The 283,261-nt window shown below is 46.8% G+C and overlaps 9 protein-coding genes and 3 long non-coding RNA genes across 24 annotated transcripts; 5 read left to right on the forward strand and 7 right to left on the reverse strand.

Moving 5' to 3' along the window:
• Positions 1-1,363: 1,363 nt before the first annotated feature.
• Positions 1,364-9,289, reverse strand: LOC121072053. Its single transcript, XR_005820955.1, has 5 exons — positions 9,183-9,289; positions 7,373-7,489; positions 2,561-2,671; positions 2,006-2,174; positions 1,364-1,502 (listed from the first exon to the last, which is right to left on the reverse strand). It is a non-coding gene; the product is annotated as an uncharacterized LOC121072053 (long non-coding RNA).
• Positions 9,290-10,182: 893 nt separating this feature from the next.
• CFAP221 (cilia and flagella associated protein 221) lies at positions 10,183-36,297 on the reverse strand. Of its 4 annotated transcripts, none has more exons than XM_040561855.1 (25): positions 35,874-36,297; positions 35,251-35,361; positions 32,723-32,907; positions 32,174-32,274; positions 30,497-30,583; positions 30,295-30,390; positions 29,715-29,815; positions 27,251-27,354; positions 25,610-25,769; positions 24,970-25,087; positions 24,776-24,887; positions 24,448-24,556; positions 23,804-23,891; positions 21,996-22,085; positions 20,539-20,634; positions 19,197-19,287; positions 18,165-18,292; positions 17,646-17,726; positions 16,539-16,646; positions 16,214-16,390; positions 14,624-14,782; positions 14,121-14,215; positions 13,509-13,598; positions 13,194-13,313; positions 10,183-10,637 (listed from the first exon to the last, which is right to left on the reverse strand). In XM_040561855.1, the coding sequence occupies exons 3-25, from the start codon at positions 32,859-32,861 to the stop codon at positions 10,514-10,516; spliced, it is 2,574 nt and encodes an 857-aa protein (XP_040417789.1). In that variant the 5' UTR covers positions 32,862-32,907; positions 35,251-35,361; positions 35,874-36,297; the 3' UTR covers positions 10,183-10,513. The 4 variants fall into 4 exon arrangements, with proteins under 4 accessions (XP_040417789.1, XP_040417790.1, XP_040417792.1 ...); XM_040561856.1 differs by lacking the exon at positions 35,874-36,297 and adding an exon at positions 35,482-35,831; XM_040561858.1 differs by lacking the exon at positions 35,251-35,361 and having other exon boundaries at positions 36,023-36,297.
• Positions 36,298-40,043: 3,746 nt separating this feature from the next.
• On the forward strand, positions 40,044-59,643 carry SCTR (secretin receptor). The gene is made up of 13 exons (XM_040561115.1): positions 40,044-40,209; positions 44,135-44,261; positions 47,096-47,206; positions 51,612-51,715; positions 52,009-52,106; positions 53,088-53,220; positions 53,913-54,066; positions 54,158-54,218; positions 54,741-54,810; positions 57,432-57,523; positions 57,618-57,756; positions 57,932-57,973; positions 59,015-59,643. The coding sequence occupies exons 1-13, from the start codon at positions 40,165-40,167 to the stop codon at positions 59,189-59,191; spliced, it is 1,353 nt and encodes a 450-aa protein (XP_040417049.1). The 5' UTR covers positions 40,044-40,164; the 3' UTR covers positions 59,192-59,643.
• A 4,604-nt stretch (positions 59,644-64,247) lies between these two features.
• TMEM37 (transmembrane protein 37) lies at positions 64,248-67,012 on the reverse strand. Its single transcript, XM_040561114.1, has 2 exons — positions 66,787-67,012; positions 64,248-66,321 (listed from the first exon to the last, which is right to left on the reverse strand). Exons 1-2 carry the CDS (start codon positions 66,805-66,807, stop codon positions 65,749-65,751), a joined length of 594 nt encoding a protein of 197 aa, XP_040417048.1. The 5' UTR covers positions 66,808-67,012; the 3' UTR covers positions 64,248-65,748.
• Positions 67,013-69,383: 2,371 nt separating this feature from the next.
• Positions 69,384-75,164, reverse strand: LOC121072029. Of its 2 annotated transcripts, XR_005820946.1 has the most exons (5): positions 74,748-75,164; positions 73,975-74,072; positions 73,137-73,361; positions 70,569-70,678; positions 69,384-69,822 (listed from the first exon to the last, which is right to left on the reverse strand). It is a non-coding gene; the product is annotated as an uncharacterized LOC121072029 (long non-coding RNA). The 2 variants fall into 2 exon arrangements; XR_005820945.1 differs by lacking the exon at positions 73,137-73,361.
• A 1,136-nt stretch (positions 75,165-76,300) lies between these two features.
• On the reverse strand, positions 76,301-79,908 carry DBI (diazepam binding inhibitor, acyl-CoA binding protein). Its single transcript, XM_040561116.1, has 4 exons — positions 79,749-79,908; positions 79,515-79,632; positions 77,707-77,769; positions 76,301-76,599 (listed from the first exon to the last, which is right to left on the reverse strand). The coding sequence occupies exons 1-4, from the start codon at positions 79,755-79,757 to the stop codon at positions 76,526-76,528; spliced, it is 264 nt and encodes an 87-aa protein (XP_040417050.1). The 5' UTR covers positions 79,758-79,908; the 3' UTR covers positions 76,301-76,525.
• Positions 79,909-80,078: 170 nt separating this feature from the next.
• On the forward strand, positions 80,079-119,585 carry C6H2orf76 (chromosome 6 C2orf76 homolog). 4 transcript variants are annotated; one of them, XM_040561122.1, is made up of 7 exons: positions 80,089-80,148; positions 80,665-80,720; positions 81,727-81,879; positions 83,631-83,681; positions 86,880-86,917; positions 87,047-87,128; positions 90,100-90,287. In XM_040561122.1, exons 3-7 carry the CDS (start codon positions 81,747-81,749, stop codon positions 90,174-90,176), a joined length of 381 nt encoding a protein of 126 aa, XP_040417056.1. In that variant the 5' UTR covers positions 80,089-80,148; positions 80,665-80,720; positions 81,727-81,746; the 3' UTR covers positions 90,177-90,287. The 4 variants fall into 4 exon arrangements, with proteins under 4 accessions (XP_040417055.1, XP_040417056.1, XP_040417058.1 ...); XM_040561125.1 differs by lacking the exons at positions 80,089-80,148; positions 90,100-90,287 and adding exons at positions 80,154-80,169; positions 117,422-119,585; XM_040561121.1 differs by lacking the exon at positions 80,665-80,720 and having other exon boundaries at positions 80,079-80,148.
• STEAP3 (STEAP3 metalloreductase) lies at positions 100,791-120,766 on the reverse strand. 4 transcript variants are annotated; one of them, XM_040561118.1, is made up of 5 exons: positions 120,650-120,766; positions 108,972-109,452; positions 108,029-108,556; positions 106,327-106,491; positions 100,791-101,220 (listed from the first exon to the last, which is right to left on the reverse strand). In XM_040561118.1, the coding sequence occupies exons 1-5, from the start codon at positions 120,691-120,693 to the stop codon at positions 100,930-100,932; spliced, it is 1,509 nt and encodes a 502-aa protein (XP_040417052.1). In that variant the 5' UTR covers positions 120,694-120,766; the 3' UTR covers positions 100,791-100,929. The 4 variants fall into 4 exon arrangements, with proteins under 4 accessions (XP_040417052.1, XP_040417051.1, XP_040417054.1 ...); XM_040561117.1 differs by lacking the exon at positions 120,650-120,766 and adding an exon at positions 120,172-120,403; XM_040561120.1 differs by lacking the exon at positions 106,327-106,491 and having other exon boundaries at positions 120,650-120,759.
• A 23,376-nt stretch (positions 120,767-144,142) lies between these two features.
• Positions 144,143-146,788, forward strand: C1QL2 (complement C1q like 2). 2 transcript variants are annotated; one of them, XM_040562143.1, is made up of 3 exons: positions 144,143-144,383; positions 144,996-145,766; positions 145,988-146,788. In XM_040562143.1, exons 1-3 carry the CDS (start codon positions 144,372-144,374, stop codon positions 146,165-146,167), a joined length of 963 nt encoding a protein of 320 aa, XP_040418077.1. In that variant the 5' UTR covers positions 144,143-144,371; the 3' UTR covers positions 146,168-146,788. The 2 variants fall into 2 exon arrangements, with proteins under 2 accessions (XP_040418077.1, XP_040418078.1); XM_040562144.1 differs by lacking the exon at positions 144,143-144,383 and adding an exon at positions 144,616-144,722.
• Positions 146,789-195,441: 48,653 nt separating this feature from the next.
• MARCO (macrophage receptor with collagenous structure) lies at positions 195,442-206,717 on the reverse strand. Of its 2 annotated transcripts, none has more exons than XM_040561752.1 (15): positions 206,421-206,717; positions 204,431-204,532; positions 203,909-204,124; positions 203,493-203,528; positions 202,448-202,492; positions 202,006-202,113; positions 201,106-201,213; positions 200,951-200,995; positions 200,453-200,551; positions 200,317-200,370; positions 199,649-199,693; positions 199,390-199,493; positions 198,097-198,142; positions 197,575-197,751; positions 195,442-197,238 (listed from the first exon to the last, which is right to left on the reverse strand). In XM_040561752.1, the coding sequence occupies exons 1-15, from the start codon at positions 206,599-206,601 to the stop codon at positions 197,108-197,110; spliced, it is 1,497 nt and encodes a 498-aa protein (XP_040417686.1). In that variant the 5' UTR covers positions 206,602-206,717; the 3' UTR covers positions 195,442-197,107. The 2 variants fall into 2 exon arrangements, with proteins under 2 accessions (XP_040417686.1, XP_040417687.1); XM_040561753.1 differs by lacking the exon at positions 206,421-206,717 and adding an exon at positions 205,565-205,775.
• A 639-nt stretch (positions 206,718-207,356) lies between these two features.
• On the forward strand, positions 207,357-210,433 carry LOC121072275. The gene is made up of 3 exons (XR_005821100.1): positions 207,357-208,400; positions 208,481-208,565; positions 208,650-210,433. It is a non-coding gene; the product is annotated as an uncharacterized LOC121072275 (long non-coding RNA).
• A 26,481-nt stretch (positions 210,434-236,914) lies between these two features.
• EN1 (engrailed homeobox 1) lies at positions 236,915-240,848 on the forward strand. The gene is given in 3 exon segments (XM_040562171.1): positions 236,915-237,143; positions 237,145-237,683; positions 240,030-240,848. Coding segments are annotated over 3 exon segments (1,038 nt in total). The 5' UTR covers positions 236,915-236,961; the 3' UTR covers positions 240,347-240,848.
• Positions 240,849-283,261: the final 42,413 nt, after the last annotated feature.

The following is a 283,261-nucleotide window of genomic DNA, read 5'->3' on the forward strand; positions in this document are numbered from 1 at the left end:
TCATTCATTACTGAGTGTGAAAAAGCCAACAGTTCTGTCTACTGAGAAAATGCTCCTCTTCTGAGCTCCAAGTTCAATTAAATCATGACAGATCTCAAACTGGAAACACAGTAATAACTCTGTCTGTTCTGTCTGTCCAAACTCTCTTCCATTTGTTTTATTCCTGAAAATTAGCTTATAGCCGAAAAACCTCTTCTTTCCAGCTGCTGCATTTGGTTCTAATATGTTTGTTACCACAAAATCTTTTGTTCAGAGGAGCAAAGTAAAGGCTCACAAGACTTAATTATTTCCTGGAAAACCACTCATCTTTTCCAGTAGTCCTGTATGGCTTTGTTGTGGTTTTTGTTGTTGTTGTTTGGTTGGTTTGATTTTTTTTTTTTTTTTTTTTTTTTTAGTAATGCTTTTTCTTCCCATAGCAAAATAAAGTCAGATCAAAGTGTAGAAAAATACATCCACTGGAGGGCAGGCCTGAATCTGGCAGAAGATGCTGAAAATGCCTTGAAGGAAAGATTAAAATGTTATGGTCTGCTGCATGGAAGCTGTCATGAGTCAATCAAGACTCATCAGTTAAGAGCTAAGAGCAGGTTTTTTTTTCTGAATGAGTAGTCCTATGTTTCAGACACAAAGTCCAGAAATGGAGGTTCTCACTGCTCATGTCTAATAAAAGTCCTAAATGAATCTCTGAGCTTGACTATAATTAAAATCGTGACATTGTTAGTTGAAGTCAGCAAACCTCCAGAGGACTTTCAGCCGCTCTGACAATCACCAACTGAATTCAGTGGCGCTGAGTTCCAGGACTGAACTTGGCCCGTAGGATTTGTGTGTTCTCACTGCAGCCCTGCCTTCCAGTGTGGGTGTGCAGGACTCGTGCTCTGAGCTCCCTGGAGTGAAAGGTACCTCACAGAGGGTTCTTCCTGTGCCCGCAGTCCAGAGGCATATTTGACGTGCACAAGGAGAGGTGGTGTCTGGCTCCACCTCAGCCTCACAGCCAGACCAGACCCTGGGCACACGCAGGAAGGGACAGTTCTGGGCGTGCACCTGATGTCCCACTGCCCGCACTTGCAATCTGTGCACACTCTACTGCCAGGTCCCCTACCACCACGGAGATGGCTCTGCCCTGGAGTTAGTTACATGCCACTTGATCAAATAATTCATACTACACTTATTTCTAGCAGGGACTGAGTTTGGCTAAGCAGTTTGAGATGCTAAACTTTAGACAATCTGGATATCTTTTGGATTGAATGCCATCTATATCATAGCAAAAGGAAGGAGTGTATTTCATGTGGCAGCTGAAGATCCCATATTTAATATTACCAGATTTTTAAAATGCCCAGTTTTCTTTCTGACAAACTGTAAACTCAATTTCTCCTCGCAGTTTTCATGAGTGCATATTTAATGAACTTCCTCCTTTCACCAGTGACTCACTCCTTGAAAGGCTATTTCACAAATAGTATCTCCATTCCAAAGGAAACAAGCTGTTCCCTCTTACGTTACTCAAGTAGCTGCAGAAAAATACATTAAGTCAAACGATTTCAAAATGCTTAAGGTACATAAACTCAAAAATAGTGAGTTTTTAATCAAGTAGTTTTATGATACAATTACTGCCTTTTAATGAAATGACTCAAGCCAAAATTCTAAAATTGACTAGAGATTTTGGGTGCTTGGCTGGAGACACCTTACAATTGCATGGAATCTGTAAGTTCATGTCCTTCTCATAGCGTCAAACAAAATATCCATAGCTTTTTTTGAAAATCTTGCCTATAAACAATGCAGCTGTCAGGAGGTAGAAACTAACACTTCTATAGAAATTCTTTCAGCAACTGGTCTAAAATCAGAACCAGGATCTAAATCAGAATAACCAATTCAAGTTTGCTAGCACCCGTTAAGACATCAGCAACGCTACATCCATGAGGACAACTCTACAGCTGCAGACTTTTTAAATAAATTAGTATCTGTTTTCTGCCTTACCTGGAAAGGTGAGTAAGGTGATGACCCAGGTACTTACATTACTAATGACTAGCAATGTGTTTAGAGTTGAGCTGCTGGTGATAATCTCAAAGAAAAGATACTAAAAAGTCTCCAAATAAGCAGTTGGAAACATGTTATCTTGACAGAGTGGGCCTGAGAAATGGTCAGGCCTTTCTTCCTGAAGAAAACCAGAAGTGTAATCATATCTTTAAGGAAAGAGAAAAGAGAGAAAGAATTTTATAAGAAACAAAACATCCCCCTGGCAGTATCTACTATAAGATAAGAAAATGCAAAATTGTTGTGTTATATGTCAGTCACAGGAAGAACGTATTTGAAAAAGACTTGTCAGGGGAATATTTGTGAAAAGACAGCACTACTTAAAATATTTGGTGGTTCAAGTGTTACGAGGGCCCAAGGATCCTTCCAGCTGAAGGGAAGTCCATCAGAGCCAAGTACGTTTCTGAGATCTGGCTACCATGAGTGAAGACAAAGAACTAGTAATACCAATATTAAATTGAGTGATAAAAATCAAAACATTATCAGGGTCTTCTCCACCCACAGCTAGTCTCAGAATTTGCCTCAGGTACATTACCTGTGAATAGACTTTCCAAAACTGCTCCACGACAAGAAGGTGTTATCCCATCGCTGTCAGTGGAAAGCTTTGTGCTGTTAGACTTCTGTTGGGTATTTACAGACACTGCTTCTGTTAAACATAGCAAGTACAACAGTTACTAAAAGGGGTCAAGATAAGACAGAGGCAAATGTAGAAATTACAAAAACAAACAAGAGTCCATACACATGTAAGACTTTTCAGTGTTAAACTGTATATAAATGACTTCAAACTAATCTTAATTCTCCCTGCAGGTTAAAAAAAAATAATTTTTGTTGTAAATAGTTATTTTTGTCTCTATTTTATAGTGTCTGGATTTCTTTATTTTCAGTGTCCTGAAATCAAGCTGTGAACATCACTTCCTCGCATTTTCAAACTTTAACAGAGACAGAGTGGTATATTCACTTGTCTGAATGATAAGAGACTATCATGACCTCTCACATGGTCAACGTGTTCAGTTTCAACCAGTAACTTCTGTTTAAAGCCATAAAAGCCTGCGACCAAACACAGGCACATCTTTCTATCATAGGTGCACCCTTTGGCTTTCTTTATCAACACTTGATCAGAGTGGCATTGTTCTGATTTGATGCAGAGCCCATTTTGGAAAATATTTTTCAACTTGATCACTCTTATAGAATCTATCTAGTTTCAGCTCATCCTTTTGGGAAGCACTTTCTTCCCTTATCTATTCCTTCTACCTGAATATTTTATTGATTATATACATAATCCACCTTAGCAGTCATGGTCAATTGTACATCAGTTTCCAACTTCTGGAAGAGTGTCCAGAAGTGTTCTAGACACTTAAATTATAACCATAATCACAGTAATAATTCATCACATCTTTCCCAAAAGTACAGGAATTGCTCTATTTCTGTGTGAGATGTCATCACTGTAAGGGGTGGGAAATTTTGATGTCTTTCTTTGCACTTACAAAGTTATTTCACCATGGTTCATTAAAAAGGAGATTTTCATCGTGATCTGGTATGTTTGTGAGGTTGGGAGAGCAGAAGGGACAGTTGTGCTTTTCCATTGCCTCCTCCCAGATATTTTTCCAGAGCTTTTTGGTTATTTTTAGAGTGATTATTATAAATTAATAATGTCACTCTCTCCCTTTGGCAGTCTAACACACTCCAGAGCAACAAGCATAAACAACCTGTGGGGCCTGGGAGACTGAAAGGAGGGCTCTGTCCACAATCAGTGAGTTGCTGCAACGTCTGAGGTTAAAGATCCCTTTGTTTGCATTCTGGCAAAGCTCTTTGGCTCAAATCTATGAAGATATTTGGATGCTTCACTGCCCGCGGCACCAGAGGGAGTTAGGTACTTGAATGTCTTGCCATTTGGTCCCTCAATGATTCCCAGCAGCATCTGATGCCATTATGAACGGCATTTAACAGAGAACATTTAACAGCATTTAACAGCTGAACAAAGTAAAGACTCTTCAAGGAAAGCAGGCTACAGTCAGGCTCCTCGTGTGCAATCTCAGTCTAGCAGGATGAAGTGCCCTCCCAGGGACCAAGTTCCAAATTATCTATCACCTTCAATATACGCGTCTTTGGAGCAAATGTTGAATGTAGCATGAATCATCGTAGCCTAAAAGGGCTAATACTGATATCAGTGACAAAATGCCTGTTGTTTTCAGCCATGGCAAATCAGAGCCACAATTCCAAACTTCTGAAGAAAATTCAGCATGCCACTTCCACAAAAGCAATTTTCCTTTTATCTGCCTACTGGTATAAAAAGAGTCTAAATAAATACATCAGGATACTGAATCCAACAACAGCTCTAGACATGGTCACAATTCGCACACTCAGTCTAGCTGTGAGCCTGAATTTCTTCTGAGCAACAGCGTTCGGATCTTCAAAGGAAATACAACAAAAGTAGTTTAATGTTAACACAGACTCTGCTGTTTACAGTTTCATTCTTATAGAGATACCCCGTAGAAGATTTTTGGGGCCTGCTACTCTCTTATTACAACTTGTTCAGACCACAAAGCACCAAGGATGATAGCCAGTAACTTCAGACTATACTGAAGGGCAGAAGGAATCAAATAACATCAAAGTGGGGTGACTTTTTCAGAGGCTTGATTATTCCCCTAAAAACAGGACCAGGAAAGGAAACCAGTGTTGAGGTGAAGCTGGTTGATCTTTACTGATATCAGGAAAGATATACCAATTTAAGACACCAGCAAACATTCGTGAGTCTCACAGTGTCCAGCACTGTTACAAATGACCCTTTTGCTGATGATTAAGCAACACCATTTTCAACTTAATATATTTTAAATTGCTTCAAGCTTTCATAATTTCAGAAAAAGCTTGAAAACGTACTCTGAGCATAACCTGAAACTCAGAAACCAGAAGACAAAGAACAGCAAATTGATTTTAAAACATTTCAGACATTCTGGAGATCTGGCTTATGAGCTTTATATGTCTGCATTTGGCATTACCAAGCACACTGGCTGAAGTCTGGCCAGCAGTCTTGCCTTCTGGCACTCGTTTGTAACACTGAAGTAATACGAACCTCTTCTTCTCTCAGTTCCTAAATACAGACTACTAACAAGACAACGTTTAAAATTCTGTGCATTTCCAGGAAAGAACTGGATCAGTTTACATCAGCAGAAGTTTCACACTGATACCCAGGGGTGCTCTTCCAGATCTCCACTCTGTGGTTTTTTGCTGCTGGTTAATCAAATAATCAGAAACACTCATTACATATAATTGTCATTTTTATTCACTGGTAACTCTACTCTGCACAAATAAAGTTCTAAAATGCAAGAGTCTTTACACGTCTCTGCAAAGGCAGGAGGTCTGCAGCACATAAAAGCTGTGCGTGCTTGCCTTAATCAAGGTCGATTTGAATGTGGACACTGTGAGCCCACCTTGAACACAGATGTTGGTGACCATTCTGAACTGAAACCTGCCTTTTCTGCAGGATTTGAACTATCCAAGTTAAACTTGAATCATGCGTTTCAGCAAGAGTGTGCAGATAGCAGGGAGAGCTGTGGACAGGAAAGCCTTGCTGGGCTGCGCCCCCAGCTCTGTGTTTCTGGAAGGCAGGTTTGAAGGAGGACTTACCAACAGGGTCTTCAGTGCTTCCCAGGTGGAAGGACACATTGAGAAAGTGTACACAAACGGTTGCAGAAGGGATAAATGAGTGACAAAGGTGGATGTTACTGTTCTAACACTCATAGCTGCTTTGTTCCTTTCCAGCTGTTCCACAGTGCTTCCAAACAGCTAATACAAATTATGCTGTGTTCCAGAACTGGATGGAGATATTCCTTGCACTGACGTGAGGGATTATTAGCAGAAGGAGCTGAACTTCAGAAATTTGAGAGTCCCTGGTCTGTTAGCTACAAGGGAACTCAGAAGGTTTTGAGCTACTACCCCTGGTGGTGGGCGTCGCGTGTTCAACTCTTTTCAGCATCCTGAGCTGCAGCTGGCCTTCCTGCTCAAATGTATAAAATGACTGCCTGGGGTTGCTGACAGTACCTGCACGGGGACATCTGTGCCTGCTGCGTTACTCGGAGCAGCAAGTCTGCTGAAACAGGATGCTATTTGCAGGGAAGGGTGCTTCAGAGGCAGGGAAGCAAAGAAAAAAAATGAAAGCAATTTTCTCTTGATACTTGATGTCCATTTCAGGGTAACATACAGAGAACTAATCATGCAAATCCAAACTCAAGGGAAATAAGCCTTCATTTCTTCATCTGGTGCTCTGAAACTCAGCCAACAATACATACAAGCAGTATCCCTGAGGTGACAAAGTGCATTGTTGATTTATAGGCAATGCATATTGGATTACTGGAGACTCCACACTGTGAAATGATTATAAACCAGTAATTAGCTGGTGAGAAAGGGATAATTTGCTTCAGAATTCTGAAGCCAGATAAAATCAGCTGATTAAAAATAAAGCACAGTTAACTCAGTCCCTTGTGCAATTAAAAACTCATAAAACCTGACTGAAGTAGTAGGAAAGGCCTTAAACAGCAGGAAAAAAAAAAAGCATTTAAAAAATATGCTCAGCTAACAGTAGGGTTGGGTCCTGGAAATTTTCTTTAAAGACAGAATGAAGTGCTATTGCTCTTCACCCTGGAGAGCCCTCACTCAGACACAGCTTAATCTTTGGATGGGAAAAACGAGTGTGCTGGAACTAAACACTGTCTGGCACAAGAGAGCAGCTCATCAGAAGATGTTTTTTTGATGTACCATTGCTTTGGAAAAATACTTCCTGCAGGTGTTCTGAAATCACCTGGAGTTTTTCAGGAGCTGCTTGATTTAATTTTCAAGTCCCTGCTGTGGTCACACAGACAAAATCTGGAAAGTCCCTCACAAACAATTAGCTGCTGCAAGGGTTAGTGGCACAAAATATCCCTATCAGATGCGTGTGGCTTTTTGAGAGGGCTTTCTTATCAGTGTATTCTGCTAGCCTCAACCGCCTGAAGAATAAGACTCATTCGAGCGACAAGTGTTGGTAACCAGTGCAGAGGCTGACAGCAGGAAAAGCAGGGAACAGAGGAGTACAAAACAACTTTTACAACAGTTCTGCCTTAAAATCACCTCTACATAGAGCCAAGGTGTATCAGTGACAGCTCCAATTTTCAGAGGCCACAGAAGTCCTCATAATGTCAGTTGTTTGAGGTCTCTACATGAACTGTGCAAGTTACACACTTACTGACTGCAGAACAGCACTTCACAATTATAACATTTACAAAGAAATTTACCCACACTAGTACAAAGAAAAGTCCTGGTTTTCTGCATTTGTCTGGCTTCCTGAGGAAATGACTGTTTGTGTACGTCTCACCTGATAACTTCTAAACCTGCTGGCTCTTTCCAGCTAAACAGAAGGAGCAAAGGAGCTCACAGAGAGAACCAAAATCCTCAGTGGTTATACAGCTGGAGAGAAGCCTTTAAAGTATCTCTGTAAGGCAAAGGCTGTCCTGTGAGCATAGCTTTTATTAGACACAAGAAACCCTGCGCAGGAGAAAGACAAAATAAATGCCCAAACCACAAGAAGAACTGGAGCTTGGAATAACTGAACCTTGCATTACAAATCCAGAGGTAACAAGGTTTCTGTAGTTTGAGGTTTACGAAACTGTTCTTGTGAGCTGAAAATATAATTTCACCCAGACACAGACACTGCTGTTTTTCTCCCAGCCATTTTATAAAATATAATTAATCTACATTTTAAAGACCTTGATGGCTTTTCTCTCATCATGGAACAGTAAGTGAGATTGATACCCAATTACTGAGCACTCAAGCTCACAGATCATTTCCATATAAAATCATTATTATTTTTTATTTATTAAAAATGCACCTTTTATTTGATTTAGATGTTAATGCTCATTTCTTATATAATAAAAGGAGAAGAGCTAAAGCATGAGTGTTTATTAACCTTGCTAATAAGACAGGCTTTTTGAGTCAAGATGGATAATATCTGAATTGGTAAAACAGATGCATCATCATTTAGCCAAGTAATCCTTTCCAAACAAGGTTAGAAGCAGCAATTTTGTTTGTAGTGGATGGAAATAAACTTGTCATATTCTGCACATCAATTTACACATTCTTACTTTCCCACTTAAGTCAGTAAGAATGCAGCCCTTTGATTCCCCAAATAAGGTGATCCACAAATTAAGATTAGAATATATGGGAATATGGATGTATAAAGCATATTAATTGATCTTAATTTGCAATCTTTATGTGATGTACTGAACACAATCTGAACATTCTTGTAATTAATCTAGAATAGAATGATACATTTCCATCAAAAGTTATTTGCATCTTTAATATCAGCATAAGAAAGTGCATTAAAAGACGCCTCAGTAAAGAATTTTCCATAATTTGTAAAAGCATAGCCTGATGGCTGACATTTGTGCACATGCTGTTGTAAATGGCACTGATGATGAATGTTGACATTTCACACAATTGCTATTGAATCCTGCTAGCTCATCCTCAAAAATGACCCTATTACGCATCTGAGCATTTATTAACAGGTATGAGCAGTCTGTTACAGCCAACTATACACACACACACCTTTTATATGTAAAAATGCACTCCAAAATTTATGCTCCGGTTGAGTCCATTATAAATGATAATCCAGGTAAAAACAACTGTCAAAGTTATTCCAGTGCTCTGAGTAGTGTTACACCAAAAGCACAACTTCATTCCTCTTATAAATCCTCTTTCAATTTTTTTCTTTAATCTGTCCTTTTCACAAAGCACTGAATCAGCACAGAACTGTGAATACCCATCAACTAGAGGTTATAATTCTTATAGTTTATATTCCATTTCTGAAAGTGTTCTGTAGTCAACCAGAATGCCTAAATGGCCTTCTGTATGCAAATCTAAGACTTCTAAATATTTAGCCAAATTTCACGTTCTTAGACACAGCTGGATTTCCTCCAATTATCACCTTGAGTAGGAAAGAGTCAGCCTCATGTTATGAGGTACCCTGAGAGGAAGCATGGACAGAGGTCTGTGCATTACTGGCAGTTAAAGTAGTCCCTTGGAACTTTAGGAACAATTTAAATTAATGTAAAGCTTTTTCTTAGCTTCTGTGCACACTGAAGCCTGGTCCATAAAAACCTTAAAGCACACAAAGAAGGATCACTTACGTAGAAAGGAAGTTCATTTCTTTGAAGGGCTGGCATCTACCAGCGGAGAACGGAGAAGCACAACTCATTTCCATTGGGATGACCATGAAACTCTGGAGGAGATACTCCTGTAAGAAAAACAGATCAACTCCAGTCACTCACCATTGTTTCTGAACACTTACTGAACACTCCCTTTATTAGGCATCAAAGTTTAGCTGATGCTTGACAGTTCCTAAAAATCGTCTATCCTTGATTTTATATGGGAGTCGTAAACTGTGAATGCTTTCACTGTCAACTGTGAAAAAGTTTTTGTCACAGCCATGTTAAGAAACATGATCAAGACTTAGTGGGTCTCTTAAAAGATCAACTGCTTTCCTCAGGATTTGCAGGAGAAAAAAAATGCAGTGTATAAATATTTAAGCAGTTGTTTGTAGTCAGAGAAACTCCGCAGATGTCTAACCTGCATTCTGGACAGTTTCTTTCAATTACACTGTTGGCAGAAACTTAGTTTTCTATTTCTTTGAAGTGAGAAGAGATAGTATGTAGTTAGTACACGACAAGCTAGTTTGTGCCTTTATTTTCACCCTTCTTTGCCATTTTCTATCTCCTTCAGCTTTTTAGTCTAAGTCTAACATGCAGCTTGCCCACAAGAAAGTAGGAGACATCTCAGTTGAAAGATGACATGCTGAGAAATCCGCTTTCCTAGGGAATACATCACTCGCATCACAGGTCTCTTATGAGGCCCTGAAGTTCATCACCCCAATCCATGCCCCAATTCCCAAGAAGCTTGTGCATCGAATTAAACACCTAATAGCTAATTAAATCTGCTTGGACATTATCCTTGTGGACAGAAACAGTGTTCAGGTCTTCCCTTTCCTTAAAGATCTCGATTGTACGATTTACAGTCAAGACTGAAATGTAGCGACTTACCTGCAAAAATTCAAGGACAAGCCATAACAAACAAAACAAAAAAAGAAAACAGCAAAACAAAACAAAACCAAACAAAAAATCCAAATAATTTGGTCATTAGGACTTCTCATTTTTTATTTCAAAACGATGGACTGTAGATTAATTACTATTTACAAGGTAGTACTGGGGTTTTCTGATTTTTCACACCAGCACAAAGTGAGCAGGCACGTGGCTGAGGATTCTCATTGGAGCAATGACTGTGTTTGGGGTAATGGGCACTCTCAGAGTCCTTGACAGAGGTGACATTGCTGGCGGCTCTCTTCTCTTTGCATAAGAAGCAGCTGACCTCACTGAACACGCAGTAGATACACAGCTGTGACACAAGAGGCCTCATTCATTAGCAGGATAAGCAGTACCAAACAAAGACCTTCATAAAATTATTCTTATTCCAGAATAAGGGTTTTATTAAGTGCTTTCATCTTCATCTTCTCCACATGTTTTTGAACCTTCTCTCTGAGCCTGTTGTTTTGGGGTTGAAAACGTTCATCTGGATGGTGTTGTGTGTCTCTGCAAGAAGTTTAAAAGATCATTTGTACTTAAAATAGCCAGGGAAGCTACTCTACTTAGCAGTGCTGACAAAAACAAAGGAAGAGACACACAATTTCTCTCCTTTTTATAGTGACCACAGAGGATATTTCATTATTTATGCAGAACTGGAGAGTGAAACTGTGGAAAGAACATTCAACTTTTGGCCTGGTCATTTAGGAAATTTAACCATCTGATAGGTAAACACATACTAGGCTGAGTTTCTACATTTTATCTGTGAAGGAACATATGCTGTGATGGCCAGAACAAGAGAATCCACATGAAAAACTGATTTCCCTTAAGGATAAAACGCAGAAACTGCTGTGGAGGAGCAGTTGGATGTCATCCAGTGAAATACCACCCCATCAGTAACAAAGAAGAACCTTCAGTGACAAAATAAAGGATTTGGACTTCACTGTTTGCTAATAGATTTTTGTTTCTAACTTTAAAAGGCCAAACAAATGGTGAAGCTTTCAACAAATTTAGCTGGCAGCAGAAACTGAAAGTAGACCAACCCAAACCTGCTAACAGTTTTTCTTCTTCCCCATGTCCTCAGTCCTATTGGTAATCAGGGCTTGGAGGCTGATTCCATATGAATATCCCCAGTCTACCCCTTCCCAGGGCCACCTTCTGTTCTCTAGCGGCCGTTCTCAGACACCAGCACAGCCAACTTTTATTAGGTTGGAGTTTATTTTAACCTTTGAGCTATTTCCAGAGTCCCATCCTTAAGCAGAATTGCACTTTTCGTACAAATTCTTTTATTTTTGCTATCAGACCATAACTTTGTTTTCTAAAAGTAGAATACAGACACTATTTACATACACGAAAGTGTGATCATGCTAGTAGAAAATGGTAACAATGACACCAGAAAGCAAGTGAGGTGGTGCACATACGTCCTATTCGATGTAACAAATGCTCCATAACTGGAGTTTACGAACATCAACTAAAGTAGATTTAGAGTTAGCCAAAATGGACTGAAATGAACACTTGAAATATAGATACCTAGAAGTGTTTAATATAGAAAAGTATTTTCAACTTAGAAGAAAACATCAAAAAGAATGAAACGTATGGTTATAAAACTGCTTACGTAGAAAAAGCACCATCCAACACTGTATGACTGCAGAGAAAAAAGTGACTTTAGTTACATGAGCTACTCCAAATCCCCACATTTTGACAAGCAGGGTGTCATAAAATGATAAAAGCAGCACTGAGTCAGACACACGTGTTTGTACAGCAAATTATTTTCAATCAATGCTGTAATAATCACAATACAGCAATCAATGTTTTGTCAGAGACCTCATAACACTCAGCACTGTTTTAAAGTTTAATGAATGATAGAGTTGCAGAAAATTCGAACACCAGTCATTTCCCTCTAAAATTAAATAAAGAGACGTACAAATCTCTTGGTGGCTCTGAGAATTTCAGGCTGTTATACACATCCTGACTAGCTAGGTGTCTAATCATCATCATTACCACTTTAAAGAGATGGCAACTGTTGGACAGAAAGGTTAATTCATGTGTTCAAAGCCACACGAGGTATCTGGGAAAACACTGGGTTAGAACTCAGCACGTTCTCCCGTGTTCTTCTGCAATCACTTATCTCACCCACAGTGCCTACTGCTCAAGTCCATTGCCCTCAGCGTCCCACCTACCAGCTGATACCTCCCTGCATCCTTCCTGTGACATCACATACCTCCAAGTTTCACACAGAGCACCCACTTCTACTTCCAGCCCCACAGAACTGCTGGCCACCCTTGCACGCTCTTCTAAAACCATGGTGGTAATCATCAGGCCCCTTAAAGATCCATTTTGTCCCTCAGAGCTTTCCTCGTCCTTAGGTCTCTCAAAGTTTCCATGCTGAGCTGCAAACTGAGGACATCAGCGTGACAACACCGGAGGCAAGTGGCAGAATCTGGCCCTTAGAGTGATGACTTTATAACACTTTAAGGAGCAGGTGATTCCCTGTTTCTGAATGCAAACTGTTTTACACGCTGTGCTGTGTGTCTAAAACACAATGCTCATTGGTAGTGGTGTGAAGCTTGGACAGCAGAGCACATGTGAACGATTCTTAGAAAGAGCCTGAGAAAAAAGCACCATGCAAGCACCATGCCAGGGAGAAATTCTAAGCGATCATTCATTACCATGAACGAGTAACGCTGAATTTATTCACCACTGCCAGCATTACTAAACATCTAATCAAAAGGGTCACTGGAAAGCCACTGGTCCTAGATCATTGAATAGCTCTGTGAAGGCAAGGGGACTGCCTCCAATGCTAGATAATAGTGATAAAACTGAAGTCAGAGACATCCAGGCTAACGTGTCACACTCACGGATGTTTTAAGTCCAATCCAGAGATCATATTTGCAGCACAAAATATAATACGTGAGACTGCTGCTTTGCTTGAAGTGCCAGATCTGCATCTGACCCCATGATGGAGCCCCTGGAGCATCTCTGTATGACTTTCTACGTAATTCTGAAAGAGATGCTTCTCTTCAGATTCCTTCCCATTCTTCTCCCCTAATTTCATATTACACTTACCTTTCTTCTTTTGCTGATTTCATTTTGCCTTCTTCTGTGAACGCCTGCCCAATTTGTGGAAATTCAGCTCTCAACATCTCTGGAGTAAGAATCACTTTGAACTCCATTTCATCTGTCCCACTAAAATCAGGAAGATGAAGAACAATCAGGTTTTATTCTTTTAAAATTATTTTTCAGCCAAAAAAAACAAAAATATATCTTATGCAAGAGAGACTTTGCGCTCTTGCCTTTGAGAATCTCTCAGAAGATGTTTAGACACATCCATGCAAGCATTTAAGGCTTAATCACACTGAACACAAAAGAGGAGAAACTTACCGGTCAATTACGTTCTCTCTGTCTCTTTCAGGCAAGTCATACAGCGTTGGTGGTACCTCTGTTGGAAGCATATCTGAACTGTAAGGATCTCTGTGATGGAAATGGAATTTAAGATGAGCAGAGTGTAACTGCAGCCAATAGTTACATTATGAAGCTTCACAGTAGTAGCTATAGTTACAGAGAAGATGATGTAATTTTAAATATTCCTGGAAAAAAGATGAGTACACCAGAAACTAATGTGGTACGGGGGAACATAAGCCTGAGAGATGCTGGCTGCCATTGGTGCAGGTGTCCACATGTTAAACATTTTACTGTTCATACTTCTGCCGGACAGTTTGTACCTCCCAGAGTCTTCTGGCATTGAAGCAAAATGCATTCAGGGCAGATGTCACTGGAAGTCTAGAGTAAAACTTCCTTTCCAGGACTAGGTATTTCCTCTAGCGATATTGTTCTTAACTCACCCTCCAAGGAGAGTGATTTTGGATTGATGAGCAGTAAATAATTCCACCCATATGCCCAGAATTACCTGTGCGACTAGCTATTGGTCATGTAGTTAAAGACAGCAGAAAGGGGTACAGGTTAGAGGCACTGTCTATTCAATTTATTTCTTACCTAGACGTTGTACTCGCCAACATGGGAGTGTTCGAAAAGATGGAATACACCACTGGTAAGAATCGTCTCCAGTCCATCAATCCACAAATCACTTCCTGAAATTATAAGTGCTACAACTATCAGACGTCTAACACACAATGCAGTGGGGAGAGAAACTTGCAGGACAGAGCATCTGACTTCTTGGTTAAGAATTGAATCTGGAGAGCTGCAGTTCTCCATATTTAAATGATGCTTCCTCCACTGCAAGGTCATAAAAATACAACAGGCAGTTAAAAGAGGGAAAGAGCAGAGAAATACTTCAGAGATGAATAAAAGATACGGACAAAGCCTAATAACAGGTTATTCTGACCCACATACTGGTTATTTAGGTGCACACAACTTTTATTTGAAAGTGTTTTCTATCTAGGATGACTCTTCATTTTCCTTCATAAATCCTTGGAGCAAATTCTCAGCAAGAACACACCCACGGCAGGTACTTGTACAATAAACCCGAAAGGCCATACCTTGTGATGCAGAAATTTCTTCTGTGTGACTGGAATACTGGACCCTTTGGGGCATTCCTTGGTAAAGGTGTATTTTGGAAGAGGACACAGATGATATTCAATATTCGTTTCAGAATAAGCTAAAGGAGGTAAAACTGGAAATAATCCTGGAGAGGGGTTCTAAAAACAAAAGAATAGATTTTAGAAAAATCATTCTGAGCACCCCAAAGAATTGATGAAAATTCAGGCCTTACAGTTAACATACTCTCCCCAAACTCACACGTTTGTTTCATCATGACTCTTGTTCAGTGTAACCCTTCATCTCCTGACTCTCCCCACATTGCAGACCCATAATTTGCCTGGCTTATCCATGCTCTCTGCTGTCCAAAATACTGGAATTTAGGTGTTGTTTGCAAGTATGGAAGAAAAACTTTGATCCCTCCAAAATCCAATGCTGGTTCTCTGAACAGTTCAGAAACCAAGGAAGGGAACTGGCCTTGCCATAGTGGGAGTCTGCAAGCATTTTATCATCTATTTCACTGTGCTAGCATTTGCTTCTGCCTTCAGTTTAATGCTGTGTAGCATGGAATCAGGCTGTGCCTGGCTCTTACACTGACACGACAGAGGGATGAAAGAGATGCACAGAGGATCTCATCAGTAAGTCCACTGGAGTCCTAGCCCCATGCAGTGGGGACAAGTCTATCCTATGTACGTTGTGCCAAGACCACCAGGGCAGCACACTGGGCTCTGGGCCATTTCAGCTAACTAATGCTGGAAGACTGAGCCACCCAACTCAGGCCCCGTGCTGGCATGGAGACAGTCTGTACCCACACACAGCACTTCACTGAGCTAAAAGCTGTCTCTGCCTGCTCAGAGTCACCAATGGACCTCCAGGCTGTGCTGCACTGTGTGGGAAATGCCTTCTATAGTTGGTGCCAAGTAGCACAATCTACATGAAAATTAAGTAACTGAATATCTTCCAACACACCTGGTTGTGATTTTTTTGAATCCCTGTGCCTAGTAACTAGGAAATGTGGCTTAGGATGTAATGAGAACTACTTGAAACTGTAAGGCAGCAGGATGCAATGTAAGCGAAGAGCTTGACTTCACTTTCCTCACTCTACTTAAGGATCAGGCAGAACTGCAGTTCCCCAGCTGAAGAAAAGACTATATCTGTCCTACTTACCTGGGCTAGAGCAGGAAGTTATAGAAGGACTGAGATGCCAAGTCCGTGGCTTTTTTTTTTTCCTAACACGCAACCAGGGAAACAAATCAAGAAGAAGGGAGAGGCCCCAAGGCGTTTCAGGGAATCCTGAAATCAGTCAGAATTTGTGGAGTGTGGGACTGAAAGGGAAGACTCCGGTTCTCTGCCATCACTGGCAACTTTGCCTTATCATCCCTCTCCTAAACTGATCCAAATTCCACCTTAAAGTGTGTCCCTCTCCGTGGGATGAGCTCTGAGGCTCCTACATACCAAGGCTTTCAACTTGAAGGATTACTCACGCTCTGGCAGATAGCTTTATATACCAATCTGAGTAACAGAACTGCCCACCAGTAAACACCCTTTCCCCTCTTTTCTTAGGTTCTTTGTGGAAGTCAACTTCTACTTACAAAAATGCGAAGTGGGTTGCTCTCTGTAGGGTAGACTAAAGCTTGGGGAGGAACCAGTTTTAAGAGGCTGACATGTCTTTCTGCCACTTCTTCTGGGGATGGTTTGTCAAAATCCATCCCGTGGGAGACCAGGTTAAGCTGCCCCTCAGGAGAAGGAACTACTTGAACCAACTCATCCTTGAAAAAACACAGACATGAAAGGTTTTCAGAGTGTAGCAGGCATTTTGTTATAAAATGTTCGGAAAGAATTAATCAAATAATTGTAGAAATGTAGGGGTGGGAGTGACTTCAGCAAAGGGAGTTTGTATTCGAGATTACTTGTTACCTGGGCTCCCTGCCTCAGCGGCCGGCAAAGTTTTCGAGGTTTGTAACTTGTGGCTGCATGGTGCGTACAAAACGGCTGATAACCCATAATGCTGAAATGCTGAGGAACCTAAGTGCAAAGGAAAAAGACATACTGCAGGAGATGATAGTAATCACTTCTGATAAACTCACATATGGAATGGAACATTCCAGTTTTATCACAGACACATCACATCTCTGTGGTAAAGGATACTTGGATTGCTCTTCTGTAACGTAGTATATGATCAAAACTTCGAGAAGTTTACAAGGACAAGCTGAATGAGTGTATAAAGAAAGTTTTCATTCTTGCTTTTCTGTGAAAGATCATGGATTTAAAAGTTTTTTTTGATCAAGTATACTAAACTTAATGGGGTTGAGAAAGGCTGTATTAAGTAATAAAACTAACACTGACAGATGAAGCAAAGACACTAACAGAAAGATTGTTATAACACCTGAAAAAAAAAATGAAGAGGAAATTGAGCCAAAATCTGCATTGATTTGAACCTGAGGAAATATTTTTGCTTTGATAGAGTGCTGAATGCGATCTTTTGCTATTCAAAAATTTGAAAGAAAAAGTCTTTAGAGGTCAAGAGAAGAAAAAGATCTGTACTTATAAGTTGAAAAAACAGTACTATCCATTTCAATACGGAGATGTTTCTATTTCCTAAGCAGGAATGCAGGAACTAAGCATACAGAACTGGACCCCAAATAAACAGAAAATTTCAATTACTTTCTAAAAAGGACACTAACAATGGATGGTATTTTTGCTCTCTAAAATCAAAGGAAAGGCTATATCACGGAGGGCTTGCAGTATCCTCATTCATAAATGCATCTTGTTGCTTGAGACATAATATTTGCAGCTGAGGCAATTCATCTGTGTCTGAAGAAAGGAGAATTGCTGACTACAGGCTTGCCACTTACAGAAACCGGTGGGATTTGTTTTTGATAAGGCTGTGTGATTAGCATGCATTTATTAAGACAACATTTCTACTGGGCTGCACACTGGGGCCACTGAATCAGGCACAAAATGTTTAACTGGACTGTGGAAAGAGAGAAACATGATACAGCTGAGGGAGTTGTACTGACTCACCTTCAAGTCGTAAAAGGGAAGAGCATGTCTGATTTTCACATCTACAGGTTTGATAGGAACGAGGCCAAGAGCATCGGGTTCCTGGAAGAATACAGTATTTAAAACCCAGTAATATGGTGGGCATTTTGTTTTGTATTGGCAGCAATCCATCAGCATGGCTACTTGAAAACATATGGAAATAATTATGCAAACATTTTAATATTTTTCCTGTCTTTTCTAGGACTTTAGCATTTCAGTCACTTTTTAATTTATTTTCCTGTGCAAAATCATGGATTTTAACTTTGGTCGTTAATGTATTACACATAATTTTAGAATGCAATCAAGAGAATGTAAACATTTTAACTGCTTTTAAGTGCTTAGCAGCACTCTCAATAAACCTGAAGTCCTGAATTAATTTGTTGGAACTCCAGAACACCAGTCACATTGTAAAGTATAAAAAAACAATATGGGTTCTGGGGCCAATGTTTTCAACAAAATTTTATCTTGACTGTTGGCCACCATTTTAATTACTATACCTACCAAATCGCGGCACAATTCAAGGGAACTGTAAAAGGGGAATTCAAAAGGCAATATACGATCTTCAGATATGCTGGAAGAAATGCCCTTATATTCTTCACTCTTCTCTGTTTTGCTGAAACACCTGTTTCCTGTCAAGAATGGAAAGCAAATACTAAGATTTTGTAATGTAATTTAATTCACTGCTTCAAAAATAGAATCAAGACACAAAACATATTTAACATCTTCCTTATACAGGATGTGTCAATTCATTTTAATATGGAAAGTAAGGTACTATTTTCTAAAGTTTTTAAATACCCCATCTACAAGACAGCATACTGGGAAATAAGAGTGCCCACTTGCAGAGGCAGGAGAAGGCCTGATATAGAAAGTTGTCAAACTGCATGTGTATGAGGTGGTATGAAATAAGAAACACAAATCCTCTTCTGTGCCTAGGATAGCCAACTGTGACTCCCATCCAAGGCCAGTTACGTTCCATAACTGTTAAACAAGTGACTTTTCCAGACCAGCACTGTCATTTCAATATAAATGAAAGTAATTGCTTGAAAGCACTTGTGTGAGAAAACAAGGAGGAGGAACACTCAACACAGTATTGGGCACTTGGCTATGTATCTCACAATTCTTTCTGTCTCATTTCACTGAGTTCAGATATCTTGCCTTTATCACACTTTAACTGCTTGGGTTCCATCCGATCTGCTTACCTACTCGTCTGTTTCTCATATAATCCCACCTGCCCTTTCCTTGTTGTTCCTCAGCCCTGTAAGTAGCTGCCCGATTATTAAGTTGCTAAGTTGCAAGGCTCCTAGGAGTACCACATTTTTAAAATATGGTAGATAATGTGTATGAAAAATAGATATATTTTGACTACAGCTATGTCCACCTTGTCATGCTCCTCTTTTTTGCTTGAAGACTCCTTTGTAGGGACTCTTTCTTTATGTATCTATCATATACAGGCACGCATCTGACAAACCACAGTACAACCTGAATTATCAATCATTCATTGCCAGACTATCAACTTGTTCTTCTGCTCCTTACCAGATGCAGAGCCTTCCTCCACTACTTTGGCGTCTCTTGTTAGCCCGCGGAACAGATGCAGTAAACGATTTAGTCGACTCTGAATCACAATCTGAAGGAATGATTTTAAATTTTCAAGTTTAATACTAAGTTTAACATTCTAAGATTTACAGTCATAGAAATACACATACATTGCAACAGTATTTATTCTACAAAACTCACTCATACATCTATTTCAGAATTTTTGCTATAGTTTTCTGTTCAGAAGGGATAAAATTGGGAAGGAAAGATTTTGAATGGATTTCAACTCCACCGTGACACTACGCATTGAAAACAGATCAGCCGTTTGTTTAGCCTTACAGTTTAATTGGACTTTTTCACTAGATCCTAATCCTTCAGCTGTGTCTATTGGCATACATAGACTTAACAATAGGTACACAGTCAGCTGATCATGGCCCTATGAATACTTGTGGCTCTGTGAAAGAGAATATGTAGTAACACTCACTGAAATTTGCCTAGTGCTTTTTATCGCAGGGTAACAGTGAAGAGTCCTGAGTTCAAATACCAGAAGAAACCATTTGGCCACCTCCTTATTTGTGCAATACACATTTCATCTCAAGGCATTTGTATGGAGCCTAATACTGCGGGCTGTGGTAAAGAATAGATTTGAGAAGAATATCTGAAGTGGGCACTGGGAAAGCAGGAAGTTTATGTATTGCTTACTGCATTTATATTTACTTAGAGATGAACAGTAGAAATGCAAGTTAATACTTAAACTCAATGGAACAAGTGATTTTATTGATTTAGTCTTTAACTTCCAGGCTGGGAGGGATCTTAGGAGACCTCTAGTCCAATCTCCTTCTCCAGGCAAGGTCAGCTATGAGATCAGACCAGGTTGCTCAGGGCTTTATTCAGTCTGGTCTCGAAAGCATTAAGGGATGTAGACTGCACAAACTCTCTGGACAATCTACTCCAACGATTGTCCTCATAGTGAAAAAGGTTTTCCTTACACACAGACTATAGCTTTCTTACTGGAATTTGTGTCCATTGTTTCCTGTGTTCCCCTCATCTTTTTTGTAGTAGGGTCCCAAAATTGAACATCATATTCTATATGCATTTTGAAATCTTTTCGTTCAAAAGTATTTTGTACATTAAAAAAACTAAATTCTTCTGCATTTGCTTAGTATTGATTGTTTAAAAAAAATTACTCCAGATCCTTATTTCCTGGTAAAGCAGGGACACATTTATCAAACTGTCAAATCCCTGGCTAGCTGTGAAGACCGTTACGTGCTAGTTTGCATGTTCTTTTGTGCTGTTTCCAAGGTGACATACCATCACACTGCATTCTAGTTGTTCACATTACCTTGTATGCTGCTTGTTGGAATTTCCTCAACGTCCTGTTTCTGTTGTCCCAAGGGTCATTACGGAGCAAGTTGAATGTGGGATGGACATTTGGATGCTGCACGGTATTAAAAAAAAAAAAAGGTACCCCTTTTAAAATTAGTCCGTGGAGGAATTTTCTCCAGCCCAAGCTATTCCTTGGCCAGAATCCCTCTGTTATTTCCCAACACTAAAATTAAATCAAGTAAAAGTGTTCAAGTTGAATTATTTCATTCCATGTCCATGTCACCCTACTGGCATTTAAACAGAAGTCTTCTCTGCAGGGCTTAATAGGAGGTAATCACCAAAAATCTGCAGATGCAATATAGGAAATGGAGAGGTAACGTAGCATAGTCTGCATCCATATGTAAACGACAGCCACATACTATGGCAGAAGTCCAATAAACGGGCAGTCAGTGGAGAGAATGGACTAGGTCTCTGCTGAGCGTACACTTCAGCTTGCACAAATGTGAAGCTGGAATAACTGCAAGGGCTCAAACCAGAGGCTCAGCAAATTCAGTATCCTCTCCCCAATAACAACTGACAGCATAGACCTACAGCAGGGTGAAAGACCAGTGTTAATTCCCCAGAATAAACTCCCAACATCTAACAATCTCTGGCTTTGGACATACTTGAGAGAGGGGTGATGTCTCTGTATTTAATGACTTGAATTGTCTGAATGCACTCTGAACACAAGTAAATCTCTTTCTTGATGCATTTATCTCTCCAGTTTTAAACTGATGTGACAGAAAAACGTAGCACTAGAAGGGACTCCAGTGGCTCCACGGTACAGTTCTTCACAGGAGGGCAGATACTCAACCAAAATGTAGATTAGGAAGGTCCTCAGAATCAACTCTACACAACCCCATGCCACACTCACCATACGATATTCAACGTTTTAGAACAGGCACAAGAGTACAGGAAAAGACCGACTACCACAGCTATGATGTTCCTCAAGAAAAAAAGCAGCAAGGATCCCTTGTGTTGCTAACAGCCAATGTTCCTTCAGTAGCAGGCTATTTATTAAACAAAGCTCCCAATAATCCTAGGAAACGGATCCTGGGAATTACCCCACACCACGAAGACAAAAATCCTAATTACCAGAAAGGTTCCTGTCAATCAGACCTACAAGGTAAAGTTTGCAAGTCTTGTGATTTGCTTAATTTAACACTTAGGCATGAGAAAGCTACTCCTGAGAGAGCTTTCAGGAACAAGCAATATGAATCTCAGGTTAGGCCTGTACATTTCCACTTGTCTCTCATATTAGAAGGTCAGAACATCAGAAGATGAGTTCTGCATGCAGCTCATTGCTGGTTCTACTGTAGTAAAATGAGAAGTACAACACTAATACAGAAATGGCCATATTAGGAGGAAAAACATTCAGTGACAAATAGTTATGGTTGTTTGTTAGCTTAACAGGTGATAACAACACAAACAAACCTGCTCAACAGTCCGGATAACACGTCTGGAAGAAGTTTCTACTTCGTTCCTTTGAAACTCCTTTTCTATGATAGGATCTCCTCTTTGAATCTAATTTATCACCAGGAAGAACAATCACATTAGTTCAAAGCATTCAGTGATTTTTTCCCTTATTTATGATTAGCGGAAATTCACTTACAATGTACCTGTTCTGGAGGTATGTTGCAAAACAGACTTCACCCCATTCTACGGCGTGATTATTGCAACCTTTAGCAAGTCAAACAAAGTAAAATAACGCTCTTTTAGGTCTGAGTTTAATTCTGATCCCTGTCCTAACAGCACACAGATTGCTTTACATAGGCAGAACCAGTAAGAGAGGGATTACAAAATCAACCACATAAGTCACCACTTGAACAGCTCTACCCAGGTGACAGCACTACAAAAATTTCCTGCAGCTTTCCTACATTTTGTGACCATCTTCTCCATCATGGTTTCCAATGATGCCTGCTCTTTAATCTGTTCATGTGTGCAACAGTTTACTACTGCTTTCACTTCACTTTTCTGAGACTCTCTCAAAGCGTTCAGGCATACTGGATGAATACCAGTGCTTCTTCTCATTATTCTTCTTCTACCATGCTCCTCCTTACCTATTGTTTCATTCCCAGGGTACAACTATGTCTTTAACCTTGGCATTATTATGGGAAGTGAAATTCACATGATTTTGATGGACTGAAGAGTTGGTTAAGACAATGAAAGAGAGACCAGTTAAAGGTCTCCAGGACACTCAGTCCCAGGCTGTAAAACACAGTGGTCAGTTGAGCAAACGATGGAGGAATAATAAATACTTTGTGAGGCCTAAAGGCACTCAAGGTGAACAAACTGACAGCACAAGCAAAGGTACACCTCTGTCAGAAAGTCATGGGGACAACTGTGAAATCACCCCAAAATCTCCACAGACAAAAGGTGGCCAACATGTAACTAAGTAACTATTTCTAGAGAAGGTGAATATACATCTAATTCAATGATACACCAATCTCACGTTCTAGATCGTTGGTTTTGTTACTTATTTCCTCCTTTGTTAGTATTAAAAATAATGTTTGAATTAATTCATGCTTAATTTAATGTATAAATTAAGCCTTGACCTATTTATAAATAATGTGACTCCCACAAACAATGCCTTAGAAGTCAGTAGGATGTCAGAATCTACTTGAATATCCAGGAGGCAGGATAAGAGGGACATGCCCAATCTATCTTTGAGGGCTGTGCCACATGGGGGTAAATATTTTATGCCATTGCTTTTTGCAGCCGTCACCTCTACAAAAGACCACCTGCAGTCTGGGGTGACTGGAAGAAACCAAAAAGAGCGAGGGTGAAAGCGTAAAAGAACCTGCTGAATTATCCTCCCATGGCTCTGCAGGAGATCACTGACTGGGTTTAGCCCTTTGATCGTGAGCTGTTCGAGAGGTACAGAATAAACAGAACATTGGATGCAGCCACAGTGCTGACAGGATTGCTGCAATGCTGCACTGTGATGTAGCTGGGTGGAAATCTACCAGGTTGAGCAATACCTGTTGTAACAGGTATCTATTTATTTCCATTAATAACTTAACCTTCTCTCTGTCTACCTCCCGGATAAAACTGCCTCGAAAAACTGATGCAGAGAAATAAAGACGTAACTGTAGAAACAAGTCCAGCTAGCACAGCTGTATATCAGTGTGTTAAGAAAAACTGAAGGCATAAAGAGATTGATACAGTTCTCTAGTGCACTGCTTATAATATAAAAGTATAAGTTTGATTTTAAATTTATAGAAAAAATGAGCAAAGGCTACCTTGTACCGCTCTTCTTCCCTCTGCCGGTTTTCGATAACCTCTTTTTTGAATTCCACAGATACTGGATCCTTGCCTTTACAAACTTGCCTGTATTTATAGTAGAGGCAAGAAAATGTTTTACTTAATGTACAGTTTGTTATATTTAAAGGTTAATAGACTGATTCTCCTCTTTCTAAGGTGTCTAGGAGTCCATAATATTCAGCATAAGGGCAGTTCAGACAATTGGAAATGAAACCACAGTATGCTTACACATGATTATGTGCTCTGCTTTACACTATTTGATGTATGTGTGCAATTCTGTTCACTCATTTCACATTTTAGCCTTGATTTATTGACAACCGTGACAAAAACTCCCTTTACCTTTAGGTGGGATGGAATACATGTGGTTGGATGAACAAAGGTTTCAGCAGGTTTCTTTCTGAATGCAACTACCATACAATCAAAAACCTCACTGAGTACACTCAGATTGCTCTCAGGCAGAAGGGAAAAAAATGAAAGTAAAACAAAAGTATCGTAACTCTAAAAGAATCCCGTCAGGACATGAAATAGCAGCTTTATGCACCAGTGAATATTGCATACATCATTCACAGAGGCCTCAGCTAAGCAAATCTCCCTGTCGTTAATATGGTTAATTAACACTCACCACTTCAGATGATTTGCTTCCTCTTTCTGAATATTTTGTTTGACTTTCAGTTCAAATACGGCTTCCTTCATCTGTCTTGTTTTTATCCCTTCATCGCCTTGGCAAAGGACTGCAAGAATATCAGAAAGACATCATATCACAAACTAGATTGAATTTTTAATTGGAAAATAACACCCACGGTGATAACTGAACTCATTAATCTGTAAAGCTAAGGTGAATTTCTTACAGAAACCACAATCATGTCACTTCAGCAATTCTGAAGCTGAGTTTCTCAAGAGAAACCTACAAATATTGATAAGATTGAGTTTACGCTGCTTAATTATGTTACCTTCTTTCAAGTTCCTAATCTTCATTTTGCCTGGTTCCTGATTCAAAACAGTGGCTACAGCATACGGATTTGACAGATCTGTGGGGAATCTGAGGTTCTGGTATTCAATTTCCTAAGAGATAGGAAGAAACAGAAGTGAGAAAGATTTTCAGCCCAGAAAAGTACTTGTGATTATTCTCTCTTCACACCCTTACTTTTTGAATAGGCCGGGATCGTGGCTGGCTGAACTGGAGTCTTCTCCACAGCACTGACTTTCCTGCAGACACTGCTTTTCTCTGTGGACGACTTTGTTGTTTTTCAAATCGTTCATTTCTAGGTGTCAGAAGGAAAGACATTGTTCTTCTAAGTACTCTGTAAATTGTACATAATTGTAGTACATGTATATATATCCTTTCTAGATATAAAAGAAGATTGGAAATTCTTTTCACAATTTTAAAGTGGAACCAAACTTTCTAAATTTGCTAACTTCTTAGTTCACAAAAAATAGGTACAGCCCAAAAGACCTTACTGCTCGAAAAACTGTACCTTGCAAGGCCTTAACAATAAGAATAAGGTAGATCAGACATAAGCTGAGGATGTTCAATACCTCTTTAAGAATACTTAATATCATTATTTTTATTTCGGTACAGTGTTAGGACACAGAGGACGTGCACTCTGAACAAATGGTGTAAGAGAGCAGGTATGTGTATTAACACTTGAATAACATTAGTGCATTTTATGTCACCATAGATAGAAATGCTTAAAATGATTACAGCAAAATTGCATAAAATCCTATTACACAGGCGTTTTCTAGAACTGGACAAAAACATCCAAAGATCAGTCAGCCACACATACATTAGACCCAGATGGGGTGTTGATGTTCCTGTGAATACACATACATAGGGCTTTGAGTGGAACTGTGAAATCCACAGTTGCATTTTCATTTGTGCTGTTCCATACTCGAGCGGGGAATATTTCACAGTAACTTCCACTTTCCCATCGCCTGGAATGATTCCTGTGATTAGAGAAGAGAAACAGTAAGAATCCATCTAACGTGGGCCCACTTAAGCATGCTGAATTGGATTCTGGACCACTTTTTTTAAGCAATATTACTGTTTGAATAACAGTAAGCCTCAAAAAAAAATTCAGGTCTCAAAGTATCTTTCCAGAATGACCAGTTACCAGATAAAGGGAGATATTTTGCAATAGCAGAGAGATTTGACAGTTAGAATATTTCCTACTGTTGTGAAAACGACTGGCTTTTTATATGCAATAGTTCTTCACTTACATCTGCTGGTCTCCATTCTCTGGCACATCCTGCTCTCTCAAACAAAGCATTATAGACGTATTTCTCTGCATTCTCCCAAGTTTGGGGAATTGCCTGGACTTGGTGCATTAGTTGTCTCTACTTGGTCTTATTTCCTTATTACCTATTCCATGGTTTTATCAAACCACTTCAACCACCCTTCATATCCCTAAAAATCAGGGCAACCCCAGGATACAGGTCCTGATACTCCTCGGCTTTTCTGCACAGGTAGTAAGAAAACTGAAGAAGAGGGCTTTTTTTTTTTTTCCCCAGAACAACTCATTTGGGGAAGTAGGACCCTACCTTTTCTGAAAGTCCAACCTAAAACATTTTTACCTTTATTACAGAAGGGGAATGCAATTCTTAAGGGAAATCTGACATGTCAGGCCAAATTCATATCATTCTACATAGAGGAGTAACAGCAACTTTTATTACTGTGTGTAAGTAACCAAAGTTTAAATTCCAATGTCATAAATGCCAGTGACAGATTTATGAAGGTTTTTACTTATTTAAATCTTTATGTATCTGTGTGGAATTGACCAGAGTGCTTAAGTGAATTACACAGCCAGGTCTCACTCACCTACACATTTTTGTCAGATCAGCTGGGCTCTGACATGCTTCTGCTGGCACCTGGCAAATGTCACAATGATAGCAACTGACCTGCAAATAGCTATGTCTGCCTCAAGACAGAGCCCTCAACAGCATTAGGCATGAAAATAGCTTATCATCTTGTAGCCAAAATTCCCTGTGTAAAGCCCATACACAGAAGCCTTGACAGAATCTAATATCCACTGCTGTAACTCATTAATGAGGCAGGAGCCAGGTAGCCCTTGGGGAAAGGTGTGATAAAGGGGTGAATGCTGGACTATACCTCACTGCCTCTCTCCTTTTCAAAGGCTGCACCAGCAAAGAGAGCAGACAAAGACTGGAAGGACTGCTTGGGAAATCCCATATTTTGCAGAGATCTACAGTTGGACATTGGAGGAGAAATCCACCAGCCACAGAAGGCTATTTGCCACAAAGCTGCATATAATCAATATTTGTCAGCCTGTGTTTACCTGGAAGCACTCTGAGGCAAAGGCTTTATCTTTCTACACACACTTCTGTACAGCACTGAGTACACTGTCATGAGTAAGTACACTCAATAAATACAGATTTAGCATGTAGAATGTTAAATAAATGCAATTTACCAAATGTTGGCTGGACGGTGAAGGCTCTGTGAGACTGAATAAAATCAATGTGGAATTCAAAATCTATTGGGCAGCTGCACTGCAGTGGGATGACATACTCCTTACTGAAAAGGGAGAAACAAAGAAAAAATAATGAAACTACAGGCAATCACCAATTACAGGCTGGAAAATTATGTTAGATACAACATGCCCTGAATATATCTGTGCCAGAGAGATGGCTTATGTATTAATGTGAAAATAGTCATTTCCCATTGCTTCAAAGCAGCAAAATACTTCAGACCTTTAACTCAATAGGGAAATGAGACCTACATCTTGACATGACTGCTGGGTATTTTACATCTTGACTTACTTTCTCCAACGCCTACAAAATCTGATTACAGAAAAATTCATCAATTACTTTTCAGAAGTTATTTATGTGTATCCTTACATTCTTGTAAACTTCAGGATCTAGTAAGCACAAACAATCCAAATTAGAGCAACGTAAGTACAGAACCAGAAATCCACCTCATCCCACAGCTCTCGTTGTGGAAGAGGATGAAAGAAGACTCTGTGCAGTCTTCAAAAGCGTTGAACTCCAGCACATCAGAATGACTGGACTTTACCCACCACAAATCATCACGGCACGGCCTGATTTTCATAAAAGCCTTTTATGTCTCACACTGGTTGTGTGAGGGTACTCAGCACACACTTTTTCAAGCTGCCTTGCTTTTGTATGTATCCTTTTTCACGTACCAAACCGAAACACAAAAGCATTGACATAAGGCCATCCATCATCCTACAAATCAAGACGAATTTACCCAGGCTTATTTCTGTTTTCTGTAAGTTGTCTGACTGAAATCCTATGCTGCTGATTAGTAAAGAATGCATATTATACACAGTGTTCCTTTGGAAGCACATTTTGAAATGCGTAGGGAAACGAACAATAGCAAAGTCTTTTTTTTCTGCCTTAATATGACTTGTTCATGAAGAAGATGTAACAGCAGACTGGGGAAGCAACTTATTTTAACGTATAGTGCAGCTCATACAGCAAACAAAATGCCTTAAAAACATGACAATTGTGCCATCTGTTGCCTTATGGACCTTTTGTGCTTAATGGGAAAGCTGGGTGGTAGAATATGGATATACGCTTGTGGAAGTAAAAGGGATTTTTTTCATTGACCTCAGCAGGCTATGGATCGAGCCCATAGTCCCTTGGGATCTGTACAGCACCAAGTATTTCAGAGAGATTCCATCTTTATGGAAGTTTGTAATAGCCTAATGATGAAGCATACTAGTAAAAATTAAAGTTTGAAACCATCAGTTTTCTCTTCATGTTTTCCCAAACTCTTCCAAATTCCTCCAGGAGCATCTCTGAGCATCCCTGTTGTGCTGGAAACTTTTGCTATTGTTTAAAATTGTATTCTGTACTCTGCTTAATCTCTTCTGTTTTCTAAGAAAATTTTGTACACTTTCACAATTGTTAAAAAATGGAACAAAAACTGAATCACATCACGCCTAGAAGTACCCAGCAAGTTAGGAGTCAAATTCAGTTCTGTGAGAAAGCTGTAACTTCACTTCTGATGGATTCACTAGAGTTTAATAGATATGGGAGATTAGAAAAGCAAGTAAATAAAAAGACACAAATGTTTATTGTACAATGATGGACTCATTTTTACTACAGATTTTTGCAGTTTTCTCTAATGCGTCTTGTCTATTCACATTTCTAAGCTTCGGTAAAATTCAAGGGTTACTTTTAACTCACAAAGCCAAACCTAGCTGACATCCAGTTCCTAGAATTCACTTAAATCTTTACACTAGCATGAATCATCATAATTATACAGTCAACATACAACAGAACTAGACAGTAATCAACAGGTTCTCCCTTCTCCTTAACAATTACTACTTATTTGTGCATGAGAACAGTCAGTACTACATCTATGTAAGAGACAGAGCAAGACCAAGTCTTTACTATTCAGAACTCCACATCAGATCACTTTAAGTATTCTTAAACAGAAGAAACAAGTCTAGTGATGGATTGATCTCTGGACTGAGGTTAGCCATTTGCTATCACTAACTTACACCTACCACTGCCAGCCCACACTTTCATTATCAGAACCCTTCTTGACAGGAGGATCTTTGGATTTACTGATGCTAAAAAGACCTAGTACTTGGGAGCATACAGATTACGAACAGCAGCTAGTATACAGCCATATTTCTTCACCATATGATAAGTGAAGTGAATCAGCATCAGTTTAGACCGGCTGAAAACCTTCCCATCTATGTATATGTTTAGTTTGCACATCATCCATTTTCCTGTGTAGGTGCGCCTGGAACAGTTTATACACAGAACTGTTTTGCAGTCCAGGTGGTAGCTGACTTCCTCAGAGTTTCCAAGACTTTATGATTGTACAAATAGAGGAAAATGAGATTCTTCAGGTTTTATGCGTGTCCCACAAAAATGGACAAATGTACGTCCTTAACTCACCTCTGACCAACTGATACATCAGACATATTTATAAATGATGGAAATTCCACAACATTCATAGCAGGATAAGCATGCACAGGAACAAGTAACGTATCTTCTCCCTAAAAAAAAAGTTTAAATATTTATTTGTTGTAATGAATAAATGCTATGCAAAGTAAAAGTTCCTGTAGTGGCTGGCCAGTAAGTGGGCATGAAATGCATCCAATATGATCACTGTGGCTCCTTAGGACATTGACGTTCTGCTTGCTTGCAGTATCCCTCTGACTTTCCATACTTTCAGTAACTATCTAGAGCACCTCCAACACTGCTCAGCTAAGACATTGCATCAGTGTGGCACAAAGACTGGTTTACCAGCAAAGTGTAACAGAATAATAAAGATAGTCTATCCGCAACCCTGGGATGTTACAGTGAAAAAAAAAAAATAGATGCTTAAACCCAAGTACTCAAATCCAGGCTTACTGGGAGAAAACATGGGGCTCTAGGTGATTAACTGTAATTTACTTTATCATTATCATCATGTCCTAACAGTTGTTCCATTCCATTACAAATTTAAGAGTATTTTCTCACAATAAATGCTCACCTGACAGTGAATTCGGATGCAGTCATAGTAATAGCGCCACTCATCAGGACAGAAATCAACAGTAACAACGTATGACAAGCCAGGGACAAGCCGATGCTAGAAAATGACACGAAATAAAATAGAAGACATGTAAAAGCTGCCTATATGCACACAGAAACAGAGCTGCACGCAAACAGCAGTGTGAAGGCTTTCTGACACTTACAGTTTTGTTGTATTTAATCTGAAAATACTTTGTCTGGGGTGGTATGATGTGAAGGTTTATTACATCACCAGAAATATTTATCAGCTTCTGCAGAACAAAAGAAAACCAAAACCATGTCATAATGTAAGAGGGCAATTGGAAACACATAGCCAAGAAGGTGTATTAAACATGGAAGTAATCATTTCAACTTTAGTAGAAAAAAATCTGAGTATGCTCTGAATTTAAAAAGAAAACTATTTAAACCTTGCATCCTGCATTTTTATTCTTTGGAACCAAGTCACGAGTCCTTAGTCAGAAAGAACTACATCTTATTTTTTACATGAAACCCCCTGAAATCAGCAAGACTAATTGCTAAAGAAGATGCTACTGTTGAATCAAGTTCTGGTGCTGTTTTGCTTAGGAACAAAGAAGCCAAAAAGCATTTTTTTGTTCCCTTGCAACAATCTATTGACTTCTCTTTTGCAGAAGTCTGAGACAACAGAAATGATTTAATACAAGGTTTTGTTCTGGATCACAAAGTAACAAACCTTTGGAGTGCGACCATTCAGCCTGCTAAATCTCCTGCATCACAGAATCATTTAGGTCGGAAAAGACCTTTAAGATCATCACATCCAACCACTCACCTAACACCACAAAGTCTACCAATAAACCCTGTTACCAAGTGCCACACCCACACACCTCTTCAGTACCTCCAGGGATGGCAACTCTACCTCTAGCCGGGGCAACCCCTTCCAATGCCTGACCAACCTCTCTGGGAAAAAAAATTATTCCTAAAAACCCAATCTAAACTTTCCCTGGAACAACGTGAGGCCATTTCCTCAAGTCCTATCTTTTGTCACCTGAGAAAAGAAACCGCCACGCACCTTGCTGCAACTTCCTTTCAGATAATTGTGAGGAGGTGCCCAAGAAGCTGGGAGGGGACAGAGTGAGGACAGCTGATTCAGACTGACCAAAGGGATATTTCATACCACGTGGCGTCATGCTCAGCAGGAAAAACTGGGGTAAAGAAGGAGCAAAGTGGGGAGATACAGCTGAAGGACCAGGGTGCTTCTGCCCCTGGGTGGGCCAGCAACAGCACCCTGGGTTGCACTAGGCAAAGTGTTGCCAGCAGGTCAAAGGAGGTGATCCTTATTTATTTTCATTACACCTGGTGGACCTAATCCATCATAATCACCCAACTTCTTCCTCAAAACACCACATCGATAAAGAAGACAAAGGGAAAGCAGAGAGAAGAAAAGGAGATACTCAGACTATTCAGTAGACAAGGAAACCAAGCCTACGTCCTGACTTGCTTTCCTTAGGTTATATTGCTCCTGGAAGAAGGCAGAGGTGCAGTCAAAGTCCTTGCAGCAGTGAACCCAGTTACAGCCACACAAATGGTCCAAGCACACTTTGATAACAGTCCCTTACGGAGTTAAAGCATGAGTCCATCTGTGACTTGCAAGTCACACATCGCTCTTACACTGCTCACAGACACAGGAAAAAGGCAAAAGAGACCGTAAAGGGCAGCGATGCAAACAGCATGGCACTTGTCTGTTTTGTTACCACAGGGACACTGATTTTAAGTGCTCCTCTTTAGAGCACTCACAGAGCAAATGGCCTCATGACCACAAGCAGTCTACTTGGCTTCTGTTATCCTTTTATAAGCCCCAAGAGGATCCCTCCCCTGACACTTACCAGCGTCTGCTGGTGATGTTTTCCAACTTCATACCCTCCGTAGTGTAGCACAGCAGGCTCGGCCTGTACAACGTTGCTCCTCTGGCGTTCTGAATAAACCTCTATAGAGAAAGATGGTGAGACAGGGAGATTAGGAAGGAGACCAGGTGAAACATACATGGTGAGTGTTACTTACATTTAGCAAGTATGTTTATGTAGCACCTCATGTATTACAGAGAGAAAAAGGAAACAGAGCTCTTGTTAAGCAGGCATGACTTTAAGTGGAGAGTTAAGGTGGCAACTACTACCTCAGCAGATCCATGATCATTTCACCACTTTATCTTTTGGCATCTGTCTCTTCATGGCTTCAACAAGCCACCTCAAAACTTTAAGGTCAGCCAGAACCGCCATTATTTCTTTCCTGACTACCTCTCCCAAGATTTGGGCTCACAGGGAGACACAGGTTAAGCAGTGGGATGAGTGCTTTGCCTGTGAGTTGAGAAAAATAATAGAGGAGTTCCTCCTAGGATTGCTCCAAGGTTGGGGAACAGTCAGAGAGCACAAACTTACTTGATTCCAGCAAGTGATTGGGGACAGCACGTCTTCTTTTAGGTTCCTCCACTAGGCTGTCCAGAAGGACACTGGGTATCTTCTTGAAGGGTTTCTCAGCAATCGTGCTTTCTGTGGAGGCTGATTCAATCACGTCCATGTTAGGGCACAAATGGAGTCTGAAGGGTACTAAAATTCATCAGCACCTGGGGTCAAATCAAAACAACAATGATAGAAGTGCCTTCCCTTACACTGCTAACATCTGTCGGCTAAAACTGCTTAAAACCATTTAGGAGAGAGAGTTTTTGTTGTTTTTTCCCCCCCTGCTGAAGTAGATTACAGAATAAACCAAATCTCAAGACCAGTTAAAATTCTTCTCCACTACCAGAACAATGGATTTACTGTCTCACACTCTGGACTGTAACTGGCAGGCATAAGTACCAAACAGCTAAGTGCCAAACATGCTTCAAGGAGGACAAAAATAGAAGGTAAACTTCTGATCACTTGACAGAGCCAAGTGTCAAATCATCAGGCAGACTGACATCATTATTCATTTTGATGTTATCCACTCTAGATCCACTGTGGAACAGAGCCAACAGCCAGTTCCTCAGGAAGCCACGCTCTGTGCTACTGCTGATGTTACGTGGCCACTGAACCCCGGGGAACCCACACTCAGCCATGATGCACAGGTCTCACGACCAGGTGTGCACAGCCAGAGCAGGTCCACAGAGCTCCAGGAGAAGTCAAGCCAGTACACCTGGTAATAGTTTCAGCCAGTAATTACTTCCAAAGAAAGCTGATAGCAGCGGTATCCATCCCACTGCTGGAGAGGGCATGGCTGAACCAGGAAAGAGGCAAGCTGTGGAAGGAATGGCATACACCAGAACTCCACCACCTCAGTTCAAGTCAAGCTTGTGATCAGAAGTCTTCATGTAACACAGCCCATTTTGCACAAGCGTGCTCCAAATACTAGACTACTGCTTGTTATTTACCTTGCTTATGCACACATTCGCCTAAGACCCTTCCACAGGATTTTCACATGCCATACCCTGTCCCTGCAGACCGTGACCCTCAGGGGTGCACCCTTAGCAGCACAGGCCTGGCACCTCAACAGGGCAGGACACCTGGAAGCCGGTAAGCTGTGCCCAAGGAAACATGATTCACCACATTTTTCCACAGGAAACCCCAGGGGGTCTGCTGCAGAGACAGCGTGCTAACGCATCTGCAGGACGGGATGATTCCAGGAAACCTTGCTCACATGGCAAGCCCTAGCACTTAGGGCATCTTCAATGATCTTAGGGCTTACTGGGGATGTTTGGCTTTCAGGACATCTCTCTCCTCCTTCATGTCCCCCAGCACAGACAAGAAGAGAAGGTTCTTCTGATAATCCCACAATCCAAACTGATTTCTGCAGAGATGTTCTCCCAACGTCTCCCGAGTGTTTGGGTTATTAACTTGCAGATTCCGTTTTAACTTTTAAATGTTAATATGAGGGATAAGAAAATTGGCATTTGAATCTTTTGTTTAGATAGCATCAGTTGGGTTATTTGTTTAGTGAAGATAACTGTAAACCCAGAAGGCCAAAGGTATTATAGATCTTGTGTTAAGTAAGCACAGTTATCAGAACATAAACTTTTCTAATGACAAGAGCAAATATTGCACAATCAGGACACCAGACACTATCCATCCACACAAAATTATCTTCCTAAATTCAGCACATGGCCCTTGGCTCTCCTATGAACTGCATGGAGAAAAAGACAAGATACATTTGGCAAAAGTATTGAGCTCAAAGGCAGCCATGCTGGGTTTTCCATCCCTCAAGATGCTTCATTTTGTATTTGCTCTTCACAAACAGGAAGATGGGTGCGCAGCTCAGGATGGTGCCACATTAATGTCAATGCACACTTGAACTCCCTCAGTGCTACATATAACAGACTCCTCCTGACAGTCTCCTGTTGTCACTTCTGGCTGCTGGAACTGCAGCACAAAGGCTGATTAGCTGCTTGGACAACAGGTAGGTGACATGATCCACACTACGGTAGTGCTTTAAGATTCAACAGATCCAAAGCTGAGTGGTTAGAACAAAAAAATCATAGACTCATTAAGGTTGGAAAAGACCTCCAAGATCATCTGGTCCAACCATCCCCTACCACCAACGTCACCCACTAAACCATGTCCCTAAGCACCATGTCCAACCTCTCCTTGAACACCCCCAGAGACGGTGACGCCACCAGCTCCCTGGGCAACCCGTCCCAATGCCTGACTGCTCTTTCTGAGAAGAAATGTCTCCTAATTTCTAACCTGAACCTCCCCGGCACAACTTGAGGCCATTCCCTCTAGTCCTATCACTGGTTACCTGTGAGAAGAGGCTGATCCCCAGCTCCCCACAGCTTCCTTTCAGGTAGTTGTGGAGAGCAATGAGGTCTCCCCTGAGCCTCCCCTTCTCCAGACTAAAATTTATAAAATTTCTAAAAGTCTGCCATCTTTCTTCTCTTGGTCAGCATGCCCCATTATGAAGACAAGTTTTGAAAAGCTGGAGACAGACTTACAATGGCAAAATGTTATTCCCAGTGTAATTGTATCAGTAATTCAAAGCGATGCTACTATCACTTCTCACGATACCATCACCAATGTAAATAACACATGCAGTTTTTGTTACTCTGAAAGAACCAAAGCAGGACAGATGGTTACACGCCAAGGCCCTGCAATCACTGACAGGGCCATGTTCCTGAAAGACCCAGGTCTGTGCTTGATGTGGCACTTTTGTGCAAAGCCATCACCAGAAGATCTCTGCGGCTGTGAAATCCTGGTTCCATCAGAGGCAACGGCAAAAGTCACCCCAAAGCCGCCAAGGCCAGGGTACGACCGACCCTTCCTCTTCCTTCTGTGACTTTACAAATGACAAAACACACACTTTTATTCAACCAGCTGAGTTTCTGAGCGGACTGACGGGCTTCGAGTTTCCCCACAGGTGTCCCCGCCGGTGCTCACATCCCCCTCACACCGCCTCGGAGGGGGGGGGAGCTGTAGGTCCCGCCCCAACCCCTGTGGACCTTTGGGGTCCAGAGGCAGCCCCACGGGTCTCCTCGGGCCTGAGGTAGCCCCTACTAGCCCCTACTAGCCCCCACCGGCCCCTGCTGGCCCCACGGCCCCCTCAGGCCGCCCCGCTCACCTCAGCGCCGCGGCGGGCCGCCACGGTTGCTCGGCAACAGGCAGCCCAAGCGGGCCGCACCACTCTCGCCTCCCCGGGGGGAGAAGAGGCGAGCCGCAGCCATCAGGCACGACCGTTCTGGAGAAGAAAATCCCCCCGAGGGAGGCTACCTGCTTTATAGAGCGTAGTAAGGAGAGGATGAGTCTCAGCGGGAGGAAGAGGGGTACGAGGGCGTCCCGCCGCCCGCTGTGGCCCAGGGAACCCCCCCGGCAGCAGCGGTCGCGCCCTGACGGTGGTGCTCGGCGGGCTGGGCCCTCGGCTCCACAATATGGCGGCGCCGGGGCCGCCTTAGGTCTGGTTGTGGCTGTGGTGCGCTTCTTCGTAAAGCCCAAACGGTTTGGGGCTGAAAACACGTTAATAAAGGTGTCCCGGCAGTCATTGTGAGCGTTTTCATTTGGGGCCCGCACCTGTTAGCCTTGCAGATTCCCAGCAGAAGAGCCGAAGTAGTTCACGCCACAGCAATCTGCATGGCAGTTCTGCGTTAGGTGACACAATCATAACAAAATTGGGGTAATGAAGTACATGTGGGAGAACAGTGTGCCCCAGCCCCTCCTGCCAGGAGCTCATCATGGTTGTCTTAGGCACCAACATGCTCGTAGCCCCACTGTTGTCTCCACAGTGGTCTGAGGGCATGCAGTATAGGAAGCCAGAGGTGTTTCCAGAACTGGGTTTTTATCCTCTTACATTCTCTAAGAATAAAATTCTCCCCTTACAGCATTTCTAACAGGTGAAACATGACCAGAAGTCATGCAAAACTCGGTTGGGTTGGAAACCACCCGCCTCCTGCCCACCCAACGCCTGCTGGGGGTTTTGGGCTCTTGGCCCCACAGCTGCAGCTCTGCTTCGTGCGCAGCTTTGGTCCGGTCAAGTACGAGAGGAGAAAGGCAGCCGGCCTTTTTCCAAGCTATGCGTTCACCTCAGCTATGTAAACAGCCGCTGCTAGGGCTGACAGCAGTTTGTTCTCCACCTGACAGCCCAAGAGCCGGGCAGATGGCTGAAATTCTTCCCCCCCGCAGGATGGATCCGTGGGAGAGCCGCGGCTGGGCTGCCCACGGCTCTGGGGAGAGGTCTCTGCAAAACCTGCATTTTTTACATGGTACGATTTGGTATGAGAACAGAAGCACCAGCTCCAGAGCTTAATCACAGTGTCCCACACTGAACTTTTTTAGCTCTACCGTTTTGCCTTTTTTTTTTTTTTTCTCTTCCAAGAAAAATGCCGTGGGAATATAGTGGAGCAAATAGTGTGTTAACATATTTCTCCTCCCACGGAAACACGATTCACCTGTGAGTCTCTCTATTTGCATGGTCATAATGGAGTGTGCAACTAAATCCATCTCCACTTCCACATCAGAGGAGCTGAATATGATGCACCCCTGGTGGAAAATCACTCTGTAAGGTTTCCTGAGAGGTGGGAAATAAATGGAAAAGGTAGCTGGAAACAGAGGATTATTGGCCAACAAAGCTTCAGATTTCCTTGGGATGGTTAGTGTAAATAAGGATTTTGAACTGGGATTTAAATAGGTGAGTCTCACCTAAATTTTATATCTATATTCCGAATATCAGAGGAAAAATGCATGGCCTGGTTGTCAAGCTGTAAAACAGGGATTACAAACAATTCTTTAGCAAAGGAGGGAGAAAAATGAATGATTAGACTGAACATCTAACAGAAATTTTATGTATTAATAAATATTTAATATTGAGGTTCGTTAAGGTACTTGATAAGTAAATAATCCTATAATCAAAATAACATAAAGCAAATTAATTTATTTACTACTAAAGTTACCATTTGAAGTATTTCAAGATTGCATGAACAAATTCCAGTGTTTCATTTCTGGCTTAGATTACTGAAACAAATTCCAGCTGTGACAAATTTAAAATAGATATGCTGGGTAGGAATGAATGTAGCAAAGTGCAATGCTATACTGTTTAATAGAGCAACACCTTGTTTCAAGATCTGTGAGTTCTTGCTAATAAATCTCTGCTAATAATTCTCTCCTAATAATTCTCTGCAGTCTGCTTCTGCTCGTAGGTTTCCCAGCACAGCGTGTCCCTCCCAGAGTGCTGACATCAAGCAAGGGTTTGCACAGGTGAGAGTTTTCCAGGTCTTATCTTGTATCTGTCATCTTTTGAGCCCTCAGCCTACACATAAATATAATGCAAGGGTCACAAAATATTAGGATCTTCATTCACACTATTGGTGTTTAAATCCAACATTGGCTTTTCAAAGCCCCTGGGCAACCATTGCCTGTATCAGAAAATGCACACACACATACACACACACCCATCTAAAAATGCTTTCAGAAGCAAAGCTGCATTGATGCCACAAACACAAGCATGAGCAGTGGCTTTCAGGGGAAGCTCTGTCAATAACAACAGAATAATAAAATTTTCTTTGAGCCAAAGGAAGAGAGAGAATGACTTAGCAGCCCACTGAGATGATGCAGCACTGCCAATGCGGTTTCTTCAGACTACTATAATCACATTGCTTGGCTGCCTCTCATACCTCCTTTTAACAATCTGTTTAACCCTTTGGCCAATTCCAACCAAACTCTGTGGGCAAGCAGAGCTCTTAAAGAAATGAAAGTTCCTGAAAGTTTAGAGCGGGCAGGGGAGAAGACGGCTGAAATGTTTCCCCTTTGCAAGGGCAGCGATGCTGTGTGAGCGTGGCAGCTTTCTGTCATGCTTCTCCTGCTGTCTGGGCAGTCAGCACGTGCAGGGCATGTGGCTGGGCAGGACAGCCATAGCGTGGTGCCTCTTGTCCAGCCACGGCTTGGTGACTTTGGGGACATGGGGAGAGTTGAGTGTAGTGAGTAGGGGATGCAGAGCATTGCAATTTAGCTGTCCTTGCTTGTCCCCAGCAATTATGCTGCTTGGCAGATGACTTGCTCAATCCAATGACGGGATTTTCAGTGCACAGGTAACAAGCTAGATGTCTTACAGTAACAGCCTTTGACTTTACTGGTAGCTCTAGAGCACACGCCCATCAGACCGGAGAGCAGACCCGATGGCCTGGGGAGCCCCTCGTCACATTTGGCCTATGTCTGGAGTGACGGGAGATGGTAAATTGGAAAAGGTAGCAAAAGGTGCTTTGAGACATGTTAGTGTAGCTGAGGGTTGCAGTGCTCTGAGAGTGGGCACTAGTGCACGGTGCAAACTTCATCTCTTTTTTAAGGCTGTGTTCCTTTTTGTGCTACAAGTAAACTTGGCAAGCCGAGTTTGGAGTGCCTGCCTTGGTGTCTGGCAGCCCACACCCTGGATAAGCACACCTTTGTAACAGTTTTTCCACAGAAACTAAACCTGCCGAAATAAAGCATGCTCTGCCACGAGGGAGCTGCCTATGGGGAACATCCCACCACGAGGTACCACAAGGACCCGAACGCGAGGCTCTCGCTGCCCGTAGCATCAGGACCACATGCAGACCGCCTGTTTCTCTGGATGCTGGATGAGAGGCTGGAGTCCAGGGAGCGTTTGGAGCCCCCTTTGGAAGCGGTAGGAAGACCAGATCCTCTTTGCGCCCTTTCTCTGATAGCCTAACCCCAAACTCTAGCTCACCTCCAGCGCCAGTGGCTGGGCAGGAGGCGCGTGAAGCTGGCCCTGTTGCGGCAGGCTCTGCCAGCCTCCCGATTCCCTCTGCCAGCCTCCCGATTTCCAGCGCCTGGGGATGTGAGCTCGCTGTGGGAGGCACGTGCAGAGCTGCCGGGAGCAGGAGCGGTGCAGGCAGCCTGGATTGCATTCCTCAAACCCTGTTTCCCAGCAGGGCGCTTATTCCAGGGCTGGGTCCTCCCCTGGCTGCGCTCTGTGCTAATGACTATTTCCCCTTGATAGATTACCCGTGCCATTGTGGGGCTGACATCTTACACGGGAGCCCTGCTTGGTCCCTTATCATGGGAGCATGAGGAATGATCCTTCCCTACCGACACCCGTCGATAGCAGTGAGTAATAGCCGGGAAGGGAGGCAGACGATAGTAGGAACATGCTCAACAGAGGTGCTGTTATTCTTGGGACAGGAGGCAACTGCGGAGGAGGAGGAGGAGAGCTTGGAGGGCGGACGGGGGGGTCCTGTCATTGCTGATGCTCTCTGGGGCTCGGCAGCTGGAGAGAAACGTTGACTCAGGATGGTCAAAGCTGGGAAGGAAAAAAAGCGAGGAGGGAAAGGAATGAAGTGAAAGGAGCTGAGAGCCAGGCTGGAGAGCACGCAGACAGCCTGGTGACCTCTGATGCATGAAGGATGAAGGAAGCAGACTGAGTGACTATGTGGACCGTCTGGGTGATCATCTTCTGGGTTTCAACCGTCCTGGTAGGTGCTCGGAGCTATTTATTCCGAATTGCATGGAATCGTGTTGTCTGAATAAGTGCATCTCTATTCCACAAAGTTGTGGCATCATAAATTTAAAATGTCTGTGTATAAGCAGGGATTTTTTTTATTATTCTTGCTTCTGCTGCTTCCCGCACTAATTGACATTGTCCAGATGGCCAGATGCTGGGTGCCTCAGTTTCCCCATCTGCACAAAGAGGACAGTGTTACTAACCTGCTTTGGTAAACTCAGCCGGTGCTGGGAGGAAGGAGGGAGGACTCGATGCCGTTTCGAGAAGCTTTGCTGGTTTATATAAGCAAACAGTCCTCTCAGGGGGAATGCCCAGCACTGCCAATGCCTCACTTGACTCGGATTGAAGGAGTGTAAGGCGGTGTTTGCCCCACATGTTTTAGTTCCCTTTTTTTGGCTTTATGCGTTTACTGCGAGTTTAGGTGGTGGACGGCCACTGCTGCGCTCCGTGTGCCCAGCACTGTCAGCAGGACAGCTGAGCGCAGGGTATGATCTCTGAGCTGCTCAGGTGTTTCAGATTTTGCAAAACATAGAAAACCAAGACTGAAATATGCCCAGCTCAGCTGGGAGATGGTTGAACTCTTGGTCAATACAGAGAGTCACTGCAACCACTGGGAAATTCACTCTCTGTCCCAGCAGGGGATTCGGCTTGAACTCTGACAAAAGCTGAGCTCTGCAAAGGTGTTTTAATTGCACAGGGAATGCAGTCTGCTTTGTTTTGTCTTCTGATTGTGTTCCATACTAAAACAATGACTGTGCTGGTTTTCTTGTCGTTTGGGTTTCTTATTCTTAGGTGCTACCCAAAGGACTCTGTAAATAGATGTCTTTACTCAGGGTGCCACTGAGAGCACCTCCTTCTACTTGCTCTCTTTCTAGTCCTTCAAAATACAGATTTTGTTTACAGCATATAGCCTGGCATCCTTTGTTCTCCCTTGAGCCCTCTCATTAAACTAGAAGCATTTATTTTTGAATTCAAACGTCTGGGAATTCTGTGGCTGCAAATAGTATTCATATTAAACAGTGTTTAGATCCACTCATTCACAGGTTAAGAAATGTAGTTGGCTGTGCTAGTGATATCACAAATTACAGATTTCTATGCATTCTTGACATCTGGTTAGCACAACTATTTCTGTTTGGAATGGTTTCGATATGTTACATTTTCTTTAAAGAAATAAAAAGTATAGAAAATAAGAGGATGCCTTGCCCCTTTGTCAAAATCTGACAACCTGGGAGCTGCTTCAGGGAGATATTTAGGAAGAGATGGAGAAACCACACCTATGGGAGCGGATTTTCCTTCTGGAGTAAAAGGTGCCCTCAGGACTCATACGGTGCCTGTACATGAACAAACAGCGGGACACACACAAGGAAGGCACACACGTGCGTGGAGGTGCCAGGGCAGAGGCGTGCTGGGTGCTGTGGGTGGCAGCGGGGCCGAGTGGCCCATTAATGGCAGGTTTCAGGGTGTTCAGCAAATGGCCATGGCCTGTCCGGTCAGATTTGCAGAAAGGAGGGAGGCAGGCTGTGGGAAGCAAGGTGTCTGAGCCAGCACCCGCAGGCTCTCTGCTCTCACTGGGGTTAAAATCCGGTTGCCACCTGGTCTGGTGTCAGACAGGGGTGTCTCTGATCCAGAGAGAAAGGTCAACATCCTTCTGCTGGGTCAAACAGTAATGGGGAGGCATTAACTACACCATGCTCCTGCTTGAGCAACATTTTATTAAAAAAAAAAAAATGTCTAGGTGGTCTTCACTTCTGGATATGCTATCAGCATGCAGCCCCATTCTAGAAGGAAAATAAAGCAGGCATTAAAAATCTTTCTAAAACAAAAGCTCGCTTAGGACATACCTTGCTTAAAAGGAAGCAGCACCCGCAGGATGTATATGCTTTTATAAGGTGAAAAGTACTCCTGTTTCTGAGATCATCGCTCAGGGGGTGGCTAATGTTTATTTTTACATGCGTTCAGTATCATGATGAGCAACCCACATGGACACCAAACAGGTTTTGTTGGCTGCTTTAAATGTTTAACGCTAATATTGTTTTTTAACGCAATTGCAAGGTAACTTTTGGACAGTTGCATTTGTATTTGTGTATTATGAAAATGTAGTTAATTGCTTTACTATTGGTAATCAAATTCATAATGACAGAGAGTGATAAATAATACATTTTGAAAGATCCGTCAATATTTAGAAATGATCAAATTTAGCCTTCAGCTAACAACTGAAACTACTCAATGCAATTACCTTTCTTTAGCCATGTTACTCCAACTGGACATTTCCAACTTTTCAAAGATTAAATGGATTTAATGTATCTAAATCCTGGTATCAGAGAATAGTTTATTTAATCTGATTTCTTTGCATGAGTGATTCAAGAAAATTCATTACATCATGCACAGATGAATGGTTTTAAGTTTCTTTATTTCAGGATGCACAACGACGAAGGAGAAAGATGCTGCAGTAAAATAGAACATACCAATTAGACAAGGCACAAAACACTGCTGAAAATATCAGACTTTGTTCAGAAATGCGATACCCCAAATACTTCCAGCTGAAAAAATTGGGAATTTGGTCTGATTTTTTTTTTCCTAAAACTAGTCAGAATGTGATCTGCAATTCTACACTATCAGATAGGTTGAGCAGTAATACGATGATGTCAGGTTACATTTTCCCACTCAGAATGTATTAAAAATTTCCGTCTAAAAAAATTTCAAATAATACATCCCGATGACTTGTTTTTAATCTTTTAAGTATGCATGTATATATACACTTGTATATATATCTGCATATAATTTCTATAGTGGGAATTTATAAAGTTTTGTTGTTGTTAATGAGGCAGGAATTATCTAATTTGTTATAATGGGAACCTGGCTGTATTCAATACTTTTATTGCCATAAATGATGGAACAAGGCAAAAATAGTGAAAGCACTTTTTTACACTCACTGGGGACCAAGCAGGTCTGTTACAACTGGAAATCAGATTTATGGCTTTTGGTTCAGGCAAATACAGACGTTAGGGGTGCCTAATGTGACTGGAAGAGTGTCCCACAGCGATTCAGCGTGACTTTCTGGATACTGCCTGAAAGCTGAAACATCCCAGGCTCTGGGGATAGTTTTCAGTAAACATACTGCGAGATGTTAAGACTGGGATCTTGTCCTACAAATCATTTTGCACTGGTTTTTAATACATGCCATGTTAATGGTGGGTAGCTGTTTTGTACATTCATTTTGGCCCACCTACATGTAACATTAACCAAACATTTAATTGCTACATCAGGCTTGAGTTAAGACTAACATTTCAACCCTTCCTTGTGAGAAAGGAGGATGGAGAAAGAGGAATGTGACATGGTGTGCTCAGGCCAATTTACGATCAGTTTCCTCGCAAAAAAAATTCCCTGAGACTCTGCTGTCAGCTTGGCTCCTGCAGGTCCATGATTGGTAGCAGTGAAACAGGCTTGGGTGGTCTGCAGCCAGTGGACATATTTGGGCCAGCCATGCAAGTAAATGTCATCCAGGGAAACAAACTGCAAGGGTCTGCGGTTTGATACTGCCAGAGGTAGATAATTAATTCTCCGTTGCTGTAGGAGCATCCAGCAGTGCCCTGGATGTTTCTGCAGGTTTTGGGAACAGCATCGTGCTCGGGTACTTTATTTAGCAGAATAACAGACTCATTTCTCTCAATAACAACCTCAGCAAATGGGAGCAGACAGGAACTGAATCTGTGGTTGCCTACTGCTATCATAAAAACGCAGACTTAATTAAGAAAATTGACTGTATTTCAAGGAAATACCCTCCACAATCAATTGACGGCACTGCATGGAGAATGTGAGCATAAGGAGGGCAAATCCTGTTGAGGGGGTGCACGTTTTAAGAGGAAAAGTGATTGCACTGCTTTTCAAATTTGCAGATCAGGGCTGCCCCACCTGTCTGTGACCTCCTGAGCGTCCTGAAAAAGGAGGAAGAAAACTGTGCTGAGAGACTGTCCCTGGAGGTGAGGAACAGGACACCTGAAAATGATCTGCTCCTGACATCAGGTAAAGGGTGGGGGAATGTGCAAGGTGAAAACCATTCTCAGGTCAGCCAAGTGGCCTCAGTACCCCACAGGAGGCATGCACTCCGTGTGCGCCTCTCGGTGAGGAGCAGAAAAACAGATAAGATGTGTTGCAAGGCTCCGAGAGCAGGATTCAACCTTACTGTGATGGCAAATAATAATCGTATGAGGCTTCAAAGTCAGTGGCTTGGCTGCAGTCTTCACAGCTAGAGAGCACATCAGCAACAAATGGTTGTGAATTGGAGAGGATTTGGAGTTATTCTCACCTTAGACAAGGATATTTTTATAAAGTCAGCCAACTAAATACAAAGTTACTCAACTGTATTTGCCTTCAAAAACAATGAATACCAGCAGCCAACATTTCCATCCCATGGCCTGACGACTCTCCTTGTTCCTATCTTGCTCTAACTGGCTGTCTGTAACAGACCTCAGCACTGAGGGTGGGTTTGTATCATTCACAACATCTCACAGACTGAACTGATTCTGGATGACTTCTATGGACCATGAGGTGGTGAGGTCCTCGCCAGCATGGGAGGTGATGGAGTTCCCATGAGACATGCTCTGTGCAGGGTGTCCTGCCAGAGATAAGCTGCCCTGTGGAGCAAGACATGAAGCTTTTGCTTAGTTTCAAAGCCTTCCTCACTAGCAGAGGGTGTTAAGACAAACAAAGGTTTCACCATGACCTGGCCCAGGGGCAGGACTCAGAGGGAAGATCTGCTGCCTGTTTTCATAGCATGCCTAGCCTTTTTCTCTGCCTTTGTGTTTTCCCTTTCAGCCTGATGGGTGTGAGACTGCCCTGGGGCATTACACCGGTATAGCAGAAGTTACAGGGTAGTTCGTGGCAGGCTGGCAGATATTCCGGAATGCAGATCTGACTCATCGAATATAAAAAGAAACTCAATCCGGTTGGATTAAGTTGGATCCAAATGTTAAACATCCCCCTAGATACTTTAATACAGGACACCCCTACCCTCTGTGCCCTTCTCCCCGAAGGAACAAGTTAAAACTATAGCACTGCGTTAAACCTTTAAGAAAGCATTTCCAGTGGCCATCAAAATCCCTCTTTAAACTCTGCAAAATGGATCAAACAAGTCACACTGGCATGAGCTTGGGGCTACCCACATAGCAGAAAGCTTTAAGCTGGAACTGGCCAGAGTGACTAAGCCCCTCTCCATTGCTGTAACTCTGCAAACACATCTTCTCCTGACAGTGAACCCCTCCCAAAATAAAGAGGTGTAAGATGCACAGCTGTCCCCAAGTAATGGCTTCTGAAGAGAGAGCACAGGAATTTCCTTCTGCTGCTCTTTACTCAGAGAGGGTTTGTTACCTTGGTGAATTATAGAATTACGCTTTTATTCCAGGAAATAATGCTTTTATTCTGCACATTTCTCCATCCTTTGTTTATCTGCATGTCTGAGGTCTGCGTGGAGAAAATCCTATACAGGGACTTCAGTTTGAAGAAGAGAAACAAAGCTCTGGGGATCCATTGCCTGCCCTTGGCGTACCATGCAGGGAAAGAGAGCGGGAGCTTCGCAGGATGGTGCTAACCCTCTGTACCCCATCTTTCCTGCACCTGCTGCCCCAGAAGCTTTGCCTGTTGTGGGTAGACAGCACCAAGTGGAGGAGCAGGAAGAAAGGCAAAGCAAGGGACAAGCTGCCACAGTGCTGTCTCTGCTACACGCTCACATCCTTACAAAAACGGCACAAATGAACAGGATTGGTTGCAAGTGAATCAGGCACAAAGTACCCGAGCAGAAAGTGTTTCTTATTGTCCTACAGTATCAGGAAGAGGGATTCTTTATATTTTAGCTCTGTCCTTGTGATGCCAGTGGCCTGGAGGAGGGAGCCCAGCAGGCCTCCAGGCCCAATGGCAGCACTGAAACGGGGCCTACACCAGGCACATCATGCTGTCAGAGGCCTGGTTGCAGAAAAAACATTACCAGCAGATTTTGCCGGAAGACAGGAGAGGATTTACATTTTCCCCTGGCCTGTAAATGTGGTGATCTTCCCTTCACAGCCACAGGGAAGAGCTTAGTGAAGTTTTGCTCTCCGGCAGCAGAAGAGCCATTGACACCCACAGCCGAGCCCAGTCCATGGTTTATTGGCATTATTCACTCCAGCACTGTCTGGACATAATGAAAGAGATGAAGAAGAGGCAGAGTATTTATGCTTGTACAATGCTGTTCCTCTCTGCCCTTTCCCCAGTATCATTCTGAAGCTGTTTAAACTCCTAGTCACGTTGTGCCTTTTTGTGTTTACACAAGGATTATGTAAGGAAAACATCAGACTGATTCAAAGTGGAAGCTTTAGAAGGGTTGAAAAGTGAGCTAAATTTTTGACATCTGGTTTCCTTCATCTTTCCAGGGCTATTCACTAGTTACCAGAAGACAGACTGGTAGCCAATGGCCTGGTGCAAGGCTCCCCATGGCCCAACTTTCTCTGTGTTCAGCTGGTAGAGACCAGTGCAGTCAAGGACCAGAGTGGGATGGGTCTGGAGCCTGCAAGGGGATGGTGTGAAGCCAGCAGGACCTGTTCTGTTCCATCTAGGCCTCAATAGGTCTCAGCAGGACTTGTTCTGTCTCATCCAGCTTGCTTTTCAGGGTACTGAGTATCTCTGTTCCCATAGCTGCTTTGGTCCTTGGGAGACGTTGCGTGGTGCTTCATTGTTGGGAGATGTTTCATGGTATTTCATTGGTGAGAGATGTTTCATGGTGTTGCATTTTTTGGGAGATGTTTCATGGTGTTGCATTGCTGGGAGGCGTAGCATGGTGTTTCCTCACTGGGAGAAGTTTCACGGTGTTTCCTTGCTGCCCCCAGGCAGATGTGCTGGAATGTGGGATAACATGAGCTGCTGGCCTTCATCAGCTGTGGGACAGACTGTCGATGCACCCTGCCCCAAATTCTTCCAGATGCTGACTGGGAAAAAAGGTAATGCTAAAAATACTCTTTTCTTGCTGAGATGTCTTTTGTTAAACATGGTGTTTACAAAAATGTCACCGTCAGGTCTGAACTTGAAGGAAATTATGTCCCTACTTCTTTTAAAGACCAATGGCCACTTAGCAGCTCCATTTCTATCACTAATCTAAACGTGGGAAAGCCTGGAATTAAAGTAGCAAGATGGCTTAAGAGTTTATTTCTCTTAGACAGGCAGAGAAAAGTGCAGGAAGTAAATGCTATCCTGAAAAGCAGATTTAACATGGTTTCTTGAGGGAAAGAGTTTTCTTCACACAGTCTCTGTTTATGTAGTTCTGCCTCTTTCCCCTTCTAATAATTCTTAGGCGGCTGATCTCAGCCAAGCTTGACAAAAGGGCAAAAGTTCACACAGCATTAAGTACATGCAAGTTTTGGCAAAAACAACCGGCCAGGTAAGGGGAAGAACCCCTTTTGTGCCTCCATCAAGTGGAAATTATGGGGGTTCACCCATAATGTGTGACAGTCTCCACACAAGGATGCAGCACAAATGCACAAGAACTCAAGCTTCATTAGTCCCATGGCTCACCAAACCCCTTACTCAAAAAGAGATGAGCTCAAGCAAGATTTGCTGCCCATTCTTTGAGATTTCTCAGCTAGAAATGAAGTGAAATTTATTCCCAATATATCAGAGTAATTGTGAGTCATTAAGCAGTAGTTTCTGCCTGCTTTCTGTTAATTTTGACTTTTCAACAATGCCTGAAAAATGTACTTACATTTCTCTTCGGTGAGTTAATGATTCGAATCAGAAGAGGGCTCTCCTTTCTTTGGTTATAGGACATGGATTAATGAGATCCGATACTCACAGAAAAGCAGGCAGATTAATTTTATGGATGGAGGAACAGAAGGCAAAGTATTAGATTGTCTACTAAGGATTAAATAAGTAGGAAGAAAAGCATTTAGTTCTCTTTAAATAAAATCAGACGCAAACCATTTGCATTAAAAATACCATGCTGCTTTCTGTACACAGAAACAGTAGCTGCACATTGAATCCTATAATCTCGTATAAAGACAGAAAAGAAACTATGTAAAGACACAGATCGCTGAGAAAATCATCTGTCGGGCATGTGCTCACAAATTTCAGCACTGCGATACTGAGCCTTAAGTATGTTAAAGAAAATCCCTGCTGGTGCAGCCACTAGAGGGAACTGCTCCCTGCCGCTGCCCTCGCAGCCAGCACCGGCCAGGCAGAAAAACAGGAATTTGTACATCCAAAGGTCGTAATTACATATCAAATGTGCATTGCATTATCTTGGAGATAGATAGTCTAACAGCTTTAAACTTTGGTTGCCTTCCTTACTGAGAAGCTGAGAGCTAAGCCACTTCTGATAAGCACTAATCAAAGTGACAGTGTTCAAAACAGAAACCCAAGACATGGTTCATTGGCATTTACAGCTTATTTCAGTCTCTGCATCTGGCATTTTGGGTCCAAGTCAGCAATAGTTTATTCTCATTCTCATAGCCACATTCTTCTCTGATTTTGCACTGTGGCTGGCTTTTGACTCATGCATTTAATTACCGCTACAGTTGTTGCCCTGTTTTTCAGCAATTTTGCAAAAGAAAAACAAATATCATTTCGTTTGAAAGAAAAGCAAATGTTTTATTTCCTTGCCACTTACAAAAGAGATGGGCAGCCACAAATGCCAAAGACCCATATGTGAAGGGATGTAGATAGCTCTGAACCCAAACGCTGGTCTCTATGCAGCTGAGCTTTGTGCTGACATCCAGACTTGCATTTGCAGCCCAGACTGTCTGGCCTCTCCCCACATAACAGACCAAAGAAACAAAATAATCTGAAACCTAGTAACATACCAGAAGTTCACAACCCACATCATGTCTCAGGCAAGAAATGGGGAAAGGTGTGATGACTGCGGGGAGTCAGAGGCAGAAGAGGAGGCTACATAGAATGGCCCCAGTTCCACAGCCATCCCTTTAGCCAGTGCTCCCCCTTGCCCCTGAAGTCCTCCAAGGCACTCAACGTTAGATGGGCTGCAGCCCCTGAGTCTGCTCTGAGTGTGGCATGCTGCAGTTTCCCCAGCATGTATTTCACCCATAAGCAAGCAGCATTGTTAAAGTTGTGCTCACGTCCATCCATATAATAAGCCCTGCATAATCTCCTATGGTTTGCTTGTAATGCAATTGCAAGCACGCACCAGCACAGAACTTCACCTCTCCTTGTCTGATCAACTTTGACATCCTTAGGCGAAACCCAGTTATGGACCTGTTTACAAGCATGACACTCTGCTCCGAGTACATGGGTCTTTAATTGAAGCTGAAGTAGAACATTTTGCCACCATACCTCTCATGTGCTGACTACCAAGGCACGATCACAGAATCACAGAACAGCCGAGACTGGAAAGGACCTCTGGGGGTCACCTTGTGCAACCCCCTGCTCAAGTAGGGTCACCCAGAGCAGGTTGCCCAGCACCATGTCCAAATGACATTTGAAGATCTCCAAGGAGGAGACTCCAGAACCGCTCTGGGCAGCCTATGCCAGTGCTCTGTCACCTGCACAGCACAAAGTGCTCCCTGATGTTCGGAGGGAACCTCCCGTGTTCCAGTTTGTGCCCATTGCCTCTTGTCCTGTCCCTGGGCACCACTGAATCTGGCTGCATCTTCTTTGTACACTCCTCCAGGTATTTATAGACCCTGATGAGATCCCCCTGAGCCTCCCCCTCTCCAGGTTGAACAGTCCCAGCTCTCTCAGCCTCTTCTCATAGGTGCTCCAGTCCCTTGGTCAGCTTGGTGGCCCTGCTTTGGACAGAGAGACCAATGGTTGGCTGGGGAGAGCTCTTTGGGAGAGCTCTTTCTCTTCCTTTTGTTGTTGCTGTGCTGCAGCAGAGTACAGAAAACCTGGCTTAAAAAACAAGCCCAGCCCTTCCAAAGATGCTAAGCTGGAACAAAATGTTCATAAAAGCATCAGAATAATAGTTGGGTATGGACACACCCAGAGCTTTCCCCGCTTGGAGATCTCAGCATGTTTGCTGTGCCTTGCTGTTTTACAGAGGTGAGTGCAAACCAAGTGTGGGCATGCTCTGAGGTCTCCAGAATTAGCCCAGTGGTAGCAGGAGCCCTGACTGTCCTGACAGTCCCAGCAGGGCTCCCAAAAGCATAAACCAGTGCCAAACACTGCTGCATATGCATTTCCCCCTGTTCCCTCAGCACTGCGGGGATGTTTTGCAGAAACTGGATGCCCTACAGTCCCTGTGGCTAAATGTGTAGACAGAAATAGACTTTTATGGTGCCTGCTGTCAAGGCTTCCACTAAGAAGGACTGCTGATTTCAGGTCCTAAGTCCTTGCTAGTACAGCTATTACTGCAGCAGAGCCAGGGTTTTACACCCTCTTTCTAAAGGGTGGCTCCAACTGCGCAGATGCATGTGATTAGGACAGCAGGCAGTGGTTTTATTTCTTTGCGGAAGTTTCTCTTCTCTTCTGCCCATAGCCTAACTGCCTGCTGGGGCCATTTTCTTCGTGTGAGATTGCGAGGTGTATAGGTGCTGGACATGAATGTGAGCATGTTCAAACCTGTCCTGTTTAACCACGTGCAGCTTGGTGGTGATCCATCTCTGTTTAACCACATGCAGCTTGGTGGTGACCCATCTCACCCAGCTTGAGGAGTCAGACGTCCAAAAAGAAGTAGGTCAGACAAACTGCCCTGTGCAGATGTCTGCCTGAAAATGAGATGATTTCTGCAAACGCCTCTTTTTCGCCACTGACTAGAAAGATGGCTGCAAGGGACACACTTAAACTCAAGCATTTTGCTTTCAGAAGTCTAACTTAAGTGAGGGGATTCCCATCCTAGCCTCTGATTTCCAAGTAAGCAAGGAAATCAACTGCCTAAGACAACGCCTGGACTTGGCTGTGGGTACAAGCCTTTTAGTTTCCATTTAAGTCTCCCCAAAAAGCTGTGACCATCTAACGTTTTGTGTTCTCCTCAGGCTGTGACAAACCATAGTACAACCCTGAGGTGGTGAGAATGTCCAAGAAAGTATCAGGTTCGTATGGAGTATGAATCCGTGACCGAACAAGTCATATGTTTGCTGATCTTGGAACTCTAGCCAAGAAACACCAGATGTACCGAACAGTATTATTTATGTTGCAATTAATAAAAACACATCCATCACAGTCATCCCTGAGTTGGCAAACAATATTATGACCCACACAAATACACTGGGCAAGTATCAACATAATCAGCTCAGCTGCATTTCACCTCCAGCTATGCCGAGTACATTGCCTGGGGAAAAAATGTTCTCCTTGCTCTTGGAGCAACCCTTCACGTTGGTGAGGATAAGGAGGAGAACAAAGATACAATTGGAAATAGTTACATCTGATTTTGTCTCTTTTGTTGTTGTTACCATACAGGTTTCGTCTATCGAAACTGTACCAGCGAGGGTTGGTCAGACCCCTATCCAAGACCAGATATTGCTTGTGGCTACAATGTCAATGACACCACAAATGAGAAAAGAGTGAGTCCGAGTGCCTATGACCACAGATCTGCTGCTCTGGGGCTCTGGGGAAGGGACGTGCTCAATCTGTTAAGGAGAGACTGAATAATGGGATCTACCCCAGGTGGGGTTGTGGGTATGGGTGTTCTTCAGCACAAATGCTTTCTCAATGAGTTTTGTTCAGTTTAAAACTTCCGTAGCTGATTTTACAAGAAAATCTACTTGATAAGAAATAAGGGATAGCCTTCATTTGGTATGGGCCGATTTCTGCCAGATAGTCAAAGGTAAAGATGTGAATATCTGTTCCCCTGCAGCGTGCCTATTTCATGACCCTGAAGACCATGTACACCATTGGATACTGCACCTCCCTTGTGACGCTGACAATAGCCTTAGTGGTCCTGGCCTCTTTAAGGTGAGGAGAAGCACCGCTGGGTTGCCTTTGGGCAGGACGTCTGGTCATCTCAGCTGACACAGACCCTTCTGTTGGCTTTCAGGGCAAGTTAAACATTGCAGTGTTTCTGAAAACTTTTACATAAATCAGTGATGGAAATGAGCTGAGTCCTGTCTCACAGAAAATGTCAGGGCTGTTCCTCATATTGTGCTCTCCTGTCCTTCCCAACATTTAGTTTATCATATTTTGCAGATTGGAGTTTGCACCATCTCCCTGCTGAGATTTTGCCATGATATTGATGTCCCTGGGGAACAGTGTCTTTCCTCCTACTGTTCTTTACCCCACCCAAGACTGTGGCTAAAACTTTGCTCTAAGAACCAGTGCATTGACTTCTAGAGAGGTGTTGCAGGCTTACAGCAGTGACCTGACAGTAGGTTTATCTTCATACAGCTTTATAACCTGGAATTTGCACTTTGCTGCTTATTCAGTGAAATGAATTTCCCTTACAGTAAATATCAGGGAGGCACCTCTGGTCAGAGGAACCCCAACTACTCTGCAGACTAGTTGTGAGTCTGCAAGGCCTCCCGAACTGAATTATATGAAGTTGTAATACAGAAAACACTGCAGGCACAAGTGCACTGTTCAGATAAACCAAAGAAATCCATCCAGGTGTGGATAAACAGCAGCTCCTTGGTTTCACAATGCTCTGGGAAGGAGGGACAGAGGCTAGACCAAGTATATTGGCATGAAATCTCAGTTCTTCAGACAACGTTCAGCTTTTTTTAGTACCTGAGTGGAGCAGATGTGCCTTCTGCTTTTCAAGGTCTTCTCTAGGGTATTCCTCTTTGGAAATCCATTCGTCTTCCTTTCACAGACAGAAAAACAGTGTTCTTAAGTTGTCAGTTCAGCATTAATAAGGATTGAAACCTGATGGTTACAGCCACAAGCTTCCTGCTTTGTCTAGGAACGTAACTTTGTAGGAGCTCTCTCTTTTCCTTGCAGAAGACTTCGCTGTACGAGGAACTACATCCACATGCATCTCTTCACGTCCTTCATTTTGCGAGCCTCATCTAACTTCATCAAAGATGCTGTTTTATTCTCCTCTGAAGACACAAACTACTGTGAGGCATACACGGTAACCCTTTGCCTTCCAGCTTACTTCACACCTCAGCTTCCAAGCCATAGTTAGTGTGCAGGGCAGAAAATCTTCATCCTAGGTTTCTATTTGTCATACCAGGGCATGGGAGGGGAAGAGTATGTCCTGTTCCTTCTCTGTTGCTCCACCCCATGCGTTAGTTGTTCCAGGCTGAGATTTCCCTGTTTTGGGAGGATTCTGCATGGGTGAGGGCGGTATGAGGATGTAAAAGGGGCCCAGGCTGGATGAAACACACAGAAAACCAGGTGCAGCTAAAGCTAATATGCAGGTATCTACAGTCCCCTCAAGTGTTGACACAGAAGGTACCCACCCAGGTTGGTCTAAAGTAGGTGTCTGCATTCATCAGCTTGACTGCGTTGACTAGATCGCCACAGAAGAGACCAGGAGTTCAGCACATGAACACAGAGACGCCTAAATGCAGGTGTCAGAGTCCATAAACATGGGACACACCACCAGGGTGGAGACTCTTATGTGGATTGTAGATCCTGGTAATGGGGCTCACAGATAGAATATACGAACACATTGAACTTTGAAATATATAAATTTTTCTCTGTTCTTTTTATTAGCGGCATAATATCTTGTAAATATTGGGGGGCACTGGAAGCCATGTTCAGTGCTTTAAACTCTGTTTGAAAATAGATACAAACAAAAATTATCCTCTGTTTCCTCAGGCTGGATGCAAGCTTACCATGGTCTTCTTTCAGTATTGCATTATGTCTAACTACAGCTGGCTTCTCGTGGAGGGACTGTACCTCCACACTCTTCTGGTAATTTCCTTCTTCTCAGAAAGGAAGTTCTTCTGGTGGTTCATCACCCTTGGATGGGGTAACGGCTCTCCTTTTCATATGCATAATTGTCAATTTGTTGTGCCTCTGGGATGAATTTGTAGAGCAGTAACTGGCTTTTCCAATTGCAGGTGCCCCAACTGTCTTTGTGGCTGCGTGGGCCACCGCGAGGCAACTCCATGAAAACACCGGGTAAGTTATTTGGAGGGGGGGTGGAGTTGTGCAGGCTGCTGCAGGGATTTCCTGCTCATTCCTAACCACTGTCAGCCAAGCAAATCAACTGCAATTCAACTGTGTTGCAAGCCTGGTTCCCAGCATAGGCAGAGAAGAAACATCCAGCTGAGCAAGCCGAGAGAGAGCCTCAATTTTAATTTGACCATTTTCAAGGGTGGGAGATGTCCTTCAAGAATGAATTCTGCCCATGATGTTTTAAACACCTGCATTTGATCAGTGAAGCTTTGTTCCTTTCTCTTCTCCCTTGCAAAATTTTGAAAAGTGGATGTAATTCAAGGGCAGGATATACTTTTGCCCAGTGGAAGTGAACGGTTTTCTGTCAAGGTTTTCCCAAAATGTTGCACCAGCTAAGTGAGAACAGGAAATTAATTCTGTAGAAGAGGCAGTGGAGGCCTATCTGAAGTACAAAACAGACTAAATCCCTTTGAAAAGACACCAGTATTTTGATAACTGAATGCACCTTCTCTTCTATTTTTGCAGGTGTTGGAACATTAACACTAATGCCAATACCTGGTGGATCATTAGAGGCCCTGTAGTTTTGTCTATTTTTGTAAGTCTTTTCTGGGACAAGCACATTCAAACTGTATTTTCAAATACTGTGAAGTCAGAGATCATCTATTCAACATGCTTTAGAAGTGTGTTAATGAACTGATCTTAGACATGTGCCTGAACTGGTGTGACACATGAATTACTGCTTAAGCAACTTCTGCTCAGCATGATTTTGTCAGTAACTAATGCCCCGAAGCTAAGTTGCAAGGAAAGCTAGAGTGTCCTCCCAAGAAGCAAGAGCCTGAAGAAGATCAGGTTTCCACATCCTGTTGATTTCATATGAATTTGGCTGGCTTGTGGAAGCTTGTTTTGGACTGTTTCAAGAAAGGCTCCGGAGGAGAAACCAAGTGGCTGTACATTTCAGTACAATAGCCTTTGTGTCTCACGGTCACTGCCCCTCTTAGCAAAGCCAAAAACAACTTGCCTTACATGATCATTAGCTTTTGTTTTGAGCAATGAGAGCAGCTCACAGGCTTCATGCACCGTCTGTTAGTAGACCGCAATTAGGCTATTAAGGCATTGCTCACTGAAATGAGACGTAGGGATTGAAACTCAGTGTGAACCTGCCCAGTACAAACCAGAGGAGATGTTAACACTTTGGCACAAATAATATTCATCACCAAGGGTTTGAACACTTGCTGGTGCTCACCTTTATAGTTTTAAGGTACCAAGGGGCTGCAGCTGCTTCGTGGAGATAGTTCTGCCCAAGTGTGGGCCCTGGGGGTCTGCAAGGATTAATTTGAAGCCTTACTAGAGAAACGTGAGCTGCTAGCTACTCTCAAGTGACCTGCTGACATTGAGTAAGAATGCAGAAGCTGAGGTATTCGTGTTGCCAGTAGGCTCCATTATGTTTACAAATCACAAACTGCAGCACTAGCACACTCTCTTGGAAACGCAAGTATAGGTGGTGGTTTAAGCCCTGCTCCCTTTTACCACTGAGTAATTCTTCACCCCCACAAGAAAAACAGAAGACCACACAAAGTGATTCAGGATCAACGAGGCCACAACATTTATTTTCCCTAATGAAAAGGAGCTGCTCAGCAATATTTAAATTCCAACAAGGCCCAGAAGTTCTGCAAGGTGAAAATCACAGTCTTCATTTATCTTTTGAGGGCCACCCACTATCCCCTTGAAACCCTGATCACATCTAGCCAGCTGCCTTAGGCAGGAGCTGTCTGCATGGCCCTGCCTCCTTACCTAACAGAGGCTTTTCTCAAGCCCATAGCTACAGATGCAAACAAGCAGCCAGTCCTTGAGAATTCAGATCTAATCTCTTTATTCCTCACAGCACACAGTCCTTAGCAGTTCAAAGGGCAGAAAATCAACACTGATAAGCTCCTTTGTCCTCCCAGACTAACACGCTTGCTGTGCTGCCCACTGGCAATTCCTCCCAGCGGGAGTCCCACAGTCCTCCCATTCCCAGTGGATTTTCATCAGCAAAAAGTCCTGCACTGCCTACAGGGCTCAAGTCTGACCTGCTGGGTTAAAAAAACACCAGAATCCTCAGACCCGAGCCCCCTTTCCCCCCAAGACCCCCACCGTATCTCACTGCCTTTCCTTCACATTCCCCACCCCAGCTCCTCACAGCTCTGCTCCTTCCCTCACCCCCAGCTCCCAAACTTTCAGCCTTCCCCACCCACCCTCTCCAGCCCAGACCACACAGCCATGCTTGCTTCCTCTTCACCCACTAATTTCGGGAGCCCCCCCTGCCCCAGGGACACCCTGGGTCTGTCCCATCCAATGTTGATCCCCATCTCCTGAGGAAACCCACCACCCCAGAGCCCTGCACACACAGGCCGCCATGAGGTGGTTGCATGCCTGTAATGGTGCTTGTATGTGTCAATACACGTAGGGAAGGGTTGAGGGCCCGGCACAGGAGTTTGTGAAAGGTGCTGTGGGCGTGCAGCCGGGTGCTGCTGGCCCCATCGTGGTGCCGATAAGGCCAAGGGTGGCTGGGCGCTGCTGTGGGAGTAGGCACGGCCTCCCCTGCTGCTCCTGTTCTGTGTCAGGGGCTCGAGCCCACAGAAGCAGCCATTGTTTCACCCGTGCTCAAAAGCAGCGGTAGATCAGCGTCTCTACGTGGGATCCACCCTCAGAGATGGGGGTTTGCAGAAGGAAGGACTGCCCCAGCTCTCCCCTGTCCCCACTGTTAATTGCTTTGCCTCCGCCATCCAAAACTGTGCTGGTGTTTTCAGCAGGGAGCAAAGGGTGCGCGCAGGTGGTGTTGGCAGCCAAAGCAGGGCCTGTGGCCTCATGCCCCAGCGCACACAGGGGCTTCCCCAAGGCCCCTCCTGGCCCCTTTGCACTTCAGTGATTTCTCCTGGTAATAAGCCCTGACCATAGCTAGCAAACTGTGGAAAAACCAGACAGTGTCCGAGCCCTGAGTGGCTGGGCAGGCTGGAGAGGCATGGGACAGGGTTGGGCATAGGGATGGGGACAGGGACATCTGCAAACCCACAGGTCAGCCCCAGCCCCAGTTCTTCCTGCTCAGCCAAAACGCTTCAAACTGGATCTGCTGAGACCTGGCAGCTCACTTTTGGTTATGGGGCACTTTTGTTGTTTGCTTATTTTATTTTTTTCATATCCTTCATTTTCTTTTTATTTCTTTCTTTTTATTTTCAGATTAATTTCATTCTTTTCATCAACATTTTAAGAATCCTGATGAAGAAGCTCAGCTCACCTGAAAGACGGAGCAGCGATTTCAACCAGTACAAGTACGTCCTGCACACTGTGACTTTATACCACGTCAACCCACCAGGCTCCTCTTGCCCCTTCTACACTCGTTTTCCCCTTTGTTTCCACTCCCAGGAGGCTTGCCAAGTCGACACTCCTCCTCATCCCGCTCTTTGGGGTTCACTACATCATCTTTGCTTTCTTCCCCGAAGACACAAGTAGTGGCACAATGGAAATTCAGCTGTTTTTTGAATTGGCTCTTGGATCGTTCCAGGTAATAGTTGACATGCTACTCTTTTCTTTAAGTAATACGAAGTATAACGTGTAGCCCTGCGCAGAGGCCCAGTGGCAATAACAAGCTGTCTGATTTCCTTTGAGATATATCATCTGAATTTAAAAGCTGAAACTGCAGTTCTAATTCTGTGACCATGGTTCTTTTTATCTTTCAGGGTTTTTTCGTGGCTGTACTTTATTGTTTTCTTAATGGTGAGGTGAGTTTTGTGTAGATAACATTTTTTTTATTGCTCAAGTATATCTCATTAATTAGTAGGGTATGTTTTCTCCAATGAATTACATGTTTTATCTGACAGTTTTCTTCCCAGCTACTTAACATCACTCCTGAAATACCTCCCAGACCTGGCAAACCTAAGTAATCATACGCCAGATGCAAACTTCATCTCTCATCTATTGCAACCCTTTCCTAAATCAGATAGCATTATTACTGTCTGGGAGTGGAGGGTGGGAGAACCATCCCGCACACGGTCACACTGAAAATCAGAACCTGATTCTGATGTATGATGGTATGATCTGTCATCCTGTGTCTGTTTTTGTTGCTTGATCCTTGGGAGGGAATTTAGCAAAAGCTGTAGCAAGTCCAAATTTATTAGGACTCTCATAAGGTAAAGCTTTTGGAAGAAGGTCTGTTGCCTTTGTGGTTCTATAACTCCCAGGCTCCTGGGCTAGAACTGGCACTCTAAAATACTGCTGCTGGTAGAGGCAAGGAGAAATGTTATCCAGACCTGGTAGATCCTGAGGTTATTGGAGGGAAGGAAAAAAACCCAAACTGTTAGTTCCTAAGGTTGGAAGGAAAAGTTGATTTGAAAGGGAGGATGGGTTTGAAAAATGTTGAATGGTGCTTTAACAGGGTTTCAGAAAAAAAAAAAAAAAGTTGTTTTGAAAAGAAAATCCACATTTTTTTCACCTTTGTGTCAAAATGTCCTGTTTTGATAAAAAAAATAAAAATCTTTGACAAATCCAAACCGGACACTAAGGCCAGCTAGTCTGCACAAACAGTTTCAACACCAATTAAAAAGAAAAACAGGTTCACAGAAAATTATGTAGCTGCAACAGCCGTATCACTAGAAGTGACAAGAAACAGGCCCTACCCTAATCCCTTAAACTGGGGGTTAAATAAATAAATCCAAACCTTGGCAAAGGTAACCATCTCTCCTTTTCCTGTTATACTGCACTCTGCAATGCTGGGCTCCAAGATAAACTAGCTGAACCAAGTATTTTGTGATCTTTCTACCTAGGTTCAGCTGGAAGTTCAGAGAAAATGGAGGCAGTGGCATTTAAGCAAACACTTGCGTCAGCATCTGAGCACCTCAGCAAGTAACGGAGGAAGTGGCTTAACTCAGGAGATGCAGGTAGTGAAGTTGAGCCCACCACAGGACAGGAGAGCAACCCTCCAAAGATCAAGCATGCTTTAACACTTCACCCTTGAGGGATACCTCCATGCTCAGGTGCACGTGGTTAAATCCCATGGACTGTGCTGGGAGTCTTGTGTATATATCCGAGAGCGGGACTTGGCTGTGGATCAGCAGTTCTTGAAGCACATCTGTTCGTCTATATCCTGTGTAGCACTGAAGTTATTTTGCAAGGCAAAATGGGCCAAAACGTTCTGCTCTTCCTTGGGTTTCTGGCCACAGTCATTTGTGTTTCTTTCCACACCAATATGTTTAAGCTGCTATTTCTACCTTAAACGTAGCCTCTCATTTTCCATGTGGCTCCCTTCCAATGCTAGGCCAGGCGGGTGAGTTTTAGATGTTTTGTATTTCTTCTGCTGTTGAAGCTAGGAGGATATTCAGCTTTGTAAGATGAAGGTTGCATATCGTCCTTTAACACAGACTATGGGTTTGAAATACAAAGTCACTTTGTGCCTAAAGTTTACCAAGGTTCAAAGTCTTTCTGTTGTGGTGGAACGATGAGGGACACTGAAAATATAAAGCACATCTGAGCTTCTCGTTCCACTCTGATTGTATACTCATTGCTCAGGTATTCTTCAGCGATAGTGGCAGCATCAAAGTTTTCTTCCTTTGCCTCTTCTAACAATGGTGATCTTGGAAACAGCAGTGGTCCTGTTTGGGTTTCTGTACAGTTTTTTGAAAATATAGAAGCTATTGTAGCAAATTCCAAGAGTGGCCGTGAAAACTGCCCTGGTTTGAATTGCAAAGGGGTGAAAGAATTCAGCTGACAAATGCAGTCAGTCGGGTCTGGTATTTGATTTTTTATCTCTATTTACCGAGTTGAGGCAATTCTTGCCTAGCTTTCCTTGAGGGCAAAGATGACTGAACAGAAAGCAAGTGGCATTTATCACCTTCTCCCCTCTCCTGGTCACCCATATGACATTGGCAAAATAAGCACAGCTCTGCCAAGCGCTGACTGAGTGGCGCTCCCCAACTGCTCTGCCAAAACCACTCAAATAAACTTCTATTTACAGCAAGCCCTCATGGCAGGTTTCTGCCATTTCACCAGAAGACAAACATGCAGAGAGATTCAAAAGATGCCTTCAAAGCTGAATTACCTGCACTGAAGCGATTTGTTGAGTGCTGTTATTAGCGCTGCTTCAAACTGCAAGATTCAGGACAGGAAAAATACCATTATTTTCTGCTGGTGTTGACAGATTGCACAGCCTGTGTTCTCCTGATCAGCTGGGTACCGTGGCTGGGCTGGGACAGATGCCTTGACAGTGGGAAGGGTTTTGTATTCGCTCAGCCTCCTCTGCCTGTTTGGCTTTGCCTGCCGATGCTCGTCACCCTGCAATGGGAGAGCTGAACCTCTTAACACCAGAGGAAAAAAAAATCAAGTACAAATCAGTGAACTGGCAAGAGTTCCCAGGAATTAGTCCTAAACTTACGTTTTTGGAAATGGCAAGGTTTTGAGTCAGCTTAGTCCTTTAACTCAGCCAAAGCCAGGAAGCAGAACAGGATCAGTCCTGTGACAGAGAAATTAGATTCCTCTCTGTACACCTTTGGGTAAAAGCTCTTGCTTCTCACTGATTTTCTGAAGCCATGCAGATCCTTCAAGTGTCTGTGAGTTTCACTCAGTCCCAGGGTATTTAGCAAGTCAGATACTTCCAAAGGGAGACAACCATTAGCCTAATTTCTTCTATGGCCCACAAAAGCTACTGTAAGACCACAAAGAGTGAAACAACCTCTGTGTTCCCTGTCTGAGAATTAAACGTTTATAATTTAAGCCAAAGCAGCTGTTTGCTTTAAACGCAAATGCCTTCTTCTGGCATGAATGAAGAAATATATATCCAGAGATCCAATCAAGTTTAATTAAGGAGCTCTGATGCAATTATTTGCTATCCCACAAGAGCCCAGCCCAGCACTGATGGCACAAGGCTGGGTGGGGCTACGGCTGAGTGTGTTACCTATTTGTACAGAAGTCCCGGCCAAACAGCAGGAACCACATCCCCTGGAGTAAAATGCTGCATTTTGTATTTTGTTTTTGGTGGTGGTGGTTTTTTAAATCTGTGCTCAAGCATAAGCTATTGTTTTACCCGATCACTTTGGTTTTATTTGACCTTCCTGAAATAAACAGATAAGAGGAAGCTTCCCAGATTGCCATATTGCACGTTTACTCCAGGCACTGAGCAGCCGGGCAGCAAGTGCTGGCCTGGTTTGTCTGGAGAGCTCTGCCTTCATAAAACCCCTCCGATGTCACGTCAGCTGGCGCTGGGAGTCCTCGGAGCTTAGGGAAGAACAGGTCCACGAGGGCAGGTGCCAGAAGCAGGCGTCCCTGTGCATTATGGTGATGTGACCTGGATGTAGAAGGCTGCTGCCAAGCGCCACCATAGCAGGTGGTGCCACCTCTCCCATCTTCTGCACCGGCAATGCGAAAGCGCTCTTCCCTGCTGGTGTCTCTGCGATTAACTGTGCTGGTGAATAGTAGGGGAAAGAGATGCTTAACTCTGGGAACTCTGACATGTCCATAGCTAAATGAAGAGGAACAGGGAAGCTATGCAAAAAGCGGGAGATGGTTGGGTGCAAGGCACGCAGACTCTAACTTCAGTGTCCTGAAATTACCGACAGAGGCAGAACACGAGCTCCATATTTACTGTTCACCGATTTTTCCATTCTCAGTACTCACTCCCCAGTATTCAGCGTACAGCAGGCAGTTGTTAGCAGTAAATAGGACTGGCACCAACTTTCAGACAAGCAGTTTAACATCCTTCTAGGATGCTGGTGTTAGACTTGTGAAACCTGTGGCTATTCTCTCCTAGTCCCGTGGGAGGCTACTTGCAGCTCTGCAGGCAGCAGCTCCTTCAGCCCTAATGCCAGTGCTCAGACATAAGGCTGAATTTAAGAGGAAGTGATTAATGATTTTTTTTCTCCCAACACAGCAACGAGGAAGTTCCCAGCAAAACTGTCAGAAGCCAGAAAGCTGTATTGTTTTGCAGTGAATAATGACATTGTGCGATGTTTCGCTGAGCACTGGGGGAGCTGCAAGGAACTGTTTCAGAAGGGGGCTGTGCCAGTTCACAGGGTCTGGATCCACGGCTGGAAAACAAGTGAAACCCCATGAAGGCGATGGTTTAGAAGAAGGGCAACTACCTGCTTAGCACAGGCCCCAGCTGAGGGAAGGAGAAGCCAGGCAAGTGCAGCAATCTTCCTGTAATCGCCTTCTCCAGTCACAAAAACAAGCAATGCTCAACCCCCAAACCACACATCCCTCAAAGCACAGACTGCAAAGCCACTGTAGATTTAAAATCAAAATACAACAAACAGTCCAGGATAAGTCCCTAGTTAGTATGCCCTAGACCATGATTTCCTTATTCTTATCCACAAGCAGTGGTTTGTGCACACGTTTACGATTAAAGTTAGGAACTGGACAAGTCAGAACAGCTCATCAGCAGGAGGTGGTGTTCATTACCCTGCTTTTAAGAGAAATTAGACCTTATGAGACAGGCCAATGGCCTCTCCCTTCAGGAGAGCACCAGATGCTGATTAACTTGCTTGAGATTACATAAACTAATGCAGTGATGTTGGAAATTTACCTTTCTTGCATTTAGCTAAGCCTATTAGTACAGTGAGCTTTAAACAAAACCTGTACAAATACATCTGAACCCAGATACCGCTTCTGCAGGCCAAATGAGCCAAGCTGGGGGAAGAACAAGGATGCTTCAGACAGGGTGCGGTGTGGGAAAAGGGAGGCAAAGGACACAGGAAAGAGCTCTTTAGCTGGTAAACAGAGCACATGCAGCAGCAGGAAGTCATTCGGAGCCTGTAAGGTTATCTCTAATTCCCACAAAATGCAGCTGACCACCCCTTGTTTCAAAACACAAGCAAGCGAGCTGGCTGCTTGGGTTGGTGCGGACACAAAGGGGAAGGAAAAGGGGTGAGCAGTGGCCATGCAGCCACATCTCCCTCTGTGGGAGCTCAGCAAAGCACCGAGCTGCCATTTCTTCATCAGTCTGGCTGGGTAGACAGCTGGGTAGACCACACCTGGGAGAATACATTAACCCCACTCATCCCCTTAAACCTCTAAATATACAGAAAATAACAGTTCTCTTTTTTTTCAAAGAAATTTATTTAACAAAATTCAGTAATATTGCTTGCTTGACATTTCCAGAGGCTTCAGAAAATGAACAGTTGCCAACTGCAGCACAGGATGCTGTATATGAGGATGTCTCCGAGACAATCAACCCTGTTTTGTAGCATTTAGCCACCAAAACGCATTTTCACCCAGCACTAGTAAGTCAAGCAGTACTATACAAAGCTAGCTGGAAAAATAAAAAAAGTTACTGTATTTTCCCTGGAGGATTCCCTACCCCCAACAAAAGGCCTCTTCTCCAGTTAGCAGAGGGCGTCTTGAAATCACCCTCAACTGCACCGAGCCCTGTGTGAACTCAAAGGCCAATTGTCATCTGCCTCCTTCTGAGTGGAGTCAGAGGCACCGGCTGGGGACACGCTGTCTGTGCCTGCCCTCCTCCCAAGGGAGCAGGGGCTGCAGGCAGCATCCCGCAAGCAGTTTAGTTCTGTTTGGATGCCACCAGGAAGGCACTCTGTGAAGATACCCCCAGGTTCCTAGAAAAAGGCGAAATTGCCCTGCCCAACACAGGCATCCCTGCACACCAGGACTGATCGGTAATTTCTTGGGGCACCCAACCACCTGGTAACACCAGGGTGCAGCCATCCGGGACTGCACCTTGCAGTCTCTCTCTGGGGTAAGTGGTGCAGTCAAAGCCAACAGCACTCGTCTCACCAGAAGATGTGCAAGTGGCATTGTCCAGAGCAAGCCTGGTCTGAAACTGCATTGCAGGAGACTGAGGAACGTTACCTTAAAAGTTTATGGCCACCCAAGAAGGCACAGGGACTGTTCTCATGAAGGAAGTCCACCCGAGTGCGTTCAGTAAGTGCAGATGTATGCTCCTACAACTCTTGCCTTACAAACAGCATTCAAACATGAATCTGTTCACTCGTGGCTTGCCTACCTGGCCTTCATGCTGTGATACTTTTGTCTTGGGTGAAAAATTGTATCAAACTTGCTGCACAGGAAAGGAAAATCTTGCTCTACAGCTACCAAACAAACTACAGGGATGAAACATGTAGAAACACCTGTACTAGAACAAAATACAAGCAGTCTTAACAGCAGATCCAAAAAAAAAACAAAAAAAAACTTTAAACCAAAGACCCTGAAATACTCAGAACACATTTATCTCACAGTCAGTGTTGTACATTGCACAGGGAGGACACATTCAGGACAAACAACCTCTTGGTCTTCTCTCCTTTTACATCAGACACCACGAGGAACTTCAAAAGCTGCAACAGTTTTAGAGATCTTAACTAACCAATGGCAAGGGGTGGCCAGCCTTAATGATATTTCAGTCAAGTCTCTTTGGAGTTCCTCCAGCTGTGACAGATCAGAGCTGCCCCCACCAGCTGCTCCTTAAGTGATCACAGGCTTCTCCTCCTAGATCCACTGTTAATCAAGGGAAGAAAGGGACTTGGTGTGACTTGGGGTTTTCTCTGCTTAGGAGGAATATTAAAGGAAACTCTCAGCTAGAGGATGAGTGCATTTCCCACTGCCTCGGAGGGAAGCCTTCCTGACCAAAACACCCCAGGTGTGCCGAGATATAGGAGTAAGCATGGTCTGCCCAGCCACAATGCCCACCCAAAGCTTGTCCCTCTCCTTCCATCCCCAGACAGATGGAAAAGAAACCAGGAAAAGGAAACCCCATCACAGCAAACTATGCAAGGGCTGTGAGGGAGCCAGCATGAGCGAGGGGCACTTGGCATTGACCAAGGTGCTGTATGGGCACTGACGAGCAGCAGGGGAGAGGCTGTGAGTGCAGGAACGTGCTGCTGCCCGAGGCAGGCGGTGCAGCCTTCCTGGAACTCCTGCATCGCCCCGAGCCTGCCCTCGGGCCCCAGGACAGCCACATTGCCCTGTCCCTCTGCTCAGAGGAGCTACAGACAGACCTACAGAGGCTGGGACAGGGATTGCAGCTGTAGGACACAACATAAGTGATCTGTTTGCCTGCGTGCCTTCTCTTTTGAAAGGGGAAAGGAGGAGAGCGAGGCCCAGAGAAGGTTTTCAGTAAGCATGGCCAGGCACAAGTCATCCATCCCTGAGACAGTAAAAAGCCGTGAGATGCTCTGGAGGTGCGTCACACTCTTCACAGGCTCCAGAGCGCAGGGGAAAGCCCAGCAGCACCAAACCCACACCAGTACAGGCTTTGTGTAAGCCTCAAAAGCTGAGCCCACTTGTGTAGGTTGCAGCCTGCTCCTCCTCCACAAGCTCAGCAGGAAGCCTCCTTCTTCATCCATTCCTCCAGGAAGCTGCGTGCCAGCAGCAGCCAGTCCCAGCCTCCGCGCTGACCAGTGGGCATGTCTTCTGCAATTGCCTGCCTGACTCACGCTTCCCTCCTTGCACGCGATTTAAGGCATGGTGTCCTTTTCAAACTTCATTAGACTCCCTTTTTTTTTTCCAGTCTAATTGGCAAAGCTGATTACACAAAGGCAGAGTACACCCTCGGCACCTAGATTTTTCCTACCCTGTTCCTGGGGTGCGTTATGCTGTTGATGTGCAGTCCACTGATCCCGTTGAGGAAGAAGAGAAAGGCTGCGATGAACTCGCACCAGTACGTCAGCGTGAAGCCCATGAAGGTGAGGTGATCCTTCATGAGGATGGAGAAGCTCAGAACCCCAGCAGCCGACAGCAAAAACGAGCCAAGGATGAGGACCGAGCCCATCGACCACTTGCGTCTCGAGTTGGCGTCTTCGCAGACCTGGGAGACCATCAGCAGCTCCAAGCCAAAGATAGCGACCACGACGGCAAAGGACACCATGCTCCTGATGGGAATCATGCCCACGCTCAGCCCCTCCACGTTGGCCAGGCCCAGGTCGGTGCTGCACTTCAGGACGCTGCCGTTGCTGACGGTGCAGAAGTGCCACAGCCCAAAGAGCTCGCCCCTCGCCAGCAGCCAGCGGCCGTCGCAGACGGAGATGGACGAGAGGACGACGGCGATGGCCACGCACAGGATGATCAGGCTCCTGATCAGCGTCTCGAAGAAGGCTTTCTGCGGTCTCCGGTGCGCCAGCAGCCTCTGCGCCTTCAAGGGTGGTGGGGAAGGAGAAAAAGAGAGTTAGGAGCGCTTCTTCGGGCGGGAAGGAGGCTGTGGGGACAAGGCAGAGGGGGGCTCGCAGGACCGGTGGCAGCGCTTGAGGTGATTTTGGCTCTGCCTGCCTGCACGTTGGGGGACAGGTTTGGGGCGCAGGGGCTCCGTGCAGAGCCTGATCCTGATCCTGATCCCGATCCCCGCCCGGGCTGAAGGAAGCAGGGGGCCGGGGGGAGGATGGAAGGGGGCAAGAGGGGGTCCCAGGGGTGCAGCCCCCCCGGCTCTGCCCACCCCGAGCCCGGCTCTTCGCACCCCGCGGCTCCGACCCCCGGGGCTGGGGGTCCCAGCAGGGACGGGCAGGGGGGGGGAAAGCACCGAGGGGGCGACCGGAGCAGGAGCTTCCCCCCATCCCCACCCCGTCCGGGCTCCGCGGGGCCCAGGGGGCTGCCTCCGCCCTACCTGCGCCCCGATGGCCGTCATGCTGCCGGCGGCACCTCGCGCCGAGGAGAGGCCGGGGCGGGCTCCGGCCGCGGCCCTTTATGGCCCCGGAGGCGGCCGCCACGCCTGCGGGGCCCCCCCGCGGCTGAGTCAGCAGCAGCGCGGCCCCGACGGGCGGAGCCGGGCCGAGGCGAGCCGTGCTGGGCTGTGATGAGCCCAGCCGAGCCGTGCCGGGCCGTGCCGAGCCGGGCTCCACAGCCCAGGGCCGGGCCTGGGCTCCCCTCGCCCCCCGGCGGCCACCCCCCGGGCTGCCTGCGCCCCCTCATCGCTCCCCACCTGTGCTTTGCATCAGCAGAACCGGCTGTGCTCCCGAAGTTTCACGCCCTTGGTCTTTTCCTTGCTCGTGTTTTGCCCTCTTCTGATGAATTTACTGATCGGTTTTTACTTTATTATTATTACTGGGGGGGGGCAGAAGCAGCTTTAAAAAAGCCTGAAGGAAGTTGGCTTGTGCTGGGTTGTCAGGATCCCCTGTTGCGCTGCCTAAAGCTGGTCTCGGTTCCAGCAGAGATGGCTGTGGTGGTTCCACATGCCATGGTGGACACGTACCGTGGGTGGTTGCTCGTGGGTCAGCCCAAGCACAAAGAGCTGCCCACATCCTCTCCACCATGCCGTGGCAGAAGCTCTCGTAACTACACCCTTGCTCCAGTTTCCACTTCTGAACAAATTCTGAATTTCTGAACCCGCCTCTATGCGGGTTGTCTCATCACTGTCATCTCTACTCGGTTGTACACTTATGTTTCCTTTAAAAATACATACCTATATCTATATCTGCTCTGATTTGGCTGGGGGTGTTTCCTGTAGCACCATTTCTAGTAGTTTTCTTCCAGGGAGGAGTGTTCAGAACAAAATGTTTACTTTAGTTTTTGCAGTTCACAGTTTAATGATAAATTCTGACCTTTTTCTTCCTCTTGTCCTGCAAAAGCCTTCATTTAATTGTTTTTCTTCCAGGCTGTATGCCTTATTGGATTATACTTTGATCAAACACTGCACTGGGATTTTCCACTTTTGCAACACAAAATTTTTGCAGGGTCTGTTGGTAAAACATCTTCTGTGGCTTTGTGAACTGCATCAGTTTTTGTTTGCCAACAACATCATCCAAGCTAGCAAAGTGGATCCTTACTGTGTCCCTTTCATTTTAGGTTCATCATACAGTAGAAGAGATTCATGAACATCCTAAGCTATTTATTACACAGGTTTTTAAACAGCGTTTCTACATCAGCGTTGAGACTCATTACATTCAGTTGCTGTTATGTCTTTCTGCTTTTTAAGTTCTAGATTTAACAACATTTACTTATGGGTCAAAATGGCAAGCAGGCTGTGTTGTCTCATTTGCTGCATGAGATGAACAAACTCTGCTTGCACGTAGCGGTGCTAAGCAAATGCAGGCTGGGGCCAGACAAAATACACCAACTCTTATCTGGCAGAAACCTCACGTGACTTATGCTTTCTGTAACGTAGGCTCAATCCAGCAAAGCACTGGGCGATTTGGCTCCTAATTAACAAAATTATTAATATGACTTTAAAGCATGTGTTACCCTAATGACTTCAGCATTTTTTTTAATGAGGTGCATCCTGCTGAACAAGATCGTTTTTTTGTGAAAGCTAATGGGAGGCTCACATGAGTAAATACGTGCATAAATCTTTACAGAAAGAGGAATCTAGTGAGTATTTTGGAAACCAAAACAGCTTCTTCTCATATTTGGATCCTTTAGTAGATATGCAGTTATCTGCTAAGATGGTTCGTTAAGGATAAGGATGGTGTTGTTACCCTATTTCTCCTGCAAACACAAAGTTGCTTTGATGTTTTGCACCTAATTTTTTTCCCCTCAAATATAAAACTCAAACCAGAATGAAACTTGACATGTAATTAATATCAGGATTGGATTTGTGTTTTCAGATTCATTCTTTACTTAAGTAACCAAGAGGAAGATGAAGATAACACTTGTAAATTAAAATTACTCGTAGTTTAGTATTTCTTTGTTTCTGCTGTTGCTGGGCTGGAGATTCGTTCTGGTAAAGATGTCTGGATTTATAAAACCTGCTAGAACCAGGCATCTTTTTCAAGGGGAAGAAAAATTTTCTCTTCGTCATCTTGTAATGATATATAAGCAATGTATGCTTACATATATGAATGTATATGAATTTAAGCAAGCCAAACATATTTTATGCCTTTCCAAGTTAAAAAATAACAGAATTGCTTGAAGAAAAGTTAGAGGAAAGATTGCAGAAAAATGCCTCAAGATGATCAGTTTGGAAAATTGTGTATGAAGAATGTTTTACAATAAAAAGTGCTTTATATTTAAAAAGGAAAACCAAAATTAATATTTTTCCCTGTAGATGTTACCTATATTGTAACAGTATGGTAAATGACCTTTAAAACACTTCAAATGTATTTTTAGCTCAGCTGTGTTAATTTAGAGTGCTTGGGACATTGCCAGTTTCATTATGCTGTTTATAAAGTCCCTTTTCTCTATTGTTTAAGTGGGTATTTCACATCCTATCCCTGGAGAGAAAATTTTCAGGGAAATGTGTTCATAAATAATGGAAATTACCAGAGGTTGTTGTAAAGCATGGGATAGTTTAATCTGGTTCATTTCAAATAATATTTTTAACACTGACGAATCATTTCCAGCTTTTCTCCTGCAGAGGCACGAGGAACGTTCGAGACGGTCAGCTCAAAGTCTGGGAGTCACCGGGGCTTAGGAAGCAGTTACCTGGTGAAGTATTTCACTTTGAGGTAAAGCAGCGATTACCTTCCACACCGCCAGGCACCTTACAAATATTTAACAGTGATAAATCACAACTTCTGCCCGCAAACATTACGAACCAACCCAAACTAGCACGCTCTGAAAGCGACTGGATATTGCATGATACTTCACTGGCTTATGTATGCAACATGAAGGCTCTGTTCCTCCGTTTTCTCCCCGCAGCATGTACCCTGTGGCACGGGTTCTTCCAATCTTGCAGTCAGCTAGTTCTGCAAATGCATTTAGTTGCCTGTTGAGAAAAACTCTTTCCAGTCATGTCATCGTAACTCTTGGGATAGCAACTGATCTAGCCAGGAATTTAAATCTTCATTTTTGTCAGATCCCTATTTCAAGGTATCTTTCCAGACAGAAATTGAGTTGATTTTGGAGACAAAGAGATCCTCAGTATCTGTGGTCTGACACTTTGAGAGATGCCCAAGGGATGTACAAAGGGCAAGATGGTTTCCTTCATATTTGCTAAAAAAAAATTAAAATTTAGGCAGTATTATGAGAAAGAGGCTAGCTGTCTTGCATCATTGTTCTTTTGCAAAAAAAAGAAAAAAGGCAACAGATTGAAAACACAAGTTCAAGAAGCCACATTCAGCTCAGGCTGAGTTCAACTGAAAAAGAGCTTCTGGAATGGGGTAAAGAGTCAGCAAGTAGCTGGCAAAATTGCTTAAGGCAAGCAGCTACCGGGAACAGTGGCACAGTCACCCTCAACGAGTTGTGCCCCAGGCAACTCGCCTAACATGAGGGGGTTTTGGGTTGTACCAGGGTCCGTACAGCTTGGACCAACCCCTTGTCACAAACACTTTAGCTCACGATTTTCCTCACATCACTGCAAGTTGCTGCAGCCAACAGGACAGCCTTGCCCGAACACGTAAAGGCTGCAGTTCAGCGCGTGAAGAGCAGACAGCTCCTGGGCCAGATGGCTTCACTTCGCCTCCTGTCCGAGGCCTCTCCTGTGCCAATTTCTTATATACTTACTGCACTCACCCAGCCGGGGGCTGTCGCGGGCGCTGCAGCCCCCGAAGCTCTCATCCACTGCTGGACATGGCAGGATGCACTGCAGAGGTTTGGGATCATTCACCCAGATCACACAGTATCTGTTAAGGTACTCGTTACTTTAAAAAAAAAAAAAATTGATAATATGCACATCCACTACAGTGACTCTACTCCTTGATTCCCCCCCAGCCTCCCCAAACTAATATCTAAAAATAAGAAGAGATACTTTAAACAGAAGGACAGACTTAAAGAAATAAGAGTTTTTATTCTGGATTTTTTTGTTTGTTTTTATTTTCATCAGTTTGTGGACCGACTGAAGCATCATATTACAGAGACCCAATATCAAGTGCTTGCTCGTTCTCCTTTGGATTCAACTCTTTTCAGGGACCTCTAGCAATAGTTGCGCTGGCTTAGGTCATATTGTAGAGTGTTTGCATGAGTCTACAGCAGCATAAATTGATGCTTTAAAATATATATTCAAGAAAGAATCTAGCCTTTTAATATTGAAATATGGACCCACATTTTTATATTTAAGCTGGAGGAAAATTCCTATAAAAGACAGAAGAGAAACTGAATAACACAATTTTCCCCTTCTGTAAAAAGTCAGACCGATGCAGCTAAATACTCAGAGTTAAAAGTACCAAGCGCATTGAACTAGTGAGCGTACCTTTCAGATTCAGAACTCATTCAAATAAGCAGTATGCCATTTCCTCCTAACGCTCCTATCTCAGCCCTGTGGTGAACACAGTGTCTTGCATACTTCGGTGGAAAAAGGTGTCTTTCTGGCTGTATTAGCTAAGAAATGTCGTTTTGTCAGGGTGTGGAGTGACCTGCCTGAGGCAATCCGGGCTTGCAAACAGAACAAGCGTATGACTTAGAACCCACTAGGCAGAGATTACACGACATCCCAGCTTGTCAGGACTTTGGGCTCTTTTTCATGTCAATAAGGAACTTCTCATTGCAGCGGCAGTACTGAGAGCTAAAATAATCTTTGCTAACGTAAGGATTATCACATAAGGGATCTGCTGAGCCACTGATTCCACATCCAGGCTGTTTTTCATGTCACTGCTTTCATAAATTTCATAAATACAAGCAGTTTGGCCAGATGTTCCTGGACTGCAATGGGCCCTCAAGTTTTCGGATATGCTCCATAATCTCCCCAGTCCCATGCTTATTAACTACACTGCATTTTTGAATGGTTTCTCCATTAGTCAAGACAGTCTCAAGTATCATAAAGTTTGCAAACATTAGAAGCACGACACACTAAAAAATTTTGAGAACACCTCTGTATGTCGTCAGGTACTTGATATGGCAAAAAGATTGCTCTAAAACTTCCCTGGCTGGCAGGATGGTTGTAAAAGATGAATCAGCTTCATATTAATCTGAGCAAAGTGTTAGGAGGGTCAGAGCTTGAAAAATAAATGTATGCCTCCTGGGACTAAATCATCCAGAAGCCACAGGCAGAAACAGAAATGAAAGTTAAAATACTGCTGCAGTCAAACTCCACATGAAAATATGTGGACTGGGAATAACCCACCCAAGCTGTGTACACATTTTAGATGTGTCTTTTCTAGAGGAAATAGGCTCTTTTTGTAAATGAAGGAGACAGATTCATGCCTAGAATGGATCAATGTTATTCGCACTGTAAAATAGCGGCTGCATACTGGCTAATCTATAGATCACTTATCTGAGTCTGAAGATGCTTCATATACTTGTGGATGGGGAAAAAAACAGATCGTCTTCTTTTTTTGTATTTCTGTTCTATCAACTTTTGTACTTCCTAATTTACTACTGTGACTCACTCACATCTGCTGTGTCTATGTAATATCAACTTGTTTTAGCTCTGAGCAGCGCTGAAACCTGCAAGGCTGCACAACGCTTTTGAAATTACAGTTGTGGTGTTTAAAAACCCATCCAAGCCCCCCATTAATAATCAAACCCACAAATACGCACAAGACAGCTCGGATACCCAGTCACCCCAAAGTGGTATTGCCCAACACTGTTAGCTCTGAACACTCAGTGGACAAGCGCCTGTATTTTAAAACGCAAATACAATTGTCATTTATTTTTAGCACTACCATCAGGGTCAAATAAGTTCAAAGGTTAAAATACTGTTTTTGAGAAACGAGATCACTCCAGATTAGGGCTGGAGAATTTTGACAGAGAGAGTTGCACACTGCAGTCACCTTCGGAATGCCTTTTATTTAGTCAAACAAAAAACTCAGCCTCTCAGGATGGAAGAAATCTGCTACGGTCCTAAAGCAGCACGCCAATACAGATTTGTTAAATTTGCACAAGGGGTGCTGCACTTTCATGAGTCTTTGGTAAGAGCAAGCATAACCCAAAAGCAAAAAGAAAAAAAAAAGAAAAGCCACACCCCTTATAGTTTATCTCTAATTGCACTGGGTACCAGTCCACTGATTTCTCTATGCAAGAACTAATAGAAGAAGTGCGATAGACAGAACACTCTCTTATCAGACATGCAAGTTAGCATTTATTATTGCCACATCCAAAGTCCAGATTCCGTTCTGCACGCTCTGCAAACTCAGCACACCAGACCTGAGTGCATGTATGCCAGCTGGCCTCTGACCTCCGGCGTGTTGGGCTTGTTTCAGTGCACGTCTTTTCCCCTTTCCAAACACTGCAAGGATCAGGATGTGGCTGTCCTTTCTTTGATCTAACACAGAGGAAATAGCAACAACTCCCTGGACGGCTGTCAGAACAATCCCCTGTTTTGCAGCACTGTCCTGTCATGAAAAGCATCTGTTCCTCCACTGAGAGCACCTTATTACAGACAGAGCAATGATTCTGAAGTCATATTTTGGTTTGAGACTTGCTGCTTCTGTTTCAAAGCTCAAGAAAGGCTGTGTGCCTTAACGGTTGTGTGTTCTTATCACCGTATTAGTTTAATAAAAGCAGTTACCTCTACCTATAAGTTTGACCGTGGATGTCCTTAAACTATTCTTGCTGCAGCATCACTGCTGCCAAAGTGTTATTTGTGCAGCCCAGGAGCCTCACGCTCCATGCCAGCACACACTATGTGGTCTGTAAGTCAGCAACATTTTCAGAAGAGCCACACAGCCCACGCATTTTCAAGACATTCACCCTGCTGCTAAATCAGCAGCGCCTTGATTTAATTCACAGCCTTTTTCAGCATTCTCCCTGCAGTGGTAGTATCCATTAACACCACAGCGTTTCTGAAGAAAGAGAGCGCCTGCAGGCCAGCTTACCAATAGCATCCAGTGCTTTGTTCAGTAATGATTTCCCAAGCACATGAATAGTTACTAGATGGGCAACCAACTTTTGTTTTGCTGCTTCTCATCACCAACACTGCCTACAGATATCAGTACCTTTGCTTCTGCCTCCCTTTCACAGTCTCTTCCTGCATAACTCTTACCTCCGTAATAACTGGAATTTTGTGAGATGCGCTGCTGATTGCCAAAAAGCAGGGTAGATAGCACGACCGCAGACGTTACTCTCCTAAGGAAGGCGAAGCTGCGAGCAGGAAGAAGATATTACTGTGGTAAAAAAGAAAGTACTTAAATAAAGATGTCCAAAAGAGAGTTCTCTGTCACTTGTATCGACAGGCAAGCAACATTATTTGTAAGCACAAGGTACTAAGTCTGACCAAGACCAAGGCCGTGCTGGGATAAGCGCTGCATGCACAGCCGTGTTTTCCTAATGGCCGACAGGAAAACAGTGCTGTTATAATTAGTTGGGTCTCATAGGTAGAAGAAAGCTGACTTAGGAACAGGATATAGAACTTACTGCTCCCAGCCCTCTCTTTAGACAGAGAGCCCAATTCTGCTGTTTTAGCAAATGGTGTTTCTGAAGAGCCAAATGCCAGTTTTGACAGAAAGCACGGTGGCAAAACATGGCATGCTCACAGTTTATAAGCTTCCAGCAAACAAGAGCAGAAGTGGAAGCATTTGCCAGCGTGAGCTGCATTCTGCTACCAGTTGGCAGAATCCTCCCCAGCATCACAAAATACAGCTGTGAAGACAGAGCTGGTGGTGGAATTCAGGGCTGGCAAGAAGCTACAAACATCTATGCTGCATGTCTGCTCTTACCCATGTTTTGCAAGTCGAATGTACTTAAACACTTAATATCAAACAATTAACAAAGGATACAAGAAGAAGTAAAAAGAAGCCAAGTGTTTATATTACTTACCCAGAAGAACAGGGAAGAACAAGAATAAGCAACTGTTTTCCTCATGAGAGCAGTGAGCAAACCCTCCTTTATCCCAACACATTTCAAAGGGAAGTTGAAAAGTAACTCTGAGAGCATTTCCCAGTGAAAGTAGCAAAGGGGGAAGTTAGTTTTTAGAATCAGAATATCCTGAGTTGGAAGGGACCCACAAGGATCATCGAGTCCAACCCCTGGCTCCACACAGGACCACTTGAAAAAAATCAGACAATATTTCTGAGCGTTGTCCAAATGTTCCTTTAACTTCAGCAGGCTCGGTGCGGTGCCTACTTCCCTGGGGAGCCTGTCCCAGTGCCTGAGCACCCCCTGGGTGCAGAACCTTTCCCTAGCACCCAGCCTGACCCTCTCCTGTCCCAGCTCCACACCGTTCCCTCAGGTCCTGTCGCTGTCCCCAGAGAGCAGAGCTCAGCGCCTGCCCCTCCGCTCCCCTCGTGAGGGAGCTGCAGGCCGCCATGAGGCCTGCCCTCAGCCTGCTCTGCTCCGGGCTGGACAAACCCAGGGACCTCAGCCGCTCCTCATGCTTGAAAGGAGGAAAGTCATCTCCATCTCTTACCAGTGGTATGAGAAAACACAAGTTAAATAACATGGACAGCAAAGCCCGTGTAACTTAGTACAGAATTACATATTTACCTAGACGTATGTAATGACAGGTTTCATCCATGTATATTTATAGAAGTATAGAAGTCGATTGCTTATCTGAAAGCACTGCGAGTTGAAGTCTTCACCCATCCAGACGATGCACAGTACAGCAGGAGTTAGAAGGCACTATTCCTGAATAAGGTTATGACTTCATTCTCATATGCTGGAACAGTTCCGTGTCACATCTTAAAGGCAAAAGCTCTTTCCCTAGCTAAAGGGCTATTAGAAATTTCTCTAAAACCCACAGTTGCAACAAACGTTTGATGATTACCCTTGCAAGTCCTGCTCAAAGAGCCTTGTAAGCAGTAAACGTATGCTTGATTCGCCCACCCCTCACCAAAGCTGCAGTACACGGCACCACTGATGCTCTGTGTTTAAAGCAGTACAGGAGCAAGGGCATCAACAGTACCTTTGTCTACAGAGCCCTTTCGTTCACGGACCATTTTTTGTTCAGATGACGAGTATCTGCTTTATCTCCTGAACCTTAACATTGTTGTTTGGGGATAACATCTCTGAGAAGCGTTTTATGGAAGACGATTTGGCAACTGTTAAATGAATCTGAAAGACACAGGCAATGAATATCTATGCTGTGTTTAAGCACACACAGCGTTAGACCTAGCCTCTTCAGGATAATCTCTGCGCTCCAGCTTTTGTGGGTTGCCGTTTATCCACACAAAAGGAAAGCAGCAAACGTCACTGATTTGGTTTGCACACAGGTCCGTGCCGCATGAACCATTGCCGAGCCCCCCCTAGCGGTGCGACGACTGGAGAGGTGAGCGCTAACCCTGCTCTAACCTGCCAGAAGTGTTTAAAAGCTGCAACACGGCCGTTAATGGATGAACTCGGAATAGCCCCTGAGGGATGACCACCACAACAGCTAAAGTACCAAATGCACTTTAATGAGTTCCAGGTTATTTTGTTCTCAAAATGAATTTTTAGCACGTCAGTACATTAGGCAGATACACGATCTCCCCTGAACTACAGGCATTACGAGAACCGACTACTGTATACTTCACGTGTAAAATCATCTTCAGAAATCAGTTTTCCACAGTATTAGAAATAAGGCATGGTTCAGGTGTGCAAGTAGTTGCTATTTCCAGTCCTCAGATCCCATATTTGCCCTTTAGCTCTTCCACTTTTGCTACGTACGCTTTCATTGCATCTTCTTTGGACATTCCTGAAAGACATAGCACAGGCAACAGTCAGAACAGACACACGATCCCGCTCCATTCCAACAGGCTGCCCTGAAGCAGCTCTTCTTTGAGCAGGGCACAGGTTCAGCAGCTCAGTCTGAGCTTATTTCACAACTGCTGCATTTTCTGTTAGTTCCATCCCCTCCACGGACCACTTCCAGGCTGGCAAAGACCCAAAAACTGTGCCACCAGGAATACAACAGCATAAAATAATGGCTAAGGCTGTTGATGTATGCTGTGCAAATTCAGGTGACGTCTACATCTGTTTAGAAGCCTTGCAGATTTACATGTGCCTGCTCATCTAAGAGTACATCCAAGCTAAGTCCCGCCTTACTGCTCACTTGCCTGACCAGACAACATTCAACAATGACTTTGTCATTAGAATGGACTTTAGCATTAAGATAGCGTTCAAAAGCAAATCACAACTCCCTGCTACAGAACTTTGCAGCTTACTAACAGAGAGCAGAGAAACTAAGAAGATCACTTGGCTGAGAATCCGGTAAGGTTTTGAACAAATGTTTTCAACAGTCCTGAGAAAGCAGTGTTTCAAAGCAAAGTTACATTTGTGTAGGCAGCAACCATGCAGTGTTTTCGTTCCACTAACTCCATTCCCAATTACTACATGAAAACTATTCAAACAACTCAGACTGCATTTAGATACAGCATGACTTCTTAAAACACCAGGGAAATCTCCTTTTCATAGCTTAGATCACTTGTTCTGCTCCTCATGTCGAGCAAGGAGCCCAGTTGGATCTTCCAATGATGAAAACTTCGGAAGAAACAGAATGACTGGAGGGACAACTGACCCAGAAAACAGAGATTTAGGTTTCAGCTTCTGCTACAGCTCTCCTTTGTGTAACATCTTCAGCCAGTTGGGCATTTTGCGCCTTAACTCCCTTCCTGACAGACAGCCTACATTTTTCAGGGTTATTTCTGCCTTGCAGAAGTAATCAAAAGCATGATTTTAAACTCCTAAAGCTCTTGTCTTACAAGACAACACCATCTGGTTTCTTGCTGAACCGCATACGCTTTTCTGACTAGTTTGTCGGTGGTTTTATTTACTCATTTTGATTTTTTAAGCAGACACTTACCTTTCAATGCATTCCAGGCATCCCACTTTGCTTTGCCTTTGAAGTCAAGCATACCGGGGCGATCTGAGAGAGAGAAGATAAGCAACAGAATCAGTTTGTGTGGCCTGGCTGCAGATAATACCTACTTCCTCATGGCCATTCAGCAATTAACCATGTTAAAATACAGTGGTTCACGTTTGCAGCTATCACTTAATCACCTGCAGTCAGCCACCTCCAGTGCTGAAGAGCACATGTTGGGATGCTGCTCGTAGCAACAGAAAAGATCCGCCAAGTTCCCTTAAAACAGCAGCACTTGAACAGAAGAGCACCAAACGGTGCAATTTGGTTTTATCACTGTACTTTCTAAAGAGACTGCTGGGGCACGAAGACAAGCCGATTAAAGAACTAAGGTAAAGCAGAAATGCCCTAAGGTCCATTACACACAGAGACGTGAAATCAAAAGCCAGTGGCGTACAGCTTAGAAAGCATTAACATCAAGTTAACCGTGCTTTCGTAACATATAGTTCTTCCTCTGCCCTGTTATCCTCGGGTTATAAATACTGAATTCTAACTCCATGACAAGCCACACTGTAGCCAAAGAGAGAAGAAACGGGTTAGATGCGGATGTGATTAGCGTTCACATGAAGTCCCCTCTGAGTTGTTCTTTGTCTCATTAAATACAATTCCTAGGATTATGAATTAAATGGGACTGTTCAGTAGCCTGTACATTAACCACAGCAATACCCTTGTGCTGAATGTTGCCAGACCACGAGCTCTAGCACCACTTCACCTCAAACAATGCTGAGCTCCAGCCACACCGGAAGGATCACATCTTAAAACCCAGCTCAGTTCTTTCATCCCTCCAAGTGCTGTCTGCCTCAGCAAAAAAAAAAAAAAAAACAAGGCTGTATACACCCAAACTTACCGCTTCCAGTACTTTTCCCTGCCAGCTTTGAATTCAGTCAACACCCAATAACCTTTAGCAGCAACTGGGTCAGGAGGCCAGGGCTGCAAACAAATGCCCTTTTTTCTTTCTAGCTCTAATTACTCAAGTACTACACAAGGTCAACAGAGACAGGCTTCATTCTAAACGCTAGGCACAGTCTCAGCCGAAGTAGCAGCAGCAGGGATTTGGCACAGTGCATCTGCAGAGATATTTCTGCTACAGTTCCCTCCAGGACATGATATTTGATTGCATCTCCTCTAAGAGTTCTTCCTACTGCAAACATCCTGTGTTATTTTGTTCTTTTTTAGTTTTCCAGTACTATTTTTAGCCGTCAAACTAGTTTACCAACCCTCTCCCCCCACCAAATATCGCTATTACACACCCGTGTAGCTTGCCTTGCTGTTGAAGTCTGTTTAACTGAGATGTGCTTACGTTAAAGCAGCATCCCTTGACCTTGGCAGCTGCTTACTGACAGAGGACTCCAAAAATCCCCAAATCCAGTCCCTGCGTAAAGCTAACGCAAAGAATCCTCTCTGCAATTTAGAGAACTGCAACTGGGTTAATCTAAAAACCACGAATTGCACAAACCCTTATCTAGGGCCCTGTCTGGTCAGCTTATGCCTGCGTGCTTACAGACCCATGCCAAGTGGGTGTTGAGTCATTTTGTGTGAAGCGCGGGGCTGCCTGAAGCATCTCAAGCAACAGGGGGGCAAGGTTCAGCCTCCCAGGCAGACTCCAGAGACCCCCCCCCCCCCTCCAGAGAGGGACCCTCCAGAGACCCCCCTTCCCGAGAGAGAGCCTCCAGAGACCCCAGCCCCCCAAGCCCTCAGACCCCCTAGAGCCCCTCAGAGGCTCCACAGAGCTCCCCCCCGGCGGCCCGTACCCGTGTTCACGTCGCCCACCGTGGCCTGCTTGTAGTGGCTGTAGACGTCCAGCATCTCCTGGTCCGAGGGCTGCGACTTGAGCTGCTTCACCTCCTCGGCGGCCTTCTGGAACGCAGCCTAGGAGGAAGGGAAAGCCCCGCAGCGGGGACGGGTGAGCAGCGGGACGCGGAAAGGGGAAGATGGGGTCATGAAGGGGAAGGAGGCGCCCGGAGCCCGCCGCCCCCAGCCCCTACCTCCGCCATGATGCCCAGCTCTACCCCGCCGCTCCGGCCGCCTCACCGCCTCACCCCTCACCACAGCGCCCGCTGGCCAATCCCAGCGCCGCGGGCAGAGCCGCGCCAATCAGCGCTCTGCAGGGGCGGGGAGAAACCGGGCAAAGGGCCAATGGGAAGGCGGCGCTGCCTCACGGGCGGGCTTCGGGGTGGGCGCCGCGCTCAGCCGAGGTGAGCCCGGACACGGGGCCGCGGGGAGGGAGGGGCCGCCAGGAGAGGGGGCGGGGCCGGAGCGGCTCGCAGCCAATCCGGCGTCGCGGCGCGTCGGAGAGGGCGGCAGGGCTCAGTTGTGATTGGCGGAGGGGCCGCGCGCGGGCGGGGCGGAAGGGCGAGCCGCGGTGGTGCCGGTTGGGGCGTCGCAGTAAGGCTGGGAGCCGTTGGGGTGAGGGGGGGCGGACGCCATTTTCTGCGGGCTGGGGGCTGAGGGGCGCGGCGAGGGGGGGGCGGCTCGGGCTGCCCTGGGAGCGCTGCGCCTGAGGGGACCGGATTGGAGCAGCCTCTGGGACCTGTCCAATAAATGCCAAAATTCCTAATTGTGTGCGTGTATTTCTGAGATGCTCCTCCAGGTTGCTCAGGGGAAGCGAGTTCGAGTGCCTGTTCCTTTGCACCCTCCAGATCTCGACCTGGGCAGCAGCATCAATAAGACATCTCCTTCTCTGCTCAGTGTCCCTCTGGTTATATTTGGGTGCAGAGAAGTATTCTATCAGCATCATTTGTGGGTTGCAACTTTCTTACAAGGAAAATGGAGCAGGGCACTGTGCATTACTGGGCAGCGGGACGTAAACCCTTGTGAGGATGTAGCCGTGTGGGGTGCCAGCTCTGTGTCTCCGCTCTGCAGAAGCCATTTGAGGAAAATATTCCTGTTTTACTTTTTCAGGGTGCAGCTAAGATAAATACAGCAAAGACTGGGAGATATCGGATACCCGCACAAAGGTGGGGCGTTTAAATAATCACCACCACCGCATTTATAGTTATTTTTTTAAAGCCAAAATAAAAGCCCATAAAGGGATGAAATACGCAAGGGAATCCCTTGTGGAAGTGGTGACTGAAAAGGCTGCCGATGGCTAGGCGAGATGCGGAGGCCGTGCTGTGCTCCTGATTGATGTTGCAGCCCTGCGGTCTTTTCTCATTTCTGTAGCAGCTACAGAGCTTTAGCGTGTGAACAGAAAGCAAGGTGGCTAGAATACCCAGCACAAAAAAGAAAAAGAAAAAGAGAAGATTGGAAGATTGCTGGGATGGGAAATAGCTCATTTTCCTGTGGAGACAAAGAAGCCAGCCGAACAATGTGTGGTTTGTTTAAAGAGGTGCTTGGGCTGGTAAAACAAAACCATTGTTGGTTCTGCTCTCTGTTAAAGCAGTATGAACCCTGTAGAGCCATTCTAGATAGTTATTATTATAAACCCTTGATACACCGGGAAAATTATTTGTGTATGCTTGCGGGGGAGTTGTTTTACTTTCTGTAAGGAGGTGAAAATGAGCGTTGTGTAACAGCTTAGGCATTTTTCGGGGTATTATGCTCTGTACAACATAAGTATATTAAAAAGGTTTTGTTCACGTTAGTACATTCTTTTAGAGCACAAGGTTACTCACTCAGCAGGTTAAACCATCTGTCACCTGAAAACCAAACAGCGTACTTGCATTTATCCATAACATTTTGTCTGTTTAACAGAGAGTCTGATATAGTACGCAGCACAGGTACAAATATTGGAATATTTCACGTGCAGTGTTAATAATATCCTATGTCTCAAAACAAAACTGTTTGCTTTGAGATTCTAGTTTACTGCTGCTGTAGAACTACTAAAAGTGAAGTCTTGAAAGACATAACGCTGTTAAATTTCTCACCATGTTTTAATCTTTGACTGAGGCTCACCTGCACCTTCTTTTTCAGCTGTGCTCATGCGCTGAGGAAAGCCAATAATTCCTCTTTAATGTTTTCCAGGTTATTCAAAATTAGTTCTCATGTCGGCAGAAAGCTCAACCATCACGGTTCGTCTTGTTCGCTCTTTCGAGCACCGGAATTTCAGACCTGTGGTGTATCATGGAGTTAACTTGAATCAGACAGTGAAGCAGTTCATTACTTTTGTACAGAAGGGTAAGGGACTGTTATTTATTTGCTCATCGCTTATGTTGCCATCCCTGCACAAGAAAATGGAGGGAAACAAATGAGTGGGAATTCTGTAGCTTTGGTAGAGATGCCAGCATTGTTTTTATATCCCCTGTGTACTCTCCCACCTTGGATGAGAGGTCTGGAGTTAACATGAGCCTCCATGGTCAGTGTGCGATGCCTAGATCTGGGTAGGCTCCTCCACCTGCCTAAATCCTCCTGCTTGGTCCTTTTTGACTAAAAGACATTGCTGCATTTGGCTCTGTGCTTAGGCTCCTTGAGCAGTGCTCTCAGACAGCTACTCAGAAATTAACAGGGGTAAATCAAGAGAATTTAGGGAGCCTTTGATCCATAGGAGCTACACCAGTATGTGGAATGTGGGAATGAACATCTGTTTGCTATTTGTGAGAATGAAGAGCACTGTGAAAATTGTTTCTGACACTGTGAGGTCTTGGTCTGCATGTTGGCTTCTGTGTCTCCATCTGGAGCTTTATGGTGTCGATTTACTCATCTACGGACCTTGTGTTTCAGAAGCCTGGATGAAAGTGACAGTGTATCTGAAAGTTAATAAATGTAGACCAGCCCACGCACCAACTCAGCAGCTAGGGTGTTGACTAACCTTGCAGGTGTACTTTTCACACATCAATGGAGACATTCAAAGTGTGCAGAGTAGCAGGGTTTTATTTATTTAATTATTTTTTTTTTGCATGATGTCAGCCTAAACAAGTCTGGAACTGTTGCAGCTGATCACATTTGAGCAACTTCTGGGATGTTGCCCTGGGCCTTACAGCTGTATTGTGTTTTCAGCAACTTCCTTACTTGTAGCCATTGGCATGGCTAGATCTTAGGTTGCTTTTAGAAAACTACTAGCACTTCCAGAACATATGGTACAGCTGCTGTTATGAATAAGAAAATAAAAGAAACAAAGCTAAAAAAAACTTGCTTTTGATGTGTGCAATATTGCAACTTGCTGCTATTTGAGACAAAGCTAGTGTCTTGAGTGAGGCTTTTTGGAACCTCATTCCCCAGATGGGCAGTGTTGTTCCTCGCCCCAAATCCATGTTCCTTCCTTTACTGTAATCTGTTTTGAAGGAGGAATTTGAGATAAATTTTTATACTACTGATGACATTGTGGTTTCACCCATGTTGCTGCCAAGAAGCTGACAGGCGGCTGGCCTTCCAAGGCCCTGCTTAGATTCCTGGATGTCACTGGGGATGCTAGCAACAGGGAGGTGTTGATGTTCTTGCAGTGGCTTATTGGCTGTGTCCTTCATGTGGCTAAAGAGTTAATTTATTACCGTTTGGCTTCCTTTTTGTGACCGGTTAGCATGGCTGTGTTTACTGAACAATTAGTTATGAATGGTGGTTTTCAGGATGCTGTTGGTAGAAGGTAGTGAGAGACTCTGAACTTTGGACTGTACAAACCACAACAGGATGTTTCTGGCATATGTTTGAACGATCGGACTCCCATGATCATATCCTAATTGCATTGACTTGCTGTCCACGGGGGTCATGCTGTTCAGAGGAACTTTGTGCTCGGGTGAAGTTAAGCTGATATGGAGTAACTGTCAAATCTGAGCCAAAGGTTGTGTTTCAGTATTTGTTGCTCAAACAAGTCACTTGTGCTGACAATTGATTTTGATGTAAAGGGTGTCGAGGATGCATGCATTGCACTTCTGTGCATTACTGGAAATTAAAAAAGACAACTTTGTTTTAACTTGGTGATTTTATTTTAATAGATGTGCCTTCAAGAGCAGGACTTCCTCCTCCTTTTAAAAATTACAAGTACGGTAGGTATTTTTTCTTGTTTTAATTCTTGGAAGATGCAGCCGTAATCATAGAATCTATACCAGCTAAGATCTATAACAGTTTAGATGTAATCTATAACAGTTTGGACATTTTAGGAGGCAACTCTTTTAGCATACTCATGCTGGTTGCAGTGCTTGCCTGTATTTGCAGCTCTGTCAAGCTCGTGTAGTTGGGGCTATGCCACTGGGTTCTATAGAACCTGACCATTGTTTTGACTTTCTGTATTAATCTTTGAGTTAGGCTGCATGTTGTACATTCTTTGCTAATTGGTATTGATGTTTTTTGATATTAATTTTTTATTACTTTTATAACCACCTTTTAACTCTATTTTTACTTTACAGAGCAGCTTGTGGCCTCAAACACTTTGAATTTGTAGTTCTGTTCGTACTTATATATTTCAGTATCTCTTTTTACTAATTTTGAGGTCAAAAAGGATCATGAAGCAGAAGCTTAAAGCAGTAAATGGAAAATGCATAAAACTCATATTCTTAAATAATTTACATAATATGAGAGGAGCAGGGGAACATTGCTCAAAAGTGGGTTAGAAAACTCTTAAGAGCTGATGGAAAGAAATAGTCTGGTGTCAAGTTTAGACTGAATTTATCTTCTAATATAAATGTACGTGTGTATTTCCTTTTGTGAAGCTTGGCATGAATGTGTGCAATGCGTTCATTTGGGATAGAAGATACTTTCAAAGTAAACTAAACTAAATTATTTCACTTCATGGAGTTTTGTAACTCAGATGTCAGTCGCATACCTTCTCCTCAACCTGACAGTTCTGAAAATTCCCTTGGAGCTTTGCTACAAGTGATCATCTGTCTCCCACGTTCTTGGCGGTAACAAACTCCTTCCTCTACAGTGATTCGAAGGAGTGAATGAGGAACCTTCTTAATACATGTGAATGGTGATCAACTCTATTTGCCTCTTAAAAAAAAAGGCAAACATTCCATACTTTGTTCTTGGTGATGGTGAAACAGTACAAAATGAAAACAGAAAAATGGGCAGGGATTAAGATTTGCACTGTATCTGTGACAAGGACTTGAATGCTATTAGTTTTAATGTTTTACTTAAAATCTTAAAATCTAGGTAATTGTAACTTTGCATTCGGTGCTGCCTTTCAGCCCCCTAATATTTGTTGCTTTGAGTGGATGAGGGAGTCCCATGTAGGGCTGCTGCTAGTTGTGTTTTTGGTGCTGCCTATCCCTGCTGCTAGTTCTTTGATCACTCACAACATCAGTTTAGTTTTGCTGCAAGCATATGTTGTGGTTGAGCACCTGATTGTGCTGTGTAGGACTGAGCTTAATGTGGGTGAAAACCATGGCAGAACTTTAAAACTTGTTATACCAGTTAGCGGGGGCCTACTTTTAGTGGGATGGTGCCAGCTATGCTGAAATTTTCACACAGAAAAAATCAAGCCCGAGTTCCTCACCTTCCCCTTAGGCTGTCAACCATCCAGGTTTGTGTTTTTGGCATCTCTTGCGTGCTCTATTGTCTTTCTTGTATTTTGGTGATCAAGGCGCAGTAAGACTTCTGCATGAATACTGCTACTAAGAGTCAGATTTCTCTCTGCTTTGTTTGGCAGTGCCAGAAATCTCACTTGGACCTGGCTGGTTTTCATCTTGACTGCTTTGGCTTCCTTCTGTCCAGAATCCAGCAGCACTTGGTTCTCCTGACCTCATATATATCACTGCCACCTTTTTCCTCTTGGCTTGGTGCTCTGACTCACTTGAATCTCCAAGCTTATGACTTTCAAATGTTCTCTTCATTTCTTTGTACACATCATTCATGTCCTTGATCTAGAACTCTTCTCAGTCTATCTTCTCATCTTTCTACCCTGTCATTACCTCCTTTTCACTGATGATGGGTGCCATTTTGTCTCATAAGCAGCTTCTCCATTTTTTCCCCCATAAATGTGGAGCAGTATGGTCAATAATTCACAGAGAGACTTAGAAAGTGTTTTCTTATCTATTGTCATGGAAGATCTAGGAAAAAAAAAAAGGAAAATATTAAAAAAAATGGAAATATGATTGAGTGGGACTAGATTGGGACTAACTGATATAGCAAAAGCAATTGAGAGGAAGTAGCTAGGATGAGAATATACAGCAGTTTTATCTCTATAACAGAATTGGAGAAGCTATTTAATAGCTCAAATGAAGATGCAATGAATTTCTGGATGCCAGTGATGAAGACGTGGACAAGTAAAATTGAGTCTATAGTTCAGAGAACGACTGTGCAAAGACCAGAAAAAAGGGAATGTGGCGAAGTAGATCTAGAAGTTTAAAACTAAGAGGCAGAGGCTGGATGGTATTTGCTTTGGGAGAAAGTTTTCATGATTACAGTATCTTTTTGCTGTGATTGTTGTTCTTCTGCAATGCTTCTATGCAAGATGGATCCTGGTAATTGCAATCAAATACGTGCTTTGTTTCTAATACTGCAGCTAGGACTGCATGTCAAGAATGCCTTTTAAGTGTTGACTTTTCATGGTTTTAACCTTCTGTAATATTTTAAATAAAACATTCAAAAGGGGACAGAGTATTACGCATTTGTGCATTGAAGCTATGGAAACAAACTTGGAAACAAAATTGTGCATTGAAGGTATGGAAACAAAATGCACAAAAATATCACAGGTAAATATGAAGAGGATGTAGAAAGAAAGGAGAGATTGTACATATTCATGGAAAAAGAACTTGCTCAACACGTTTTCTAACATGGATGATTTCTTTATGAGAAGGAAGATTTCAAATAATAATCTCAAGTGGTTAGGTTACTGTGTCTTAATCACTTGCTGTCTGTCAATTTAGCTGCATTTGTTGACAGCGCATAAATGCAGTTTGTCCTGCCCCAATTGCATGTATAAAACCTCCTAGGTTAAAACACCCTTGCTGGCATTTAAATTGATGTGTTTTGACTGGCAATTGGGATGGTCATTCGGTTAGTTATTGTAACTCAGCCAGTAGACAGAAGGCCAATAAGATGGTGGATTGACTGGTTTAAGGCTGTGGCTGCAGGACTGGGAAATTAAAATGTTTTCTACTCTTTCAGACTGAATACGTAAAATTGTTAATAATAAACAATTTTTAAACCTTACCCCTTTGTTACTGTCTTCTTCCCCAAGCATAATTTTTAGCGTTGCCTGCATATTAAAGTTTATTTTAGGAAAACATTGTATTTTCTTTCAGATACAATGAAGATTATTCACCAAGCACACAAATCAAAGGTATGGTTATTAGCTATTTTCTTCCCCTTTTACATGCTTTAATGCAGGCAGACCTCTGCACTGTAAAACAAGACTGGGACAGAGAGACAGTAAATTCTTATCTTTGTATTCTGGTTCTCTAATTTGTAGACTGGTGAACTCGTAGTGAGTTTGGAAGATGATGACAAACTGATTTTGAAAGAAGAGAGTACGCTGAAAGCAGCTGGAGTAGGTATGAGTATGTTTATATTGACTGAAGGTGCTGTTCACTGTGCTTGTCATTAAACTGATAACTGGCTGATTATGTTTGGATAGCCTGCTGAAAAGTAATTCCTGATTCTCTTTACACTACTTGGTAATTATTCAGGGAAGAAGGGGGGGGGATAACGTACATTGAAATCATTGAACTGAGGGCAGCAGGTATCTGCACTCCGAATGTTCAGAATGCAAATTGTGATTTCAGAAGGTATGCTTATAATTCTGCTGAGAGTAATTTTAAATGATTGGCAGATAGGTTATTAGTACCATGTCTGCTTAGTCTTATCAGTAACATTTAAACTGATGTTTTGGTTAGAAATGTAAGTAGTGGGACCAGTATGGAATAATGAAGTAAGATTCGATTTGTTTTAATGTGCAATGTACAGTCCTTGGTAGTCAGATTGCTTTGGAAGACTCGAGGAGTATCATTTAGAGAATGTGCTGAACACAGCACGGAGTTGAAACTTGACCTGATTTCTCACGTTTTGACAGGGGACTGCATATAGGGCATGTCTTTTGGTAATAATGTAAAGAAATGTCTGTCATGATAAAATTGATGGTCCCTGGATGTCCTTTGGGCTTCTCATAAATGTGGCTGAATGACTTTGTGGCAGAGGGGTACTTGAGGGATGTAGTAGCATTCCACCTTCGTATAGACATTTGCTCATTTGATTCTGATTTGCCTCACTGTGATGTTTAACCACCTGCACTCTAAGTGCAGGGGAGTCACAGAGAAAACTCCCTCCTCTTCCTGATGCCCCCTGATTGCTCCCCAGAAAGAGTGGGTTTTCTCTCTCATGGTCATATAGTCTAAAAGGTTTCAAAGAGTTCAGCTTCTGACATTTGGCCGGTATTCTGCTTGCATCTTCCTTAGAATATAGGACCTCAATGTTCTTGGTTATGTTTTGTGACATGGTTGTAAGCCACCTCCTTTTCCTCTTGGCCACAAAACCAACCAACCAACCAAAACCCTGATTTTTGGGGTGTGAGAAAGGGGACCTGATTTTTCTTAAGTTGAGGTTTTGTGTTTTGTTCTTGTTGGTGATGGTGGGTTTGTTTGTTTGTTTTAGTTCTGTTTTTCCCCTTTTCATTGTTTCGAGATTTCTACCATTTACTTTTCACTTTTAAGTGATTTGGAGTGCCTCTTTAATGTTTTCTCTGAAGTGTACTGCACCTGTCCTCAGAATACTTTTCCTAAAGGTCTTTGGGCATTCTTATAATAAGAAAAATAGTTATTCTCTGGCTGCTTTTATTTATTTATTCATTTATTTATTTTAACTAAGCCAGGTAAACTAGACCTTTTCATCTGGAAGAAAAATGGTTCCTCAGGAAGGAGGATTATTGGGACTCAAGTCTTAAATATTTGCAATGTAGCTAGCAGAAGTTTTACAGTTAGTCATTAGAATGTAGTTTGTATTTGTGACAGAAAAGAAAAACTCTTGCTTTGTAAATGGCAGCATGCTATAATGCGATTTTGAATTTTGATATGTTCTGGCATATTTTGATATGAAAATTAGCTAAGTTAAGAATGAGGTCTTTGTAGTAAAATCTTGCAGAAGTCCTTCTTCAACAAGAATTGGAAAATGGGAAACCAAGGCAGTGAAGCTTGATGGCATGTGCCATTAGTCCTCATTTTGTACATTTCATTTAAATCAGTAAGATTTGAAATCTCCTATTGGCATATTATCGTTTCTTTTTTTTTTTTTTTTCAATATCTAGTCTGGACAAGATTTACTTGAATAAAACAGAGAGTTTCTATTAGGAAATCTGGGAAATTCTGAGGCATGCAGACCATTTTTTTCTAAGCTGCAGTTGATTGCCCTTGGCACTTTACAGGGTTGGGCTAGAGAGTTATAAATTATGAGGACATTAGATAAGTATCCTCGGGAAAGCCTCTGTGGTAGTGATTATTATTACAGCTATTATCTACTCAGCAAAGTTAACGCTTGCCTGTTTTTTATTTTTTTTAAGAGTAGGGTGTATGTTAATGAAGTGTTCAGCATTCATTGCAAACAGTCTTGTCTGTTTTCTACTTGAGAGTCTAAAACCCCTTCTACTTTTTTCTTCTTTTTTACAAGACAGGCAGACTTCATTAACTTCAGGTTTAATTTAAAAAACGAACGTGGAACTTATTGGCTCAGCACCTTAAAGAATTCCATGTTTAATAATTGTGAAGGCTTTCCATCAGATTTGTCTCTGTTCTGAATTAGTAATGTTGCTGACTTACTGTTTTAGAAGAGGAAGTCCTTGACCTACTGGGTTGAAAGAATTGTGACTGCTCTGAACCTTTGTGGGTCCTTTAGCTCTGCCATATCCCCTGTGAATAATTAGAGGTATTTGAAGGTATTGCTGGAGAAGCCAATTTGTGTCTTTCACTTTGCATATTGTTGAAGCCTCATGAATTAATCATCAGCAGGGCAAAAAATTAACTTCTTCAGACACATATTTTGATGGGTCATGAGGGAGAATGTAAAGTGATCTGTAAAATATTCTACTGATCCTCTAAGTATTAAATTATTATACCTACAGGCTAATTTCACGGAAAAAAAATTGTTTCTTTTTCTTTCCTAGAAGAAAAATGCACAAAAAAAGAGAAAATCGTGCTTCATTATTTTTCCGGCATTTGAAGGCATTAGAAATGCAATCATTTAATTTGCTGAATGCTTATACAAACAATTCTGTCATCTGCGTTAAACAAATCTTGAGGGATCTTGTGTACATATTTTCTTCTATATGTTCAGGTTCTTGTTATGTTAACAAGGTTAAACTGCATCTTTAGTACTGGATTTTTTTCAGTAAAAATATGGGGAGGTTGGGGATTGTGTGGTGATTTACAATTGTCTTTGCCCAAAAAGTCACCAATTGTCTTCTGAGATTCTAAATAGCTCGTTGTTGGGTGGTTCATTTACTGGCGTGCTAAATATTTCATTTTTTATTCGTTCTAGCAAATGAGACTGAATTAGCATTCTTCTGTGAGGAAGATTACAGAAACTACAAAGCTAATCCTGTTTCGGCCTGGTGAAGATCCCAAGAGATTGTTTTGTTTTCCCATACTCATTGTAAATTTTCCTTGTTCTGCTTAATGAGTTTTTTTTTTTTTTAAAGATCAATAAATCCTCGAGGATTGCTTTGCAAACAGTGCAATTCCCTTCCTATAGAAATTAATTTCTGTCAATATGTTAAGACTGAGAGAAAGAAGACTGGGGGGCACACATGCCTTTTTTATTTCTTCCTCCCACATTTCTTTTTCCTTTGCTTGCCTTTTACAATGCCGGCGGTGCAACCTGTGCCGTCACCTGACCTGTGGCGCACATTCTTGGTAGGATCCTACAGCAGATGTTAGCTACGTACTGGTATTACACAATGCACAGTAAAAGTCCCTCTTAGCGGTAACTTCTAATGAAAATGGAAACTTTTTGTGATGCAATCGCTGGGCATTTTAGAGAGTTTGACAAGAAAGTCTCTCTGTTTCAAGTAATAGATTTACTTCACTCTCTTTATGTTTAGGCTCTTTTGTTTAAATGGTGCACACTGGCAAGTGTTTCAGGCTCTTCACTGGTGAATGCTTTCCTTTATACTTTCTTCTAGCCCTCTTTAGCATGCCGAAAGAGAAAATGACTGTTAGAGCCCTTTGTGTTCAAGGACCAGCTCGCTTGTTACTACATTACTTCATGGAGACACCTTCATGTAAGAGGTAGCAACCTGAGTTCTGCCAGGGCGTCAACATGCATAAATAGGAGTCAGGCCTTATTCCAAGTGTTGTGAAAGCTCATGGTTTCAGTTTCAAGAATGAAACCTGAATGATTGCATTTTTGCAAGGAGAAGCCAAATCTGCACAACAGATGTCTTCAAGACTATTCTTTCCTGCTTTCCAAGAGCCAAATGTTCTGTCACTGTATGTTAGTTCTTGGTAATTCCAGGCTTTCCTGGAATTAGCCAAATTTAGGACACTAACCAAATTAAGAACAAGAAAAAATAGTCATGCTTCTAGTTTAGATAGACACTTAACTGCTCGTTAGGGGGTTGCCAAGATGGGACACTGTGTCTTTAAGCCTCTCTTCAGGGAAATAGAAGCGATTCTGGCTCTCTGCCTTGTAGGCTTTTTGGGCATAGGCTCTGTTAAATCAAATCTGACCTCATGTGCAATTGCTTTAGACCCAGACATTTACCCTCAGCTCTGGGTGAAAGCTGACAACATCAGAGACTTTCTAGAGACGTAAGCTTACAGTTTCCTAGAACTTTGATTTTTATTTTGTTTTTTTTTATTGTGATAGACAGGTGATAGTGAAAGCAGATGTGTGATATCCAAAGCTTTTAAATAAAAGTTCCCTTTACTTTAGATGTAGGGCCAAAGAAACCTCTATGCATTGTTCCCACCTCATTTTCTTCATCCTTCCTGACAACTCCCTGGTGTAGGCTGGAGACCTCTCAGGTAGCTGGTGTTACTCCCCAGCAGCTTTGCTTCAAATAGTTGTATTCTCTTGTGAAAGAGATTACCACATTGTTATCTGCTGTTATAAAGGTGCTTATAACAGGCAACCCAGTGAAGCAGTCACTGCACCAAGCCTGTCTGAATTTAAGAAGCGTTTGGACTGTGCACTTAGTCACATGGTCTAAAATTTTGGGTAGACCTGTGTGGTGCCAGGAGTTGGACTTGATGATCCTTATGGGTCCCTTCCAACTCGGGATATATCTTTATCTTGTAAGGAGTCCTGTACCACTGCATTCTCTTGGGATTTTGATGCTGATATGCATGCTCTGATCAGTTTCCGGGGAGAATTTAACACTTCCTTCATATTTCAGTCCAGGCCTCCTTTCTGTGGCTGGTACCTGCTCCCCAAACGTTGGCCTACCTCTCAGCTACCTTCTTATACAATCTGTCACATTTGCCAGCTCAGTCTGATTAATGAGGGTTTGTACTTGTCTTCACAGACAGTTAAAACTAATGCATTCCACTCCAGAATACGCTGTTTTTTTTACAATATTTTTTTACACCAGATTTACAATAATGAACGTAACTGTGTGGGAAGTAGATGGCATACCACGGAGATCACTGTCTTGAGCTGTTCTACCAGGGCATCTTGGTGGTGTCCCTCAGCACGCTTAGGATCTCTGAGCAAAGACTGCCATTGTTTTGCTCCTCTTGTGAGGATTTTAATTTGGTCTCCATCCCTTTCAGACAGATTTGGATTGTTTTTGTGATCCCTTCTCTCTAACGTATTCATGTTGGACAGTCACCACATTTTAACAAGTGTCCTGTCTGTAGTTACAGCTAGTACAGTTACAGAAGTTCAGCGTGACGCTGAGTGTGTTGCAGTGAAAGAAAAGTTCCACAACATCAACAAGAAAAATGTAAATGTTTTAATGCCAATTAATAATTATTTGTCTGTCACTCTAGGTTAGTTTCTCGTTCTAAGGAAAGAGTTAAGCTAGTGCTCTGTGAGCTCTGTGCACCCTGGCAGTGACAATTCCTTGGCTGCTTTCTGCTGCAGCACAGTACAGCCTTTTGTAATGCTGTCAGTGACCACACTTGAAACTGGATTCTTCCTGAAGTGTGTTTCTACTGTGTTTTTTGTTGTTGTTGTTTTTAATTGAGGCTTTAATAATGCATGTTTCCAGAAAAAATGAAAATAAAACTGACAACCAAAACAAAGAGCCACCATAAAGCCTTAGATAACAACAGAGCTTGTTAAGATAGATGCTGCTCCAATGTTTTTCGGTGGGATATGGTAGAGCTGTATGTAGCCTCGTTTCAGAGTGGGTTTGGTTCCAGGATTGTTGCACACTGAATGAAATCTAGGAACACTGGCTAATAAATCAGTAAGGACTGAGATGTCTTTGCTGGTGTTATGAAATCCTCTATTAAAGGAAACCGCCCACCACCCACATAGCTGGTACCAGGGTTTGTTACCCTGGCAGAGGCTGTGATCCACGTTGGTTCACAACTACGGTTGATCAAAGGTGGCCTCTATAACATATAGCAGGATAAGTTATATAGCTTTGTTAGCTATTTTGTAAATAAGGATCTGTCTTACAATATGATGTCCCACGCGCCTTTCACCAGCCTTTTTTTCATTTTTTATTTTTTATTTTTATTTTTTTTATTTTTTATATTTTATTTATTTTTTTAACAAAAAACAGTATCCTGGCTGGATAGTGAAATAAGACCTGTGTTCTCAGTTATCGCAGTGCAGCAGGGAAAGGTGGTCAAGCTGGGACTGGGGGAGCTATGGTGTTTCTCGGAGAAAGAAAACTATGTAAGAGACTGGAGTTTTGGCTAGGAGGTGTGGAAGAATACCTACTAAAGGAAGAGATTATATTAGGAAAGGAATTACCATGAGGAAGAAGAAGAGGTAATGGTGTAACTGAATAAGCACAGCAAATGGTAAATGTACAACACTCCTGGCACATACATACTGGAATAGTGTTTTTATATCATTATGCACTTTAATCATTTTTTTATAATTGAATGCAGAAATTGGTATAATAGATTATTTTTTCTCAGGCTCTGATATGGTGCTTTCTACATGCAGCTGTCCATGTGTAGTTTTCTGTTCAGAGGCAGTCACGTTGCCTCTTGCAGATGCAAGAGCACAGGTAGCTGAGTTAGATGCTGACAGTTACTGACGGCACAGAGGAGCCCTCAAAAATCAGATACGCACCGCAGATAAAGTTGAAGAACTACTTTATCTGATGAAAATGTTCTTAGAAGTGATCCAGAGATAAGTTGTAAGCTGTGATGTTTCACTTTCATCCTCAGAGCATTCAGCACATCCCAACAGATCCTTTGCTTAGCGACCTTGCAGGTCACAGTCCCACAATGGCACAGCCGTGGCAGGACATCCGTGGGTTCTGGCCTTGCAAGCTAATAGCTGCTGAAATCCTGGATGTTCAGAGATCAAGAATGAGAAAACAGAACCTGTGATACTTGTTCTTGCTCTCATAGGACTGATATGATCCGGGCTTCAGAGTCAGTGGCAGCTGGCTGGAGGCATTACAAATGCTTAAGGCAAGTGCACGCTTTTGCTTATTGAGGTTTGTTGGGCTGAGCTCATTCTGGCTGAATGGCATCAGTTGGCTCCAGATCGTCCTTCCACCACTTCCTTTTCATAGTTCTGCTGAGTGTGGATGTGCAGATGATTGATGAATCAACCAAAGATGGTCGGTAGATAATTTCATTACTACTCAGGTGATCAGGACACTGCTTTTACCTGCTACCTACTTTCCCACTGTGACACTGGGGAAACACACACACCTTTGCATGTTTTCCCTACTTCTTCCCTTTCTTTCATGCTGCCATCTCTGCTTATTTGCAGTGCTTTAATTGTTAGGTTTGTACCTCACCTGCTATACAATAGCAACATTTTCTGTGGCAGTGGATGTGCCTTTTTAATTCAAGAAGGAATATCCTTTGAAATAAAGAAGAGACCTTTTCTACAGTGCAGCTAACTGTGCAGAGCAAGGGATCCTTTATTGCTTTACAAAAGGACTTGCAGATGACAGCACTGTCCACTGGTCAGTGGAAACAACAAGGTTTTTATCATAATGCTTTGTGTCTTGCAAGGAAACAGGAGAGAAGTTACACTGGGGATTCAAAAATCCAGCGAAAAACTGAGACCTATCGCCATAAACTGTCTTTGGCTGCAGAGAAAGCCACCAGATGTCAGCACAGCCTGTTCTTTCTCCAGGACCTGCGTAAGCCAAGAAATACTGAACGTCTAGCAAGAGTGCTTATCTGTGAATTGGTTTAGCCTGTGAAGTCTGTGCTAGGGCTGCGGTGATGAAAGCTGAAACTTTCCTTGCAGAAAGTGTTTCTTTTTATATTAAAATCAAAGAGCGGCAAATTGAACTGGTATCAGTGCTTAAATTCCTCTTGTTAGAGCGCATCCTTTGCGGAGACAGTTCCAGCGTGTCTAAATCTTTGCACGCTGTGAGGAGGCATTTGCAGAACATTCATTTGAGGAATTGTCTGGAAAAGATCAGTGTTAATTTGCTGAGCTTTTGTCAAGTAGACTTTAAATATGCCTCTTTTTTTAAACACAAGGAAAACCACTCAGAACAGACACATGTGCAAAGCAGAGCAAAATATCTTCGGCAACACAGCTTAAACACGCAACAAATGTGTCCTCCATGCTTCTGCCCCTAAGCTCCTGCTATTTCTCCCTCGGCGTGCCATGGATGAGGAGAACCTGGCACCGTGCCCTCTGGGCCATGCTTTCTGAGATGAGATATGAGTTGTGGAGCCCAGACCCAAGCACTGTGCAGAGCTTTATGCTTCGAGTGATTGAAGTGTGCGTGGATGGTGCCTGGTTAAGAGGGTAAATTAGGATTGTTGCACAGGGACAAGGCGTGACTGAGCTTTCTGCTGGGACTCCTGTCAGCTGCTTGCAGAAGAGGAAAAGAAGCGATGGGTAGAGAGTGGGTGACATCAAGCCTTCCTTCTGATTTGGGCTGCTGCTTCTGTTCCTTCCTTCTGCCCTGGTAGCACCGGTGTGCTAGGAGCAGTGCCTCGACTCCAAGCTGTCGCCGTAACCCTCAGCAGCCACTCACAGCCTGGAGGAGATGCATGGGCGACTGCAGCCTTCTGCTGTCTGCGGGGGAAGACTTCTGTGTGCGTGGGTGCAGGCAGCACTGTGGTGCACATTGTCTGCGAGGTGTTATCCTCGCTTCTCTTCCTTCTGCTCAGCACCCAGTTCTGCTTCATGGGAGACCAGGACCTCCTCTGGAAGCGTGGTACGCCTGGCGGGTGGCTGACGGCAGAGGTGCGTGTTTGGGCTGGTGAAGCAGTGGGGGAGAGGACGGAGCATAAAACTTTTGTCTTCCTGTAGATATATTTTTTGATCAGATATGGATTGTATTTTTTGTTTGCTAACATCCTCTCTGTCTGATAGCGATAGATTCTTCTCTTGTAGTAGGCCAAAAGCTAGAAGGGTGCGAGTTTCAGTCGGTAGTGAACGCATTCAAGAGCTCAGTGTGACAGTTCAGGTTAATAATAGAATTTATCTTTGTATGTCCAGTTCTGCCCTCTGGCAGGTGACATGGTGTTGTGTACCATCAATGTCAGCTGCAAGAACTGCGTCTGTCTGCCCTCGTTTTGCATCTTGGGAAGGTTTAATTCTGCTTTCTAACCCGGAGCCCAGAGAGCCTACAGGGCCCAGCATAGGAAAACACGTTCTTGGTGTGTTACTTTTCTCCTTGACTTTTCAAAACTCCAAACGTATTCTTTAAGGCCATTTTGGGAAGCCCTTTTTATTCCATGGATGGAGATTTTTTAAGTGGAAGGTATGGTATCACTCTGGTTTTGACCTTACTTTGAGGTCACACCTTTGGCTCTGTGCATGTGTTTGGTGCCCGTCCAACTGGAGCACATCTGTTGCTTTTAGAGGCAAAGAAGCAATCTAGAAGCGGAAACCCCATATCCTAATAGTTAGTATTATGGCAATTTCTCCACACTTCCCCACCCCTCAAATAGAAGGAACCTGGTCTTGCAGAAAGCAGGCTTAAATCTTGCATAGTATCTTTGTTTTCTAGAGTGCAGAATAATGCAGCTACTTAAAAGCAGACGTCCAACTGTAGACAGCTCTTTAAGCCAGGAGGCTGGCATAGGACAGCAGCAGCTGAAGCTTGCTAATTGTGGATCAGATACAGGGAAACAGATAACGAGAGTAAGTAACCAGCTAACAGCAGCTGCAGTAGGTCCTCCGCTGCTGAGGTTTCTAAATGCAAAGCAGATTATCTTTCCAGGGGAATGGCTGTGGTGCCATTTCAAGTCTTTGAAAGATTCCTCTAATGCTATGTGTATTATGTGATCCTCCCGACTGCCTGCACACAGCAGTTATTTTTAGGCTTTGAATAAGAAACTCCTATGCACGCTCTGCCAAAAAGAACTGGCCCCAGACACAGATGGCATCTTCCTGCTGTTTATTGCATGCTCAACTTCAGGGCGGCCCTGACTGGCACTAAAAGCCTTGTACAGAAGTTCTGAAAAACATGCTTCTTATTAAGATGCAATAAACAGGTAAAAGAAAATTGTCTTACTGCAACAAATCTTGTTCCTCAAAGCTCAGGCACAGCCTGCGGATCCCACCAGTTCTGTGCAGGAAATGTTAAGCCCAAGGATATGGCAGACTTTTGGGGCTGCCTGTAGCAGCTCACACCGTTGTGCTGGCCATCTTGGAGAGATTGAAGGAAATTGTCTGTACAGAGGTGCTGAAGCAACTGCATTCCCCTAAAGATTTAACTGTAGCTTGATATGTCACTTTGTAAGTAAATCCCTGAAGAGAAAGAAACCGATTGGACTGTTAAAAGCCTTGTATTATAAAACAGAGGGAGTGAGAGAACTGTACCTGCAGAGGTTAAGCTTCAGCACAGGCATTTAAATGAACTCATTAAAATCAAGTTACAAATTAGCTCATTAAAATGCAACGCTGCAGATCTAGAAGTTGGTTGATCTGGCATGACACTTCTATGAGGAAGTGATTTAAGTAATGGAGAACAAAATGATAGTATTATAACTCCTTTTTTACCTTTCCAGTCCCATAAACCTCATTGGAAACTCCCTCTTCCTTGAACTCGGTATCGACAGGACTTTCAGTTTACTGAATTAATCTCGTTTGTGCCTGTGCTGCAGCTGCTGTGCAATAGCACTAGCCTTGTGTAACGACGTGTGTCGGCACCCACTGGTGACCTCCCACGTGCGTACGTAGCTCCGTAATACAGGTCCTGGCACGCTGGCTCACAGCAAAGATCAGTTTTCACTTATTATCGTGGTAGCAAGGAGCTACCAGCTGCTGGCCTGCCTGAGTGTGTTTTATTTCCTAGTGTTAAATTCCAGATAATCACCCTACGCTCTACTACTGCCATTAAAGTAATGGTATTGTTGGGGAGGCGGGAGGGAAATGGGATAAAGAAAGACCCAAATGAGTTCTGATGTAATGTTATGGACCTGTTCAGAATATCTTTTATATAATTACAGAGGCCAGGGGTTAAAACTGGCCTTACTCTTACAGCTCTTCAGTTGGTTCTTACCTGTCCTAGAGGCACACAGTAGGCAATACAGAGAATAAAAATATAAAGAATTTACATTTCACCTATATACTCTGCAGTAATGTAAGTTTGTGTATGCCCTTATATACACAGAGAGACAGAATGTCCAAGTGCTAAAAACAATTAACTGGGAAATTTTATGCTAACCTCACTAGATCCCCTATCCACAGACATGCATATAGAAGTGATCATTCAAAAGCACCTCAAACTACTTTTCGGTATTCCAGAATCAGAATAAATTATCCAAACTGGTGTGTCAAAGGCTTTAGAGACCTGATGCCTACAGAGGGCACCAGCAGAAATGCTGGTCTGCATTAACAGGAATAGGTTTCAGTTTTTGAAGAGCTGGTGAGCGGCTGCCCAGAGTGCTGGCATGGGGCCTCACCCGGAGACAGCCGATCGGCCTTTTTTTAGATGCTGTGGAGCTGTGGGAGTGTTGAACTGTCCGTAGGGCTGGGACCTGTCTGGAAAGCACTGTGCTGCCTCACCGACACAGCCAGCTCCTGCTCGTGACAATTGTCTCTTTGCCATCAGTGGGAAAGGGCATGTGGGTGTGAAAGTCGTGTAAAGAAAGCAATCCTTACTTGTGCTGGGCAAAAAGGTGAGTCTTTAGCCTTCAAGTGTCTCACGATAAAACCACACCTTCCTCCTGCAAGCCTGTGTAATACTCATTCCTTGCTTCCTACTCTTTTGTTTGCCTGACCTAAAGATGTGAAAATAAGCTTGGCCAAGAGGAGAAAAAAAAGAAGAAAAAAAAATCCAAACGTTGGAATACTTTATTGTAAACAGAAAATGTGCAAACTGGTGCTTTTATGTTGACTTTGCTCGATGATGAAACAGAAGACTAGGAACAAGCTTGCTGAATCCAATTTTCCCTCAAGCATGAGTTAAGCTGGAGTGGGTGGAATTATACTTGTGAAAAACTGCCTGAAATCCGTGTGGAAGCTTAGGCTACCATTCAACCACAAATAACTAGCGCTGGGTAATCAATCTGCTCCGTGAGTGATTTGATCAGGTGCTGATCTGGGCTGGGCTGTGGAGGTGGATGGGAAAACCTGAATAACTGCAGCTTCCTGAAAGGGACGGAGGAAAAGAATGGTACTTTCCCTGTGCTGCCAAAATAAATAAATAAAATCAGCTGATTGTGAAAACTTGGCATTTCCCTCATGCTGATTTCCTTTTGTTCAGTGAAAAGAAGTGGTGTTTGGAGACCTTACTGTAAGCCTTACGCAAAATTGAACCCCCTCCACTTCATTGGCAGCTTGAGCAGTGCTTGGAGAACATTGCTCACGGTTGTCATTTGAGACTCAAGAGGGAAGTTTGAAGTTCCTCTGTCCGTGAATCATTCTGGTTACAGAAGCAGTGTTGGCTTGTAGAAGGGCTTATGTGCCCCCACATCGATCCATATTTTGCTTTTTGTATTAACTGGTCTTGTAACAGGTGCTTTTTGGTCCCACAAATGCCTCATTTTGGGCTGACAGCTGTCGTTTTTCAAAGCAATGCTGAACACTGAGTGGTGCCTTTTACTTTGCTGTAGGAAAATGAGGCTGTTACAGCCATGCCTTCGTGCCTGACCTTGCTGAGGTAGTCCTCTAGTGTCATCTTGATTGCTTGAGTTTTTGTGAATGGCTGTCCATTCCCTATTTGGATGATTTGGATGTCCGAAAGCTAAATAATTATTCTGATAAAGAGCAAGGGCTTGAAGGGATAGGAAGTGAGAGGTACAAAATTAAATTAGGATGGAATTCTTCATTGCCCTGTACCAAATCCAAAGTGGGTGTGAAGTCAGAAGGAAAGCATCTGATACCTGCTTTGTGATTTCGGAAGTGCCGTCTTCAGGTGCAAGGCAATGAAGGATGGTGCCCAAAATGTGCAATTCCTGTATTTTCATGCTGTGGTCAAGAACTCACTGATCCTTTTGCAAGACAGTTCAAAGACCTTATCGCTGCTAGTGAAACCCGCAGTTTTAGAGCTGCTGTTTTGTCTGTGTAAATGGGCACGTTCAGGTGACTATGATTTATAAAACCTTCACCGTATTATTTGACATAAGGTTTTGGCTTCCTCCGTGAAGTTTTGTGAAGCAGCAGGTCTTTCTGGTAACCGTCTTCACAGCTTACAGGACCAGAACCGCTGGCTGTATTTGGGGAAGCAGGATACTTGGATTTGCTGTCAGGTTTGGATACCTTTACTAAAATCTGCAGGCTCTACATAACACGGATATTGTTCTGCTTTAACATGGCTATAGAGTTCTTTGAGGGGACCAAATCCAGAGATGATTTGTGTTTCTAAACCTCACTGTCTGTGTTGATCCAGACACTCAAGAGGCAGGATGTCTCTGCTGTCATAAAGCTCAGAAAATCCATGTTCCTTCATACGTAAAAGAACAAAAGCATTGACATTTATGAAAGTAGATAGGGAGCAACAGAGAAAGTACTGGTATGGAGAGCTGCTAGCCAGTGACAGAATCCATCAGTTTTCTGTGTATATTAGTGCTGCTAGCTCAGCTTTCATTGTGATTTTTAAGGCAACATTTGTCCTAGCAAACCAGCAATATCATTTAAATACTACTGTCTGAACTCTTTCATGGTAGTCCATTTTCTAAAGTCACCAAATTTTATTTTGTTACCCACAATATAATTATACCAAAACATACATATAGTTAAGAAAAAGAAACACCTTTATAGAAATGTCGATAGTGCTTTGAAATCCGCCGTCGCCCCGGCGCTTCGTTAGACGTGGCTAGAGGTCTCCCCGCTCGAATACTCCCCTGTTGCGCTGGGCAGCACAAACTTCACGTATCTCCCCTTCTCCCAGCCCCTCCTGATTCGCACGAGTCTGTGGTGGATGCAGGGCAAGCTGAAGATGACCTTTGCTAGGATCACAGTACATGGGACGAGCAGCGTGAGGGTGTAGGTGGGAGGCAGGTAGAATTTGTACTGGTTCTCGTCAAAGGCCCTTGACCATCCGTACGTGAGGGTGTGCAGAGTGCTGATTAGCAAGGCAATGAATCCAAGGGTGGACTAAAAGGAAGAGAAACACACACCGGTTAGCAGAGGACCTGGTATTTTCACCTGTAGGGGTACATAGTGCAGAGAAAGCAATGAGGATTCCCGTGTTTGTTTTTTTTTTCTAGAATAAAATGCGACTGGAAACCTTTCACAGGTAGTGTGCCAGCCTGCGTTTTTCTTTTTCTCGTCAGATGTTAAATGTGATACTAGTTCAGCAGGAGTCTCCCAGAAAATGCTGCCGACCCAGCCAAGGGGTGAGCTCCAGCCCCAGCGCCCTCTGAGCCCGTAACCGCGGGGAGCTCACAAATGCTCTGGCTCTGCCGTGGCCCATCCGTGGCTGGCAATGGCCAGGGGCTGCCGGCCAGCTAGGGAAAGCACGCACCTTTCGCACAGCATCGCAGCTACGGACCAGCAGTTGGCACTGTCAGAAGTCAGTGAAGCCTCGCAAAGAGATCTGCAGGTAACTGCTGGCACCTACAGGAAAACTGCAGCGTGCTGAGGCTGATCTAGAAACTGAAGCGCTCTGCTCTCAGGTGAGCAGCAGCCCTGATGGGTTTCCTTCTCTGTCCTAGAGATGTGTGTTGGTTCGTGAGCTGAACCATGAGGCTATGTGATGGACTAAATCCTCAGAATCGGGAGCCAAGAGCCCTTTATCCACTGAAGGAGTCGGCAAGGACTCAGCCCCTGCTCTGCAGACAAGAACTTGCACTATTTTCAGCTGAGACTGTGGCTCCCAAGCACCCACAGAGACAACATTTTGCCTGAATATTGCCAGCTCCTGCTCACGGTTGCTCTCAAGAGGGGGTTTAAATTGTGGTCCCCTCACTCATAGTTTCCTGTCTGATCCAAGGTGGTGGCTCCGGAGCCCTGCCCGTGGGTGCTGAGCAGGAGCTGGGCTCCAGCTTCCAGAGTCACGCCTTCGCCACCTCCCCAGGGGCCGCTGGCTGTGCTTTCAAAGAAAAATGTGGGTCCAAAATTGTGGTGCAAAAATGTGTGTGTCTGCTGCCCAGCTTTGACTGTCTGGTCTGAGCCTGTAATGACAACCAACCTTCAAGGTGCCCGGACGGGAGAAATTTCACCACACGCTGCTGATGTCCCCAGCTTAGGGAAGGAAGCCTTTAGAAGTTGAAATACCCGGCCTGCTGCAATCAGAGATCAGCAAGAAACGCTGTCTTCCTGCAGGTATGGCCAGGAAAGAAGGCACAGCAGGGAGATCAGAGATCAGGGCAAGCAGGAGGAAGAACCTGTCACATTCTCTTGAAAAAAAAATCTCAGCTGGAAAATGTCTCCTTTCAAAACATCCCTTCCTGTTTGTGATCAGTGACAAACCATTCTAAAACCCAGATAACTTTTAAAAGTGTACCGTGCTGCTAACAACAAGCTAGATCAAGTCTCCTCTACCCTTCACCGCAAATTATTTAGACAGCTGAGAGGACTGGGCAGGCAAGGAAAGATCTCTAAAATACGCCCCATATCTATGTACTTTACTGTTACAGCACCTATCAGACCGTCATGTGGGTGCCTGTAAGCCCGGCCAAGATGTCACCCTCCCAACACCCTGCCAAGTCAGGGAGCTCTTCTCTCCGTGCCACAGCTGAGCGCTGCTCAAGGTCGTCCCCGGAGCCAGCAGCAGGCCTGCGAGCTGAGCCTCGTCCTGTGGGCATCCCCACACCCACCTTTTCTTCCAGGCTGCCTTCGTCCCCAAAGCCACATCCAATTCCTAAGCCCAAGTGACAGCAGGCAGCAAACCCAAAGAGGGTCAAGATTTGTTTCACTGGGAAAATGAAGGTGTTTGCTGGAACATGCCATGATTGCAGCTGAAAGAGAGAACGCTCCTAACGGTGGGAACCGACCCGTGGCTCATCCATCATTTATCGACTCTTAGCTTCCCTCCAACAGGCAGAACATCCCTGCGTGGAAGGAGGCTGGAAGTACCAGCGTGAGACTAATCTGGCAGAGCACAGATGTAAAATGGGGCAGGGAGAAAGGTGACGGAGTGCAGTCCGAAGGCAGCAGGTGCTTTCTGCACCGGGCAGCACGGGTGGCCTTTGGGGTCAGTCCGGACGGGGCTCCGTGTGCGGCAGAGCTGCAGATAATTAGTTTGGTCCTCTACAGTTTCTCTTTCAACTGCTGCTGGCAGCGGGGAAGAGCAGAAGTGGAAATTAGTATGATGAGAGGCACCACCCCATCGCAGCCGCGCGGTGACCCGCCGTTGTGTGCAGGCAGCGGGTCACGTGAAGCAAAAAAGCTAATTGGCAAGAAATTTGCCCATGACACAGCCTGAGCTTGGAAGCTCTGGTCTTGTCTGTCTTCTCCACGCAGCGCCTGGCTGTGAGGCTTTAATGTTTTAAACAGCGGCAGGGATTTTTGCACTGTCACAGCGTGGGGAATATGGGGCCGCCTGCCAGGTAAGGTGTTAAAGCCCTCTGAGTGATGGCTGTATGAGGATGGCATCTTCCTAATGCAGGCTTGGCATGCATTTTCTGTTCTGTATTGATTTTTCTCTCTCCTCCATCTCCTCAGTGTCCGGAAGGCTCCCTGCAATGCATCAGCAGAGGTGACTCTGTCACACGTGGCTCATTTAGAAATGAGTGCAGCATCCAAAGCAAAAGACCCCTTCCTGACCCAAATACGCTTCTGACTTCTGCTGCCATTAGTCCTAAAAAGTCATTAGCTGTGTGGAAGTTGGCTCTGGCTCTGGCTTCATTGACAGGAGCGCCAGAAAGGGTCCGATGACAGATTCTTTGTATCCTGCAATCAGGAGCTAAGCAAGAAACCAGGTCAATTCAACCTTCAGATTCCAGGAGGACTTTTCAGGGTGGGAAGGTAAAGGCAATCATACACATTTTCACTTCTGCGCCAATTAGACTGGATTCGTAAATCACTGGGGAGCATTAAAAATGTCTCCTGTAAGTTGAATTGCACACGAATTATTCCTGTTACCTAGTTACTCCCTTTTCTATGGGAAGCCACGATGCCTCTGATGCACTGTAATAGGGTCACGTGCTGGATGTCCTGAACAGCACCCGTGTCACCTATTCATATCCTCAAGAAAGGTATCACCAACTTATTGAAGAAAAAAAAATTAAAGTATTTCTAATTAAAAACAAGAACAAATGAGCTGGAAGTTAACATGCTAGGAGACCTGTATTCCTCTTCAGGCACAATGCCACCCGTGCATCTCCTCCTGCACGTCCTCAGCTGGGAGCTTGTGTAGCGCTGCCATGCCTCATCCCGCACTTACACAAAGCTCTGAGTGGTCTTTCCATGCCCTAAGCCAGGCAGTCGCTACGTGGGGCAGCCAAGAGCTATTTTGGAGCCCAGTGTCACGTATTTGCGTGGTGCCAGTGCTGACAGAAAGACGCGGGAAGAGATCACAGGGGGCAGAGATGTGACAGTTGTGTGACGTGCACGGGTAGGAGACAATGTACGTGTTACATGACACAGCACCACCAGGAGAGCTGCCTGGGGAGCCAGAGGGAGATGCAGGGAGTTTCAAAGGCTCATTCCAGGCTGCAAGGAAGATTTTCCCTTCTTTTGGGATTCCTGGTATGAGATGCCTAAGCCAGGACAGGAATTTATCCAACGTCCCAGCAGCTGCAGCCCTCCCCTGAGATGTGATGGTGAGAGTTAATATGCTGTTGTCCAATCTGAACAAGATATTTAAAGCCAGATCTCTGTTCTCCCCGAGGGACGATCTCCTGGGGTCAAGCTCTCCAGGTGAGGCTCTTCTACGCAGTGTAAATAATTACTCACCAGCCCACAGCAAGAGAGGAGGGAAAAAAAAAAACCCCAAACCACAAAAAACCCTAACTGACTTGCTAGCTTGGGCAACTTGTGGGAGAGCACTTGTGGGAGAGCCAGCTTCAAACTCCTGCTCTAATGAATATTGAATTATTTATGTGCAGCTGAAGAGCTTCAGCAGGGGAGAATGAATGACAGATTTGCACCTCCGCGTGCCCTAACCCTCCATCCCCTAATCCCTGGGCGTGCGCTGGTGCCACGGGTGGAGGGGCTCCGCAGGGGAGGTGTTGGGGGCTGCGTGTCCCATGGGGTTTGCATGCACTGGGTGCCACGCTGGTCACTGCAGCATCACCCGAAGCCTGGCTCAGGCTAAGCAGCAGCAGTGTAGGAGGCACAATTGACCATGGGATTTAGGCCTCTGAATTTGGTGAATTTGGCCTCAAGTGCAGAGGGTATTTAGAAGTTTTATTCCCTGCTATCCCTGTTAGCCTGAAGCCTGGCTCCATGTGTGTCCCTGTGCTGGGAGGTTTTGGGAACGTGTATTGAGGGAGTGACTCAGGTCACTCTGGGGATCTGGACATTACTGCAAGTGGGAAGAAGGCTCCTAAACCACTGAGAAAATCTGGAGAAAGAAAAACTACCCTTATAGTCCTAATTCACGTTTTAGAAGACCCGGACTTTTCACTGATCACTCGGATCTGTGTCCTGCACCAGCTGTCTCCCCGGCTTGTTTTCTGCCTGCCTTCCACAGCCTGCTGCAAACTCCCCGCAGCACCTCCAGCACGCTGGGCATTACTGACACACGGCCAGCTCCCGGGGGACCTTCAGCACAGAAGGGAATAATCCTGCCTTCTCTAAATGGCCCCGAGACTTTCTGCCTTTCTACTTTGTGTGACTTCAGGAGCATTTTAGCTGTGAACGGCAGCGCTGCTCGCAGGCACAGAGTGAGGGGAAAAGGAGCCTGGAGGACTCTGCACGGAGACATCCCACAGGCAAAGTCCAGGCTGGCTTTGCTCGGGATCTCTGTCTAATGCTGTTGGAGGTGGGGAAGAATTTCAGCCAGCACATTAAAGACTCGCTCTTGCAAAGCTCGCCACTAACCGCCACGTGGACGCACACGATGCACACATTTTCCCTTCCCCTGACACAGCAGCAGACGGCACACATCCTGCGTGACAGCGGGGCGGTCTCCAGGACGCACCACATCCCGCTGCCCCGAGGTGTCTGCCGGGCTCGCGTCCCGACCGGGGACGTGTGGAGTGGCAGAGGTGGCCACGTGCGGGGATGGCAGGCCGACCCCTGCCCTCCGTGGTGTGCGAGGGCCTGACCCTGGCTGCAGAATCACTCCGTGACATGGGCAAATGTCAACTTTACCTGGATGAAACTGAATTCCCTCCAGTTGAGAGAGTTTGCGATGGATGGAAGTGAAGTGATGGCAAGTAACGACAGCAAGCCCAGGGCAATTATTCCAACAGAGATATAAATCTCCATCCTCCAGACTTCCTCCTCTACCCAGATATTCATCTTCTTCTCCACAGCCTGGCATGACAATGAAGTTTTGTTAAAATGGAGCGCTTAGGAATAGAGGAATTGATTTTTATCTGTATTTGTTCTGGTTCTGGAAGCAGATTTCCTGGATGAACACTAGTTCCTAGTCCCACCTCCAGCGCTACTGGGCTCTGTGTTTTGGGAGGTGTGAAAATGCTCTTTTATCCCCCTGCTGCTTGTCCCAGCTAGATCAGATTTGAAGCCTGCTGGGAAGAACTGCTGGATGATCACAGCTCCCACAGCCTGTAACCACAGCAGCAAGCCCCAAAGTTGCATTTGGAAAGATAATTGGAATAAGAACTCAGTTTAAAGCCATGAAAACAAATACAGATGCTTGAATATGCAGCAGTCTCCTAATAACCTTCATTTTAAGTGCATTTGGGGGTGGAAATTGTTCATGCTAATGGAAAGGAAGATGGGCTTTATGCTGCATGGCAGAGAACAACATTTAGAACCATCCTCTTTAGCCCATTAAATGGGTTTAATTTACTAAACAAAGATGTTGCTAGAAAACAGGAGGTAGAGGGGAAATGAAGAGAGGATGCTTGCCCGAGATTAATGTGCGACTGGCAATCGAGAAGGGCCTGTGCCAGGCTGGAACTGGGAGGCTGGGGGTGTCATCTGATGGATATTTTGAGCAGGCACTGCTGCCAAAACCAGCCATCCTGCTCCCAGCTGCCTCCACAGCCCCTTCCCTCCTCTGTGCTGGGACAAGCGTTTGGGTGGCTGCAGTGGGGAACGCTTGGAAAATATCCCAGCACAGAAAGCAGACTGGCCTGGGGGCAGTTCCTCGATCTGGTTCACCTCTCAGCTGCACAAGGCTTCTTCTGCCATCCCAGGAGAGGCAGGGAGGAGCAGCAAGAAGCCAGGGGCAGAGGAAGGGCAGTCAAATTTTTCCATGGCACTGCCAGGCTCCAGAGCTGGCTGGATTGCCTGAAGGTAGGCAATCCCACGCTGGATAAACACTGCCAAGAGCCTCAATAAGGCAATAAAGTACTTTTCCATTTCCTCGTTCCCTTAGACTATGACCAGCTCTTCACCAATATTTTGTTATGGTCCTGGAGGCACGTTGTGACGAGGACACACCTCCTACATAAACAAATCCTCAGAGTTATGACTTGGTCACTCCAGCAGGCATCTGCTGTGACCATCAGTGCGAGCAAACAGGGATCCCCCTGTTTCTCAGGCACGCCAGGTGCCAGGCAATGCTGGATTCAAAGGCTTCTCTATGCTCCTCTGGAGCACTGGCATGAGGGAGTTTGATGCTAAACCTGGCTGCAAACGCCTGGACAACATCCTGGTAATGTGCCTGGTCCTCAGTGCGGATGGATGGGTGCGTGCCTGGTACGCGGCGTGCCGCAGCGGGGCACAGTTGCCTCGTGAGAGAAGTGCTCACAAAGATAACAGCTTCTTCCCCCACGTGCTTTGGAAAGTGAGTGCAAAGGCCGAGATATGAAACCTGCTAACCGACATCTGGAGGTGCGCAGAAGATTATTAAGGGTGCTGACGTGGAAGGTGCCAACATTACCTGCTTGACGGCCGTCTCAATTAACTGGTAGCGGTGGGAGCGGCGCATGGGCAGACACAGGCTGTACACGGCGTGCAGGGCAGCGCAGAAGAAGCTGAGGAGGCCAATCTGCTTTCTGTGCTGGAGCCACTGGTCGAGCCAATCGGGAAAACGGTGGTACTTGGTGCCGTAGTAGAGCTGCAAGCAGGCTGCCAGCACGCCGGGCAGGTAGACGAGGGACAGCATGACGTAGGCCACGCAGGGCAGCGTGGTGTTGACCACCTCGATGGGTATCTTGTAGAACTTGTTCTTTTGCTCCCTGATGTAAGGGTGGATGACCTGCCGCACCAGGTTGTAAGTGAAGAAGCAAAGAAAGAGCCCCAGAGCCAAAAAGATGGGGATTTTCCAGGCTGGCAAGAGGCGCAGGGGAATGTTCTCGATCTCACAGGCTGAGGACATGCAGCCCATGTCCACGGGGGTGAATCCCATGACTTGAGCAATCTCTGCAACGGTGCGCTTGGCTTCTTGGTTATTTGAGCAGATCAGGACCTGCAACAAACGGAGGGATACACACAGGGCAAAGAGAGATCAGGCTGCAGGTATGAGTGTGGCGGGAGGGCTGCTATGCTAAAGGAAGCCCGTGTTATCACCAAGCATCTTGCTTCTTGGCAGGCTTTCTGATAGGGATTTACTGTGGCTGCCAAGGACCTCTCCTGGACGGGTTTCCTTTCATGTGTGCACCACCAGTTTGTTTTACTGTCTGTGTTTAGATAAGCAGACAAAAAAATAGTACTTTTCACTTACACAGAGACTTCAAAGACTACAAAGCAAGGAGTAAGTGGGGTATTTCATTTCAGAGCAAAGAAATGCAGAAACTGCGGGAGCCTAAGGCCATTTACTGTTGAAGTCAGACCTCAGCTGCTGAAATATTGTGGATTTAGCCCTTGCCAGAAGAAAACAATACCTGCTTATTACCATCCCTGGCACCTGACTGCAGCGTCCATGCAGAAACCACGTTAAAGCCCTTGACCACAGTGCAGGCTGGGAACAGGGAGGCCAGGTACTCGGCATTGGACTCTTTGTGGTGGTTGATTTCAGTGTTGTTACTGACATCCACCAGGATCTTGCCCACCAGCACGTCGGCCAGGTCACAGAGCGTGGAGTAATGTTCCCTGAAAACCGCCACAAAAATGACATCCGTCTTCTTCACCGCCTCAGCCTGGAAGGTGACTTCTGCCGCAGAAGGGAAGAGGCCAGCTTTGCGCTTGGGGTTGCGGCTGCCGACCACCACCTTGAAGCCGGAGCACACCAGGCGGATGGCCAGCGACCGCGCGAAGTCCCCGCTCCCCAGCACCCCGATGGTGCGGCCAGCTGCGGGCGCCGTGGGGTCACCCTCCATGCTCCGGTGGCCAAGGAGGGGTTTGGCCATGTCTCCTCCGGACATCCTGGGGGGAAAAACAAGGGGAAATGCAAGTTCACCATGAAGCTCTTGTAAATGCTCAGACCACAACCATGGTCATGGGGAAAATGCCACTTATGACATGTGAATAGAAGTGCACGAGGTCTTGGGCAAGGAAAGAATTCCCTGATGCCTGCAGGCAGATGTACAGCGCTGGGTCCCAGTAGCCCAGGACCCATCTGCTAAACCCGCCAGCATGTGCGCAGTAATGTCCAGCCACCGTTGGAGGGGGACAAGACAGCATGAGGAGGTGGTTTTAGGAACGAGTTTCCCTGGTTTGAGTGATCAAACACCTGCTGGCTGCACTCATTTGTCCTTTGCGGTTCTTCATCTCACACTGCAAAGCCAGAGCAATCCTAACAGCCACCTGCAATGGCAGCTCTTGGAGCCCCAAGGAACCAGCGGAGATCTTCTTGAAAGCCCTGGAGTCCAGAGGGATCTGAGAGCCCACATTTGGGAGTGGCAAGGGGTGCTTTTGATTTGTGGGAGCAGAATCAAGGCAAGGAGTTTGAGGTGAAATGAAAGCATCCTAGAAGTGGTAAATGAAGAGAGTTGCAGCCTTTGCCTGTTCCAATATTTGGGTCTGTTTGCTTCATCTCTTCAATGAATAATGAGAACTTACTCATGACATTTAAAACAATATATTAAAATATGATGAGATTTGCTCATGAAAGATCTTGATGAGCTTTACAAACATTAATGAATTTTGCCCTGTTACACTCTGCTCTCCGTAACAGATTAGATATTAAGACCACGAAGAGGCTTTAAGCAGATCAATAAATTCAACAGCAGCACACCAGCCAAGCCTGGAGGTCAGGAGGAGCTCAATCAGGGAACTGCCAGGCTGTTCACGTGAAGTGTCACCTACAGCTCAAATCTGCCTTCGTGCTTAAAGAATGGCAATAGCAAATGTGACACCATACTTTTAAAGTGCTCAGGAGGTGGCCTGGAGAACTTATGTACCAGGACATGTGGCTTTTCTATTGGGCACGCTGGTAGAAATGATAATAAAGAGCAGAATTAACAGACTCGTGATATACTGGGAAAGAGACAGTTGGTTTTGGCAGAGTACAGTCTGGCCTTACAGCTGATGCAGGTCTTTCAAAGTGAAGGTGACCACTCGGACAGGGTGACCTAGTCACTAGGCTTTGTTTTTCATAGGCTTTTGCAAATGTTCTTTATGTTTAAAAATGCTTTAAAAATGTTTGAAAATGCTCTTCTGGGATTGAAGCAATATTGGTACAAAGAGGAAGGGCACTCCTGCATGAATAGTTACCAATGGGAAACAAAGGGTAAGAGTAAAGAAATAATTTTCATAATGGGAACGGGTTGTCAAGGGATATCCCCAAGGATCTGTGTTGTTCAATATGCTCATAAGTGAGCTGGGAAAGGGATTGAATACTGAGAAGATTGAGTTTATGGGTGATAATTGTTTAGTACTGTCAATCTTTATTATGAGAAATGTGCAGAAGGGTCTCCTCATTCAAAGTGCTTGAGCACCAAAATTCACTGCTGGCACATGCCAGGTGCAGCATATGGGCATAAAAAGCCCTATCAGTATGCTTTAATGAGCTGTAAATTTATTTAAAACACTCAGAAAATAAATAAAGATCTGAGAGCCACAGTTCTGTGCAGGTACCAGCTCCGGACTCCCTGAGAGTCACACCACAAACACAGCCCGAGTTACCAGAGCAGGGAGATTTCTTACACAACAGCCACTGCCATCTCTGGTCTCTCAGCCCTGTTCCTCATGGAAAGCCTACAAACACCTTCAGAAGATGGACCTCAAAACTATCATTCACTGTTCTCTGTCTGCTCTCCTTGCCTCTCAGCAAGAGACAAAAGATATGTGTACGTGGAAGAAGTACTCTTGGAAGAGAAACAAGTGCCAAAGAAAGACAAACTTTCTTCCCCTTTAAGAACACCTCTTCTCTGCTTTCTACATATCATGTAGACTTCCTCTCATGGGCTGGATGAGTAAGAGAGAATTATTCATATTTCACTCGGAAGGTTTCTGCTTCTGTTCCAGACCCATGGAAGGATTTGTATGCCTGAAGGCTGACTTGGCTATGCAGGTCAGGTCAGGCGGGTTAATCAAGGCTGCTACCTACGCACACTCACCTGCATTAGGTATAGTCCGTATGTATCACAGTCACTGCAAAACAACACAAAAACCCAACTATGCCACTGTATAAACCCACACACTGAATAGCACACTGCAGTTCTGCTCACTCCACTGCAAAGAAGAGGGAATAAAATTAGAAAAGGGCCATTGGGAATGAGTGAGAGAAGAGACAGGGCCTGCCAACTGCAAAAAGAAACACATAGATGAAGATGGAGCAGAAACCACCCAGAAGTTCTCTAAGTGAAGAACAGCCTCATGGTTGGAGCTCAGGTCAATGCCAACCCTTGTGCCCTGATCCTGAGAAGGCTGGAGAGCAACATAACAAGACCAGTACTCTTTGTCCTCAACCAACCAGGCCACAAAACCACACAGTAAATACTCTGTCTGAAAAGATTTTTTTTTTTTTGCCCCTTTTTTATCGGGCACTTTATCAAAAGTTCACTGCTTCTCTTTTAAGAAACCTTCTTGCTCCACCTAGATTTATTCGTGGCCAGCACTATTTGTTCTAGGGCCAGAGCTATTGTTTAGCTTAACAGGCTCTCTTGCCTACGCAACCCCCTCCTTTCCAACAACCTGTGTGCACAAACTGTTACCCTGCAATAGAGACACATCTCTGGCTCCCGGCCACGGGGAGAGGAATCAATGTTCAGGGTAACAGAGCAGGTGATTATGAAATGGGACTGCAGGGATGTGGATCGTGCTGTAAGCAAGCCTTCTTGTGGTGCGTTTTGTTTGTCCTGTTACCACTGCTGAAAATGCTCTGAGGTGTTTGCAGTGCTGGGGGTAAACAGCCTTGATGCCCCCTGTTATTTTGATTAAAAAGGCTGATAGAACCAAACAGCCTGTGAAGTCACCACAACAGTTAAAAAGCAAGGCTCCTCAGAATGTCTTTGGACTGGAGGCATGGGTTTTTGTGCTGGTATTTCAGTCATATGCTGCCCGTCACGTCTCTGGAGCAGGGCCTGTCCCTGCTTGGTGCAGGCCCTGTGCCACCATGAGCCATGGCCACGTCAAACCTGATCGCCACAAGAGACTCTTGTGATGGAGGGGGAGAAAATCTCCCTATGGCAGTAAACACATTTTGTTGAGAGAAATGCCGTGGTCTCTGGCAAACAGATGCCTGGAAATGGAGCTTGTGATTAGGTAACAGTTCTTTTTAACTTCTGTATCTCTGCAGAACACGCAGACCCCATCTCTCCTGCCACCAGTCCCGCTTCTGCCGCCCCCCCGGCGCCCTGTTCTGCCACCTGGCTCCTCTCCAGGACGCCTGCCCCTCACCTCGGGCTCGGCCCTGTGAAGCCAGGGGTAAACATGCTCACGTTTACCTACAAACCCTGCCCGCAATGCTCTCTGCCAAGGCTGGCTCCTCACGGCCAGGCCAGCCCACCCAGGTTACTGTGGAGTCACTCGGGAGTGGAGGCCACAGAGGCCGGACACAGCCTTACCATGCCGCAGCCCTGGATAAACCTCATTTATTGATCTTCCCCATCAAGAAAACTGCACCCCTGCTGAGTTACGGCGTGTGAAGTTCAAGGAGATCGGTGTCTTACCAAGAAAGCTACGGGATGATTTAAAGCTCAGCCCAGTGGAAGTAAACTAGCTTCACTCCTAACCGGGAAGTGGTTCCATAATTAAAATATCTAATACCAAGTAAAGCTGCCCTTCAGCTAGACTATTAATGACACCCTTATATCACTGCTTGGGGATGCTGCACCCAGATGCATTGTGCTTGTTACTGCCTGCAGTTCACCTATTGCATCTCAATGACTTCTATTATTTGCAGTACAATAGCGGTGACAGCAGTGAGCAAGATCAGGAGCTCCAGTCACCAAACCAAAACCGGAGAGAAGGCAGCTCCTGCCCCAAAGAATGGGATCAGACAGACAAAAGCTGGGTGAAACGAAGCAGTAAAATCTCTGCTGCCCAGGTGGAGAGCAGGAGGGGCTCTTGCAGAAGAAAAGCAAGGATAACTCGATGTATTTTTCACTTGAGGTTTGGCAGAAGCTGTTAGCTTAGGCTTGGTGCCAGGAAACAAAGCTTTTCTGCCACGCAGCAGGGTTCTGCAGCAGGACGGCAGTTCTGGGCTGAGCGGGGCTGCAGGAGCCCCTCCAGGTGTGGCTGCACTCCCAGCAACGTCAATCTGCACTCAGATAATGCCCCACTGCTAATGGGAAGCTGGTGCTATCGTTATCCTCCCTCCACAGACGTGGCGACTGAGATAGCAATGATAGCGGGGCTCCAGCACATTTGCCTGGGAAGACCCTGATATCCTTGTCCACGTCTTTCACAACAAGACCATCTTTTCAGGACCCTTTTGGTTATTCTGGGCAGAGGACTATAGCCTCACGGGTTCCCATAATTCACAGTCTGGCGGTGCTTGGCTTGTAAACCCTGGACCAGGATGTACCCATCATGGCAAAGCACAGGCTTTGCTTCACTTCTGGACAGAAAAAAACCTGAGATCCATTTCACTGTCTTGGTATTAGGGCTTAGCAGATAAAAGTCAATCTAGTTTTACAATAGTTCTGATTAAAAAAAAAAAAAAAAGCAATATCTCAAAGATATCACTGAGTCAAATTGTGCCAAAGAACATGGCAGCAATCTCACAAGGAGCTCCGTGTAATGGTGCTGTACAGCACAATGAAACTGGCTCCTGTTTGCACAAAGCCTCATCTCCGAGCTCAGCATCACGTACAGAGTCTTAGCAGGCAGCACCTTGGATACAATAACCGCTTCTGTGTCTTCCCCTGAGGTCAGATTTTGCTTAGACTGACCACAACTGAGTCTTGAGTAGCTGTGGATTCAGCCTGGTGCATGTCTTTACAGAGCCTCATCAGGGCTTCAGTTTCGGCATTGTGGGTTATCTGAGATAAAGCACATGATTATTATCTACATCCCCTAATAAGCTTTGGGGTCAAGCAGCAGGAGGAAACAAGTGATATGGAAGAGGCCTTCCTTCATCAAGGCACTGCAGAGGAATGTCCTGGTGTCTGCACCGCGATATTCCCTGTGTGCCATGGAGCATGGTCCCATACATACACACCAGAGCTAAGGGATGGCAGTGGTCTCTGCCCCCAGGTGATTCAGTCTGCATACACGGACCTTTGTACCTCCCGGACTGACCACAAAACTGCAGCCCTGCAGCTCCTGTTTGCAGAGCCTGGCATTCTCTATGAAGTTGACACACCAAGAAGTCACAGCTGGAGAGATTCATTCAGTGCCAGAAGTTTCTGTTCAGGTCTTGCTGTCCATAGAAATACCAACTTTTTGGCTACAGCTGCTTTGTTTCCAAGGAAAATAAAGCATTTAAGTCTCTCTCACACCCAGAGAGTCCCTCCAAAGAGCACTGCCAGTACCATGTACCTGCTAAGACTGGCACAGATTTAAGTAAGAAAAGGGCTTATCCAAAGCTGGTTAACCCCAGCTCTGCTCACACTTCAGGATACTTCTTAGTCCCATCCAGGCTGACTGGAAATAACATGTCTGCTCTGTGGGCAGCTTGCAGAAGAGGGAGGAAGAGGGGAAAACCAGGCTTGCTGCCTCTTTCCCTCTTACTCCTTCCAAAACAGACTGAGCTAGCTCCCCACCAGTGTAAACCAGGAACCAGCAAATGCAATAAACCAACTGTCTGTGTTGCTTCAGCCAGAAAAGCGATGTTGCAAACCTCCCTGGGATGCCAGCCAGGCGGTAAGAATGAGGAAATGCCAGCATCAGGGTCCCCCAGGTCCCCATTTGCTGGGGAGAGACATCCCCGGCAGGCACCGCTGGGTGCTGAGGCTGTCCCTGGCCATGCGGTGGGGACAGACCTGCTGTGGGCTCCCGGGGCTGCAGCGTGCCCCTGCCACTACACCGTGCTGTGCCCTCATCCCTCTCCCTACCCCTGGGCTGGTGTTTATCTGATCAGTTGTTAAAACCACTTCCACAAGCTCGCGCAGAGCCCGTATTTCTCCCCTCAGCGTCTCTTGACCCAATGAATCAATCTCCCTCGCTGCTTCCTTTCTAACCCCCAAAGGTCACAGCATGTGATTCACCCCCGCCTTCCCTGCGGACACATTTTGCACTTTGAGGATGAGTTTCATGTTTTCTTGGAGGAGCTGAATTTTCCATTTGAGCCCCCGGAAGGCAGTGGCTGGAGCAGACGCCGCTTCCCCCACGTGCCACGTCTGCTCCTACCTCCCAGCACGCTGTTTGCTTTTGCACAACTGCACGGCACCGCTGACTTGTGCTCTGTGATGCCCCTAACCCCGTCCCCATCCCCGTCCCCTGCCTGGCCGGTCCCTCACCCGCTGTCCGCACGGTCGGTCAGTCCAACCTCACGGGACACAGTTCGCGCCCTGCTTTTTTAGACCCTCCCTCCAGTTTGTCACAGCCTTTAATTCTGAGCCTCTCCTCTCGAACGTTTCCTCTGGGTCACCCACAAAGCGGGCGCGTGCCTCCCTGCTCCGCCACCCGCTCACGACAACGTGGGCTGGCGGGCGCTGGCCCCCCCTGCTCCATGTACCCTCCGGTTTAAACATTGATAAATATCGAGGATGTTGGTTTTTGAAGCCAAAGGTATGTCCCTGACCACAGGATGTTCTTCGCCGTGTCCCGAACTCAAAAACATGTTTCAAAACAGGGGAAAGCGGAGGAGAGAGGGCTCACAGAATTTTCCACTGGAACAACATAAGTCGGCTTTTCCCACACAAGCTCAGACATTTTGGCCGTGGTTTTCCTATAGAAATGCAACAGCCTGTTGGCACCTGGTGAGGTTAAATGGGCAGTGCTGACGCTGGGCAGAAAAATCACCCATCTGCAATATTGGCTGTGACTCGACTGAACCGGAAAACAAACTTTTGGCCGACTGTTTTCACCCAAACTATGCACTTTTAAGCACAGTTACCACCAGGTTGTGCCACAGATATCCCCAAACTCTCCTCTCCCAAATTTGTCTCCTAAGAGCAGCTCACATCTCCCGTGCTACAGGCATAGCACACACAACTTCATCTGGTTGATGGGTCCCTGAATAAGAAGGTTATTTCCCCAGCTTATCATCGAGGGACCGTTTACAGCAATGTTAAGTGCTGTAGCGAAGTCCTGGGGGGCTTCTTTTGCTTTCTTTTGAGGTCTTAATTGCCTTGCTGCTCTTTCCAAGTTAACGACTATCTCACAGTGACGCACCCGCTCCTGAGCTTTCCCCTTTCTGAAATGCGGGGAGAGGAGGTAAGTAGCCAAAAGCATGGATGGCAAAATCTTTTTGGGTACATCTAACGACAGCCTGCAGCTAGGCATGACTGGAGGAGGTGCTGCTGCCTGAAACGAGCAGGGGAAAGTCTCCGCTCCTGCCCTGCTGCCGGTGGTGGCGAGCTCTGAGCCCAGCGGCCACCCCAGGGAGCTGGCAGACCCTGGCTGTTTGAAAACTTGTACTTCTTTCCAGAAAGACACAGAGGAATTACGCTGCCTGAGCATGCAAACATTTGGTTTGGCCATTGCCGCCTGTTAGAAGGGTCTCCAAGATCAGCACGCCCTCGCATCTCTGGCTCTGCCTCTTGCAGCGACTCAGAGGATGCACAGGGCCCTGCGGTGGAGAGGGTGGCGGGGAGTTGAAGCCCACAGCGTGGGGTCATCCTGGCGCCTGCGGACTCCTGCTCTCACCTCCCGAAGCCCAGGCACAGCACGCGGTGAGCTCTGAAGTGCACGGGGTCTTGCTGGTCACCTCGGGGAGGTGAATTCCCCCGGTCCCTTTTCTTCACGGACACTGAGCTGCTAACGTCTTGCTGTGAAGCAATGGTGTATGTGTAGTTCTGGCCAGCTATTATATGTTTCTCTCTGTTTTTCTTCACTCTTTCAGGTGGGTGCTGACACCACCAGGAAAGGAGGAATTGTTACTGACTGAGGAACTGGAGGAAAAGCAAGAGAAGAGGGCAGGTAGCTTCACCGGGAATGGATCACAGAAGGACAGTGACTACGGTGATCATGTTGCCTTATGAACGCAGCCCTTGGTTTACTCAAACACAATATATGTCCTTTGGGGTATGTTCAAGGTATGTGATGCACATACCTGCTCTGCTGAGCAGCTGTGATGGGCAGGAGAGGTGTCTGGGGAGGAAACTCCTCTGGGTAAAACAACAGCACATCATAATTCCCCAGTAGGTTCTCCAGGATGAGGGAAGCATGGTGCAGGGGTGCACACCATGCACACAGGACCCCAGCGACTCAGCGTGTGCCAGACGAGTGCACCCAGCAAATATTTCACCACTGACCCACCAGCCATCCTGTGCCCTGCTGCATGCTGTGCTTGTGATGGTGGAGGGCCTCTGGCTGGCCACGGGAATTGGTGCTGTCTGGCTTTTAGGTTCTGTCCAGCTGGGATCCCTCTTTCACGGGCTTTAATGCATTTTTTTAATGGGAGATCTACTGGAGCACTACCTCCTGCACCCACCTTTGGCAAGAACATCCCTGCGCTAAGAAGTTCATTTATTCTAAGTAACTGAAGAGGTGCAGGTTGGTATCTGCTAGTGATGATCAGTGGTTGGGATTAGCGTACTTCTGTGGTGGACACATTATCTACAGACCCCCATTCCTGAAGCCTGCGGTCTGTGGGTAACTCTTAGGACATTTTTGCAAAGACTACGACGGTGTATTGATATGAACTAAACTGAAATGCATATGCAAGTGTTATCCCAATTGAGTCTTTAGACAGACTCACTGAAAATCTGAGAACCTGGAAAAAGACGGAAGGAGTTTATGTCTGAACTCCTTAAACCCTAGCCAAAATTTTCAAAAATGTTCAATTGATTTGGGCACCAAAGTACCTAAGGGCTTTTGAAATGGGATGTAAGCACCCACATCACTGACATGCTTTCCAAACATTTTATCCTTTAATTTAAGCTACATTTCACTTAGATGCAGACGGAAGGCAGCTTAGTCCACTGCAGGGGAAGCAACCCTGTGAAGAAGCAGTAACTTAAAGTTTAGAAATAATTAGCACTTGCCTCCATTGTGAGGTTGGCAGGAAAGGTAATTCTAATTGGTGATGGTAAACATCTATATAACTAATTGGTGGGTTTTAATTCTTGTTATGTGACATCCCATAGCCACGGCTGCCCGTGCCTTTCACACCTCTCCGGAAAGCCGGCTTGGTTGGCCTACTTCTTCCACCATCGGAAAAGATGTGTTTCCCATGAATCTAAAGCTGCTTCTATTTATGGGTGTAATGCTACAAGGTCGCAGTCAAAGCATAGTTCCTGACAATAGAAAGCAAAACAAACAAAAAGCAAAAATAAAAACCAAACCAAACAAAAATTATGCTTTCAAGAAGCATGTTTTCCTGAGGCACGCTGTGTTTTCTTTTTAAACAAAGACTTGTTGAGTCACCAACATTTTCTTCTCTACAGTTATGGAGGAAATCAAATATGTGCAGTGAGTATCGGATCCTGTATTACTGTACATTTGTTTTATAGCAAATGAGATTTTAAGAGAGGAGAAGTCTTAAGCCTGATGTAGTATTTAAATCTTGTTAGCCCTCCATCTCCTCAGCCCGCAGGATAATGATACTGCAGACGATGGCCTTCCTCTCTCGCCATCTCAGTTTTGATTTCTCTCCATGGGAGACATTTTCCAATGCACCAGTTTTACCTAGACCACACGGATGGCAGTGATCTGGGGTTCTTGGTACACATCCATCCTCTGCCCAGCTCTGCAGGGTGCAGGCCTCTGGGCTGTCCCCAAAACGGGGCTGTCGTGGCCCCGTGCTGTCCCAGCAAGGGTCACAGGGCAGGGACATTCCCATGCCGGGTCACCTTGCCTATGGGACAGTCCTACTTGAATGCTGCCTCTCCAGCTCCTTCACAGCTTTTGCTGTTCAGCACTCTGACACGGGGCAAACGCCGAAGCCGCCCCATGGAGCATCCAACCCTGCAGCCTTTTAGGAACCCTACACAGGCAAGGAAGCTTGGCAGCCGCTCCCCGCTCACCCTTGGGGGACTGAGATTTATTTATTTTTAATATCTCAGTTCCTGATTTCTCCTGTGCTGGAAGAAGTCCTTACCCTCCTCAAAAAGCTGCTGATGAGAAAGTGAAAGCCGAGCGCGCCCTGCTCCAAGGGGCAAGCGCCGCATCCCACTGCTGTGCAGCCACCTGCAGCTCCCTGCCCCACCCCCAAATACTCCGGCTCTCGAGTGGGCTCCGAGCACCCCAAACCTCCGGGCTCGGGGCTGTCCCCGCAGCCTCCCAGCTCGCAGCGTTTCCCATTTCTGCCCGGGCAGGGCGCTCCGTAATCACGGCCCTGCACAGCCACGGGGCAGCGCGACCCGCTCCTGCAAAACCTCAGCCCCTCCGCAACGCCCCGGGGGGGGGTGTGTGTGTGTATGTGTGTGTGTGTGTCCCAGCCTCGGGATGGGGGGGTCCCAGCCTCGGGATAGGGGGGTTTCATCCCCGGGATGGGGAGTCCCAGCCCCGGGCTGGGGGCTCGCAGCCCCGGGGGGTGCCGGTGACCCGCTGCGGGCAGAGCCGCGCCCGGCCCCGCGCCGCCCTCCCGGGGCCGAGGGTTCGATCCCCGCCGCCGCCGCCTCCTCCTGCCGCTCCCCGCGGGGTACTCACCTCTGCGCCGGGCCGGGCAGCGGGAGGGCGAGCGGAGCCGTCCGGGGGCTGCGAGGGAGGCGCGCTGATGTCAGGCCGCCAGCTCCGCCCTCCCTGCCCATGTGCCCGGCTCGGCTGGGCACGGCTCGGCACGGCACGGCTTCCCCCCCCCCCCCCCCCCAACCACCCCGGCCGCCCCTTGGGGGCAGGAGGCCGGGCACGGCCCGGCTCCCCGCTTTAGGGGCGCGTTTTGGAGGCGCCGAGCGCCTTCGTTTGGCCGGGAGGGTGCGGCTCGGCGCTATCGGGGGCCGCGCACTTGTCCCTGCAGCCTGTGCCGGGGGGCAGATAATGGGGAGAGAGAGTCCTGTCCTCCTGCAGCCGCTCCAAGGCTCGGCACGGCCCTGCTCCCTTACCAGCGATGGCCCTACAAATAAAGCCGCAGCGCCAGGGATTCACTAATAGTCCCCCCAAAGCTGCTCTCTCTGCTCAGCTGCCTCACCTGCCCCTTCCCTCAGAGGCTTTTCGAAGTCTTCCCGAAAGCATCTTTGGTCACGGCTTTATGCAGCCGCTGCTCTGAGGCTTCTTGAGCCGTTCCCAGAGGCCGGTGTGATTCGCGCGCGTGGTTTCCCGGAACAACCCATTGTGCTGCCTGGTGGCCCCGCTGGGGTGGCAGAGCCGGTGCTGCCAGCTCGGCGGTGTCGGCAGAAAGAAGGCTGTCGTGGCCTGACGGGGTGTCCCGTGCTCTTTTACTGCTGTGCCACGGCCTGGTGTGGAGGCAGAAAGAAAGAAATCATGGAGCTCTGCTGAGCTTCCTGGGTCTTGCTACCTGCCCTCCTGCATCAGACCTTTTTTCTGCCCTTTTAGTTCATTACAGACCCCTTAGCCGTTGCCTGTTTCTCTCTTGGTCACGGAGATTTCATTCCACACAGTTCCCCATTAGGGTCTCAGGTCTCAGCTGCAGCCATGCAGGGCTCCCTGCACGTCCCTGCCTGGCCGGCAGCGAGCCTGCCGCGGTGAATCCCCCATCACGGCCTTCAGCAGCGACCACCCCTCCGAGTCCCTTCATCCCAAAGTGCTGACACCTGCTTACTTTTGCAACGTCACTCCCTTTTCATAATATAGTAACCTTTCTGATTTTTCCCCCAGCATTTTCACCCAAATTTCACCACCTTTCTTTCAGAAAGAAACGTGCCAGGATTAACACCCGTTTTATAACTTTCCCCATCTTCTGGATCCGAACAGGCCATGAGTTTGCTGGGTGGCTCAAGCCTTGCGGTACCATTTTTTTCCTGCAGACGTTGAGCTGCAAAGCAGCCAAAGTCTCCCCAAATCCAGGTGCAGGATGGTTCCTTCCTCCCCATCACTGCTCCCCGCTTGCTGGACCTCAGAGATGTATGGCGTTACTGAGCACATTTTTCAGGGACTTCATTTCACCCTCCATCTATCACTTTTAACCTGCGAACTGCCTGCATTTGGGATGCAGCTCACCACACTCAAGTGTTGCTGTGGCACCCAGGAGGAAGCTTGGGCTGTAAGTGCCCATGTCCCAGTAGGGTTTACCTGAATCTGGGTACCCCGAATTCACCACTAAGTCCACACCACCGCTTTGTGGCTTACAGAGATCTGCCATCCACCCCCCACCCCACTTCAGCCCTTCCTCCGTGCCCCCCGAGGTCCCCATTTTGGGTCGCTTCCCATCCTCGCCCCCCTGGACCTCCCGGGGGGCTGGCAGCATCCCTCGGGCAGGTCGGTTGGAAAACATAGCGCAGAGCTACCAGAAAACCGACTCCTGCCACTAATCAGCTCCCGTCAGGTTATCGCCTTTGCAGCCGCCTGGCTTTTCGGAGAAAAAATGTATTTTATCAGCCCTCTGCGGAGGAGACCTGGTGGAGATGCTCAGCGCTGGCGCTGCCAGGGCTCGTCCCCGCCTGTCGTGCAGGCGCCATCTAGTAGGAAAAGGAGAAAAACACCGAAAATGAAACACGGTGGAAAGTTGAAATGAGGTTTCTTGCAGGAGCATCCACCTGGGGCAGGAAAATAGTTTAATCTAACACAGAACTGTTCTGAGGCTGTGCAGGTACAGCCCGGAGATAGCGTTCTTGGGAATCTGCAGCAAATGGTTAGGGTATGAAAACCTCCCAAAATTAAGCAACTTGTCCAGAGTGGGCCCTGATTTTCCGAATATTAAAATACAGAAAATATAAAACTAGAGGCCAGCACCTCTCTGTATAACCACCTGGGGCTGGTTCAGGGGACTCTGGCAAAACGCATCATTTCCCGGCTGCTCCTTCATAACTTTGTCAGGGTTGGATCCCGTTAATTATCCGCATGGGTTAATTGCAATGTACTATCCTGGGCTGCTGTGTTCAAACCGGCTCTGGTCGGTGCCAGGCGCTCCCATTTCCAGTGCTGAGGTCACATTGGAAACCTCTTCCTGCCATCCGTGTGTGTGATTTCCCATCGCAAAGGCATCTGCTCTCGTCGTACCGCATGATTTCACCACAGATCCCATAACAGTGCCGCCGCCGTTTTCTGACAGTCACATGGGTGCCTCGGAAGCGCATCTGATGTCTTTCTACGTGAATTCCCAGCCCTCAGGGTGCGCCAGAGAAACCTCCCTGCATGAACCCCACCAAGGGCTAAGTAACAGAGACCCACAACATTAATTTGTATTAAAAAAAATTTGAAGATTTTATAGCAGTCCCATGATTTTTACACAGCTTGACTCACCCTTCTCAGCATGGGGAGGTGATAATGCTGCGTGTGTGTTATCTGTGGCCCACGAATTCCCACTGGCAGTGGGGGAATTCCCCCTTCTGCCGGGCGTACACACATATCCCCATCCAGTGGGTCCCTGTGACACACATGTGCCAAGGAGCACGGCTCTCTCTGGCTTTTCTCCTACTTTTTTTTTTTTTTTTTTTCTTCCCAAAACACCAAGAACTGGAGGCCAGGGATGCTTGGTCCGGCAGCTTCACTGTGCCGGGGACCGCACCAGCATGGTTGCACTTTGCGTGGAGCAGAGCCTTAATTCTTCTCCGCTTTCATAGATAAAAGCCTGAATTAATTAAAGAAGAGAATAGAAATCACTTTGATTTCCAGAATACCAGAAACTCCTAATTATCATAGCTCCCACCAGTGCTGCAATAATTAAGGGGCTGTTGCTGTTTCCGCTGCAGACCCACTTTTTGCAGGGATTTACAAATGGTGCCCAAATTTCCTGCTCTCGGTGCAATGCAGTGACTCGGGGCAGGGATATGTCCGCAGGTGCATCCCCGTGAACCAGCCACAAAACCCTGAACAGCATCCGATCCCCTCGTGGATTTCTTATTAGAAATCCAGGGTCCCTAATGGCAGCAAGCTACAGACAGCGTCTGCTCTCCAATTACACTCTGATTATTCAAAATAATAAAATCGGGGGCTTTTTTTTTTTCTTTGCCTTCTGGTCTTTCAGTCTTTGAAATGCACAGGGGGAATGCTCCTAGCTTTTTCACCTCATCAGAGAGACTTAGCATTTATTAGTATTTAAAATGTGGTGGAAACTGTATGTCTCATCTGATCACTGGTCTGCTGCTTCCTGTAACCTTTTGCAGAAGCACCAAGAACCTCGGGGCGATGCTGGTGGTGAAAGAGCCAGACTTTGCAGCAGTGTGAGAGCAGCAAAACACCTGCAGGGCAACGGCTGAGCAAGTCCTGCTGCAAAGTGCTGGGCCCGGGGGCAGCCGTGCAGGGCAGGATGCTCTGAGCTGCATTTTGCACTCTTGCATCAGGGAAGCAGCCAGGTGGAGATGTGCCTGGCTCTTTGCATCGCCTCTGTATGTGTTGGGGTTTATCCTTTGGCTGCTGCAGCTTTCCTGACTTTCTCCCACTTTGACAGCATTGTCCAGAGCTTGCCCAGCTCCACTGCAGGCCATGCAGTAAATATTGGAGTAAATCAGGAGCCTTACCTCGCCTGAACTCCACCAGGTTCTCACCTCACCTGAACTCCTTCAGGTACCAGAAACCGATGTTTCAAACCCTGCGTTCCTCGAGACGCTTCCTTTAATTTTTTTTCCTGGGAGGCTCAGGAATCAACATCTGTGCCCTTTCGTACAACACGGGGCTCCTATTTTACCTGTTTATCCACCCTTGGCACTTGTGTCCCAACGAACTGAGCATGGGGAACTTGCTTGGGACACCTCAAAAAGCAGCGTGACGTGGCTTTTCCCTTGTCTCAGTGCTGGCAGACAGAGGGGGAAAGCCTCCTCCAGCCTTGCAGCCTTGGGTGCATTCAAGCAGCACTCTTGCCCCAGCATCACCCAGGGGCATTTAGGTGGAAAAAGCCCGGCCAGCATCAGGGAGGAGAAGCCTGGCTTGTTCAGAGACACGTCACCAGGCCAAAAGATAACCACCAAAAAAAAAAGGGAAGTGAAAGGAACAAATGTAAAATTTGTCAGTATTAGCAATGCAGGGAAGCATGGGAAGTTAAAAAGATCACAGACAATTGAATTTAATTGAAAAAGAAGATTAAATAAAATGAGACTCGAATATGAAGAGCTAATTTGGATTAAAGAAACAAGCTGATTGCCTGAAGAAAGAAATTGGAGGATGAAAATGGTTTTATTTTGCATCTGGGTTCCAGTTCTGTTTGTACCAGGACAATTAAAAAAAAAAAAAAGGAACATTCCCCTTTAAAATTATAACTTTTTTTGGAGAGGGTCACAAACCACAGGGAAATGGGGTTCTCTTCTGATCTGATAGGATTAGGGGAGATTTGACCACATATAGGGAAATGGTATCACTTGATCCAAGGCTTTCATACTCCCAGCACTGTTGCTGGTGGCAGGAGGGCATTAGCCTGTCCCCCAGGTGTTGGAACCGGGCATCTTGGTGCAGCGCACGGCGCTGTGTTCCCCGTGCTGTGTGCAGGGCAGGCAGCGCTGGCAGCTCGTGCACCAGCTCCTGAAAGGCCAATTGATAAGGAAATAGTCTGAGGCAAAATGAACAGTTCTTATTCACAGCACAAATGGAAAAATATATCGGATACAGCAGAAAAGTGGAGAAGGGCTTAATTTAAAGTATTCTTTCTTTCTTTTTCTTTCTTTCTTTCTTTCTTTCTTTCTTTCTTTCTTTCTTTCTTTCTTTCTTTCTTTCTGTCTTTCTTTCTTTCTCTCTCTCTCTCTCTCTCTCTTTTTTTTTTCTTTTTTCCCAAATTAGAAGGATCTTTCTACCCAGGGAGTTCTCCTGAAGGCATGGGATGCTTTAGTGCACTCCCCTCCCCACATTTCTTTATGTCCACTTGGCTGCTACACCCTTTTCGACAGCACATCCAGCAACTGGTGTCGTCCTCCCAGCAAGAAATGCCTTGAGCTGGGGCTCCCACTGGCCCTGGTGACATCCTTGTCCCCATCCCTATCCCTTTCCCCATCCCTGATCACATCCACATGCCCCCCTGTCCCATGGCTCTCAAGGGAAAGGGGCTTTGGGAGTGCTCAAGCCCGGGGTGGGGAGGACGAACCCCGTGCCCCAGGGACCAAAATCTGCTCCAATACAGCACGAGGGTTTCAGCGCAGAGCAGAATCCAGCTGTGATTTCATTAAGGAGGCTCTCGCTCCTTGTGCTCAATGTTTAATTTAAAAGGAGCGTGTGTGTTGAGTTCAGCGTGTTGATTAACCATGACTCCGAGATAGAGGGAAATTACTAATATGGGAAAGTGCAGTCAGTATTTCATGGCGAAGAGTAATTGAGCTAACAGTTGACATATGGAGTTGTGTGGGCAAACTAATTAAATTTTACATCTTCCCAAGCATTTGTGAGTTTTATAAGCATTTGATTTATATATTAATTAAACCTTGGAGTGAAATAAAGAGGACATAACTATTTATACCGCAAATGCGTCCATCAAGAGGAAGTGCTTTGATATATTTACAAGCAGACACCAAAACACCTCGGTGAGTCCCTGGCTCAGCCTGGCAGAGGCAGAGGAGCCTCTGCAGTGTCCCAGCTGTGTCCCAGCCATGTCCCAGCTGTGTCCCAGCTGTGTCCCAGCCATGTCCCAGCCATGTCCCAGCTGCCCTGCAGGGCCACTCCAGCGGTGCTGAGCATCCTGCACGGTGCCAGGCACTGTGTCCTTGGGCACTGCAAACCCACACAGAGTGGTGTTAAATCCCAGCTGTGCCTGGGTCAGGTGTTTAAGGAAAATACAAGTGCTGGGCCATGCTTCTGCTCTCAGACAGCCATCCTGCGGGCAGCCAGCTCCCCCTGCCCTGCACGGTGCTGGTTCCTCTTCTTCACCATCAGGAATAAGCCCCGTGGGCCACAGAGACCAAAAGTTTCCCACTGCTCTTGGTGCATTGCAAGCAGCTCATGAGGAAGCTAAGATGTGATTTAAATATTTACCCAGCCCATTAGCAGAGCATGAGAGGCGGTTACTGAGCGTCCTGTGATGACCTTGCCGAGGATTTGGAGCTGTCTTATTAGTGAGATTTCAGCTCTAAAGGGAATGTGTGTGGGGTGGGTGCATTTGCAACTGCACAGAAGGATGCCCAGGGTGCCCTCTGCCCTGTGCCCCCTGCATGGCTCACCCCCAGGGGCTGTGATGCCTGTCTGAGCCCCGCGATCCCCCAGCTAAATAAGAGAAATGTTTCTATTCAGCTCTGCAGCGATGCCTCCCAGCAGCACAGGCTTGGGGGTCATGCCGTAGCACTCCCAGCTGTTTCTGCATCCTGGGTCTGCCATCCTGCTGACGCTAAAAAATGAATCTACCCTTTATATTTCCTTATTATTGATGAGTTATTTTAGCCTCTTTTCAGTGTTGAAACAGGAGCAGCTTGTGGTGTCTGCAATGACACAGGATTCAGAAGACGTTCGATTTCGGTACGAAAGTGGAATTACAGCTTAAACATGGATATTAAAAGTCCTTTAAATTTAGTAAACTATTCATAACAGGTACACAGCTGATATTCAGATCCATCAGGACTATGAAATAGATGGTAGCGATATTTTAGGAGTCATTCTGTGTGCTATCCCACCTACCCCTGGGGACTCCATCAATCTTGTGATGGCCAATGACTCCTGCTCACCGTGTCAGTGATTAATGTCGTGACCCACTGGAGAGGAAGGACTACAAAAGCTCAGTGTTTGTGTGCAGCGTGAGTTATAGGCTTGCGGGGGGGGAGGGGGGGAGATGCTAGGACCAGGCTGGGATTAAATGGGGAGGGAGAAGAGAGGCTGGTGCTCAGCGTGAATTGTGTTTAAGATCAGTGCTTTGCTGAGCATCCCTTCAGGAAGCCCTGGGGGAGGCAAGATGCAATTCTGCTGCATGTCATATGGCACAGGGGGACCCTGGTTCCTCCTGAAATATTGCATGCTGGATTGGTCCCACATCAGGTACACAAGCGATCTCTCAATCCCTGCAACACTGCAGTCCACATTCTGCAGCATACTTCCTGTGGGCCAAGCCCTGCCCTGGCTCTGGACAAGGATTCACCACGTGAGAAGCAAACACCTCTGGAAGCCCATTCCCATCCACCTGGATGTCATCTGAAGGTATTCCCATGGCAAGTTGGAGCTACCTGGGAGCTCTCTGCCCAGGCTCTGAACCTCAGGATTTGCTGCCCACGTATGCCTGGAGGAGACGAGGGGCTGATCCATTGCCAGTGATTAAGTATCCATAATTAAATGGTTGACAGAATTTGCAGCAGGGCTCAGGGAATTGACGATCCCTGGAAAACCCTGGGACAAACACGCTCCTGTTAAGGCCAATGTCACCCATTGCTGAGCAGACCAGTGTCACGATGCTGCATGGGGGCTCGAGCATTCAGCAACAACCACACAAATACCTCTTCCCCCGGTCTGGCCCAGCTATTAATATATCAGGAACAACTCAGGGCTCTCCACAGCATTACATTTCATTGGCGTTTTAGTTACACCGTTGGAGTACAGTGTGTCACCAATTTGTGCATTCCCCATCTGCAAATCAATGCAGCTAATGCGATGCGCGGCATCTTGCGTGCAGCGAGTTCTCGCTGTTTTGCTAGCAGTGCCAATACGTTAAGCCTAGAAATGCATCCAACACAATGAATTTTAATTTCATGTAATAATGGGACCTGCAAACTCCTCTCTGCATGATATTAAACTTGCGGGCTGGGATACGGTGCTTTGGAAAATAGCCACTGCTGTGTTACGGAGCGGGCAGATCACCTTGAGGCAGATCTAATTGAATGCTGCTGGAGTATCAGAAATCATCCTGAATGGTCCTATGGTCGATGGGGACTTTTGCCTAATGTCACAGGTGGAATCACTAATGAGCCTGGGGGATTAAATATACGAAGTGATGTAAAATCCAAGCAGCCTCTGTGCTCTGCTCCTCTGGTCTGAGCGGGCACACATACAGAGTCTCTTGGATGCCCTCTGCAGCCACCCTTGTTGCTGCCCAGGTGGGTGCCCACTTGTTCCCCAGCCTGATTTCAGAGACTGAAGAGCCCTGCAGCTCCAAAACAATGCATCCTATACATGGGAAGTGAAGGGCCAGGACTTCCTGCAAGAGAGGTTTTGCCTGCAGCAGCAGAAAATGTAGTGGGTGACAGATTTGTGGGACGAAGCCACCTAGCAGCAGCAGGTGGCACGGCCTCAGGCACCCTCCCTGCGCCCTGATCCCTCTGGTTTTTGCAAAGGGCCCTGCTGGACCTCACTTGCCTACAAAGGCCAGGAACAATTTTAAGGACAACGTTACATCCCCACTATTCCTCCTTCCTGACATGCAATCTGTCCCCGCACTCCATAAACATGCCCTCTGCTTGGGTCGTACCCAAGCTCTAGATTGCTATTGATATTGTGGAGAGCCACAGCAATCTTCAGGAAATTTGTGATCTTGTCCTGGCATATTTGACAGATAACACTCGAAATACAAATGTCAAAACACATTTAGATTTTCCTCTTTTCTAACTAGCCCTGGAGAAAACGCAAACCCTTTTTGACAGAATCAGTTCAGGAGCCTCCTCTAAGCCAGGCCCTGAGTGTTGGGAGAATCTGCCTCTTAAAGCCATATAGATCCATCGCTGCGGTACAAAAAATGCTCTTCACCCCCAGGCAGAATTGCTTAAGAAAATCCTGACGTGATTAGACACCACTCTCTTCTGAGAAAAAGTATACTATTAAAGGATAACAGAGACGCTGCATAAACTGGAGGTATTGAAATTACTTGACGTTGCAGTCCTGAAATGTCAGACTACCAGGAAGGCACAGGGAAGGGCTTGAATATTTGTATTTTTTCTGGATATTGCTGTGCAGGTGTGCCATAGCCCGAATATGTGTTCTCCTGTAAGCACTAACAGGTATTGCAGTTCCCCAGTGCTGATACTGGGCATATTTAGGCTGTGGGTTGTTGAAGTTCATAATCACAGGCTTGAACTGGCTCCAGCACTGGGCTTCAATCTGATAACAGTTTATGCACATGCTTTGGCATACAAGAAACCCTTTTGCCTTAAATTAGTGTAATGATGCCAGTTAAACTGTACTCTCCCTTGTAGTGCCTTGCAGCCTGGACCCATGGCTCTGTTTGATGATACACAAATTAAACAAAAAGCCAGCTTCTGCCCCCAGAAGTGCGTAGTGGAAGTGTAAAAGGAGTGCATAGCCCACATGTGCCTGCACAAGTCAGCAAAATAATTAACATATTTAATTTTATTAAGTCAACAGTTTTAAGCATAGGCCTAAATACCGAGCCCCATCAGGGCTGTAATTAGGAGTGTTGCTGACCTGCAGGATCTGCAGGCAGCTGTAAGCAGAGAACTTTGCATGTGCATATCACCACGCTCAGGCGTAAGTCAGAGCATTTTCAAGGTTGAGGTGATTTGTTAAATGATGCTCTGAGTACGCACACATTCACGTCAGTAGCTCAGCACCATTCAGTCTTCGTAACCTCTAGTGATATTGGGCCAAGAAGGACACGAAGCATCCCACGGCCCCAAGAGGTGAAGAGGGTCAAAGGACAGAGCAGGGACTTGATGGGGAGATGATAGAAAAGGGGATTCCTGAAAAAGTGAAAGCGGAGAGATGATCGTGGAGAGGGCGTGGGCAGTGTTGGGGCAGGCTTTGCGGGCTGCCACCTAAAAGCACGCATGTCTTCATTTTTGCTTTCAGTTTTGGAGGACTGCTTTTCTGCTTTTAATCGTAAAGGGTCGCTTCTCCTCCTGATGGCTCATACTAAGAGAGCTGAAAGCTGCTCAGCGCATTGATGTGTTCCCCTTCCCAGTGCTAGAGCATGGCCCCTGTGGGTGGCAGAGCCCTGTGCACGTGCTGGCCTTACTGGGAAGCAGGTGCTGAGCCTGAGAGCAGGGTGAGCACCTGCTGCTGCTGTCCTCTGGGGTGCGGGGGGCCACAGTGGAACCTGTGGGGTTTTTCCCCTATGGAAACCACATGGTCAGGGGTGTTAATATGGATTTAGCTGGCTCTGCTCCTGTCCTGTCCTCCCCAGGGCTGCAGAGAGTGGCAGAAAGCAGTGCTCAGCAGGAAGCTGTGAGTATTTACCAACAGAAATGCTTTGTCAGAAATAAAATGCAAGGAAATAACAGGCCCAGCAGTGGCATGCAAGTTTGAAGAAAAATTCATCCAAATGAAATGACCAGAGAGAGAAGGAGTAATCGTTCCCAGCAGGGTTTGCTCACAAGTATTAAGAAAAGTGGGCACGTGGACCTGTGTTGTTTGGGATGCTTGTGGCTGAGCCCTATGGGGTTTCAAGCTCTGAGTCCCATGGTGCCGGTAGGGTTTGCTGGAGGTCCTGTAGGGTCTGCTCGCTGCCCTGCCCTGCTTCACCTCCTGTGCTGCAGGCGGCAGCTCGGCCAGCCAAACAAATCATGCAGCACAGCCTGAGATGCGCAAAGAGGTCTTCTGGCTCTATCCGCCTATAAAACTCTCTTTCTCTAATAGGAACTACCAAATAAAACTATTTACTGAATAACAATGTAGCAGGCAGCAAATAAAAACATAGGGGCTCAGGTACCTGATTTAAAGGCTTGGTTTATGAGTCTCTCTACAGGCGACGGAGGGAGGGAGGGATGGAGGGAGGGAGGGATGGCGCGTGGGTAACACTGCCCGTACGGTAAAACCAGAGCTTTATGTGATAGTGTGTGCAGCACACCCAGGCCAATTAGCTTGGAAAAGGATTACTGGTCTGACACAGGGGAGAAAATGTGACAGGTTCGGCAGGAGTGTCCCTCTGCAGGCCGCTGTTCCCAGTAGTGTTGATGCTAATATCCTAAGCATCTCTAATGGTACATAGATTAATGAAACCATACCAGTGAGGGCACAGCATCAAATGAGGCTGCCTGCTCAGTGATGGGTGGCAGGGGCAGGAGGTGTTCCCCAGCAGTGGCTTGCCAGCAGGATTTTGTCCTTCTGTGGCACCATCCATTGCCTCTGGCAAGCTGCCCTGGTGCAGAGCAGCCCTGTGTGTGTCCCAAGACCCCTGCTGACAGCCAGTGCGTTGGGGGCAAAACTTTGTGTGTTTGGACCATGAAACCTCCTCTCCTTTCTTTCTCAGGGTCCTTCTGCTGTTTAAGTCCTCGTTCTGTCCCGAATGTCTGGCTGGCTGTGAAGCTGAACAGGAGCTCACAGAAGTAAAGGAGCCCCTGAAGTTTCTTGTTGGTGTAGCTGCATCTATTGTTTTGTTTTATTTTATTTTATTTTATTTTATTTTATTTTATTTTATTTTATTTTATTTTATTTTATTTTATTTTATTTTTAATTCAGTTTTACTTATTTATTTAAACATCCTTTTTCTTATTTTTCAATTTTCTTTTCAAAGAGATTTGCAAAACCTGTGTCTACATAAAACAATCAGGCTCTTAAACCTTCAGATCTCTGTTTTCAAACACTGCTTAGGAAACCAACCCTCTCAAATTCTGGGCATCTCTCTTTGACCCCCTCTTCTCCACCACCAGCGAAGGTGACCGCACAGAGCTGCTTTTCCCCACACTGCTGAGGGGCCTCATGCCACCACGTGCCAGCCTCTCCTCCCCATGGACTTGTAGGGGCCCTGAGGACACGAGCAAGCTCTCCATGGGATCTTCACCACCTCGCAGCTGGGAGCAGCCCAAGTGGAAGAGTTGGAGTCGTGCTCTCTGAGTGACCCCAAGCCAGCAGATTGCAGTCCTCGGGCCCAGCACCATCCCAGTGCACCCCCACCCCAGGCGCCATCTTGTCCCAGCCCTGGCGGCCATGCCAGCAGCGAGGTGCCATGCTGGGGCCTTGTCTGTGCCCAGAAAGTGGCTGTGGCTCCTTCTGCACTGTGTGGTGAACAGCCCCTTCCAGCACTGCTGCTGTAGACGCTTTTTGGTTTATAGGGATGGGAGACGAGGTGGGATTTCATGGCTGGTCTGCCAAGCAAGCTTGCTGGCATGCACGCAATAAAAACATCTTGGTAACGCTGACAGATTCCCTATTACATTTTTCACCCTCTTCTTTTCCATTCTGATAACTGCTAGGCAGGCAAAGGCAGCTTTTGCAAAACTCCTGTCAGGGAGCTTGGAAGTTATGATTTGCAGGGCTTCATTCAAAATAATTCTGAAAAGTATAACTAAAATGATGGAAGCAGAACAAATCTGAAGATATATTTTTTTTTCCTGTGTGGTAAAACATTACTTTCAGCTAACATTGATTCAATTTGAAAGGGAGTTTCAGTGGAGTGAAGAATAAATGAACTATGAATATTTTCAGATTTCTCTGTGATACAAAATGATGTAGAAATTAGTTCCTTTACCATTCTAAGTAATACGGACTGCGATGTCTGCAGTTCAGATTTCTGAATAATTTTCATGATAAGATTCTGGTTTTCATTTTATTATAATTTTGTCAAACATTAGCTCTTTGCACTGAAGCTTTTCATCTTATGGCTGATACATACAGATGCTCACATAGATTTGCTTGCGTGTACTAATGCAAATTTTCAGCTTAAAGAAAGCAGTTATGCTTGGGAATAAATTTATAGAAAATCACATGATTTATCTATATTATACAAATTGCTATGGGTGTTTTGCTTGGAAGAAGCTCCATGCATTGGAGAGAAAGCTCCGAGTTTGATGGCAGGACTGCTGTCCAGGCTCTATTTAAAAACCCAGGCTGGGTGAAGTTCTGGGCCCTGGTACATCTTGGTTCACTCTTGCACAGCAGAGAGCCAGGAGGACTCAGCACTGTCCAGAAGAGCTGGGACAGGGTTTAGGGATTCGAGGGAACCAAGGCGGAGGTAGAGCAGAGGATGGAGAAGGGAGGACGGGAAGAGTGAGACACAGCTCAGATGGGGCAAATGGCACCAGGTATGGAGGACAAGAGCAAGAAAACAGAAGTGGTGCTGGTGAAGGTAAAGGAGGTAGTCCAAAAGGCTGGTGGAGGACACTCCAAAGACTGGTCCTGACCCTAATTATCCTTGCCTGGAGAAGGAACCTGGCTGAGAAAGCCTGGATCACTGACTCCCTCTAGGGGCTGCATCTCCAGCACAGTGTCTGCTTTCTGCTGGCCACCACCCAGAGTGGCCAAATCTGGACTCTGAGGCCCAAATCCCCCCTCCTGCCCCTTGCCCCCACCCTGGGCTCTCCCCTGCCCATGGGGTGAGGATGGTTCCTTGCCAGGGAGCATTTAAAATCCTTTGCGTCATCCTTTGAGACAGCGGTAGCACTGTTTTGTGTAGGAAGTTGAGAGGCGTATGATGAATGAGGAAAGGAGAGCAAAAAGACAGCTCAAGACAGTTGAATTATGCTTCCCAGGTCCCAGCACAAACATCTGCTTTGCAGGAGTCCTGAGCCTCCCCATCCTCATGGGTCAGTCAGGTTACTGGGAGCTTTGCTGGAAGTGCACAATATGCCTACTACTGGAGAAACAGGAGGATTTGATGCTGCACTGTTTTGCCTGTGTAGGGGACGTGGGCTGGGAAGCTGGAGGAGCCCCGGTTCCGCTCTGCCAGCTGTGTGGTGGTGACACTGGGGAGAAGCTGAAGCAGATGAATGGGGTGATGACATCTGAAACCACTGGAGCAAGATTTGCTGGAGTTCATATATTGGGCACCCCCGGTTAATAACCCCAGTTGACTTTGGAGGGTTATTTTAAGGTGGCATTCATTAGTGTCTGTGAGAAATTGAGATGCTTCGGTGATGCAGCTGTGGAAAACCACAGGATGAAATTTGTGTGGGATGTAGCTGCACCTAGTAAGATGTGTTGACTGATGAAGAACAGAAGTCTGGTTTCCGACTATTATTTTTAAATCTACCCACCTTGTGCCTCTGTACTACAAATTCCATCCTGTGTGTGGCACTCTTGGTGGATGGCTGAAAATGTTCTCCCTGCCCCACCAGCCCTGCCAGAGGCGATGTCGCACTTGGTGACTCTCTGCCTCCCCTCACCAGAGCACCAGCGTGTGTCCGACTTTCATGACACTGCTAGGAACAGCATTTTTTGAAGGACGTTGTCACAGTTTGAATAAAACTGGCTGACAAACTCAAAGGGTATGTGGTAAACACTGATGGAGAGACAGAGTGCTTACTGAAGCGTCCTTTCTGTAGTAACCTGGCTGAAGAACCTGCCAAGCCACCAAGGAGCAAACACCATCCTGTCCTGGGGGCCACAGGGAAACCCCTCTGTGCTCAAGGGATCCTGTGTCTTCTGCTTGTGCACAGGTGAGGACAGAAGAGTGATATTTTGACATATATTTAGTGTAACAAGCAAAAAGGAAGAGCAGGATGCAAAGCAATTTTTGACCAAGTTCTTTTTTACCAACATTTTTTTTTTCTTCACAATTTTTAACTCATTATTGTAATTATTTTGGGGTCAACTAATAGTATAGTGCTGGTACCCGTTTCAAAAGAACAACATAAAAGATTTTGGATTAGGCCCAATGACTTCAAATAATTTTACTCCTGACATAAACTAGAGCAGAATAAGGCCATGCAGGTCTATAAATAACAAGAGCTAGGCTCTGAATAAATCTATAGCATTCTTTTCTGGCATTCACCTTGCATAAATTAAGACATTTCTGTAAATAAGGAAAAAACTTATTAAGCTTCAGAAAGGTTAGACTGTTTCCACTGGATTTTATGTCTGTTCCATAAATCCTCCCAGCTAATTCCATACTTCGTACGGAGATAATTTTTTACAGTATAAGTTCCATTAGCACTCTCACACCATATGTGCCATTTATTAACATGAGCAGCCTCCTACAATCCCCGTAAATCACTGGCATCTGATGCTGCTTCCCAATTCAATCAGCATGGTCCCATTTGGGCCCCTGAACACCTAGAAGCTGTGCAAACATGCGTGGTCAAGCAGCAGACCATGGCTGTCCGCAGAAGGGAAAGGTGCATGTCAAACCATTTCATGGTGCCAAGGTCCCCAGGTCATACAGGTCATGCTGGATGCCTCAGCTGTTCCCTGCACCTGGAATATTTTCTCTGGAAGTCTTGAAGTTCCCACTAATAGCCTAGTGTTCAAGGAATTACGTTAGTTTCCAGATATTCTGAATATCCTGTGAATTGGTTAAAAAGAAAAGAAAAAAAAAAGATCCTCTTTATGTTAATCAAAAGTAATTATAAATACAATTCAGTACAGAGCAAAACTGTAATTAATTCCAAAGGCTTTGCATTTATAAACGATATTCATTTTTATTAATTCCCTCATTTCAGTTGCAACAGCAGAGCCCCCATTTTGCAATCCTGGGTGCAATGCAAACACCCAGGCACAGACTGCCTGGCTGGAAGACCTTAACCTGCAAGCACTCCTCCTTGTGCCTCTGCACAGCAGAGCTCCACACAATAAGATCAAGTTTCATTGCTCGCCACAACCAGTGCCATGATTTAGCACTTTTAAAAATTGGTTTACTTTGCAGGGGCAGTACAAAATGCCACGTTTCCAGTCCCTGTGCCTTGCAGTCTTGGAGTTGATGTCTTTTACTCATTCACTTCACATAGCTATATCCTTGCCATTTTTCCTTCCCTTGGACAGAGCTCTTGGCTTTCAGACAATTCCTGCGGACCCTGCAGCAGTTGTGTCACCATAAGATGTGTCATTCATACTGGAAGCAGTCAGGTTTGAAAACCGGAGAACTGCCTGACTTGCATCCTAGGTGGCACAGACAGTGAGTGAGCAGACGAGGAGGGGGATGCAGACAGATGATGTCTTTTAGCCTCCAGCAAGGCTTAATGTGGTTAAAATCAAGACACAGCTATGACTCTTGATGATGCCAGGAATACAATACACTACTTGTTCGCAGTTCCTCAGGAAGAAGTGGTCATCTTGCTTTGTGATAAAAGGAGTTTGCAGAATGAATTCTTTCCTCTTCCTAGATGTTTCAGTGTGAAGTCTGATAGGGAAGGAGCTGGCATTTTCCTTGGGGGAAAAAAAGAAGGTGAATTAGATTGTGCATTTCTCGGTGTAGGAGTGTAGGACCCATCTTTTTGTTCTGTGTTTGCGTAGCACTTTGTGCAAGAGATTGTACATGTATGATAAGTTTCTGGGCAGCTAACAAAACATGCACTAGTCACATAGTAAAGGGGAACATACTAGCCATCATTTTTATTTTTTATTTTTGTCAAAATCCATTCTGTCACACCAATGTAATTTTCTTCTGTAACTAGAAATAGGCTTTGTGTGTGTAGCAAACCATTAGATACCATATCCCTTGCCTTTTAAAAAGCTTTTAACACTGTTACATGTAATGTTCTTATAAAGGAAGTGGGGAAGAGTTGTCAGCTGGAAATATTATAGGATGGCTTCAAAACTCGTCTGGGCAGAGAAGGTATCAGCTAGTCATCACCAAAACAGAAGGTAGGGCTCTCTAGGGCTCTGGTACTATTTATATTGCTAGTAATGACACAAGTGGTGGGATGGGGAACAGTTATTAAACTTACAAGCTGGTGGTGACAGCTGGCAGGCTGAGGGAGAGGCTGAGAAGTCCAAATAATAGTGGCAAATCAGAGATTGAATGGAAGGAAACCAGAGTGTCATCAGCATGGACAACTGCGAGGTGAAGCATTCAGGGGTGTTCAGATGCACAGACACAAGGGTGCTGACTGATCTCTGGAGGATTTGTGGGTGACAGGGATCATAGCAGCGCAAGAGTTCACAGCAATGTGTTTTTATGAAACAGGCAACTAGAAAGGCCTTGGCCAAAGATTCCTGTGTCTAGTCTTGAGCACTGCTTATTAAGAGATGTGGAACATGGGAGAAAGTCCAGGCAGAGTGCTGGGCATGACCTGAGCCCCAGAAAGCACCAGTGATGAAGAAAAGTGGAAAGGACTGGGGTTAATCAGCTTCGGAAGGACAGACAGACCACGGAAGCAAACTAGCAATTGTCAAGTATGTGAAAGTCTACCACCAAAACTACCCTTCCCTAACCCAGTAGGGGAATCACCTGCTCTTTCTGTCCACGACAGAAAAAAAAAAGGAATTAGAGGTTAAACTGCAGCAGGGAAATTAAGATTTGACATTGGGAAATGTTTTTTTTTTTTTTTTTTTTTTTTTTTTCGTGGACAGATGGCTTGGGGAGGTTGTGGGGTTTCCAGCCCTGCAGAAATTTCCATGTGTTAGACATTGATCATGCCCGCAGTCAGAGACAGAGGTGGGATACCCACCTTCTGAAAATGGCATCGACCTTCTGCAGCTGTGAATTACAAGAGGGAAGCCTTGAAGTCAAGGCAGTTGTAAAAAAAATAGATCCATGTTTAGATCCCAGATTTCTTTTGTGAATCTTCCTGTCACCACAGCCACCAGCACAGTGAGGACACATTCTCGGAAAAGGATCAAGGGTACCACTTGGGATCAGATCTATAGCATTAATCATTGCATTGACAAAAGCACATGGCCAGACGTTTGCAAGGTTACCTTTTCTGCCTAACATGAGCTGAACTTGATGGATTTGATATTTATTTCACCCACAGCTTTGCCTACGGTGCGCATTCACAAGTGTCAGCAGGCCTCAGGCCTACCACATAGGGCAGACACTTCTGGCTTGGAGAAGTACATTAACTCACACCAGGCTTTTCTTCCACACCACGTAAGGCATGGAGAAAGGCTTGCAACCCTGCTGTCTCCTTGGAGGAAGGTGACCAGCCGCTCCTTCTGTCATCGCCTCTCCTTCTTCCTTGCCCCTGTGGTCTGCTGCAATTGGCTCCGCTCGCTTAGCGAGAGATGGCTGGAGGTGAGCACTTCGGGAGGGCTCTCCTCCTCCTTCCACCTGTTTTTCATTCCTTGACTCACTGGCTTTGAGCTGTAAGCAGTGACGTGACAGCTGAGTCATGGACACACCACCTGGATGCTGTCAGCATCAATCTCTCTTATAAGGATCATAGAAGAGCAAAACAGAAAGGACTGTGAGGGCTTCACATTTGTCTTCCTGCCAGCGGGTACCGAGCCCTGCAGTGCGGTCTCTGGCTTTGCCCAAACTCGCCCTCAAAATCCCAAGCACTGGAGCTTCCGCTGTTCTGCCCCAGGAACTGCTCTGCAACTTGATAAAAATCATTGCCAAGGAGATCTCTTGCTTGTCCATGGTTATTATTTAGCCTAGGTTTGGCTTAAGTGAACAAAAAACTTCTTATTAATATCCACACTACAGATTTTCATTTTTTTCCTTGAAAAGGAAATGAACCAAGCTGCAAAACTGGAGCTTAAATGTTTTATTTGTGTTTTATTTAACAGTTTTAAGTGTCTCCTTGCTGCATGCATTGTTGTGCAAAGCAGATGAAAAAAAAGATGCAGTCCTTTGCCCTGGAGAGCTTACACTTTTGATTTAAGCAACATACAGTGACTGAGAATGACAAGTAACAAGATGGCAGGACACAAGTCATACAAGAAAGGTCAGAATGTTTCTAAATAAAGCCCATTGTCAAGCTTTTAATTTGGGTTTATATTGGATCAGTCATCAGAGATGGCTATGTATGTCGGGACAATTTTATCACGTTTTAATCAAACTTTTCTTTTTTTTAATCTCATGAAGTCATCTTTCCTACTTCAGTTTCCTGAAGCTCCATTTTTCCAGAAATCTGTGTTTTTCTATTACAGTTAATCTTTCTATTGGGTTAACCAGGCTTTTTCAAAAATAATTGTCACCATTAGTCTCTTATTAATTCCCCGAGCGTCCCAGAGGTACGTGTTCTTGTCAGCTGATCCACGTGGCTGCGCCAGGACTGACTTGCCCTGACCTTTGGCTCTGGTTCTCTGTCTCCTCTCCAGCAGCATCCCAAGGTACATGTATTGCAGGAGCAGCAGCCAAGCCTCTTCACCTGGGGCTGCTTGTCCTGAGGTACAAAGCGACTTGTCTCTGCTCAAACCTTGCAGCTGCCTCTGCTCAGTGGACCGACTCCTTTTCACAGGGCTTTTCACCAGAGCAAGCATCGCAGAGCTGGACTGTCAGCCTCACCTCTTCCATACATCTTCCTCAGACTTTTACACCCTGCTCTCTATGTTTCCTACAACCGACAGAGGCATAAAGCAAATCCTGACATCCTTAGGTGGTTTGGTTCTGCAATCCTACATCTTCCTCTTCATGCTACATGATTAACAGCAGAACACGTTTAATTGGAGGGATGTATGGTAAAAGTTTTTCATGGTAGCAGAATGTTATGCCACAGATGTCCATTCAGCACCATCTGTCACACCTGTGGATTTGGCCATTATTTCTTACTAATTTTATTCTTGTCTTTGTCTTGAGGGGACAAATTCTCTCTGGTACCTGACCGCAGGTTTAGTGAAGTCCCAGAGGGAAGCCCAAATACACTTCAGAAGTGTTTATAATGGATGTCTTTCATCCCGGTTAAACCAGCTGCCCATGCACATCAACTCCCCGCAGCAATTTCTCCCTTCACAGAATAGAAATAATTAGCCTAATGGTTGGATGTGGGAATTTTGCTAAATTAAGACAAGGGATATGCATAACCGGACTGATTTTAGCTCTTCTGACCTTCCAGCCGCCCCCTTCCCTCTTCTGAAGTCACGAAGGCTTGAGAGCTGAGTCCTGCCAGGCATTTCAAAGGGCTCAGAAGAGAAATGGGTGACTTTCAACAGGACAAATGGGTGATTTTCAACAGGAGACTCTGCCAAGGGTTTGGTTTTATAGGCACAGACATTGCTGAAGAGCTTGGACAAATGCACGTGTTATATTCAGAAGGCAGGGGGAGGATCTATTAGATCTCCAAGTTCCCTGACATGGTTGGATGTACTAGTTACCCCTATGTTTACCATAAACATGCTTTCATCATTTGTAGTTTGTATGGAAGGCCCCAGCTCAATGATAAAAACAGCTGCTTGGTTGTGTAGACAGTACAGAGTTATTCCAGCAGTCACGCTGGAAAAGCATTAGTTATCCAAGGACACAAATTGAACAAGACAAATCTGGGGCAACCTGTTTCTCCTCAAGCAGTCTGTAAACACACTGAGAATCAGAGGACTTGGGGAGGAGAGTTAAATTTGCTCTCATTGTGGCCCACGTTTCTAGCATTCAGCTGGTTAAGAGCAAGCAAATTTGGCCTCTTGCTCCATTTTAATTTACTGTCTTTAAGTGAGACTTCATTCAAACCTGGCAGTTTGACAGGCGATATTGCTCAGATCCTGCCTTTTGTTAAGGACAGTTTTGTTCCTCTCCAAAACCGCTGTAGCTCAGCTGAGGACCTGCTCTGGGGATGGGGACCGCAGACAGCCCAGAGCTCCACTGACATTTCCTCCACCAGCCCTGGATGCCAGGGCTGGGGATCAACTGCTGTTCCCTTCCTGATTCCTGGGGACATGAGCAGCCACACGTATTGGTGTAGGGACCAGGCATCTTCAGCATCAGCTTCAGTCCTGTGAGATCTCCGTCTTCCCACACTGTTTAGATAAACTCTCATGAATTAACTTCAAGGTGTGATCCTGCTTTGGAAGAAGGCAACAGCAAAGCCCCACTGGCTCTAAAGTGGGGAGGAAGGTTCAGCCCCTCTGATTGCTCTTTTCCAGAAAATATCAGTTGAGTTCTCCTGAGTTTGATGAGCAGCTGCTGTTTTGGGGATGTGAAGACATTTGTCTTCCACTGATTGTCTCCACACCCATTGGTATTTCTCCAAGCAGTGCCCTGAAGGCAGTTCTGTGTTTTGTACTGCTTCCTTGTAAGCGGCTAAGCATATTTACCTAAGCACCCCGTAGCAGATTTTATCTTTCATGTACAGCAAGCGGATACTGTAAAATGCAAGTAGCAGCCGTTCACAGTGATCAATAAACACAGTAAAGCCTATCCGATGGCAGTGTCTGTACAAAAACTTCTCCTGCATGGTCTGCAACAGATGCCATGTCACTATTGGGGGCCCTATTCTGGCTGCATGGCCCTGCTCTTATGTCAGCACAAGCCTCTGTGGGGTATCCCAACCCTGCCTTCCAGACAGCAAGATGAGAACCAGCTTCCGTCCTTCTTCAATGTAATAAAATGTTTCCTTTGCTCTTCAAGATCCTACACATTTCTAAACTTTTCCCTCCATTAAGTAAAAGTAGCCAGTACCTTCATATTTTATATTTTGTGAATGGAAATCATGTTACATGCACTCTGAACATTAACAGATTCAAATCTGCTTTCAGCAAGAAATGTGAACTTTTTAGTATAAGGAGTATATATATATTATGTTTTACTGGCTGCTGAATACATGAAGTTCCAGAGAGTTAATTCTGGCAATGGGAATTGTCTGCGAGTCTTGCGATGTGAGAAAGGCAATGAATGAAACACCTGAGGGGAGCAGAGGGCAATGTTATCCAAAACTTTCATCAATCATGGCAAAAGAAAGCAAAGCAAAGCTGGTCACTGGGATGAGGGTATTGATCCAAGGTCTGTGTCTTTACTCACAGTGTTCTTTATTTCAGCTTGTTGAAAATATTTTACTATGGTTCAGGAAGTCCCTAAGCCATGAATTGCTGCAGGTTGAGAGAAAATACACGGGAAGTATCACCATGGACTTGACATAGACGTATTAAATAGATATTGTCATTTTTGCTAAATAACAAACCTGACCTGTTACAGCTCTTCTTATATTTCCAAGCTAAGGGCCAAGTCTCAAAAGAAACCTAAAAAGGGGATTAAAGCAGAACTTAGGCACTGAAATCCAAACTGGAAATAAAAATGTTCCTCATTGGGTTCCCCCTCAGAAAGGGGGGACTGGGCACGCCAGAGTCAGCTGGAGCTCTGGTGCAAAGTGTCTGCATTCTTGACAGTAAAAATTTGGGAACCGTGCCCAAACTTTTCAACAGTTCTGTTTGTGACCAGTCCTAAATACACCCCGGTGTGGGATCAGTGGGTTTGCCTGGCTACCGCACTGGTGACAGGGGGCACAGGATGCATTACATCCCTCAGCCCATCGCTTCGGGTCTCCAGAAACCCAGATCCTCCTGGAGAGGATGCAGTGTATGTGGAAGTCACACTGTGTTTGCCTTACAGCAGTCTGGTGGAGGGATTAACTAGGGGATCAGCCCCTCTCACTGCATTACAGAGCAGTAATTAAATTATTCCCAAACAAAACCGCTGGAATCTGGCACCTAAACCTCACTGCTGATATCTCCGTCATCTCTGCCTGCTTGTTCAAGTGCTTAACTGTCCTTCCTAAGTAGTGTGCCAGTTTTGTCCTGCTGGAAGTTAGACCACGTTTCTCCTCCTGTCCCCGCAGCACATCCCCATCGCACAAATTATTTTGGTTTTGCAGAAGGGGCCGGTGAGCCTCCGTCAGAATAACGTTCCCGGTACCGGTCACCTCATTATAAAAGTGAGTTAATGCAAATAGGGAAGTGGCACCAGAGCCCAAATGATGCAGGAACTTAATTATTCAGAAAAGGGTTAGGGAAGCTACGGTGTGGCTGCCGCCTTCGGAAAACAGGAGATTAAAAAGAGACGTTGGTGAGGCTTGCAGAGCTCTGGGGGAACAGGGAGGATTCACGTACACGGGGAGAGCCAAGCTAGTGGCGAATTCCAGAACAAAAGGGAAATTAACAGAAGCTAAAGTGGGGATGATCAACAAAGCGGTGTAATTTATTTGTGAATGTATTTGTGTTTAATGCAGTTAATATATGGAAAATTATACCAGGGCTGTAACAGGAATCATTTTACGAGGCTTTAGACAAGTGTGGGGGCTTATAATAACACTAGGATGCAACTGTTAATTCAGAGGAGAGAAAAGGACTTACGTCTTTGTCACAATCGTGCCTCTTAAAACACTTAGCTGCATTGTGCTAGGCATCGTTACTCTAAAATGACTATCGATACAATACTCAGGGAAAGGTTTTCATTTACGAGATTAATTTCCCTTCCAGATTTACATACTTAGACGTGAAAAAAATCAGAAAGACCCGGAGGGCCAGGGCTGGATCCTGCCCTCAGCAGCAGCAGCAGCAGCAGCGTGATGCCCGAGGAACACCAGGGAGGCACGCAGGATGCTCACATCGGAATAACCGAGATGAGGTCTGGTCCTCAAGTGCCTGCATGCCAGACGGCAAAGCCTTGCTGTCCCCTCCTTAAATTTCAAGGAGAGCTAACAAAGAGTCCTAGAGCCCTTTTAGGGCTTTTTTTTTTTTTTTTTTCCTGCCGCTCTCGGAACAAACGCGTGCCACCGTTTGCATACGATGCCTCCGGGCCATCATCTTCAACAAGCCTGGGATCAGGCTGGGCGGCTCGCTTCTCGACCCGCGGGTTTTGTCTGGTTTAAGACGAAACACACCGCCTGCAGCTGCGGGGAGCCCCCTCGAAGTGCCCCCCCTCCGTGCTCCGAGGCAGGGGGACTCGCCGGAGCCTTGCCCATGGGACATCTCCGCAGGGGCTGCGCTCCCACCCCGGGACGGGTGCTCAGCCCACCCCCAAGGAACTGGGGCAAGGTCCCCATTTATTCCCCGCGGGGCAGAGCCCTGGAGGCACTTAGCGGGGCGAAAAGCTCCCGCCGCGTTAGCACCGTTTAGGCAGAAAAATCAAAGGCAACTTAATTACAATTTCTGGGTTGGGATAAAACCAAACCGAAAAGCTTGATTGGGACGCAAACACGCGCAGGGAAACCTACAAAACAGCGTGCCGTAACCCAGCCCAAACTCTGCCAAAGGCATTTCTTCACCGTGTCCTTCTTCCACCTCCCCCCCCCCGGCAGCTGGGGAGCCGAAGCGGCCGGAACGGGCGTGCGGGGACACCGGGGCGCTCTGCTCCGGGATGCTCGGCCCCTCGGCTCGGCACGGCTGAGGCTGGACGGGAGGAGGCAGAGGAAGCCGAGGGGAGGATGGCAACGAGGGTAAGGGGACGGCAAAGCCGCTGCCTGCGCTGCCCCGACGGGACGGGACGGGACGGGACGGGACGGGACGGGACGGGACGGGAAGGGACAGGACGGGATGGGATGGGACGGGACAGGAGGGGATGTGGGGGGTCCCCCGCACCGGTGCCGGCCGTCGGGGGCCGGCGAAGCCCCGCCGCCGCTCCCCGCCCCTCCGCCCGCCCCGCCGCGGGGGGGCCGCGCCGCCGCCGGTGCCCGGGGCATCTCTCCGCACACGGGCCGGCCCCGGCGAGCGAAGCGGCTCCCCGCAGGCGGCTCAGCCCCGGTCCCGAGCCCTCCCCCGAGCCCCCGGCCCCGCAGGTGGGTCCGGCCGCCCCGCCGCGCCCCGCTCCCCCCACGTCGGGGCGGCGCCGAGGGGCGGGCGAAGGGGGCAGCGCCGGGCGGCCGCTCCGTGCAGCTCCGTGCCGCCCCCCAGCTCCGTGCCAGCCCCGCCGGGAGCCCGCGGGGCTCGGCGGCATGGAGGGGCGAGCGGGCTGAGGGGGGCCCCGACGGGGAGGCGGCGACGGCGGCGGCGGGGGTGGGGGGGGCTCACCGCCTTTCTTTTTTTTTTTTTTTTTGCCGTCCCCCCCGCAGGGAGCGGCCGGCCCCCGCGCCACCATTACCTCTCCCGGCAAGGAGGACCTGCTGTCTCTCGCCTCCCGGCTCTGGCAGCGGAGGAGGCGGCTGCTGGCCGCCGCCGGGCTCGCCCTGGCCATGGCAGTCGCCCTGCTGGTCGCCGTGCCCCTGCTCCTGCTGCAGGCGCCCGCCGAGAGCGGCGCCCACTACGAGATGATGGGCACCTGCCGCATGATCTGCGACCCCTACAGCGCCGCCCGGCCCCCCGGCCCCGGCAGCACGGCCGCCGTGGAGGCTCTGCAGGACCCGGGGGCCAACCCCCCGCCGCCGCCTTTCGTTCACCAGGGTCCCAAAGGGGAGCCGGGCCGGCCGGGCAAGCCGGGCCCGCGGGGCCCCCCCGGGGAGCAGGGACCCCCGGGTCCCCGGGGGCCGCCGGGGGAGCGGGGCGAGGCGGGGAAACCGGGGCTGCCCGGGCTGCCGCTGCCCGGGGCGGGGGGCGGTGGGGGCAGCGGCGGCGGGGCGGCGGCGGGGGGCGGCGAGGCGGCGGGGGGGCTGAGCGCCGCCTTCAGCGGGCCCCGCATCGCCTTCTACGTGGGGCTCAAGAGCCCCCACGAAGGCTACGAGGTGCTCAAGTTCGACGACGTGGTCACCAACCTGGGCAACCACTACGAGCCGGCCAGCGGCAAGTTCACCTGCCAGGTGCGCGGCATCTATTTCTTCACCTACCACATCCTCATGCGCGGCGGCGACGGCACCAGCATGTGGGCCGACCTCTGCAAGAACGGGCAGGTGGGTGCCGGGACTCCCCCCCCCCCCGAGACCCCCCGCCAGCCCCAAGGTGCCCCGCCGCATCCCCGGCATCCATGCGGGGATGGAGCCACCGACGGCAGCGGCTCCGCTCGGAGCCCCGGCGAAACCCCGTTCCCCTTGGGGCCTGGGGAAGGGGAGAGGGGTGCGTGGGGGCATGCGGGGGCCCGAGGGGGCTGATGCGGCTGTGGCTGTGTTGGCAGGTGCGGGCCAGTGCCATCGCCCAGGACGCCGACCAGAACTACGACTACGCCAGCAACAGCGTGGTGCTGCACCTGGACTCCGGCGACGAGGTGTACGTCAAGCTGGACGGAGGCAAAGCGCACGGAGGCAACAACAATAAGTACAGCACTTTCTCTGGCTTTCTTTTATACCCCGATTAAAACAGAGCGAGCGACACGACCCTGCTGACCCCACCAGTGATGCGTGTGGGGCTGGCTGGCATCTCCGTACCCCATCGTGCCGCGGTTCCCACTGGTGTCCGCTGTCTCCGCAGGTCACTTTAGCTTCGTTACCACTTCGTATGTTTTTTTTCTTTTTTTTTCTTTTCCTATGGAAATGAAATACGAGTGAAACAAAGCGATCCCCTGCTCTGAGCCCCCCCCTGTCCGTTTGTCAGCCTCGGTGTTTTGTGTGTCACACCAGGAGCTCGGCGGCTTGAAACTCCCGAGTGGTCCCCACGGTGCGCACGGGGGCTCAGAGTTCAGCCTGTGCCACACATGGAATTTGAACCGGTTGTTTTCTTTTTGGTCGATGAGTATTAATTACGATGCCGAATTTTCGGATTGGTTATTCATGAAGTGGTTTTGATTATTCATGGAGTGGCCATAACTGGTTTTTCCTCTGCTGCTTCGTTTGTATGGGGTCAAGTGTAAACTTTTCTTTTCTGTGCAACGCGATGCTCGTGCGAATGACGGTGTCACTAACGGCAAATCTGTTCCTGTCTGCAAAAGAATTCAGTCCTTGACCACGATCACCAAAACACCACATTAAATTATGTTTTTAGACAATGGCTTCTTGCTGTGTGTCTCTTCCAGTGCTGCAAAGGAGCGCTGTGCTGGGGGCACGGTGGGGTGGGAGGCGTAGGAGGTGCCGCTTCAGACCTTTAGGTTTGCACCAAAGCTAAAAGTTAGGATGGGGCACCTTGTCTGGGTCTTGATTACGGTTCAAGGGGTCTGGGAGGAGACAGAGAAGGAAAAAACCTTCACCTTTACGCAGTTTTATAAAAAGAAGGTGTGTAGTCATCCAGGGGTGAAACTGGGTGTGCAGAGTGCCGCTGCAAAACATTCACTGGGTCAGAGCCTGACCCAGAGTTACTGAAGTTTGAGAAAAATCATTTAATCAGCAGTTACAGAGCACCAGGTCTCTGTACTGTGCCTGACAAATGCAAGAAGGAGGTGGAGGAGAGCCTGAAGCCCCCCACAGCGCAGCGTGCATGGGGCTGAGACCCCAGCTGGCCCTGGAGATGGGGGTGAGAGGAAGCTCAATGAGGACCAACAGACTCAAACCATTTGGAGGTGGTAAATCCTGGGCTCTGTGTGTCCTTTTAACAGTGCAGGGGTGCGTACTGACGCGTGCGGCTCTGAGCCTGCTGGTGGAGGGGGAGCATCTTCCTCAGACAACGGGTAAACCCCGCAGCTTGGGTACAGCGGGTGTGCTCTGTTCCAGCTAAGGGAGCTAAACCGAGTTACAAAAGCCGGTCCCCTCGTTTGCTCTTCCTTCCGTCGTGCTGTTTCCATGTGCCATTTTCCCCTCGTGGAGCTCTCGCCTCCCCAGAGGCTTGCTGCCCTTCGCAGCCCTCCTGCGGCTACCCAGTCGAGGTGGGGCAGGAGCTGGGCTGCGGCATCCCTGCCCCGGCTGGGTCTTGGCCCCCTCTCTGGCCTGGCAGAAGCACAGGGCATCGCAGCTGGGATGAACTTGTTCCAGCCCCGGGTCAGGGCACCAGGTTCTTGCAGCATCTTGTGCCTCCTGCCTGCTCCTCAGGGGGCATCGTCCTTGGTGGTGCACCAGGAGGGCCCCAGGCTGCCCTGCTGGAGGAGGGAGAAAGCAATTCCTCCCTAAATCCCATTCTCAAACCTCCCAAAGCCGAGGGGAGCAGAGTTCATAACCAGGTACATGTGTTAGACACTTATCAATCTCTAATGTCTTGTCGATTTGTACCATTTAGAATATGATTAAAACCGGTGTCTGAGACCCAAATGAAGTATAATTGCTATGGATCCCCAATTCCCCATGGATCTGTAATCCTTTTTGACTATTCCTCCCCCCCCCTCTTCTGACGAAATGGAGCTTAGACACAAAGCCCTCGGTTTAAATTTCAAAAAATTAAAATTGACATGCAGCAGCATTAGCGGGCGCCAGGAGGAATTCTAAGGAGGTGCCTGGGCTCCGCTTTATCCTTTGCATTAAGAAGCAATTTGTACTTCTAACAAAGACCCAACTGTTCCCCCTTGGCAAAAGGGCAATGAAGATGCCTTGCAAGGGAATTGCTGTTCACAATACTTAAACAAATTTGAATCTTAGATTTTTAAATCTGTATTCCCTGGTGGAGCCTGCTCCTTGCAATTCAAATGCGGGGCTGGCGGTGTGTGCCTGCCAAGGTGTCAGTAGCTAAGCGGATGATGGATTGATGAGGCAATGGGAAGACACAGGCTGGCGGTGGCGGTTTGCCCCGACAGTGATCTATGTATCTGCACATTATCAATGTCATGAGGAGGCTTGAACCACCCTCGCTAGATGTCTCATTTTCCACTTATCTCTTATGTACTAATTATCAGGCTGGATTATTCCCTGGGATAGAAGCACAAAAATGCTCATTGCCACTCCACTGACAGTTTACACAATCGATAGGGCCAATGTCTCCCCAGCTGCTCGTGGGCTTTTTTCTTCCCTCGCCTCCTAGCAGGGACCCTTGAGATGGCCTCTGCGGGGTGTGATGGCTCTCACCCAGCACCTGTGGCAGTGGTGCTGGACAGGCTCCTCCAGCCCAGGCACCGTGGTAGCATCTCAGAGTGTGGGTTGGTTTGTGGTGTTATTTATTTATTTATTTATTTATCTATTTCCTGAAGAAATGGGGAGAGCAACTGGGAGATGGGAAGCTTCTGCGCTGGGTAGTGTGCTTGTCCAGGGAACCACAGCATGGTGGTTCTCCAGGCGAGCTCTGGAGAGCTATCCCCTCAGAAGTGCTCCTAGAGTGACTGTTTTACCCAATGAGTAAAGGAAATGCTTTTAAGAAATGAGGGATGATAGGGGTGTGAATTGGGAAACCTCCCTGAAAGGAGTGGAAGGGCAGAGTTTCAGACAAAGGTTACTTCTGTTTTGTGCCCAGCTGTATGCTCACGTTAAACTAATGATAAAAAACGGTTAAGATTAAAAAAGAAAAGGTGTCCATCCTCTCATAGCAACCTAGATATTGCACCAACAAATCCTGGATCTTTGTGTCATCGATGGCAATCCTCTGCCCTGCTCTGGGCTCCTTGTACCGTGCCTGGGCTGCAGAAGGGGTCCCTGGGAAAAGGGAGCAGGAGGCATCTGAGGGCATGAAACACTAGGGAAGGGTATGGGGATGCTGCTGAGAGCTTGGGACCGTTCTCTGGAGGAGGGTGTTCAGGTCCCTCTGCTCTCCTGCAAGCTGGAGGGCACTTGTCTTCTGCTGTGGCCTTCATCGGCCTGGGGGTCTCCTGGCAAGTCCCCAGACAGAAGGGTGAGGAAATCCTGCTTTGGCTTGAGTGAAACCCTGCAGCTGGGTTTTCACCAGCTAGTGTGTGGAAAGAGTTTCCTGAGATAGGCAGAATCAGCTGATGCCGAAAGAGTTTTCTGTGCTGCTCCTTTGCAGTTGGGGTGCAGCAAGAGCAATCGGGTGCCTCATTTCCTGTGCAAAGTCTGGTGCCTCTGCATTTTCCAGCATCTGGGCTTGCAGATTTTCTCCTTAATACTCATCCTCTTGCAAAGCAGGGCAGGGGAGCCCCTGGTCTGGCTCCTCTTTTCCCCCTTTTGCTGTAAAAAAAAAGCAAAGTGCAGCTTTTTGTGCCTCATGGCTTTACACACATGCATTGAGCCACGCTTTGGTCTAGGGCTTCCTGCTGTTGAAACTTACTCTGGATATTTCTTGGTGATTTAATGCTTGCTTGTATCCTTGCTTGTCTCCTTCAGGGGCCTGGATGGGTTTAATTTGTCAACGCACAAAGTAGGGAGGGTGTTTTGGTGAATATTTGTGTGGTCTTTTTCTGCTTATCCCATAGACGGATTACATTAAGGGGTCTGTGAAGGACAGAGGCAAAATGGCATATAAGTCTATTTATTATGCTTATGTTAAATACCCCCCCTTTTTTTTTTTCTTTTTTTTTTTTTTTTGTAACACATGCCAATTTTTTCCCTTACTCCGGTTGGATTGAACTCTGGGGAAAAGTTCCAGCCAAGATTCTGTGTCTTAGCATTGTCTCTGGGATAAAGGAGCCTGTCAGAATAAAATAAAGACTAACAGCATCTTCACTGACTTTGAGGCTTCAAAGAGCTTGGTCCTTTTTACTGCGAATGGCCACATCGTGCAGAGATGGGGAAGATTAATGACAGACAAAGGAGGTGAGCTGCTACTGTGTGGACACCCTGGCACTTAGGGGCGAGAGCCTCCTCGCTGGTGGTTTCATGGCTGAACTTCAGGAGGTTCAGCTCAGTGATGGGCTTTGGCTAACACGCAAAGAGGGGTCCATTTCTCTAGACCAGATCCGTGCCAGTTCAGAGCTTTATTCCTTGGTCACCTCTGAGGTTTTCCCTGGAGGCCACCGCACTCCCTGGCTCATTTCTGAGGGCCACGGTAGGGATCGAAGCAGGGGCCTGGGCTCCATCGTGTTCCCCTTGGACAGGTCGTTTGTTACTGGCCCTAATTCCTTACCTCTCACCAGCAGAGGGCAATGCTGGTTCCCTGGAAATACCCAGTGGCATAGCAGCATTACCTCCTGGTGGTGCAAGGCGATGAGTCCGCGGTACGATTTGATAACCTAGGCTGGAACATGCGTCGTAATGCCCCATGTTCCAGGCTGAAGCCCCGACATTGCTTGTTTTGGGTCATATCCCCAAAAGTGCTGAGCCCCTGGGGTGTCCTGCTCTGCAGGACCTCGCCCTGAGGATTTTGCAGAGCGCAGGTCTGGAGGAGCTGTGGGTTATGGCCACGCTTGCTTGAAGCTAAAGCCATGCAAGCCCATCTTCTTTGGGTTCTTCCAAATATGAGATAGCCTGGATTAACCATCACCCTATGTGCCGCAGCTCTGTATTCTAATAAATGGGAGTCGATTTTCTTCATCGGGGATTGATGGCATATCTCACTCTGTTGTTTTTGCTCCTGTTTTTTTTTTTTTTTTTTTTTTTTTTTTTTGGCATGAGCTAGGGTAGAAACAGAAAAGGCCTGTCTGATCCCTGTGATCTGCTGCCCTGTTAACGCAGGATTATTTCCTCCGGTGTGCCATGAGCATGGTGACACTGAGAGCACAGCTCGCCTGCGGCTTTGGCTGCACTCCTCCCAGGGAGGGGATGGCCACATCATCCCGGCTCTTCGTTTTGCTTGCAGCTGCCAGATCATGTCTAGAAAAGCAAACAAAAAATATCCGACCCTGGTCTTGAATGCAGCTGAAATGTTTCCTCGGTGGCATTTCTCTTTGTCAACAAATTGCTTGTTGCTTAAGTGCTGCGATGTGATTGCCATCCCAAAGAGGAGAGACCCGCCTCTGAGAACGGGGGGAATATACCCAGGAGAATAACTTGTTTGAAGAGGTGAGCTCCCCCCTGAACAGGCTTTATGAACAGCAAATCTTTGTCCAATCTTAGTTTGAAGATGCAATTTCGACGGTATGATAATGCAGAAAATGTTTTAAGTCCTCGGGGAGGAAGCTGCCTTTTGGGTGGTGTCTGGCTCTTCCCTCATTATTGTAATGCTGCTTCCGAAACCGCTGCAGCATGTCAATGCACGAGGTGGTAGGGATCACATCCAGGTGGGCTACTCTCTGTTTTGTTTGGGGATACAGTTGAATTCCTGAAGTTTGCCTCTCCCTTTCCTGGCACCTCATTTTTCATGCAGCCATCCTTCCTGGGAGCTGGGAGCCCAAGGGCCAAATTCTGCTTCCAGGTACACTGGTCTGATCCTTCTCAAACTGAGTTTTTCTCTGTTTTTATCAGTGTCTTTCCTTTAGTATATAACATATAACTACCCTTGGACTGCCAGTGTGACAACAGGGTTCCTGTTAGATAGAATTTGGGGCCATATTCTAATGAAACTCAGAACTTTTACTTGAGGGATAAAAATAGTCTATGCCCATTTTGTGTCCTGCCCAGTGTCACTCTGCAAACACCTTTCAGGGAAAAACACTGCCAGCATCTGCAGAGAGGGTAGAACAACTCCTTTTGCCAGCATCTAGCAACCTGCTTCGGAGGGGTGTCAAATATCTCTGACGCTCAACCCAATCAAGCTCAAGCCAATAAATTCCTTTGTCTTTTTTTTTGGTGTGTTCGCAATTAATATGCAAAATCCCATTTATTCCAGCAGCTCCATATCTCACAATGCACAGTGTTATTACATATTGACAGCATGCACTGTCCAAAAAACACTGCTGTGGTCCCAGTTAAACTGTTAGGTGAGTCCTTGTGCTGTGTCTGGTTCTACCACTGCCTCTACTGCCAGCATGGGACAGGAAAACCATGCAGAAGTATGTCTGTCGAGCACACGCAGTGTCTAAGTGGGTATTTGCACATTGTATTGCTTTAGGAATGATGGTGGCAGAGAGGAAAGGTATTCCAGCTGATCCTGAAAAAATCAGGTCCTTACATTCAGACCAGTTAGTGTCCCCTGGTCTGTAGCAGCTCTGCTCTCTTGGTGGTAAGGCTCAAGGAAAGGCTGGTAGGCTGGATATTCCCCATGGGGTTGATCTGGTTGCCATCAGAGCTAGAGGGCAGGCTCTCAATGGCTTAATGGGGCAGGATCAAGGTTAGGTTTAGTCTTTGGCTGAGATTTTGTGGTGGTAGCATGGTGGTTTTTTGGTTACTCTTCTCAGTTCTCGTGAAGTTATTCGATTTGGTCTTGGCATAATCAATAGGCTTCTGTATTGATATGCGCACTCCTTGAAGGCGGTGGAGCAGAGCATGGGATGGATCTGCTTTTACTCCAGAACAGCACAAATCAAATACGTAGCTGTTGATTTAATTTGTGGCTGGTGTTTTCTGGGAACTGCAATTCAAATTTTCTCTTCCTTTTCCCACCACCATCCTTCCAAAAAAGAGACAGGGAGAGGGAGGTAAAGCTGAGGCACCTGTAGGCTGTTGTGATGCCCACGCACGCAGGGGTGGGAAAGTCTGTGTGATGGCTTTAGACACAAGTAGACTGAATAGAGTCTGAACAATGTACAAGATGCTCTCTCTGAAATCAGGGATGCTACCTCTGATTTCAGCCACAACGAAGCAGCAGAATTCTTGATGGCTTGTCCACGTTGATTTTCCTTTGAGTTAGTGCACTGCCTACCCACCCACAACTAGCCACAAGCTCTCTTTTTACTTCTTCATTTCTGTTAGCAGACTAATAGGGCAGCCAAGTTTTACTTTCTTAGAAGGTTCTTAAAAGGAGAGTAGTTGGTTCATGGAAGCAAGGTGCCTGAGCATGAATTTATGCTAGCCTGTAGCCACCAGAAACCTTTGTATCCCAGCTGACTTTAAATCGAAAAATGCAGCTTGCTTCTCATACCAGATTTCTCAGACTTTTTCCAAGCAATAGAAAAGCAAACTTGTCACATAGGCTGGGATTCGTTGCAATAACTAAATTTTGGGGTATCTGTGTTTATCACTGGATTAGCTCCTGGAAAATCGCTGAGTAAAATACTAAAGCCTGCATTGCTTAAGAAGGTCAAACAAGGTGGATATAACAGCCCCCCTCTGGCCTGTAAAAAAAACAAAACCCTGTGCTGTCAAATGGAAGTATTAACAACAGCAGAGCTGAGTTTTGAAAAATTTGCCTCAGCTATCACAGACTGTTGTTGTCTTGCCTCAGCACGGAGTGGGGGCACTTCTGGCTCATGGTTCACAGGTGGTTGGGGCTCAGGCTGAGCCCTGTCTGGGCTCACCCTGCTGAGGACCCGGAGCAGGTTCTCGGTTTGTCCATCCTGGACATGTCCACTTAGCAGACATACCATGCCACGAGCAATGGAAGGTGCATTGCCAGGAGAATCGGTGTTGGTTGGGTCAGAGCAGGTGTCATTAACTTCTCCCCCCTTCTGCATGGTGGGACACAGCCATCTCGGTGCTTTCCTAGCTTTCTCCTGCTTCACCCTCCCAACCCATGCAGAAAAGGGGGTCTGTGTGCCGGGGGACACCTTGCCATGTGTACAGGGGTTCCCGCTGTGCCCTGTGTTGCAGTGCACATGGTTGAGCCTGCCTTTGTGGTGATAGAGCTCCTGGAATTGGGCCTGGCTAAAATAGAGAAGTGAAAGCACCTCCAGCCCCAAATAACCACACTGGGGGTTGCATTTTTTTGGTGCAGGCTCAGACATCCAGGAAGAGCCGTGGGGTGTGACCTTCATGGGACAGTGTTATTGCAGCCCGACGGCAGGGACGAGGGCATGGACAAAGTCCTGGCAGAGCCCCCATCGAAAGCATGATCTTTTGGTTAAAATGACTTTGATTCAGACTAACACAAGCCTGTTCCTCTTTGCAGCAAGGAGGGAGAGGAAAGACAAAGATTTGACGCTGTGTTTTTAGCCCCTGAATATCAATTTCTGGTGTAGGGTGGAGAAACATCTGCTAATAGCAGTCCTTGGGGTAAAGCTTTTTTTAAAAATATTCCCAACAGGTTTTTGGCCAGGTAAACTAAAACAGGAAAACACCCACCCCTATATTTGGTGCTTGTACTTCATGTTGGTTAGCTCAGGTGTAATTTCATCCTTGAGCTCACCCCAAAATTAGAGGGACGACAAATGCATCAAGAGTGAGGCAAAGCAGCACGATCTGGAGGGATGAGAGCAGCGGGGGCTGTGACCTGCAAGAAATCGGAGCTGAAATCAGGTAATACTTTGTGTGGAAGGAGCGCTGAAGAGCAGGGCTGGGTGTGCACGAAGCAATGCCTGTAATGTGCACGCACCCCAGCCTTGTGCAGGGCTTTGTGCTGGCAGCGACTGCATTTTATGATTTCACCCCGGCTGCTGCTTGAGAGGAAATCTGTGCACTGCCCCGGCCTCAGACAGCAGCCTGGGGTGGGATGCATGGTCAGTGGGAGAACAAATGCTGTTATATCATCTCCTGCCTCTCACACTGCCCGCACATGAACATGAATTTTTGTTTGGCTGCTAAATGCTCCTCACCACCAGAGAAAGTCATAAAGATTGTACATGTAAATGGTGCTAAGCAATGGGTTTTGTTGGAGAGTGTGGGGAGGCACAGGGAGCTGTAAATACCCTTGTGCGCATGGTCCTGGTGGTGCAGAGCAGAGACCGCTTGGCACTGGGCATGTTTTAGAATAAGATGCAGGAACAGCAGCAGCATGTGCTGGAGCTAAGCCCTAATTAAACACCTCCAGGTAGTCTAAATGAGACGTGCACATTTAGAAGCTGTTTTTTAGTGGTTCATGTCATCATCTGACTGCCGGGGAAAACAAACAGATGTGGCAAGTACTAAAAAAAGATGCAGGGGGAGAAGGGAGTAGCTTCATCAGTTACTCCTGGTGGGGAGGGGAACAGCAAAGTCTCGCCTGGTTGGGTGCTGTGGGATTAACATGGGTTGTGCCTGGGGTAACATGGCTCCTGCTGGAGTTCTGCGATGGGTCACGCTAATCACACCTCTCTTCATGGTAAATTTTGCTCTGGGATTCAACCTCAAGCCAAAAACATGGAGAGGAAAGTTCAGCTCTGGCATCCAAAGCTCCTAGCGAGCCTCAAAATGGCTAAACACCCCTTGGCAGCCTGCTCCAACCCCCCGGGGCCAGCCCATCTCCCGCAGCGAGGAGGAACCCGACCCTATTGGTGACCACCCCTTGCACTACTGGGGTGCTGTTTTGGAGCTGACCTGCTGGCACCCCCCCAAACCCAATGTTTCAGCACTATTTGGGGCAACAGCCTCGGGCAGAGTCATATTAATTATTTTTACACCCTTGAAGCCCCAGGCTGCAGGAAAGAGAATTTTTCCCCATCCGATCCCCTTCAGAGCCACGTCACGAGCCGAGGGGCAGAGGGACAGAGAACGGCGTCCAGCTGGCAGCCAGCCGCCTGGCACGGCCGCAGTGTCCTTGGTGCTGGGGAGCATCGTCCTTGCCCCTGGAGACAAGCAGGAAAAAAGCCACCGCTGCTGGCCCTGGGTCGGAGATGCCGGCTGGAGTTAGGGCTGGCTTGACATCTCCTGACGGCAGCAGGAGGGAAGCCCGGGGGTGATTTAACTCTGCCCTGGCCATCGCCGTGGAGGCTTCAGTCTGTAGATGCGCTGCGAGTGAAGGGACATTTGTGGTGTTGGCTAAAAATGTGGAAAAAAAACCGAAAACATAATGGATATTTCAGTGGTGGTGTAGATTCATTTTCCAGCTTTCTCTGAAAAATATTGAGGGGTGTGTTGAACTTAATGTCTGTCCAGAGAGGGAAAAAAGCAAGAGAATTGCTCTGCTGATCATTTCCAAAGGCATGATATGCAAACAATATCAATATTTATTAAGCAGCTTTGTTTATTCCAGGATTGTAACGAAGAAAGAGACTTAGGCTGTGGTGTTTGTCCTCCTTGCAATGCTTTATTCCTCATTTGTGATTGTGGGTCTTTCTCAATGCATATTTTATTTCCCTTTTGTGAAGACAATGGTAACCAGAACGGATTAAAAAAGGAAAGTGGCACTTACTCGAAGGCTGGCCTGGCGGTTTTATTATTTCTGCTTTTAGGAGCTCCCCTCTGCGATGAAGACAGCAGCATCACCGCCCAGGCTGACAGCAGCAGCTTTCCTGCCAGGTTCTGCCCTTCCAGCCTCCCTTCCTTCCCCTTAGCTGTGAATAGAGGGGGAAGTTTGGTGTTATGGCGAGTCCAGCAAATCCACCACATCTCCACGTGTTTGCTCAGTTCAGCTTGGTTCTGATCTCAAGTGACATCAGGACGAAGAACAAAAACCAACCCAAGCCTCCCCTACAGCTCTGCTATGCTGGTGCTGCTCACGGTGTCCCACCCTGACCGCCCCCAGGAAAGAGGGGCTCCTGGGCCTGTCCTGACCTCCAGAGGCAACAATTTAGGTGTTTTCACATTATTAATGATAAAAATGTGGCTAAGAACCCCACACAGGGGCTCATTGCCACCGCTTGTTATGTCCTCAAGCGAGCGGGACTCTCACTGCGCAGCACGGCTCTGCTGTTTGGCCACCTGAAGCAGTGGGCTGCCACCAGCTGCTGCCTTAATTCACGTCCCCAAAGCCGGTCATGACACGAGCAGGACCATCCCGGTGACACTTCCCGAACAATCAGCACCGGCAGCAAGCTGGAGGCCGTGGCACGGAGGACCTGCGCCGTGCGCATCTCTGGTATAAATAGGCTGGCTGCGGGGTCTTTTGCCCAAAATGCTGATGGGAGGGAGTTTTTTACATTAATTCAGCGTGTCAGCTTTTCTACGAGCCATCTTTCCACTCAGGGACCCTGGTGCTCTCTGCTCTGCCTCCATCAGCAGCACCACGCTGATTAAACTGAGCAAGGGCTGCTCGTAGCTGTTAGCAGACACGAGGATTCGGAGCCATACCGAAGGGTGAGCTGCTCCCTTCTGCTGCCCAGGTTGTGGTCTGGGCTGATATTTTTGGACACTTGCTTGCCCGTGCTTTATGCTCAGGGGCAGCTTTTCCCCCTGACTGATTGAGACCCCAATGAAAAGATTGCTTCACCTGTGAAAGCCAGAAGGGAAAAACAGTGAGGGAATGGAGGTGGCCTCCTGGTGAAGAGCACAGTGTGGCAAACTGCACTTGGTTTTCACATGTCCACAGCTTTCCATCAGCTACTTCTCCAGGCAATGGCAACCACCTCCTTTCTTATCTATGGGAGAGTGGGGGCACCTGGACATCTCCTGGCTTTGTGGGTCTGACCCAGTGACCTGCTGCTGGCCTTTTCTGCAGGCTGACACTTGGTGAGTGCAGATCCTGTTCCCACACCACCCCAGGCAGAAATCAGCGGAGGAAGTATAAAACCCTTGGGGTGGTTTGGGAATTTTAGGACATGGATGAGGACTGATCCTGCACTCTAGCAGGGCATTTACCCTTGGGGATGCAGCAGCAGAGCCAAACACAGAAAATGCTACTCACAGCTCCCGTGGTTTGCTGGGGCCTTGGCAGCGGCATGGTCCTTGCTGCGTGAGGATCAGCACCCAGCCAAAGTGAGTCTAACAGTCCTTCAGAAAGTCCCGCTAGTGCACAGCTTTCTTCTCCTTCCCCTCCTGTATGTTGGCCAGCTGCAGGCAAGTGGAAGGAGAGATGAGAAAGTGAGCACACCAAGGGGAACACCACTGTGCCCAAGGCTGGCCAGTACTTCAAAGAGTGTGTCAAGAAAAGTATTTGGAAAGTGTCCCTCCTGAAGACATGGGCAGTGACTCATGTTAATTAGCTAATGAACAGAGTGTTGGAGAGAGGCAGACTTACAGACCTCTCTGTCTTTACACAGAGAAAGCCCAGTTGCTGCACCAACATGAGTCAGGGTTTGTCCTGCACCAGGGAAGCACACGAAGTTCTTCCAGGAGATCACACACACCAAAACCAACTGGCAGCAAACACTCATGGAAAGACAGCCCTCACCTGTTTGCAAGGCCCCTGGTGGTTTATCCTGAGTCGCTATGGTGGGGGAAAATGTGCACGAGTGTGGCACTGGTCTGGGGTGTGTCTGAGCTCAGCTCTTCCCATCAGCGGGGTCTCCTGGCTTGTGCTGTCCAGGCATCTTCTCCAGCTCATCCTTTCAACTTTCATCAGAAATGTGCATGTGCTTCCCCTTCCCTCCCCCCCCCAATACGTTACATTTTCAGATCAATTTTAAAAGTAATCTCTTTAATATTGAATTATTCCTGATCTGTATTGTCACTTCTAGCTGATTAGTTTAAGGACTATGCTTGGTTTGTTTAATAACCTCTTGACACTAAACAAACAATCTCAAAAAGGGAACAATTTGCAAAACAGAAAGAAAACAAATAACCTACAAGGGCACCCTCTTCAAAATAGAAAGACTGATTACATTAAAATGGCAAAATAATTCCAGACATTAAAAGAAAGTATATAGATATTGGCTTATCTATATTCAAGGAAGATTTAAAAACACCGCAAAGTTAAAGTTTTCATTAGCAATACAGTGATATCTCTCGATTAGCATTCCTGGAGCATATTAAGTGGTATTTAGTTTCTAACTCGATGCATCATTTTCTGTTAAATAATTGATCATGGTGCAGAGATTGTGTTTGTGTAGTTTAAGGAAGCGATTAGACCAAAGAACATTTGGTAGGAAAGTTGCATCAATAACTCCAGCCGTGTTCCAGCTGTGGAGGTGCTCTCACAGCCGGGCTGGCCACCGACCTCGAGTGATGTAACGTGTTGTGGGTCACAAGGAGATCATCTTGAGCCCAGCGAGTGGAGCCTGACGCCTTCAGAGACTCAAACTGGATGGGAATGAGTGTATGTGTATGGGAGGAGGGAGAGCTCCTCGCCCCAAAATCACACCTTTTAATGAACACAGCAGAGGGGAAAGGACTGAAACTCTGGAGATGCTGAAAAAAGACCCAGTGAGGAGCCCACAGGAGTCCTGGTGAGGGCCATGCAGGATGAGGTTAGTTTTAAAGGGGACAAAACCATCAAGGGGTTCATCAGCCTCTTGTTCACCTGTGACCAGTGCATGAACAGCAGTGCTGTTATTTCTTTAAATGACATTTTTCACCCTCTACCCAGCCGGTGCCTGCAGTATGGGAATACAGTGATGTTACACCTCTCTGATACCGCAGTGCAAATGTCCCTGTCTTCAGATGAGTGCACCTAACCATGATTTCAAAAGGTAAATGCTTGTTTCAGTCTATCAGCTGTGTTTGGACGAGGAAGGCTTTAACCCTCCCTCATGGCTCTGTCGTGGCTGGAGCAGCGCCATCGCAGCTGCGTGGAAGGCACTGGTGGAGTTTCCACCTGGCTGGGGTCAAAGCCAACATTTGTGCCTTTCGAGTGCACGGGTCTCTTTGGAAACACCAGTCCTAGGTGAGCAAAGCTTTCCTCTGGGTTGCACAAACGCCACCCAGATCCTCAGGGCTTCACTCCGTTTTACGAGGTGTCTGGCAGGTTGAATGGCACAACACAACGCCCATAACGTGTAACCACCGAGACTTTGGGTAGCACTTTCCTCCTCCCCGCTGCCCCCTCCTCCCCCCCTCAAGTTTTTAATTTTGATTTGCTTATATTCTTTAATGAGATGCAATTACAGTTTCAATGTAATAGGTAGGAGGCTTTATATTTGTACTGCTTTGTAGTAAAGACATAATTACTGTGTTTATGAATTAAATCCCTTTATGTATCATAAATACTTATTAAAACAGCCACTGGCAATTTCACCTCAACATGTTTCTTCATGAAGTAGGATTTATTGCCTATATAAAAGTGCCAGTCTTTCCTGAGTCTCTCTGCCCTGCAATTGCTGGGCTTGCAGGATTCCCGTGGCTGGTTCGGGGTGGTTCAGAAGGTGAGACGTTTTATAACACACTTAAACAACTGTGTGTGCATGGACAGCTCATGTGCCCCGGAGACACCTTCGTGATTACAGTTTATGATACCTCTAATCTGCCTATTGATCAGTACAGTATGAGATGTCATCTTTATCTTCATCTGAGCCAAGTTTGGGACCGATTTTGCTCCCCAAAGTAGCCTCCACTGTACTGTTTCTGCTGTGCACTGAGATGGGACGGGGATTGATGCTCTGCTGGGAAGGTCCACAGGAGCCTTTAAACTCTCCAAGTCTCTGCATGAAGGTGGGTTTCATGCAACCGTAGAAGGTTTCCCTTCCAATACATTTTTTTTTTTTGAAAGGCAAGTGCTCTTCCCCTGTCCCTTCTCCTAACCTCAGATGGGCTGAGTGTTCTCCCCGTCTTTAAGAGGTGGCACCACACGGGACAGAGCTCTGTGAAGGACTTGAACTTGTCAAGTTGTTTGACACTTCAGAGGTTGCTGCCAGAAGCAAGATTTGATCCATGGACTATTGAAACAGCAGGAAAGTCTGCTTTAACTTCTGTAGACAAAGGATTATAGTCCTGAGGAGTTTAAAAGGAAGGTTGGCAAGGCAAAATCCTGCCAGGTGTTGCCAAAAAGCTTTGTGCCAGACTAATCTGACTTCTCTTTCACCTTGGCTAAGCTATCAGACACCTTCAACACGAGTGCAGTAAATCTCCTCCCTGGAAAAGTACTCTTAAGAAAGTACTTTACAAGAAGCCCTGGGTGAAACTAGAAAAGTGGGCTCTCAACAGGTGAACCACATAAGGCTGACAATTAGTTTATAGATGGACAACAGCAAAAGGTGTTGAAAGAGGTATAAGTCTGCATGGACCTTAATGAAGACTTTTGTCAAAGGTATGTTACAAGGCAGATTTTTTAAAATGTTATTTCCTTAATGTCCCATAAGGCAAGACTGCATGTATCACATTAGCCACTGAAGCACATTTAGGAGATCTGGTCAGTGAAAAGTAGAATCACATTTTTTTTTTTAATTATTATTATTTTTGGAAGAACCAGCAGAAACAGAACAAAATGTTGTGAGAAGCCTTGCATTTGGGCACTTGATACAGTCCTGGGAACTTGTGGTGCTCACAGGGGGCTGAGAGCTAGTGAGGGCACCCACCCCGTTTGCTCCAGGTATCAAACAGGCAACTGCAGTCTTCAGATGGGGCGGACTTTCCCCAGATACAGGAAAGTGAAACAACCAGCACAGTAGGTCTGTTTAAGTCCTTGCCTGGAGTACCGCATATTTGGGTCACACATCCTCAGAAAAGATGAATTAATCCTGGAGCAGCCACAGAGAAAGACTGATAGCAACAGGAGGCACGGAGAGCTTGTCCTATGGAGGAGGCTGGGAGCGTGTGGCGAGCAGAAGCAGGAGAGCTTGCCTTTGAATGCTCTGACAAAGACATGGGGTGGAGGAGAAACTGAGTTAGAGGGCAGTGCTGGGTAGGAAAAAAGATGGATGTGACTTCATATGGCTATAACTGTGAAGGATGGAGGGGGACAAAAATTTCTACCTACCAGCACAAGAGCTTCTGGAGAACAGCTTCCAGGAGGACGTGAGGAAGAGAACAAACCCCTCCTGGCTTATGGATGGGGTGTGTAACTCAGGGGCGTTAATGGCAGGGGACAGCAGTCGTGGGGTGTCCCTTTCAGTCACCCATCTATTCTCAGTGAGCCCCTTCGTGCCTGTCTGTCTCTGTCCTTCACAAGACAGCACACGCCATTGAGGAGAGCCGTGAAGGTCCTGGAGCGCCTGCCTGCCCTAATTTATCCCATGACTGTTATTCCTTTTTCATCGATAAAGAGTAATGCTACAATGGGGCCTGGTAGGTGGATCATTAATTAGGAGAGTTTTCAACTTTCAATTAAAAAAAGCAAACCAAATGCAGTCCCAGGAGAAGGGGAGGTGATCGCCCCGTGCGGGGAGGGCGGCCTGGGGCTGTCATCCAGCACCGCGAGGTGCTGTCTCCGGAGCTGATTGATCGGCCCAGGAAGCTCGTTTCGCCTGGTATCATCTATCTTCAGCACTAATCAGGAGCGGTGAATAAAAAAGAAGAGAGGCGAGCATGTTAGCAGGGGTAGGCTGGTGGCTGATAAACAGATAATTACACAAAGCGAGGCGGTGACGGCGATAAATGCGTTTTGGCAAGAAATGACCTCGCGGTGAGGGAAGCACAGCGGGGTTTCAACCTTACCGCCACCCTGGGGTGAGGGGACTGAAGGTGGGTTTTCCACGAGGTGCTGGGGGCCTCGCAGCACGTACCCAAAGGCTCTGGGCTCCTCTTCAGCGAGCTCAGGTGCTGCTGGTATGGGTGGGTGGCTGTTTCTCAAGCACGCAGCCTCCAGACCTGCTGGGAGCTTTGACCCCGTCTCCTCCAGGACCTGTCTGAACCAGAGGATGCGGCGGGCACCAAGCAGGTGCCAGACACTTTTTGGATGTCCTGGGGACACACGCCAAACCCAGGACCTGGCAGGAGTTGGGCCCGGTCCCTGCGAGCCTCCTCCGTGCTGGCGTATTGGGGTGGCCATGGGCTCGGGCGGTGGGGCCAAGGGGCACGGCCATTCCCCAGCAGAGCTGGCTGCTCCCCTTCTCTCTCCACAGGGTGGCAATGCCTGCCTTCAGCTGCACAGCCCATTCCACTGCTGCTGCAGCCCGCGGTGCTCCGTAGGGACATGGGACAACCTGCCGGACCCCCCGAGACACCATCACACGCTCGGTCAGCGGCAAGTTGCTGGGAGGTGTTTAACCAGGCCTTGTGAATATGTGCATGGCCCTAATTTCAGATTCCCTCCTGCAGAAGCTGCCAAGGGATGTATGAGCTACAAGAAAAGCAGCTGCTGAGTAGCCCGGCCAGCCAAACACCGAACTTGCAATGCAAAAGAAAGCACTGCAAAAGCAGGTGCGACAGACAGGAGCAGCTCCGGGGGAGAATTGAAATGAATTGCACAGAGCAGCTGGGACCGCTTGTTTATTGAAACTGCATGTGCACACATGCCTGAGAGGGTGCTGTGCCCAAGCACAAGCTCACGCCACTTCCATGGCTGAAGGTGAAGCTGTAACGTGGCCAAAAGTTGAGCAGCACCCCTCTGCCGTGCCGAACCATCGGAGCAGGCGTGGGTGGAAGAAGGGCTGGGGTTCAAGCTGGGGAAGGGGTCCCCGAGGGTGTCCCTTTGTGCCTCTGAGCGCTCAGGATACACCGGGCCGGAGAGCAGAGATGGGCTGTAATTCAAAGGCAAGCAGGGAGCTGAGCAGGCTGTGTGATTGTTCCCAGGACTGAAGTCAAAAGCTGACCCCGTCTCCACCTCTGCAAGGGCAGGAGAGCCCAGATACATGTCCTCTAACCAAGTCATGTGTCAGAATTTCTTAATGACGCTTTTCTCTCTGATTTGTGTTTAATTTGCCCCCTTTCCTTCTGAAGATTACTCCCTTTTTGCATCCATCAGAATAAAGAGCATTTAGTTAGCGGGGAAGAAAAGATTGCCATTGAAGAACTAAGAAAAGCATTGGATTAATTCTCTGCCTGCAGCCAGACTGAGAGTTCATCTCCTAATAGGCCATTTCAAAGCAGTTAGATTTACTCTTTTAGACTAACCATACTGTCTGAACAATATTTTATGCCTGTGCTAAAATATAATAGGCTAGAGAGACAACTCAGATGTCAAGAGTAGATAGTGCTGTCAAAGTAATTTGTCTTGGGTAATAGATAGACTGACATGACTTTGAAATATTCTGAGAAAGAAATCATTCCACATTTGAATGGTTTGTTTCCTTCTCTTTAAAAAGCCAAGACTGTATTATTTAAATCGTGTCTATCGCAAAGTCTTTATTTTCTGTGAAAAACCCATTGATATTGCCAGTGATGAGGACATGGCACAGTGGCAAGGTTTGACAGGGGAACCAGGTGTTGCCAGCACAGCGCTCCCAAAGCATCCTCTGACCTCTGGTGTTGTAACACCTCGGTGCTGCCAGCACCAGCAACCTGGGGGCTCAGGACCAGGTTAAAAAAGTCCCGGTTAAACCCAGTGTTCCGGGAAGTGACAACAGCATGACCAGGTTCAGGAGAGATGTTTTCGTCTGGAGTGCTTCAAAGCTTTGATGCTGGCAGAAGGAGCCAGCCTGCCCACAGGACACCACGTCCACAACAGCCCCCAAGTGGCTCTGCCTGCATCTTTTTGCCCCTTTTGCTGTTGCCATTGCAAAAGTGTTATTATTATGGATTATAGCTTCTAGAGCTTTTATTGGCTGCCTCTTGTAGGTAGTCAGCAACTAGATGTACGCTTAGGGGATATGGAAATTCATTTTATGAATGATCTGTTATCCTGTATTGTCATTTATCTAATTGTTCTGGTAGAAGGGCTTAACTTAGCTCTTTGTTAATCAACTATGTACAAGGACTTGGAAAAACTCAGAAATGTCTTAAAAGAATTCACTGCCTTGTGTTAAAAAGAAACTTGGTAGGGTATTATTCTGCGGGATACTGAGTAAGTGAGGTTTTTAGTGTTTTCTTAGTCCCTCCGCACCACTGTGCTGGATAAAGGGGTGGTTGAGGAAGGAGCCAAGCACTCAGAGGAGGACCACCTCCACCATGCCCCTGCTGGGAAACCTCCTTAAAGGCAGACAAAGACCTATGGGTCAAAGGAAAATAAGCAAATAGCATGTTTAAATGCTTCCTTCATCAGGGAAAGGGCCATCTCCTTTGGAAATGAGCACGTGTGAACTCAGTGTAGAATTGTTTTTTATAGAAATATAAAATATTTTGCATCTGCAAAGCTTTCCAGCACTAACATCTGTTTCTCACCCCCCTTTACATGGGTATAAATGACCACCAAAAAAAAGTGGGTCCATAGCAATAAGTTGCTGCTTCTGGAGCTTCCCAAGAACTTTGCATAGCAAGGTGAATAATCAGCCTTGGCATCTTTGTTTTATGGATGAGTGCACTGGAGGGTGGAGGGAGACTTGTCCTAGACAGCGCTAGGAATAGGGTGTAGATGCCACACTATGGGCTCTCACGTGTTAGTGGCAGAGATGACACTTGCAGGTAAAACGTCCCTTTCTTATTGCTACTCTCCTGCCACTTGCAGCCATTCCTATTCAAGGCATGTTATTATCAAATCTTGCAGGAAGCCCCTAGAGAATTTCAGCTGATAACTAAAAGAAACTCCTTTATGTTCATAATGATAAAACAACGCATCGAGTCATTCGAGTTGATTTTACCCAAGACATTTCCCTGAGTTATTGCTCCCTTGCAGCTGTCATGGTCTTGAAGCTTTCAAAAGCCCATTTTGTTTCTGTGCATAGCTCTTTCACTGTCAAAGACTGGGGCCGTACCCCTGGGTTTGCCTTTGCGGTTCAAAGAGGACCGAATGACGCAGCCCCTCAAAGTTAAGCAAAACATCCTCACGGTTAATGAACTTGTCTAATTTTATGCAGAAAATGCTGCCATCTTCCCTTTCAAGACTGACACCGAATTCCAGGTTGATAGCAATGGGGATATTTACAAAAGCATCTCAGACTTGGATGAAAATCCCTTTGACTTTCAGCCAGACCTGCGTGCTCCTATATACTCTGGGGGGAGATCTGCAGTTCTCAGCCTTTTAGGCAGCAACACAAACCCACCTGGCTTCTCTTATGGGCTGTGGCCAGCCAGTGCAAATCCATGCCTCTTACTCAGCCGAGCAAATCCCATTTACTGTAATTGCAGGGTACCCATGTAAGAAAATGATATGGCTCTACTTCAAGGGTCTCCAGAGTTGCTTTATGATCATCCTATGGTATTTGATACATGTGGTTGTTTGTTGTTTTTTTTTTTTATATCTTCAGCAGTGAGTGTCAAAATAAGAAAAAAAAACAACCCATACATGAAAAGACAAATACCCTAAAAAGATTAAATTCTTATGCAGATGAGTGGGTAGAAATGCTCCTGTCTACTCTGAGATCAAGTTGGCCAAAATTATACAGTATAGATTAATGTATAATGCATAAATGTAGAATGTATGTACAGAATTGAATGTATAGTATAGATGTAGAATAATAATGGTGCACTGGATATAGCAGAGTGATTTTAAACCAAGGACATACAGCCTTTGCTGAGATCCAGTCAGGTTTCTTAATCTGATTTATGATGCAAAATTTAGGTCAGGTGGATTGATTCCTAATAGAGATATAATGAATCAAAATTCCTAGAACGGCTTTATTTTGCACGGAGGTGTCAACAAGCTGTACTTCTCTATTTGTGCACCTGGCATGTAATGATTCTCTTGCAAAAATCATAATCCATCAAGTCCTCCATTCAAGAATATCAATCAGTGCCAGGAACAAGACTATTTTAGCCAGGAGTTCTCAGTCATTTTGTTTTCCCCTTCATGAACACATAAGGCGCTGTGACATTTAAATTGTGCTTTGACATGTAATCATTAAATGTTTGAAAACGTCTCATTCAGTTTTTGTTGCCTCATCCATTTGCTTACACGGGCTCCTTGTTTTGGCATTGTTTTTGCAGTTTTTGTTTGTTTGTCTGTTTGTGTGTTTGTTTTTGAAGCATGATACCCCTATTGTTGCTTTTAGTAGCTGGAGGCAAAATTATCTCAATTTCCTGACAACAAACTTGCTTTTAGTATTAGCAAGCCAGAAGTAAAACTAATGAGAAGTCTGTTCCTGCCTTCATGAGAATTAAAGAAGCACAGACCTTTTTCTTAATATGCCTGTTCTTGACATAAGAAGCTAACTTCAGGATGACCTTCCAAAAAATTGTCATATAGGCATGAATACAGATCTATGGGAACTTCTGGCTAAAATTTATGTCTTTCCTATGTTATACACGGGTTTTGCCAGGTTAAAAGCACGGAAAAAAAGTAAAAAATAAAAGAAAAAATATGATCAGGCCACTGTCTAATTCTTGGTCTTCTGACAGTGTCACTTGATGGTCAGATTTCTGGTTGAACTTGAGGAACCGATACAAGGATATTTTCTGTAAATGAAATGGTGCTTTCCCTAGAGAGGGGGACTAAGTGAACATGATTTTTTTAAGTTGGTCATTAAGTTATATGGAAAAAACAAAAAACAAGCAAACAAAACATTAAAAAACAAAACAAAACAATAAATAACCAAACATTTTAAAATGGACATAAGGTGAAGACCTCTACAGAGTATGTTGAACTAGTGCCTGGAAATGGCATTAACGCTCACACTGCTCCCGACTATGCTGGTGTTAAAGAAGCCAGGAATGGTATGGCAGAGGTTGTTAACTTTCCTTGTTTCAGCCCAAATTCAGCTTGGTGCTGTGGTCACTAACACCCTGCTTCAGCTACCACTGGCTGATACCTCCAGCCCCTTCCCTGAAGCATCCTTCGGCATTGTGCACGTCTGAGAGGGCTGGAGGGATTTTTGTACCTCTTCCCCCTGTTGGAGGAAATATTGGAGACCTTGGGATCAGGGAAAGCCCTGTCAATCCAGCTCCCTTTTCTCAGCGTGGAAGTGGCCACAGATGGCCGGCTTTTCCCCACGCACCTCTCTCCCATTTAGAGTGGTTGAAAATTAAGGTGGCTGCTGTATTATTCGATGTGCCAGATGCAGGCAGCTCTCGGTGACTTGTGGAATGGTTGTGTCTTAATTGTCAGCCCCTGCAACGTGCGCAAACCAAACTGCTCAGCCTTGCAGTCCAGAGCCCTCCCCTTCCAGCCTGCGGAGAGGCAGCATGCCCCCAGCCTTCTGCAGATCTCCTGCTTTCCCTCTCTTGTGATTCTGGTGCATAACTGAGGAAATTATACCTCATTTCTTTCTGGTGCAGATTGCTGCAGCTGCTTGCCATCGGTGGGGCTGTGCCAGATTGCAACAGCAGTGAGCCTGGCTCAGAGCCAGCACTTGGCACGGACTTGCTGAAAGCTGTGTACAAGCAAGGCTTGTCACTATGTATGTTATTGCCCTTTTGTTTAGGATATAAATATGTCCCATACATGCTAGCAAGCCTTTCGCTCGCTATTTCAATGGAGAATCCTGTTAAACAGCTGTCATGCTGTCTTCTGTCAAATCAGTTACAGATGCATGTGTCCTTCCAAATAATAAACAGGTATGAAATCGTCTTTATGCAGTGTGCCAGCCCTTGTCACCAGGAATGGAAACCAGGAAAGCTCAGGAAAAAAAAATCACCCTGAAAGCTGCTGCTCTGACAGAGAGCAGTGAGACTTAAAAGCAGAAAGTTTCCAAGCACTAAGTAATGAACAAACTCTGAGGGGTGTAGAAAAGCTCCTGGTTTGTCCATAAGGTCGCCTTCCTATGGGAGCTGCAGGCCGATGCTGTCAAAGCAGCCATGATCCAGGCTGGACCCATTGCATACTCTGTTATGCTGAGGGTGGCTGCTCATTTTGACTGGTTTTTGTTGTTGTGTGACTTTGGGTGAGAGCAGGCCACCAGACCTCCTGCTGAGGAACCCGCAAAGCACATACGTTTACAAGAGATCCCAAATATATTGCAACCGTGAGCAGTGTTAACTAGAATCTAGAATATGGCTGTTTGTCTCCCACAACATGGAGGTGGTTTGATAAAAAACCTGACATGACACATGCCAAAAGCCACTCAAGCACTGAGCCCTAACGCAGACTTGCTCTTGTGCTAAGCCCTACCCATAGAAGAGGCAGTCTTCGAGGTGGGTGAGAAAGTAAGCCTAATATTCTGTCATTCCTGGCCCTTTATGTCCCTACACTCAAATCCTATCTCGAACAACAAGTGCTTGATGGCACACCTCCTCTTTTCTGTGAGGCACTTCTTAGCCGGCAGCTGAAATAGGAGCTGATCTGGGCCTTCACGTGAATTTAGTGTCAAATACTGAAAATCCCCCTTGCACCATGGAGCTAATGAGGCTGATTTGTGAAGAGGAGGATCTGGCCCATACATTTTATTCACATTTTCTTAGGCCATGTCTCTGATAATCACAAAGCTGACATTATCAAATAAATTGCCTATTAGTTATTAGTATCTTGTTTCATACAATAACAGTCAAATGTGCTCACATCTGACAGCAGCGTGTGGAGGTTTGGGAAGTTTTGGGGATCTGTCAGTGACAATTGTTAGTGACAGTGTGGCGAGGAGCCTTTCAGGACAAGGTTGTTCGGCCTTTTATACTGAGTGCTGATGCAGTTCTCCAGCCCAAGTGTGGAGAGAGCAACATCTCACAGCTCGGAGACTGTGACTGTGCCTGTCCCCTCCCCATTTCATAGACGTGCTGTCAAACTCGTTAAACTCTTATGAAAATCTGCTTGCACCTGAACCAGTGACGGTGAAACCGTATGGTGTGCTCCCAGGCCCGTCGGTGACACATCGATCAGCGCGGTGCTCCTGGGCACCAAACACCATACGGTAATCGAAGCTCTGAGCACAGCTTGTAGGCAGAGGTGCTGAAAACACAAGTGTAGCTGTAAATCAGAGAGCAACTTGTTCCAGAGAACATTTTTACAGGAAAATACCTGTTTAAAAAGGTTATATTCACATCATCGAGGGCTGAAACATCGCAGGGAAGGACAAGAGGTGTTTTACTCTGGGCTCTAGTGAATAATGTTTTTAAGGACATAGTTACAACCCATTGCATATACACGTACTGGGGTAGGCGTGAGGAACTGGCCTTGCAAATCCGGTAGGCATTGATTTATTGGTGTGCTTGACCACACCAAAGGGTGCAGGGCCAAGACCACAAGCTCTGGGGCATGGGGAGAAGTTGCTGCCCTGGCTGCCATCCCTGCTGGAGGTACGTGGATGTGTCCTGAGGCATGCACAGCCAGGGTGATGGGATGCCTCTCCTCCACGCCAGCTGATGTGCTCACAAAAGCCAAGCCCTGGTGCCTGGGCACACTCTGTATTTTGCTGACTGCTTCAGACACACCTTTGGCAAAGGCAGGCGGTTGTTGCTGGCAACACCCAACCCCACTGCAGCTCCCTGTTAATTTTGCTCCTATGAGATCACTTTATCAGGAGTTATTACAGCCAAGGCATCAAACTTGCTTTTACGGGGCAGGGCAAACCCGGTCTAATAGATGTGGGTTGGAGATGTTTGCATGATATATTCCTTTTGACATGCCACGCTAATCCAGTGCAGGAGGCCGTTGTCAAAATGGCGCCGTCCTCACTGAGGAAGGCGGCGAGCTCTGAAACCCCACAGAGGGACCTGCAAAGTACGAGGTGATAACTGCTGACAGGTTGCTCATCTGCAGACAAAAATAGCTGTCCTGGTGGGGGCGGATGTGGGAGTCAGCAGCTGGAGGAAGAAGGCAGTGAAAATAACCCCCAAATCCTTCAGACCGAGTCGCCGCCACCCCTCCCTTGGGTGCTTTGCGTGACGGGCTTGGCCTACTGCCTCCCTGCAGGGTGTAAAGCGACGTGCTGGGTACGTACAGTCCCATGCTGTGCTGGCGTGTCTCTGAAGGCGACAGGATTGCTGCAACCATCATAGTGTGCCTGAGCTCATTAGACTAACTTTAAGATTTAATTAGTCCGTACGCCTCAAGCTCAGACTCTTCTGTGACTTACCCCAAAGGATCCTCCCCTTTCTCCAGCACATTGCAGTGAGTGGGAAGAGGTCCAAGCAGGTCGGGTGAGCTCCAAAAAGCCTTGTCAAGGGCTGAGCACCCAGTGACTGTCACAGCCCTGGCCCCTAGCCCCCTTGGCCCCACAGCAGCGGAGACTGGCCTGCTCCTCCCTTCCCTCTGCTCCCCGAGGAACATCAACGCAGGACTGGTGGTGCACGGGCTGTGAACATCTCCTCCACGAAATCTTTGCTCTCTTTCCAGCTTTATGTTGGAGTTCCACATGACTTTGTGGGCCCCTTCTCTTCTCCCTCTGCATATATTCAGGTTTTCTCATCTGCAAACTTCAACCCTGTCCGTGCTGGTGGCTCACAGGCTGACTTCACTCTCCCACATCACAATCCCAGCTTGCCTTTTTGACAGATCGCAGCGGATGTCTGGTCACCACCCCAAGCCCTTTGCATCCAGGCTATGCCTCCATCCTACGTGTTATTTATGTCCAGCATCCCCAAGCTGCCACCTCTCCATCCCCCTCCAGAGCTACATCTTTCCTCCAGGCTCTCCTGCACCCACCCTCTCCTGACATGCATCTCGCTGGGCTCCTGCAGGGCTGCCATGCAGGTCCCTCTCCGGGCTGTTGTGGCCATCTCCACCTCCCAAAAAACCTCAGCACTTCTCAGCAGCTCCTTAAAACCCCTAATAACCTCTTGCTGGTGCCCTGTGTCCATGCAGGGGTGGGTGCTCATCTGTTTGCTCCTGACCTGGTTATCTGTAGCGGTCTCTTACGCTGAAAATGCCTTCTTAGTCAGTGCTGCTCAGGGCTGTGCTGTTACAGACAGTGATTTCATGTTTTGTACAGTCCCACAGAGGCACCTGGTCAGGCTTGCAGTCTCTGATGCTGTGTCAAAGCCTCTGATATAGATACTGTGAGGGTAATTCTGCATGGGGAGCCGCTGTGCAAAGTACTAATTACCCTGGGCTGATAAGAAGTGGGTTGTTACTTGAGCTTTGATCTTTATAAGACGTTTGCAGCTTGACATCCTTACCCATGTGGCTGGAAGCCCCTCCTCACTGGTCCCAGGGGGTCAGTGACCGCCTGGGGACACCTGTGGCTCAGAAGTCACCACCAGATCCAGCCCATATGTTTTCAGTACGATCCACCACACGAACTGGGAACTAATTTCTTGTCTACCAGCAAGGCTGAGAAGCTGAGACTGGTTGCGTTGTACGTTCCCTGACCCACAGCCTGGGGAAGCCAGGAAGAGCTTTTGCTCCAGACTGGGATGATTTTGGGATCACCTCCGTGCCTCTGCTCCTCAGCTCCTGGACGTGGGGCAGGGACTGGGTCCATCACCAGCTGGGCTGAGGAGAGAAGAGGAATTCGGGGAAGGAATCAGGGCAAAAATGGTTCCCAGTACTTTTTTTTGGGAGTCTGCAGAAGCTTGATGCTTGCTTGAGATTATTTTAGTTTTGTGCAGACAGAAGAACTGCTAGGACGGGATAATTAGCTAATTAGCTAAACATCATGCCTAAGTTTTTTGTTTTCATCTTCATGCCAACCTTATTTTTAAACTCTTTCCCCTCCAGCCCCAAATCCAGCTGTTTCTCAAAGTCTTGTGATTAATCTTGGTCCTCATTGTAATCAAGAACAAAAATCCCCTTCATTACACTGTGGCCAGGATTTCTGCTAAGAGGATTTGGTCAATGTTTTTTTGTGTTGCACATTTAAATAAAAATTAGCTTTTATTTTAAAAAGGAATTTGGGAAAAATAATCTTATTTAAATTTTTATTTTTTAGATGTACTGTTTACAAAAACTTTTGTGAAAATACTGTCAAAATCATTTTAGATTAAAAAAAAAAAAGACTGGAGAGAAAATTGAATTACATTGCAAACATTTTGCATAAAAATAAAGAGTTGCTCTGAACAAATGCTTCCAAATTTATCACAAAGGAAGCCTGAAATTCAGCACAAATCCAAGTTTTTGCTCCTGTTTATTTTGACTTTCCTCCCAGTGATTTATTACCCTCGGCACCCTGCCACACTGTCTGAGCTGTCTTTTATCGCTCTGCTTTTTTCTTTCGGACCTGCTGAAACTTCCATCCCAGCAGGGATGCACCAGGAGCAAGCGCCCATCTCCTCCCAGCTGGTCGGTGCTTTCCTGCACTGCTGCGTGCCTGGGAGGTGGGAGAGGGCTGAGCCAGCCCAGGGAAAAAAAAAAATAATGAAAGGCAATTAATTAAATAAATTAATCAGTTAAAAGCCAAACCCATGTCCCAGACCTTTCCTCCTGCTTGCATGCTTTTTTTTTTTTTTTTTTTTTCCTTCTTTTTAAAATAACTTGGGGGCTTCTGGCTGCTGCTAGGGTGGCAGGGGTGTGACTTCTCCCCTGGGAATAGGGGGGGTCATGGCAGTGCCCCAGGTAGCCAGCCTGCTTTTATCATGTGCGTGTTCTGTATACACCCAAGTTTGTGCTTTCCACCTTTGCTCTGCGCCTCTCACCAAGGTGTTGCAAACTCAGAGCAACGCGTCCAGGGTATTCAGCAGTCAGTGGTAGTGTTTTGAAACACTCGGCGCTGTGATTTTTGCTTGGGCCAGCTTTGTGATTGTTGTTTTGTCCCAGCTTGTCAGTTGGGAGCTGCTGGAACTGGCACGGAGGTGATGCACAGGGAGCTTGTGCAGCCTGGTGCTGGGGGGTGAGCTGTCCCCATAGGGATTGGTCACGACTGGGCTGGCACCAGCTCCTGTCACTCACCCCAGCCACAAAGAAGTAGAAACACACGCTCAGGTGTATTTGTGTAGACACAGACACAGCTTCTGGACTGATCTTCATGAGATCTGCAGGCACTCCCTGGCTCTGTAGCCTGGCAGCAGTACAGGTCATGAAATCCATTGCCTTTCCCAGGTTCTCGCTTGTGACAGCTTGGGTTTGCCCATGGCTCAGTTACCCTGTTAATGAGGCTGTAATTAGGCAGCACTAGTTGGGGAACATTTTTTCCGCTCCATCAAAGATACTGAGGTCTTGAGCATCGCCCAGCTCTGCAGTGGCGTGAACAGGAAAGGTGAAAAAGGTGGCTTGGTTGGCATTTTTGGGGATGCTTTTAATTTTTTTTTGGTGAAGACCCCACATCAGACACCACAGAATGCCCACCACCGTGCTGCCCACCTGTGTCCCACAGCAGAGCCACAGCAGGGCAGAGGTGGCTGCTGGGGAAGGGGTTGGAGGGAAGATGCTGCAGCAAAGCCCCCACTGTGGGTCAGCTCCTTGGCTGGTGCTGAGATGCTGGCCCAGAGGGAGGCTACAGCAAAGAGCCCGGAAACATGAACTCAGCCAACCTCAAAGGTTCAGAAATCACAGATTAAAAAATCCCCTTCCAGAAGAAAATTCCCCCATGTGTTTTCTGCAGGCAGGATGGTGTCCAATATGATTTTTTAATGTTTTATTTTGGCAATATGAAGTTTCATTTCTATTCATTAGCCAGCACTTGAATATGTAAATTACAGGGTAGGAATTAAATGAATATTTTGAATTTCAAAGGCATCTATTGGCCATTGAACTGTCTATCACTAAGATCTTGCTAGCCATGATCCAGGTAACTGAGCAGTGCTTTTGTAGCCTGTAGTGATTCAACCAAAACTTCTTGTCCAGCTCAGTGTTACTGAATTTATGAGCGCGTGTGACTTTGAAGATATAAAAACCCAAACACAATATCAACAGATTCCAAAGTACAATCTTGTACTAAGTGCAATGAAGTCAATAACAAGGTTCATCTGTTGGGGAAGGCACAGAGGAGGGCAAGAGGGATGGCCAGAGCCTTGCAAGGGTTGCCGTGTGCTGAGCACTGAACAGACTGGGACTTTTCCTCTTGGGAAAGTGATGGTTGCGAGGGAGATGAGGCAAAGGTGAAACATCTTGAAGAGGATGGATGGAGTGACTGGAGAAGGATTTTTCACTGCACTATTGAACACAAAGACTGTGACTGTTTTGGGCAGCAGGTTCAAAGTGAACACAAGAAAATGCCTCCTCATCTGACACCCAATTATGTTGTGCCCCCGTCTGCCTCTCTGGAAACTTTTGAGTGTTGAGTGTTTAGTCAAGTCCTTTTTTGTTGTTGTCAGAGTGAATAGAAAAAATGTGCTCCCTCTGTAATAGGAGGGATGTTGGGTTGGTGAGAACACATCACAAAATAGATACTCTAAGGTATATAATCCAACCAAAACTTTATCTCCTCTTTGTCCCACTGACTATTTTTCTAGCCCCAGAAGAAGGCGGGCAGCTCCAGCACACCGTGCAGCAGCAGCACCTGCTGCCTTCCATGGTGTCACTTGCCAGTCTGGAGCAATCAGTCAACTACTTAATAAGTAAAACACTTGAAACCTTTCGTGGTATTTTTCTTTGTTAATATGAAGAGGTGACACACACGTCTAGGCAGCGCTGACTTGCCTTGTGCTACTTTATATGAATGCGTATAAACACCTGCGACCTGCCATCCCCTTGTTTGTCGGTGGGGAGCAATCATTCAGCCACTTAACAATTGCCAGGAGAAAAGCTACGAAGCTTTCGAACTGGAAATTAAAGCACAGCGCTTTGGTGAGTGATTGCAGTGCCCTGACAAAGCATCCTGGGGTCTTGGAAATAGCCATGCATTTTGTACGTATCTGTAAACAGCTGACAGCTGATTTCTTACTCCCATTTCTAAGGAGGCTGGGTAAATTCTGAAATTAATGATCACTAGGGATTTAGAAGACAAATGAGTCATTCATTAGCTCAGTGTCCAAACTAATAAGCACTAAATGCTTATGAAAGACATGATTTATTTAGTATTTAGAACCCATGTCATTGTACAATACCTGATGAGGATGCCAAGAAACGAAGACGACCCATGCCCCGGAGCTGTGTGGGGCAGCTGCGTGCTTACCAGGAGCACAGGGGTGGCAGGTCCGGGGGTCTCCTGGGAAGTCAGCAGCCCTTGTGTGGCTAACCTTAGGGTCAGCTTAGCCAGACAAGACCAAGCTTTTTCCCAGTGTTAGGTGCTGCCCTAAACAATGGGTACAGGATGATCATTCATGGGTATTTCAGGGTGCCTATCCAGGGCATTCAGTATGCGTACAGCACTGCCTTGGACTGCACATCCTTGTCCCAAAGGCATTTTTGGACTTCCCTTTGATACCATCCAGACGAGCAGCCCAACTGCTGCAGAAGAGCCCAGCTATGCTGCTGTCCCCCATTACCATTCAATCTGGTCTGCAATACTTCAAGAGGGTTTTTAGTTCCTGTGCCACTTGGTGCACATCTGTGCTTACTAACAGAGCCTCATGGAGTCACTGTCATGTGTCTTGGGCTCTTCTGGCCCCATGAAGCCCCTCCAACACTAGCACTTGACCTCTTTTCTCCTTTCTGATTTCACCACTGTTTATGTTTGGGGTAACCAGGATGAGCCACCTTAAGTGATTCTTGCAAGTCACGGATTTTGGGGAGTGCGGGGAGCAATTGGTGGCTCTTTGAAGGACAATCAGATCCTCCAGAAATGAGTTTTCCAGCCTAGTAGGCAACAAGCCCAGGTCCCTGCAGGGATCCCCACACATGGCTCTATGTACAGTGGGTTGGGGTCAGTCCTGTGTGAGAACAGAGCTCCCTCTGCTCATTTTGGGAACCCCATTGAGCAAAGGTCAAGTTTGCATACCAGAGACACTAATTCATTTTTTTCCTTTCTTTTTCCTTGCAGGGTGGTCACTTCACCCAGAGAACTGCTCCTATCAGCTGGGTGTTAGTGGTACCCTGTTCCTTCCCTGCTGCAAGTAGAAAGCAGCAAGCATAATATTTGCTCTGCATAGAAGGCATAGAATCAGCATGTTTTATAATCATAGGGACTTCACATGCTTTTTACATTTTATTTATTTTATGTTATTTTATGTTATTTTATGTTATGTTATTTATGTTATTTATTTTATTTTATTTATTTTATTTTTATTTTATTTTATTTATTTATTTGCATTGGCCTAGAGCTACATTACTAAATATTTTAGATAGCAAGAATCTGAAAAGTTGGTACAAGCAGATATTTTACAGACCAGAAAATTCACCTCCTTTTCTTAAAATAAAAGACCATCCAACTCTCTGGTGCCTGGTGTGGCAAGGGTATCTGCCCCACAACACCTCCATTGCCACCTTTTAAAGTTCTGAAAAGCTGGCGTTTTAATTAAGACATCTTTAAAAGATAGGTGCCACTGAAATGTGCTGAAGGAGACAATTAACAAACCTGAACATTAATTCAAAATAAAAGAATCTTCACATGTGAGACTTTTGGCACGGGCGGTTCTCTGAGCCGCAATTAATTGCTGCAGAGACCAGAGACAAGGCCGAGGTGAGCTCATTTTGCTCCTAAACCAGCCTCATGGTGCCCCTGCCCAGAGCGAGGCGAGCAGGAAAAGAGCCAGGGGAACACATGGCCTCAGCCTACCGCGCTCGCAGGCCCGTGGGTCTTCATGCGAGCCGCCGGGAGCTGTTGCCAGGTTTTTGAGGTCTTCACCGCCTTCAAGAAGCTGCCCACCTTGCCTTGCTTGGGTTCAGGGGTCAGGGCACTTGGTTGCTTCTCCAAACCTGGGAGTCTTGAGAGGGATCTTGACCAGAGGTCCCTCTCACTTCACCCTGTCAAAGCTCAGACCCCAGAGAGCTCTGGCCTGGCCCTTCCCACCTCAGAGCTGCTGAGTTAACCTTGTCCGCCTTGTCGGAGTGCTGTGGATCTCATCCAGGGGCAAACAACATGACACTTGAATAAGACAAGCAGTTGTGGCTTTATGAAATATCAGCACAGCCTGATTTATGCCATTTAAGAGAGGCATTTATTGTTTCCTTGCATAAGCAGCAGCAGAGGTAATGCATTTGGAGGAGGTTGTAGTCCCTTTTAATGTGTGACCTTCAAGCTCTACAGAAAACTTACAAATGAAAGGCTCCTGTGAGTAATCCCATTTGCAGTCACTATAGTTGCACTCTGCAGAGGTTTGGTGGAAGTCTCTTACCTTGCAATAGCAGGTAATAAAGTAAGGGTGTTTTCTTTATTTTTAATAAAGGGATTATTTGGCATTCAAAAATCTTCCCTTAAGCCCCAGGCTCTGAATTACACTATTGCAAAAAATGTTTTTAATTTAATTGAAGAGTGGTTCTCAAAGCCTGCAGCTCTGGCCATGGCGGACCCCTTTTGTCACAAAGCCAGCCCTGGGTGATGCTGTGTACCCACGGGGTTATGTGGCTGTGTGAAACCTGCCGTGTGGAGTGGGTTGGATCGCCTGCGTCCTTAGAAAATGCTTCTGATTAATTCAGGGATGAATGAGAAACTGGGGTGTGGGGGGGCATTTTGTTGTCTTCCTGCCTTCTTAGTCAATTCTCCCTGTAACGAAGTCTCTCTCTTGGCAGCTAGTACAAGTTCATGGAAATATAAGTGGTAGAAAAATATGCTTTTTGGCAGGGCCAGGAACTGCTCAGTCTTGGCAGGTGTCCTCCAAGGGCACCCGGACCAGAGCTCCAGCAGACATTTGCCCCCACCAGCCACTGGTGAGGCTGCTGAGGGGTCAGCCTGGGCAATTAAAGAGGTGTTTGGGTTTCTTGGGGTTTAAAAAGGAATTTTATATTTGCCTTCCAGAGCATTGATTTCAAACTGGACAAGAGGCTGAGCTGGACTCTCGCTTTTTCATTTATTTTATCACGTGGGTGGGGGTGAGCTAGTTGGGGGAGAAAGTATGAGGGATCGAGAGCTAAGCCGGCCTGCTCATCCTGCAGCATCAGAGTGCAAAGATTACATTTTCCCTGTAGCAAACAGTCTTGATTTTTAACATCTGCACAAAGCAGCTGGGGGCAGACAAATGAATCCTGGCAGGGGAATGGGTCTCCTTGGTAAGTGCAGCTGAAAACTGGGGCTGGTTTGACTGACTTATAAGCCTTGGAGAGCTGCAGTTTGTGCACGTGATGCGTATGGTGTGCACGGGCATGCATCCATCAGCAGGAGAGGCTGGCTGCCCCGTGCCCACACTGGGGCTGATGGAGACCCCCCAGGGATGTGACTCATCGCCCCTAGAGTTCCCTAAATCTCTGTGACAGTCAGAGAGTGGCTGCAGCCACAGAGCTGCTCTTAAGGGGATGCAGCAAATGCATCTCCCCTCCCTTCTGGGGAAACCAGGCTCCAATAGAAAGGAAATAGCTTATTCCCTCTCTGCCACAGATCTAAACAGTTTTCATCCTTCTCTTTACCTGTGTTTAGGGAGGATACTCCTCATATCTCATCAGAGCCCTAGGAGACCAGCCCTGCCTGTTGTCTGGTCATAAAATTCATGATAAGGAGCAAATCCCAAGCCCTTTGCAGATAATGGGAGTGCTGGAAACATTCAAGCCATGAAGCAGCTCTGAAGTGCTGAGGCTGTCTCATCCATCGTCAGTATTTAAGGTACAGAGTACTTGTGGGGATGATTTTAAGATGCTCTTGGGAGGCTCTGGAGCACAAAGAATGAAACACATTTCTACAAAGCAACCCAGAGTGAGATCCCTGGGTACTGCACCATTGCTTGGGCCAGGGCTGAGTTTCAGACTCGAATATTTGGTCAAATCTGGTGGTTAGGAGAAAAGAGTGCAAGACACAGGCCAAGACTACATCAGGTTACTGTTCTGTGATGGGCAAGCCATGCGTGACAGGTGTAATAGTTTTGATCTGTTCTTGAAAAAAAATAATCCAAAACAAACCATCAACCCAATGAATCACACAAAACCAAACTCCCACATTGGTGTCCATGAGCAGTGGCCAAGCCAACACGCTCACCAGCAGCTCTGTGCATCTTCTGGTTACAGTTTGGGCAAACAATGGCAATTGTTTTTCCCTTCATGGCAATTGTGTTGAGCAAGCTAAAGGGCAATTTGGCTTCATTCTATTTGAAATGGGCATTTTGTCTTTTGTAACTGGAAAAAAAAGTGATTTGAAGTATTTGAAATGTTTTCAGAGTATTTGTTTTGATTAAAATCACATTGCAACTGGTATTGTTTCACCTGCCCTATAAAAGCTTGGTCAGCTTGGAAATGAAATTACTGCTCTGAAGTGCAGAGTCATCCCATTTTGAGATGGAAAGTGAGAACAGAAAATTCCCAAAGAAAAACGTTTGAACCAGTTCAAGATGTTTTTTCTTGTGAAGTGGCTGAAACTGCTTGTCGTATTTGACGCTGCTGCTTTTTTTAAACTTGTCTCTCCTCCTCCTCTTCCTAAAATTTCAGTGAATGCTACATTTTCTGGAAATTTACAGAGATGTTGTGATCATAATCAACAACAACACTATATTAGATAAAGCATAACGTTTCTTTGCTTGGTTCCAGTATTTACCATGAAAAGTGCACAATAAAAGGAAGCCCCATTAAAATACTTTATATGATTCCAGGATTGAGATGCTTTGGCGAGACTGATGCTTGATTGCATTGAAATCTTTTAATAGCTTACATTTAAACACATCTTTTAATAATTCTATAATTGGAGATATAGACCCCTAAGTACAAATATTTGGAATTTTGATTGAAAAAAAAAAGCACAAAAAAAGCAGTTAATTACCCAAAATTTAATTTTTCCTGAAGCTGCCATTGCTGTCAGTGTTTTCTACCCTGCCAACAAACAAAGGCAAGGAAAATAGGATGCCTCGAACATTTTTTATTAAAACTTTGAATCAAAGTTAGATTTCAGAGATGCAGAGGGTCTTTTATTTATGGAAAATTCAATTCAAGAAAAAAGAATCAGATTTTTGGCAGCTGAGAAAAATTACAGTGATTTGGAAAGGGATCTTTTAAGTTTAAAAAGTGGTCACTTTTTCATAAACAGCAGTAACAGAACCATTGAAAAAAATCCAAGGAAAGGGCTGTGTTTCAAGGCCTGCCAAGGCAGATGCAGCTTCAAGGCTTTGCCTTAATTTCCTGATTTTTTTCCCACCTGCTCTGTTTATTTTTTAATTTTTTATTTTTGGTAGAAATCATTTCCAATGGCTTTGGCCATCCTGAAGGAAGCTTCTGGAGGAAGGCCTAGCTTAGGTGCTAACAAAACCCTTTTCTAACCAGGAGGAGCTCTTTCAGAGGAGGACTGGATACCATGTTCCTGTTCCACAGGGAGCACCTTAGAAGCAGGGACATTGTCACCTGTGTCACACCCAGACAGGGATGGTAGCAAAGCTTCACTCTCATTTGGGGTGAAACAGCCCAACTGGTGTCTGTGGGATTGGTGCATTGCTTGGGGCACTCAGGACGTGTGAAGACCCCACATCACAGCTGCAGTGGGACCAGCAGGCAGCTACTGCAAAATAAACACGATGCCTTTGGAAGAAACCAAGGAATCAGATATTTATGTTGGGTTTCTCTAACAAGCCTGCAGTGAAATTAGGCACAAGGCTTCCAGGGCAAGGCCATCTCATCAAGTCCAAGCCTTGCAGGCAGCAGGATTTGGCCAAGTGGATTTGGCCAGAGGCTCTCTGTGGGTGGTGGTTCAGGTCTTCCCCACATCAGGCAGTCAGACCAGAAGCAAGCTCACATTTTGCCAAAATGTTGGCAAAATATTCTTGGTCAGGGGAAAAATTAGAAAAAATGAATGCCTACTTAAAACTAGCAGAAAGCAAAAGAACTGGTCAATATTAATCAATGGGTAGATGTTAATTAACTTCTTGTTTCTCCAACCAAACGCCAACAAGCTGGCAAACCACTTTTAACCTCGCTTCCACGTAAATTATGTTTAGTTGCCCTTTCATCTGATGCATGTTGTATACAAATGAGCAGAGACTCCCGGTGGGCTCCACCGAAAGGTTAGCAGCCGCGCACAGCATCCGGGATGAACGGTAGAAATCTGCTCAGTACAAACGAGCGTTTCAGCCACGAACACTTGGATTTGATTAATAGGGACAAATTTTCCTTGGATGGGAGTCTGGAAGGTACAGTGGCAGGAGGGGTTGTTAATCATGGTGCCAAGGTGTCTGCAGTTAAGTATTGTGTACTCTGGCGTCGTAACTATTGTTATGACATCAAAATGCGTCTCTGGGATGGATGGTGCGTAATCCGTGTTATGTTTAAAGATAAGCATGAGAAAGTCAGAGTGTAACGAGGGGCCAGTTCCTCATTTACAATCCTTTCAGACTGCGGATTGTCAAAATATCTCAGAAGGAGTTTGGCAGATTTGTCACTTCCCCTCCCTGATCCTCAGCTCTTATTTAATTATTAATGTGAGCGGCTCAGGGTTGTCTCAGCAGGTGGAAAGAAAAGTCTCTGCTGAAAGTGACGGGAGTAGGTTTGAAAATCTCAGTAGCATGGTTGTGGTGTAAGGCCTTTTGGGTTGTACCAGAGGATAAAATGTCATGAAAAGCCAGCTGCGGTCACACCTGATCCAAAGTCCATTCAAGTTGATGAAGTATTTCCATTCCTTCAGTCAGATTTGGGCCAGTCTGCAAGAGACCAGATGAAAGGAGGTGAGCAAAGAGGGGAGCCATGCCAGCCACCATCACTTACGTGAATCACACTCCTCACCTAGCATCACCCTACTAATTGCAGGTTTGGCTGGCTAAGGAGCCTTCATGCCTTTTCCATCTTGGCTCATGTGGGTTTTACCCCTTACCCAGCACTTGCCACGTAACCCCCTGGGCTTGTGGGGTGCAGGGCTGGGTGCCTGCAGGAAGGGCACAGCTTGCTTGGTGGGGTGCCAGCTGTGAGCTGGTGGGTGTTGCCCCTGTGGCAGCACAACCTTCTTGTCCCCAGGCCCCTTCCCAGCACAACTGCACAGCCAAAGCCCAAATTTTCTGCTGCCACAGCAGTGCTGCTCAGGCCATGATTTTTCATGACATTTTGATGCTAGCAGGAGCAGCAATATTCACACTAGCCGAAGAGCATGTCTTACTGCAGGTAGGGAATGGGAAAGGCTTTTGCCAGCAGAAAATACATCTGCATTCAAATGTGCCAGCTAACTCTTATTAGTGCGGACAAGATCTTGGGAGAGGTTCCCTCCCTGGATGACATTTTTGGCAGTTTTCTGCATATTTTCCCCTTCTGCGATGAACACAGCTTTGGGGTTTTTTTTCGACCATCAGTGTTTTAAACAGAAATCTCTGTCACTAGGATTGAGACACTCTGAAAATCTTAACTTCTCATCTGTGAAACATTTTTTTTCCTTTAATTCACAAACCAAAATTACTGAAGTAATTAAGCTCCCCACTTAGCTCTTCTAAGCTATTTCTGCGTGCTTTCCTTTTTGTCTTAGTCCCAGCAGAAATGGTGCTGGATTCTAACAAATAAGACAGAATGAGCTCATTATATTTGTTTCTGAATTAGGCAATTGATTGTTACAAAAAGCAGTTTATGCTTCCAAGGATAATGGAGATGCATCTGTGGCATTTAGCAGCAGCAGATACATGCATCTCATGTGCAGTAACGGTGGCAATCGAGCAGTAATGGAGGAATAGCAGACCCTGGGGGAGATTCCACAAAATGGTAGATTTACGCCCCGTAATTAGTCTTCTCACTTGCCAGTTTTTTTTTTCCCACTGCTGTGGCAAGGAGAAAAACCTCAGGAGAACACTGTGAAATTTCCTGCTCTTCCCTTAATTTCAAAACAATATCCTCATTGTGTTTACATCTGTCCTCGGTAAAATATATTGCGAGTTTTCCAGTATTCCCTGCCAGTCCGTAAATAATGCCCCTTCTTGTGTTTTCCCAATGACAGATGGCTGCCACTGACTAAGTTTATAGGAAGTAACTGGGAAGTCCTTACTGACAGCATGGGTATAGGGACACCAGGATTAAATTGGAGTCAATGTGGCATAGACAAACACTGGGCCAGGTGGGTTTAACTCCTCTTTCTGGACACTTTTGCCTGGAGTATGCTTTCCTCACTGTTGGGACAACCTCTGCGTTGCTGGGGATTGACTTGAATGATACGCAAACTTGGTGAAATTTGTAACACTCACTTTCCATAAAAAAAGATTTTTTTAAATTTATTTTTTTAGTTTAATTTTGGCAAGAAAACAGAGAAAATCCTGTTTTGGCTCAATCTCAAGGTGTGAGTTTGATTTTTTTGTAGCTTTCCATAGAACTAAAAGAGCCTTACTGCTCCAGTTCTCATACCTGCACTGCCAAGACTTCTTGGACTTGGTGTGAGCTTTCTTTTTTTTCTCAAAATTGACTTGATTGTGGTAAGATTGCTTCTGAAACCCAGAGTCTAAATTCTGACCCCAGACTCCCTGAATTTTTTTTTTGTTTCATAATAATTGACGATTTTGATGGTCTGTTGGAGGTTTACCACATTTCTACTCATTCCTATGGAGTCAATTTGGAGTCTCTTTTCCTCTGTCCATTTTAAAAGCTGGCTGTTCCCCTCGTTTTTGTACTTCTCCATTTTCCCTCCAGCTATTAGTCATATATTTTCATCTACCAGGTATTTCTCCAAGCCACCCTCAGAGTGACAGATGTGATACTTAAGCCCAAGTATTTACTTACCTGACTTGCTCCAGTCTACCTGAAATGCTGCTGCCAGGATGATCCCTCTACTGCCACATCAAATGTCCTGCACACACCTGATGTCTACAGCTATGGAACTGGATGCTCACTGTGCTCATGCCCCGGTCAGAGGTGTTGTCCATCCTTCCAGCCCCTTGTAGTACAGGGCCACCTTCCTCCATAGCATGGTGAGTTCCTGGTTCTCCCTGTTCCCCAAATACCTAGCCTGATCTTCATCTCTTTGCTTCATGGAGAGCTGGCAACCTCCAGGTTGCCCAGAACCTCCTTACCAAGATACACTTGAGGCCCCAGTGAGTTGCTATCATCTACAAAACCAACCTAAGCAAGCTGCCAAGGTACAGTTAATCTTGTCGGGGTGACCCACTGCTCTTCCCCTTTCTCTGCTGTGCATTTTTGCTCTCCTCACCTCCCTGTCCAGCCTGCAGGCTCCAGCTCAACCAAGCAGGGAGCACATGCAACTGACCTACTCCAGGATCATTGCAGAATGTGTGTGTGAAATGGTTTGAATGTGAGTTAATTATGGAGCAAGGCAGTGTGGAGCCCTTCCCTCCCATCTCCATGGATGACATGAAGCAGGCGGCACTGGCCACATCCAGACCCCAGCCTGACAGCAGGTAGCAGAGCAAAGCAGGGAGATGAACTTATATTTTGATGTTTTAGTGCTTTTTTTGTCATTTTTTTCTCTCTTAAAAGTTTATACTTGGTGTTCTTTCAGCTTATGAAGAGGCTGTTTTATGGGAGAAAAAAAAAAGGAAAGAAAGGGTTTTGAGTACATTTCAGCTCTATACGTTACTTGTGCTTTTATTGGGGAAGAATTTCCATTCTTCACTGATTTAAGGCCATTTTTTTCCTTGAAAGCTACCAATGCCTGCAATAACCTGGGTGGTCTATCTCAGACTTCTAATTCCTCTTGATTTTAGTGAGAATTGCAGAAAATGACTCAGTAAGGGATTTTGCATGTTCACCCCATTAACAGAAAATACCCATAGGTGTAAACCATTTTGACCTCAGCAGAGCCAAGTTTATTTACATCGGCTGAGGACCTGCCCAGGTCTGTGTAAACCTGACATTGATCTCTTCCTTTCTCAGCTGTGATTAAAATATTTTCTGTCTAAACCAACCTTACAGACCTGTTCTCTACTCCTCACCTTATTATATCGGCTAGGGCTAACCTAGCGTTAATGTTGTGTCGTGCAAGGCAAACAAGGAGCTTTTTCCAAAATTCAACAAGACTTTTGCTGATTAGCAACATCAGTGTTTTCAAATACTGTCAGCTACCAAGATCTCATGTGAAAGAGATTGAATATTTGGAAACTAAAGGTCAGAAATATCAATAGAGCAGTGCATAATGCTGTGAAAACAAAGATTAAGAGTTAAAGCCTTTGAAAGAGTACATGAGTTTGCCTCCTTAAAAAGAAAATGATAGCTGTCATCTGGTTTATAAATTCATATCATATGAACATCTTGGAACCATTTACAACTAAGGAGCAGAAATTGTACAAATGAATAGGAGGAAAAAAACCCTAAAGATAGGGAAAACCATCCACAAACTCTTTGTTAGAAAGCCTTAGCTGTGGTACTTGAAGTTTGCTGGGCAATGAGCCTTTCCACACCGGATTAGGAGTTTCTCCTGTCCAAATGTGTCTTTTTTAAGAAATTTGGATGAAAACTCCACACAATTCTCTTCTGTGCTTGTGCAATGACATTTTTCAAGCAGTTTTCTAACTTTTCAGCCTTCAGTGTTGTACACCACAGAGCTGGAGGATGGCTTGGGACTGCATCCATCATGGCAATAATCAGGCAATAATCAGGGTTAAACTGCAGAAGTATTAAAGTGGGAGAAAGCTGGAATCCAGAGGCGTTGATGAAGTGTTGTTTGTGGCAGTATTATAATGCCTTTGTGCCACAAGCCTGCAAATTACTGTGCTTGCTAATAATCAGTGCAGCTCATTTTACAATGCTTGTTGAAATAACCATTTTGGGAGAGCCCTGACTGCTTTCTGCACCAAAAAGCCTGGGTCTGCTGCTGGGCCATGTGCACTGCCTGGCAGGCTCATAGGAAGGCAAGAGACCCGAGTCCAAGGGTAAGTCCCTCCTCAGGTGCTTGGGCAATTGGCAAAAATGTGTCTGGTGCTGTGAATCCTGGCTCCCAGAGCATCTCACTTGTCATCAGCCAATGCACCTGCCTCAGAGCTTTCTCAGTCTGGAGTTAACTCCTCTCTGCTCTTGGTAGTGACACGTGTTTTCCAGATGATGACACTATTTCTTGCACCTTTCATTCGCTCCCGTATCTTCTCTTTCTGGATGCAAGGAGCAGCTTGCTGGGGAGTTCAAATCTGCTCTCATATGGGTCTACGTGGGGAGCAGATGGGGACTGGGTTGTCTGTCCCACACTGGGAAACTGCCCACCACCAAGTTGCAACTGGCAGGGATGAGGAGGAAGAGAAGGATTTATAAATGTCACCCAGACTCCAGGAATGCCTTGTACAATGTCCAGCTCTGGCTGCTGCTTCAGGGCTATAAGTGGCTGAGAAAGCTGATGGGAGCTGTGCTGAGTGATGGACAAGAGGCTCATGGCCCTGAGCAGGCTCTGGGTTTTTAAGGGGAGGTGAAGATCTGGAATAGGATTTCTTTTACAAGCGCAATAACTGCTGAGAGGGACTCAAAGGAGCAGAAAAGTCTGGCTTCGGGAGGTGTTTAGCCTCTGACTCATTGCCAAGCTAAACCCCAGAAAGACCCTCTAAGGGAAGCTCCAAATTTTGCTATGTAAATGTCAGGGAATTCCTAGAAGACAAACCACCCCAGCACGTGCACTTGGCATTGGCTGAGAAAGAGCTCTGTCTGTCTTTTCTTTACGGCCTCATGTCTCTGGCTTCAGAGCTTATCCCACACATCCTGCACAGAGATTGTATAAGAGGATGTTTCTTTGAAGGCTTTTTAAAATTTTTTCCCTTCCCTTAGAGCTGCAGGAGGTGAGGGACAGCACATGCCCTGGGAGAGGGTGATGAAGGTCTGCTCAGAGTTTCCTCCTCAGCCACACCTGGGGCCCAGGTTAGAGATTTAGCCCAGGAGGCTGGCATCCTGCATGGATGTGAGCGTGCTGCAAGCTGGCAGCCTGGGCTGATCCCCAGCTCTGCTTTAGGGTGGAAGGAAAATTGCTCCAGGCTTTAGGACCGTGCTGGAGCTCCTGCTTGGGAGCTTGGAAGGGGAAGCAGAGTTTGCAGAAGGTGCTCTGAAGCCTGTGGCTGTGAGAACAGCAGCCCTGGGTCTGGCAGAGATCCAGCCTGGATTAATAAAAGTGCAATCCTCCTTTTATTATCTAACTCACATGAAACACCTGCAGACCAGCACATCTATGGTGTTCACAAGGCGTTCCTACAGCTGTTTCTCTCCTCGTTTCACTTATCTTAGCTTTCTGAGACTGGATAAAATTCCACTTAGAAACTGCTTGTACCTTTTCATCACAGCCAGAAGATTCCTTTTTCAGCAGAATGGCCACAAAAGTGTCTCCATGAGGAACATAGATACGAATTTTATGATCTTTTTCTCTAAAAGAACCTTTATGCTGTTTCCCTGTTGCATGCATAAAGCTGTTTGGAAAAACCCATCCTGGTGGGTTTTTCATCTGAAATTTCTGGGATAAAGAAAGCATAGCCTAAAGATGTGCTCATAGTCCCGTGAGCATGTGAGGAGATTAAAAGCCATCATACCCCTTACCCTTCTGGTGTTACCCCCCTCTAGATGAGATAAATTTGGGAATCTCTCAAGGGATGCTCATTTTAAAACCTTTGCACAACAGCTTGTCTAATTTGTCATGGGGCCTCATATAGAGGATGAGTTTTTATCTTCTAATGCCACATGTGAAGTCTGTCTTTCATTCTGTGTGCAAAGCTTTGCTGTGAAAGGAAAGGGCTCATCCTTCCCACTGCTCTCATTTATGGGCTGCTCTTCTTGCTGTTTGCCTGCCCGAAAGCAACAGCATGCTTAGATGCAAAAGGGCGATCACAAAAATGCACGTAAGGGGGATTGTATGTCCAAAATCCTTCAGAGACTGGAGACCCACAGTGGCTGGACATATTCATGTCATTGCTGCCCTGTGTGAGCCTCAACAGCTCATTGCGTGAACCTTTTGTCACTTTAAGTGTGCATGTGGCTGTTGGTAGTGTAAGCTTACACCAAAGGAATTGCCTCACCATTGAAGAAGACTCCCTGCCCCAAATGAATATTTTTTGGAAGTGTGTTAGAGAAAATACTGGAGAAAGAAGAGTAGACTGGCACTTGTGAAATGAATTAACCACTGAAGTGGTAGCATATAATTATAACAGCTTTTGTGGGAGCTAAGCAGCGTTTGAGAGCTGGGAAGAAAACAAAAATGAACAAAAAAAGGGCCATATTCTTAGCATGAGCAAATCCATGCAGCTCCCCTGATATTAACAGAGCGATGTTGATTTCCACCAGCTGCAGATATGACCCAGGTCACCACTCCCTGCTCTGTCCCCCATGCTGGGTGATGCTCGGAGGCCTTTTGCTGAAGTCTCGTCACCCAGGACCCCCTCTCTGAGCTGGGTCCCACATGTTTGCATGCACCACACATTTTTATCCTGGCAGCCTCAGCATGCTGCGCCTGCCCCACGGGGTCACCGCGCGTCACGCAGGAGCAGGCCGCAGCTGACATGCTAGCCTGTAATTGGAAGTGGCGTTGCACAACCGGGAGCAACAAAGAGAAAATGTTGAAAAAGTGGCTTTTTTTCACATTTTCCAAGCCAAGAGTTGGAAAGTCAGAGAGCCCCAGAGCACTGTGGGCACAGCAGCCCATGGTGAAGAGAGATGCTTCTCTCCCTTATCCTGCCATCCCCATGCCAGCTTGCCTTCTAAAGGGCCTCTAAAGCAAATGAACCAGGAGCAGGGGACTTCCCCACTCTTAATCTTACAGTTTTGGACTGTATACACGGGAGAAGCAAAGGGCGTTCATCCTCCGCCCACCTATTCACTAACCGCAGACAGATCCACTTACGGTGTTGTGTAGCTCTTGAAGGCTGACTGAAATAACTAGATTCATAGAGACAGGGTATTTCCCTTCCCTCCAGCATTGCTATAGAAGTCTGTCCCTGCTTGTTACTGGAGAAATTTTATAGCCCTGCAAGTTGAGTCAACAGTCTTTACCCATGTCTGGAAAATACACCCTTGTTATTTAGCCCTGGGATCTTCATCTTAGGGCTCTGGGTAATTGGGATTAGCTGTTACTCATGCAAACAGTGCCACTTAAGTTTAGGTTGATCTCATTTCCACCCAGAAAAGGACTGGAGGGCCTCAGAAGTGTGTTGAGGGCCTTCCACCCCCCACTGTTCTTCTCTCATTGCCACTCTGTAAAGTCAGAGCATCTCCTTTACAGTCAGAGCTACTGCACCATCAGAGCAGTGGCAGAGTCCCAGTGCTCACATGAACCTCAGCTGCCATGACAAAAAGCTTCCAGTAATTCTCTTTCCGATGCCAAACGTGAGTAAGACCAGCAAGAGCACTTCCAGCCTGGCATGTGCCGTGCATTCCTCTTTTCCTTAAGCTCCAGCAAGGAGGGTTGCTCCTTGTATAGGTGTGCCTCTACCCCTGTATAGGTGTGACTCCTGCCTGGTACAATAGCTCTTCCAAAATCTGGTTGTGGGCTTGTCCCAGACAGGTGGGGTTAACCATATTAAGGAAAACTCCTGCTCTCTCTTGAACCCTGTCTGAATGAATTTGAGGACCAAAAAAACACAGTGAGGAGGAAAGAGCAACTCTCTCCCTGCCCAGCAAAACCTCTCTGGGCACAGAGCTGACCACACCAGGCTGACAGACAAGTCACCAGCACTGCTCCATGCAGAACACATTTTAATGACAGCAGTCATCTCCCATTATTTCACCCAACTGCTCAATGCTAGAGCAGTCAGCAAGGTCTCCTGTCCGTCTGTCCCAGCTTGGGCAGTGGGTGAGAAGTTTCTCAGGTTTCTCAGTTTTTTTATGCTGTTTTCTCTCTGCTTTTGGAAATCTTCAAACCAAGATGAGGCACCTTCCTAGAAAATAAGCCACAGTTTCAGGATAATACAGAAACTCCCAGGTGAGTTTTTCTGCCCTGCACCATGCAGAAGGTCAGATGAGATTAATATAATGGTCCCGCTGGCCTTAACATCTGTGAAAGTTTGCTGCAATGCCTTTGAATAGCCAGTCAGCTTAGCAGGAGATGACTTTTTAATTTTTTTTTTCCTGTTGGCATGTTATCAGAAGAGATCAGGCTAATAGTGCATTTATCTGGAATTACAGTTATGAAGCTGCTCTAATAAGGCAGTAATTTGTCTCTTGAGTGATTTATGGCCCAAGCCTGAAAGCCCTCTGAATCCATTGACTCCAGCAGGATTTCCTAAGGTAGCAAAATACAAGGTCATTGTAGAGCAGTCATTGCATTGTCGATACCCCAATGGCATGGAACCAGCACCTTCATATTGCCACTTCCTTGTTAGTATTTATACAAAACATCACAAAATAGCCCCAGAATAAATGCAATTTGTGTGTTATTTTCTTATTCACGTGGCATATTTATCTAACAGCTCCAAAAAGCATCTCCTGCCTACCCCCAGTGTGGCACCTGGATGTTTTGTGAGAAGTTTTAGGTAACATTTTTTCTTGCTCTGGAACTTACACTGCTAAAATTCATTTAGCGTCAACAAAGGAAAGCAAGGAGCTTTTATAGTCCCTGTGAAGTAGTTTTAACCTAGGATTCAAAAGACAAAGACTGCTGTTGAATAGCAATGTTTATTTAGCACTTTAACATTTAAATATTCCTACATTTGTATATCTTTCCTTTTGAACTGGAGGCACAAGGTCCTCTATTTGCCTGCAAAACTCTTTTTTTCATCTTGCACTGAATCCCCAGAAAATCCTCAAATATACTTGCAAATCTCAAAGATATTAAGGCATCAGCCCCCCCCCTTACTCCCTATTTAGACCTTTGAAGGCTGGTGTGACTGGAATGATTTTGGAATTGCAACTCCATCTGAATAAAAAATGAAGAGAAGGATTTGGTGATACTGTAGCCACTACGATAACTAATTACTTATAGATTTTAGGTCACATTTGAGAAAGACAAATACTGAAATAAATGGATAATCATTTGGAGCTACCACTAACACTTTGCTTAAATACCTTGGGTTGCATTCAGCTCAGCGTCCCAGCAGAGCAGCTGCCTGCACTGACGCACGCTCCAGCTTTACACCAGTGCTGGTGGGAGCCAGGCTGGCCCCTGTGCTCAGAGCAGAAACTTGCAGCTCAGGCTCATGCATTGCATGGGATGGGTGGTTGGGTCTGTGCTGGACCATGCCAGTGGGAAGAGAGGTAACTAGGTAAAGCTGACAGACCTATAACCAGTTCTGGGCCAATGGAGGCAAAAGAAAATAACCCACAGATCTGAGGCCAGATGCTGCCTTTCAACATTAGATTAAGAGGGATGAAAATACCATTAGTGACCCATATATTACAAGATGAATTTAATCTTTAGATATGTCCAGCATGCATTTTCAAATTTTTACTTCTCAAATATGAGCAGTCATTCCTCTTTTACACTTGACATTTAATATGATGGCTTTAATGTACCTTAAAAAAGAACAACAGCAACCCTCAGACAGAACAACTTCTTAGCTGTGAACCAAATGAAATTGTCTTTTTACATTTTTCAGCTGGAATTATCAAATGTTTTGCTAGTGTGAGATGTGTACTGGATGCATTCAACATAAACTCAAGGCTTTAAAACCAGAAGAGTTTTTTTTATAGTTAGAAACATTTTGTTTTTCAGCATCTCTGTGTGCCTGGGTGGTGCTTTGAATTGTCTGTGACTTCTGTTGAGCCTACAAAAATTGCATTCAGCCTCTTTCCACACTCCATTTTTAACCTGCAGCCTTCTCTGTTTTTTTTTTTTTTTGTATGTGTTTTGACAGTTATGCCAATATTGAGACATTATTAAATAAATACCCTTGATTTATTAATACATCGGCAGGTTGATCTGCAATCTAAAGCTCTGGAGCCATGAGATCTGCACCTCACTGAAGAGCTGAGCTTTCCAGATCTAGCTTGCCTTAGAGGAGATGTTGCCTGGGGCCTTCCCAAGAGACAAAAGATCAGAAATTTCACTATAACTGCTTCCTTGTGGATTTTGGTAAATTCTTCAGCCATGGCTTACACACCTCTGCCTCTGGCTGCTCCCTGTTCCTTCACAGTTGAAAAAAAGATTATTATTTTTTCCCCCAAATGGACAGAAGTCCCAACTTCTGCCAGAGACCTTCTATGAAATGTTCAGTTCCTTGAAAAAGTGGGGAAAATGGTGTCAGATATGTTGGAAATAATGTTTTAGGGTTCCAGAGAAAATATGTGTTAAAGAGTCTTACTAAGTTACCTCGGAAATGCATGTGGGTTACTGAGATGGGGAGACAAACTACCCAAACCACTCAATTCTCCCCACTCCGAATCTCTTCAGATCATAAGAACTGGTCAGGGACAGGCGTCTGGAAATAACAGCAATCCTAAGGGAAAATATTACTTTTTAATTAATTGTATCCCTTTTATCCATGATAGTGTAATTACATTTTGCTTAACTAAATCTTTTTAATTGGTGCTGGGAAGGAATGATGAGCAAAGCTGTACAGTTCCTTGCTAGCTGTTATAGCTACCTGCCATAGGACAGTGAGACCCATTAGCTGGGCGTCCCAAAATATGGGACCGATGGCACTGAGCTGGGTGAAGGACATGGTGTGGCTTTGCGAGGCAGCCTCTGCACCTCATGGCTACATGTTTTTGTAGACAGAAAGGCTTTCCACTCCTCCACATGCAGTGACTTGTGGTGCTTTTCCTGCCCTGATAGACCTTCCCTTGGACTGAAGAGGCAGACGCAGGGGACATGAGCACCCTCCAGGCCTGCTGCCTGGGCGGCCCAGTGCTGGCTTTCAGGCTCCAAGAGCCACCACTGGGCTTTGTGTCCTGTCCTCACAGTGATGAGGCTGGGGGAGATCCACGTGGCCATGTGCCCTCTCTACTGTGGCCCTCCAAAGAGGCAGCTCTGAAGTACAAGCAAAATTGAGATTTTTTTTTTTTCCTTAAAAAAAGATGCTTTTAGCTATTTAGTGGAGAGAAAAGCTTGTAAAACTGTCCTGAATGCACAGCAATCTCTCAGACCATGATACACAAGTGACTGAATCACACATTTTTTCACTCTTTATTTTTTCAAAATACAATTCTGGGAGGACCGGTGGACCACAGCTTGATTCAGTGCAGACTGGGAAACCTCCACGGCCTGTCTCACCCCTTTAGACCAAGCCACTCAGGTTCTGAGCATCTGTGCCATCGGCCTGTCAAACAGAGCAAAACACCTTTGTGTCCCTTGCCATCACCCGCACACAGCAGGAGTGGAGTGGGTGGTGGCCCTTGAGCTCCCCTTAGTGTCAGGAAGGAGCATCTTTAATCAATAATAAACCTGTGTCAGCCGAGCCTGGGTCTGGGGTCTCTGTGAGGCCTGCCTCAGGCCAGGCCCAGCCGCGCCGCGGTATCTGCATGGCCAGTCAGTGCCCTTGCAGCTCCGCAGAGCTTTACGTGGCACAGTGCTTGGTGTCGGGGTAACTCAGCCCTCCCCGTGCTGGTTTTGTCCAGAGGTTCTGAAAGAGAGCAGTGTTTGGTTGGTTGGTTTTGGTTTATTTGTTTGTCTTTGCTTTTTCTGGAGTTAAATAGGGGCTTTTCTTGCCTCAAGCAAAACATGGCATATGACAATTCAGACCAGGTGAGGAGCTGCCTGGCTGAGATCTGAATTAAAAGCAAGGAATTTAATGTGAATTGTGAATCTCCTAAAGGTGGACTTCATTTTTTTTTATTTATTTTTTCTGGCACTTGGACTCCTGGCTTCTCAGGAAGCAAGGCTGCACCCTAGCAGACAGGCTCACAGCTTCCCTGACTCCTTCAACCTATCTACATCCAATGGAAACCACGAGAAATTTATTAGTGCTTTAGTGGCCATGTTAGAGACTTCTATCTGGTTTCACCCTGCTTTGGACATAAGAGGAGCAGACATAAACCATGCTGCCACCATCTAGCAGCCTTTGCCATTTATTCTCGGCTGGCCAGTGCCTCTTCAAGCAGATCCATATGGACTGACACATTGTGTGACTTGGCCACGAGAACCCTACTTCTTACACATGGCACATCCTGCACTAGGCTTGGTTCTTCTCTCGCAGCTCTGACATGTTCTCCTTCAGCAGGCAGGAGCCATTGTGTTTCTGATTCTTGCATGAGAGCCGAAAGCTTGCATGGTTTTGTGCCTGCAACTCTCTGCCCAGCTGGATGGGCTTCCCCCTCTGCACTGAACACACCACAGTGGTTTTATGAAACCAGTGTTTGTTTTCCTGCCAAGATCTGGTTTCACCAGCATGGTTATATTAACACAAGTTCCAGTCCTGAGCCTTGTGCTTGGATGTTTGTTTCCCTTCCCAGACCAGAATGAACTGTACTGGTGTGAGCACATGTGCACTGGGTTGGCCACTGTTGGACAGCAGCTTGGGTTCAAGCTGTCCTTGTTGTGCTTAGGAGCAGACAGGCTGGGCTACGGCATCCTTTGCCCTGGTCATACAGATCTAGCCCCTGGTGTCCTCACCTTAATCCTGGCACAACACTTATTTTCTGGGTGCCCGTCCTCCAGAAATGAGATTTATGGGGATTTAAGTCAGCCAAAGGGTCACCAGTGGGGACGTGCTGACTTTGCCTTTGGTGGCAGTTTTGCCTGTTCAGATTGAATGCCTCAGCATTTAGCCTGAAAATGGTGAAGAACATAACCTAGTGTAGTAGTAGTAGTAGTAGCAGTAGTGAGGAAATAGAGAAAATGGGAGTGTAAGCAGCACCTGCTGATGTGACAAGACAAGATATTTGGCTTATAAATCCTTTATTTTCTAACAGTAGCAATGCTTCATTTACATACTGTCACCAAAAAAAAAAAAAAAAAAAAAAAAAAAAAAAAAAAAAAAGAAGCCCACACAGGTTCAGCAGTGCCATGGGAGAGCCTGCAGAAGCTGCTAGCTTAAGTGTGGATACTGAGCGTGCTGGTAGTGCTGACCAGGCTCCTCACCAGAACAGAAAGCTCTTGCCTCTTCTCATGCAGATGAGCCACTGTCTATTTCCACCAAATCTGCAATATTTGTCATTTGTCAGGTTTCATCCATTGTAGGTTGCAGATGCTGTTTGCCTCCTCTAAACTGGAGCCAGGACTGATAACTGTCTCTATTCGTTTTTCTGCTGTCAAAGGCGCCAGAGTGCATAGTGGAAAACTTCTGGGATTTTCCAGACTTTCCTGAGGCCTTAGACCCTGTACCAAACATTTCCTCTAGGTCAAAACAGCATTGTTGCAGACAGCACTGCGTGGTGCTGGGTCTCCTCACTCACATCATCCCTGGATGTCCCATTGTCTGCTGCTCTTACCAGCACTGCTTGTTTTTTTTCCAGTTATGTATGGATTTGTGAGCACCAAAAATGAGTTTTGAAACTGTGTAAAAAAGTGCAGTTATGACTAACATTAAGGCAGAGATATGGGGTTGCTTACACCCATTTTTGATATTTTAAAAATAAGGTCTACAAGCAGGGTGCTGCAATGTGCACAGCTATTTATACACAGGCTGCTTGTCACCTGCCAAATGCCCAGTGCTGATGAAAAAGCTTTAGGACAGAATAAAGAGGAGCCTTTCAGCTGTTATCTCAGACCTGTGTAAGACTTCCCTTTAAGGCAGAAGCTTTTGGTTTGGGACCATATTTTCACTCTGAAAGTTTAATTAGCTGGTACTTTCCCATTATTGCTTTTATTCATCATCCCTTTACTTTAGTGGATCATCTAATTTCTAAAGATCTGAAAGCACTTACTTTTACACACCAGATAAGGTAAGGGTTTTGTTCTTGGGGGCAGGATGGGAAATGCTGACAGAGAAGGCAGGGGACTTGGCCAAGGTCAAACACCAGGTCTGTGCTAAACCAGGATGGTAAGGCACCTGGATGGTGGCAGTTTAACCTCTGATCATCATCTCCTCTGGAGAATCTTTGTATTTGCACTCCAGATAGATCACCTGATGATTTCTGAGCACCTGCTGCCTTGGGTACTTGCATTTTACCGGGGCTTTTAGGTTCAGGTTCACAATTGCACTGTGATGAAGATGGACTGGGCCAGCTAAGCTGCAATAACTGCTTCTTTCCTCAGGCTTGTCCTGTTCTCTCTCCCTGCACTGAGCCCAAGCAGAGCAGCTCTCCTGTGCTGCGGACTGAGAGGGCACACGCGTGTGAGCTCCTACAGGTGGGCTGATGTCGGGTAGCTGGCAAAGCTGTGAACTCACTCATGTGTCTGAGCTCCAGTTGTTTTGTGACAGCTGGGATGTCTCAGGTTATCCGTAGGTCTTGTGATTGTTATTGATTCATCGAAAATTCAGCTTTCTCTGTCAACATGTTTAGTAAATATGTTATAAGCGCAGCCTGCAGAAGTTGGTTTGACGGTATGGACACGAGGAGCCCCGCAGAGCACTTTGGCAGGCAGTGGCTCCTGGGGCAGCCCTGGGTCCCATCAGATACACTCCACCCCTGCATCCTCACTGTGGGAGCAGTTGTGTGTGCCCCAGTTGGATTTTGCGCAGTCATAAATTGACTCTTCATTCCCACTGCAATTCACGTCATCAAGCCAAATTTGCCCAGTGCCTTTGGAAGAGGAATTAAGACAAATAAGTACAACAAACAACCAAAAGCAGTCACTGATGTACAGAGGAAATGGTAGTGTGCACTTTTCTAAAGGGAACCCTGTGGGCTGCGGGCATGTGTTGGGTTGCACGGTTGGCATATTGGAAAGCCAGCCTTTGGGCACAGTTCAGGCAGCACCTGACATGCAGCTATCTTGTCCCAAGGGGACAGAGCTGTCCCTTTGAAGCCATCCTCTTTGCTCTCCCATTGCTTGCAGGGTGTGCGATACCTCCCGTGCCAGGTGGGTCGTGCAACCCCTGCTTCACAGCCCAGCCTGGGGGGCTGCTGTGGACTCACCTTCTGCCGCAGTGAAGGCAGCGGTGGCAGACCTGTATCCCAGCATCTTGCAGACCACAGAGGCGCTTTGCATGTCCCAGCCATCATCACATATCGTTCCCCAGGACTGGTTGTGAAGGATTTCCACGCGACCCCTCCTGCCACCACCCACGATTCGTATGTAGTTGCTGAAGCGACCTGATGGATTGGAAGAGAGAAAAATAACTGTACTAAATGTATGGGTGGGGATGCTAAAAGCACTTTGAAAGATGGAAGCAGTGACTGCCCAAGCCAGATGAATGGTCCCATCTCCACAGCTGCAGCTGGGGTGGGACCTGAAGTTTTTAGCTCAGATCTGAACAATTCAAGGCCCTGTCCCGACTCCAGAGGCTGCAGCTCAGTGAAATTTTTCAGCTGAGACCCCTCAGTTCTGGTAGTTGTGTGGCAGGTTAACCTGTGTGTGCAGGAGACCCACTGGTCTTGATCTCAAAAGTAGCTTTGATGCCAAAGTCAAGTGATAGAAGATAGATAAAAGTCCCATACCTGATCCCTGTTCACCTTTGCTGCCTTTCATTCCTGGGGAACCTGTTCCAAATTGAAAAATAAGAAAATATTTGACTGCTGCTTGTGGAAAAATCCAGTTATTGGTTTTTTTTGAGTAATTGGGTGGGTCACATATGAGCGAAGGTTTCTGTCTCCACATAGAAGGGACCTTCTGAAGTGACTGACGGTATGTGAAAGGAATGTGAAAACAATGTAGCAAGAAAAGTAGGATAATGCATGGCACAGTTTTCCTAATGTGTGGCCCAAGAAAAGATCAGTTTACAAAACCCCATCCACTTACTCTTGGGAAATATACCTTATTCCCACTAACTGTAAAATGACATCTTTGAGAGCCTCTGGGCTCTCCAGAAGCAGGCACAGTGTCTCCCAAAGCATTTACAGGAAGATCTACATCGTGGGGTTTGCTCTCTAGGTGCTGCCATGGGACAGCAGAAAGCCACTCACAAGATCTCCACATTTCCATACAGCACCCTGGTCCTGAGAGTGTAGGTGCTTGAAAAGACACGGTAAGCTCTTCACCCCCAAAGCTACTTTGGCAAAGCACATATCGCCATCTCCTTCTGCAGCAGGGTGGAAGCTGAGACCCACCCAGAGTGCACTACCTAGCTTGGGGTCACCCCAGTTAGGCTATTCCTCCCCTTCCACCCCTCTTCCAGAGGCAAAGCTCCGGAAGAGGAGTGCATGGAGGAGTCCCACATAGCCTCCATTTTACTTTATGTCTGAGGACTCTTGTACTGTTCAATGTGAACACTAAAAAAATTAAAATAAAAATAAAAAAAAACAGAGCTGGTTTCTTCCTGTGGCCTGTTCAAATAATATTTTGTTTATTATTTTACTACAGGCCTTAGGGTTTTGGGAAGCATTCAGTGATTGGAAAAGAAGTGGGTAAGGATGGGGAGTTGTTGTAGTGTTGGCCCTTTTGAACTGTCTGGTTTTTGTCCTGCGACTAGAGAGGCTTTCTTAAATAGCCCTTGTGTTGCTGATTCTGTTTCTTACCACCACGTCAATCCCAGAAGCACAGTACGTTGCAAGATGTCTCTGGACATGGATTTGAAAAAATCCAATGCAGCTGTTTACTTGTGTATCTTTTAGCAAGACTCCCAAGGTATGAATGTGATACTCCTCACATTCACCTCCTGGGAAGACTGATCTATCTGTTGAGTTGCTCCTGAAAAAGTGCCCCAGAGCAGCTTGTGCCAGGCTGTACTGTACAATCCCAAACCCAAATGTTCCCTCAGCTCCACAGAGCCCTTGGCAAACAGCCTTACCGGGAAGTCCGCGGTCTCCTTTTTCTCCTTTTACTCCTCGTTCACCTTTTAGACCAGAACTGCCATGATCTCCCTTGCTTCCTTTTTGACCAATTGGGCCTGGGCTGCCTGTGAGGAAACCAAAAAAAGTTATTATTTTTGTTCCTTGCCAAAGAAACAGTGTGAAAAGCATTTCACATTGATGCAGAGAACTGGGAAGTGACATCTAAAGTACTGTGCTTAATCATCATCAGAATAAGTAGTGCTTTCAAAAAAGTATTTACCTTGTGGGCCCTGGTCTCCCTTTGTTCCTTTTTGCCCTGGAATACCTAAGATCATGAAAAGAAGAAGAAAAAAAAAAGATATTTATACGATTAAAAAAGTTTATGCAAACTATTATTTAGGGTTGGTTTCACTCAGTCCAGGTTAGTTGTTTACACTACAGTCATCTATTTCTGAAGTTGGTGTCTTACTTCCCACTATACTCAGGGCAGACCTCTTCAGTAGAGAAAATAAAGACAGTGGAGAGTTGTGTTCGGTAGTGGATGGATTTCGGGTCATTTATATCACATCCTAAACTTCACTGTTGGCAGAGAGACCCCAGCTCCAGGTAGGTCCTCGCTGACCACAGAGAGCCTGGGCACAAAAACTCAGGTTCACCAGACAAACGCATAACGTTGGGCCAGGTGGCTCCCTATCATCCGGGTGTCCAGGAGTGCAGGAGGGTGCAGCACTTCAACCTGATGGAGATGAGAGGCTGTGTGCTCTACATACATTCAGAGTTAAAAGGGAAATACACCGGAATAGGTTTGTGCAGCAGAACATTACTCTGTTGTTTTGGATGCCCATGGTACAGAGGTGGACTTCCTCAGGTGGAAGGTCAAAGCAAAGGCCTGGGCTATGTGCTCCAAGCTGGTCTCTGAAGAGACCTCTTCCTGTGATGCTCCTTTACCTGCTAATCCGCTGTCTCCCTTTTCACCTTTGAGACCCGCATTGCCTGCCATTCCTGAAAGTAAAAACAAGTCCGGGAAAGTAAATCTATCACTCAAAGAGAGGCCAGTGGGTAATGGATTTTGGTAGCTTTGTACCTGGACTACCCCTGGGCCCGAGGTCTCCCTTCTCCCCCTTCTGGCCAGGTTTGCCGCTGGGGCCAGCAGCTCCCGGGGGGCCTTGTTCTCCAGCTGAGCCTTGAGGGTGAACAACAGAACGTGTGAAATGCAGGCAATACACGAAGGAGGAAAGCAGAAGATAGCTCTGTCACTGACCCCCATGCCGTGCAGACTGAGTTATCCCTATGAAAGCAAAGCAAACACCGGTTCTCCCCAAAGAACCATGCATGCACACGTCAGGAAAGATGTGGTCTTCCATGGTACAAAACCTTCCTCTCCCTCTTGTTTTCTTGCACACTGAGTAGGGTTGGGCTTCAGGACGGGTTTGCACAATGTTGGCATGGTTTCTCCATCTAATCATCATCTCTTATCCATGCTGGGAGCTATCCTGGCTGCAACTTTCCTTGTCATGACACACCATCTTAAAGAGATTAGTCTCCTATTCCTAGAAGAAACTGCACCTTCTGTGCTGCTTACCTGCCTCTCCTTTCTGTCCAGGACGTCCAGGCTCCCCCACGCTGCCTGTAACAAAATCTTGGCATCAGTGCTAGCAGGACTTAGCTGAATGCTTCATCTGGAGGAGCCCTCCAGCACGGTACGTGTGTCAGCTGTGCTGCATCCTCTGCACTTACCATTGAAACCTGGCAGCCCCTGGTCTCCCTGTTTTCCCTGAGGACCCACGGGTCCAGGGGGCCCCGGATCTCCCTTCTTGCCCGTTTCACCTTTTTGTCCTTGGACACCTACCAAACAGCACAGCACATGCGTGTAAATTAAAAACAAACAAACAAAACAAAACTAATACAACACAAAGATTTGTCTCTGAAGGCAGTGGAGCACCTCCTTCCAGCTGTCCCAGCACCAAAGTTTGGCCCAGAGTGGTGGGTTCTGGTGATTTACTTCTGAGGAGTCTCTAGCCAACCTGTGCAAATGTCCTTTCTCATCTGCACCACGTACATCTCCTGCTTTCTTTTGCTATGCTGCTTTCAGCCTTTCCTTTCCAGGTGCAGCCTACTTGAGACTGTTGAATTTTGGTTATCTGGGAGATGCCCACTAATGTGTGCTGCACAGGAGAAAAAATGGTGCATAACTCTCCTACTTATGGTGTAAAAAAGGCTTAAATAGGGTATAAAGTTCTCAGAAGTAGGTTTTACTATAGTCAAAACTAACATCCATGTGCTTCTGTGGATAAATTATATTGTATTATGTTACACCATGAAAATCCTACTGTAAACATTGCTGCTTAAATCTGGGATATGCTGATAATTGAATACTTGTGCCTTTCATTAGACAAAGGTCACTCTATGAGGAGACTTCCATGGTGCAGAGTCAACATTTTGCAGGTCTCCTTTCCCCCCTTTGGGAGCTTTGCTGGAACACAACACAAAATGAGATCCCTCCAGATCAAACCCAAAGTCCTGTTTTTATGAAATATGGGACCTATGAAGACTTCACCTGGTGTTTTAATTGGAACCAATTTAAAGAGGAACACATGGGAGAATCTTAAAAGTGTTGAGACAGTGAAGAAGCCTTACCTGCAAGCCCCATCTCTCCTTTTTCTCCTCTTACTCCAGGTTCACCACTTGGGCCAGCAGGGCCAGGATCTCCTTTACTCCCCTTCGTGCCCTGCAGTCCCTGTAAGCCTGCATGGACAAAACCACACTTCTGATGCTGCAGTGGATATCGTGCCTAGTGAACAGCAGCAGCAGCAGGCCATACAACGTGAGCCAAACGCTGCTCTCCATGTACCTGAGAGCGGTGCCAGAGGCAGAGGGCAAGACAATTCTTTCAGACAATATTTTTTCCAGGTAAGTTTTGCTCTTGTTCGCACTAGTTTTACATAGGCTTATTTCTTCAACTCCAATGACATTCCTACTAACTTACATCTTAACTGAGGACAAGATTGCCCATAAAATCATCCATAAAGTCACGTTATGCTCATCCACAGAAGTGATTCAGGTGTCAGAAAAGCCTTACCTTGGATTCCTCGGTCTCCCTTAGTCCCCGGTGGTCCCCGTAGCCCTGAGATGTAAAACACATCTATCAGCTGATACACATCATCTATTCACAATAATGAGCAAGAAGAAGAGGTGAATTTTTAACCATCCTTTGTGCATGTGCCTTCGGTCACCGCTGAGGCCAATCTTCAGCTGGCAGAGGTGAAGGCAGGCACTCGAGTAAAGTCCTTGGAGCTGGGCTGAGTGCATGCTGGGCAGGGGCCAGCTGTCCCCCAGCCAAACCCTGCCGACCGCCTGCTCACGGGGACCTCTGGGGAGATCTTCCCTGAAAAAGCCCTGAGCTATTGGGCTTTGAAGAACAGTAACAGTGTTTGGCTGGAGGTTGTGTTTCACTGTTGTGAACGCAGCCAGGAAGATATGAAAAAGATGATTTTTTAAAAATCTATTTTTTTTTTCTTCAGCAAAGCTCATCAGCATAGCCAAGAACTAGGGATGGATGAGATACAGACCTGACCTAACAAGGGATGCATCTTAGATCATCATTACAGGATCACAGAAACCCTCAGTTTCTTTGGAAAGTGCCTGGTCCAACCTCTACTAAAAGCAGAGCCAACATGAGATCAGGTCTTGCTGCATCCTCACAGTCTGCAAACATTTATCTCCTGCAGCTGGTGCAATTCCACCTGACACCCCCAAGGACCCAGCACAGCAGATTGTGCTTGTGCAGAGGAGAGCTCTTGCTCCCAGCTCATTCCCAAGCCCACGTAGCTGTTCCCCCAAGGACAGGGTGGACAAGGTCCCAGGTCTGTCACTGCTCGCTACATGCACTGTTTGTCTGAGGCCCCACAGAGCAGGGATCGGGAAAGTCTCCTTGAATTGTCTTGGGCAAGCTGAAGCTCCTGGGGATCAGTCAAAAGTATGACAGGTCTCCTCATCGCCAGGGCACTGCGCATTTGGTAGGACAGGGGTCTAGTGACCGAAATCCCAAATCCTCACCTCAGATCTCTTACCAGAAAAAAGAAAGGAAAAGAGAAAATTTTCTTATGGCTCATCTACCCACATACCTGGTGGACCAGGATCTCCTTTGCGTCCAGGAGGCCCTGAAATAAATATTTAATGGATATTTTTCAGTAGTCGTTACTCAGGGAAGGATATACCAATAAGTCAGGGCTGAAGACAGCAGCCTTTTGGAGGGCACTGAGTTACAGGAGGGGAGAGCAGCCCCCAGCCCCACACACAGCTGCAGAGGGAGCCAGGTGAAGCACAGGACAGTGCTCTGGCTTCTCCAGCTGCACCAGCTCCATGGACAACATCCGACCCTGGGCACTGGAGCATCACTAACTACTGGACAGGAAGACCAAATCTCGCCCAGGTTATTCCTTCAGAACTAGATTTTCCTTGGTTTGGCCCAGCCTTGCCAGTGGTGCAGAAGAACCAGCTCTCCCCACTGAATAGCCAGCATGGAGAAATGAAGCCATACCTGCAACCAGGCTGATGTTGCTCATCATCGTCTCCAAGTTTGCATTGCTGTTTTTAATGATGATGATTTCCTCTTCTATGCTTCTCCTCCAGTTTTCTTCATGTCTCACGTCCCCCTCCAAAAGAAGGTTGTTGGCATAGGATCTTCCCAGCACCCCTTCTGCATATGATGCATTATTTTCTTGACGTTTCAACATCTCCTCCTCCATCTTAAACACTGAGGAAACAAAACATCTGTGCAGTGGATGTTCCCTGCCTGATCCAGCTGGGAAATTCCTGGTCAGCAGAGCAGCTCCCTAGTACCTGTGCAGTTAAGTACCACCACTGGGGCCTGTTTTCACATGCTGGGCTTTGCTGCAGCCACGGGCGCAGACATTTGGACCCAGGGCAGATGCAAAGCACAGCTATGGGTTGGGGATTGGCTTCCTGCAGCAGACACATTGACTGTCCGTGTGCCCACGAGCTCCCAGAGCACCCAGCAAAGCTCCTTTGGTACTGAGGCTGTAGTAGGTGGAAGTATTACCTTTGTATGCCAGCAGCCCCTGGCCGACCGTCAGCAGCAGTAGGTAGATGCAAAGGGCAGTCCGAGCACAGCATGTGGATGGCTTTCTTTGGCTTTGAGGCTCTAAAAACCAACAAAAGTAGGACAAACATCCTCTCACATCTCTCCCGTTACGAACTCTACTTGTTTCCAGCCATTTCAGGCTTGGCCACACTAAAACCTCAGTGCTTTCCAGTGGCAGGACGTCCTGCGAGGCTGCTGGGGCCCATGAACCGACCCTGGCTGTGCACTGCGATTCACCCTTGGCATCTTTTCCTTAGCTGGTTTAACCAGCTCGTTTCCATCGGGACCTAATCCAGCCTGTGACAGTATGAGCAGGGCTGTTGTCCCCTTTCTGCATCAACGAGCTCCCCGTTTCCATCACGTTTATTTGTCCCAGGCTGCCATGCAAGGAGGGCTGGTCAGAGCACACGCTCTCCCTCCCCAGGCACCTGCATACCTGTGGCTCTAACAGTGATGCAAGTGCACATCGACACAAATGAGAAATCAATAACAAACTGAACTGCAGAACACATGAAAACAAGTTGTAACATTTAAAACAAATTGTCACCAGCAAGTGTAAAAGAAACGAACTGCTTTGTCAAATTTGGCCTTTAAGGAGAAAAAAAAAAAGTATTTTTGAAGCATTAATAACTACTTCAGACATGCAATAAGTTACCCTTGAGGGTTTTTTTTTTTTTTTCAAAGTAACGTAATGAGGAGTTTAAAGTCTTAGCTTGAATAGAGTACAAAGATTTAATTAGTTTTACAATAGAATGGTTTAGTCAGCGATAAAGTATTTATATTCAGCTAAAAATTCATAAACTTTTCTTTTTTTTTTTATTGGATCTGGTGATTTCAGTATCTTAACTATTAAGACATGACAGTTTGACTCAGTGAAATTAGGCATTTTCTGAAACAGGGAGAGAACTATTTTATGATGCTCAGCATCAGCTGGAAAGGACGATTTCATATACTGCTCTTTTTAAATGGTCAGTTAATTTAGTAGCATAATTATTGTCAAAAGCATTTAATAGTCAGTATAAATACCTAATTTCCTTTTTATGTTTCTCATAATAAATCCACATCAATCCATTTAATAAAAAGAAACCTTACCACTTATCTGAAAGGTTGTAGTAGCAGCTGAAGCAAACCCAATCTTGTCTGAAATACTGAAAGTGCTCATATCACTTGAATTTCCCTCTCCTCCGTATCTGTCTTTAATTTTCATGACAAACGTATTGTGGCTGACCTAGATCCTTGTCAGACTGGGGACAACAGAGAACTGAAGGGACTTCCTATCTGCCTCCTGATTTGATATGCTTTCTGATATGCTTTTCCTATCCGCTCAGTTTTTATAGACTTGTGAGAACTCTGATGTGGTAATTTGAACGGTTCCTCAAAACTTCCCGCAGCTGAGATGTTCAGCTGCTCTTCCCTGCTCACTCACCACATCCACAGAGCTTCAAGCGTGGTCCATCAAGAAGTTGAACAGAAGTTTCAGTTATGAAACGTCTCTGCACTTCAGGAGGGTTGCGGGCCAGGTGGCCCTTTGGCTCCTACCACAAGTAAACCTCCTCCAGAAGGAAAGGAGACCCCTGGTTCAATGCTAGCTTCAAGATCCATCCTCTGGGAGGACAGGTGAAGTCCTGCATGGCGATAAACCCCATGCTAATGGGATGATTTATGACTGAAATGCAAGGAGGAAAAGAATCAGGGGGAGCTGTAAGGACAAGAGAGTGATGGTGAGGTGGGGGCGGCTGAAGCCAAAGTGGGCTTGGGGTGTAATGGAGGAGAGACACTTTCAGCCTCGTACTGAGGCTCTCTCCAGCCCCCAGCCTCCTTCACCCAATTCCACAGACACCATTTCCACCACCTCACCGCCTCACCCACGCCCTGTACATCTCACCCCCATGGCATTTTGCCATCTCCGAAATTTGTGCCGGGGCTGGCACAGAGGGAAGTGACTCACCCAGGCCATCAGGCAAGAGCCGTCGGTAGGTGCTGGGCAGAGCCCTGCGCGCCCACGTTGCCACTGCCACCCGCTGTCCCCTCCGAGGCACAGAGGAGCCACCATCACAGGGTCCCCTCCCCGATGGCAGGTGCCTGCCCGGTCGTGGCCCTGCCAAGTCCTCGCCACTTTCTGTGGCCATGGGAGAGAGCACGGAGCCAACCTGGGGCACAGGCAGCTGGAAGTCCTCAGCTGGACAGCCCGGTGCAGCGAGACCCTCGCTTCTGCACCTGCCGCCTTGCTCTCTAAAAGGCTTAAACCAAAAATAAGTGGGGATTTTGAAATCGACTTCTGCGTTCGCCTTTCAAACACGCAGCTGTGACCTGGGTTGGCACCAACAGAGAGGAAGAGGATCTCTCTGCTATTAGGGTGGCTGGAGAGGTTACCACCGATCTGCCGAGCTGCAGTAACCACCCATGCATGCTCTCCCTTCACAGCATCACAGGGGGGTGAGGACTCACATCCAGCCCATCTCTAATGGTGTGAAGCCACCACCAGCTGGGCCAGGTGATGGGCTGGGCACGGTTGCAGGTGGATGTTTATAGTGATGGATGTCATTCAGGTGCAGCACACAGCAGAGCTGCAGCACAAAGTCTTTTAGCCACACAGTCCTGATCCTCACTGCTTCAGGGTTCAAACTCCAGTTCTTCACTTGGCTACTGCAGGAAAGTCAATAGCAAAGCCATGATCCTGCCCAACTCCAGCTGCCAGCTTTGGTTGCCCACCCAGGTGGTCAAGCCTGATTCTCAGGCACCTGGCTGCCTGGGAGCATCGCAGTGTATATCCATCTGGACGTCAGCCTCTGCAAACTGGTGGCAGATTTCCCTATTTTTTCCCTATTTTCACATGGCAGCGGGTGTCTCAGTCATGCTGCAGGCATCAGAGATCATGCACCACCGTGCTCACTTGGCCTCTGCCACCTCCCACTTTCTGCTGTCGTTCATTTCTTGCTGCGCCACCACTGGCTGCAGCAGCCGACTGACTTTGGTTGTGCAATCAGGGTTACTAACTCAGGGAAGAAAAAAGAAAAGAAACTGCTGATTCAGTGTGGTCTCCTGGGATCGAGGGTTTGCTGAAACAATATGATTATTAATAGAACAGCAGTTTCCAGCACATTATGGGACATGTCTGCTGGGCCATCAGCCTCGCCCTCCAGGCTCTCAGCCTCCTCTCCCTCCTGAAGCTCCTCCTGCCTCTTTTGAAGCACTCTGCCAAAGTCTTGGGGAAGAGCCTGAAGTCCTCCTGCTCACCCTAGCCCTTCCCTTCCCATGCTGTGATGCTGGTGGCTCATGTTGGGCAGAAGGTACTCCTCATGCTCTCATTGCAAAGGTGCACCACAGCTGAGCTGAGTTTTAAGGATGGACCACAGCCACATCAATGTCATGGGCCCTCAGGTAACTGCTGGTGGAAGGCAAGGGAAGTGTCTGCCCCCTGGCCATGCCCACTGCCTCTCTCATGTCATTTCACCACTTGTGTCAGCTGCAGGTGTTTGTCACCACCAGAAGTTGCCTACTCATGGCTGAAAGAAGAGACGTTACGCCAAGCTCTGGGCTGGCGTTAGGTAATCACGGTGCTTCTCAGCAGTGATACAGCCAGGGAGCCTGGACAGATGTCAGCTTCCTCAAGATAAGCATTTATCTTGAAGGCACAGAATCTGTGATTTTTTTTAAGGTGTTTTTTTTGTTGTTTTGTTTTGCCAAATGAGAAGATGTCCTAGCTCAGAAGTGTTTTTCCATCAGCATGGCAGTGTTTCCAAACTCACCTAATGGATTCCAAAATGTCCGAGGTATAAATGGGCAGAATTCAGGGGGCTTTGGTGCCCCTCAAAAGACGGGGAAGAGGTGAGGGCACAAACAGGCCACATGTCAGGAGAGCCAGGGCAGCAGCCTCTGCTGTTTTGGCGGTTGCCTCTAGACTGAAGTGAGAGTGGCAGCCAAAAAGGTAAGAGTCTACCCCATATCCCAACACCTGTACTCAGTTTCTGCAGATGGACATAAAATAAAAAATGTTCCTGCCTACAGACCGCAGTGCTCTCCTGCAGGACCTGGTAGCCGTGGATGACCTGGGACATGTCTGGTAGAGACCAGAGCCTCTGCCTCTGCAGTGGTAGGTTTGTTCTTAAACTAGCTGATTTTGTTTTGTTTTGCTTTTGCTATTTCACATGATTTTTCTCTCTCTTCCTCTTTTTAGAATGAACTGGGCTGGTAAGCTTTGACATCCCAGTGGGCTCTTGTGATGAGTGGCCACCAACCAAACACCTGCTCAGCCGCTTGCTCAGCCTCCTCCTCCCTTGGGACAGGGAGAAAACAGAAGGAAAGCAAGAAGACTCCTGCAGTGACATGATGGCACTTTGGTGGGGAAAGCAAAGGCTGTGTGTGCAAGCAAAGCAGAAAGAGGAATGAATCAATTCTCTACTTCCCATTAGCACGCAGATACACAGCCACTTCCTGGGAAGCAGGCCCTTGGCACGTGTGATAGTTGTTTGGGAAGAAAAATGCCATAACCACAAGCATTCCCCCTTCCTTCTTCTTTGCCTGAGCTTTTACTGCTGAGCACAACATCACATGGGGGGGAATATCCTCGTGGTCAGTTTGGGGTGTGCCTTGCTCTCCCCGATGAAGACCAAGATGTTCAGTGCCTGTGCCTATCTGGGGACACTGCTGAACTCAGAGGGTGCCAGAGCATGCTGTGAGTGATCTGCCCACGGGCAGCTCACTGAGGGGTCAGGTCTGGGGTGTCCCTTGTGAGGGTCCCACTGGCTGCCCAGCTCAGCCCTGGTCAGCACACCCTCAAAGAACAAGCGGATCTGACTTGAAGGACAAGAAATGTTGTGGTGCCTGGAGGGTTTCCATGCAGAAGAGAGGCTGAGGTGAACACACAAGATCTGAACATCGGTGATTTCTGCTGGGGCATTAAAGGTGGAGCCTGGACCCATATGGGAGCAAGGACTTATAAATATTTTCAGATCCCTGGTGTTTAAATCCACAGACCACCTGTGGATGCAATTCTTGAGTGGGTATTGCCAGAGGTGAGGTCCTTGTCCAATGCAGACACCGCCACAGGGAGTCCCGATGCTACATGCCTGAGGTCACCACACTGCAAAACCCACTTTTGCCAAGGGATCTGCCACCCCATGGGCCTCAGAATGAAAGAAGACAGAAGGTAGACCCCCATTTTGTGTCCCTCCTTACCAGCCCGGGGCCCTTGGAGAGCCCACATCCCCATGTGCCACCGCTCCAGCTGCCGCGGCAGCACCTGGGCACTCGTGGGGCCGCGGGGCAGCACTTGTGCTAAAGCAATAAAACCCCTGGCGCAGCCTGCCTGATGTCTCTCCTCTTCAGCTTGATGTGTTGCTTGGCTTTGTTGTAGTGATTGAAACCAGATTTTCTTTCCCTTCCATGAGTTATGTTAATTTGTGTTTCATCAGAACTTGCCTCTTCTCCTCCCTTTCTTTTTTATTTTATTTTTTTTTCCCCTTTTTTCCCTTTAGGCTGGATCCAGCTGCACCACGAATTCAAGGAACAACCTGCAAAATATTTTAATGACTTCAACCTGCTCTTTGAGGTGAATTAATACCAGGTTGGCCTCTGCAGCCTGGTGGAATAGTCAGGGTTGGCTGAACAGGCCACCCTTGGAGCTGAAAAAATATGTTCTGCAAGGCAGCCCCTCCTGATAGGCAGCTCTGCCTTCAAGGAGCCCACACGCCTCGTCCACGGCTGTCCCCTGCTTGGGTACAGCTGATGCCAGAGATCTGATGTGGCTTTGGAGACATAATGAGGTGTGCAAAGGGCAGCCACATGAGGATGGTTGGAGCTGTTGCTGGTGTGCTGCAGGGAGAGGTCAGCTGCTCCCTGATGGTCCTCTGATGGGATTCTTTGGCTTGTCCCACGCTTTCAGCAAGGCCAAAAGATTTCTCTATGCACAGCAGACCATGCGACAACAGCCCTGCTTTCCTCTACCCCTTGGGCTTTTAAAATCCCCGGGTTGTTTTAGATTTGCTGAGCAGCTCTGTGCCCTGTGCAATGATGCTGCGTGTGCTGTTGTGGTCGTCTCTGCCCAGCTGGGTGCCCACAACCCACCCAGCAAGGAGGTCCTTAACCTGTCCTCATCTCCTCTGTGCAGGAAAACCTCTGGAATTAGGCAAGGCTCAGGGCAGCTGTAGTTTTAAATCTTAAGCCAGGCAGGTAGCCAGCAGATCGTTCAGAAGGACATTCCTACAAAGGTTTATTATCCCGTATTGACCTTGCACTGGGGCACATCCCAATTAATTGCCTGCACATTAACGTGTTACTCTGGATTTATCGCTGGGTAAACAAATTAAAAATCTAATACATGGGCTTCCACGGAAGGACAGCATGGGGTGGTTTGTCTCCGATAAGGTTTCTGGCCCAAATTTCCACGTCCTGAATGCTACTGGCAAACACTTCAGCTTGAAAATCCATTAACCTCTAACCACCCCGAGCCCACGAATGCGGAGAGCAGACATGTGCGAGCAGCTACGCACACAGATTGAAGCCGTCAGTGACAGCAGTCCATGCAGAATTAACTCAAAGCAACTGTCCTGCAAAACATTTGTGCAGTGCCAGGCATTGAAGTTCAGCCTCTGAAAATGCTTTTCATGCTCCTGTTTCTCTTCTCCGGGTGCTGACACAGCCCAGCAGCCCCTGTCTGGCAGGCAGCAGACCTCAGCTCCCTGGCGGTGACGTCCCTTTCTCCAGTGACAGCCACGCAGGGCTCAGCTTGCTCAATCCACTGCTAGGAAATAAGCATGGGTGTGAAACTGCCAGCATCAGTACATGGGGAAAAGAAAGTGACAGAAAAGGAAAGAGACACCCTTACGGGAAGCGTCATTTATGCTTTCCTTTAATTAGGGCCAATAATTGATTGCTGCTTGTCCAGCGTTGTCTTTAGCGAGGATAACTGGTTCTTAAATAATTCTTTTGATTCTCCAGTGTTTTTCAACACGAAGGTGTTGGCCTCGCTCTCATGGGTCAGGAAATAGCCCAGAGGAAGGGAATCAGGAGTGGCAAGAGGTGGAAAGAGTAGGGTGAAGCATCTTCACGGGCAGAGCAGGGACCCTATCAGAGTGGTCAGGTGCTGCTGGCTTATGTGTATCAGCCCTGCGATGGCCAGGAATTGTTTGGTGGCTTGGGGACCATCAGCAAGGCTTGCCCTGCACCGGGGCATGTGTTAGGACTGGCTGTTTGTGAAACATTTGGACTTCCCTTCTCACATGCCAGCAGCGGGCTCGCAGTTCACATGCACAAGAAAGGCAAGTGTCATCTCTGCTCCTTTCCCTTGCTTTTCCTTCCCAAACAAACAAAAGACCCTGAGTCGATGTTCTCATCTGAGCATCTCACAAAATGAGCTAATGTTAGTAGCGGGGCGGACTTAAACTGGGATCAAAAGAGCAAAGCAAGTGGCTTTTTCTCTACTTGCTTTCAGATGCTTTTCTTCTTTCTAGCAAACCCAGCTGGAAGTGTCCAAATGCCTGGGGAATTATGTCATGCTCAGATCTTGCCAGAGGCTCACTTGCCCTAGGCGTGGGCAAGTCTTTCTAGGGAAAAACAATTCTTTTGTACCAGCCTTCAGCCCTTGGTGCCCATTTCCATATCCAACACAGAGATCCTTTTGGGAACTAGCTGGGAATTCCCTTTTACTCCCTCTATTCTGGCGATGACAGATCAAGTGGAGCTGAAGTGTTTGATGAATAAAAATAGAATTTGCCTCACATCCCTGACCTTTGTCTAATTCCAAACCTTAACATTATACCACATTTCTTTTCCAGTCTCTAGGTCTTCTCCAGTATTTATGTAAGAGTTGAAAACCCAGAACGGCTCGAGCAGAGGGGCTGGAGCCTCCAAAGCTGTTAATTCAGGAGTACAGCTGTTCTCACAGGTCTGCGGATGCTTGAGCAGAGTTTTGACAGAAAACTGTTAAAAAGGTCTTCAGATGACAGCATACATGCTGCTAACACATTTTTCAGTCTTTTCCTGACCAAGGTGCAAGAGGGCTTTCTCTTTTCTCTTCCTGGTGCAAGACAGCTTTTCTTGAGGGCCTGCTGCCTTGCCAACAACTCCATTCACCCAAGACAATTTCTGGTGGTGTCTCCTAATCCCACTGCCAGTTTGAGCTAACGCCAGGTAGTTTTGTGCAGAGAAATAATAACGGATGAGGGGAGGGAGCTCGCACCCTGGACACAGGTGTCTTCTCCTCCAACCCCACCATGCCCCTCTGCATCCCCTGTGTGTCCCCACAGCACTGGTGGTGGGCACTGGTGGGAGAGCAAAGCGTACCCAAATTCAATCACAGGCTGGTCCAATATCTTTGTGAAAATCACTGAAAAAAAAAAAGTATGATTCTTAATAAATTCCTTCTGTTCTAACCACCAGGAAACCTGGCAGAAGGCACAGTTTAAACAAAAACAAACATCAAAACCACACATGCATATGTACTTTAAGAGAAACTTATTGAGGAGGACAGGGAGAAATCCGTTAGAAATAGGTTTTCATTATTGGTCAAATATTTAACTATAGCCCAATAAAATAATAAGATCTGCTTGTCATTATTTGCCTTCGTTAATAAGTCAGATATTTTTAATTCAATACAGCGCTCTTGATGGCATCAAGAAGTTCTACATGGAAGGCCCCGATTTATGTTCACTGTTGTGCTTAAATTAACTGAGCTGGTGTAAATGCCTTCACCGCACGTTGTTTAACCTTCCGAGGTGTGTGCAGTAGCCAGGATCTAGGGCCACTTTTAAAGTGTGTTGAAGCCAAGTGACAGCTTCTGCTGGATATCAGCTGGCTTTGGGTCTGGCAAGATCAGGGAAAGGACAAGAGGGACGAGAGGCTTTGGGGTCACATTTCCCAAGCAGGCCATTTCTGTGCCCGCTGGTGTGGGTGATGGGACAGGAGAACTGGAGGACATTGGCTAGAAGACCCATGGACTGTGATGGAACCCAAGGCCCTCCTTGGTGCTCCTCAAAGCCACCTCCTCACAGGGGCCATTGGAGGACACGCAGGTGCCTCAGGTGGCCCTTCTTTTTTGGCAAGGCTCCTGCAGGAGCCAGCACCCACTTCGCAGGGCTGAAAGAAAGAGGGTGGGTGCATGCATTGGGTTGGGTGAGAGTCAGTGAGGGAGGTCGGCCCAGCTGGTGGGAGGCCAAGCCAGGCGGCCTGGACCCTGCTCCTCCGGCTTCCACATCTGAAAGGGATTTGCAGAGAGCTAAGGACAAAGTTTCCACACCTCCCCTTGCCAAAAATATTAAGAAGAAGTTGTGAAAAATCAGAGACCCCGATGTCAATAAAGCATGTGACAAATGCAGTGAGTTTCTGACTATCCTAATTTCCCTAAATTGCAGCAAGCAAGCTGCTAAGCAGTTTTCACTGTGATATAAGTGCATAACCGAGTGAACCGGACCAAGGTGCCACATGTTAATCATTATGGGATTTTGTCTGCACAACATCAGACTTGCATGGATCTGCTTATGAAATCATACCTTTCCCATTAAACACGGTTTGAGTTTTGAAAGGGAGTTCAGATTGGCTTGGGACCAACCTTTGTATAGGGCTAAGGAAGCCTGGGATAGATGGCCTCACTGTAGGTAAAGAAAAAAGTATTAACCTGACTTCTCTTTTGTGGTGCATTGAAAAGTCTCTGCTTAAGGACTGTGGATTGATGGAGTGTCCTGAGGTGGGAAGAATATCAAAATAGACGTCAACATGCCAATAAATGTGTGTGCCAAAAATAAATGCGTTATATGTTAGTACATCAGAGAAAGCTAAAGAAAGGCATTCTTTTATGGAGGGAGACAGTCCAGTAGCTCACACCATTAAGGAAAAAAATGATCAAAGCAGAAATGAGCTCAAGTTTCTGAACGCCACTTCACCTTCAGAGTTCATTCCTTCAACCAGTCAAGGGCTGGGTATTCAAAGAATAAGATCTGGAATGGAACTCATCTCTACATAGAGACTTGGGAGAACACTTTTCTTTCCCAAACCAACAAGAAGTATATCAAAACCCTAGGCAAAATGAAAAGAAAGTGTTTCAAGGTCATAGATTTCATTCTCCAGCTTGAGAGAGTGGAGATCCAGACTAACAACAAGCAGATGGAAAGTTAGGCACTGGTCTAAGTTGGCTGCCTTTGCAACTGCAGTAGGGCTCGGTCTATAGTGCAACATGTTTCTGGTGAAGATGTGCTGGCTGGGGAGCAAAAGACCATCACACATCCTCACAGAAAGCTGAGCCAAGGAAAATTTTGTTTCAGATAGTGTTTTGTCAGCCTAGTAACGTTGCTGGTAGAGATGATACAGCTCTGCTGGCACGGAAAGTCCTTCGCTGGTGCATGCAAAGGTCTGATGTGATGTCTGCAGTTGCATGGCCTTACCCAGAGAGGATGCATCATGCTGACAAGCTCACCATGTTCAGCTCCTCCTTGGTGGTCTTCATGCAGCTGCTGGCTGGGGGTGAGCCCAAGCGGTGGGAGGAGGAAGGACCCGCACTGTGTCCGGCACTCAGCTCTGCCCCTCGTACTCACACGAGCAAAGGGACAAGAGTCGGGGTTTTTTGTTTGCTCTTGACATAGATAAAGCCCTCCACGAGGATAAGTCCTGGTGCTTGGTTCTGTGTGAACGATATGTGTGAACAGTGACCCTGCGTGGGCCGGCGGTACATGGTGGGTGTCGCATCGTGCAGCCTCAGCCCTGTCCATCAGTAAGTGCCTCTGAACTTTGTTTTTCACAAAAAGAAAAGGTTTCAGAAAAAAAAAAAAAAAAAGGTTAAAGAAACATTAGGAAAAAAGAAAAGACTGGTAGAAATACTGCCAGTCCTAGGACATAAACACATCCCAGCCCTGTGGCAGTGTCCTAGGCTGGCGGCAAGCTCATGTTACTTAATTATGATATATTGCATATAGCAAATAGCAGGGGACAAATGACCTGTTTTATTTTCACAGTCTAGAGTGGCTGTGTCTGCCTCGCAGCTGTTCAGAGCACATATATCAATGCTTCTCAGCGTCCCAGCACAAATGGAGATGCTGGGGATATAACCCTGCAGAGAGAAGCTGCGATGGGGAAGTTCTGAGTTTACCCTTGGGCAGTACAGAACTGCCCTCTTCATCTTGCAAGCTGATTTCCTCCTCATTTAAAGTGAATTAAAGTTCTTTGCGGGGTTTTTCCTCTTACAGCACCAGCTGCCCTTTCGCCTTGACACCTTCTTCTTTGTTCCCACCGTGGTGTGGTGCAGGGGGAGCAGGCACTGTGATGCCACCGGGTAGGGTAATGCGGGGAATAAATGCATTTAAAATACAGAATATTCTGAGAGTAGTGTTCCCTGCACTGACTGCTAAATCTCATGGTCCCATGGACAGAGCATTGAGGTCCTTGGTACCCAGATACGTGGCCTCTGTGCTGGGCAGACATGAAGATGTTGCAGCTCCAGGGCACCAGGAAAAAAACAACCTGGGAGCGTGGAAATGAGTTTCCTGGACTTCCTCCTGACTTTAATTAAGCTCATTGTCATTTTGGTCCACTCCCGCTCTCTTTCCCTCCCTCTCTCTGTCTTTTTGCTCTGGAAGTCTGTTCAGCAGACTCTACCCAGCTCTCAAAGCTCCATTTTTAATTAAAGGCCTTCAGTGGCTTTGAATGCCTAATGACCTCTTATCAGGTATTGTGCTACAAATAACAGGCGGGTGACCTTCCCTCCCATTCCTCGTTCATACACTATTATTTTTTCACACCGCCTGCCCCGCAAAAGAAAACCTCCTTGAAATACATTTTAACTAGGTGCAAAAGGCACGATTAACGTAAAGAGGCTGATGGATGAAGATGCACCATTGCAGGCACAATGAGAAACCTGGCCATGAAAGGGTATAGTTTATCAGGCGACTTTCAGCCAAGAAAAAGCAAGTCCTATAGGATTTCTGAAGCCAAGGCCTCTCTGACAGGGATTTCTGTCTTCTGGGGTGGTGAACAGAGTTAGCAGGAGGCAGTACCTCCTTGCCCTGTGCCTGCAGCCATGCAGGGCCATCATGGGCAGCAAAGGGGCCAGCGCTGATTTAGGGTGCAAAGGAGTAAGTGCAGTTTCCATTTTGACTATATTGTTGGATCTCTCCCTGTTTAGCTGCTGAGAGTTTTGATGGAGGAGAAAGTCCTCTATGATCACTGTCCTGAGCCACCCCAGCCCTGCTTGAGGAAGAAAAAGAGCTGAGATGAGCAGAAGTCATTGGTGGAGCCTTTGCTAAAGATACAGAGAGAAGTAAAAAGAACAACACCAGAAAACAGTTTCTTTTCCTAGGGGCAGTTCTCTTTTTGGGGTGCGGGGTGGGGCTGGCACCTGGCTGGGCTACCTCCAGGTAAGGGCTCCTCTGGGCCACTCTGTTAGCGCTGTCCTTGTCACCAGCAGCTCACTTTGTCTTCTGTCTGAGCTCCTCCACATCCTCTGCTGCTGAAGATCAATGTTCATAAGTCTCAGGAACCTTCTGAGGCGTGAGCTGGGTTCCAGGGGCTGACCTGCACAGCATCTGCCTAGCGTGTTGCTCCTTCAGGAAATTTCATCAGGCAGGTTTCCTTCAGGTGTGTGGTGAGGCCTTCACCACAAATTCAGTGCTCTGATGACAAGAATCTAAACTAGCAGGATCATTGAACACTCTTCTGGCTTCTTGAGCATATCCTATGAATCAAAAGAATAGAAAAAAAATGACTTCATAGGATAAATCCTCACATACAGGTGACACACCAGTAAACAGCTTTCAGACATAGGTGACAAATTGGGCTCATTTGCAAATGGCCACCTTGAAGCAAAATCTTCAGACTTAGCATTTTATATCCTTTATACATCTTTTAAATCCCTTATAAAGGATGTTTTAATGAACTCAAGCCATGAGCACATCATATTAAGCTGACACTTTCCAGACACCTGGCCACAGCGCTGTCCCACAGCAGCAGACCTGGCTGGAGCTGAGGAGAAATGAACTTGCTGGTATTTCTCAGCAACTGCTTATCTCTTTCTCTGTCAGATGCTCAGCCTGCTCCCATCTGCACAGCTGCTATGCCGCAAGTTGCTCTGGGTTTATGTCTTGGAGCAATGAAATGAGATGTGGTGATGTGTGGTGTTTCTGCAGCCCCAAGGTGGGAGATAGCAGCAGAGCTGGGCAGAGTGGGGACAGCCCATCAGCTTTCTATGGGCTTGGATTTCCCTGTGTGAAGCCATGGTGGACCTGCCCATGTGGATATGCTGGATCTTTTAGTGAAAAGACTTCCTGAGCTCTACTTCTGCCACGGTGAGTTCTGGGTTCCCATACCGACCTACTCATGCTGTTTGGCCTTGGCAGCTGCTGCGTGGAGGCTGAGCAACCCCACCTCCTCGTGCCTCTGTGGCTTGGAGAAACTTCTGGTTCCTACCCACTGCTACAGGCTTCTTGGGCAGATGTACGGAAATCATATCAAGCCAAGTTCTGCTCCATCTGAGTGCGCAGTGCTTATGTGCCCTGCAGCACTTGCTGGGCAGATGCTTGGGCAGGGGTACAGGACTTGCTAGGGGCAGCTCAGGTTTGCAAGTGCTCCCTGACCCCAGCAGGTTTGCAGGGTGCCTTTCCTTCCTACCAGCACCCGGGGCCTGGTATCTCTAATTGTATGTAAAAAGTATCTCTAATTGTCTGATCTGTATAAATTGCCTGCGACAGTTTTACAGCAGTATGGCAAAGAAATTCCAGCTCCTGCCAATGGCGAGAAACCCAGCCATGACGTTAGCAATTCATACCACAACAGTGAGAGAAAGAATAAAACTGTGAGGAATAAACTGCTGGACATTATGTTTTGTGTGGCTAGACCCAGGAACAAAGCAGTTGCTGAAGAACACTTTCATCTCCTCAGCTGTTTATAAATAAAATAGCAGGTAGAGCTAACTTTCTTCTTTGCTGTTAGAATGCACCTGTTCTATCACGTCCATTAACCCATTAATCCTGGGTTGAAACAGACTTGTGGGATCATGCATGGGACAATGTATCAGATAAAAAAACTGGGTGGAAAAGCTGAGACATGCTGTCAAAAAGGCTTGCAGGACCATGCCTGCATGGGTGATGCTCCATAAAATGCTCCCCAGACACAGACATTCCCTCCACCAAGCCTTGTCTCTGGGGTCATGATATGTGAAGGTGAGACCTGGTGCAGGGCAGCCTTAAAAATCACAAAAGCAAAAAGCATTGATCTACAAGAGTCTTAGTATGATTTCTGACAGACGTTTGTGCAATCTGCTCTTAAAACTCAAAGACCATAGGTTCCAAGCCCTCCCTAGATAACCTGTCATAATGCTTAATGACCTTCACAGTTAGAAAGGACAGTTTTTTTTTTTCCCCAAATGCCTACTAGTAAGCTCTGTTGCTAAACATTAAGCTCTTTCCTTTTTGTCCTACCCTCAGTAGCTATGGAGAGCAATTGACTGCTGCCCTCATTATAATAACCTCTTACATATTTGAAGACTATAATCAAGTTCCCACTTCTCTTTTCTAGGCTGTCAGGTACTTTATTAATCCCCTGAAGCACCCAGCTGCTGTTTGCCCCTACCCGTTGTGTGTGACACCCCGTTCCCATCCGGCTCCGAAGCCCACGGCCAGAGTGGGCAGCAGCGGGCCGTGTATCGGGGGAAATGCCTCCTGTCACCCACGACTCCACACTGCCCTGAAAGGCAGGGCTCCTCAACCCATCCCGTGCTATTTAAGGAGCCATGACTTGCGGCCCCCACACAGGAATTGCTCTCGCTGTGGCATCTGCCTCTTTGGAAACCAAGTCAAAGTGAGCAGGAGCACGAAGCGCTGAGCTTTCCAGCCCAGCTGAGCCGCTAGAGGAAGAGAATCCCTTAATTGCTCGAAATCCATCACCTTGCCGTGACGGTGGTGTCACTTTGCTCTAGGAAAGAAGGAAAGAGGCAACCTGACTTCTCTTGCTGTATCTTTGCTCACCCCAGCCCCAGCAGCAGCCAAGGGGACAGGAGAAGCTCAGCTGCCTCCGGGACCACTCAGTTGCAATTTCTCTGATATTTTCCACCCCTCATCACGCAGTGACGCTACAGGAAGATGCTCTGGGGGATAACCTCCCTGGGAGCCAGGCGAGGAGCACAGGGCTGAGGGACGAAGAAAATCCGCAGCTCGCAGGGGGAAGAGCTGGGGCCGGCGGCTCTTCGGCATTGCAGCATCCCCACCTGGCGGCGCGGCGCCAGCGGCACAGCCTGCGGGGGGCTCGGCCCGTCCCGGGCTGCAGGTGCTCTGCCTCTGCTGGCAGGTGCGGAGAGAAGTCCAGGGTGGATAAGGAAAGGTTTGGATTTTTTTTTTTTAATTTTTTTTTTTTGGTGTGTGCGTGTTGCTTCTGAAAAGACGAAATCTTCCCGGTGCTTAACTATGTCCCATGCAAAGTCCAAATATCAAAATATCACTCCAAATTTCCCAGAGATGTTGCACAACTGGCCAGCATGCTGCTTTTGCAAGTAAGGGTCTCAGAGGTATTCTGTAAAATATATATATATATATATGACAGGTATTACTGAAAGGGCATCTTGCGGGTGAAGAATATACAGGCATTTGTGAATTTGTGATTCCTCACTTAGTGCTGTGAATAGTCACTGGTCTTCAGAAAAAAAAAAAAGGAAAAAAATAAGAGAAAAAAAAGGTATTTTCTAAACCTCACTGATCAGCTCAGTGAAATAATCCATCACCTGTAGTGGGTTATAATGTAGGGATCATTTTAGAGGCAGCAGTTCTGAGAAAAGCAGATATTTTTCTCAAAGACGCTGATATTGGTCAGCCACTGAGAGCATTTGCTGGTGAATAACTCAGGACCCTCCTGGGTCTGCTGCTGTAAGCTCCCTGTGGCTGTGGGAATAGAAAAAGCTCAGCACTGCCGGGCACCAGTGGTGGAAACGGGGAAATGTGAGAATGCAGGTGGGGACCCAGCGTCTTCCTGCCCACCCCGCTGGTTTGGGTCCTTGCTCTTTGAGTGGCATAATGCTGCATCTTGTCAAAAATAAATAAATAGATAAATAAATAAATAAATAAAAATCATGAGGTTAACTGGAGTGAAGATTCAGAGGAGCAGAGCATGGCCAGGAGGAGCAGGAGGTGGCAGGAGATGCCAACCTGCAGGGTCCCTATTAAAATCTTTCTCTGGGGGAGCGGCAGCTTTGCAACCTGCCGTTGAGTTAATGTGGAACAGAGCCCTGGCGGACTCAGGGAGTGTGAGGAGCCGAGTGGGGGATAAATATAAATCACGGGAGGCCCCATGCACGCAGATCCCAGGCAGGGCAGCGCTGGGGCCGATGAGTCGTAAAGGCTGAGCTCGGCCCGTTCGCCACGGCCGCTTGCCGGGCTGCTCCGGAGCGAGCCGCCAGAGCTCAGCCTTACAAGCCCGGTCTTCAAAGCATTCCTCTCTTTACTGTCGGAGGCCCCAAATGTCTTGCCCAGCTGTGTGGTTGGTTTGTGAGCCTTGTTAAGTGCCGGGTTTATCGTGCTTTCCCGAGGAATGCATGCTCCCGACAAGTAGCTGAAAGATGTTAGCTGGGTTGGCGGCTGAGGGCTTCAGGCTCTTTGCCTCAGAAGAGGCGATTTGGAGACGGACTAGGAGGATATAACTTGTGTCCTTACCAGGGACGATGATACTGGACGATGATACTAGGGTGATGATGCTGGGCAGCTGGACATTTTTGATTGAACTTGATTGTTCTACTGGGGAGAAAGAAGGAGGAGAAAGCCCAACATCGTCACCCATGTAGTGGTGGAAATGCACCAGATATCACTTGGGAAGCCAGATAGTCACAGCATTTCAAAACCAAAGCCTTTAATCACTATATATGTACTCACATCACCATAAGGAAATATCCTTCACCTAAGGCTTGTCCACCAGAGCTCTCTGTGTAGGCTCACCACTGCAGACCTAACATTGTTATCCGGCAGGGAACTGATCTCACTGCATCTTCTCCATAAAGTGAGCCAGAAAAGTTTCTTGTCAGCAGCCAGGGCAGCATCTATACCAGGATCTGTTGTCCTGGTGGAGTGAGATCAAACCATTCCCACCCTCCTGGTGTGAGGTGAGAGGTCTGCAGCCCAGACTGCGAGTCGTACCCACACACAGAGTCCTTCTACAAAGATTAAGCTTTGCCCAAGATCCTGCCTATTAAAGTGTCCTTGGCAGCATCAGGCAACTCTGATCTTTCTTTGAAGTTCGCTTTAAACATCTCTCAAAGCCATAATGGGTAATGTGAAGGTGAGATATGTAATGGCCACAATAACCCCATAAAGAATAGAGTAAGATGGCCGAAGTACCCGAGTGCTGCCGAGCACCGAGCTGCTGAGTAAATGGGCTGGAGACCTGGCCTCTCTCGTTTGCTCCTTCATCTGACTGATGCAACCATACACTCCCCATCTGCAAGCTCCTCGGCCTCTTTCTCTGCAGGATTTGTCCATGCCACACATTTCATAACGTTCTCCTCTCCATGTGTGACTGGTAGGTGGGTGCAGGGTGAGGGCAGTGACCTGATGTGCGGTGCTCTGGTGGCTGGAGTGTCACATCACAGCCAGGGATGAGGGGGTCACAATTCGGGGGTGCAATGTCACAGGTCTGGGTGGGCATGGGGCAGGCAGTGGGGTGGGGAGCCAGGGGTCGAGGGGGAATATCAGGGAGCAGGCAGACACCCACACTGCCTGGCTCATTGTCCATCAAGACGCACCCTGGTCTGCGTTGCTGCCCCGTCAGACACAGTAGGGAAAGTAAGCAGTGGTTTAAAATCCTTCACTGGAGGGTGATGAAATGACAGCGTGATATGAGGGCATGGAAAAGTAAAAACCATAAACCAGGAAAATCTGAAAAAAAAATAATACAGGAGCCAATAAACAGACCAACTTTGCTTTGAAAGCGGTGTGAAGTTATCACTTGGGAAAGTGACAATGGAAGCACAGGTTGTACAGCACACTGCTAACTTCAGTGCTGTCTTCATGTTTCACATTTGAAATTCATAATCGGAGATAAAGGTTTGCATAAACTGAAGCCTTTTAAAGGCAACCAAAAGAACTGAATGGAAATCCAAATGGAGACCATACTGAACCTGTGCAGAAAGGAAGCATGGGCAGGGCAACATTCATCTGGAAGGAAAAAGTGTGTGGGTACAATGGAAGGGGGGGTCCAGCAAAGTGGAAAAAAAAACACAAAAGGTTAAAAATATGTAAGCATTGTATATTAAGGTGGAGGTATTTTGGCTTGCCCTGGGATGGCATCACAGGCAGCAAAATTTTCTTGTGGGTTCAAAATTCATTTTTTGTCCTTGGGATCGGTTGGTTTTAAGTTACAGCTTGGGCTGCCTTAAGTGGAAGAGGGTTGTGGTTGGGATTTTTTAAATGTATGGAGCAAAATAAGAGAGCCTTTCCTTTGATGATCCTCAGCTAGCCATGTTCTTGCCATAGAGGAGAAACAATGTTCACCATCAGCTCTTCTGGTCCTGTCCCACCTAGCTCCTGTCTCTGATGTCCATGCCAAATTTCTCTTTGGTATGAGTTACAGGAGGAATCAGTCTGATTTGATAAGTTAAAAGTTTGCCCAGCATCATCCTGGATGACAGTTTCACTTCAGTAAAACCAGATTATTTCGTTTATCCCTATTAAACTGGACTGACTGGTATTCCCATTCCCATGTACATACACACATACCAGACAATAATCTCCCTAACAACCCACAGATGAATTCCTCAGCTTATGAATCTGCCAGAAAACACATAATTTTCCCCATCAAGGAATGTTGCTTGGCACATCTTTAATATATCACTTACACAGCCCTCAATCAACCTAAATGATTCATCTAGCAACATCTCTTAGGCAAGGCTTTACGTGATTGAATGGCTCATCCTCACTGAAAAAGCACACGCCATTCAGTCCCACATATCGGCTATAAAAGTTATTAATAACTAGAAATTATTTAGATAAGAGCCATGAGGCCGGCTTCAGCCTGGGTGACGGCAGCTGGCCTGCTTTGAGCTCCATCAGCAAAATCAGCCAGAATTTGCCCCCGTGGGAACAGATCAGAGGCTCGCAAGCTCCGCGCTAACCCATGCATCATATTTTATGTCGTGTTTTACACTTTATCAGCCCTTGCATTAAGATTTATTGGTGTTGCCTTGCTGTTTAGTGGTTGTAGCTCACGACGTATTCGGTGTGTTGCAGTGCCGCGCTTGCACCCACGCCTTGATGGAGGGGCTGGCGTTTCCCTTGCACCCAGCTGCATCCCCACGCAGAGCACCAAAGAAAACCGCTCTGGGCAGGTCATCCACGTCCCTGCCAGGCTGCTCGTCCTCTGTACACAGTGCCTTGTGTCTGTCCTGCCTGACGATGTGGTCAGGTCCATAGGTGCTGCTCCTGAGAGCACGTTACAGGCTTAGCCACCTCTTGGATGGAGACGCCGATGATTAGCTTGAGGACAGAGCACAGCAAGCTGTCTGAGCCTGCACAGCCAGCACATTGTCCGGGGCACCTGGGAAGTCATTTTTCATTCGAGATATCTTCTCCCCTCCAGGGCCGGCTGAATTACGTAAGGTTCTTTGGACCCCAGACAGGCGAAGTGGGGTTATAGCACCATGTGATCTCAGCTACATTTCCCATCTCAGCGTCCTGGTTTTGTGCACAGACATGGTAACTTGGCTCCTTTCCTGCTTGGAAACATTTGTTTGGATGTTCTGAGGCTTTCTCGAGGTTGTGGACCCCCGCCATAGGGTGTTACATGGCTTTAGATAAGAAATCTCCATAAAACTGCAAGCAATGTGTCTTCTGCAGTAAATCTTTCTTCTTAGTCGAGAGTGAAGCAGTCACATTATGTTGCTTTACATTGCAGCCCACCTGTTGCAAGGAAAGTGCCAAGAAAATTGTACACCAGTGGGAAAGTGTAGATTGCATGTATGGCTTGGACCCAGCGAGAGTCTGTGGGACTGTGGGATACGCATTAAAAAAATCACCCCACGTCTCTGAGGCTTTCTTTGTGCAGTAGGAAGGGAATCCCTGGCTAAGCGGAGACAAGCAATGTGCTGGCTCAGATGCTGCAGCCATAGCTGCTATTATGGGACCTTTAAGGTTGGAAAACCTTAGGTTAGACCTCCAAGACCTTTGCATTGCAAGGAAAGAGGATCAGCTGGGCGCTGGGTGGACAGATCCTGCACCTCGGGGTGCAGGACGGAGGTGTGGGCTTCATTTCCCTGCTTGAGCTCAGGGCACTGGGCTGCCCCTGCCTGCAGGTACAAGCCTCCCGCCCCACAAAGCCAGGAGCTTGCTGCCTAAACAGGAGGTGTGTGAATCCAGAAAAGCCCCATACCGAGTGGTTTAAATGCTATCTCTTTATCTACTGGATAATTGCTGCTAATTTATTACTGCCAAAAAGATTTTAAAAACCCGGCAGTCTTGTTCCCAGCAGTCAGTGATCGCTTTTGTGCTGTGCAGCCAACGTGGCGACGGACGGGACCTTCACAGTCAGAGGGTCCAATCCCTGATATTCGCTTCATACCACCCGTTTCCATAAAGGATCATCTTTCTCACACCGATGGGGACTGTCCCTCCCCCTGAAACTGGGAAGTTGACCCTGGAAGCCTCTCCTGGAAATGGCCCTGCCACCTGCAGCGTGCACAGATGTGCAACCAGCCTGCAACTTCTGTATGTGCACCAGCACCGTCCTGCTGCTGCTGGTCACAAAAGCACTTTTCCTTGATATTTCTCGGTCTGCGTAGCAGCAGCAGCAAAGGAACAGAGGAAAAAAGCCCCGTGCAGCACTGCTGCGGATGCACGGGGTGCAGGCAGGCTGCTGAGCTGCGAGCACACCAGCAGTGACACTGCTGAAGAAACCTCCTCTCCTGCACCCCTGCGGCTTGTTCTCCTGCCCCAGCCGAGGCCGCAAACCCACTCGGAGGGGGCACAAAACCCAAAAAGGGGGCAGCGAGCGAGCGGGTCGCGAAGCAGCTGTACAGCACCCGGGGAGGAGCGGCGTGCTCGGGAGCGGGGCGGCCCGGCTGTGATAGCCGTCGAGAACCACAAGATGTCTCTGGAAACCAGCATTTGGAGCGAGGAGCCTCGCTAGCAGCGGGGAAGGGGCCGCGATGTTGCTGCCCGCAGCGGGCTCCGAGCCCCGGCAGCCGCGGGGAAGGGGCGGGGGGCTCGGGGACGGGGGCTCGGGGACGGGGGGGGGGGGGCTCGGGGGGTCCCCCCTCGTCGGAGCCACCTCCTCCAGAGGACAGCTTGGCCCTTCAGGTGGCACCCGTGGGCAGGTTCGCTGCGAGCCCTGGCGGAGAGCACCTGGTGGATTAGCACCGAGGGTGATTTCTGGGGGGGGAGCAGGGCTGGGGCCTGACCCCCAGGGAAGGGGGACAGCAGGGAACTCCTTCTTCGGGACCCTCCTGCATCAGATGTTGGAGCTTCAGCGTCACGGAGTGGGGTCGCTAACTGGAGCCCTAGAGGAGAAGGGAGCCGTCAGCCCCTGGGATGCTGCCTGCAGGCAGGAGGAGGCTGAAATCGGGGTTTTTAGCCTTAAAACCTGCCGCCTCCTGGGGTGTCACTACCAGGACGGAGGCTGTGGAAGGAGCCAGTCCCTGGTGCGGGGAAAAACCCTCCTGAACGTGAGTCAGAGCTCGGCAAAACGCCCGCAGGACCTGATCCTGCGTCCCTGTCAGTCACTCGGGGAATTCCTCTCCCTTTCACCAGCTCCTCTTGGCTTCCTGGTAAACAGCTGGAGGCTTGCAGGGTGGAAAAGGCCCAGAGAAGTGTAAAGTTGTTATTAAGAAACAGGCAAAGCACAGCAACTGGTGACTCAGAGTTTAATGCGAGAAAACAAATAGAAAGGGAAAAAACCCTTCAATGGACCACATACAGCGACAGGGCTTGCTGCAAACTGGGAAACCTCTTCAAAATCCAGCGAAAAATGTGTGGCAAACACAATCCATTGCCCACCAGGCTGTGTTTCCAAGTATCATTTGTTTTAGGACTAGTTTTCCCGCTTACAAATCATAAGACAGGCATTTAAATTAATAATCAGCAAGTTATGGGGATAATGGGATTTTGAGTGAGCTGGTGTCGGTTGGGGGGTCCTTTTACAGAAACTCATACACTGCATTACAAATGTCACTGCTTTGCTCTGAGGCAGTGTGGTGAAAAGCCCATTAGTCTGAATCTGCTGGAACAGAAGGGCCAAACTTTGCTTTTGCAGAAAACTGAGCAGAAAACTGAGCTGTCCTTACATCCTCGTGCTCCGGGCACATGCATCCGAAAGGAGCAGGACAAGAAAAGAAGGCACAGTTTGAGGAAGGCTGGCTATTGCTAGGCTGCCAGAGTTGCCTCATCTGGAGGTCCTCCTCGCAGGCTCTAAAAAACTTTTTCAAGATTTTTATTTTATTTTATTTTATTTATTTTATTTTATTTTATTTTATTGCATTGCATTGCATTGCATTGCATTGCATTTTTTTATCATATTTTATTATTTTACTTTATTTTATTTTATTTTTCCTAGAGAGGCCAGCAAATTTCTGCCTAGCAAAACAGTTTGCAGACAAATGTAGGATGCCAGGGTGACCCGTGGTAACAGGATCAGCACCTCTGCAACACCAGTGCAGCTCTAGCAGAGGAACGGCAAAGGAAAGGATGGCTTCGGGGCAGACCTGACCACTTCATCCTATCCGCAGCACCTCGTGCCTGCAGGCAGAGCAGGTCTGGCAGGGGAAGGGGGATAAGGCTTCCGGATGTTTTTCTCCCTGCTGGCTGGGAACATGGTAACTTTTACCGCACCGCTTTGTGGGGAGACAGATGAAACAAACCCCAAAATGATTTAGGGGTGGTTTTGCCCTTCGTTGCACAGCTGGGGGCATACAGCTCTTCTTACTGATATTGCTGAGTAGCAGTCAGATGATTCGGACCCGTTATTGTGAAAGATCCCAAAAGATCCCAAGATTTGGTGGGACACTGATGACATTTGGCTCAACTCCACTTTGGGGTTTGTCTGAGATGGCTGCTCAGAAAGCACCAATCTCGCTCCAAAATGTGCTGCAACTCCGAAGCAAAGACCTGCTCCTGAAACAACAACATTACATATCCCAAGAAATGCCTGCCCCAAAGGACTGAAACCCCACAGAAGGTTTAATTTTCCTCACACACATACACACACAAATAGGGGGTGGTCCTTCACTTGGGGTCTGCGTCTGTCTGTGACGAAGCCTCAGGGATGTCGTGTACCCAGAGAGAAGAGCCCACCCCAAACCCTAACCCTAAACACCCTGCCCACAGCCACGGCTTCCTGCAAAATGACAGAGAGGGCAAAACTGCGAAGGCAAAATCTCCTGAGTGAAAAGGAATTAGTAAAACCCCATATTCATGAAATATTGAGAGCTAATTATATGTGCATCGGAAACCTCTGGGGGAAGGGAGATGGAGGCCTTTCATTAGACGGTAACTGGAACTTTTTCATCATTTGTCTAGCTCAGGAATGTAAGGCTGCTGTCTGGAGAGGGATGTGGGATTTGGCTGCAGGGCTGGGTGTGCAGGTGAAGTGCCATGCCGGCGAGGGTTTCTATTGTATTCTGGCATGTCTTGGAATAGGCTTTCAGCTCTAGCAGGTCGGCTGGGGCTGGGTGCCCGCACGGCTCATTGCTCCTGCGAGTCTTTTGGGGAGGAATCCTTGCTCCCAAACGGTTTTTCAGCCTCCTCCCACCCAGCCCCCAAACGGCCCCAAAGTCCCTTGTCCCTCGCCCCAGCCCCGGTGGCACTGCTCGGGGGCTCTCCCCCGGGCTGTCCCCGTTTCTGTGCCTTTGATCCGCTCTCTGCTTTCGCAACCAGAACGAATTGCGAGCTGCTGCCACCGCGCCACCGGCCACATTCAAGGCCAAGAGCACAACCGGTGGCGGAGGGGGAAGTTTGTAACGTGGAGCCGGGGAGGAAGGAGCAAGGGAAATCCTGCTGCTGCCCGGCCAGCAGTGCCCGGCACCCACAGGGCACGGGATGCAAAGTAAAAGGGGACAAATGTGGAGCCCGCACCGGGTGACCGAGGGGTTTCTCTCTTAAAGCCTTACGGCAACTTCAGACACCGGGATGGCTGAGGGAAACCCGTCCCAGCTCCCTGCCTTCTGCCGGGGGGAGAAGCCACATCCCGGGAAAAGCTTTCCCAGGGGCTGGGGGCTCCCCTTCTCTCTGCTCCCCTCTGCTCCCCTCTGCCCTTCTCGGCCACGGCCACCGGACCCCTGCGTACCCCCCGCACCCGCGGAGCCGCCGGCCCTCGGCCCTTAAATCAGCGTCAAACCCATTCCCCCCTCCGCTCCCCGGTGCCACCACCCTTTACTCCCCCGGTGCTTTTTCTATCACCTTTTGTTAGCATTCCAGATCCGGAAACTTCATTTACCCGGGGCTTTAAAGAGAAATAAATCCAGGCAGGCCGCGGTGCCCGCGCTATGCCTGTTTAGCGCCGCGATCCGCCGCTGATTATGAACTGTTGTGATTTTCAGGCTGCTGCCGTCCTCAATACCTTCTGAGCCACTCTCCCTGGCTGGAAAAAACCTGCTCACCCTTCCCGAGCAAGGGGCAAGGAGGAAGAGAGCATAGCACTTGCGCTTGGCTTTATTTACTTTTGCTATTATTGTTGCTATTATTTTCGGAATTTGGAGAGAGCGAGGTTTTAAATCGCTGAAATAATTGCCTGGGAGAAAGGTTTCTTAATCTGTTCATACATTATTGATTCGGGCTCCAATATTTGGCTCGGTGCTCTTTATCACAAGAAGATCACGTACGAGAGTCTTTTGCATAACAATTTTTAAGGAGGACACATCCTTGTATCAAAAGTGGACGTGACTTGAATTTTGCCGGCGTTTGTCCCTAAAATGACCCAATTCCGGTTACTGCCACTGGGCAGCAGTAACATTGCATCATTTCTCCAGGCGATAGACTTATTTTGCTTTACTCTCTGTCCCTTCCCCTGCCCACCCCCCGAAGTCAAGGCATACTTTTAAAGCTGATTATTTTGTCTTGCCGCGCTCTAGCCCTACGCACGCAGTTTTCTTTCCCTGGGAACGGATGAGCGGAGAGGAGCAGGAGCGGCTCGGAGGAGCAACATGGCTAATTAACGCCCAAAGTTCCCGTGCAAGGCAGAAATAGTGCCTTCAACGAAATTTCGCTGCACAGAGCCGGCAGCTCCGGTGCCCGCTCCTCCGGCCCCCTCCCCGAGCAGCATTTCCCCCGACGAGGATCAAAAGAGCCCCCCTCTCCGCCGCTTTCTCAAATCGAAATCGTGCTGCCTCCCAGCCCCACCGGTCAAGTTAATTCCAGAACAAAGGAGGACAAAAACACAAAGGATTTCTCTTCCCCCCCCCCCCCCTCCCCGTCTCAAACTTCCCCGGTGCCTGCACCCTCGCCCGGCCCAAGCCGGGGCCGCCCCCCTGGGGCCGCCCCCCCGGGGCAGCGTCTCCCGGGCCCGGCAATGCGGGGGGGGTGACAGGGGGGACGGCAGCATTGGGGACACGGGGCTGAGCGCTCCTCCCAAGGTTTGGTGGGGAGAAAGCCCCGGGCTGCCTGCAGGCTGCGAGGGGAGAAATTATTACGCCCGTGGCCCCCGGCACCGGTGTTGCTGTATGGACGGGGGGGGGGGGTGTTGTAAAAAATAAATAAATAAATTAAAATTAAAGACCGGGTCACCTCCCACCCCCGGGGCTGGGTGGGCAAGGGTCGCTGCTGGAGCCCGAGCCAGTCTTGGGGGGCTGCACCTGAGGGTCGGGGAGAGGACCCCGGGGAGCATTCTTCCACGCCGCGCTGGGCAAACTTCCCACGGGAGGCGTCCCCCTGCCCCCGGGGGGGGGTCCTGCGGGAGGACCCCCACGGGTGGGGAGCGGCGGCTCCGGCCCGAGTGGGAACCCGGGGGTCGTGCGCCCCCCGAGCTGGCGGCTACACCTATTTGCACACGCATGTGCACACGCGAAGAAAACCTCCCCCGGCGCTCTCGCTGCACCCACGCTGGGACACGCGACTTGCACACGCGTGGAGAGCGCAGAAACACCGCACACGTGGGGCTGCGCGGAGCGGGGCGCGCCCCACGGCCCCCCCCCCCCCCCCCCCCCCCCAAGCCCTGCAGGGCGCGCCGCGGGGGTCGATCCCGCGTGTGCCCTTTTGTGGGATAAAGACTGGGGACTATTCCCCCCCCGGCACCGGAGCCCCGCGGAGCGGCCCCGGCCCCGGTCCCGGCCCCGGGTGCGCGGTGGGGCGAGGGCGGGGGCCGGCACCCCCCGGGGCCGGGCGGCGCAAGGCGTGAGCCCTCGCCAAAGTGTCCCCAGCTCTCCCCTCGGCTGCCGGCTCGCCGAGCAGACCCAGAAGCAGAGCGAGGCGTAGGTAGCAGGGAGAGCCGGAGGAAATTGAAACCAGATTTCGCAATGTAAATGGGTGCGAGCCAGTCCGGCACCGCGGGCAGGGTGCAGCGGGGCGCCCCGCACGCCGGGAGCAGCCTGCCGGAGCCGGGCTGGGCGCAGCGGGAAGCCCCGAGCAAACTTTCAGCCCCCGTTCGTAGCCTATTTAGCGAGGGGACGGGAAGATCTGACCCGAAGTGGGGTAAGGCAGCCCTCGGAAACATCCCCCGTAACTTAAACCAGATTGTCAGGGAGGCAGCCGGGGCTGCGGGGAGCCGCTCGGACCGCTCGCCCGTCGGGAGGATGTCGCTGCCCTTCTCCGGTGCGTTCCTGCCCCGGGCAGCTCCAGAGGAACGGCCCCGGGAGCCGGCACTTTTTAAGGCAGCCGATCCAGGTGACTTGTGCTGCTCGCAGCGAGGTAGGGGGGGCTGCAGAGGTGGGTGGGAGGCGGGGGGGCTTGGGAAGCAGATGGGAAGGGGCTGTGCAGCCAGGCCACTGGGAAGCAGCGAGCTCTTCTCCCTCCTTTCTTCCTCCCTTTCTTTCCTTCTCTCTGTTTTTCTCCTTTTTCTTTTTTCTTTTCTTTTCTTTTCTTTTCTTTTCTTTTCTTTTCTTTTCTTTTCTTTTCTTTTCTTTTCTTTTCTTTTCTTTTCTTTTCTTTTCTTTTCTTTTCTTTTCTTTTCTTTTCTTTTCTTTTCTTTTCTTTTTCTTTTCTTTTTCTTTTTCTTTTTCTTTTTCTTTTTCTTTTTCTTTTTCTTTTTCTTTTTCTTTTTCTTTTTCTTTTTCTTTTTCTTTTTCTTTTTCTTTTTCTTTTTCTTTTTCTTTTTCTGTTTTCTTTTTCTTTTTCTTTTCCTCTCCTCTCTCTCTTCTCTCTCTCTTTCTCTCTTTTTTCCTCTTTTCTCTTACTTTCTCTTCTTCTTTTCCTTTCTTCTCTTTTCCTTTTTCCTCTCTATTCTCGTCTACTCTTTTCTTTTTTTTCTTCTCTATTCTTCTCTTTTTTTCTCTTCTCTTTTCTTTTCCTTTCTTTTCTTCTCTTTCTCTTTTATTTCTTTTCTTTGGTTATCCTTTATTGCTGCCTTTTCTGGTTCTCTGTCTTTTTCTTCTTTCTCTTCTTCCTTTTTCTTCCTTTTTCTCTTTTCCCCTTTCCGTTTTTCCTTTTCCATTTTTCTTTTTCCTCTTCTTTCATTTTCTTTTTCTTTCTTTTTCTCTTTCTCTTTCTCTTTCTCTTTCTTTTTCTCTTTCTCTTTCTCTTTCTCTTTCTCTTTCTCTTTTTCTTTTTCTTTTTCTTTTTCTTTTTCTTTTTCTTTTTCTTTTTCTTTTTCTTTTTCTTTTTCTTTTTCTTTTTCTTTTTCTTTTTCTTTTTCTTTTTCTTTTTCTTTTTCTTTTTTTCTTTTTCTTTTTCTCTTTTTTCTTTTTTTTTCTTTTTTCTTTTTTCTTTTTTTCTTTTTCCTTTTCTTTTTCTTTTCCCGTTTCTTTCTTGTTTATTTTCTTTTTCTTTTTCTTTTCTATTTTTCGTAAAGAAACAAACCAATAACACTGCTAACAAGAAAGACAGTTTTCCCTCCCCTCCACAGAAACTCGGCCGGACTATTTTAATCTCCGACCCCCTTGAGGAAGGAGGGGAGAGACAATGAAAAAAAAAGAAAAGAAAATGAAAGAAACCCAAATTTTTCCCTGAAGTTCCCGAGCCCCGAAAGCCGGGCGGCATTGCTGGGGTGGGGTGGTCCCGGCGGTGTCTGCCTCGCAGCTGCCCGCGGGGACGCGGGGACCCAGCCCCGGCTGCGACCCGGAGCTGCTCGGGCCGGGCTGCGGGGCTCCGGCCGGCACCGCCGGGCTCTCCCCGGCCCTCCTCCGAAATCAAAACCTCCCCTTTCTCCTTCCCCGCTCCGGTGCAGAGAGAGATTTTGAAGCCCGGAGATATAAACCTGTGCCCCGCAAAAAAAGTTGCGAGCGGGGCTGCTTCCACTACCTATTTACCAACGAATTACACTGCTATTATTGCTTTCAATGAAGACTGAATCCCCAAGCGATAATTGAATTAGTCTATTGAAGAGACTGTCAGGTACAATGACGTGGTATATCCCGCGCATTTCCCAGGGTCTATAGGCTTTGGGGACCCGGAATGTATAGTCTGACCTTACAGCTCATAATAATAATGCTGCACTTGTAGCAGAAATCTATTCGCATTCACTTTTAACAAAACCTCTGGTCAGCCAGTCCCTGTAGGAAGGATGAAATCTATTGTATTAGAACAACTCATTTATGTCCTTCAGCAAAGGCCCCAATGAGATCTGATCTAGACCTAGAAATAGGATTACCACAGCGTATATTAACCACGTTTCTATACTTCCTCCTTTCTATAAGGGCGCCGAGGAAGAAAAAAAAAAAGCAAAGGATTTTTGATCCGATTTTAATTTTCATTTAAATCCCCGTTTCCTCCGCCGGCCTTCCTCAGAAAGAAGAAAAAAAGAAAAGAAGGAAAGAAAGGAAAAAAAAAAAAACCCCTAAATAAAACGAAATCGGAGCGCTGATTTCGTCCCGTTCCCGAGGAGGCTGTGGGCGCCGCGGGCTGGTTTGGGGCTGCGGGAGCGATGCGGGCGCCCTCTCCGCGCCCCGACGGCGGGCACCCCGCACCCTACACCCCGTATCCCGCGTCCCCGCATCCCCACGGCCGCAGGCAGGGCTTAGTCCCTCGCCCAGGTTTGATTTTCTCCTTGTCAGGGTCGCGGAGCGGTGGGGAAGGAAAGGCTCAAACGGCAGCAGGGCGCTTCCGAGGGGGGACCGGGCACCCACGAGTTGCGGAGGGAACTTTTTCTTAACCAGTTTTTTATTTTATTTATTTTTTTTGAAGCTGCCGTCCTTAAGACACGATGTAGACATATTACCCCGATTACTGTAACTATCTGCTAGCCGGAGTGTAATATTTATCTATCTATTTAGATAGGAAGGGTCGTGGTGGAAAAAATACCCAGCCTGGAAATATACTTCGTCTTTTCCTTTAACCCCTCCTCATTCATCCAGGCGATCCCCCACCCCCTCCATACACAAACCTACTCAATTTATAGAGAAGCCTTTAAAATCCAGAACAGTTTCTAGACGAAGGGAGGACTCCAGATGAAATACCCCCCCCTCCACACACACACGCACACGTACACACTCACACACTCGCTTCGCCCCCCCTGCGCTCAGAAAGGCAAATTAAATAGTTAAAGGCTTCGATTTCTCTCTCTCTCCCTTTTGTTACCCAATTTTGGAACATTTAAGGATGGGTGTGTGTATTGTATTCAATAATAAAAGCTATAGGGCCGCCAGGACATTTATCATCCTATTACTGTAACAAATCCGGGCTCCCAATACATGAAAGGTAAAATGAATTACCGACGTTAAGCCGTCAATAAAGTCATTTCTGTAAATGGTGTCTCCGAAGGACTGCAGCATTATTCAACTAGCTTTATCAGCAGCTGGGAAATTACGTGAAGAAGCTCGCAGCGTGTAATATGGCCCTGCTTACTTTGATTAAGCGTCTTGCCAGGGAATAGTGACAGTGCTTTTGACCAGGTTTTATTCGCCGTCCTGTGATGAACGCCAAGCTGATCAGGCGGAATGAAGAGTAATTAAAACCTATAAATTATCTTTTGCAGCCCTTCTCAAGGCGTCTCTTGCAGGAGAGATAAGGCAGCGAGCCCCCATTTACAGCTCTGAAAGGGACCGCGGCTCACAAAGGCTACGTGGCTAAATGGGATATTGATAGTGTCCTAATTAGAATTTAATTAAGTACCCACGCTCGCTTTTGGGATAAAGATTTCAATTTTGCTAACTTAAATATAAATAAACCCAATTTCGGTGCGAGTAAATGATATGATATTGTGAATGTGGTGTGTGTGTGTGTGTGTGTGTGTGTTAACATTCATTTAATTGCGGATGAAGCCCTTGATTCCAGGGCTGATTGCGTTATGCCAGCTATTATTTTAGGAGATTATTGTGTGGCTGGAGGTAACAATTTGGTAATGTTTCCCCGGTCCGGCAAAGAGCTGAGCGTGCCTCGGAGGTGTGCGCGCACAGCCGCGGCCGCCGGACCGAGGGAGGTGGCGGCTCCTTCGGCTCCCGGTGACAGCCGGCTCCCGGTGACAGCGGCTTCCCGGTGACCCCCGGCTCCCGGTGACCCCCATCCCCCGGTGACAGCCGGCTCTGGACCCCCAAAAAACGGAGCCCCGAGCCCGGCCGCTGCTGCCGGGATGCTCCCGAAACCAGCGATGCACCCGGCCGCCGCCGGCCGCAGCGGCCACTCGGCGGGCAAAAAACACGCGTGGCTCTCCCGGTGCCCACCCGTGGGTGTCTGAGCACGCAGCCCTATAGCATCGTGCACGTATAGGATCTATAGGCGGCGGCACGTGCCGCCGCGCCGTCCCCGCGGAGCAGCGCGGAGCCCCGCGGCCTCCCCGCCACCCGTGGCCGTGGGGGGGGAACGTGGGGACCCCCGGGGAGCTCCGGGGGTCCGGGTCCCGGGCTCCGCCCTGCCCCAGCCCCGGGGAGCGGCCCCGGGCTCCGGCGCGGCTCCAGCCCCGAGCAGGTGCCTGCGGCCGGCGGGGAGCGGAGCCGGGAGCCCTGAGAGGCGAGAAAGCAAAACCTGAGCTTCGGACTTGTGCTTTTTAACATTATTTTATTCCTCTTTCTCCTCCCCTATATTACTTTTTGGAAACCTGCAACAGTCGTGAAAAAAGTGCCCGGCTCTCCCCACCCTGCAAAACCCTTACATTTCCCTTCTGCCCCAGCACACTCCCCCAGGTGCTGGGGAGAGCAAAATACCGGGTGAAAAAAAAAAAAAAAAAAGGCAAAAAAACCCACCAAACCGAACCCAAACAAACAAGCAAACATTAGAAAGCAGGCGAGGCAACGCGATCCGGAGTCAGCTGCAAGCCGGCGGCTGCTCTGCTTCTTCTTCCGAAATAATAAGAATAAAGAAACAGCCCAGCCCGGCGGCTGCCAGCCCGGCTGAGCGCCGCGGCGATTACCAGTATTTAGTGTTATTTTCATTTTAATTCCTCCAGAAAAAAAAAAAAAAAAGAAAAAAAGAAAGAAAGAAAGAAAAAAGTTCCCAATCCGGGCTGCCCCCACCTCCCTAAGCAAGAAATAAAAATAAAAATGAACAGGAGGAGGATGAGCACCGCGGATTATTTTTGGGGTGGTGGTGGGGGGGTGTTATTATTATGGGGTGTGCGAGCGAAGGGACAGAAGAGGCGCTCATCCCAGGGGGTTGAAGTAGTGGGGGGGGGGGGGTTAACGGGATGGGGGGGGTGTCCCTAAATACGCGTGGAGCCCGGGCGCCCCCGCCCCGTCGCGGCGCGGCTCCGGGGCGGGGGGGGGGCGGCGTTGGCGGCGGAGCGCCATTGGCCGCCCCCACGTGCGGGGCCGCCTCACGTGCTTCCGGTGCGAGCCCAAAAAGTGGGGCCGAGGGATTTTTTAGGGAGAGTTTCTTGCAAAGACCGGAGCTGTCAGAGATTTGCCTTTTTATTTTAGGGCCAAAAAAAAAAAAAAAAGGGGGGGGGAAAAAAAAAAAAGAAAAACCGGCCCCCCCCCCCCCCCTCCTCCCGGAGCCCGAGCACGCTGGCGGGGAAGGGCTCGGGCAGAGCGCGGCGGACACCGGGGCAGCGCGGAGCCGCCGCGGGGAGATGGGCAGATTTTGAGTCCTTTTTTATTTTATTTATTAATTATTTTTTTTTTCGGGGGGCGGGTTTTTGGGGGGCCGCTGTGTGGCTGCACGCGGTTTTGGTGCTTTTTTTTTTTTTTTTTTTTTTTTTTTGGTGATGGAAATATAAGCTGATCGGGAGAAACGGGGGAAGAAGCCCTCGAGTGGCTCTCCCGGTTTTGGATCCATCCGTGCGAGGGGGAGAAAAAAAAAAATCTCAGCTCCAGCCCAACAAGTGGATTTTATTCTTTTTTTTTTTTCCTCTCTTTTATTTTTTTTTAATTTTTGCCTTCTTTTTTCTTTTTTTTTTTTTTTAAATCTTAACATTTTTTTTCCCCACCCCACCACCCACCCGCGAAGTGGGGTGGGCGTAAAGCGGGTGGGTGGGGGGGAGGGTGGGGGGGGGCAAAAAGGCGGCGAGCTCCGTGGCGGGGGCTGAGGATGGAAGAGCCGCCGGAGGGGCACGGCCACCGAGAATCGGCGCCGCCCGGCCCGGCGAGCAGCGGCAGCGGCAGCGATGGCGAGAGCTTGCCCGTGTCCCCCAGCCCCGCGCCCGCCTCCCCCGCCGCCCCCTGCCCCTTGCCCCTTCCCCGCCGCCGCCCCCCGCCGCCTCCCCCGCCGCCCCCCCCAGCGCACCACCAACTTTTTCATCGACAACATCCTGAGGCCGGACTTCGGCTGCAAGAAGGAGCCTCCCGCTCCGACCGGCGGCTGCGGCGGCGGCGGCGGAGGAGGAGGAGGAGGAGGAGGAGGAGGAGGAGGAGGAAGCAGCAGCAGCAGCAGCCGGGAGCGGGATGGAGACCGAGGGCAGAGCTCAGGTAGAGAAAACATCAACCCGCTGCTGGCCCGGCCGCCCAACCCGCCGGCCCTCCTGTGCCCGGACTCGAACTGCGGGCCCGACGGCTCCCCGGCCGCGCCGCCCGCCGCCGCCGCCGCCTCCAAAGCCAGCCCCGGCGCGGCGGGGGTGGCGGCGTCGGGGGCGGCCAAGCCCCCCGGCGAAGGGGGCGACACTCACCCGGCCAAGTACGGGGAGCACGGCAGCCCCGCCATCCTCCTCATGGGCTCTAATAATGGAGGACCTGTTATAAAGCCCGACTCGCAACAGCCGCTGGTGTGGCCTGCCTGGGTCTACTGCACTAGGTATTCAGACAGACCGTCCTCGGGTAAGGAAGCGCGGAGCATCTGTGAGCTGTTAAAATCGTGACAAGGTCGCTCCCCCCCCTCTCCTTCCCCTGTCCCCCCCCCCCCCCCCCCTCCTCCCCTTTGCTTTGGCTTCCAGCCTGCTGAGGACCTCGCGTGGGGCGGCGCGGGGGGGGGGGTCCTGGGTCACCCGGGGCGAGAGGAAACGCGTCCCCGTCCCCGTCCCCCCCCCCCCCCCCCCCTTGTCCCCCCTCCCCAAAACCCCCTCCGCCTTCCTATTCCGAGTCGCCGAATTTGAATGCGACGCCGGGCCCCGATTCGGCCGCATTCAGATGCGGAGAGGGGCTGCGAGCCCCTGCCCGTGCCCCCGGCCGCTCCCCCCCCCCCCCCCCCCCCGCTGCAGCCTCGGGGGGGCCGCACCGCGGCGGCGCTGGGCCGGGAGCGCTGCGGGGAAAAGGGAAAAAAAAAAAAAAAAAAAGGCAGCGGATTTGGCTTCTCGCTTGTTTTGTTCTTCCCCCCCCCAAACACACCCCGGTTTTATTTCCCTGGTGCCGGTGGCCGCGGAGGGGCGGCTGGGTGGCTGGGGGGGGGCTGGCCGAGCCACATGTTGAGCGGCTGTTGGAGGTGCAGGGGGGGGGTTTGGGGGGGGGGTGGAGAGGAAAAGGGGCTTCGGGCAGGTCGCCGAGAGGCTGCTTCTCGGGGCCTTCGGCCTCCATAGGCCGCGGGGGCCGCTGCTCCCTGACCGCTGCCGGGAGGGGCCGAAGCTCGGCCCGGGGGGGCTCCCGGCCGGGCACCCCCTGCGAGCACCGTCCCCTTGGCGCGACCCCGCAGCCCCTCGTTTTGTCCGCGCTGGTCACTGTTTTCCACTGACAGGTTTTTTAGTTTTATTTTTTAAGGCGGGGGGAGAGGAGAGGGGGTGCCCCCCAGTCACACCCCAGGCCAGCAGCCCGGGACCCTCCAGCGCGGGTCGGGACCGGGACCGGGACCGGGATTGGGACCGACCAGGACAGGGATTGGGACCGGGACCGGGACCGGGTCCGGGACCGGGGCCGGTTCCTCTTCCCAGGCCCGGGCAATGCGGGGCCGGGGGACCCGGGGAAGGCGGCGGTGCCCGGCGCGGTGCTGCCGGGGCCGGCGGGCAGCGCTCCGCTCCCGGCCGAGCCATCTCCATCCCCTGTTATTGACACGTCCAGCGACTCGCAGCTCGGAAAAACCGTTTTGATTGACTCCGCTGATTGATGGAGTGATAGAGCTGTCAGGCTGCACTCGCCGCCGGCCGGCCCGGCCACGGCTGCTGCGTTATTACCGCTTCCCAGGCCCGCCGGGCGCCAGGCATCTCGCATTGCGCCTTTATTTTCTTCCCTCCCCTTTCTTCAGGCAGAGGGGTATTTTTGCACGTCGTCACTTAAGCCCCCAGCTCATCCCCCGGCTGCTCGGCTTGGCCCGGCCCGGCCCGGCTCGGCTCGACTCGGCCGCGCTCTTTGTTGTGCTCGGAGCCGGCCCCGGCCGCCGCGGGGCTTCTCCCGGCACCGGGGACGAGCGGGCTGAAGGGGCCGGGGGCTGCGACCCCCGCTGCAAGGTGCCGGCCTCGTTCCCCCCTCCCCAGCGCTGCCGGGCCCCGGCCCTCTCCCCGCCGAGCCGGGGCAAAGCCGGGCTGAACCGGGACAAGAGCTTTCGGCCTACTCGGAGGCCTCGCCGGGCTCCGGCTGCTGCAGCCGGCTGGGGGCTGTGGGCCCGGCAGCTGTCAGGGGATTTTCGCAGTCCCCATTCTCCAGGGCCGCCTTCCCTCTCCGCTCCCGGGACTGCCGGTGCTCGGGGCCGGGATGCTGGCACGGCACGGCTCGGCACGGCACGGCTCCCGGCCCCAGCGCGGCCCGAGGGATGGGGCTGCGAAGGAACCCCCTTAGGGTTTGGGTGTCCGGGGGTCGCAGCGGGCAGGGCCGGCGAGCTGGCGGCATGCGGGGTCCGCCGGGGCCGGGCAAACACCGGAGCCCCGGGCGACCCCCGGCTGCTGCCGGGGCTGGCCGCGGGGACCCCGGCCCCGGGATGGAGGCCGTCCCCCGGAGCCCCGGAGCCCCCCCGTCGGGGCGGGCAGCGCGGCGCCCCGACGGGCCCTGGGCGGGGGGCTAGTGGGCGACTCTCCCCCCTCGCCCCCTGCCCGTTGCAGGAGATCGGCGCGTTTCCCCGGGCCTCCCCGCTCCTCCTCTCCCTTTCTTCCCCTTGGCGGGGCCGGGGCGGCGGGGCCGGGCCGGGGGTGCCGGCGCGGTTCCCCCCCGTCGGCCATTTTCCGTCGGGCGGCGGGGCGGGGGCGGCGGGCGGCGGGCGGCGGCGGGGCCCTGCCCAGCGGCGTGTGTGTGCCCTGCCCGCAGGCCCCCGCACCAGGAAGCTGAAGAAGAAGAAGACGGAGAAGGAGGACAAGCGGCCGCGGACGGCGTTCACGGCCGAGCAGCTGCAGCGGCTGAAGGCGGAGTTCCAGGCCAACCGGTACATCACGGAGCAGCGGCGGCAGAGCCTGGCCCAGGAGCTGAGCCTCAACGAGTCCCAGATCAAGATCTGGTTCCAGAACAAGCGCGCCAAGATCAAGAAGGCGACGGGCATCAAGAACGGGCTGGCGCTGCACCTCATGGCCCAGGGACTCTACAACCACTCCACCACCACCGTGCAGGACAAAGAGGAGAGCGAGTGAGGACAGCCCTAGCCACGGACAGGTGCTATTTAAAAGCAGATCTATTGTCTATCCATAGTATAAGGACTCCACTTAAGAAAAAAAAATATGAACGCTTACAAAAAAATTATCTCTATATAGCCAAACAGCATATGACCTTGTATATATTTAATTTCAGGTAAGAAATATGTGTAGCGATCTCTATTTGCTGGACAGTTTCTCTCTCCCCTTCTCTCTCTCTTCCTCTCTTTTGTTCGTTTGTTCGTTTTGTTTGCTTTCCTTTTTTCTTTTCCGATGTCCGTTGCTCTTGCTTTACAGTAAATGTCCGACTTTCCTGATCTTTCGTTCGATCTTATTTTTTTGTGTGTGAATTTCTGTCTCTCTTTTTATTTTTTTTCCCGAGGAAAAAAAAAAATAAAAATCTGATCCACAGACTGCGAGACTGAACCCGCCGCTACAAGCCAAAGATTTTATTATGTTCAGAAATCTGTAGTCTGAAATAAAGTGTAGACTGTGTTCAGGATCCAGGCTGGCTGTAATTCTTTATTTTAGTGTATGGACGTTTGTGTGTATATATATATATATACAGATAAAATAAATATATATGTACATACACAGTACGCTGCGTATATGGTGCCATTTCAGTGGCGTAATTAGTTTTTGTTTTCGATGGATCAGTGCAGCAATTTTTAGACCGGTCGTCCCCTTTTTTAAACCCTTCGGAGACCTTCGATATTCCCCCCCCTTTTTTATTTTTATTTTTTAAAATCTCTTTGGTTATTTCGGTCGTGCCTCGCTTCCCGCGTCTCCCTTTTCACCAAGAAATCCCCCCCCCCCCCCCCCCGCGGTGTGATATACGCGGCGATATATCGCCAGCCCCTGCGGGAAAATGCCTGAAAGCCGTGCGGCCGTTCCGCTCTCGGGGATGTGTTGACGAGGGATCTGCGTGACACCTCCTCTGCTCCCATCTTGAATTTCCACCGCGGAGCCTTCCCCGGGCAGAGCGGGGAGGCCGGAGGCCGGGCACGGCTCCCGAGGCCGCTCCCGGCTCCCTGCCCCTGCCTCCCCTCGGCCGCTGGGGGCCGGGGGGGCGATGCCGGTGGCGTTAAGGTGCCCCGCGGACCACCCCCCCCGCTCCTCTCCGGCGCCCGGCCCCGTTTCGCTTCGGCTTCTCGCCGGGCTCGCTTTGTTCTCGGCCGTCGAGGGTCGGCCTCGACCCCCCACGAGTGTCTCGCGTGGGAGCCCCGCGGGGTCGCGGCTGGCCAAGCGGGGTCTCTCGGGGTCCGCTCCCCGCGGCCGGCACCGGGCGAGGCCTCCGCGGTGCCGAGCGGTGGGGCAGACGGAGCCGCGACATCCGACGGGGCTGCCTGTCGGCTCGTCGTGGCGCCTCTCTTTCTTTTCGCCCCTCTGGAGCCCTCCCCCGAGGCCCGAGGAAATGGGGAGAGCCGGAGTCAGGGCGAGAAGCCGAGGCCGGAGCCCCTCTCCCGCAGCCCCCCGACTGCCGGGGCCGGGGTGGGCGAGCGGCAGCGCCGGGCAGCTCCCGTCGGGTACGTGGCTCCCCCCCGACCTCGCTCCGTCGGAGGTTTCAGGGGGTTTCCGCCTAGGAGAGGGGAAGGGGAGCAGCAGGGCAGCGGAGAAACGGCCTGTGAGATTTTTATTTGCTTTTTTTTTTTCTTAAAAAAAAATACACAACTATTTCTGCTCAGCGCCGCCACCCCGCAGCCCGGCTGGAGGCGCAGGCCGGGGCTGCCCTGCCCGGAGAGAGCCCCCCGCCCTCCTCATCCGCACCCCCTGCTCCACCCCACGCTGCCCCACGGCATCTCCCCCCCCGCCCCCCACGGCATCCCCCCCGATGGCACCCCCCCCACCAGCATCCCCCCCAGCCCCGCCCAGCCCCCTCCTCTGCCCGCCGAGGTTTCTCGGCAGGCCGGAGAGCCGGCAGGGCTCGGAGGCTGTAAAGAAACGTCGTAGAGCGCCATCTAAAGTTCTTCGCTTCTTTCTCCCTCTCCCCTTTCCGTTGGAATCGAAACGTAAACTTAAAGCTTCTGTCCACAGGAAAAAAAAAAAAAAAAACCTCCTTCGACGTGCCAGCCCCACTGCCGGGCACGTCCAGGGGCAGGTGACCCCCGGTCCCCTCACTTGCTGCCGTCGGGGGGGGGGACGCGGAGAGGCTGCGCCCCCCTCCCAGAGCCCGTTTAAATTCAGTTCGCTGCTTTTCTCAGCTCTGACCCCCGCCTCTCGCTTCCCTGGAGCTGTAGAGGCGAAAATGTCATTTCTGCGGAAAATTGGGGTGATGACGCACCGGGGGGGGCTCTGGAGTTGCGGCCTCCAGATGTTTGGGTGCAGCTGCTGGAGCCGGCCCCGCGTTGATTTCCCTGCTCAGCACCCATGGGTGACATTAAGGGTGGGGGGCCCCGGCCTCCCCCTGCCCAGCCGTCCCCCCACCCGGCCCGCTCCTACCTGCAGCCGGGGAAAGGCTCCGGGGCGCGGGGTCGGGCTCAGCAGAGCCGGACAAGGCAGGGATAAAGACGACGAGGGGAATATAGAGCAGATTAAAGGCAGCCTAAAGAGGATTATTTAAGCAAATCAGGCTTTTTAATGTAATTATGCTTTTAGGATTTCTCTGAGAGCGTAACCGGGTGGAGCGGACCAGGGGAACTGGGTGGCGTGGCCCTGGTCTGGCCTCAGTGGGGACAGGAGGCTCCGGAGTGACCCCCGACCTCCTGGACAGGCAGCCACGGGGGGGGATGTTGCTCCGGTGGGCAGCCGGGGGGGTCGAGGGTGCCTTCCCTTCTGGGTAGGGGCCAGGGGCTGAGAGCAGGAACCTCATTGCCCTCCCCGTCGGACAGGGAGCAGGTGTGCAGGCTGGGGGCTGGACGGGGCGGACCGGACGCCCTGCCCTGGGGAAACCCAAGCCTCACGTCGGGGAAAGTACAAGCCCGGACGGAAAAGCCCTGGAGAAAAAGCAGAATGTCCTTCCCGTCCTGCCGTCGGAAATTAGGGTCGTTTCCCCCCTCCCCAACTCTGTGGAGCCGCGGTGGGGGTGTGGCCGCAGCCAACGGCCTGCAGACGCCCCCCCCACCCCGACCACCTCCCTGCACATGGAGGGACCCCCAGAAGCTCGTCTCTCCCCGCTCCCAGGACCCCGGCCCGCTCGGCCCCCCCCCCCCGCCCCCCGGCTCCCCCCGCCCCGCCGCTTTGCATATGCAGATGAGACTCGGGGGGTGGGGGGTGGGGGGAGGCCACGCGTGGTCCCCCCCGTCGGTCCCCTCGGGCCGGGGCGCAGATCCCGCTGCCTCCTGTCACGGAGCTTGTTCCTTTGTGCCGCCTTTCGAGGAATCAAAGCGGACACGGTTGTGACACGTAGCCCGGCGGGTCAGAGGTCAGATTTCACAATCCCAATTACAATGATTTCTAATGATGTTTATCTTGAGGGCTCCGACGGCCGGGAGATTTACGAGAGGGTTCCTCTTCCCCTCCCCTCTCTGCTTGGAGGGCCGTGGGTGCGGGGGGCCCCCGGCTCGGGCCCGTCGGGGGAGCGGCGCTGCCCGGGGCACCGACGGCGCGGGGCCGCGGGGAGGCTCGGGGGGCTCGGAGCTGCCCCCCCGGCTCCCTCCACGCCGCCCCCGGGGGTCCCGAGGCCACGCCGGGATTAAGAGAGTGAATCTCACGGTGGTTTACAGGGAATATTAGCAAGCGCTGCTCCTCTCCCGCCCCGTCGAGTCAGGTCCGAGGCAGCGCTAACAAGTGCCTAAGCGGAGGTAGGAGCTCTGCCCGCCGAGCCGGCGCTGATATTTGTTTGTCTGGAGCCCTCGGCGGCTGGGGGGGGGGGGGGTAAGAGGGGGGTTGCAGGGGTCGGTGTCGCCCCCCCGAAGCCGCCCACGAGGTCTTGGGGGGCAGCGGCGGGGGGGTCCCGGCGGGGCGCTCGCCCCGGGGGTTCCCGGAGCAGGGGGCACGGCCCGGAGCCTCCCCCGGGGCTCCGGCTTCGTATGGGTGAAACCGATTCGATTCGACTCGATTTTGCCTGACAAGAAATAAAGGCAGAGCTGCGGGGCGGTTTAAAACCACGGCTCGAACGGTTTCAGAGTAAATGTAAAACCGTTTGGGAAAAGCTTTGCCAGATGGCGAAGGGCTGAAATCTGGGGAGAAGGGTTACAACTTCCGAGCCGAGACAAATAAATAAATTAATTTGTAACTTTCCCCGTGCTGGGAAGTTGGACACGGAGCATCCGAGCCGCCGTCTCGGGCTGGCTGTCGGACTGCAGCGCGTAAGGTGCATCCTTGTGCTCCGTCCACACCAAATGGCTTCGAAACTGATTTAAAAGAGTGTGTGTAAACGAGGTGGTGCAGCAATTTCTTCCGGCTGAGTAAATCGGTGAGCCAGGTTTTGCTGGAAGTAGGAGTCATTTTCTCTGAGCTCTGACCTTTACTGCACCAGGTGAGCAGCGAGGAACGAGGGGCCGAATAAAACTTTGGGAGCGGCGGCCGCAGGGGCGGCGGGGTGGGGGGGACGGGTGAAGGGGACGGGACTGCCGAGCCGGGCCAAGCCGAACCGGGCCAAGCCGAGTCGAGCCGAGCCGAGCCGAGCCGGCTGGGCCCCGTGGCGGTGCCGGTGTCATCTGCCCGGCCCCATCGGTGCGTCCGGAGGGGCTCGGAGGGGACAACCCGGGAAGGAGCCGCCGCGCCGGGGCGATGCCAGGGGCATGGGCACATGGCACATTTCCTGGTGGTTTATTTATTTATTTTTTTCCCTTTCTCATCCTCGCTTGGGCTGTTTGGAGCCGCAGGGCTCGGGGGAAAGGCGGGGTTAAAGCCGCCCCGACGGCAGGGCGGGCGAGGATAGCAGTGTACAATAACAGGGCGCTTCTTTTTCCCTTTTTTTCCCCCCCTTTCCTTTTTTTTTTTTAATTTTTTTTGACCGCCAGATTTAAAGACCCTCCATTGCCCCCACCCCCCCCCCCCCCACCCCCCCACCCGCCAGCGCTGGGCCTGGGGCTGGCGGGGAGCGGGGCTCGGTGACCCTGCCCGGTGTCGCCCCCCGGCAGCAACCCCAAAAGCAGAGGAGGGGGGCACCTGCACGGCCTCCCCGGCTGCCCCCAGGGGCGGCTTAAACCCAGAAATCGGGAGTGAAGACAGCGAATGGGGTCTGTGCTGCAGTGGGTCCCCTCAGCTGTGAAGAGAGCATGGGAAGTAACTAATAATAACTTTAAGATCAACCCTGTTGTTTTTTTCCTTTTTTTTTTTTTTTTTTTTTCCTGCTTGCAGAGAACAATGCGTGCCTTATCTCCCTGAGAATAAATAAATCATAATTGCCCGACAGTTACCCATTACAATAAACTTGACCAGATCTTCCAACAATTAGTTACGCGTTCTCTCCACTCTGGTAAAAGTCTTGTTAAATGTGATTAATGTTAAAATAAGCTACTCTTGAACGTACTTTCCAAGATCTTTATTGGAAAACTACGAGTACTTAACCCTCTTAAGGGGACGAATCCATAATGAAAGAGGATGGCTGTTAAAAGATAAGACTAGAGAAAGATAGCACGGGATTTTTAGAAACACTAATTGGGTCGAGCCCCATTAAAGGGTGTTTTCCTGATGCCCAGTGTAGCTTTTTGTTTTGTTTTGTTTTGTTATTATTTCATTTAAACCTGTACGTTTTTGACTCCAGGAACTGCCTCCAGCAGCAGTTTTGCCTGCAGAAGGGCTGGCAGCTGAGGGCTTTGACTGCCTAAAATTCAGTCTAGGAGCATCACACCTTGCGTACTTTCCCCCAGGGGGTTCCTGCAGCAGCCCCTGGCCCCAGCTGAGGAGGTGCTTCCTGTGCGGCCAGGCTGGGGGCGAGCACACGCTGCCCTTCAACCCTTAGGGGACAACATCAAGGTTTTTGGTGGAGGGGGGAAGCTTGATGTGGGGCTTGCTCCTGCCTCTTAGGCAGAGAGGGGGAAAAAAGAGCCTTGAAGCCCCCTGATTCCAGTGCCTCATCTGTCAGGTGCTGTTTCTCCCCACAAGAGCCCTGGGCCAACTTTGTGGCCAGGGACAGCCAAGGAAGCTGCCCCAAGACATGGAAGTGCAAGGTGAGAGCCAAGCAGGAGAAGGCTCAAGCACCAGCATGCAGGCAGCCCCAGGAGACATCCTTCTGGGTAGGAACTGGGGTAGACCTTGTCAGATCTGAGGATATTTAATTGGATTGGAAAAACAATCTTTTTAGTTGTTGTTCCCTGAGTTTTTCCTTGGGATCTTCTCATTCACATGTTCCTCGGCTACTGATCTGACGATACCTGGTGGAAACCCTGGTCCTCCCCTGGGCAGACCAAGCAGAATCTGCACTGAGGTCCTCTCTGAAGGTGCTGTGAGTCAGGATCAGGCCCTGGAGTGGGCAGAGCGATTCCCATTCATGTCAGTGCAGAGCAGGGCTCTGAGTTTTGCCTGAGCCGAGCAAGGCTCCTGGGCCACCTACACACCAGGGAGAGCAGCAGGAAAATCTTGCCCATTATCCAGCTACACCCATTACGAGGTGTGGGATCCCATGGTTGACATGGCCCAGGCGTGGGTATTTATAGGACCAGATCATCCCCACCTATCTGTGCTACTGGGGGAGCTGCTGAGGCTCCCTGGCTGGGGCAAAGCAGGCAGGGTATCTCACAGGGCAGGGTCACAGCTTGGAGCAAGAGGGGAGCTGGATGTCAGCACAGCAGCCTGGAGGTTTCACGTGCAGCCTTTTACTTCTGTAGGTCTTTTTACACGCAGAGATGTATACTTAAAGTGGATTTCTGGATTAATTTAAAGTTGTTTGGGGTTCTCTGCCTTAAGTAAAAACACACGAGGGCCGTGCTTTCTTGTGGAAATGGGCATAAATGTGGATCTGTTTCTGTAGCAGTGTAACATGCGGCTGAGTTTCCCCCAGAACGTCTGTTATGGGATGCATCATATAACTACATACTGAGTCACATTTCAGAAACCGATCATGTCATCCAGAGATAATAATATCAGTTTGGGGGTTATTACAGGTTCTGTGATGTAGCTGTTTCGTATTTGACTTTTTAAAATATGTTCCACTTACTTGTAGACCACACAGGCTCTATCAAGGACACCTGGTATCTATTAGATCGTTTCAGTCCATGGAACAAAGCTCATCTGATACAACTAGAGAAGTTGGGAGTTTTGCCATTGATTTCGGTGGCAGAGGGATGGGACTCAGAAGGCTGAGCTGTGAAAACACAGCACCATATGATTTTATTCACATCCAGCCTGTCAGGAGCAAAACCCCCCAGCCCCGAGGTCAGGGGAGTTGCACTGGGCTGAGGTGCACGCACGCGCGGTCGCAGGTAGAGACAAAACTCACGTGCATGCAGATTTGCCAGGTTTCACCTGAGCTTTTTTAATTTAAAAGTGGGAATCAGCACCGCCTGAGCTGCAGCAATGGCTTAGTGGACTCAATATTGCCGTAGATGGGATAAAACAGCCTCTTGGCAAAAAAGTAAAGGCACGTAGCAGTGCCAGCAGATAGCAAGGCATTGGTGCCTCCCACCTTTCTCTGTGTCCTCCTGCACCTTGTGCCTTTCTGTCTGTACAGGTGGGGGCACTGGCACTTGTCACCCCACTGGAGGCCATTTCGGAGCCCTGAGCCCTGTGTGCCATGAGAGGTGCAGGGCGCTCACTGAGGGGCAGCTCTAACTTGCCAGGGACTTGAGCAGCACAGATACATTTTTTTTTCCTGAAAAAAGTAAATCCCAGAGTGCTGTGGAAAGATTCAGGCTCCTGCAGGTCCCCTTTAACCCACTAACTCTGACCACTGCCCCCCAAATCCCGCACTGAATTGGTTTCAGAGTCAGTGTCCGAAATTGAGGGCTGGTTTCTAGTGATTTGGCATGGCTGGGCTGTGCTGGGCTATACTGGGCTGTGCCGGCCCCAGAGGAGACCCCGCAGCAGTGGCTCTGAGTAAAGCGGGAGCTCAGCACCCGTCCCGTGCTCCTGTCCTGCAAGGAGGTTATAGCTCTGCCATGGATTTGTGTGTTCAGATGTGTGTTACTCGCTATTGGGGTTCACTTCCATGAGCTTGAAAAGTTACTTGAAAGCTTTATTTAAAATTGCAGAAGCTTGCCACACTTCAAGCTCCTCGTTATATCTAATAAATTATTAAAAATGATTTATGAAAACATGTATGTGACTGAACATGAACAACATCATTAGTGTTGTTGCTACATATTAAGGGACAAATCCTATCTGTGTTTTGTTTTTTTTTTTTAATTATTTTTTTTATTATTATTTTTTTTAATGACTCCTTATTAGGTTCTTCCTGCTTCAGCAAAGCCACTCTTACACCATTAGGATTTCTGATAATCAAACTTAACATCTTTGTGTGTCTGGCGAAACTGTTCTTGAATTTTGTAGGAATTTTGCCTGTGTGAATCTGAAAGTAAATCAGGGCTTCAGAATCTGCTTCCAAGTGTTTCAAAAGATGTTTAGGCATTTATTTAATTTGGACAGAGTGAGCTTGCAAGGAGAGTTCAAGAACTAAAAATAAATACGGCTATTCCCTGTGCACAGAATCACAGAAGATGGACTTGCAGGCAACTCCTTGAGTCATCTGACCCAACCCTGTGCATCAAGTAGCATAAAGGTTGCACAAATCCAGCCCTACACTTCTCTGTCCTTATCTTATGCATCTCTAATGCTGGTGCTTTAATTATCTCAATGAGCAGTTACTGTGTTTACCGGGAAAGCAGTGACCAACCCTACTGTTGCTGTTCTTTTTATATTCCTGTTTCTGCAAAGACTCTGTCATTTAAAATAAGATCCAGGAAAATGCTTGTGTGTTAAATTTCTGGTCAAACACATAAATAAATAAATAGTGTATGAACCTCAGTGGCTGTTTGACCCAGTAACTCTTTAATATTCAGTTAAATAACAGAGTTAACTTTGTACTAATTGGTGTCAGTGTTAAAGCATGCAATGAATGGCAAATATTTTAGAATAATTTCTGGGTAAACCAAGACAAGTACTAGAACAGACCTGCATATCAAATTTGTCACAAATCCCTCTCTGGAGCTGTATTTTGGGAGGGAGAATATCAGACTCATCCAATTTGAGTCTACACAAAAGTAGCAAACTAATCACAAATTCACAACATTTATTATTTGCCACACAGTAACCGAAATTATTACGTGAACAATTCAGGCAGCCCTAGAAGGGAGAAAATCTGTAAAGCCAGAGATCAGAGCTGCACCAATTTTCAGAAATCCACAAGTCCTTGGAGTACAAAGCCATCGGCAGAGTCAGCCCAAATTCAGAATAACTCGAGCTCCTGCATTCCTGGCACACCACAACAAAAGACGATAAATTGAGTCAGGTTTTGTCCGGTCCAGTCAGCCCTCGCCGCTGTGCCGCTCAATGGTTTGCTTCACACGAATGCAGGACTGGACTCAATATGTGCCTGCTTTTTCTTTACTCTTCCCCTCCTTTTCTTTTAAAACGTCTGTAGGAGGAGAAGTCCCTCCACAGTTTTCAGGATCGGCCCCCCAACTGCACCTTTTGGTGTCTCTTTGCCATATTGCACGTTTGTGGCCATAAACACATCCGAAGCACATTGAGGTTGTTAAGACCGGGGGTTTGCAATGTTATTGAAAGGGACATTGAGGAATAAAAGTTTTAAAACTTGGGGCCTGATCCTGACCGCATTGAACTCAATGGGAGCTGTGGCATAGGCTTTGGTGGGAGCAAGGGCTTGTACTGTATGTGCAGAAGCATTAAAGTTAAAAGCCAGCTGTTTAAAAGGCTGCATTGTTTCTTGCTTGTACCGATAGTTTCTCATGTAAAGTTCTATATATTCGTTCACAATAAATACATGAAACAGTTAATCCAATGCTATATTGTTTAGTGATATTTTACTTGCAAATGACCATCATTTCTTCTCTGCTCTGTTTGTTCTTCTGAATGTCTGTTTTATATTCTGGAAATGGAAGAGCTATTCTTTTAATGCCCATTTCTTTCTGATGATAATCGCTCTTTCTGGCAAACGCCGTGGCTCGCAGCTAGTCTATATTTTCGATCAGTAAATATTGAACCACAATGGCAAGGAAGGTCTGAGCTATGATACGGCTAAAACAAATAAATAAAAACCAACCCACTTTGTTGTTGTTGTTGTTGTTGTTATATTTCTATTATTTTCTGGATGGCCACCCCTCCTCTAAGGTGGCTCTGAATTAGGTGTTTTCTCCTCCCAGAGGGGCCATCGGCTGGGTTGTTTTCCATGGGGGGACAGGTGCCTGGTGGATGATGCTCTGCCTGCTTGCTGCCCCATCCCTGGGCGGCACCCACATGGCTGTGCATGGGGACAAAGGTGGGCACCCATGGGGTGATGCTGCACAACATGGGTCCTACTGCGGCGTTTTGGGGCTGGAGGGAAGCCAGTGGCAGACCCCGCCGTGGGCTCAGTGTCGCGGTAATCCTCTTCTCCTGGCGCTGCCCAATCACAACGACAACCACGGGGCCAAATCCCCAGCCCTCACCGAGGCAAAATGCCATTGACTTTAATGAGCATTTGCAGGGAGATTTGGGGTAAGTCAATGTGGACTTTTGTCTGCGTGAGGACTGAAGGATTTGGCCTACGGTCTTTTACAGTATGAGGTTAATCAACATGCGGGAAATTCCCACACCCTGTAAAGGGCCCCTTTGTACCTCTGCTAGACACAAATCTCTGCTGAACCACCGGGCCCTCTGCTAAAAGGCTGTGGGCAGGAGATGAACCAAAGTAACACCAAGTCAGCTAACAGGATCTTCCCAGGAAAATGTCAAAAAATGCTCCCACGAAAAAGAAACCTGGATCTTTCACTGGAGCTGGTTTTGGAAGGGTCCGTCCCCGCCCTTCCTGCCACCCTTGGAAGCTTGCCAGAGCTGGAGCCCCTTCAGCGGGAGAGGAACCAGGCTCTGCTGCAGCGTTTGAAGTTACATCCAGAGGTCACTTAAATTGTCTGGTCACTTCAAAGACGCTCTGCAGAGACCTGAGTGATATTCAGTTCTTGTCTGAAAGTGCCAATTAGGCTCTCTTTACATCCATTCATTTCTCAAAAAACCGGTTGGCATCAGCAGTGTGTTGGAGAGGCTGCTGCAGTCGAGGTGTTAAAACGAAGCATTTGTTTTTGAAATGACCTATAAAGCCTGTCAACTTGCAGGCGGTTGTGCAGGGCAGGCTGTCTGGTGTCCAGGCGGATGGCTTGCCACCTTGGGAGGGGTCCAAGCTTTTGAGGGAGCTGAAACAATCTCTGTATGGTATCAGAAAAACAAGCGTTCGGCAGCATGAAGTATTGATAGAGACACCACCCTATAAATAATCTATTCCACCTACAGTGCTAGGAGATGCTGGAAATATTCTCTACTCTGAATGAAAGGTGTTGAAGAATAGGTTGGAAATTCAGTGCGGTCCCGACGCTGAAGCACACGCGCAGCCAGACAGCTCACCTGCCAGCACAGGCACAGCTTGCCTGGCAGATAAGTTACCTCTGCTTCCCTCGTCTGTGCTACATCTCTAAGAAGCATTAACCAGTCTAAAGAAAGCGTTAATTCCCAGCCTTATCTCTTATGGATCCATTATGCCTTCATATAATTTACTAATATGTATCTAGATGAACTAAATGTTACAGAAAATGTGAAGGTGGTGAACATGCTGTCTGCTGAATTATTCTGTGCGTGCTCGGAAAGTGGCTCATGGCAGAATTGAATTATTTAATATTATTTTCCTGTATCACGTAGACGAAGTATAAGCTTCATTTTTGGATTATGATTTGTATTATGAAATGCTTATCAAGTGTTTTCCAAAGATTAGTTTAGTTTTAATTAAATAAACCTTTCTCAGGAGAAAGCTCCCAACTACTCTTCGTACCCAGAGGCTACCGTACTTGTTGTTTTTAATTATTTTTCACTGTTACCCAAACTGCTTTGGGTACTCCTGCCCAATTAAATCAAAGACACGGGCTTCTTATACACAATATGTTTAATATTTAATTTTAATTAAATTAATTAAATTGTTTATTTAATTTTATGTGCATTATTGTGCATAGAGCAATGCAAAATTTATGATAGGAAGAATTTGTGGGAGCTTTCGAACAAGCTAATTACTGAGGTAAAAAGAGACTTCTGCTCTCTTTCCAGGGAATAGGCATTCGACCATAAGGAGATAACAAAAACAGACATTGTTTGGATAAAATAATAGGTGGTTGCACAGCATTAAGAATTATTTACCTTACTATGTCTTGTAACCATTACCTGATCATCTTATAGTGGATTTGACATCAGCCTTCTTCCACCTTTGGCACAGGCAGGTAATCAAGTATTTACTGGGGTAAATAAACCTAAAGCTGCAAGAGAAATGTATTGGGAATGTGAAAAAACAGCAACTCACTTGCCACAGATACACATTTTTGGTCACACCCTGAGCCTTTTTTTCCTCCCTCCACATCCATTTATCCCACAGGTAATCTTTACTAGAGCTGGCTGTTTATTAAAAGGAGTAGTGAATAAACAATTTTTTTTTTTTTTTTTTTTAAGTAGGTATTTTTTGGCAGATTATATGTTGTGATAGATTTTTTTTTTTTCCTGATGAAGTTCCCTTTTTCAGCTGAAATGACAGGCACACCATTTTAGATGCTGCTCTCCCCTGGCGCTGTGCTGTCGCAGGGAGGTCTGTGGAGCTGGCTTTAAGCAGAGGCAGAGAGCTGCTTTGCCTGACCTCCATTCCTGCTATTTCTGGAGGAAGCTAATAAGCAAGAAAAAGCCCATTTGTAACAACATTGCTTGTTCCGAGTTATCTGAAAGTAGCTTTCAGGCCTCCTGTCTGTGTGGGATCACCCCTGGGTAGGCGCTGTGGGTGCCCCCTGTGCTCAGTGGGAGCCTTTCTGTTGGCACTGCTGGGTTTGGTACTGGCTCTTGGAGTCTGAATTGTTCATTTTGGATGAGGCAAAACCCATGGCTGTGCCCCAGCCACATAGTGTCAGAAGCATAGCTCTGGGAGGGCGAGCAGGATCAGGCCCCTGTGCTGCTGGGTTGCAGAGCAGGCTGCTCTCTGGGGCAGCCCCGCTGGCTGTGGCAGCCTTGCAGGAGTTACACAGCATGTAGCAGTGAATGTGGCCATCCTGGCCGAGCAAGATGCAGGTCCTCACAGGAAAAAATAGAGGGAAGGTGATATAGCATTGTTTGGCATTGTTTCTGTGTTGTTTGGTGTTGTTTTTCCATGGAAACGCAGAACGCATTTTAAGAACTTGCTGCCGGTGCAAAGCAGTGATGGGCATTGTCCCCTTGCCCCCTTACAGGGTTAAAAGTGAGTCTGTAGTGAACTATAACACATGACTTATTTGAGTATTGTGACAATTAAAGCAAATATAAATAAATGTATTTGCAGGAATAATTCATATGCTAATTAACAACTCCCCAGCCCCAAGAACAGAAAGGCTAAAAACAATCTTTCTTGAATGTTAGAGGTATTCATAGAGCAATAGTTTTATTTCAGCAGATAAAATAGTATCATAAAAGTAGCTGATGATGCAGTAAATTAAAAATCAGACTGGGGTCGACTTTACAGCAGCTTTTTTTAGTCTAATACAATTACCCATTACTGGCTAAACATTAGTTTTAAATCAACAGCAGTTGTCACAAAAAATTTTCTCATAAAATTATTAGGAAAATCCAAAATGAGAGCAATATTACCAGGCATACAAAGCCTGAAGAGATCTTAATACTGAAGGAGCACACATCAGAAAGCCTCCTCGAGATCCAATTTTTCCCCTGCAGTCCCTACCCCTGCGCGGGCATGGGCAGAGCGCTGCGCACACATCCTATGCCTGCCTAATGTACACGCACACCCTGCCAGGCAAATCCACTTGAATTCACAGATATATCCTCACCCTGGCACGGTTAGACTTAAAGGAGAGGCGTGAATGAGCAATGAGGATGGGGCTGAGCCCCGTGCAGCAGCTCAGCGCCGTGCAGGGCTCGCCGCTGGCCCCGGAGGCTCGGTGAGACTTCACATCTCCGCGCGCCCCAGCGCAGGCAGTGGCGTTATTGAGGCAATATCACCCAATTATTTCCAGCCCCTTCCGAAGATATTCCGTGCAATATGTGAGAGCCTGAGTTGGAAAATTTTACATGCTGATGGCAAGACCTCTGGTGCCAGCGATGAAAGGGGAAAGGGCTCCCTGAGGTGGCTGCGTGAGGCTGGGGAGTGCATGGGGAGACTGGGGGTGCCGTGGGGTGCCGTGGGGTGCTGTGGGGTGCCCAGGCAGCACAGGGGCTCCCCTGGCCAGCATCGGCACAGCCCTGTGACCACTCCCATTCCCAGCAACCGCATCAAGAATGGGTGCAAAATGGGCATTTTTGGGTGCCTTCCTTTCCCTCCTTTCTCAGAAAGACCTGAGAGAAGACTCTGGAAAAAAGAACAAGTGTGTCAAGCTAACGGGGCATAGCTATAGTGGGACATTTCAAGGTAAAAATGAATGGCTTTGCCAGCCACAGAGACATGCAGAAGCCTGTAGTCTGTGCTCCCACGCTTGCAATAAAGCGGGGAGAAGCTCGGAAATAAGGTTCATGGTGTAAATCAGGGCAGGCAACTGTAAGGAAGAAGTAGCTATATGATTTACAGGGTAAATTACTGGCTTCACTAGATTTCATTATCTTCACCAAACTGTTCTTTATATTCCAGCATGTTTATATTTTATTCAGAGAGCTTTTCAGGGAAGGAGACTGAGCATGCACGCCGTCGCCATTTCCGCCGATGCGTGCAGGGTTCCTGGAGTTATTTATAAAGGCAAACTTTGACTTTTATAGGCAGGGCAAGATTATTTTCCCTAGCTAAATATATGTTTTAGTAAGTGTGCTAAAGGTACTTTAATATATGTGCGTGTTATCCGATGAGCTTACTGCAACAGCTGCTGTGTGTCCATGACGGCATGCTGCTCTAAGATTGATGGTGGGGGACTGGTAGGAGCCTGCACCCGGGAGAACCTGCCCTGGTACCCCCAGCTTCTCCAAGCAAACACCTGCCCATGGACACCATCTGACCTCACTGCTTTGGTTTTGTTCATCCCCGGCCAAAATAAAGCCTCGTGGGAAGACTTTTTGGTTGGCCCCAACGTTGTTGTTTGTTCCTCAAGGTTTGCATGGAGAGATGGGAAGAGATTCATGCAGTGAGTTTTCCCCAGACTCACAGTTTGGGTAGGGAGCTCATAAGAAAGGGGGCAAAGTGAAGGGGAAGTGAGAAGGTGAAGGCTTTACTAGCAGAAACCTGAGTCATCTTCTGCTTATGACTAGGACAATTTGTCCCTTCCCGTTGGTCAGTCCCATCAACATAACTACATCATGTGTCGATGCTATATTTAATTTCTCTTTAAGCCATCACTTGTCATTTCCCTTCCCTTTGTCCATGTTATCGGCTGTGGCATCATCCAACTTCACCTGTCCTTCCTGCAGAAAACCCTCTGCCTGGGACAGAAGCTGTTCCCTGAGCTCTCCTGCTGCAGCTTCGCTCCCATGGTTGTGGTAGTTGGAGAGGGCATCTCCTTGTGCACCAGCCATCTAGTGACAGCAGCAACTTCCAGGTCTGTGCCCCAGGCTTCATGGCTCTCATCATCTGAGTTATCATTGCAGGTCTTAGGGAAGGAGAATTTTGACCTGATGGAGCAAAACCGCTCCACTGGCACCATTCAGATCCACCACGCAAACCCCACCAGCTCCAGCATGGCCACCCCATACTGTGATGGCAAATCTGTATGTCATACCACACATAAAAGCCCATGCTAATTTTTAATGGAAAAAAATATAGTGTTTTTAACAGAATAATCTGTTTGATCAGTGTCCCTTTTAAGCAAATAAACTTTAAAACTGGCACTTCTGGTCTTAAAAATGCCATGAATTTAAAGTGGTAACAGGGCTCCCCTTTCTGGGTCTGTATCTATTTGTCCAGCAGATAATCTCTCTCGCAGACATTTTAGAGCATTTCATAGTGTATTTACCATTACAGCTGTTTGATGAAGTAGAGCGATTTAATTGTTCCCATTTTATAGCGGCCGAGCTGAGGAGCAGAGAGCTAAATGATTTGCACAAAGTCGGACAAGAAGTCTGTGGCAGAGCAAGGCTCTGCCCTGGGGCTTTGCTGCATGACATGATGAAGACTCAGCTTCAAAGATGGGACATTTTGGTACATAAAGCAACTGCTGCTATTCTAGGACAGGGTTTTACTTCATCTGTCTCAGCTTTGGGGCAATGTAATTTGTATTGGGTAAATATAAAATTTATTATTCTAGAGAAAAAGGAAAAACACCCCAAAAAGAAGTAGAAACTGAGATTAACCTAAAAATAATGTGGAAATTGGTTGGTGAGAGAGAGTCAGAGGCTCTGATGAACTTTTTCACCCCCTTTGCAGACACTGTGGGTGGGAATGCAAAACACCTTACATGAGGTCCCCTACTCATGTGTACACATCCATGCAGGTGTGCGTGTGTATGCACACTTTGTGCTTCTGTGTACACACTGGTTCATGTATTTAGCTATTTGGGCCACATTTTTTATATTTCCTGCAACGGATACCATTTGGCCCTATAGGCAGAAGTCTTGCACACCAGGTTTAAGTCCAGAAGCAATTTTGTTTTGTTCACAGAGGAGTTATTAAGCTCTCGCAATACCAGCTTACAGCCGACGCGCTGACAGGCTTAATTTCAGGAGCAATGTGATTAGGGCAATGGGAAAGGCAGTTCTAGGCGAGCCCTTGCCTTTATTAGCTGTGACACTGGTGCAAGCCCAGCCAAGTGAGGGAAAAACAAAGCACAGCCAAACAAACAAGCCTCCTCCATCAGCAGACAACTTTTGCTTTCGGAGGCACGCACCGGAGGAACTGTATTGCCAGGCAAACTCCAAACCAGCGGAGGTCTGCGTGCGCTTTTTGCTAATATTTATTTTATGACACATTATAACTACTGTGTGTTACTGTTGTTATGAACCCTTGGGAAATAAAACTGGAAAGTGTGGCGCTGGAAGCCAAGAGGCCACAACTTTATTAAACAGGGAAGCTGATGCAAACGGTGCACGCAGGAGCTCTCCGGCCCGGCTGAGGGCAGGCAGAACCGTGGCCGGATCCTGTCCCAGCACATCCTCATCCTCTGTGCAGGCTTGGGCAGTGCTGCTGCTGCGGGCTGTGCTCTGCACCTGCTCTTGTCCACTGCAAAGAGCTGAAATGTCACCCTGCCAATATTAGCCCCGTGCAGGGAGCTGCACCCCAGTCGGCTGGGGAGTGGGGATTACGCGTAGAGAGAGCTCCCCGGAAAGCTGTGGAGTGAAATGGAAATTCAAGAAAAACAACATTCTCCCTAAAAAATCCCTGGTGGTATTAATCAGCTGAATGCTTTATTCTCAGTGACTTGCCCAGTGACTCTTGTTCCTGGTTGTGTTTCTGCCCAGGTAGCACGTGGCTGGCAGGGCTGGCGATGCTGGGGGCATACCTCCTCCCAGACAGAGGCTCTGGTCAAGTGGGTGCACACATAAAAGCCCTGTCTCAAAACGAGTGGGTTTAGAGCAGGAAAATATCCTTCACTTTTGATAAGGTAGGAAAACTCATATCTGATGAGCTTGTACAGCCTGAGTACCAATCTTGTTAAAATGCTCTTTTCCTCCTTCTCCTTTTGGATCCAGACCTGCTATAGTCCTTTCCTAAATATTAATCATTTGTCTGCTGGGACCATGTTCATCTTCCATTTTGTTCTTCTACCAGCATTTTTAGGGACTGCATAATTGCTCTCTGGAAACAATTATAAAACTGGTTAACTCTTCCCTTTCCCATCTTCTCTTTCAATTGCATTGCTTTGTTCTGGTTTTAAGGGACTCATTGTCTGATGGGTCTGAGAGCTTGTATAGGAAAAAAAAAAAGAAAAAAAAAGAAAAAAAGAGGAAGACATTAGGAAGACATTAATTCCTCCTTCAGCTTTTCCGAAATCAGGATTATTTATTTATTTATTTATTTGTGGGAATTATTATGGGAGAGTGGAGTGAGCAATGTGAGGCAAAAGTAAATCATGTGCAAGGCCTGAGTGGTTGGGCTGGTGGCCTCTTATTGATGCTTGTTTCTAGATAGGGTACCTGACAACTCTCTGTAGATAATGCATTAATCTCTTTCCCTCTCTTAAAATCTAGTACATAAAACAGTGGATCTACTTATCTTTTCCAACTTAGTGGATGTTCTCTTCAGGTCCACTTGTGGGAAATGTTTTTCTCTTCATGAGTCTTGATTCCAAGAGAATGAGTCACAAAATTCCTTTTAGAATAAAATACATGGTCAGAAGCAGAAGTCCTAACCTCCATCCTCCTACCTTTATTTTTCAGCTCTAATATAGACATACTTTCCCTCAGTTACAGAAGAACATCAATGTTAAAGAAGTTTTGGGTGTAGAGGTCTTTGCCTGGGTGATGCCAATAACATTTTGCTGAAGCTAACATGGTTATTCCTTTTGCTTCACTGTGGCAAAAGCATGTGTTGTGTTGTGTCTAAATGTGAGGTGTTAAATGCCCGAAGTGAGGAAGTGTGTAGCAAAGAGCACTCTGAAATCTCTGTCTCTTCAGGGGTCAGATCTTCGAAGCCAAAACTCAGATCCAATAAAGGGAATTAGGAATCTCAATACTAACGAACTATTGTGGGATGCAACAGTCAGCTCTGGGGGCCCTGCTGTCCTAAGGGCATCAAAGGATGTTAAAAAGCTGCTGCTTTAGTTTGTCCTCCCATTAGGAGAAGGATATCTTTGCATTGACAGTCCACTCTTTTGATATTTTGATTAAAATTTATGAAGTTCTGTAATCATCTGCTCTTGCCACTCATTGCCATTATGATCCCTAAATGCCCTCTTCTGTGATTTTCCTCTTCTCAAAGGTTTCTGCGGTATTCAGACCATTTCTGCTTGACAAAGTGGGAGGACAGAGCATTTGTGGAGGCACTCCAGCTCCTAATTGGAGTGATGGTCGCACAAAGGGCTCTGGAAACAATACGTGGTGCTTAGGAACGAGGCCAGACACGGCTGCCGTGTCCTTCACCGTGGTGTCAGCGAAGCTGTGACTAGCTGGACGGCGGTGAGCAGTAAACAACCTGGCTAATCAGGGCTCTTTGCATGCCGTGACAGATGAGTGTTTTCTTACTGTGGGGATTTTTCCAATTACTGGCCTGGTAAGATTGTTCAGAGCCACTGTGATTTTTACTTTCTTTCTGGAGGTGGAATAAGTTCTTGAGGGTTGAATACAATCCCTGCTACTACTGCAGACCACAGGTCTTGCTGGTGGTCAGGTGATATTTGGGACACTGGGACTATGCCTCATCCAAGCCCTGCGCAAGGAGTCATGGAGGACTCACTGCTTGCCAGGGATTTCCCTTCTTTCAAAGAAGCAGCTGCTGAAGTCTTTCTGATCACCTTTTCTCACCTCCTTGAAAATTTTCAGCTTTAAGGAAGACGTTTGAGAAAACTGTAGCAAAATAATTGGATCACATTTGTCTTGGTTTCTTGCTGACACTGACAGGTTAACCTGGCAGCGAGGCAACAGGTGAACCTGAGAGGTGAAACCAGGCTGCTCTTCCATGCTGAAGAGCGTCTTTGCTGACAGAACAAGGCTTCTTCTTCTGCCAGTGCAGCATTTCTAGCCAGCAGAGCAGAAGTCAGTTGTGAGATCTCAATGTCAGCCCCTCAGCTCTTGCCACAAGGAACACCATCAGCTCGTGCCAGCAAAGCATGATGTTGGATACACAGACCCAGGTGTTAGAGGTGCTCCATGGGTTTGCCAGTCCCAGAAGCTGGCCAGCTTTGCAGCTCAATTGAGGACTTTTACCTGGTGTCTTTTCTTGCTTAAGTGGGACTACCTAGTGTGCAAGAGAGAGGTTCTTGGCTTTTGCAGTAGCCAGCTGCTCTCATTATTTGTGCATGGCAAGTATGCTGCATCCTTCTGCTTTGCATGCAGACCCTGTCCCTTAATCAGACCTTGTCTTCACTCATTTTTGTCCCCTTAAAACAGACATTTTGTATGAGGATCACTCTTATAAGCATGCAGGGTTTGTGAAGAGCCTGTGATACACTGCTGTACCTCTTAAAACACGTTCTCATGCCAGCTGTTGGTGGTGCAGACAGAAGAACTGCAAGGTGGTGGAGAGTGGTCCAGACTTCAGCTATGCAGGGGAAGTGCAAGAGAAGAAAAGACTACGGTCTTTTGGTTGGTAGTTGAGGTAATCTGAAGCATTTGATCTGCTTTAATGAGAAAACTCAATTGTGCAACTGGGCAGCAGGACACCTACCCAGGAAATATTGGCACAGGAGTTATTTTTCCCTTAGATTTGTCAGCACCCACCTTTAGCTGCTGGAAGTCTCCCAGTGTGCCAGGTTGACAGGGGTGGTCTGGGCATGGCTTGAAGACCCAGGGGACAGCGATGTGGAAGATTTAGCTTTGAAGAAGGCAGCTCTTTGAAACCATTGAGGAAGAGCAGGCAGGGTTGCAAGTATCAGTGGGTATAGCCCTGAGGCTGTCCTGGACAAATCTTTTCAAAATTGGCTGCCAGAAGTGAGGCTTCAAAACCATTAACTATTGTTAACTACTTAATAGACTTTGTAATGACTTTTACATTTATGTACTGGGCTTACAGAAAATTATCTCCAATGGGCATATATCCAGAGCTGCTGATACCCAAGTGTTTGGCCCTTTTTACTTTGCTCCATATAATTTCACAGCATCACTGCTAGTCATTACTTTTTTCATAGCCAATTATTTCAATGGCTTTGACTTTACTTTAGTCCCACATTTCCATCACTTTCCACTATATATTTTTTTTTTTCCCCAGAAGAATCGACTGTCTTCTCTCAAAACTCTCTAAATTCAGTGTATCTTATCTGGCATAGCCTAAATACTCCTGCGTGTGGGAAATAAGGACAAAGAGTACCGGTTTGTATATGTGAAGAAAGATTCTTTTATGCCATGTCAATCTAATGTCAAAGATAGGTTAAACCATGACCTTCTTGTTCACTTTTTTGTTTTTCAGACCCCATTTAGATTTCTTGTTTATATAAATCCAATGATTTCATGGCTGTGAAAGAAAACAATGGGTTGTGCTGACACACTGTGTTATGAAACTGGTCTGCATGGATCATCTTTTGGACGCAGGGAGTGTATCAGCCTCTGTAGCCATTCAGACTTTGGCTTCTCTGCAGGATTTAGAAGATCCCAAATGTTGGTTCTGCACACAATAACTTATTCATAACTTCTTTATATGCTGCTATTCTTCCTCATAAATATACTAATAAAACTCATTATAGAAATCAAAGCCAGCTAATACAATATATCTGATGGACAGCTGTCTCTGGATGCATGAATTATAATTACATGAAGCAAGATGGTCTTATTATACCAGGGTATCTTTGCTCTGAATAAATTTCTATTACTGGTGTGTAATCTTTTGACTGAGGCCAGATAGGCACTTGCCCAAACAAGTCCAATACAATATTATTATTGAGCTAAGCTTTCATTTTGCAGAATTAAATGAGATAAGTGATGCTGGAAGTGGTGTCTTTGAGCAAGGGTGGCCTCTGCGAGGTTGAGGGCTGGGGGGAACAAGAAGCATTCGTCCTCCGAATTGGTCTTACCACCCCAGCCTCCTTTCAGGCTATAACTTAATGCCATACGCTGATTTAGATGTAGCACTTGTCAGCCAGGAATAAGACTATAAGACACAGACATCCTAGCACTTGACCCATACTTTATTGTGAATACGTGATTGAACTCTGAGCTGACAGACAGACAGAGACAGCCATTAGTGTGGGAAAGAGAATTTGTTCTGCCATGTAAGATTTCCAAATATCTTAAACTCTGCCCTGTAATTTAAGCTTAGGATTCTCTTCGCAAATTTCTCAACACTATTTGTCGAGTTGAGTGATTTTTCTAAAATTATATTACCCCCGCCCCTTTGCTTCTGCACTTTGCTAATAAAAATGGCAGCATCTATTTTTGAAACACCTCTTGGGACTCTCTCTTCATGACCATTTTTAGTTCAAGGGATTTCTCTTCTTACTTTTCCAAAATTCATATTAACCAGAACAAACTGATGGTGAATGCTGAAGCCACGTTCCTGTAGCAGGTCCCTTTGCTTTAGGTTTGAGACAAGTTAAGGCATTTGCATGACAGCAGTGAAACAGCAGTTATCTACTTAGGCTGAGCTACATGGGCAACAACCAGAAAAGGGCAAACCACCAGTGGATGTTTGCATTTCTTTCCCATAAACTGTTCCAACCCTTCTCCAAGAAGCTGCAATTATCACTGAGCAGTGCTGACATGACAAACTTGGAGGAAGGGTTTGTGTCCTCAAGAAATTTAGACAGCACCTACAAGTAGAAAACTTTCTTTAAAGAAAAGGAGTTTTCTTATCTCTGTGCCTGATCTACCTGGCAAAGTGCTGCATGTCAAGTCAGACAGTCTTTTCTGCTTCTGATCTGGTGCAGGTGATAAAATAACATGGCATCACAACCATTACATGAAAGGACAAGAGCAAATGAGCGTGCAATGTCTCCCTTGTTTACCCTGCAAGATGGTTTTGTGTATCAGGCAGAATAAGGAGAACCCAAAGGACTCATGAAATATCCAGAAAATAAAACAAAGTAGGAGAAGAAAAAAAAAATCTTTTCTTGACTTTAGGAAAATATATATATATTAAATTCTTCAATCCTTATTAATCAAAGATTAATAAACCAACATTATAGTTAGCAATAATGAAGGCATCATATGCACAGTGAGAAGCCTGTCCCTTTATTTATTGTATGTAAGGTTTGATTTAAACTATTTCCGCTTCACAAACATAGTTAAAATCAACAACAGCACTATTTACACTGATTTTTTAATTAAAGGAATTTAGTCATCTTTCATACTTGCAGTTTGCCTGCAAGCAGATTTTTTTTTCCCTTCAAATTTGTTCTGTCAAAATAGTTAGACAAATTGTTTCTGCAAATGTATTTGAATTATGGATTATTTGTCAGTCGTCCATAGCAAGATGTTTGCTGTAGCTAGCTAAAAGTTGGGGATATACCTAAACTTGTCTTCTGAGTACCTTTCATTATCAAATGGAATGAAATTGTTGTCTCAAAAAGGTGCTTCATCCTATGAGGATGAGGAAAGAGTGAATTACTTTTGTCACTACCTATTTTTTTCTGCTCCTTATGGAGAAACCCCTGCAGACCTAGAGCCTGTAGTTTAGATGGCTAAGGACCTCTGACATGTTTTGTGACAAGGCTGTGTTGACTCAGGTATCATTTTCAGTCCTTCAGAAGCTGATCTAGAATTTATGAACGATTGCTGCTTTTGTCCCAAAGAACTTTCAACTCTTGACTGAATAGATTTCAACTTTAAAGCCAAATTTACTGTTTGTGAGCATTTCTATGAATGCATTTTAGGAAGCATGGGCTGTGGAAAGGAAAGTTAATCAATAAAACATATTCTGGCCTGGTCAGAATACACTTACCAAATACATTGTAGAAACTGGTTTCTAGTTTGATGCTAAGTTTGTGAATATAGTAATTCAGCATTTCTAGGGAAATGTGATGCTGTCCTTGAAGGGTATGATAAGCCGATGCAGCAGACAACACTGGAAATTAAGTGTTGCAATGAGAAATAAAAAAATGGAAAAGAAAAGAAGTAAGGGAAACCCCAGAAATCTGCATGAGGCTGGAAACATTTGTTGATACCCAGCAAGCACATGAATTTTGTTTAAAGAAAAAAAAAAAAAGGCGGAATCCAAGCTATGGTGATGGGTGAAAGGATATCACTAGAAATTGCATGGATTGTTTTCTCCCAGGAGAGAGACCCAAACCAGAGCGTGCAAAACCCAGCAGCCACCAAGAGCCAGGAGTGATCAAAGGGGACCAGTTCCTGGTGCAGCCAGGGCTCCCATGTCCACTCGAGCCCCCCACCCTTCAGGATTTCCACTCGCATGCTAGGGTGTGGGATGGGACAACCACAATGCCTCCTTGCCCCCACCTTGCCTGCATGGAGGATGATGCTGAGCTGCTGCTCCCAGGATTGCAATGTAAAGCAGAGAAAAGAGAAGGTGTTTTACATGCTTTTAAACACAGGGACTACCGATACTGTCACTGCCTGAGTTTGCCTACAAACAACGCATCCAGCTGAGTAATTTATTCTCGGTGTATAATCTTTGACGGCTGAAGAGCAGAAAAGCTGTTCAGTGCGTTTGAAAATCACTGCCGCTACAAGGTGCAAGAGTGGTATTTAGTATCTATTTTGAAACCGATACTGGAGACAGCTGATAAACTGCCAGAAGATGGGGTTTGCAACACACAAAGCTAAAAATTGAAGGACTAACAAACACTGAAGAAAGCCTCTCATAGGGGAATATAAATGCTGTGGAGTTTGGACTCAATTTATTTTGCCCTTGCAAAATGTAGCTGTCTGTCTGAGTTGTTTAAATCTCGTGGGCCAACAGGTGTAGGCTGAAAATTTCACAAGGGTGGGGAATTTTGAGCAGATCCTCAGTCAGGTTGCATTGCTGAATATGGGGCTCCTGTGCCCTGATTTTGCTCAGTGTGAGCAGGAACATAATACTGTAAAGGAGCAAAGATAATGGCAAATAAGGAACCAAACTTTTGCAAGTCTCAAAGCAAGCTGTGCTTGGTTGTGATTGAAGTCTACGTCAATGCTTCTGAGACTCTTTATTCTCTTCTTCACTATCCCTGTTTGGAGGTAGGGAAAGAAAGGTTTAAAATGCAACAATGCACAAAACAACAACAACAACAACAACAACAACAACAACAAAACTTAGTAAATGTTATTTTCACAGTCAGCTTTGCATTGATAGGAAGGGCATTGAGTCAAGCAAAACACCAGGAATAAACAAATAACTAGTAGGTTGATATGGAAAAAAAGTTAGCTTAAGAGTCTTAAGTATTTAGTTACAGTATCTGTACAGCCTCATGATTCTGCCCTGCTGTTCCACAAGGTCCCTTAGTACAAAATACAGGGGTGGAAGATTAACCCTATAGTAGGCAGCCTAGGCAGGCAAAGAGAAAGCCTTTCTGCAAATCAGGTCAGTAGTGCTGACAGACTGAAGTATTCAGAAAACCTGGATTTGGGGACATTTCTTCTCCCTTCAGGTAGCCAGGCTTGTGTTTTCTGGGCTGGATGTCATGAAGCTTGTGTACCAGGTGCCCCATGTCACCATGAGGAACCACACAACCATCTCTGAAACAAGGACGTGATGGTTAATATATTAATGGTCATGAGCAGCAGAAAGGAAACACATAATGAGGAAATTTGCTATCAGACTAAGGTTAGAGCTTGAGCATGACCCAGAGGGATCTAAAGGACAGGCTCAACCAGTGGCTGGGCAGGGGCTATAGGGAAAAAAAAAAAAAAAAAAGATGATGAGAGGAAAAAGTTTGCTATATGTAAAAAAAAATAAATAAAAGGACCTTTATATTAATTGTATTGCTGGAAAGTGTAATGAGGGGAAGGGTTTAGAAAGTGTTGTTTTACAGCTGATAAAGAAGCTCTGAACTTACTGGTGGAAATCTATAAGGCAATTATTTTAATATGGTGGGAATGAGAAGTGAGACTTTTACTGCTGCAGCACAGTCCAGGCAATAATCCACTGCCTTGGGAAGAGTATTTCTAGCACTGATGTAGATTGGCATGGCCTGGCCTGCTGCGTGTGAAGCCAGCTGTGCACCAGCGCATGAGCAGCAATTTGATAACACTGCCCAGGACAGGACTTTGGGTGAGGCATCATCTGAGCCCCATCCAGGGCCTGTCTCTGCCCAGAAGGACTCACGTTAAGCCAGTCCCACCAACATCTCCACCTACATGTCAGCTCAAGCCATGTTCCCATTGGCATCTGTAAGAGACTGCATAGGCTTACAACTCATCATACATGTAAGCACTTGTAATGTCCTCTATTAATACAAACAGATGCAAAATTCAGACAGAATAAGTGAATGGGTGATGGGAAAGAGGAAAAAGGAAATTATGATAGAAAGCAGACAGCTGTGAAGACTAGCAACCTGCCCAGCTGTTAGTATTGCAACCAGTATTTCCAAAATGTGTAATAAGGGATAAATAAGCTGATAAATAAAATCGACCTCGAAAGGCCACATGGGAAAGATGCACAGTCTTGATTACCTAATTACAGAAGGAATATTACAGAAATGGAAATAGTACAACAAAGTCCCATAATGACTTCGATATCAGAGGCTCCAAAATGGTTAGCGAAACTAGGTCTGTAGCCCTCGAAAAGAGAAAAGATTAAGAGGGGACCTGGCGGAGCTGTGCAGGGCTCTGGGGGGAATCGCAGGGAGCAGGGCTGCGGTTATTAGAGCTAATGTCAGATATGAGAACGAGGGACACAGCTCCAGTGAGGTCTTGCCCCATACAAATGTAATACGCTTCTTTTTTTTTTTTTTTTTTTTTCCAGAGGGTGTATATTATAAGCTACCAGATGCTGCTCTAGAAGCAACCAATCTGACCAGATTTCAAATAGAGCAAGAAGCATATGGAGAGAGAGGGGGAGAAACGCTCCGTCGTGGGGAACAACTGCTCGCTGGAGGAGAGGGCAGGCCTAGCCGGGCTTCCTGGCCTCCTGCCATCCCAAGATTTTCTTATGTCCCCGTGTAATCTTCTGACTTTTGATTTAGATGTTTCCTAAAAATGTGGCCCAGTGGTTGGTACATACTAGGCATTAGCCCAAGAAAAGAATGAAGAAAAAAAAAACACAACAAAAACACAACACAACCGTGCTGCATCTCATTAAAGAATTTTTAAAGGGAGACTTCAAGGCGTCATTTGCTTCTCGTTACTCATCTTTGCAAATGTCTCTTGTCTTCCCAGGCTCTGTCCTGAGGCGCTAGCGCCGGCAGCCCGTGGGGTCCAGCGGCACTGGGGCCGCCGGGAGCAGGAGCGGCTGAGCTGAGCGGAGCGTGTAGATGCGGCCAGGTGAAGGAGGAGGGCTGCTGGCGGCCGCCTGGGCGGCTCTCCGGAGTAGGGATCGCGGCCACGTTTGAGAGATTTACGGTTCGATTCACGGGGTTTGTTCCCGGAAAATATTTTCAAAGAAAAGGGAATTTATCTACAATTATTTTTCGTTGTCTTTGACAAAAGATTCCAATATAGATATTGCTGGAGGCGCAGGCAGCGCTGAACACCAGGAAGGGGATTTCGTAAACAATTTCTCAAAGCACTACAAAGTTTAAATATTAATTTGGCCATAACTGGCAGAGAAGCAATTAAAAATGCTACAAAGCTGACTTTCTCCCTCCCTTACTTTCTCCTCCATTTTCATTTAACCACAGTATAGAAAGTAGATGTAAAACAATAGGACCCTGAGCTGTACAGCGTTCTAAGCCTAGCTTGCCTTAAAGCTACAATATGGATTTAATTTATATGCAAATGTAAGCAATAAAAAGCCAGACACTGTAGAAATTATAGTATTTTTCATAGATGCTTCAGCACCGGCACACAAGCCAGAGCAGATTTCAAACAGGGAGCTAATTATTTCCGGTCACTAAGCTACCTTTTTCTTTTAATATCTTTCTCTTTCTCTCTCTCTCCCTCTTTAAAGAATGTGTAAATTATTTTCCCGAGCGAGGGAGAGAGAGAGAGAAAGAAACTAGAAGATTGGGGATGAGTGAATGAAAACAGCCAGAAATATCTCCTGTGAGATTCAACATCAGGATAATTTCACAGTCTCGCTTTTTGACTGCTGTGTCCCGAAGCTGACCAGCACCATGCAAGGCTGATCAAAGGCCATCGGAAACATCAAGTAAGCCTAAATGGGGCTAAAGTATGCTAATAGAGAAGCTAAATGTACTTTAATCCCGGTATAATACAAGGTAACTCGGAGGCAGCGAAGGGCCTTGTTGCTTTTCCCCACTGGTCCCGGACCCCTGCGAGCCCTGAATAGAAGCCGCTTCCTATTCTTTGCCTGCCGGGGCACGGCTCCCTCAGATGCACACCCTGTCCCCTCCTCCTCCGTTTACCCAGCGTCAACAGTCGGCTGAGCAGGACCCCTCCGCTCCTTAGATCAGCACCCTGTGACCTTCCACATTTAAGCACAGGCCATTAAGCTAAGCTTTCCAGCTGTTGCCTGAATTATGAGGGATTTTTTTTTTTTTTTTTTTCAGAGAAGGGCAGAGCTTAGCGGAACACTAGGCAACAGTCCCATGGCCCGGACCCACCGCCACCCAGCTCGCTGCGACGAGAAATGGGGTTTTTGGTGGGGCTGCGGAGGCCGGGGGATGTTGGGTGAGGAGAGAGGGCTGCTTTGAAGTGGTTGGAGCCCATGGTCGTCCTGCCTCGGCCTCATTGTGCTCGCTCGGGGAGCCCTAATCTAATTTTAGGAAGAGGAAACAAAGTCAATGGACCTGGGGCTGGGACGCCGTCTGCGGGAATCTGCCTGCTCGTGGGGCAACTTTGTTCTTCATTTTCCCGCTTGATTTTTACAAGTGGATTTTGGGCCTTGATACACAGTGGAAGGAAAAAAAAGAGGGGTGGTAGATCTGCCTGTGAAATGATAGGCTTTGGTGGGTGCTCCGAACTAACTACTGCTCGCAAACCCCAGATTAAAAAGAAGACTGATGTAATTTTAAAGCCCGCCAACTGCCATAGTGACTGTATCAGAAGATTAAAAACAAAGGTTTCATTGAAGCACTACCTCCCACTGTGCAGCTGAAAGTCTTATGGCTGAGGCAAATGGTCCTAAATATCTTTCTGTTAAGTACAAATTACATACTGGATATATTAAGTTGTAATGGTGCATTTCCAAGAGTCACTTTGCTTGTGTGAGAGCATCAGTTAAGACTCAAAAAATGCTGACTGTATGGCACATGGAAACAAAAAGGAATTTGACTTCCACAAAAAATGTTTTGTTCATATTAAATGCTTTTTGCCTCCGTCTCTCCCCATCCCCCAGCTAAGCCTGGAGTTTCAAATGCCAGAATCAGTATGTACAGTAAGTCTTTTTGAAATCCATAGCAGAGAAATAGTATCCTGGCCTGGCAAACTATTATCTGCACTTACATTCCTGTGCTTTACCCCTCTGTGCTAGTGCTCGTAGGAGCCCTTTAGATCAGCTGAAATGTAACTGAATAAAGATGCTCCAGAAAACATCTTTTTAATGTGGAATTATCTTTCATTTGCATAAGCAACATCCCCTAACTCAGCACATGTGCTATAAGGCTTCAAGTAATAGAAACATTCATATAAAACTTAATGGTTAGCATTCATTCTGCTCCCAAATGATCAATAAAATGCTAAGTTAATACAGAAAGTGTGAAGGAGTCTATGAATGTGCATAAACTTGTATTACTGTGTTGGATGTAGGTAAATAATGTCTATGGGAGCAGAGGAGAGAGCGGTGCACGCTGCTGGACGTGGTCGGTGGCACTGGTGGTCTTCATTTCCCCGTGGTCCTCAGCAGTTCTCCGTGTCACACACACACACTGCCACTCCTGTGAATAGGCACATACACAAGCACACACACACACATGAATCACATAAAAAATGGGACTGAGCAGAAAAATACAAATAAAAAGCCATCTATAACAGCCTCTTTTTACATCATGTGTGCTGGACCACTTAGCAGATGGCAAGGTGATACGATTTTTCTATAGAAATCACTTGCAGCTACTAAATAAAATTACATAGATGTGAATTATGTATAAAAGTTAAACTAATGTAGCAACAGACTTTTGCCCATTTCCCTTTAAATCTATCTTGTGCAAGTTGCTTGCAAGACTTTATTCCAGCAAATATGTCATATTGGACTTGGCAGACAATGTTTGGGCAGTATAGAGTTAATACTATAGAAACATATTTGGCAGGGACATGCTTAGCTTCTGCTGAAATACTTCAATTCAATTCTGCTCCTGCTCACCTCTGCTGTGAAAAACTTTTTTATTTTTAAGTGTCTAACTACCTATATATCCGCCATCCAACAGTTACATTGTCTATCTGTCCTTCCCTTACAAGATGAACTGAATTGAAGTTATGTTGTAATTATCAACAGATTTTGAAATGAAAAACGTTTGCAAGACTCTCTTCAGTTCAGCTGTAATTTTCTGGATTTGTTTTTAATTATCAGAGATCCTTCCCAACACATACGAAGCTTGACAGAAATCTTTTTTGTTCTTACAAATACCCATACATTTTTTTTCTCTGCACAATACCTTTCCAAGTCTATTTCTCCACTGCTCTTCAAAAAAAAAAAAAAAATAACAGTGGGCAATTTTAGTCCAAAAGACATAAGAGCTCTAGTGATCATCTTTGAAATTATTAAAAAATTAGTAATTCATCGATATTGAATGAAAAGATATGAGATCCATCCCCTTACATCTCAAACTAAATTTACGTAGTTAATTTTTGTAGGCAGTCATAATTTACAAGATAACAAATACTTGAGATCAAATTGGCAGCTCAAATATGTTTCTACTGAAACCAGTTCAAATTTTAATATCTATTTAGATGCTAAAATATTAGATTTTCTGTTACTATCATAAGAAAATACAACAGCATGAATAGAAGGAGCCATAAAAATAAGGCCAAATATGAGATATACATTAATAGCAATGGTGAATTGCCATATGTGATTTATTAGCTCTTTCGCATTTTTGCAATTCTTTATATAGTGTATGTTTCTCATCAGACTCATTGGTTTTTCATCAAACATTTATAATTTTGTCCAGGTGAACAATTATCATTTCATGTAGTTGTTACCGGACTTGGGCAGTTAATGACTTATTCTCATTTAGAGTATTAACTGAGGTTCTGGCAAACGCAAAGCCCACTGGAAGGCAGGGCGAGGTCTTGTATCAGAACAAGAGGTTATAAACCCTACTGAGTGACAGTAGCTGTTAGAGCACATAGCAAAGCTAATAAAATGAGTCTGTCATTAGTATTTGTTGAACTATATGCACTTCAATAACAGAGACGAGGTAGGTGCACTGTCCATGCAATCTAATCTACAGCTAATACATACACAAAGCACACTACGTGGCTGATATTGCACTTATTGACTGCTAAGTTTTCCCACACTAAGCATTTTCATCTTGAAAAATCATTAAAAATATAAAGAAGTGTTGAGATAACGTTGTGACAAAAATCCTCTTTCCTCTGCTGTGACTTAGAGTGTACAAATCTGAGTTTTGTACTTGGCATCTTTGTTCCACTAGCATTTCCTCAGCCGGTTTAGAGATTATTTGACTTTCCAGTCTACGAGAAGATGAGGCTTTACACCTTTTAGAGGTAGCAACATCTCCTCCTGTTCTCGTACTGAGATTTGAACAGACTCAAAATGCAGTTCTTCATGCTGTATTCAATGGAATTACATACACTTTATTAAGATGGTCGTCTTTTGAAATTAACAACGTGAAGAAAACCACCCAGTAGCAGTAAGCTAGTTTGCTTCTCTGTGTTATGAACTGGGAGTTGATCTGGGATGTTTACAATTTAGATGGGTGGTGATTCTTGGGAGGAAGTCACAGTGGATTATTTTTATGAATCATGCTTGACCCCAAGTCTGAAACGAAGTCCATATATATTTGCCTGTGGAGTAACTAATTAGAACAATTAATTCTAGTAGCAGGACAAGCAGTGAGACAACATGATCCAGCCACACTCTCTACTAACTTAACTGTTGATCAATGCTCAAAATGCCATGGCAGGAGGTGGGAAGGATTGGGGTGGGGTGGGCACGGGGCTGGGGTTCAGGTTCCGTGTCCGCAGGGATGCTGCTGTGACATGCGGTGAGACCTCAGGCAACCCATTTTCCTTTCCCCTCTGAAACAGGCCAATGATATTCACTGCCTGGCTGAGCTTTGTGGATGTAAGCAGCATGTTGTGAATGAAAAGTTAAGTACCTTTCAAAGCCGGCCAAGGGAAGAATTGCATTTTTCTTCCTAATATCTATTAGCTCAGAGCAACAGAAAAATCCCCCTTGCCACCAGCTCCCTCGCCTTGTTTGGAGATGTGGAGCCAGCCTGACCATATCCACCAGATATTTGTTTTCAGGGTCACATGAAAGTAAAGCGAAAGAATGATCTTTTGTGGGGATGACATGCCTGGAAATATACTTGTCCAAAGCAAACAGCTCTTGTTCTTTTTCTGGCTAATTCACTGAAAAGATATTATTTTAGTCAAGAGAACGGTGTCAATACTCCTCCTTTTAGGGAGGACGGTGGCAGGTTTCCCATGTTGATTTGCAGAAGGTATAATTTCAACGGGAGCATCTGGCTCCTTTGTAAGCTTCACAAGCAATTGTGTGGCAGTGGCTTTAGGTTGGCCTCTGGTTGAGCCATGTGGGCAGCCTTTGACGTGTCTGCGTTGCTTTTCCTGCTCCCCTTGGTTTTGTTTTGACTCTCTTTTGAGCTTCCTAAATATGCAGCCTTGCTCTGCAGATTCCCTGGGACAGTTTCATTCATAGGTACTGACAAGGACTGCTGTTTTGCCAGGGCTAACGGATCCATTCTTACAGTAGTGCTGTGTGTTACATTAGCCGACAGCTGCTTTCGGCAAGTTTTTTTTTTCAGAAATCCTCTTAGGGAAGGAAGAAGAGTGATCTCTGGGTAGAGGAGCTTTCAATCTTCAGAACAAACCATGCCAGGCTGTTTGAGAATTTACAACCACTTGTGAGCCTCCCCGGTACAATAACGTGTAGTGTGTTGCCTCTGCCCTCTGTAAGCTGCCAATGCCTGGCTTTTATCTTCCAGTTATATTTATGGTAAAATAACCCAAATTTCTTTCTCATTTCCCTGAGCATTGAGTAATTTGATTTTTTTTCCTACCTCAATTTACATGAAGATGGTGTTAGCTTGTTGCATTTGACACAAGAAAATGGTACAAGGGCGCAGGCTACTTTGTCTTCTGCTCCCCAGACATCCTGGGCTGATTGGGTGCCATGCTCCAGCCACGTGCTGCTTCTCCTACAGCTGTGAACAGCTGTGAAGCTGCTGCTGAGCTTGTCTAGCCATGGGTGGCATGAGCGAGGAGATAGGCAGGTGAAGAGGAGATGCATGTCCTAGCTGTTATGAAAGGACTACCAAGCTTTGTCCTCTCTTTGCATATGTTTAAGCAGTATGAAGCCACTCAGCTGTGTTGTGTGAATTGGTTGGCGACAAGGAGAGGGTCCCTGTCTCCCCCTGGTGACTCTTCCCCTGGGGTCCGCAGGAGGTGGTGCCTGTATATCTTCAGTGACTCCTGCACAGGGCTGTGTGGGGCGTGAGTTCAGGGCACGACTGTGCAGTGAGCTGGAGCTCATCAGGGAGATGTGTGCTGGGCTTTACAGACCTGCCTCACCAAAACTTGTGTTCAGGAGCGATCTGTTGACTAAAAGACCGTATTGAGCACAGTCAATAATAATAATATGGGACTGATTGTCTGAGCAATTTGATAACACTTTGAGAACAGTTTACAGATCAGAATGCTGAGCTGATTTGGAGCAAAGTGGTTTGTATTTATTAAAACTAGGAAAAAGCTTGGCTAAAACCAGTGCTCAAAGAAGAGGCCATGACTGAAGCGTATTTAAAGAAATAATCTGGAGACCATGGCTCCACTGTGTTTAGTGTGCGGGATTTCTTGGGCATGAAAAGAAAGAGACACACAATACAAGAAGAGAAAGAAAGGGTGTGCATGGTATAAAATTCAGGGAGTAGCCTATTTATCTAGTAAAATAACATCAGTATCCAAAACATCAAAAAGCATTGTGGTACTATTGAGAAATCAAAAATTTCTCAAATGCTGGGGAAAGTGGCAGCCCAAGTACAGTATAGCTGATCTTGTAATGTCAGTGGAAAGGAAGAACAAAACAAAAGGTTCATTTGCAGCTAACAAGTTGAAGGGAGAGCTATTAGCAGACTCTTTCCATGTGATGATAGCTTCCCCAAAGTGCTTTATCAATTAAGCATCTCTAAAGCCATCCCAGCTGTTTCTTTAAAGAGCAGAGCCACTGCTGGTGTGAGATACATGCAACAGAGTGTGTCAGCATATCCAGCAATGGAAATGCTATCAGGCAAGTGTAGATGCTCCCCCACTCCTCAGTTCCCTCCCATCAGCACAGAGTTTGGTTTCACATTGATTTTGCTTCCTAAGTTGATCTAATTAATGTAATCAGTCAGAAACACCCTGTTCCAATGTCACCAATGCCTTCCAAACTAGATGGCTCAATTAAAGACATTAATTTCATTGACTAAGACCATTTCTTGAGATATGCCTAAATGGATGCTAAAAAAGGTGGCATGAGTTTGTAAAATGATTAGCAGAATATTACTATAAGAAAATTGGACAAAAAATACTTTGGATCTTCCAAAAGTACAGTCAGTGAAAACATAATTATAAAGAAGGAAGAGTAAGAAAGCCTATTACCTGAATTGAACCGATTGGCAAACTCAGAACCTATGGACAAATCAAATAGACTTGTTTGCCCAAGTCATTGTGTCATAGGAAGTTAAATGGGATGATGCTCATTTTTTCCACTGCTCTGTAGCCTATATCCAGCTGCTGGAAGATAAAGCAGATCAAAGAAAAAATACTACTGACCTGTACTAATGTGCCACAATGAAGGAGGTGTCCAGTCACTCCCTAAGCCTACTCACTTAGCTTGAGACGTGCTTCACAAAAGGAAGCAAATGGAATCTATGGCGGGATATCTGGGGTTGTAGTTAAACCACCATAGCATACTATGGCCAGAAGCAAAGTAAAAGCTATATGAATGCTTTATATCTGCTACTGAACTATTTTGGTCAGAATCAGATGAGCATATCATCTTCACCTCTGCAAAAGGTGATTTGGAGGTCTTCTCCAACCTAAATTATTCTGTCATTCAATGAAAAGCAGTAGCCATCTCAAATATGATACTACCAAACATCATGCTGGCATAAAAACTATAGAGAATAAATAGAAGTCTCAGCACCAGAAAGAACTCTCCTCAGGAAAACCTCAGGCACATTAACCAATCATATATGACCACATATAAAGAGGTAATGACAGAAGCCAGCATGCTGAAGTTAGTTATGTGAGTTACATCTGGCCAAAGACTGCTTCTTTTGGGCTGCTGCTGCATATGGATTATATTTGGTAGGGCATGGCAAGGCAGGAGAACCAGCTGACATTTAACCTCATTTAATCATGTCCAGTCTTCCTTTGTCACTGGCAGATGTAGTAGTTGTGGGTGCAGGAGATCTCTGTGAATATCGGCTGACCTGGAAAAACAAGGATGCTGGCCCCCAGAAGGTCCCATGGAAATCCAGAGAGTACTGACTGATCTTGACAGGAAAAGGTTGTATGGGACTCGAGTCACACTGTTTGAAAAAGTGTGTACCTTCATACATGGGTATAAAGACAAGCACGGAGCAAGATGAGCAGGATATTGTCCACCAAGAGCATTACATACATCTAATCATTTCTGTAATACATAAACTGGCTACAGTGTCAGATTAGATATATTAAGGATCCGATGAACCTTTGTTATCTACTATTTAGCAAAAATATGTATAAAAGCAATGTTTGTGTAGTAGGGTTTGAATAAAATCTAAGATGGAGAGACTGAAAGAAATGCAAAAACTAGATCATTTCACAAACACGGTGTCATCTTTGTCCTACATGGCAATACCAAGTATCAAAAGTCAAACTAGCACTTAGAACATAGCTTTGACTTTTGTCATGCCACCATTCACCATCCTCAAGAGATTTAAAGATGCAAATAAACAGCGGAAACAGCTTGTGAAAGGCCTGCTAGTGAAAGTCAGAGTGGAGGTGATCCAAGCCACCAGATGAGTTTGGTCACTGGGAAGATTCTACAGTATCATCGACAACACTTGGAGTTTATTTCCAGACATTTTATAGCCACCAAAGCACATTATATTTCAAGGTCTTAATATATCCAAGTTAGTCATGTTGCAAAACCATCATAAGTTGAATCTCTGGACATTTGTAATGAAATCTGTCCTCTCTCTGAACTCAAAAACCAATTCTCTGACATATCATATTACAGCCAATTTTGAGATAGATATCTGGTTGCTATAGAATAGCAAATATTCAGGACATCCTAAATTTAAGTTACCAGAAAACTGGATAATTCGTTTCTTCTGTAGATGCGTAACTCTGGCCATATTGATAATTTTTTCACAATAATAGTAGAGTTTGAAATCCACTATAGATACCTGTTCAGCTCCAACAGCAGTGTTCAGGTTAATATCAATTAGACTTGTCACCAATGGTGATAAAAATGGCTGTACAAAACGAGCTGTACATTGCAGGACCCTAAGTTTTCCAAGAAAGTTAATGCCAAAGTTGTGTTAGTAATGTGGAGTTTTTTCGAGAAATGTGTATTGTAAATAACCCCATCACTACTGTTTTAATTGAATGCATAGGCAGCTAGGTCTTGGGAGAAATGTTCTTTGATTAGTCATTTTACACATATTTTCATATATTTTGTATTCCTTGCATAAAGTTCACAAATTCATTATCTTTCTAATTGTGTTGTGTATATCACCAGAATAATTACCAGAAACTTCACTTCCATCTATACAACACAGGTGAACAGATCAGAGAAAAAGCCAAGAGTCCCCCCAACACCATATGTCTCAGATCTTGTGACTTACCTGACCATAAACATTTAATTAGAATATTTCAGAAAGCTACTGCAGTCTTTAATGATTATTTCATTTTCATTAATTTCCAAGATACCTCAAATAACACTGCATTTTATTTTCACCACAGAGCACCCTAAAATCTGAGCTTATTCTAACTTACAAAAGTGCCAAAGATGCTTTGAAGCATTCATTTTGTAATCATGACTGACCCTTCTGTCAATTATGTCATATGAAAAACTTCTGAGAAACACTTCAATGATGTCTTCAGAGTTTTTAAATACTCCTTGTGTCTACGAGACCCAGCCAAGAGCAATCTCACGCTTTCAGTGTATGCCAGCAGCTTTATTTTGTGCTGAGATTTTACTAATCAATCAGACTGGTAAGTGAAAATGTGCTGCTTTGCATGCATGAACATAGACATGACTTTTAGCAAATCTGAGATCACTCTTGCCAATAGCCCCGTTAAATTGTTTTTATCAGTCTGGTTGACTGGAATGCTGGAGTATTTACAATAGACTCAAGAGTATTAGGCTGAAAGTCTTTCTAATGTACTACCAAATTAGACATGGCTAAACAGTTGCATAGCAATCTTCAACTGTTTCCTCCAACATAAATTTTTAAAAACTAAAGGGTTTGAATGAAAAAAATCTTAAAAATAAATATTTTAACTGGAACAGGGAAAACAAGTGAATGAGTGCATGAATTTGCTGTTAAGAAAAAAACTTAACAGTAGTGAAGTAGGAAAAGATAAAGCATGGTCGAATAGCACATTGCAGGTGACTGAAACTGGAGGAAAAGAGCGGCGATGAGGTGACCTGGTTGGTCAAATGATGAAAGAAAAGACAGTTGGGAATGGGGTTTGACCTCTGCAAATTTTTGGGTTTATTCTTAGGGCTTGTCTACACAAGGCAGCTAGAAGAAAAAAAGGTCTAACTAAGAAGCTGCACAGTTATTTCAGATTAACTCCATATATAAGTCTCTATATGTGTATCTATGAACCTCTTCTGGAATAAGAATTCTCTTTTTTCCTTCAGACTGGGGTATAATCTTGGGAAAAACCCCTCTCACTTCAGCCCAGGACAACTGGCATGCTGCTGTTCCAAAATATCCTCATTGCAGCCAAGCTGTCAGAGGTAAATCTGTTCTGCAGCAGGGGCAGCAGTGGCACAGCCACACCACGATTTCCATCACCTTGCCTAAGATACTGCTGCAGTCAGTAGTGTAAACCAGAGTAGCTTTTAATCTCCTCTTCTGTCTTCGTTTTGAGCTGCATTCACTTGTGCCTCCACTTGAGTGGCTTGCTTGAACCCTGGTTTGTGCTCAGACAGGAAACATCAACTGCTGGATTGCAACCTGAGTCACTGATCGAGACGAGGGCTTGGAGGAAGGGTCCTTAACCCTCCTGGTCAAGTGGGCTCACCAGACACTTGATGTGTCAGTAGGCTGAGGAGAGAGGAGGCGGGATTGTGGCTACTTTTGCGTACTGCCGATTCCTTAAAAGCTGATTCCATGATTCTAAGCTGGCAGGGGGAGCCCAGCTCCAAGCAGTTTGAGTCTTGCGGCTGTTTTTCAGAGCAGTCACGGTTTGAGCCCAGCTTGGTGAGGAAGCAGAGAGCTTTCTGTAGGGCCACACTTGCTCAGTGGGAGGCGGACGTGCAGGAGGAGGGCATGCAGGTCTTGGGCAGCTCTGCACGCAGAGAAGGGTTGCACCTCTCTGTTGCAGCTTGCGTCAGCTTGCAATTACCTCGCATGTGAAATTTGACTCATCAGGACTGCCTAGCTTGAGATCTGCCATGGCAGGATACTGCTTCTTTTCCTCATCCTCTTTGCAGAAACTGCTCGGGAAGCTCTGGGGCTGGAGCTCCTGTGGTGCAAGGACAGGCAATTTTCCCTGTTTTCTATGAAGCTGGGCATTTTCTTTGTCTGATGCCTGGGTGCTGGGGCTTGCTGATGGACAGAGCGCAGTGCTGGGCCACTGTGCCTCCCATTGATGTGGTGGGTGGGGGAAGAGTCGCGTGGGAAGTGCCTGGTATTTTTGTGCTGCAGGTGGTGCTTTCTTCTGTGCGGCCTTTGCTGCCTGTTTGCTTCCTGGCTTGTTCTTTTGTGTACACCAAATCTTCATGAAAGGGTGCAGAGCTCTCCAATAGAGCAGGCTAAAGGAACATAAACACGTACACAGCAGCTGAAAGAAGCATGGACATGTTCTGGGGTGAACTAAGGCCTGAAGCCACCTGGGTTTTGCTCCCTGGGTTGCACTGCCCTGCTGGGGTAAGAGGCATCTCTGGAGAGAGGAGAAGACCTGCCCAGCCCCACCGCAGCCCTCAGCCCCATGGAGAGACCACCATTTCCCTCCCCTTCTGTATCCTCCATCCACAGCAGCAGGCTGCTGCACCTCGCTCCCCAAATCTGGTCTGACTCTAACTGTGGGCTCTGAAACCTACAGACCTTGTCCAAATCCATCACTGGAGCTTTCTCCATTGCTTTTACCATTGTTTCAGTGAGAGCTACAGCCAAATGATTATCTAGGTGACATCACCCCACATATGCTGCTCATTGAGAGCGTTGCTAGCCAGAATGTGATATAGATTGATTTAGATGTAGTTTGGGTAAATACAAGTCATCAGGCTCAATACAGGAGAGACTAGATGAAGTTTTATGGCCTGATTTGTGCTGGAGGTTGGACCAGATGATCTAATGGTTCCCTCTGGCTTTAAAATCTACACATGCAGCAAAAAAAATGCTTGCAGTAATCTTGACAGTTTTCTTTCAGTTGTGCTGGCACCATGGGTGTTTGCGTTACAGAGATTTGAGAGGCTCTACCCTGAAGGACATGTGTATCTCTAGAAACTGAATTTTGGACTCTGATGGCTTCAGCAGTTTACAGAATTTGATTTTCCTTTCCTTTCTGTTTGTTGATGTGAATACCTGCAGCAGCCATGCTGAGCTCATCCTAGTCTGAGGCTAGGCACAGCCTCATGCTACTCCTCTATGTGGCCCTAGCTGAGCTAATAGATTTTATTTATTTATTTATTTTTCACTGACTTGCAGCAATGAAAACTGGAAAGGAAAAAAAAAGTCCTCAAAACTGTAAGATATATCTGAATAATATGTAAATTTGGGGAAATGGTGATCTGTTCATGGAAGAGCCATGAGCAGAAAAACAAGCTAAATTAGTCAGATGATTTATTCGTTGTGAATGATTCACTCCATTATTAGCTGCTTCCTCCACAGGCCATAGAAGCTAATGTATAAACTGATACAGGAAGGGTGGGATCGATAGAGAGAAGCCTCTCCCTCCTCTCCAAGGAAAATAGGTCACCTGTCCCTGCTATGCTGCTCTCTGGGCGCAAGGCACATCTCAATAGACTAAGCATTCATTTTCAGCTAATGAAGTTTGTGTTTTTCAGGGCAAAATTTGCACGAAGAGTGTTTCTTTCCTTTTGATCGACTCTCAAACCCGTGCTCAGTTTGCCCTGCTCCCTTCCCCCATCCTGACAGCTCTCATTGTTCCCAGATGATGGCTGTTTGCCGGCCTATGCAAAAAAAAATAAAAATAAAAAAAAAAAAAATTGTGGTCTAAATTCAGTGTCCCAAAGACAACTGGTGCTGCAGAGGAAGGAAACCTCCCCGTGGCCTCAGAAGATGCTCAGCACAGGTTGGGCTGTGTACAGACCAGGATGGAGGTGACACTCTAACCAGACTGGAGGTGGCACCACAGACCAGGTGGAGTTGGCTCCTGTGACTGAGATGGAAGTGTCACCACTGACCAGGATGGAGATGGCACCACTGACCAAGAGGGAGGTTGCCTCTCTGACCAGGATGGAGACGGTCCCTCCAGGTCAAGGGGTTGGACTGGGCGGCCAGGGCACAGGGATGCTCTGCAGGCACCTCGGGTCTCCCTCCATGGCTGCAGTGGCTTGCACCCCACTTCCCACAAAACCCATCATGGAATCCTGCCCTTGCCCTGCCTGCATGGGAGGGCACCTATTTGCAGAAAGCTGCCATGCTGGGAAACATCTCCGAGGCCCCTGTTAGCCCCTAACAAGCAATGATATATTCTGTGGCAACGTCCCTGCTGAATTTCTCGCACACAGCGCAACCCACTGTTTACCATGTGACTATTTATAAACTGCTGCTGAAGCTTCATAAATAGTTTTTTCCTTGTCGCGCAAATCCGAGCTGAACAGCTGGAAGCTGTATTCCAAGTACAGACCGAGCCGGGGCTGCACAGAAATTGCGCACAAAGCTCCTGCGGATGGTATTTATTAGGGAGCTGGTGGAGGAGAGCTGCCAGCTCGGGATGCTGAACGCATTGAAAACTTGGGAGTGTGGGGTTTATTTGCTGGTCCATGTTTAATTAATTACAGAGCACAAACAATTATGGAAAGAAGCTGCTGGATGGACTACCTGACTCAGAGGGCAGTCAATGGCCTAATGGAGATGTTTGTGTCTGTGCAGCGGGCCTGAGCCTGTGCCAGGGGCATGGTGCCTTTCCCCTGCAATGACTCTTCTGTGTCCCACATGAGGTCAGCCACCTGCACGGTGTTCTCCATCCAGCCTTTAGCTGGAAAAATAAAAGCAAAGCTGAAAGCCATCAGCACATTAGGCAGCAGCCATTTTAGGTAGGGAGCTGAGGGAGCTGGGGTTGTGGAGGGCACACTGATGGCAGCAGTTCCTCTGTGTGCCCAAGGGGAGTTGTGCGATGTTGTTAGCTCCCACTAGATTTGTTTGTGAGTAAACAATGTCTGCCTTTATTTTTCTGCTAAAAAAATATAAATGAAAACTAAACATGTTAGTGTATATTTATACTGCTGTTAAGTGGTCAGGAATAAAGAGCTATTTTCTGCAGATTTAACAAAACGAAAAGAGAATTTCAGGTATCCTCTTTTTAAAAAAGAGAGTAGGAATGAATAAGGAAGGCAACATTGCAATCATTTCGTAGATGACCATAGCTTTACAGGAAGCTCTGCCAAGTGCTGTCCTGGTATATACAACGTATGGTTTCTACAGGCTCTGGAGAGAGCAGAAGACTTCACTCTACATGAAAGAAGAGATGATGTCAGGTCAATACTTTGATTATAAAGTCAGATCTTCACTGCTGGTGTCCTAGAGTAAATACATAACTTCATGTGATGGCCACACTTTGGCTAATAGAGGATATTTGTCATTATTAAATCATGGTTCAGATTAAGTCTGGTTCAAGAGACCCATGGCAGAGATATTAGAAGCTGCTGATGAATTTCTGGAGGAAGGGATCATCTATTACAAGGATCTTGAATCATGCTTATCTTGAATGAGATCCAGATACCCAAACCAGTAGCCTACCACCCGTCTTTTGGGAAAATTTAAATCCAGAGATATGCATGAGTTTTGTGGCCAGCATCACATTTACGCTTAAAAGATTTCTGCATATCCCTCCCAAGTCTACTCCAAAAAGCCATCTATTAAAGCATAATTACTTCCCTCAACTTTGGTTAAAACTGTAAAGAAGCAAAGAAACCCAAAGTATAACCCATTATGCACATCAGGATTTTGTTTTCTTCGGTTTAACCAAGTTCTTACTATGCAAAGCAGATGGTAGTCACCAGGTGGATGGAGCCAAAATGTGCCACACGGGCAGATCAACACAACTCTTAAAGACTCCAAACCCCTACTTGCTACCATGCAGTGACCTTGTCTGAGTACACACATTAGAAAGGAAGCTCTTCAGTCTGTGGAGAAGAGGAAGAAGCAGAAAAATGGTTAAAACACATGATTTCTTCCTCTCCTCTTCTTTGCCTTCCTTTTTAAAAACCTTAATGCTGGAATAAGTCACACGGGCAGAATAGGAATATACAGTTATAATACATGACAATGCAGCAAAATCCTGGACTATGTCAATTATTGTGGTACCATATATTTTCGTTTTATTCCATTGGGAAAATATATCATTCAAGTAACAAATCATTTGGACAATGCAGCTACATGGAAAATATCCATTGCACGAAGACACACCTTTGCAATGAAGTGCGCCCAGAGTGATATGGAAAGCAGTGTGAAACTGAGGCAAAATTTCCTGGTTTAATTGGTGATACAGGGCTGCCAAATGATTGTCTCTCTAGAATATACTTGTTGGCATAAGTCGCCCTCAGAAATCACTTCTTACATTTAAAGTTACAAGGGACACAGTTGACTCTTTTCTTGTAACAGTACTCTGAAGCAGTGGAAAAATCCATCACACCAGCCAAAATAAGAGGGGCAGCAGAAAGCTCAGCACTTGGGAGGAGGGGTGCATGGGAAAGGATGGGGCCAGGCTTAAAAA

This window comes from Cygnus olor, chromosome 6 (genome assembly GCF_009769625.2).
Source record: "Cygnus olor isolate bCygOlo1 chromosome 6, bCygOlo1.pri.v2, whole genome shotgun sequence".
NCBI classification, from domain to species: Eukaryota; Metazoa; Chordata; class Aves; order Anseriformes; family Anatidae; genus Cygnus; species Cygnus olor.

Bases quoted from the DNA above. Each gene is read 5' to 3' on its own strand.
- CFAP221 (XM_040561858.1), bottom strand. From the start codon at position 32,861: ATGGACGTGATTGAATCAGCCTCCACAGAAAGCACGATTGCTGAGAAA. The intron at 25,770-27,250 runs GTAAATTGCATT...CTCTAATCACAG, and splicing joins CACCGTCCAGCCAACATTTG to GAATCATTCCAGGCGATGGG. The intron at 24,888-24,969 runs GTAAGGGTGTGA...CCTATCTCTTAG, and splicing joins GATCCCGGCCTATTCAAAAA to GAAATTGAATACCAGAACCT.
- SCTR (XM_040561115.1), top strand. From the start codon at position 40,165: ATGTGGACCGTCTGGGTGATCATCTTCTGGGTTTCAACCGTCCTG. The intron at 54,811-57,431 runs GTAAGTCTTTTC...TTTTATTTTCAG, and splicing joins CTGTAGTTTTGTCTATTTTT to ATTAATTTCATTCTTTTCAT. The intron at 57,757-57,931 runs GTAATAGTTGAC...TTTATCTTTCAG, and splicing joins TGGCTCTTGGATCGTTCCAG to GGTTTTTTCGTGGCTGTACT.
- TMEM37 (XM_040561114.1), bottom strand. From the start codon at position 66,807: ATGACGGCCATCGGGGCGCAG. The intron at 66,322-66,786 runs GTAGGGCGGAGG...CCACCCTTGAAG, and splicing joins TGACGGCCATCGGGGCGCAG to GCGCAGAGGCTGCTGGCGCA.
- DBI (XM_040561116.1), bottom strand. The intron at 77,770-79,514 runs GTACGGGCCGCC...TCTCTCTCTCAG, and splicing joins GGTGGGCGACGTGAACACGG to ATCGCCCCGGTATGCTTGAC. The intron at 76,600-77,706 runs GTAAGTGTCTGC...TATGTCTTTCAG, and splicing joins TGCCTGGAATGCATTGAAAG to GAATGTCCAAAGAAGATGCA.
- C6H2orf76 (XM_040561121.1), top strand. From the start codon at position 81,747: ATGTCGGCAGAAAGCTCAACCATCACGGTTCGTCTTGTTCGCTCTTTC. The intron at 86,918-87,046 runs GTATGGTTATTA...TCTAATTTGTAG, and splicing joins ACCAAGCACACAAATCAAAG to ACTGGTGAACTCGTAGTGAG. The intron at 87,129-90,099 runs GTATGAGTATGT...TATTCGTTCTAG, and splicing joins GCTGAAAGCAGCTGGAGTAG to CAAATGAGACTGAATTAGCA.
- STEAP3 (XM_040561117.1), bottom strand. From the start codon at position 120,272: ATGGGCAGGGAGGGCGGAGCTGGCGGCCTGACATCAGCGCGCCTCCCT. The intron at 108,557-108,971 runs GTATTGTTTTCT...CGTTTGTTGCAG, and splicing joins CCAGGGATGGTAATAAGCAG to GTCCTGATCTGCTCAAATAA. The intron at 106,492-108,028 runs GTAATGTTGGCA...TTGTCATGCCAG, and splicing joins TTGAGACGGCCGTCAAGCAG to GCTGTGGAGAAGAAGATGAA.
- C1QL2 (XM_040562143.1), top strand. The intron at 145,767-145,987 runs GTGGGTGCCGGG...CTGTGTTGGCAG, and splicing joins ACCTCTGCAAGAACGGGCAG to GTGCGGGCCAGTGCCATCGC.
- MARCO (XM_040561752.1), bottom strand. From the start codon at position 206,601: ATGGCCACAGAAAGTGGCGAGGACTTGGCAGGGCCACGACCGGGCAGG. The intron at 202,493-203,492 runs GTATGTGGGTAG...TTTACATCTCAG, and splicing joins AGGAGATCCTGGTCCACCAG to GGCTACGGGGACCACCGGGG. The intron at 200,552-200,950 runs GTAAGCAGCACA...TTCACCCTCAAG, and splicing joins TGGACAGAAAGGAGAGGCAG to GCTCAGCTGGAGAACAAGGC.